Genomic DNA, 240,000 nt, shown 5'->3' on the forward strand with positions numbered 1-240,000 from the left:
CACCCCTCCTCTCACCTCCCATCTTTTCACCCCTCCTCTCTCCTCTCATCTTTTCACCCCTCCTCTCTCCTCCCATCTTTTCACCCCTCCTCTCTCCTCCCATCTTTTCACCCCTCCTCTCTCCTCCCATCTTTTCACCCCTCCTCTCCCTCTTCTCATCTTTTCACCCCTCCTCTCTCCTCCCATCTTTTCACCCCTCCTCTCTCCTCCCATCTTTTCACCCCTCCTCTCCGCCATCTTTTCACCCCTCCTCTCTCCTCCCATCTTTTCACCCCTCCTCTCTCCCTCTTCATCTTTTCACCCCTCCTCTCTCCTCTCATCTTTTCACCCCTCTCTCTCCTCTCATCTTTTCACCCCTCCTCTCTCCTCTCATCTTTTCACCCCTCCTCTCTCCTCTCATCTTTTCACCCCTCCTCTCTCCTCCCATCTTTTCACCCCTCCTCTCTCCTCCCATCTTTTCACCCCTCCTCTCTCCTCCCATCTTTTCACCCCTCCTCTCTCCTCCCATCTTTTCACCCCTCCCTCTTTTCACCCCTCCTCTCTCCTCCCATCTTTTCACCCCTCCTCTCCTCTCATCTTTTCACCCCTCCCTCTCCTCCCATCTTTTCACCCCTCCCTCTCCCTCTCATCTTTTCACCCCTCCTCTCTCCTCTCATCTTTTCACCCCCTCCTCTCTCCTCCCATCTTTTCACCCCTCCTCTCTCCTCTTTTCACCCCCCTCCTCTCTCCTCCCATCTTTTCACCCCTCCCCTCCTTTTCACCCTCTCTCTCCTCCCATCTTTTCACCCCTCTCTCTCCCTCTCATCTTTTCACCCCTCCTCTCTCCTCCCATCTTTTCACCCCTCCTCTCTCCTCTCATCTTTTCACCCCTCCTCTCTCCTCCCATCTTTTCACCCCTCCTCTCTCCTCTCATCTTTTCACCCCTCCTCTCCTCTCATCTTTTCACCCCCCTCCTCTCTCCCCATCTTTTCACCCCTCCTCTCTCCTCCCATCTTTTCACCCCTCCCTCTCCTCTCATCTTTTCACCCCCTCCTCTCTTTTCACCCTCCCTCCTCTCTCCCCATCTTTTCACCCCTCCTCTCTCTCATCTTTTCACCCCTCCTCTCTCCTCCCATCTTTTCACCCCTCCTCTTTTCACCCCTCCTCCTCCTCCCATCTTTTCACCCCTCCTCTCTCCTCTCATCTTTTCACCCCTCCTCCTCTCCTCTCATCTTTTCACCCCTCCTCTCTCCTCCCATCTTTTCACCCCTCCTCTCTCCTCCCATCTTTTCACCCCTCCTCTCTCCTCTCATCTTTTCACCCCTCCTCTCTCCTCCCATCTTTTCACCCCTCCTCTCTCCTCTCATCTTTTCACCCCTCCTCTCTCCTCCCATCTTTTCACACACCTCCTCTCTCCTCCCATCTTTTCACCCCTCCTCTCTCCTCTCATCTTTTCACCCCTCCTCTCCTCCCATCTTTTCACCCCTCCCTCTCTCCTCCCATCTTTTCACCCAACCCTTTCTCTCCTCCCATCCCATTCATAACCTATACTTCTCCCTCTAGCTTCCACCCAGGGCGACATGATAACAAACTTTGGAAGGCAGCTCTTGCCCCGGAGCATCCCAAGCAGAGAGCATATTGTCTCCATCACTAACAGCACTGTAGCAAAACTGCTGTCACGGTGCGTTTGCCATGCTAATATGGCTCTGGGCGCTCTGCCCTGCCTTTACACTGCTGTGTGTGTGTGTGTGTGTGTGTGTGTGTGTGTGTGTGTGTGTGTGTGTGTGTGTGTGTGTGTGTGTGTGTGTGTGTGTGTGTGTGTGTGTGTGTGTGTGTGTGTGTGTGTGTGTGTGTGTGTGTGTGTGTGTGTGTGTGTGTGTGTGTGTGTGTGTGTGTGTGTGTGTGTGTGTGTGTGTGTGAGAGAGAGAGAGAGAGACAGCATACATCAAGGCAGCCATCTCTCATGGCTAAAAGCAGCGCAATTTAAAGACCGCTCTTGATGCATGGCAGCATGTTAAAACACTGACTCCCTTGTGCCTCCTCTCCACCTCCTCCTCTCCACCTCCTCCTCCTCCTCTCCACCTCCTCCTCCTCTGAGAGTCTGAAGGGTGAAGAGAAGAAACTTCAAAGGTCTGCCTGACTGACTGACTGACTGCCTGACTGACTGGCTGGCTGACTGATACCTGGCAGGGCTTTGAATGATGTCCTTGAGCTGGGCCTGGAAGTGTCACACAAAGAGACAGCAAACAGACAATCTCACATATGAACGCACGCACACACTCACGCATGCACGCACTCACGCATGCACGCACACACACACACAAACACACACACACACAAAGATAAACTTGTGCAAACACACACATGGTACTTTAAACATGCAGAGCAAACACACACTTTCACTCTCTCTCTATCTGAAACTTTCCTTTGACTTCTCTCATATCACCACGGCATGATCACAGCACTGATGGGGTTAAAGTGGGCTTCACCTCACCAGATGAGTAGTAGTTTTCATTATGTACAGTTGAAGTCGGAAGTTTACATAAACCTAGGTTGGAGTCATTAAAACTCATTTTTCAACCACTCCACAAAAGTCTTGTTAACAAACTATAGTTTGTCAAGTGGGTTCGGACATGTACTTGGTGCATAACACAAGTCATTCTCCCAACAATTGTTTACAGACAGATTATTTCACTTAGAATTAATTGTATCACAATTACAGTGGGTCAGAAGTTTACATACACTAAGTTGACTGTGCCTTTAAATAGCTTGGAAAATTCCAGAAAATGATGTCATGACACATTCTGTCTACTAGAGATAAATGCACTTTGGTGCGAAAAGTGCAAATCAATCCCAGAACAATAGCAAATTACCTTGTGAAGATGCTGGAGTAAACAGGTACAAAAGTATCTATATCCACAGTAAAACGAGTCCTATATTGACATAACCTGAAAGACCGCTCAGCAAGGAAGAAGCCACTGCTTCAAAACCGCCATAAAAAGGCAGACTACAATTTGCAACTGCACATGGGGACAAAGATTGTACTTTTTGGAGAAATGTCCTCTGGTCTGATGAAACAAAAATCGTTATGTTTGGAGAATAATGGGGAGGCTTGCAAGCCGAAGAACACCATCCCAACTATGAAGCACGGGGTGGCAGTATCATGTTGTGGGGTGGTTTGCTGCAGGAGGGACTGGTGCACTTCACAAAATAGATGGCAGCATAAGGCAGGAAAATTATGTGGATTTATTGAAGCAACATCTCAAAACATCAGTTAGGAAGTTGAAGCTTGGTCGCAAATGGGTCTTCCAAATGGACAATGACCCCAAGCATACTTCCAAAGTTGTGGCAAAATGGCTTAAGGACATCAAAGTCAAGGTATTGAGTGGCCATCACAAAGCTCTGACCTCAATCCCATAGAAAATTTGGGGGCAGAACTGAAAAACATGTGCGAGCGAGGAGGCCTAGAATCCCCCTCACTGGCTTACTGGTGCTCTTCCATGACGTCCCTAGGAGGGGTGCGTCACTTGAGTGGGTTGAGTCGCTGAAGTGGTCTTCCTGTCTTGGGTTGTGCCGTGGCGGAGATCTTTGTGGGCTATACTCGGCCTTGACTCAGGATGGTAAGTTGGTGGTTGAAGATGTCCCTCTAGTAGTGGTGTGGGGGCTGTGCTTTGGCAAAGTGGGTAGGGTTATGTCCTGCCTGTTTGGCCCTGTCCGGGGGTATAATCGGATGGGGCCACAGTGTCTCCCTGACCCTCCTGTCTCAGCCTCCAGTATTTATGCTGCAGTAGTTTATGTGTCGGGGGCTAGGGTCAGTCTGTTATATCTGGAGTATTTATCCTGTCTTATCCGGTGTCCTGTGTGATTTTAAGTATGCTCTCTCTAATTCTGTCTTTCTCTCTTTCTTTCTTTCTTTATTTCTTTTCTCTCTCGAGGACCTGAGCCCTAGGACCATGCCTCAGGACTACCTGGCATGATGACTCCATGCTGTTCCCAGTCCACCTGGCCGTGCTGCTGCTCCAGTTTCAACGGTTCTGCCTGCGGCTATGGAATCCTGACCTGTTCACCGGACGTGCTACCTGTCCCAGACCTGCTGTTTTCAACTCTCTAGAGGCAGCAGGAGCGGTAGAGATACACTCAATGATCAGCTATGAAAAGCCAACTGACATTTACTCCTGAGGTGCTGACTTGTTGCATCCTCAACAACTACTAAGATTATTATTATTTGACCATGCTGGTCATTTATGAACATTTGAACATCTTGACCATGTTCTGTTATAATCTCCACCCGGCACAGCCAGAAGAGGACTGGCCACCCCTCATAGCCTGGTTACTCTCTAGGTTTCCTCCTAGGTTTTGGCCTTTCTAGGGAGTTTTTCCTAGTCACCGTGCTTCTACACTAGAGAAAGGCTTTTGGGTATGGCCAATTTTTGGCCTCACGAATTGAAGTTAGAATTGAAGTTTTTTCATTATATTTCATTATATCACAACGGTTTGATTTGTCTTATCTTAGCAATTTCTTCTCAGCTAGCTACATAGCCGTCTTTGTATCAAAGATAATTGCGTAATTATCGTATTTCGCCGTCCTAACGTAGTCTTCACTAGCCAGCTAGCTAACGTCCACTGATTAGCTGCACTGGAGAAACTGTTACACTCAACTGAACGACTTGATTAGTTTAGTGTTAGCTAGCTACATAGCTGTCTTTGCTGTCATCGTATCATCGTATCCAAGATAATTGTGTTGTTTAGGTTTAGAGTGTGTAGTCTTAGAGTGATTATCTTAATTTACCGAGGTTAGCTAGCCAGCTATTTGTCGTCCTTAACGTAGGTGACTCTGCTAGCTAGCCAACAGCTAGCCAACGCTAGCCAACGTCTTCTGTATAGAACTCAACTACCCGGTTGCATTCACAGGTTGTATCACATTTTCACTTCATTTTCATTACAGTACAACGGTTTGATTTGTTTGATCGTAGCTAGCTACTTAGCTAGCTACATAGCCGTCTTTGTATCAAAGATAATTGTGTAGTCTAGAGCGATTTTCTAGGTTCGCTAGCCATCTATTGTCGTTCTTTTAACGCAACGTAACGTAAACAACACTGCTAGCTAGCCTGCTAGCCCCCGAATAGCAACACTGCAGAAACTATTACACTCAACGGAACGACTTGATTAGTGTAGTGTCAACAACGCACCCACTGCCAGCTGGCCTACTTCAGCAGTACTGTATCATTTTAATCATTTTAGTCAATAAGATTCTTGCTACGTAGCTTAACTTTCTGAACATTCGAGACGTGTAGTCCACTTGTCATTCCAATCTCCTTTGCATTAGCGTAGCCTCTTCTGTAGCCTGTCAACTATGTGTCGGTTTATCCCTGTTTCTCCTCTCTGCACAGACCATACAAACGCTCCTCACCGCGTGGCCGCGGCCACCCTACTCTGGTGGTCCCAGCGCGCACGACTCCACGTGGAGTTCCAGGTCTCCGGTAGCCTCTGGAACTGCCAATCTGCGGTCAACAAGGCAGAGTTCATCTCAGCCCATGCCTCCCTCCAGTCCTCGACTTCTTGGCCCTGACGGAAACATGGATCACCACAGACAACACTGCTACTCCTACTGCTCTCTCTTCGTCCGCCCACGTGTTCTCGCACACCCCGAGAGCGTCTGGTCAGCGGGGTGGTGGCACCGGGATCCTCATCTCTCCCAAGTGGTCATTCTCTCTTTCTCCCTTACCCATCTGTCTATCGCCTCCTTTGAATTCCATGCTGTCACAGTTACTAGCCCTTTCAAGCTTAACATCCTTATCATTTATCGCCCTCCAGGTTCCCTCGGAGAGTTCATCAATGAGCTTGATGCCTTGATAAGCTCCTTTCCTGAGGACGGCTCACCTCTCACAGTTCTGGGCGACTTTAACCTCCCCACGTCTACCTTTGACTCTTTCCTCTCTGCCTCCTTCTTTCCACTCCTCTCCTCTTTTGACCTCACCCTCTCACCTTCCCCCTACTCACAAGGCAGGCAATACGCTCGACCTCATCTTTACTAGATGCTGTTCTTCCACTAACCTCATTGCAACTCCCTCCAAGTCTCCGACCACTGCCTTGTATCCTTTTCCCTCTCGCTCTCATCCAACACCTCCCACACTGCCCCTACTCGGATGGTATCGCGCCGTCCCAACCTTCGCTCTCTCTCCCCCGCTACTCTCTCCTCTTCCATCCTATCATCTCTTCCCTCCGCTCAAACCTTCTCCCACCTATCTCCTGATTCTGCCTCCTCAACCCTCCTCTCCTCCCTCTCTGCATCCCTTGACTCTCTATGTCCCCTATCCTCCAGGCCGGCTCGGTCCTCCCTCCCGCTCCGTGGCTCGATGACTCATTGCGAGCTCACAGAACAGGGCTCCGGGCAGCCGAGCGGAAATGGAGGAAAACTCGCCTCCCTGCGGACCTGGCATCCTTTCACTCCCTCCTCTCTACATTTTCCTCCTCTGTCTCTGCTGCTAAAGCCACTTTCTACCACGCTAAATTCCAAGCTTCTGCCTCTAACCCTAGGAAGCTCTTTGCCACCTTCTCCTCCCTCCTGAATCCTCCGCCCCTCCCCCCTCCTCCTCTCTGCAGATGACTTCGTCAACCACTTTGAAAAGAAGGTCGACGACATCCGATCCTCGTTTGCTAAGTCAAACGACACCGCTGGTTCTGCTCACACTGCCCTACCCTGTGCTCTGACCTCTTTCTCCCCTCTCTCTCCAGATGAAATCTCGCGTCTTGTGACGGCCGGCCGCCCAACAACCTGCCCGCTTGACCCTATCCCCTCCTCTCTTCTCCAGACCATTTCCGGAGACCTTCTCCCTTACCTCACCTCGCTCATCAACTCATCCCTGACCGTTGGCTACGTCCCTTCCGTCTTCAAGAGAGCGAGAGTTGCACCCTTCTGAAAAAACCTACACTCGATCCCTCCGATGTCAACAATTACAGACCAGTATCCCTTCTTTCTTTTCTCTCCAAAACTCTTGAACGTGCCGTCCTTGGCCAGCTCTCCCGCTATCTCTCTCTGAATGACCTTCTTGATCCTAATCAGTCAGGTTTCAAGACTAGTCATTCAACTGAGACTGCTCTCCTCTGTATCACGGAGGCGCTCCGCACTGCTAAAGCTAACTCTCTCTCCTCTGCTCTCATCCTTCTAGATCTATCGGCTGCCTTCGATACTGTGAACCATCAGATCCTCCTCTCCACCCTCTCCGAGTTGGGCATCTCCGGCGCGGCCCACGCTTGGATTGCGTCCTACCTGACAGGTCGCTCCTACCAGGTGGCGTGGCGAGAATCTGTCTCCTCACCACGCGCTCTCACCACTGGTGTCCCCCAGGGCTCTGTTCTTGGCCCTCTCCTATTCTCGCTATACACCAAGTCACTTGGCTCTGTCATAACCTCACATGGTCTCTCTTATCATTGCTATGCAGACGACACACAATTAATCTTCTCCTTTCCCCCTTCTGATGACCAGGTGGCGATCGCATCTCTGCATGTCTGGCAGACATATCAGTGTGGATGACGGATCACCACCTCAAGCTGAACCTCGGCAAGACGGAGCTGCTCTTCCTCCCGGGGAAGGACTGCCCGTTCCATGATCTCGCCATCACGGTTGACAACTCCATTGTGTCCTCCTCCCAGAGCGCCAAGAACCTTGGCGTGATCCTGGACAACACCCTGTCGTTCTCAACTAACATCAAGGCGGTGGCCCGTTCCTGTAGGTTCATGCTCTACAACATCCGCAGAGTACGACCCTGCCTCACACAGGAAGCGGCGCAGGTCCTAATCCAGGCACTTGTCATCTCCCGTCTGGATTACTGCAACTCGCTGTTGGCTGGGCTCCCTGCCTGTGCCATTAAACCCTTCAACTCATCCAGAACGCCGCAGCCCGTCTGGTGTTCAACCTTCCCAAGTTCTCTCACGTCACCCCGCTCCTCCGTTCTCTCCACTGGCTTCCAGTTGAAGCTCGCATCCGCTACAAGACCATGGTGCTTGCCTACGGAGCTGTGAGGGGAACGGCACCTCAGTACCTCCAGGCTCTGATCAGGCCCTACACCCAAACAAGGGCACTGCGTTCATCCACCTCTGGCCTGCTCGCCTCCCTACCACTGAGGAAGTACAGCTCCCGCTCAGCCCAGTCAAAACTGTTCGCTGCCCTGGCCCCCCAATGGTGGAACAAACTCCCTCACGACGCCAGGACAGCGGAGTCAATCACCACCTTCCGGAGACACCTGAAACCCCACCTCTTTAAGGAATACCTAGGATAGGTTAAGTAATCCCTCTCACCCCACCCCCCCTAAGTTTTAGATGCACTATTGTTAAGTGACTGTCCCACTGGATGTCATAAGGTGAATGCACCAATTTGTAAGTCGCTCTGGATAAGAGCGTCTGCTAAATGACTTAAATGTAATGTAAATGGGTTTTTAGGCTGGGTTTCTGTACAGCACTTGATATGTCAGCTGATGTAAGAAGGGTTATATAAATAAACTTGATTTGATTTAGAAACCTGACTCAGTGACACCAGCTCTGCCAGAAATGGTCCAAAATTCACCCAACTTATTGTGGGAAGCTTGTGGAAGGCTACCCAAAGTGTTTGACCCAAGTTAAAGAATTTAAAGGGAATGCTACCAAATACTAATTGAGGCTATGTAATCTTCTGACCCACTGGGAATGTGATGAAAGAAATAAAAGCTTAAATAAATCATTCTCTCAACTAGTATTCTGACATTTCACGTTCTTAAAAAAGTGGTGATCCTAACTGACATTGATGATCCTAACTGGTATTTTTACTTGGATTAAATGTCAGGAATTGTGAAAACTGAGTTTAAATGTATTTGGCTAAGGTGTATGTAAACTTCTGACTTCAACTGTAGGTAAACCTGTGGGCATTGTCAGACAACGTCTGCTGCCAGGAGATTCCACAGGTTTTTGTAGGATACTTTGTTGGTCATTGTAAGAGATACTTTATCAGTGTTACCATGCAATATTACAGCATCATTTATTCCAATAGGTTATCAGAAGTGGTTGTCAGGTGCTTCCAGAAGAACCATGTCATTGCATGGCAGATCACCTGGTCTTGTGACAGTCTGTGTCAGTGGGTATGCATATCAACATGCCATAAACATACAGGGCAGATGATTGAGAACTGCATCTGGGAGGACTGAATACATACGTATAATGAATGTATTGAATGGAATAAAAGATTGATATGGTAAAAGTTATGTTTTTGTGTTTATGTTGCATCCATGATCTTTGATGTAACTAAATGAACAGATTGTTCACATAACTGAATCTTAGAGGACAGAGTAATGCAAGAATAGTCAATGTAATACATCTAGAATAAAAGATTGATCTTATGGTGAAATCATTTGTTGTTTGCAGTGGTGTAAAGTACTTAAGTAAAAATACTTTAAAGTACAACTTAAGTAGTTTTTCGGGGTCTCTGTACTTTACCATATATACTGTTGACAACTTGTAATTTTACTTCACTACATTTGTCCATATATTTTCCCTGACACCCAAAAGCTTAGCAGGACATGAAAATGGTCCAATTCACTCACTTATCAACAGAACATCTCTGGTCATCCTACTGCCTCTGATCTGGCGGACTCACTAAACACACATGCTTCGTTTGGAAATGATGTCTGAGTGTTGGAATGTGCCACTGCCTATCCGTAAATCAAAATAACAAGAACATTGTGCTGTCTGGTTTGTTTAATATAAGGAACTTGAAATTATTTATACTTTTACTTTTGATACTTAATTTTATTTTAGAAATTACATTTACTTTTGATACTTAAGTATATTTTAAACCAAATACTTTTAGACTTTTACTCAAATTGAATTTTACTGGGTGACTTTCACTTCTACTTGAGTCATTTTCTATTAAGGTATCTTTACTTTTACTCAACTATGACAATTGAGTACTTTTTCCAGCACTTGTTGTTTGTCTATTTTATACTCATGTAACCAAACAGTAATGAGTGAAAACAAGGTACAATGAGTCTTTATTTTTCACAAGTTGGCATGTTGTACTATATGGACAGATGTTGGAGGATCAGGTTTTAGCAGATGGTAATGCACGGACAGATATTGGGGATCAGGTTTTAGCAGATGGTAATGTATGGACAGATGTTGGGGGATCAGGTTTTAGCAGATGGTAATGTATGGACAGATGTTGGGGGATCAGGTTTTAGCAGGTGGTAATGCATGGACAGATATTGGGGATCAGGTTTTAGCAGGTGGTAATGTATGGACAGATGTTGGGGGATCAGGTTTTAGCAGATGGTAATGCACGGACAGATATTGGGGGATCAGGTTTTAGCAGGTGGTAATGCACGGACAGATGTTGGGGGATCAGGTTTTAGCAGGTGGTAATGTATGGACAGATGTTGGGGGATCAGGTTTTAGCAGGTGGTAATGTATGGACAGATGTTGGGGAATCAGGTTTTAGCAGGTGGTAATGCACGGACAGATGTTGGGGGATCAGGTTTTAGCAGGTGGTAATGCACGGACAGATGTTGGGGGATCAGGTTTTAGCAGGTGGTAATGCACGGACAGATGTTGGGGGATCAGGTTTTAGCAGGTGGTAATGCACGGACAGATGTTGGGGGATCAGGTTTTAGCAGGTGGTAATGCATGGACAGATATTGGGGATCAGGTTTTAGCAGGTGGTAATGTATGGACAGATGTTGGGGGATCAGGTTTTAGCAGATGGTAATGCACGGACAGATATTGGGGGATCAGGTTTTAGCAGGTGGTAATGCACGGACAGATGTTGGGGGATCAGGTTTTAGCAGGTGGTAATGCACGGACAGATGTTGGGGGATCAGGTTTTAGCAGGTGGTAATGTATGGACAGATGTTGGGGGATCAGGTTTTAGCAGGTGGTAATGTATGGACAGATGTTGGGGAATCAGGTTTTAGCAGGTGGTAATGCACGGACAGATGTTGGGGGATCAGGTTTTAGCAGGTGGTAATGCACAGACAGATGTTGGGGGATCAGGTTTTAGCAGGTGGTAATGCACGGACAGATGTTGGGGGATCAGGTTTTAGCAGGTGGTAATGCACGGACAGATGTTGGGGGATCAGGTTTTAGCAGGTGGTAATGTATGGACAGATGTTGGGGATCAGGTTTTAGCAGGTGGTAATGTATGAACAGACTGTCCAAGTTGACCATGGATGCTGCTGCAGGGTACAGGATATCCTTTGGAGTCTGACCAGTATGAGTGCTGGGAGAGAGATAGGCACTCATTCCTGTGTGTTGGAGAAGAGCTCAACTCTTCCGCTGAGGGCAGGACAGGAATTGACTGGAAACACAAAAAACAAGTTCACAACACAGTTAGACCAAGAGCTATGCATGAATGACTTAGACCAAGAGCTATGCATGAATGACTTAGACCAAGAGCTATGCATTAATTACTTAGACCAAGAGCTATGCATGAATGACTTAGACCAAGAGCAATGCATGAATGACTTAGACCAAGAGCTATGCATGAATGACTTAGACCAAGAGCTATGCACGAATGACTTAGACCAAGAGCTATGCACGAATGACTTAGACCAAGAGCTATGCATGATAGACTTAGACCAAGAGCTATGCACGAATGACTTAGACCAAGAGCTATGCACGAATGACTTAGACCAAGAGCTATGCATGATAGACTTAGACCAAGAGCTATGCACGAATGACTTAGACCAAGAGCTATGCATGATAGACTTAGACCAAGAGCAATGCATGAATGACTTAGACCAAGAGCAATGCATGAATGACTTAGACCAAGAGCTATGCATGAATGACTTAGACCAAGAGCTAATGCATGAATGACTTAGACCAAGAGCTATGCATGAATGACTTAGACCAAGAGCATGCATGAATGACTTAGACCAAGAGCTATGCATGAATGACTTAGACCAAGAGCTATGCATGAATGACTTAGACCAAGAGCAATGCATGAATGACTTAGACCAAGAGCTATGCATGAATGACTTAGACCAAGAGCTATGCATGAATGACTTAGACCAAGAGCTATGCACAAATGACTTAGACCAAGAGCTATGCATGAATGACTTAGACCAAGAGCTATGCATGAATGACTTAGACCAAGAGCTATGCACGAATGACTTAGACCAAGAGCTATGCATGAATGACTTAGACCAAGAGCTATGCATGAATGACTTAGACCAAGAGCTATGAATGACTTAGACCAAGAGCTATGCATGAATGACTTAGACCAAGAGCTATGCATGAATGACCAAGAGCTATGCATGAATGACTTAGACCAAGAGCAATGCATGAATGACTTAGACCAAGAGCTATGCATGAATGACTTAGACCAAGAGCTATGCATGAATGACTTAGACCAAGAGCTATGCATGAATGACTTAGACCAAGAGCTATGCATGAATGACTTAGACCAAGAGCTGCATTAATTACTTAGAAGACTTGCATGAATGACTTAGACCAAGAGCTATGCACGAATGACTTAGACCAAGAGCTATGCATGAATGACTTAGACCAAGAGCTATGCATGAATGACTTAGACCAAGAGCTATGCACGAATGACTTAGACCAAGAGCTATGCATGAATGACTTAGACCAAGAGCTATGCATGAATGACTTAGACCAAGAGCTATGCATGAATGACTTAGGCCAAGAGCTATGCATGAATGACTTAGACCAAGAGCTATGCATGAATGACTTAGACCAAGAGCTATGCATGAATGACTTAGACCAAGCAGAGAGTGAAATAGATGTATATGACATTCATTTAGTTGCTGGTTTACTATGGTATTTATCCAAACATCAGTGTTTGGTACACAACAGGACAGGGGTTGATGTCTTCAGAGGCTTGACTTCAGGACACAACAGGACAGGGGTTGATGTCTTCAGAGGCTTGACTTCAGGACACGACAGGACAGGGGTTGATGTCTTTAGAGGCTTGACTTCAGGACATGACAGAACATGAGTTGATGTCTTCAGAGGCTTGACTTCAGGACATGACAGGACAGGGGTTGATGTCTTCAGAGGCTTGACTTCAGGACATGACAGGGGTTGATGTCTTCAGAGGCTTGACTTCAGGACATGACAGGACAGGGGTTGATGTCTTCAGAGGCTTGACTTCAGGACATGAAAAGGGTTGATGTCTTAAGAGGCTTGACTTCAGGACACAGGCTCATCATGAATGGAGGGTGTTGGAGGGTCCTGTCTGCTGAGGGCAAGACAGGATTTGACTGGGAACACAAAACAACTATGAATTAATGACCTAGTCTAAGCAAGGAGTAAAATCATTGATGTGTGATAATGTGATTGTGTTAGTGAATTTCATTTAATGTTCATATATATATGTTTTATCTTTCAACAGTCAAATACTTTAATATCCTACATCACTACTGTTACCTTCATATCCTGTATCACTACTGATACCTTCATATCCTGTATCACTACTGATACCTTCATATCCTGTATCACTACTGATTGGGGAAGTAGACAAGAAGAGGATGGCACTTTAGACTGTTGAACCAGAGAACTGAGCATACTGTTGTCAAAACATGGCTTTGGTGATAACATTAGGCAGGTGGCGTACAGGTGGTAGGCAGGTGGCGTACAGGTGGTAGGCAGGTGGCATACTGGTGGTAGGCAGGTGGTGTGCTGGTGGTAGGCAGGTGGCGTACTGGTGGTAGGCAGGTGGCGTACTGGTGGTAGGCAGGTGGCGTACTGGTGGTAGGCAGGTGGCGTACTGACGGTGCTGATGGGGTACTGGCAGTGCTAATGGCGATTTGGTTGGTAGGCAGGTGGCGTACTGGCAGTGCTGATGGCGTACTGGCAGTGCTGATGGCGTACTGGTGGTTCTGGTGGCAGCTGAGAACATTTAGATGAAACATCAAATTACTATCACTACCTCATCTTACGTGTTATTTTCAGAACAGTATTACATATCACATATGACATTGACAACTACATTTATTACCCAATATCTAGCTTTGATGACGGATAATAAAAATATATTTTTCAATCGAGTCAGGTAAATGGCCTATCGGAGCTTTGTGTGCTAGTGCTGGAGGTGGCTGTGCAGGAGGAACAGGGTGGTGATACCTACATGTGTCATCCTCCGGATCCACCAGCAGCTACCTGACGCTGAAGGAGTCTACACAGGATTCAGACTCCCCCCTTGATTGAATCTGGATTTTCTCTCAACCGCTTCAGCTTTTGGTGACGTTTCAAACCGTGCATTCAGGTTCTCAGGGATGGACATCTGCTAAAGCTTAAAAAGTATTTTTGAGGCAGATATTGTCCTTCTTCTCTCTGTACTTTCTGTTTTCTATTTCCTGTTCCTGACTCCTCCTGGCAGCATGACTTTTTCTCAATTGCATAATCCTCACGTCCTCTCTCCTTGCCTCTTTGTCAAAACCCATTGGAGGAGAATGTCAGAGGGGCGGGACATCTAGCTTACTCACCCAATGGGTTTTGAGAAGAAGACGGGGAGAGAGGGCGTGAGGATTTAACCTGGTCTCAGAGCATTCCGTATTATTCTGTACTCCATTTAGTATGATATGTATGATGTTACGTTTCATACGTTTCGTATAGTTTGGGGTCACTTAGAAATGTCCATGTTTTCCATGAAAACATACATGAAATGAGTTGCAAAATGAATAGGAAATATAGTCAAGACGTTGACAAGGTTATAAATAATGATTTTTAACTTAAATAATAATTGTGTCCTTCAAACTTTGCTTTCTTCAAAGAATCCTCCATTTGCAGCAATTACAGCCTTGCAGACCTAGTTGTCAATTTTTTTAAGTAATCTGAAGAGATTTCACCCCATGCTTCCTGAAGCACCTCCCACAAGCTGAATTGGCTTGATAGGCACTTCTTACGTACCATACGGTCAAGCTACTCCCACAACATCTCAATTGGGTTGAGATCCAGTGACTGTGCTGGTCACTCCATTATAGACAGAATACCAGCGGACTGCTTCTTCCCTAAATAGTTCTTGCATAGTTTGGAGCAGTGCTTTGGGTCATTGTCCTGTTGTAGGAGGAAATTGGCTCCAATTAAGCGCAGTCCACAGGGTATGGCATGGTGTTGCCAAATGGAGTGATAGCTTTCCTTCTTCAAGATCCCTTTTACCCTGTACAAATCTCCCACTTTTACCACCACCAAAGCACCCTCAGACCATCACATTGCCTCCACCATGCTTGACAGATGGCGTCAAGCACTCCTCCAGCATCTTTTAATTTTACCTGCGTCTCACGAATGTTCTTCTTCGTGATCCGAACACCTCAAACTTAGATTTGTCTGTCCATAACACTTTTTTCCGATCTACCTCTGTCTAGTGTCTATTATTTTGCCCATCTTAATCTTTTCTTTTTATTGGCCAGTCTGAGACATGGCTTTTTCTTCGCAACACTGCCTAGAAGGCCAGCATCACGCAGTCGCCTCTTCACTGTTGACGTTGAGACTGGTGTTTTACGGGGACAATTAAATGAGGTTTCCAGTTAAGGACTTTTGAGGCTTCTGTTTCTCAATCTCGACACTCTAATGTACTTGTCCTCTTGCTCAGTTGTGCATCGGGGCCTCCAACTCCTCTTTCTGTTCTGGTTAGAGCCCGTGTGCGCTGTTCTGTGAAGCTGTGAATGGAGTAGTACACAGCGTTGTACCAGATCTTCAGTTCCTTGGCAATTTCTCGCATGGAATAGCCTTCATTTCTCAGAACAAGAATAGACTGACGAGTTTCGGAAGAAAGTTCTTTGTTTCTGGCCATTTTGAGCCTGCAATCGAACCCACATATGCTGATGCTCCAGATACTCAACTAGTCTGAAGAAGGCCAGTTTTATTGCTTCTTTAATCAGGACAACAGTTTTCAGCTGTGCTAACATCATTTCAAAAGGGTTTTCTAATGGTCAATTAGCCTTCTAAAAATGATACACTTGGATTAGCTAACACAATGTGCCATTGGAACACAGGAGTGATGGTTGCTGATAATGGGCCTTTGCACAGCTATGTAGATATTCCATAAAAAATCTGCCATTTCCAGCTACAATAGCCATTTACAACATTAACCCTTCTAACGCAGGCATTCCCCTAGCGGAACCCCTCGACAACATTCCGCTGAGAAGGAAGTGCGCGAAATTAAAAAATATTCTTTACAAATATGTAACTTTCACACATTAACAAGTCCAATACAGCACATGAAAGATAAAGTTCTTGTTAATCTACCCATCGTGTCCGATTTAAAAAATGCTTCACAGCGAAAGCACAACATATTAGATGTTAGATAATCGCCAAGTCAAAAGAACAGCCATTTTTCCAGCCAAAGATAGGAGTCACAAAAAGCTGAAATATAGATCAAATGAATCACTAACCTTTGATGATCTTCATCAGATGACACTCATAGGACATCATGTTACACAAAACAATTGATGTTTTGTTCGATAATGTGCATATTTATATCCCAAAATCTCAATTTACATTGGCACGTTACGTGCAGTAATGTTTTGATTCCAAAACATCCGGTGATTTTGCAGAAAAACTCATAATAAACATTGATAAAAGATACAAATGTTATTCACAGAATTAAAGATAGACTTCTCCTTAATGCAACCGCTGTGTCAGATTTCAAAAAAACTTTACGGAAAAAGCATAATCTGAGAACGGAGCTCAGAGCCCAATCCAGCCAGAGAAATATCCGCCATTTTGGAGTCAACAGAAGTTAGAAATAACACCATAATATATTCACTTACCTTTGATGATCTTCGTCAGAAGGCACTCCCAGGAATCCCAGTTCGACAATAAATGACTGATTTGTTCCATGAAGTTCCATAAAGTCCATAATTTATGTCCACATAGCCACTTGTTGTTAGCGTGTTCAGCCAAGTAATCCATTTTCATGAACACTTTGTCCAGACAAAAACTCGAAAAGTTCCATTACAGGTCGTAGAAACAAGTCAAACGATGTATGGAATCAATCTTTAGGATATTTTTAACATAAAACATCAATAATGTTCCAACCCGGAGAATTCCTATGTCTGAAGAAAAGCACTGGAACGAGAGCGAACTCTCTCGGGAGCGGGCGTCACAAGCCTGAGACACTCTGCCAGACCACTGACTCAAACAGGTCTCATTAGCCCCTCCTTTATAGTAGAATCCTCAAACCAGTTTCTAAAGACGGTTGACATCAAGTGGAAGCCGTAGGAAGTGCAACTTGGCTCCATAGACACTGTGTATTCAGTAGGCCAAGCTTTGAAAAACTACAAACCTCAGATTTCCCACTTCCTGGTTGGATTTTTCTCTGGTTTACGCCTGCCATATGAGTTCTGTTATACTCACAGTGTTTTCTATCCAATACTAATAATAATATGCATATATTAGCAACTGGGACAGAGTAGGAGGCAGTTCACTCTGGGCCTGCTATTCATCCAAAAGTGAAAAAGGTGCCCTCTATCCCAAAAATGTTAACAATGTCTACAATGTATTTCTGATCAATTTTATGTTTTCATAATAGACAAAAAAAGGCTTTTCTTTCAAAAATAAGGACATTTCAAAGTGACCCCAACCTTTTGAACGGTAGTGTATTCATTTGTGATGTCATCACCCATTTTGTATGATATGTTATGCATTACAATTCGTATTATATGTTACAAATTTGCAAAACGTAGTATATGTTAAGACTTTGCTAAACATATGATATGTTACGAGTTCTAGCTAGGTAGTTAGAGCAAGGCAGTTAACCCACTGTTCCCCAAGCGCCGAAGATGTCGATGTCGATTCTCCGATTTAGAGGGGTTGGGTTATATGCGGTAGACACATTTCAGTTGAATGCATTCAGTTGTACAACTGACTATGTATACATCCCCCTTTCCCTTTCCCTAATGTTAGCTAGGATAGGGGTTAAGGGTTAACTTTAGGAGTTAGGTTATTAAAGGTTAGGGGAAGGGATAGCTAAAAGTGTTAAGGTTAGGGGAAGGATTAGCTAATATGCAAAGTTGCTAAAAAGAAGTATGTGGTTGAAAAGTTGCCTGTTACCTAAAATATTCCTTATTGGGATTGAACTCGCAACCTTTGGGTTGTAAGACGTTTGCATTGTACGTTGACCCATCCACCCCAACCAAGCACCCTACTTGAATTTTTGCCATAAGTAACTATCTGTCTTATCCAACCATACTAAACATAACATATCATACTAATTTGAGTGTCCCAGATTATCATTTACTATGTTACGTCTAGTCTGTGAGACCAGGCTGGAGGAAGTTATCTACTGACATGGTGGTGCCCAATGTCACATTTTTTAGTGGACTTGGATGCCTGGGAAGTTGCACAGGGGAGATTCTTTGACATATTTATACTACTTTCACAGGGTGATATTTTTTTTAGCAGGTACCCAACACAAATCCTTGTCTTCAGCTGTAGAGTTAGCATGGAAAGCCAAGAGCCAACTGTTCTCCTTCCTCTCTGGGTCTTGGGGTCGACCCTTTGGTCTGGTTGTCCATTAACATTACATTTTACATTTAAGTCATTTAGCAGACGCTCTTATCCAGAGCGACTTACAAATTGGTGCATTCACCTTATGACATCCAGTGGAACAGTCACTTTACAATAGTGCATCTAAATCTTAAAGGGGGGGGGTGAGAGGGAATACTTATCCTATCCTAGGTATTAACAAGGTCGTCACGAGTTACCACATCCACAAAGTCAGAGGGCCTGCCTACTCGACCAATCAGATGAGGGGGTGTGATGATGACACGTATGCCGACAGGCTTGCAGGGGCAGATGAAACGCGCATGTCTTTTATCTAGTGATCCATCACTGGTTTGGTTATTTATTAGATATAGTAAAACCAACTGTTATAAATGTTAATCGGATGTCTCATTCAAGCTTATCATGATGTTTGCCCTTACTCATAGTTACTATCATGATGTTTGCCCTTACTCATAGTTACTATCATGATGTTTGCCCTTACTCATAGTTACTATCATGATGTTTGCCCTTACTCATAGTTACTATCATGATGTTTGCCCTTACTCATAGTTACTATCATGATGTTTGCCCTTACTCATAGTTACTATCATGATGTTTGCCCTTACTCATAGTTACTATCATGATGTTTGCCCTTACTCATAGTTACTATCATGATGTTTGCCCTTACTCATAGTTACTATCATGATGTTTGCCCTTACTCATAGTTACTATCATGATGTTTGCCCTTACTCATAGTTACTATCATGATGTTTGCCCTTACTCATAGTTACTATCATGATGTTTGCCCTTACACATAGTTACTATCATGATGTTTGCCCTTACTCATAGTTACTATCATGATGTTTGCCCTTACTCATAGTTACTATCATGTTGTTTGCCATTACTCATAGTTACTATCATGATGTTTGCCCTTACTCATAGTTACTATCATGATGTTTGCCCTTACTCATAGTTACTATCATGATGTTTGCCTTTACTCATAGTTACTATCATGATGTTTGCCCTTACTCATAGTTACTATCATGATGTTTGCCCTTACTCATAGTTACTATCATGATGTTTGCCCTTACTCATAGTTACTATCATGATGTTTGCCCTTACTCATAGTTACTATCATGATGTTTGCCCTTACTCATAGTTACTATCATGATGTTTGCCCTTACTCATAGTTACTTGTCTTAACCCCAAATTGGTTTACTCCAATAGCTGCATTGTTTTTAAAATGGCATGTAGACAAACACATTGACTTAGCTTGAGTTTGCATTTTTATTTTCAAAATCTACAAGTCAAACTTAGAAATGTAAACTTTTTAAATTGGCTGATTTTGGGGGGGCTGATTTTAGACGGACACTTCAACCCTGTTACTTTATTTGGCACTATTAGGTTCTACTCAAGGTACAGTCCCAGTCGGACAAACTCAAATGAGATTTATTCACCCAGCTGGATGCTTCAGCTCAATAACATAGTGATACAGACTCACACAGTCTTTTATCTACAGTACATGGGGTAAAAGTCTCAGCAGAGGATGGCTGTGCCAGATGGCTGTCTAGCTCTGATCTCCCTTGTTGAAATACGATTCCGCTATCTGCATCCTGTTATTCTCATTCCACTCCCAAACTCTGACGTTCAAAGCCATCTCCACAGAAACTAGGACAGTAACTCAACCTCAACCTTATCATAACCCAGACAGGTGGTTACTATTCATTTCTGCAAAACATGTTCTAACCCCAGACAGATGGCTCCTACCCAACCCTTATGGAATCATTTTTGAACTCAGAGACAGGGCACTACTATACTTTCCCTATGCCTAAATACAATGCACATAGATACAGCCTAACCCATAACATACACATACTATAGATCTACCTATATACCAGGCGGTGTCAGAGGAAGCCCCTAAAAATGTTCAAAGACTCAAGCTATCCAAGTTCTCTCTGCTATCGTGTGGCAAGCGGTACCAGAACAGCTGGTGTTCTCGTGAATGCTTCAGTGTTGCTTGCCTCGGAGCGAGCATAAAATGCATTTTGGTCGTCTGGTAGGCTCGCGTCACTGGCAGCTCCCGTCTTGGTTTCCCTTTGTAGTCCGTAATAGTTTTCAAGCCCTGCCACATCCTACGAGTGTCAGAGCCATTGTAGTAGGATTCAATATTAATCCTGTCAATACAAGCTTTGCTTGTTTGATGGTTCGATCTGAGGGCATAGCGGGATTTCTTATAGGTGTCCAAAATCGTGTCCCGCTCCTTGAAAGCAGCTACTCTAGCCTTTAGCTCGATGCGGATGTTGCCTGTAATCCATGGCTTCTTGTTGGGGTATGTACACGTACAGTCACTGTGGGGAAGATGTCGTTATTGTACTTATTACAGGGAAACTCACCACCCTAACCACACTCAATACAGGGAAACTCACTACCCTTACCCCACTCTATACAGAGGAACTCACTACCCTACCACACTCTATACAGGGGAACTCACCACCTTTACCCCACTCTATACAAGGGAAACTCACCACCTTTACCTCACTCTATACAGGGGAAACTCACCACCTTTACCCCACTCTATACAGAGGAACTCACTACCCTTATCCCACTCTACACAGGGGAAACTCACCACCTTTACCTCACTCTATACAGGGGAAACTCACCACCTTTACCCCACTCTATACAGAGGAACTCACTACCCTTATCCCACTCTACACAGGGGAAACTCACCATGTTTACCCCATTCTATACAGGGGTAACTCACCATGTTTACCCCACTCTATAATGGGGTAACTCACCACCCTACCCCACTCTATACAGGGAAAACTCACAACCTTTACCTCACTCTATACAGGGAAAACTCACCACCCTACCCCACTCTATACAGGGAAAACTCACCACCTTTACCCCACTCTATACAGGGGAAACTCACCACCTTTACCCCACAGGGAAACTTACCATCCTACCCCACTCTATACAGGGAAAACTCACTACCTTTACCTCACTCTATACAGGGGAAACTCACCACCTTTACCCAACAGGGAAAACTCACCATCCTACCGCACTCTATACAGGGAAAATTCACCACCTTTACCCCACTCTATACAGGGGAAACTCACCACCTTTACCCCACTCTATACAGGGGTAACTCACCACCATTACCCCACTCTATACAGTGGAAACTCACCACCTTTACCCCACTATATACAGGGGAAACTCACCACCTTTACCCCACTCTATACAGGGGAAACTCACCACCTTTACCCCACTCTATACAGGGGAAACTCACCACCTTTACCCCACTCTATACAGGGGAAACTCACCACCTTTACCCCACTCTATACAGGGGAAACTCACCACCTTTACCCCACTCTATACAGGGAAACTCACCACCTTTACCCCACTCTATACAGGGGAAACTCACCACCTTTACCCCACTCTATACAGGGGAAACTCACCACCTTTACCCCACTCTATACAGGGGAAACTCACCACCTTAACCCCACTCTATACAGAGGAACTCACTACCCTTTTCCCACTCTACACAGGGGAAACTCACCACGTTTACCCCATTCTATACAGGGGTAACTCACCATGTTTACCCCACTCTATAATGGGGTAACTCACCACCCTACCCCACTCTATACAGGGAAAACTCACAACCTTTACCTCACTCTATACAGGGAAAACTCACCACCCTACCCCACTCTATACAGGGAAAACTCACCACCTTTACCCCACTCTATACAGGGGAAACTCACCACCTTTACCCCACAGGGAAACTTACCATCCTACCCCACTCTATACAGGGAAAACTCACTACCTTTACCTCACTCTATACAGGGGAAACTCACCACCTTTACCCCACAGGGAAAACTCACCATCCTACCGCACTCTATACAGGGAAAATTCACCACCTTTACCCCACTCTATACAGGGGAAACTCACCACCTTTACCCCACTCTATACAGGGGTAACTCACCACCATTACCCCACTCTATACAGTGGAAACTCACCACCTTTACCCCACTATATACAGGGGAAACTCACCACCTTTACCACACTCTATACAGGGGAAACTCACCACCTTTACCCCACTCTATACAGGGGAAACTCACCACCTTTACCCCACTCTATACAGGGGAAACTCACCACCTTTACCCCACTCTATACAGGGGAAACTCACCACCTTTACCCCACTCTATACAGGGGAAACTCACCACCTTTACCCCACTCTATACAAGGGAAACTCACCACCATTACCCCACTCTATACAGTGGAAACTCACCACCTTTACCCCACTCTATACAGGGGAAACTCACCACCTATACCCCACTCTATACAGGGGAAACTCACCACCTTTACCCCACAGGGAAAACTCACCATCCTACCGCACTCTATACAGGGAAAATTCACCACCTTTACCCCACTCTATACAGGGGAAACTCACCACCATTACCCCACTCTATACAGTGGAAACTCACCACCTTTACCCCACTATATACAGGGGAAACTCACCACCTTTACCACACTCTATACAGGGGAAACTCACCACCTTTACCACACTCTATACAGGGGATACTCACCACCTTTACCCCACTCTATACAGGGGTAACTCACCACCATTACCACACTCTATACAGGGGAAACTCACCACCATTACCCCACTCTATACAGGGGTAACTCACCACCATTACCCCACTCTATACAGGGGAAACTCACCACCTTTACCCCACTCTATACAGGGGTAACTCACCACCATTACCACACTCTATACAGGGGAAACTCACCACCTTTACCCCACTCTATACAGGGGTAACTCACCACCATTACCCCACTCTATACAGGGGAAACTCACCACCATTACCCCACTCTATACAGGGGTAACTCACCACCATTACCCCACTCTATACAGGGGAAACTCACCACCATTACCCCACTCTATACAGGGGTAACTCACCACCATTACCCCACTCTATACAGGGGTAACTCACCACCATTACCACACTCTATACAGGGGAAACTCACCACCTTTACCCCACTCTATACAGGGGTAACTCACCACCATTACCCCACTCTATACAGGGGAAACTCACCACCATTACCCCACTCTATACAGGGGTAACTCACCACCATTACCCCACTCTATACAGGGGTAACTCACCACCATTACCACACTCTATACAGGGAAAACTCACCACCTTTACCCCACTCTATACAGGGGAAACTCACCACCTTTACCCCACTCTATACAGGGGTAACTCACCACCATTACCCCACTCTATACAGGGGTAACTCACCACCATTACCCCACTCTATACAAGGGAAACTCACCACCTTTACCCCACTCTATACAGGGGTAACTCACCACCATTACCACACTCTATACAGGGGAAACTCACCACCTTTACCCCACTCTATACAGGGGTAACTCACCACCATTACCCCACTCTATACAAGGGAAACTCACCACCATTACCCCACTCTATACAGGGGTAACTCACCACCATTACCCCACTCTATACAGGGGAAACTCACCACCATTACCCCACTCTATACAGTGGAAACTCACCACCTTTACCCCACTATATACAGGGGTAACTCACCACCATTACCCCACTCTATACAGGGGAAACTCACCACCATTACCCCACTCTATACAGGGGTAACTCACCACCTTTACCCCACTCTATACAGGGGATACTCACCACCTTTACCCCACTCTATACAGGGGTAACTCACCACCATTACCCCACTCTATACAGGGGTAACTCACCACCATTACCCCACTCTATACAGGGGAAACTCACCACCTTTACCCCACTCTATACAGGGGATACTCACCACCTTTACCCCACTCTATACAGGGGATACTCATCACCTTTACCCCACTCTATACAGGGGTAACTCACCACCATTACCCCACTCTATACAGGGGTAACTCACCACCATTACCCCACTCTATACAGGGGAAACTCACCACCTTTACCCCACTCTATACAGGGGAAACTCACCACCTTTACCCCACTCTATACAAGGGAAACTCACCACCATTACCCCACTCTATACAGTGGAAACTCACCACCTTTACCCCACTCTATACAGGGGAAACTCACCACCTATACCCCACTCTATACAGGGGAAACTCACCACCTTTACCCCACAGGGAAAACTCACCATCCTACCGCACTCTATACAGGGAAAATTCACCACCTTTACCCCACTCTATACAGGGGAAACTCACCACCATTACCCCACTCTATACAGTGGAAACTCACCACCTTTACCCCACTATATACAGGGGAAACTCACCACCTTTACCACACTCTATACAGGGGAAACTCACCACCTTTACCACACTCTATACAGGGGATACTCACCACCTTTACCCCACTCTATACAGGGGTAACTCACCACCATTACCACACTCTATACAGGGGAAACTCACCACCATTACCCCACTCTATACAGGGGTAACTCACCACCATTACCCCACTCTATACAGGGGAAACTCACCACCTTTACCCCACTCTATACAGGGGTAACTCACCACCATTACCACACTCTATACAGGGGAAACTCACCACCTTTACCCCACTCTATACAGGGGTAACTCACCACCATTACCCCACTCTATACAGGGAAACTCACCACCATTACCCCACTCTATACAGGGGTAACTCACCACCATTACCCCACTCTATACAGGGAAACTCACCACCATTACCCCACTCTATACAGGGGTAACTCACCACCATTACCCCACTCTATACAGGGGTAACTCACCACCATTACCACACTCTATACAGGGGAAACTCACCACCTTTACCCCACTCTATACAGGGGTAACTCACCACCATTACCCCACTCTATACAGGGGAAACTCACCACCATTACCCCACTCTATACAGGGTAACTCACCACCATTACCCCACTCTATACAGGGGTAACTCACCACCATTACCACACTCTATACAGGGAAAACTCACCACCTTTACCCCACTCTATACAGGGGAAACTCACCACCTTTACCCCACTCTATACAGGGGTAACTCACCACCATTACCCCACTCTATACAGGGGTAACTCACCACCATTACCCCACTCTATACAAGGGAAACTCACCACCTTTACCCCACTCTATACAGGGGTAACTCACCACCATTACCACACTCTATACAGGGGAAACTCACCACCTTTACCCCACTCTATACAGGGGTAACTCACCACCATTACCCCACTCTATACAAGGGAAACTCACCACCATTACCCCACTCTATACAGGGGTAACTCACCACCATTACCCCCACTATACAGGGGAAACTCACCACCATTACCCCACTCTATACAGTGGAAACTCACCACCTTTACCCCACTATATACAGGGGTAACTCACCACCATTACCCCACTCTATACAGGGGAAACTCACCACCATTACCCCACTCTATACAGGGGTAACTCACCACCTTTACCCCACTCTATACAGGGGATACTCACCACCTTTACCCCACTCTATACAGGGGTAACTCACCACCATTACCCCACTCTATACAGGGGTAACTCACCACCATTACCCCACTCTATACAGGGGAAACTCACCACCTTTACCCCACTCTATACAGGGGATACTCACCACCTTTACCCCACTCTATACAGGGGATACTCATCACCTTTACCCCACTCTATACAGGGGTAACTCACCACCATTACCCCACTCTATACAGGGGTAACTCACCACCATTACCCCACTCTATACAGGGGAAACTCACCACCTTTACCCCACTCTATACAGGGGATACTCACCACCTTTACCCCACTCTATACAGGGGTAACTCACCACCATTACCCCACTCTATACAGGGGTAACTCACCACCATTACCCCACCTACATACCATTTATTTGTATTTATTTTATTGGGCATTCAACCCCCTCTTCAGGGACAAAAGTACATTTCCATTTTTGTTTTTTCTACAGATATTTTACTACATATTCATTATTAAACAGTTTACATACACTTAGGTTGGAGTCATTAAAACTAGTTTTTCAACCACTCCACAGGTCGGTTAGGACATCTACTTCGTGCATGACACAAGTAATATTTCCAATAATTGTTTACAGACAGATTATTTCACTTATCACTTTCACTGTATCACTATTCCAGTGGGTCAGAATCTTACATACACTAAGTTGACTGTGCCTTTCAACAGCTTGGAAAATTCCAGAAAATGATGTCATGGCTTTAGAAGCTTCTGATAGGCCAACTGACTTCCTTTGATTCAATTGGAGGTGTACCTGTGGATGTATTTCAAGGCCTACCTTCAAACTCACTGCCTCTTTGCTTGACGTCATGGGAAAATTAAAAGAAATCAACCAAGACCTCAGGGGAAAAAAATTGTAGACCTCCACAAGTCTGATTCATCCTTGGGAGCAATTTCTAAATGCCTGAAGGTACCATGTTCATCTGTACAAACAATAGTACGTAAGTATAAATGCCATGGGACCACGCAGCCTTCATACCGCTCAGGAAGGAGACGCGTTCTGTCTCCAAGAGATGAATGTACTTTGGTGCGAAAAGTGTGAATCAATTCCAGAACAACAGCAAAGGACCTTGTGAAGATGCTGGAGGAAACAGGTACAAAAGTATCTCTATCCACAGTAAAATGAGTCCTATATCGACATAAGCTGAAAGGCCGCTCAACAAGAAAGAAGCCACTGCTCAAAAACCGCCATTAAAAAAAGCCAGACTACGGTTTGTAATTGCACACGGGGACAAAGATTGTACTTTTTGGAGAAATATCCTCTGATCTGATGAAACAAAAATAGAACTGTTTGGCCATAATAACCTTGCAAGCTGAAGAGCATCATCCCAACCGTGAAGAACGGGGATCATGTTGTGGGGGTGCTTTGCTGCAGGAGGGACTGGTGCACTTCACAAAATAGATGGCATCATGAGAGAGGAAAATTATGTGGATATATTGAAGCAACATCTCAAGACATTAGTCAGGAAGTGAAAGCTTGTTCACAAATGGGTCTTCCAAATGGACAATGACCCCAAGCATACTTCCAAAGTTGTGGCAAAAGGGCTTAAGAACAACAAGTTTCACATTCTTAAAATAAAGTGGTGATCCTAACTGACCTAAGACAGGGCATTTTTACAAGGATTAAATGTTAGGAATTGTGAAAAACTGAGTTTAAATTTATTTGGTTAAATTGTATGTAATCTTCCGACTTCAACTGTACATGGTGCTTTTGTAAACAGTATTATTAGCAATACAGTTTGATATACATATGCAGAGAAAATCAAATCAAATCAAATCAAATTTATTTATATAGCCCTTCGTACATCAGCTGATATCTCAAAGTGCTGTACAGAAACCCAGCCTAAAACCCCAAACAGCAAACAATGCAGGTGTAAAAGCACGGTGGCTAGGAAAAACTCCCTAGAAAGGCCAAAACCTAGGAAGAAACCTAGAGAGGAACCGGGCTATGTGGGGTGGCCAGTCCTCTTCTGGCTGTGCCGGGTAGAGATTATAACAGAACATGACCAAGATGTTCAAATGTTCATAAATGACCAGCATGGTCAAATAATAATAAGGCAGAACAGTTGAAACTGGAGCAGCAGCACAGTCAGATGGACTGGGGACAGCAAGGAGCCATCATGTCAGGTAGTCCTGGGGCACGGTCCTAGGGCTCAGGTCCTCCGAGAGAGAGAAAGAAAGAGAGAATTAGAGAGAGCATATGTGGGGTGGCCAGTCCTCTTCTGGCTGTGCCAGGTGGAGATTATAACAGAACGTGGCCAAGATGTTCAAATGTTCATAAATGACCAGCATGGTTGAATAATAGTAAGGCAGAACAGTTGAAACTGGAGCAGGAGCATGGCCAGGTGGACTGGGGACAGCAAGGAGTCCTCATGTCAGGTAGTCCTGGGACATGGTCCTAGGGCCCAGGCCAGTTGAAACTGGAGCAGCAGCATGGCCAGGTGGACTGGGGACAGCAAGGAGTCATCATGTCAGGTAGTCCTGGGGCATGGTTCTAGGGCTCAGGTCCTCCGAGAGAGAGAAAGAAAGAGAGAAGGAGAGAATTAGAGAACGCACACTTAGATTTACACAGGACACCGAATAGGACAGGAGAAGTACTCCAGATAAACAAACTGACCCTAGCCCCCCGACACATAAACTACTGCAGCATAAATACTGGAGGCTGAGACAGGAGGGGTCAGGAGACACTGTGGCCCCATCCGAGGACACCCCGGACAGGGCCAAACAGGAAGGATATAACCCCACCCACTTTGCCAAAGCACAGCCCCCACACCACTAGAGGGAAATCTTCAACCACCAACTTACCATCCTGAGACAAGGCCGAGTATAGCCCACAAAGATCTCCGACACGGTACAACCCAAGGGGTGGGGGGGGGAACCCAGACAGGCCGACCACAACAGTGAATCAACCCACCCAGGTGACGCATCCCCCCCCAGGGACGGCACGAGAGAGCCCCAGCAAGCCAGTGACTCAGCCCCCGTAACAGGGTTAGAGGCAGAGAATCCCAGTGGAAAACGGGGAACCGGCCAGGCAGAGACAGCAAGAAAACAGGACAAATATAAACACTCCCCCCTCATGGGATCTTTGGGATTCCTGTTTAAAGTCCTGTCTTCTTCAATTTTATTAAGGAACATTTTATTGTTGGTACTTCAACCTATAGAAAAGTTGTAAAAGTGTATTTTATAAATGATTGTGATCTGTCTTTGAACTTATTGCCTTCTTGTTCATTTCAGCAGCATATTTCTCTTTGGCTTTTGTTTGTTTGTCATTCCCCTGGTGGACTTCATACATATTTGTGCCCACAACTTGAAACTGAACACCATTGACTGGGAGCCTTTTACTCTCCCAACTGAGTTGTTTTCCTGCCAAAGGCTGCGCATCTGTTGAAGGTCAACAATATGATATATTACTATTAAAGTGAAAGGCTTGTAGGGAAATTAACAATGTTGCTCTGTCAAATAGAATAACGCCCCTGTGCTTTGGGAATGGAATACCTTATGCTAGCTAGCTAACTCATTTTAGATGAGAGAAGCACAAGTTAGCTACTAGTTATCTAAAAAAGAAAAGACAATTTAACCTTTTGCACAACATTTTTGTCCTTTCTCAATGTTAGGAACTTTAGTGACATTAACAATTCTTGTTCCTAAATGTATTTAGTTATTTTGTCCTCAAACTTTAGATATGCCATTTCGAAAATGAGGGGTATCTCACGAACCGGAATAGGCGGGTTGGGCGGGCCTTCCAAGCCGGCTTATGCATCATCACATTCCCTCATCTGATTAGTCGAGCAGGTGGGCCTTCTGATTTTGTGACTGTGGTAATCAGAATGACCCCTTGATAACCCATATCTCTTGTAGTGGGCAGAGCGGCAGACTTTGGTGTAACCTTACATTTTTTATTAATACATTTGTATAATGTATTCATCACAGGCTAAATGCTGGATTAATAGGCCTAATCTCTGAAAGATAGCCAATTCAACGTTTTACTGTTTCCCTCCAAAATTATATATGTCAGTTTCCTTTTCCCTAATTTATTCCTCCAACGTTATAATGTTACCTGTTTCCCTCCAATATGTTTCCTTCCAAAACATGTCTTATTGTAATCTATTTTGGCTAGATATAATCTTATCCATGACTCTGATCTCTTACCTAATCAACCTGTATAAACTAGAACAATTTTCACCTAAAATTACATACCCAAATCTAACTGCCTGCAGCTCAGGCCCTGAAGCAAGGATATGCATATTCTTGGTACATTTTGAAAGGAAACACTTTGAAGTTTGTGGAAATGTGAATTGAATGTAGGATAATATATACAAAATATATCTGGTAAAAGGTAATACAAAGAAAAAAACACGTTCCTTTGTATTCTGTTTGCACCATCATCTTTGAAATGCAAGAGAAACACCATAATGTATTATTCCAGCCCAGCTGCAATTTAGAGTTTGGTCACTAGATGGCAGCAGAGTATGTGCAAAGTTTTAGACTGATCCAATGAACCATTGTATTTCTGTTAAAAATGCTGTATCAAGACTGCCCAAATGTGCCTATTTTTCTTTTTTAAATAACTTTTCAAGTTCAAAATTGTGCACTCTCCTCAAACAATAGCATGGTATTATTCACTCTAATAGCTATTGTAAATTGGACAGTGCAGTTAGATTAACAAGAATTTAAGTTTTCTGCCAATATCAGATATGTCTATGTCCTGGGAAATGTTATTGTTACTTACAACCTCATGCTAATCGCATTAGCTCAACCGTCCAGTGGAAGGGACACTGATCCCGAAGAGGTTTTAACAATAAGCTACACCATGCAGCATCCGCCATACTTACAGTGCATTCAGAAAGTATATAGACACCTTCACTTCCACATTTTGTTACGTTACAGCCTTTTTCTAAAATGGTATTGGCCAGGTGATAATCAATGCCTGGTTTTCTCCAGACGTGACGCTTGGCATTCAGTCCAAAGAGTTTCATCAGACCAGAGAATCCATGTTTTGTGCTGCTACCATGTTGTGTTGCTACCATGTTGTTTTTATGTTGTGTTGCTACCATGCTGTGTTGTCACATGTTGCTGCCATGCTATGTTGTTGTCTTAGGTCTCTCTATGTGTAGTGTTGTGTTGTCTCTCTTGTTGTGAAGTGTATTTTGTCCAATATTTATATTGTATTTATTTATTTTAATCCCAGGCCCTCGTCCCCGCAGGAGGCCCTTTGCCTTTTGATAGGCCGTCATTGTAAATAAGAATTTGTTCTTAACTGACTTTCCCAGTTAAATAAAGGTTAAATAAAAAATAAATCTTGTTTCTCATGGTCTGAGAGCCGTTAAGGTACCTTTTGGCAAAATCCAAGCGGGCTGTCATGTGCCTTTTCCTGAGGACTGACTTCCGTCTAGCCACTCTACCATAAAGGCCTGATTGGTGGAGTGCTGCAGAGATGGTTGTCTTTCTGGAACTTTCTCCCATCTCCACAGAGGAACTCTGGAGCTTTGCCAGTATGACCTTCGGGTTCTTGGTCACCTCCCTGTCCAAGTCCCTTCTCCCCCGATTGCTCAGTTTGGCTGGGCAGCCAGCTCCAGGAAGAGTGAGTCTTGGTAGTTCCAAACTTTTTCCATTTAAGAATGATGGAGGTCTCTGTGTTTTTGGTTTACCTTCAATGCTGCAGAAATGTTTTGGTACCGTTCGCCAGATCTGCGCCTCGACACAATCCTGTCTTGGAGGTCTAAAATAAAAAATAAAAATTGTTATTTTTCACAAGCGCCGAATACAACAGCTGTAGACCTTACAGTGAAATGCTTACTTACAAGCCCTTAACCAACAATGCAGTTTTAAGAAAAAAAGTGTTAAGAAATGATTTACTAAAATAAACTGAATAAAAGGAAAGAAAGAAAATAAAAGGAAAACAAGAAAAATAACATAATCAAAGAGCAACAATAAAATAACAGTAGCGAGTCTATATACATGGCGTACCGGTACAGAGTCAAAGTGCGGGGGCACCAGTTAGTCGAGGTATTTGAGGTCATATGTACATGTAGGTAGAGGTAAAGTGACTATGCATGGATAATAAACAGTAGCAGCAGCGTAAAAATTGGGGGTGGGAACAATGCAAATAGGGTAGCCATTTGATTTGCTGTTCAGGAGTCTTATGGCTTGGGGGTAGAAGCTGTTAAGAAGCCTTATGGACCTAGACTTGGTGCTTCAGTACCGTTTGCCATGTGGTAGCAGAGAGAACAGTCTATGACTAGGGTGGCTGGAGTTTTTGGCAATTTTGGGGGCCTTACCACTCTTCTGGATTGCAGGAGGCTTGGCCCAAGTGATGTACTGGGCCGTATGCACTACCCTCTGTAGTGCCTTGCGGTCAGAAGCCGAGCAATTGCCATACCAGGCGGTGGTGCAGCTGTAAAACTTTTTGAGGAACTGAGGACCAATGCCAAATCTTTTCAGTCTGCTGAGGGGGAATATGCATTGCCGTGCCCTCTTCACGACTGTCTTGGTGTTTGGACCATGGAAGTTCCTTGGTGATATGGACACCAAGGAACTTGAAGCTCTCAACCTGCTCCACTACAGCCCCGTCGATGAGAATGAGGGCATGTTCGGTCCTCTTTTTCTGTAGTCCACAATCATCTCCTTTGTCTTGATCACGTTGTGGGAGAGGTTGTAATCCTGGCACCACAAAGCCAGGTCTCTGACCTCCTCCCTATAGGCTATCTTATCGTTGTCACTGTTGTGGCAAACTTAAGGATGGTGTTGGCATCGTGCTTGGCCATGCAGTCATGGGTGAACAGGAAGTACATAAGGGTACTGAGCACGCACCCCTGAGGGGCCCTATTGTTGAGGATTGTGTGGCAGATGTGTTGTGACCTACCCTTACCACCTGGGGCTGCCTATCAGGAAGTCCAGGATCCAGTTGCAGATGGAGGTGTGTAGTCCCAGGGTCCTTAGCATAGTGATGAGTTTTGGGGGCACCATGGTGTTGAACAACGAGCTGTAGTCAATGAATAGCATTCTCACATAGGTGTTCCTTTTGTCCAGGTGTGAAAGGGCAGTGTGGAGTGCAATCGAGATCACATAATTTGTGGATCTGTTGGGACGGTATGCAAATTAAAATTGGTCTAGGGTTTTTTGAATAATGGTGTTGATGTGAGCTCTATGGACAATTCCTTTGACCTCAAGGCTTGGTTTTCGCTCTGACATGCACTTTAAACTGTGGGACCTTATATAGACAGGTGTGTGCCTTTCCAAATCATGTCCAATCAATTGAACTAACCACAGGTGGACTCCAATCAAGTTATAGAAACATCTCAAGGATGATCAATGGAAACACGATGCACCTGAGCACCTGAACTTAGAGTCTGAAAGAAAACGGTTTGAATACTTATGTAAATAAGGTGTTTCTGTTTATATTTTGTATACATTTGCAAACATTTCTAAAAACCTGTTTTCGCTTTGTCATTATGGGGTACTGTGTGTAGATTTATGAGGGAAAATAATCATTTCAATAATTTCAGAATGAGGCTGTAACGCAATGTGGATAAATTGAAGGGGTCTGAATACTTTCTGAATGCACTATATAGCCTCACATTTACACACTATTTCACTTCCAAATCATACAAATAACACATATATGTCTATCTGTCACGTTCTGACCTTTATTTCCTTTGTTTTGTATTTATTTAGTATGGTCAGGGCGTGAGTTGGGTGGGCAGTCTATGTTTGTTTTTCTATGTTTTGGGGTATTTCTATGTTTCGGCAGGTGTCATTAGTTGTCTGGGTTTCACTGTGTGTTGGTGGGTGATTTGTTCCTGTCTTTGTGTTTGCACCAGATGGGTCTGTTTTAGGTTTTCTCACGTTTGTTGTTTTTGTTAGTTATCCCATGTGTAGTTTCTTTATAAATTAAAGAACATGAATAACCACCACGCTGCATTTTGGTGCGCCTCTACTTCACCCCAAGAGAACCGTTACACTATCATCATACAGCTAATGGCCTTAGCTAGCCCTATAATTCAAAGAGAAAATGCTTTACAATCCGACCTCAATCTGTTAAGCAGCAAAACAGATGTGCAAAAATATGATTGTAAAACATTCTCTTTAGTCAGATATTTGGCTAACAGCTAGCTAGCTAACATTGACAAATAAATGAGTTGACAGATAAATGAATTAAAGTTAGCTACCTAGATCATCTCTACTATTCTATGTTAGCTAGTTGCTTAACGGTTCGTGGTGATCCACGCCTGCTGCTGGGACTGTCAGTGGAACTGCATTGTGCTTCAGTATAAGAAACTTGGCATAGCCCATTTTTTTGTGCAGCAGATTCCCGACGCGCTCAAAATGTGCCCTGCAAGTGGCACTCTTGTGATCAACTTTGGGTACCTCCTGAGCTTGGGAACACGAGACTCATGCCACGTGATTGGATTTTCAGATACAGCTCAACAAACAGAGCAATAATAGAGATTTTTCAGACGTCGGTGATAGTAATGAGATCTGCTTTAGTTCAAATGTAAATTCAATTCAATATAAATGTAGTTTTCACTGTCCATTCCCTTTAAAGCAGGGCCCAGATTCACCTCTGAAAGGTTAGTGGCTCTGGCAGCCGCTTGGATCTGATGCCTGGAGTTCAGCGATGTTCGTATAAGCCCATCGTCAGCCTCTAGTATCTTGTCTTAGTGGCAGTGTGTTTGTGTGATGTAACCGGGCTCATCTAGGCAGAAGCAGTTCAGAACTAAGATTAGATTAGACGTCAGATTGTTGGTGGAATGGAAAATGAACTATTGTTAATTCATGTTGCTGTTGAATAAGTGATTGGCTGCAGAGTTAGGGGGCCTGGCTCAGAGGCACAGGGCATATGGTGTGGGGGGGCAGATGCTCCTCAGGGCCAGAGGGATCATGGGTATGGCGATGCTGACAGAGGGTAGGGTGAGAGAGGTAGAGACAGCAGGGGAGAGAGAGGGGTTGAATGACAGAGAAAGAGAGCAAAAGAGAGTTTTAGAATGAGACAGAGTTAAATGCAGAGGATTTTTTATTTTGTATTTAACCTTTATTAAACTAGGATGAGCAGAGAGAGAGAAGCAGGGAACTGTTCAACCTTTCATCCTAAAACCAGTCTCCCCAACAGAGAAGAGGGTAGCTCCAAGTCCTCCTCTGAAGTGCTGGCTCACCACAGGCACTTGAGAGCAGCTCTCTCTTAAAGCCAGTCTCCGTGCAGTGCTCCTCCTCTGACCTCCAACACTGGAAACAGCTCTGCCTATCTCACATCGCAAGAGGAAAACTTCAAAATGTGCCCTCAAAGAGTTGAATGGCAAACACACACACAACCACACAGATATGAGTGAGCAAATGCATGAATCCTCACACACCAACACTTTAGAGACAGTATATCTGCAGACAGTGGACAGCACCATCTACTGGTGGTTGTGTAACCTGCTGAATTTAAGGCACGGACTAATCAAATCAAAATCTAATCTAATGTTATTTGTCACAAGCGCGGTATACAACAGTAGACCTTACAGTGAAATGCTTACTTACAAGCCCTTAACCAACAATGCAGTTAAGAAAAATATTTGTTAAAGTATTTACTAAAATAAATTGAGGTAAAAAAAAAAGTTTTTAATTATAAAGATGAGTAGGGCTCAGCCTCCTCCTTCTGTCCATCCTTCCTTTAATCCAGTTCTATAATTATTCCATTCCATCTTTTGATTGAACAATCCCAAAATGGTCAGCTAGGTCACCCGTGATACAAGTCAGTGTTAGACATCCATGTCTGAGGACGTTGAGAGGTGATGTGGAAACGGGCTACTTGGAACAACAGTGAGCGCTGTTATCTTCGAATAAGTTTTGGTTTTGCCATGGCATTGTGGACCAGGATGGCAGATGGGGGTAAGCATCTGCCTCAAGTGGCAAAGATTGCATGTCAGAATCCAGAGATAGAAAGTTGTTTTAAGATTTTTGTTTTAAGCCTATCCCAAACCTTAACCCTTACCCTAACCATTCAGAGTTAATACCTAACCTTAACCCAACCATTCACAGTTAATACCTAACCTTAACCCTTACCCTAACCATTCAGAGTTAATACCTAACCTTAACCCTTACCCTAACCATTCAGAGTTAATACCTAACCTTAACCCAACCATTCACAGTTAATACCTAACCTTAACCCTTACCCTAACCATTCAGAGTTAATACCTAACCTTAACCCTTACCCTAACCATTCAGAGTTAATACCTAACCTTAACCCTTACCCTAACCATTCAGAGTTAATACCTAACCTTAACCCAACCATTCACAGTTAATACCTAACCTTAACCCTTACCCTAACCATTCAGAGTTAATACCTAACCTTAACCCTTACCCTAACCATTCAGAGTTAATACCTAACCTTAACCCTTACCCTAACCATTCAGAGTTAATACCTAACCTTAACCCTTACCCTAACCATTCAGAGTTAATACCTAACCTTAACCCTTACCCTAACCATTCACAGTTAATACCTAACCTTAACCCTTACCCTAACCATTCAGAGTTAATACCTAACCTTAACCCTTACCCTAACCATTCAGAGTTAATACCTAACCTTAACCCTTACCCTAACCATTCAGAGTTAATACCTAACCTTAACCCTTACCCTAACCATTCAGAGTTAATACCTAACCTTAACCCTTACCCTAACCATTCAGAGTTAATACCTAACCTTAACCCTTACCCTAACCATTCAGAGTTAATACCTAACCTAACCCTAACCCTAACCTAAGTTAATACCTAACCTAACCCTAACCCTAACCATTCAGAGTTAATACCTAACCTTAACCCAACCATTCACAGTTAATACCTAACCTTAACCCTTACCCTAACCATTCAGAGTTAATACCTAACCTTAACCCAACCATTCACAGTTAATACCTAACCTTAACCCTTACCCTAACCATTCAGAGTTAATACCTAACCTTAACCCAACCATTCACAGTTAATACCTAACCTTAACCCTTACCCTAACCATTCAGAGTTAATACCTAACCCTAACCCTAACCCTAACCCTAACCCTAACCCTAACCCTAACCCTAACCCTAACCTTAACCCTTACCCTAACCATTCAGAGTTAATACCTAACCTTAACCCAACCATTCACAGTTAATACCTAACCCTAACCCTAACCCTAACCTTAACCCTTACCCTAACCATTCAGAGTTAATACCTAACCTTAACCCAACCATTCACAGTTAATACCTAACCTTAACCCTTACCCTAACCATTCAGAGTTAATACCTAACCCTAACCCTAACCCTAACCCTAACCCTAACCCTAACCCTAACCCTAACCATTCAGAGTTAATACCTAACCTTAACCCAACCATTCAGAGTTAATACCTAACCTTAACCCTTACCCTAACCATTCAGAGTTAATACCTAACCCTAACCCTAACCCTAACCCTAACCGTAACCCTAACCCTAACCCTAACCCTAACCATTCAGAGTTAATACCTAACCTTAACCCTTACCCTAACCATTCAGAGTTAATACCTAACCCTAACCCTAACCATTCAGAGTTAATACCTAACCCTAACCCTAACCATTCAGAGTTAATACCTAACCTTAACCCAACCATTCAGAGTTAATACCTAACCTTAACCCTTACCCTAACCATTCAGAGTTAATACCTAACCTTAACCCTTACCCTAACCATTCAGAGTTAATACCTAACCTTAACCCAACCATTCACAGTTAATACCTAACCTTAACCCTTACCCTAACCATTCAGAGTTAATACCTAACCCTAACCCTAACCCTAACCATTCAGAGTTAATACCTAACCTTAACCCTTACCCTAACCATTCAGAGTTAATACCTAACCTTAACCCTTACCCTAACCCTAACCCTAACCCTAACCCTAACCCTAACCCTAACCCTAACCATTCAGAGTTAATACCTAACCTTAACCCAACCATTCACAGTTAATACCTAACCTTAACCCTTACCCTAACCATTCAGAGTTAATACCTAACCTTAACCCAACCATTCAGAGTTAATACCTAACCTTAACCCTTACCCTAACCATTCAGAGTTAATACCTAACCTTAACCCTTACCCTAACCATTCAGAGTTAATACCTAACCTTAACCCTTACCCTAACCATTCAGAGTTAATACCTAACCTTAACCCTTACCCTAACCATTCAGAGTTAATACCTAACCTTAACCCTTACCCTAACCATTCAGAGTTAATACCTAACCTTAACCCTTACCCTAACCATTCAGAGTTAATACCTAACCTTAACCCAACCATTCAGAGTTAATACCTAACCTTAACCCAACCATTCACAGTTAATACCTAACCTTAACCCTTACCCTAACCATTCAGAGTTAATACCTAACCTTAACCCAACCATTCACAGTTAATACCTAACCTTAACCCTTACCCTAACCATTCAGAGTTAATACCTAACCTTAACCCAACCATTCACAGTTAATACCTAACCTTAACCCTTACCCTAACCATTCAGAGTTAATACCTAACCTTAACCCTTACCCTAACCATTCAGAGTTAATACCTAACCTTAACCCTTACCCTAACCATTCAGAGTTAATACCTAACCTTAACCCTTACCCTTACCCTAACCCTAACCCTAACCCTAACCCTAACCCTAATACCCTAACCATTCAGAGTTAATACCTAACCTTAACCCAACCATTCACAGTTAATACCTAACCTTAACCCTTACCCTAACCATTCAGAGTTAATACCTAACCTTAACCCAACCATTCAGAGTTAATACCTAACCTTAACCCTTACCCTAACCATTCAGAGTTAATACCTAACCCTAACCCTAACCCTAACCATTCAGAGTTAATACCTAACCTTAACCCTTACCCTAACCATTCAGAGTTAATACCTAACCTTAACCCTAACCCTTCTAACCCTAACCCTAACCCTAACCCTAACCCTAACCCTAACCCTAACCCTAACCCTAACCCTAACCCTAACCATTCAGAGTTAATACCTAACCTTAACCCAACCATTCACAGTTAATACCTAACCTTAACCCTTACCCTAACCATTCAGAGTTAATACCTAACCTTAACCCAACCATTCACAGTTAATACCTAACCTTAACCCTTACCCTTACCCTAACCCTAACCCTAACCCTAACCCTAACCCTAACCCTAACCCTAACCCTAACCCTAACCCTAACCCTAACCATTCAGAGTTAATACCTAACCTTAACCCAACCATTCACAGTTAATACCTAACCTTAACCCTTACCCTAACCATTCAGAGTTAATACCTAACCTTAACCCAACCATTCAGAGTTAATACCTAACCTTAACCCTTACCCTAACCATTCAGAGTTAATACCTAACCTTAACCCTTACCCTAACCATTCAGAGTTAATACCTAACCTTAACCCTTACCCTAACCATTCAGAGTTAATACCTAACCTTAACCCTTACCCTAACCATTCAGAGTTAATACCTAACCTTAACCCTTACCCTAACCATTCAGAGTTAATACCTAACCTTAACCCTTACCCTAACCATTCAGAGTTAATACCTAACCTTAACCCTTACCCTAACCATTCAGAGTTAATACCTAACCTTAACCCAACCATTCACAGTTAATACCTAACCTTAACCCTTACCCTAACCATTCAGAGTTAATACCTAACCTTAACCCTTACCCTAACCATTCAGAGTTAATACCTAACCTTAACCCTTACCCTAACCATTCAGAGTTAATACCTAACCTTAACCCTTACCCTAACCATTCAGAGTTAATACCTAACCTTAACCCTTACCCTAACCATTCAGAGTTAATACCTAACCTTAACCCTTACCCTAACCATTCAGAGTTAATACCTAACCTTAACCCTTACCCTAACCATTCAGAGTTAATACCTAACCTTAACCCTTACCCTAACCATTCAGAGTTAATACCTAACCTTAACCCAACCATTCACAGTTAATACCTAACCTTAACCCTTACCCTAACCATTCAGAGTTAATACCTAACCTTAACCCTTACCCTAACCATTCAGAGTTAATACCTAACCTTAACCCTTACCCTAACCATTCAGAGTTAATACCTAACCTTAACCCTTACCCTAACCATTCAGAGTTAATACCTAACCTTAACCCTTACCCTAACCATTCAGAGTTAATACCTAACCTTAACCCTTACCCTAACCATTCAGAGTTAATACCTAACCTTAACCCTTACCCTAACCATTCAGAGTTAATACCTAACCTTAACCCTTACCCTAACCATTCAGAGTTAATACCTAACCTTAACCCTTACCCTAACCATTCAGAGTTAATACCTAACCTTAACCCTTACCCTAACCATTCAGAGTTAATACCTAACCTTAACCCTTACCCTAACCATTCAGAGTTAATACCTAACCTTAACCCTTACCCTAACCATTCAGAGTTAATACCTAACCTTAACCCTTACCCTAACCATTCAGAGTTAATACCTAACCTTAACCCTTACCCTAACCATTCAGAGTTAATACCTAACCTTAACCCTTACCCTAACCATTCAGAGTTAATACCTAACCTTAACCCTTACCCTAACCATTCAGAGTTAATACCTAACCATTAACCCTTACCCTAACCATTCAGAGTTAATACCTAACCTTAACCCTTACCCTAACCATTCAGAGTTAATACCTAACCTTAACCCTTACCCTAACCATTCAGAGTTAATACCTAACCTTAACCCTAACCATTCACAGTTAATACCTAACCTTAACCCTTACCCTAACCATTCAGAGTTAATACCTAACCTTAACCCTTACCCTAACCATTCAGAGTTAATACCTAACCTTAACCCTTACCCTAACCATTCAGAGTTAATACCTAACCTTAACCCTTACCCTAACCATTCAGAGTTAATACCTAACCTTAACCCTAACCATTCAGAGTTAATACCTAACCTTAACCCTTACCCTAACCATTCAGAGTTAATACCTAACCTTAACCCTTACCCTAACCATTCAGAGTTAATACCTAACCTTAACCCTTACCCTAACCATTCAGAGTTAATACCTAACCTTAACCCTTACCCTAACCATTCAGAGTTAATACCTAACCTTAACCCTTACCCTAACCATTCAGAGTTAATACCTAACCTTAACCCTTACCCTAACCATTCAGAGTTAATACCTAACCTTAACCCTTACCCTAACCATTCAGAGTTAATACCTAACCTTAACCCTTACCCTAACCATTCAGAGTTAATACCTAACCTTAACCCTTACCCTAACCATTCAGAGTTAATACCTAACCTTAACCCTTACCCTAACCATTCAGAGTTAATACCTAACCTTAACCCTTACCCTAACCATTCAGAGTTAATACCTAACCTTAACCCTTACCCTAACCATTCAGAGTTAATACCTAACCTTAACCCTTACCCTAACCATTCAGAGTTAATACCTAACCTTAACCCAACCATTCACAGTTAATACCTAACCTTAACCCTTACCCTAACCATTCAGAGTTAATACCTAACCTTAACCCAACCATTCACAGTTAATACCTAACCTTAACCCTTACCCTAACCATTCAGAGTTAATACCTAACCTTAACCCTTACCCTAACCATTCAGAGTTAATACCTAACCTTAACCCTTACCCTAACCATTCAGAGTTAATACCTAACCTTAACCCTTACCCTAACCATTCAGAGTTAATACCTAACCTTAACCCTTACCCTAACCATTCAGAGTTAATACCTAACCTTAACCCTTACCCTAACCATTCAGAGTTAATACCTAACCTTAACCCTTACCCTAACCATTCAGAGTTAATACCTAACCTTAACCCTTACCCTAACCATTCAGAGTTAATACCTAACCTTAACCCTTACCCTAACCATTCAGAGTTAATACCTAACCTTAACCCTTACCCTAACCATTCAGAGTTAATACCTAACCTTAACCCTTACCCTAACCATTCAGAGTTAATACCTAACCTTAACCCTTACCCTAACCATTCAGAGTTAATACCTAACCTTAACCCTTACCCTAACCATTCAGAGTTAATACCTAACCTTAACCCTTACCCTAACCATTCAGAGTTAATACCTAACCTTAACCCTTACCCTAACCATTCAGAGTTAATACCTAACCTTAACCCTTACCCTAACCATTCAGAGTTAATACCTAACCTTAACCCTTACCCTAACCATTCAGAGTTAATACCTAACCTTAACCCTTACCCTAACCATTCAGAGTTAATACCTAACCTTAACCCTTACCCTAACCATTCAGAGTTAATACCTAACCTTAACCCTTACCCTAACCATTCAGAGTTAATACCTAACCTTAACCCTTACCCTAACCATTCAGAGTTAATACCTAACCTTAACCCTTACCCTAACCATTCAGAGTTAATACCTAACCTTAACCCTTACCCTAACCATTCAGAGTTAATACCTAACCTTAACCCTTACCCTAACCATTCAGAGTTAATACCTAACCTTAACCCTTACCCTAACCATTCAGAGTTAATACCTAACCTTAACCCTTACCCTAACCATTCAGAGTTAATACCTAACCTTAACCCTTACCCTAACCATTCAGAGTTAATACCTAACCTTAACCCAACCATTCACAGTTAATACCTAACCTTAACCCTTACCCTAACCATTCAGAGTTAATACCTAACCTTAACCCTTACCCTAACCATTCAGAGTTAATACCTAACCTTAACCCTTACCCTAACCATTCAGAGTTAATACCTAACCTTAACCCTTACCCTAACCATTCAGAGTTAATACCTAACCTTAACCCAACCATTCAGAGTTAATACCTAACCTTAACCCTTACCCTAACCATTCAGAGTTAATACCTAACCTTAACCCTTACCCTAACCATTCAGAGTTAATACCTAACCTTAACCCTTACCCTAACCATTCAGAGTTAATACCTAACCTTAACCCTTACCCTAACCATTCAGAGTTAATACCTAACCTTAACCCTTACCCTAACCATTCAGAGTTAATACCTAACCTTAACCCTTACCCTAACCATTCAGAGTTAATACCTAACCTTAACCCTTACCCTAACCATTCAGAGTTAATACCTAACCTTAACCCTTACCCTAACCATTCAGAGTTAATACCTAACCTTAACCCTTACCCTAACCATTCAGAGTTAATACCTAACCTTAACCCTTACCCTAACCATTCAGAGTTAATACCTAACCTTAACCCTTACCCTAACCATTCAGAGTTAATACCTAACCTTAACCCTTACCCTAACCATTCAGAGTTAATACCTAACCTTAACCCTTACCCTAACCATTCAGAGTTAATACCTAACCTTAACCCAACCATTCACAGTTAATACCTAACCTTAACCCTTACCCTAACCATTCAGAGTTAATACCTAACCTTAACCCAACCATTCACAGTTAATACCTAACCTTAACCCTTACCCTAACCATTCAGAGTTAATACCTAACCTTAACCCTTACCCTAACCATTCAGAGTTAATACCTAACCTTAACCCTTACCCTAACCATTCAGAGTTAATACCTAACCTTAACCCTTACCCTAACCATTCAGAGTTAATACCTAACCTTAACCCTTACCCTAACCATTCAGAGTTAATACCTAACCTTAACCCTTACCCTAACCATTCAGAGTTAATACCTAACCTTAACCCTTACCCTAACCATTCAGAGTTAATACCTAACCTTAACCCTTACCCTAACCATTCAGAGTTAATACCTAACCTTAACCCTTACCCTAACCATTCAGAGTTAATACCTAACCTTAACCCTTACCCTAACCATTCAGAGTTAATACCTAACCTTAACCCTTACCCTAACCATTCAGAGTTAATACCTAACCTTAACCCTTACCCTAACCATTCAGAGTTAATACCTAACCTTAACCCTTACCCTAACCATTCAGAGTTAATACCTAACCTTAACCCTTACCCTAACCATTCAGAGTTAATACCTAACCTTAACCCTTACCCTAACCATTCAGAGTTAATACCTAACCTTAACCCTTACCCTAACCATTCAGAGTTAATACCTAACCTTAACCCTTACCCTAACCATTCAGAGTTAATACCTAACCTTAACCCTTACCCTAACCATTCAGAGTTAATACCTAACCTTAACCCTTACCCTAACCATTCAGAGTTAATACCTAACCTTAACCCTTACCCTAACCATTCAGAGTTAATACCTAACCTTAACCCTTACCCTAACCATTCAGAGTTAATACCTAACCTTAACCCTTACCTAACCATTCAGAGTTAATACCTAACCTTAACCCTTACCCTAACCATTCAGAGTTAATACCTAACCTTAACCCTTACCCTAACCATTCAGAGTTAATACCTAACCTTAACCCTTACCCTAACCATTCAGAGTTAATACCTAACCTTAACCCTTACCCTAACCATTCAGAGTTAATACCTAACCTTAACCCTTACCTAACCATTCAGAGTTAATACCTAACCTTAACCCTTACCCTAACCATTCAGAGTTAATACCTAACCTTAACCCTTACCCTAACCATTCAGAGTTAATACCTAACCTTAACCCTTACCCTAACCATTCAGAGTTAATACCTAACCTTAACCCTTACCCTAACCATTCAGAGTTAATACCTAACCTTAACCCTTACCCTAACCATTCAGAGTTAATACCTAACCTTAACCCTTACCCTAACCATTCAGAGTTAATACCTAACCTTAACCCTTACCCTAACCATTCAGAGTTAATACCTAACCTTAACCCTTACCCTAACCATTCAGAGTTAATACCTAACCTTAACCCTTACCCTAACCATTCAGAGTTAATACCTAACCTTAACCCTTACCCTAACCATTCAGAGTTAATACCTAACCTTAACCCTTACCCTAACCATTCAGAGTTAATACCTAACCTTAACCCTTACCCTAACCATTCAGAGTTAATACCTAACCTTAACCCTTACCCTAACCATTCAGAGTTAATACCTAACCTTAACCCTTACCCTAACCATTCAGAGTTAATACCTAACCTTAACCCTTACCCTAACCATTCAGAGTTAATACCTAACCTTAACCCTTACCCTAACCATTCAGAGTTAATACCTAACCTTAACCCTTACCCTAACCATTCAGAGTTAATACCTAACCTTAACCCTTACCCTAACCATTCAGAGTTAATACCTAACCTTAACCCTTACCCTAACCATTCAGAGTTAATACCTAACCTTAACCCTTACCCTAACCATTCAGAGTTAATACCTAACCTTAACCCTTACCCTAACCATTCAGAGTTAATACCTAACCTTAACCCTTACCCTAACCATTCAGAGTTAATACCTAACCTTAACCCTTACCCTAACCATTCAGAGTTAATACCTAACCTTAACCCTTACCCTAACCATTCAGAGTTAATACCTAACCTTAACCCTTACCCTAACCATTCAGAGTTAATACCTAACCTTAACCCTTACCCTAACCATTCAGAGTTAATACCTAACCTTAACCCTTACCCTAACCATTCAGAGTTAATACCTAACCTTAACCCTTACCCTAACCATTCAGAGTTAATACCTAACCTTAACCCTTACCTTAACCATTCAGAGTTAATACCTAACCTTAACCCTTACCCTAACCATTCAGAGTTAATACCTAACCTTAACCCTTACCCTAACCATTCAGAGTTAATACCTAACCTTAACCCTTACCCTAACCATTCAGAGTTAATACCTAACCTTAACCCTTACCCTAACCATTCAGAGTTAATACCTAACCTTAACCCTTACCCTAACCATTCAGAGTTAATACCTAACCTTAACCCTTACCCTAACCATTCAGAGTTAATACCTAACCTTAACCCTTACCCTAACCATTCAGAGTTAATACCTAACCTTAACCCTTACCCTAACCATTCAGAGTTAATACCTAACCTTAACCCTTACCCTAACCATTCAGAGTTAATACCTAACCTTAACCCTTACCCTAACCATTCAGAGTTAATACCTAACCTTAACCCTTACCCTAACCATTCAGAGTTAATACCTAACCTTAACCCTTACCCTAACCATTCAGAGTTAATACCTAACCTTAACCCTTACCCTAACCATTCAGAGTTAATACCTAACCTTAACCCTTACCCTAACCATTCAGAGTTAATACCTAACCTTAACCCTTACCCTAACCATTCAGAGTTAATACCTAACCTTAACCCTTACCCTAACCATTCAGAGTTAATACCTAACCTTAACCCTTACCCTAACCATTCAGAGTTAATACCTAACCTTAACCCTTACCCTAACCATTCAGAGTTAATACCTAACCTTAACCCTTACCCTAACCATTCAGAGTTAATACCTAACCTTAACCCTTACCCTAACCATTCAGAGTTAATACCTAACCTTAACCCTTACCCTAACCATTCAGAGTTAATACCTAACCTTAACCCTTACCCTAACCATTCAGAGTTAATACCTAACCTTAACCCTTACCCTAACCATTCAGAGTTAATACCTAACCTTAACCCTTACCCTAACCATTCAGAGTTAATACCTAACCTTAACCCTTACCCTAACCATTCAGAGTTAATACCTAACCTTAACCCTTACCCTAACCATTCAGAGTTAATACCTAACCTTAACCCAACCATTCACAGTTAATACCTAACCTTAACCCTTACCCTAACCATTCAGAGTTAATACCTAACCATTCACAGTTAAACCCTTAACCCTAACCATTCAGAGTTAATACCTAACCTTAACCCTTACCCTAACCATTCAGAGTTAATACCTAACCTTAACCCTTACCCTAACCATTCAGAGTTAATACCTAACCTTAACCCTTACCCTAACCATTCAGAGTTAATACCTAACCTTAACCCTTACCCTAACCATTCAGAGTTAATACCTAACCTTAACCCTTACCCTAACCATTCAGAGTTAATACCTAACCTTAACCCTTACCCTAACCATTCAGAGTTAATACCTAACCTTAACCCTTACCCTAACCATTCAGAGTTAATACCTAACCTTAACCCTTACCCTAACCATTCAGAGTTAATACCTAACCTTAACCCTTACCCTAACCATTCAGAGTTAATACCTAACCTTAACCCTTACCCTAACCATTCAGAGTTAATACCTAACCTTAACCCTTACCCTAACCATTCAGAGTTAATACCTAACCTTAACCCTTACCCTAACCATTCAGAGTTAATACCTAACCTTAACCCTTACCCTAACCATTCAGAGTTAATACCTAACCTTAACCCTTACCCTAACCATTCAGAGTTAATACCTAACCTTAACCCTTACCCTAACCATTCAGAGTTAATACCTAACCTTAACCCTTACCCTAACCATTCAGAGTTAATACCTAACCTTAACCCTTACCCTAACCATTCAGAGTTAATACCTAACCTTAACCCTTACCCTAACCATTCAGAGTTAATACCTAACCTTAACCCTTACCCTAACCATTCAGAGTTAATACCTAACCTTAACCCTTACCTAACCATTCAGAGTTAATACCTAACCTTAACCCTTACCCTAACCATTCAGAGTTAATACCTAACCTTAACCCTTACCCTAACCATTCAGAGTTAATACCTAACCTTAACCCTTACCCTAACCATTCAGAGTTAATACCTAACCTTAACCCTTACCCTAACCATTCAGAGTTAATACCTAACCTTAACCCTTACCCTAACCATTCAGAGTTAATACCTAACCTTAACCCTTACCCTAACCATTCAGAGTTAATACCTAACCTTAACCCTTACCCTAACCATTCAGAGTTAATACCTAACCTTAACCCAGAGTTAATACCTAACCTAACCATTCAGAGTTAATACCTAACCTTAACCCTTACCCTAACCATTCAGAGTTAATACCTAACCTTAACCCTTACCCTAACCATTCAGAGTTAATACCTAACCTTAACCCTTACCCTAACCATTCAGAGTTAATACCTAACCTTAACCCTTACCCTAACCATTCAGAGTTAATACCTAACCTTAACCCTTACCCTAACCATTCAGAGTTAATACCTAACCTTAACCCTTACCCTAACCATTCAGAGTTAATACCTAACCTTAACCCTTACCTAACCATTCAGAGTTAATACCTAACCTTAACCCTTACCCTAACCATTCAGAGTTAATACCTAACCTTAACCCTTACCTAACCATTCAGAGTTAATACCTAACCTTAACCCTTACCCTAACCATTCAGAGTTAATACCTAACCTTAACCCTTACCCTAACCATTCAGAGTTAATACCTAACCTTAACCCTTACCCTAACCATTCAGAGTTAATACCTAACCTTAACCCTTACCCTAACCATTCAGAGTTAATACCTAACCTTAACCCTTACCCTAACCATTCAGAGTTAATACCTAACCTTAACCCTTACCCTAACCATTCAGAGTTAATACCTAACCTTAACCCTTACCCTAACCATTCAGAGTTAATACCTAACCTTAACCCTTACCCTAACCATTCAGAGTTAATACCTAACCTTAACCCTTACCCTAACCATTCAGAGTTAATACCTAACCTTAACCCTTACCCTAACCATTCAGAGTTAATACCTAACCTTAACCCTTACCCTAACCATTCAGAGTTAATACCTAACCTTAACCCTTACCCTAACCATTCAGAGTTAATACCTAACCTTAACCCTTACCCTAACCATTCAGAGTTAATACCTAACCTTAACCCTTACCCTAACCATTCAGAGTTAATACCTAACCTTAACCCTTACCCTAACCATTCAGAGTTAATACCTAACCTTAACCCTTACCCTAACCATTCAGAGTTAATACCTAACCTTAACCCTTACCCTAACCATTCAGAGTTAATACCTAACCTTAACCCTTACCCTAACCATTCAGAGTTAATACCTAACCTTAACCCTTACCCTAACCATTCAGAGTTAATACCTAACCTTAACCCTTACCCTAACCATTCAGAGTTAATACCTAACCTTAACCCAGAGTTAATTAACCTTAACCCTAACCATTCAGAGTTAATACCTAACCTTAACCCTTACCCTAACCATTCAGAGTTAATACCTAACCTTAACCCTTACCCTAACCATTCAGAGTTAATACCTAACCTTAACCCTTACCCTAACCATTCAGAGTTAATACCTAACCTTAACCCTTACCCTAACCATTCAGAGTTAATACCTAACCTTAACCCTTACCCTAACCATTCAGAGTTAATACCTAACCTTAACCCTTACCCTAACCATTCAGAGTTAATACCTAACCTTAACCCTTACCCTAACCATTCAGAGTTAATACCTAACCTTAACCCTTACCCTAACCATTCAGAGTTAATACCTAACCTTAACCCTTACCCTAACCATTCAGAGTTAATACCTAACCTTAACCCTTACCCTAACCATTCAGAGTTAATACCTAACCTTAACCCTTACCCTAACCATTCAGAGTTAATACCTAACCTTAACCCTTACCCTAACCATTCAGAGTTAATACCTAACCTTAACCCTTACCCTAACCATTCAGAGTTAATACCTAACCTTAACCCTTACCCTAACCATTCAGAGTTAATACCTAACCTTAACCCTTACCCTAACCATTCAGAGTTAATACCTAACCTTAACCCTTACCCTAACCATTCAGAGTTAATACCTAACCTTAACCCTTACCCTAACCATTCAGAGTTAATACCTAACCTTAACCCTTACCCTAACCATTCAGAGTTAATACCTAACCTTAACCCTTACCCTAACCATTCAGAGTTAATACCTAACCTTAAGATTTCAGAGATCATTCCTGAACTTAACCCTAACCTAAAAAATACAGAGTTAATGCCTAAACCTAAACTTAAAAGCTTCATATTTGATTTTTGGAACAACTTCGAAATTTGACGTTTGCAAAACATGGATGAATTTCTAATTCTGACGTGAGACTGTGAGCTAGTTGAAATAGTACCTAAAATACAACCACCGGACCAGAACGCCAATGTATGTTCAATCTGAGTGTTCTACTGCAGTGATTCCCAACCGGTGGTACTAGGACCGCTGTTCTACTGTGCAACCATCTGGAAGTATCATATGGTGGGCTATTGTACTGTACCATTTTCCAGAACTTTATGGCTTATCGCTGCTGAAGACATGGGTATTAGATCAAATATTGTGTTGCTAATCTAACTGCACATTCAACCACAGTGTGCTATCTATTGTTCAGTTTGAAAACACACAATACATCAGCTAGAAGGAATACATACAGTATATAGAAATACATATTTGTCCACACAGTCAGGTGGGTGTTTTAGATGACATTGACTGAATGGAGTTCTCACAGCATTATACTGATAAGGGATGGAACCTTCTCTCAGCAGACTGGCATTCAAAGCGCTCTCTCTCTCTCTCTCTCTCTCTCTCTCTCTCTCTCTCTCTCTCTCTCTCTCTCTCTCTCTCTCTCTCTCTCTCTCTCTCTCTCTCTCTCTCTCTCTCTCTCTCTCTCTCTCTCTCTCTCTCTCTCTCTCTCTCTCTCTCTCTCTCTCTCTCTCTCTCTCTCTCTCTCTCTCTCTCTCCTTTATAGGCATGGGAAATATATGTTTACATTGCCAAAGCAAGTGAAGTAGATAATAAACAAAAGTGAAATAAACAAATATTAACAGTAAACATTACACTCACAAAAGTTCCAAAAGAATAAAAACATTTCAAATGTCACATTATGTGCAAATAGTTAAAGTACAATGGTGTTTGTTCTTCACTGGTTGCACAAATATTGCTGCTGTGATGGCACACTGTGGTATTTCACCCAGTAGATATGGGAGTTAATCAACATTTGGTTTGTTTTCAAAATCTTTGTGGATCTGTGTAATCTGAGGGAAATATGTGTCTCTAATATGGTCATACATTTGGCAGGAGGTTAGGAAGTGATGCTCAGTTTCCACCTCATTCTGTGGGCAGTAAGCACATAGCCTGTCTTCTCTTAAGAGCCAGGTCTGCCAACAGCAGCCTTTCTCGATAGCAAAGCTATGCTCACTGAGTCTGTACATAGTCAAAGCTTTCCTTAAGTTTGGGTCAGCCACTGTTTTTGTTAATTCTTTCCAATGTGTCAAGTAATTATCTTTTTGTTTTCTCATCATTTGGTTGGGACTAATTGTGCTGCTGTCCTGGGGCTCTGTGGGGTCTGTTTGTGTTTGTGAACAGGACCCCAGGACCAGCTTGCTTAGGGGATTCTTCTCTAGGTTCATCTCTCTGTAGGTGATGGCTTTGTTATGGAAGGTTTGCGAATCACTTCCTTTTAGGTGGTTGTAGAATTTAACGGCTCTTTTCTGGATTTGAATCATTAGCGGGTATCGGCCTGATTCTGCTCTGCATGCATTATTTGGGGTTTTACGTTGTACACAGAGGATATTTTCCAGAATTTTGCATGCAGTCTCAATTTGTTGTTTGTCCCATTTTGTGATTTCTTGGAGGGTGAGATGGACCCAAGACCTCACAACCATAAAGGGCAATGGGTTCTATAACTGATTCAAATATTTTTTGCCAGATACTAATTGGTATGTCAAATGTTATGTTCCTTTGATGGCATAGAAAGCACTTCTTGCCTTGTCTCTCAGCTCGTTCACGGAATTGTGGAATTTACCTGTGGTTCTGCTGTTTAGGCCGAGGTATGTATAGTTTTTTGTGTGCACTAGGGCAACGGTGTCAAGATGGAATTTGTATTTGTGGTCCTGGCAACTGGACCTTTTTTGGAAGAACATTATTTCAGTATTACTGAGATTTACTGACAGGGCCCAGGTCTGACAGAATCTGTGCAGATGATCTAGGTGCTGCTGTAGGCCCTCCTTAGTTGGTAACGGAAGCACAAGTTCATCAGCAGACAAACATTTGACTTCAGATTCCAGTAGGGTGAGGCCAGGTGCTGCAGACTGTTCTAGTGCCCGAGCCAAATTGTTTATATGTTGAAGAGGGTGAGGCTTAAGCTGCATCATTGTCTCACCACACGGCCCTGTGGAAAGAAATGTGTGTGTTTATTGCCAATTTTAACCGCACTCTTGTTGTTTGTGTACATGGATTTTATAATGTTGTATGTTTTTCCCCCAACACCACCTTCCATCAATTTGCATGGCAGAACCTTATGCCAAATTGAGACAAAAGCTTTTTTTTAAATCAACAAAGCATGAGGATCAATGAAATGTATTTATATAGCCCTATTTACATCAGCCAATGTCACAAAGTGCTATACAGAAACCCAGCTTAAAACCCCAAACAGCAAGCAATACAAAAGCACGGTGGTTAGGAAAAACTCCCTAGAAACGCAGGAACTTAGGAGGAAACCTATAGAGGAACCGGGCTCTAAGGGGTGGCCAGTCCTCTTCTGGCTGTGCCGGGTGGAGATTATAACAGTACATGAACAAGATGTTCAAACGTTCATAGATGACCAGCAGGGTCAAATAATAATCACAGTGGTTGTAGAGGGTGCAAAAGGTCAGCACCTCAGGAGTAAATGTCAGTTGGCTTTTCATAGCCGAGACAGCAGGTGCACCTATCCAACCACAGAGAAGGTTGAAAAACAACAGGTCCGGGACAAGGTAGCACGTACGGTGAACAGGTCAGGGTTCCATAGCCACAGGCAGAACAGTTGAAACTGGAGCAGCAGCACAACCACGTGGACTGGGTACAGCAAGAAGTCATCAGGCCAGGTAGTCCTGAGGCATGGTCCTAGGGCTCAGGTCCTCCGTATAAGAGAAAGAAAGAAAGAAAGAAAGAAAGAAAGAAAGAAAGAAAGAAAGAAAGAAAGAAAGAAAGAAAGAAAGAAAGAAAGAAAGAAAGAAAGAAAGAAAGAAAGAAAGAAAGAGAGAGAGAGAGAGAGAGAGAGAGAGAGAGAGAGAGAGAGAGAGAGAGAGAGAGAGAGAGAGAGAGAGAAAATTAGAGAGAGCATACTTAAATTCACACAGGACACCAGATAAGATAGGAGAAATACTCCAGATATAACAGACTGACCCTAGCCCCCCGAAAAAAAAACTATTGTAGCATAAATACGAGGCTGAGACAGGAGTGGTCATGAGACACTGTGGCCCCTGAACAGGGCCACCAGGCAGGAAATAACCCCACCCACTTTACCAAAGCACAGAGCAATACAGAACAATACAGAAGACATTGCCTTTGTTTTGGTTTGTTTGTTTGTCAATTAGTGTGTGCAGGGTGAATATGTGGTCTGTCATATGGTAATTTGGAAAAAAGCCAATTTTACATTTTCTCAGCTAATTGTTTTCACTGAGGAAAGACATGTTCCGGTTGGAGCGAGTGGTCGCATCTGCACGTCGCTCCAACGGGTAGTATAACTTTTTCATTATATTTCATTATATCACAACGGTTTGATTTGTCTTATCTTAGCAATTTCTTCTCAGCTAGCTACATAGCCGTCTTTGTATCAAAGATAATTGCGTAATTATCGTATTTCGCCGTCCTAACGTAGTCTTCACTAGCCAGCTAGCTAACGTCCACTGATTAGCTGCACTGAGAAACTATTACACTCAACTGAACGACTTGATTAGTTTAGTGTTAGCTACCTACATAGCTGTCTTTGCTGTCTTCGTATCATCGTATCATCGTATCCAAGATAATTGTGTTGTTTAGGTTTAGAGTGTGTAGTCTTAGAGTGATTATCTTAATTTACCGAGGTTAGCTAGCCAGCTATTTGTCGTCCTTAACGTAGGTGACTCTGCTAGCTAGCCAACAGCTAGCCAACGCTAGCCAACGTCTTCTGTATAGAACTCAACTACCCGGTCGCATTCACAGGTTGTATCACATTTTCACTTCATTTCATTACAGTACAACGGTTTGATTTGTTTGATCGTAGCTAGCTACTTAGCTAGCTACATAGCCATCTTTGTATCAAAGATAATTGTGTAGTCTAGAGCGATTTTCTAGGTTCGCTAGCCATCTATTGTCGTTCTTTAACGCAACGTAACGTAAACAACACTGCTAGCTAGCCTGCTAGCCCCGAATAGCAACACTGCAGAAACTATTACACTCAACGGAACGACTTGATTAGTGTAGTGTCAACAACGCACCCACTGCCAGCTGGCCTACTTCAGCAGTACTGTATCATTTTAATCATTTTAGTCAATAAGATTCTTGCTACGTAGCTTAACTTTCTGAACATTCGAGACGTGTAGTCCACTTGTCATTCCAATCTCCTTTGCATTAGCGTAGCCTCTTCTGTAGCCTGTCAACTATGTGTCTGTTTATCCCTGTTCTCTCCTCTCTGCACAGACCATACAAACGCTCCTCACCGCGTGGCCGCGGCCACCCTACTCTGGTGGTCCCAGCGCGCACGACCCACGTGGAGTTCCAGGTCTCCGGTAGCCTCTGAACTGCCAATCTGCGGTCAACAAGGCAGAGTTCATCTCAGCCTATGCCTCCCTCCAGTCCCTCGACTTCTTGGCACTGACGGAAACATGGATCACCACAGACAACACTGCTACTCCTACTGCTCTCTCTTCGTCCGCCCACGTGTTCTCGCACACCCCGAGAGCGTCTGGTCAGCGGGGTGGTGGCACCGGGATCCTCATCTCTCCCAAGTGGTCATTCTCTCTTTCTCCCCTTACCCATCTGTCTATCGCCTCCTTTGAATTCCATGCTGTCACAGTTACTAGCCCTTTCAAGCTTAACATCCTTATCATTTATCGCCCTCCAGGTTCCTCGGAGAGTTCATCAATGAGCTTGATGCCTTGATAAGCTCCTTTCCTGAGGACGGCTCACCTCTCACAGTTCTGGGCGACTTTAACCTCCCCACGTCTACCTTTGACTCTTTCCTCTCTGCCTCCTTCTTTCCACTCCTCTCCTCTTTTGACCTCACCCTCTCACCTTCCCCCTACTCACAAGGCAGGCAATACGCTCGACCTCATCTTTACTAGATGCTGTTCTTCCACTAACCTCACTGCAACTCCCCTCCAAGTCTCCGACCACTGCCTTGTATCCTTTTCCCTCTCGCTCTCATCCAACACCTCCCACACTGCCCCTACTCGGATGGTATCGCGCCGTCCCAACCTTCGCTCTCTCTCCCCCGCTACTCTCTCCTCTTCCATCCTATCATCTCTTCCCTCCGCTCAAACCTTCTCCCACCTATCTCCTGATTCTGCCTCCTCAACCCTCCTCTCCTCCCTCTCTGCATCCCTTGACTCTACATTTACATTACATTTAAGTCATTTAGCAGACGCTCTTATCCAGAGCGACTTACAAACTCTCTATGTCCCCTATCCTCCAGGCCGGCTCGGTCCTCCCCTCCCGCTCCGTGGCTCGATGACTCATTGCGAGCTCACAGAACAGGGCTCCGGGCAGCCGAGCGGAAATGGAGGAAAACTCGCCTCCCTGCGGACCTGGCATCCTTTCACTCCCTCCTCTCTACATTTTCCTCCTCTGTCTCTGCTGCTAAAGCCACTTTCTACCACGCTAAATTCCAAGCATCTGCCTCTAACCCTAGGAAGCTCTTTGCCACCTCTCCTCCTCCCTCCTGAATCCTCCGCCCCTCCCCCCTCCTCCCTCTCTGCAGATGACTTCGTCAACCATTTTGAAAAGAAGGTCGACGACATCCGATCCTCGTTTGCTAAGTCAAACGACACCGCTGGTTCTGCTCACACTGCCCTACCCTGTGCTCTGACCTCTTTCTCCCTCTCTCTCCAGATGAAATCTCGCGTCTTGTGACGGCCGGCCGCCCAACAACCTGCCCGCTTGACCCTATCCCCTCCTCTCTTCTCCAGACCATTTCCGGAGACCTTCTCCCTTACCTCACCTCGCTCATCAACTCATCCCTGACCGTTGGCTACGTCCCTTCCGTCTTCAAGAGAGCGAGAGTTGCACCCTTCTGAAAAAACCTACACTCGATCCCTCCGATGTCAACAATTACAGACCAGTATCCCTTCTTTCTTTTCTCTCCAAAACTCTTGAACGTGCCGTCCTTGGCCAGCTCTCCCGCTATCTCTCTCTGAATGACCTTCTTGATCCAAATCAGTCAGGTTTCAAGACTAGTCATTCAACTGAGACTGCTCTCCTCTGTATCACGGAGGCGCTCCGCACTGCTAAAGCTAACTCTCTCTCCTCTGCTCTCATCCTTCTAGATCTATCGGCTGCCTTCGATACTGTGAACCATCAGATCCTCCTCTCCACCCTCTCCGAGTTGGGCATCTCCGGCGCGGCCCACGCTTGGATTGCGTCCTACCTGACAGGTCGCTCTACCAGGTGGCGTGGCGAGAATCTGTCTCCTCACCACGCGCTCTCACCACTGGTGTCCCCCAGGGCTCTGTTCTTGGCCCTCTCCTATTCTCGCTATACACCAAGTCACTTGGCTCTGTCATAACCTCACATGGTCTCTCTTATCATTGCTATGCAGACGACACACAATTAATCTTCTCCTTTCCCCTTCTGATGACCAGGTGGCGAATCGCATCTCTGCATGTCTGGCAGACATATCAGTGTGGATGACGGATCACCACCTCAAGCTGAACCTCGGCAAGACGGAGCTGCTCTTCCTCCCGGGAAGGACTGCCCGTTCCATGATCTCGCCATCACGGTCGACAACTCCATTGTGTCCTCCTCCCAGAGCGCCAAGAACCTTGGCGTGATCCTGGACAACACCCTGTCGTTCTCAACTAACATCAAGGCGGTGGCCCGTTCCTGTAGGTTCATGCTCTACAACATCCGCAGAGTACGACCCTGCCTCACACAGGAAGCGGAGCAGGTCCTAATCCAGGCACTTGTCATCTCCCGTCTGGATTACTGCAACTCGCTGTTGGCTGAGCTCCCTGCCTGTGCCATTAAACCCTTCAACTCATCCAGAACGCCGCAGCCCGTCTGGTGTTCAACCTTCCCAAGTTCTCTCACGTCACCCCGCTCCTCCGTTCTCTCCACTGGCTTCCAGTTGAAGCTCGCATCCGCTACAAGACCATGGTGCTTGCCTACGGAGCTGTGAGGGGAACGGCACCTCAGTACCTCCAGGCTCTGATCAGGCCCTACACCCAAACAAGGGCACTGCGTTCATCCACCTCTGGCCTGCTCGCCTCCCTACCACTGAGGAAGTACAGCTCCCGCTCAGCCCAGTCAAAACTGTTCGCTGCCCTGGCCCCCCAATGGTGGAACAAACTCCCTCACGACGCCAGGACAGCGGAGTCAATCACCACCTTCCGGAGACACCTGAAACCCCACCTCTTTAAGGAATACCTAGGATAGGTTAAGTAATCCCTCTCACCCCACCCCCCCTAAGTTTTAGATGCACTATTGTTAAGTGACTGTCCCACTGGATGTCATAAGGTGAATGCACCAATTTGTAAGTCGCTCTGGATAAGAGCGTCTGCTAAATGACTTAAATGTAAATGTAAATGTAAATGTACAAGTCTGCTGTTAATGACAATGCAGGATTTTCCAAAGGTTGCTGTTGATGCATATCCCATGGTAGATATTGGGGTCAAATGTCTCCACTTTTGTGGATTAGGGTGATCAGTCCTTGGTTCCAAATATTGGGGAAGATGCCAGAGTTAAGGATGATGTTAAAGAGTTTAAGTATAGCCAATTGGAATTTGTGGTCTGTATATTTTATCATTTCATTGAGGATACCATCAACATCACATGCCTTTTTGGGTTGGAGGGTTTGTATTTAGTCTTGTAGTTCATTCAAGGTAATTGGAGAATCCAGTGGGTTCTGGGTCTTTAATAGTTGATTCTAAGATATGTATTTGATCCTGTATATGTTTGTGCTGTTTGTTCCTTATTATAGAACCAAAAAGATTGGAGAAGTGGTTTACCCATACATCTCCGTTTTGGATAGATAACTCTTCCTGTTGTTGTTTGTTTAGTGTGTTCCACATTTCCAGGAAGTGGTAAGAGTCTATGGATTCTTCAATTACATAGAGATTTTTTGACGTGCTGTTCCTTCTTTTTCTGTAGTGTATTTCTTCATTGGTTTAGTGATTCTGTTATGCAGGTGAATGAGGACCCAAAAGCGACTTGGCGAAAACAGAGTTTTTAATCCAGTAAGATACTTAACAAAACAAAAGGCATAATACTACTCGTAAAGACGAGAACAGACTGGAGACTTGATCAAGAACTGCAGGTTGCCTCGGGAAGGCACTTGAACCTAGCAGACTCAGACACCTGCTCACCACGCAGCATCTGAGGGAAACACGACACGACAGGGCAAAACATAGACACAGCACGGTGAATATAGACAAGGATCCGACAGGGCAGGTACGGAAAACAAGGAGAGAAATAGGGACTCTAATCAGGGAAAAGGATCGGGAACAGGTGTGGGAAGACTAAATGATTGATTAGGGGAATAGGAACAGCTGGGAGCAGGAACGGAACGATAGAGAGAAGAGAGAGCGAGAGAGTGAGAGAGGGAGGGGGAGAGAGAGGGATAGAAAGAGGGAAAGAACCTAATAAGACCAGCAGAGGGAAACGAATAGAAGGGGAAGCACAGGGACAAGACATGATAATTAATGACAAAACATGACAGATTCACTATAGTGAAGGCGTAGACTCAGGTTTTCCGGGTCTCTGTTTTTGGTTGGATAGGTTTCTCAATTCCATTCTTAGGTTTATACCTTCTTCATCAAACCATTTGTCAATGTTGGTTATTTTCTTTGGTTTTCTGTTAGAATTTTTTAGATTTGATAGGGAAGCTGAGAGGTCAAATATACTGTTTAGGTTATCTACTGCCAAGTTTACACCTTAACTATTTCAGTAGAACGTTTTGTCCAAGAAGCTATCTAAGGGGGATTTAATTTGTTGTTGCCTCATTGTTTCTTGGTAGGTTTCCACACTACTCTCTTTCCATCAATAGCATTTCTTCTTGCGACTCTCAAACCCGGATCCGGGAGCGTAATCATCGCCTCAAACTAATTAGCATAACGCAGCGGACATAAAAATGCCTAGAAGATCTTCCTATTCATGAAAATCACAAATTAAATATATTGAGACACAGCTTAGCCTTTTGTTAATTACACTGTCATCTCAGATTTTCTAAATATGCTTTACAGCCAACGCTAGACAAGCATTTGTGTAAGTTTATCATAGCCAAGCATAGCATTATGCCCTGCTAGCAGCAGGCAACATTTTCACGAAAATAAGAAAAGCAATCAAATTAAATAATTTACCTTTGAAGAACATTGGATGTTTTCACTCAGGAGACTCCCAGTTAGATAGCAAATGTTCCTTTTTGCCAAAAATATTATTTTTGTAGGCGAAATAGCTCCGTTTGTTCTTCACATTTGGCTGAGAAATCGACCGGAAAATGCAGTCACTACAACACCAAACTTTTTTCCAAATTAACTCCATAATATCTACAGAAACATGGCAAACGTTGTTTAGAATCAATCCTCAAGGTGTTTTTCACATATCTATTCGATAATATATCTACCGGGGCAATTGGTTTCTCATTAGAAGCGATTGGAATAATGGCTACAAGATTTTCTGCGGGATCCATCATGTGACCATTTGCCCAATGTGGTCCCTTACGGCTATTCTTCAACATAAATATGTAAAAAGACACCACAATGCTGAATACACCTTGGGGAATACGTAGAAAACGTAAGCTCATTCGTAGCTCATTCACAGCCATATAAGGAGTCCTTGGCATGCAGCGCTTTCTAAATATGGGGCACTTCCTGATTTGATTTTTATCTGGGTTTCGCCTGTAACATCAGTTCTGATGCACTCACAGACAATATATTTGCAGTTTTGGAAACGTCAGAGTGTTTTCTATCCAAAGCTGTCAATTATATGCATAGTCGAGCATCTTGTCGTGACAAAATATCCTGTTTAAAACGGGAACGTTTTTTATCCAAAAATGAAATACCGCCCCCAGAGTTCCAAGAGGTTTAATATTATTCAGTTCCTTTGGCTTTGATGCCTCATGATTGAGTATTGCTCACAGTAGACTGATTTTGCTGTGGTCTGACAGGGGTGTCAGTGGGCTGGCGGTGAACGCTCTGAGAGACTCTGGGTTGAGGTCAGTGATAAAGTAGTCTACTGCCAAAGATGAGCTATAAGTGTACCTACCATAGGAGTCCCCTCGAAGCATACCATTGAATTTGTACATACCCAGCATGCGACAGAGCTGCAGGAGTTGTGACCTGTTTTTGTTGGATATTTTATTATAGTTGTGTCTAGGGGGCATATGGGGGATGGGATACTGTCACCTCCAGGCAGGTGTTTGTCCCCCTGTGTGCTGAGGGTGTCAGGTTCTTGTCCAGTTCTGGCATTTAGGTCGCCACAGTCTAGGACATGTCCGTGGGCCTGGAAATGATTGATTTCCCCCTCCAGGATGGAGAAGCTGTCTTCTTTAAAGTATGGGGATTCTAGTGGGGAGATATACCTGTAGGTAGCACACATGAGGACATTTTTCTCTGTTGAGATAATTTCCTTTTGAATTTCTAGCCAGATATAAAATGTTCCTGTTTTGACTGATTTTATAGAGTGGGTTAAGTCCGCTCAATACCAAATTAGCATACCCCCACTAGTTTCCTGTATCACACCTGGTAGTTTGGTGGATGGGACTATCAGCTCTCTGGAACCTAGAGGGAAACCAGTTGGTCCGTCTCCTTTATACCATGTTTCTTGTAGGATGACAATGTCTGTATTTTCAAATTATTTGATGAAGTCTGGGTTCCTGCGCTTTAGGCCAAAGGCAGATGAACTCAAACCTTGTATAATCTAGGATGAGATAGAAAAAACTTTGTGTTCCATAGTGTCTAGTGTTGTTTTTGTGTGGTTTAGGCCCGGACCATCACAGTAGGTGTGAGAAGAGCATGATTACATACCTCTTAGGTCTCAGGATGGGGCTTGTGTGGGTGTAACAGTGGGGTTGGGCCTGTTGCTCTGCTCACGGCCTGGGCATATGTCCTTGCTGTCATGTTGAGGTCCTTGCCACAGGGGCATTGGTTGGGCAAAAGGGGCATAGTTCTGATATGGGGGGGCCTATATAGGATGTGGCCAGGGTTTGCTTGGGGTGGTCTTAGCAGGTTGTGGTGTGGCTGGTGATGCTGTGGTCTGGGTGTAGGTCCTCTTGGCATGTGTTATCTCGGTGCAGGTCTTTCAGGAGGGGGTCTTACAGGTCTGGGAGGGCTTCTCGCTGGTCTGGTGCTCGTTGCTCTGTTGCTCCTGTGTGAGGTGCTGGGGCTACGGTTGAGGGTGATGTCCTTCAGGGTCCTGGCAAAAATTGGGATTGCTGCCGTCCTTCTGTAGCTCAGTTGGTAGAGCATGGCGCTTGTAACGCCAGGGTAGTGGGTTCGATTCCCGGGACCACCCATACATAGAATGTATGCACACATGACTGTAAGTCGCTTTGGATAAAAGCGTCTGCTAAATGGCATATTTTTTTTTTTTTTTTTTTAGAGTTGGACCTGGTCTCTCTCTCAGATTATCTGTAGAGGACATAAAGGCAGCAGGCTGTGTGTGTTTGCATGTGTCACTGTGTGTGAGGCCTTCTATCTTTAGACACACAATACCAGAGGGGCATCAGAAAAATACTTCCCACTGCCACGTATAGGCAGTATTTTTACTGTTCACTATCAATACACACAGCTGTTGGGAAGTGGCATTGGTTCAAACAATAACAAGCAGTGCAACTGGTGAAGCAGCACAGCAAGATGAACAAAGAGAACCACTAGACTGGCTCGCCTCTCACAGCCTTTTCTTATAATACAGACCAGAATGGGATCCCTTACTTTAACTGAGGATTTGCTTTCCCCACCTCCTCAACTTAAAACTACAAACTACCCACTGTTCATGGACGTCAAATCAACATCTAGTTTTCATTTATATTTGGTTGGGTTGTCAACTAACCTGAATTCATCGTGAAAACGACAAAAAATATCACCATGTCATTGGATTTAGGTTAAAAAATGTTTTATTTAACTAGGCAAGTCAGTTAAGAACAACCTCTCTGGGATAGGCGGGACAGTCGCGGCCCACGTGGCCAATAGCCAGGCAAAGTGCATCCAGCATCCAATTTGCGCAACGTCACTACAAAATATCTCAAAAGTTACCTGTAAACTTTGCCAAAACATTTCAAACTACTTTTGTAATACAACGTTAGGTATTTTTAAACGTTAATAATCTGTGTTCAATAAAGGAAGACAACAAGCTGACGCTACTTTTCAAGTCATGCGCCTCTCTCAAAAAGTACACTTCAAATGACACTCATTCAAGATGGCCGTACTTCTTCATTACACAAAGGAATAACCTCAACCAATTTCTAAAGACTGGTGACATCCAGTGGAAGCGGTAGGAACAGCAAACAAGTCCCTTGGAAATCTAGTTTCCCAATGAAAAGTAATTGAATAAACATATATATCTCTGATATTTATAAGAATACAAGCGGCAGGCAATAGGCAGGTTGAGGACAGGCAGACGTTCATTAACCAGGACAGAGTCTGAAAGGTACAGGGGGGTAGGTAGGCTCGAAGTCAGGGCAGGCTGAATGGTCAGGCAGGCGGGCTCAGTGTCAGAGCTGGCAGCCTACCGGGGAACAGTGGGTTAACTGCCTTGTACACTGGCAGAACAGGTCAGAGCCGGGAGGGCTAAGGGGATAAAGAATATGTACAGCCTGACAGGATGCTCTCAATTGTGCATCTGTAAAAGTTTGAGGGTTTTAGTTGACAGTTGCCGCCTGGTACGGCAACTGCTCCGCCCGCAACCGTAAGGCTCTCCAGAGGGTAGTGAGGTCAGCACAACGCATCACCGGGGGCAAACTACCTACCCTCCAGGACACCTACACCACCCAATGTTACAGGAAGGCCATAAAGATCATCAAGGACAACAACCACCCGAGCCACTGCCTGTTCACCCCACTATCATCCAGAAGGTCAGTACAGGTGCATCAAAGCAGGGACCATCAGACTGTTAAACAGCCACCACTAACATTGAGTGGCTGCTGGCAACAAACTGACTCAACTCCAGCCACTTTAATAATGGGAATTTATGGGAATTGATGTAAAATATATCACTAGCCACTTTAAACAATGCTACTTAATATAATGTTTACATGCCCTACATTATTTATCTCATATGTATACGTATATACTGTACTCTATATAATCTACTGCATCTTTATGTAATACATGTATCACTAGCCACTTTAAACTATGCCACTTTGTTTACATACTCATCTCATATGTATATACTGTACTCGATACCATCTACTGCATCTTGCCTATGCCGCTCTGTACCATCACTCATTCATATATCTTTATGTACATATTATTTAACCCTTTACACTTGTGCGTATAAGGTAGTAGTTTTGGAATTGTTAGCTAGATTACTCGTTGGTTATTACTGTCGGAACTAGAAGCACAAGCATTAACATCTGCTAACCATGTGTATGTCACAAATAAAATTTGATTTGATTTGATTTAGAAAAACACGCTGGTTGGCTTGACAAGACAAGACAAACTGGCAACAGACTAACAGAGAACACAGGTATAAATACACTGGGGACAATGAGGAAGATGGGCGACACTTTAGAAGGGGTGGGGACAAGAACAAAGACAGGTGAAACAGATCAGGGTGTGACAGGAAACTACTTTGATTCAACCAGTGTTTTCCCAGTGGGTACTGTTCTTACTGTAACTACTAGTTACAGTAATTTTTACATATTGAGAAATAGGTGAAAAATATTTACTTGGTGTTCCTAGAATGAGAACATGATATACAGGCATAGAACAAAGTAGACAGATAGAGAGCGAGAGGAGATTCCTCTGTCACACACACACACACACACACACACACACACACACACACACACACACACACACACACACACACACACACACACACACACACACACACACACACACACACACACACACACACACACACACACACACACACACACACCGGCCCTGTGGTGGGGGAAGGGGCTTAGAGCTTCTTTAAAGATGAAATCCAACATAATTTACACCGTGCTGCTCCCCCTTGTGCTCCAGCTATAGAGCTGTGAGCCAGCCATGACGAGGAACCCATACTAATGACAGATAAGCTGGGTTTTCTACTGCTAAACATGTAAATAGTGTATTACATTTATGCTAAAATGTTTATTATATTATACTAAGACATTTACTTAATTTTTATACTTTATTATTTCTAATTTCATTTCGAGAAGGAACCTTCAAGTTAGCATTTTCGTTGGACGGTGTATACCATGTGTATCCCGTACATACAGTACAAGTAGTAAAACCTGAAACACACAAGAGAGAGAGAGAACACAAACTCCTCTCTGTAGTAAAGGAGACAATGTGAGTGTGGTGAGTTGAAATGGCTTTTTCTCTCTCTCTCTCTCTCTCTCTCAGAAAAGTACAAACATTTCCTTTTATGAACTCTGACTCAGTAAAATATTTGAAATGTTTGCATGTTGCATTGGTATCTTTGTTCAGTATAATAAAAGGGGGAATGTTTCTGTTATTTTGACAGGTAGCTACTGTAGGTCTTTGGGGATTCATTCATGCTTAGAAATGTTCTCTTTCTCTGGTAGGTGGTGAAAGGTGTGGGGAGTGTGTTTCTCTGGTAGGTGGTGAAAGGTGTGGGGAGTGTGTTTCTCTGGTAGGTGGTGAAAGGTGTGGGGAGTGTGTTTCTCTGGTAGGTGGTGAAAGGTGTGGGGAGTGTGTTTCTCTGGTAGGTGGTGAAAGGTGTGGGGAGTGTGTTTCTCTGGTAGGTGGTGAAAGGTGTGGGAGTGTGTTTCTCTGGTAGGTGGTGAAAGGGGGAGTGTGTTTCTCTGGTAGGTGGTGAAAGGTGGGGAGTGTGTTTCTCTGGTAGGTGGTGAAAGGTGTGGGGAGTGTGTTTCTCTGGTAGGTGGTGAAAGGTGTGGGGAGTGTGTTTCTCTGGTAGGTGGTGAAAGGTGTGGGGAGTGTGTTTCTCTGGTAGGTGGTGAAAGGTGTGGAGAGTGTGTTTCTCTGGTAGGTGGTGAAAGGTGTGGGGAGTGTGTTTCTCTGGTAGGTGGTGAAAGGTGTGGGGAGGTGTGGGGAGTGTGTTTCTCTGGTAGGTGGTGAAAGGTGTGGGAGTGTGTTTCTCTGGTAGGTGGTGAAAGGTGTGGGGAGTGTGTTTCTCTGGTAGGTGGTGAAAGGTGTGGGGAGTGTGTTTCTCTGGTAGGTGGTGAAAGGTGTGGGGAGTGTGTTTCTCTGGTAGGTGGTGAAAGGTGTGGGGAGTGTGTTTCTCTGGTAGGTGGTGAAAGGTGTGGGGAGTGTGTTTCTCTGGTAGGTGGTGAAAGGTGTGGGGAGTGTGTTTCTCTGGTAGGTGGTGAAAGGTGTGGGGAGTGTGTTTCTCTGGTAGGTGGTGAAAGGTGTGTTTCTCTGGTAGGTGGTGAAAGGTGTGGGGAGTGTGTTTCTCTGGTAGGTGGTGAAGGTGTGGGGAGTGTGTTTCTCTGGTAGGTGGTGAAAGGTGTGGGGAGTGTGTTTCTCTGGTAGGTGGTGAAAGGTGTGGGGAGTGTGTTTCTCTGGTAGGTGGTGAAAGGTGTGGGGAGTGTGTTTCAGGTTTTACTACTTGTACTGTATGTACGGGATACACATGGTATACACCGTCCAACGAAAATGCTAACTTGAAGGTTCCTTCTCGAAATGAAATTAGAAATAATAAAGTATAAAAATTAAGTAAATGTCTTAGTATAATATAATAAACATTTTAGCATAAATGTAATACACTATTTACATGTTAAATTTTTTTTTTTTTTACCTTTACTTAACTAGGCAAGTCAGTTAAGAACAAATTCCTATTTACAATGACGGCCTAGGAACAGTGGGTTAACTGCCTGTTCAGGGGCAGAACGACAGATTTGTACCTTGTCAGCTCGGGGATTTGAACTTGAAACCTTCCGGTTACTAGTCCAACACTCTAACCACTAGGCTACCCTGCCACCCCACATGTGCTTTGGGGAACGGGGGATTGGGGCCAAGTAATATAATAATATATGCCATTTAGCAGACGCTTTTATCCAAAGTTTGAATTGTGCATTATTTTTGCAATCATTATACGAGTATGGTAGCAGCAGTTGGGGTGTGTATGTAGTGTGTGTGTGGTGTGTGTTTGAAGGGGCAGAGAAGAGCAGGTGGTCAGACCAGTTCAAGTGTTCAGTCATCTGATGGCTTGTTGACAGAAATTGTCTCTGAGCCTGAGAACAGCTCATGGCTGGGGTGTGTGGTGTTCTTGATGATGCTTTGGGCCTTCCTGAGACAACCTTTCAAGTATATGTTCTGGATGGGTGGGAGGTGCAATTCCTGTACCAAGCCGTGATGCAACCGGTCAGGACTCTCTCTATGGTGCAGCGGTAGTATTTGGAGAGGACCTGGGGTGGCATGCCACATTTCTTCAGATGCCATAGGAAGTAGAGACGCTGTTGCGCCCTCTTGACAAGAGTGGTGTTGTTGTTGGTCCATGTCAAGTCCTTATGATGTAGATGCCCAGGAACTTAAAACTGCTGACTCTCCCTATCGCAGTCCAGTTGATGTGTTTTGGGTCATGTTCCCTCCTTGGCTTCCTGAAGTAAACAATCAACTCTTTTCTTTTGCTGACATTGAGGGAGAGGTTGTTGTCCTGGCATGAAAATGTCAGTTCACTTATCTCTTTCCCTATTGGCTGACTCGTTGTTGTTGTTGGTTTTACAGGCCTACAACTCCTGTGTCATCAGCAAACTTAATGATGGCGTTGGTGTTGTGCAAAGCCACACAGTCGTAGGTGAACAGGGAGTACAGCAGAGGGCTGAGGACACACTCCTGGGGGGCCCCTTTGTTAAGAGTCAGTGTGAAGGAGACGTTGTTGCCAATCATCAAAGCCTGTGGTCTGCCATCAGGAAGTCCAGGATCCAGTTGTAGAGGGTGGTGTCCAGACCCAGGGCTCTGAGCTTGGTGTCGAGCTTGGAGGGAACAATAGTGTTGAATGCTGAACTGTAGTCAATGAACAGCATTCTCACATTCAGTTGAAGTCAGAAGTTTACATACACGTTAGCCAAATATATTTAAAAACTCAGTTTTTCACAACCCCTGACATTTAATCCATGTAAAAATCCCCAGTCTTAGGTCAGTTAGGATCACCACTTTATTTTAAGAATGTGAAATGACAGAATAATAGTTGAGAGAATGATTCATTTCAGCTTTAATTTCTTTCATCACATTTTCAGTTCTGCACAAAGATTTTTCTATAGGATTGAGGTCGGGGCTTTGTGATGGCCTCTCCAATATATTGACTTTGTTGTCCTGAAGCCATTTTGCCACAACTTTGGAAGTATGCTTGGGGTCATTGTCCATTTGAAAGACCCATTTACGACCAACTTTTAATTTCCTGACTTATGTCTTAACATAAATTTCCTCACTCATGATGCCATCTATTTTGTGAAGTGCACCAGTCTGTCCTTCACAGTTGGGATGGTGTTCTTCGGCTTGCAAGCCTCCCCCTTTTTCCTCCAAACATAACGATGGTCATTATGGCAAAACAGTTCTATTTTTGTTTCATCAGACCAGAGAACATTTCTCCAAAAAGTACAATTTTCTCCCCATATGCAGTTGCAAACTCTAGTCTGGCTTTCTGATGGCGGTTTTGGAGCAGTGGCTTCTTCCTTGTTGAGCGGCCTTTCAGGTTATGTTGAAATAGGACTAACTTTACTGTGGGTATAGATACTTTCATACCTGTTTCCTCCAGCATCTTCACAAGGTAATTTGCTGTTGTTCTGGGATTCATTTGCACTTTTCGCACCAAAGTCTGTTAATATTTAGGAGACAGAACGCGTCTCCTTCCTGAGCGGTATGACGGCTGCGTGGTCCAATGGTGTTTATACTTGCATACTATTGTTTGCACAGACAAACGTGGTACCTTCAGGTGTTTGGAAATTGCTCCCAAGGATGAACCAGACTTGTGGAGGTCTACAATTTTTTTTCCTGAGGTCTTGGCTGATTTCTTTTGATTTTCCCATGATGTCAAGCAACGAGGAACTGAGTTTGAAAGAAGGCCTTGAAATACATCCACAGGTACACCTCCAATTGACTCAAAGGATGTCAATTAGCCTATCAGAAGCTTCTGAAGCCATAACATAATTTTCTGGAATATTCCAAGCTGTTTAAAAGCACAGTCAACTTAGTGTATGTACAATTCTGACCCACTGGAATTGTGATACAGTGAATTGTAAGTGAAATAATCTGTCTGTAAAAAATTGTTGGAAAAATGACTTGTCATGCACAAAGTAGATGTCCTAATCGACATGCCAAACTATAGTTTGTTAACAAGAAATGTGTGGAGTGGTTGAAAAACGAGTTTTACTGACTCCAACCTAGGTGTATGTAAACTTCCGACTTCAACTGTAGGTGTTCCTCTTGTCCAGGTGTTTTGCTGCTCTGTGAATAGTGATGGAAATTGTATCTTCCGTAGTGGTTGGCAAATTGGAGTGGATCCAGTGTGCCTGGCATGCTGGCCTTGATGTGGGCCTTGATGTGGGCCATGAGCACTTCATGATGACTGGAGTGAATGAGGCAGAGCGATAGTAGGGGCCTATAAAATCTGTTGTATTTTTGACCTGATTCTGTTTAGTTTTATCCCAAATTCCTATTTCTCCATTTAGTTTTTCCTGCTTTTGGTTTCCCCCTGTTTATATATGCTTTGGCAAAAAAAATCTGTTAAAAAAAATAGAAAAGGAGACCACTTTTGAGGTCTGGGAAAAATTGGAAAAATGTCCATTTTTGGGTGTAGTTACCCTTTAATTCCAGTGTGCACCTAGCAAGAAGCTGTTGTTTAGCGTGTTTTTGTAGCTCACGTGATAGTAGACATTTCAAAAGAAATACCCACTGGATTGATGCAAATAAGATCCTTCTGCCAGGTAGGCATAGGCTACTTTGTATTTAACATTTAATTGAGAAGGTTTTTGGAAAAGCCTTTCCATCTACCAGAAGACTTTTTATTAGCATTATCGCCAATAGCCACACAAAGTGGTAGACGTGCGTACCGCACGTACAGAGACAGGTAGAATTCTCATTGCCTCTTTAGAAAGTTTTAGGAAATAAGAATCACTGATGCATTCTATTCTTGTCTTTTGATAAACTTTGGAAAATTAATACATTTTCAATTCATTTAGTTGATTCCCTACTAAGTTCAATAAATTTTTTTATATTGTTGAATTCTGTTTTAATGTCTGGATTCTGTGATTCCATCCATGTTCTCCGCATTGTGGATGTTATAGGGCCTTTTGTTAGTCATTTGGGCATGTCACCTTGTTTTTCTTGGGCACTGGGACAATGGTGGTCTACTTGAAGCAGGTGGAGACTACAACTTGGGACAGGTTGAAGGTCCGAGAATACGCCCGCCAGCTGGTCAGCACAGATTCTGTGGACACGGCCAGAGTGCCATTTAGGCCTGCAACTTTGTGATTATTCACTCTTTTAAGAGTTTCTCACATCAGTCTCGGAGAGCAACAACAGCTGGTTGTCCGGAGCAGTGAGAGGCTTCCAGTATTGTGTGCCTCAAAGTGCTCGACTGGCAGGGAGGCTTCGGTGGGCACCACACAGCTGGATTTGCCTTTGTAGTCCCACGATAGTCTGTCTGTCATGTTTTGTCATTGATTATCATGCCTTGTCCCTGTTCTTCTCCTTCTATTCGTTTCCCTCTGCTGGTCTTATTAGGTTCTTTCCCTCTTTCTATCCCTCTCTCTCCCCCTCCCTCTCTCACTCTCCCGCTCTCTCTTCTCTCTATCGTTCCGTTCCTGCTCCCAGCTGTTCCTATTCCCCTAATCAATCATTTAGTCTTCCCACACCTGTTCCCGATCCTTTTCCCTGATTAGAGTCCCTATTTCTCTCCTTGTTATTCGTTTCTGCCCTATCGGTTCCTTGTCTAGAATTCACCGTGCTGTGTTTGTGTATCGCCCTGTCGTGTCGTGTTTTCCTCAGATGCTGCGTGGTGAGCAGGTGTCTGAGTCTGTTTGGTTCAAGTGCCTTCCCGAGGCAACCTGCTGTTCACCTGCTGTTCAAGATCGAGTCTCCAGTTTGTCCTCGTCATTTCGAGTGAAAGTTGTGTTTTTTGATTGTATTTACTTTACTGGATTAAAGACTCTGTTTTCGCCAAGTCGCTTTTGGGTCCTCTTTCACCTGCATGACAGAAGGAACCGACCAAGGAATGGACCCAGCGACTTCAGACGCTCGTTACACTGCCGTCGAGATCCAAGGAGCCATGCTCGGCAGACACGAGCAGGAATTGTCTGCTGCTCGCCATGCCGTGGAGAACCTGGCCGCTCAGGTTTCCGACCTCTCTGGACAGTTCCAGAGTCTTCGTCTCGTGCCACCTGTTACTTCCTGGCCTGCCGAGCCTCCAGAACCTAGGGTTAATAACCCACCTTGCTACTCCGGGCAGCCCACTGAGTGCCGCTCCTTTCTCACGCAGTGTGAGATTGTGTTCTCTCTCCAACCCAACACATACTCTAGAGAGAGAGCTCGGGTTGCTTACGTCATTTCACTCCTTACTGGCCGGGCTCGAGAATGGGGCACAGCTATCTGGGAGGCAAGGGCTGATTGCTCTAACAAGTACCAGAACTTTAAAGAGGAGATGATTCGGGTTTTTGACCGTTCAGTTTTTGGTAGGAGGCTTCTAGGGCCCTGGCTTCCCTATGCCAAGATGAACGGTCCATAACGGATTATTCTATTGAGTTTCGCACTCTTGCTGCCTCTAGTGAGTGGAACGAGCCGGCGCTGCTCGCTCGTTTTCTGGAGGGACTCCACGCAGTGGTTAAGGATGAGATTCTCTCCCGGGAGGTTCCTTCAGATGTGGACTCTTTGATTGCTCTCGCCATCCGCATAGAACGACGGGTAGATCTTCGTCACCGGGCTCGTGGAAGAGAGCTCGCATCAACGGTGTTTCCCTGCTCCGCATCGCAACCATCTCCCTCCTCTGGCTCAGAGACTGAGCCCATGCAGCTGGGAGGGATTCGCATCTCGACTAAGGAGAGGGAACGGAGGATCACCAACCGCCTGTGCCTCTATTGCGGAGTTGCTGGACATTTTGTTAATTCATGTCCAGTAAAAGCCAGAGCTCATCTGTAAGCGGAGGGCTACAGGTGAGCGCAACTACTCAAGTCTCTCCATCAAAATCCTGTACTACTTTGTCGGTCCATCTACGCTGGACCGGTTCGGTGCTACATGTAGTGCCTTGATAGACTCTGGGGCTGAGGGTTGTTTCATGGACGAAGCATGGGTTCGGAAACATGACATTCCTTTCAGAGAGTTAGAGAAGCCTACGCCCATGTTCGCCTTAGATGGTAGTCATCTTCCCAGTATCAGATTTGAGACACTACCTTTAACCCTCACAGTATCTGGTAACCACAGTGAGACTATTTCTTTTTTGATTTTTCGTTCACCGTTTACACCTGTTGTTTTGGGTCATCCCTGGCTAGTATGTCATAATCCTTCTATTAATTGGTCTAGTAATTCTATCCTATCCTGGAACGTTTCTTGTCATGTGAAGTGTTTAATGTCTGCCATCCCTCCCGTTTCTTCTGTCCCTACTTCTCAGGAGGAACCTGGCGATTTGACAGGAGTGCCGGAGGAATATCATGATCTGCGCACGGTCTTCAGTCGGTCCTGAGCCAACTCCCTTCCTCCTCACCGGTCGTATGATTGTAGTATTGATCTCCTTCCGGGGACCACTCCTCCTCGGGGTAGACTATACTCTCTGTCGGCTCCCGAACGTAAGGCTCTCGAGGATTATTTGTCTGTGTCTCTTGACGCCGGTACCATAGTGCCTTCTTCCTCTCCGGCCGGGGCGGGGTTCTTTTTGTTAAGAAGAAGGACGGTACTCTGCGCCCCTGCGTGGATTATCGAGGCTGAATGACATAACGGTTAAGAATCGTTATCCGCTTCCCCTTATGTCATCAGCCTTCGAGATTCTGCAGGGAGCCAGGTGCTTTACTAAGTTGGATCTTCGTAACGCTTACCATCTCGTGCGCATCAGAGAGGGGGACGAGTGGAAAACGGCGTTTAACACTCCGTTAGGGCATTTTGAGTACCGGGTTCTGCCGTTTGGTCTCGCCAATGCGCCAGCTGTTTTTCAGGCATTAGTTAATGATGTTCTGAGAGACATGCTGAACATCTTTGTTTTTGTCTATCTTGACGATATCCTGATTTTTTCTCCGTCACTCGAGATTCATGTTCAGCACGTTCGACGTGTTCTACAGCGCCTTTTAGAGAATTGTCTCTACGTAAAGGCTGAGAAGTGCTCTTTTCATGTCTCCTCCGTTACTTTTCTCGGTTCCGTTATTTCCGCTGAAGGCATTCAGATGGATTCCGCTAAGGTCCAAGCTGTCAGTGATTGGCCCGTTCCAAGGTCACGTTTCGAGTTGCAGCGCTTTTTAGGTTTCGCTAATTTCTATCGGCGTTTCATTCGTAATTTCGGTCAAGTTGCTGCCCCTCTCACAGCTCTTACTTCTGTCAAGACGTGTTTTAAGTGGTCCGGTTCCGCCCAGGAGCTTTTGATCTTCTAAAAGAACGTTTTACGTCCGCTCCTATCCTCGTTACTCCTGACGTCACTAGACAATTCATTGTCGAGGTTGACGCTTCAGAGGTAGGCGTGGGAGCCATTCTATCCCAGCGCTTCCAGTCTGACGATAAGGTTCATCCTTGCGCTTATTTTTCTCATCGCCTGTCGCCATCTGAGCGCAACTATGATGTGGGTAACCGTGAACTGCTCGCCATCCGCTTAGCCCTAGGCGAATGGCGACAGTGGTTGGAGGGGGCGACCGTTCCTTTTGTCGTTTGGACAGACCATAAGAACCTTGAGTACATCCGTTCTGCCAAACGACTTAATGCCCGTCAAGCTCGTTGGGCGTTGTTTTTCGCTCGTTTCGAGTTTGTGATTTCTTACCGTCCGGGTAGCAAGAACACCAAGCCTGATGCCTTATCCCGTCTGTTTAGTTCTTCTGTGGCTTCTACTGATCCCGAGGGGATTCTTCCTTATGGGCGTGTTGTCGGGTTAACAGTCTGGGGAATTGAAAGACAGGTTAAGCAAGCACTCACGCACACTGCGTCGCCGCGCGCTTGTCCTAGTAACCTCCTTTTCGTTCCTGTTTCCACTCGTCTGGCTGTTCTTCAGTGGGCTCACTCTGCCAAGTTAGCTGGTCATCCCGGTGTTCGAGGCACTCTTGCGTCTATTCGCCAGCGCTTTTGGTGGCCGACTCAGGAGCGTGACACGCGCCGTTTCGTGGCTGCTTGTTCGGACTGCGCGCAGACTAAGTCGGGTAACTCTCCTCCTGCCGGTCGTCTCAGACCGCTCCCATTCCTTCTCGACCATGGTCTCACATCGCCCTAGACTTCATTACCGGTCTGCCTTTGTCTGCGGGGAAGACTGTGATTCTTACGGTTGTCGATAGGTTCTCTAAGGCGGCACATTTCATTCCCTCGCTAAACTTCCTTCCGCTAAGGAGACGGCACAAATCATTATCGAGAATGTATTCAGAATTCATGGCCTCCCGTTAGACGCCGTTTCAGACAGAGGCCCGCAATTCACGTCACAGTTTTGGAGGGAGTTCTGTCGTTTGATTGGTGCGTCCGTCAGTCTCTCTTCCGGGTTTCATCCCCAGTCTAACGGTCAAGCAGAGAGGGCCAATCAGACGATTGGTCGCATACTACGCAGCCTTTCTTTCAGAAACCCTGCGTCTTGGGCAGAACAGCTCCCCTGGGCAGAATACGCTCACAATTCGCTTCCTTCGTCTGCTACCGGGTTATCTCCGTTTCAGAGTAGTCTGGGTTACCAGCCTCCTCTGTTCTCATCCCAGCTTGCCGAGTCCAGCGTTCCCTCCGCTCAAGCGTTTGTCCAACGTTGTGAGCGCACCTGGAGGAGGGTGAGGTCTGCACTTTGCCGTTACAGGGCACAGACTGTGAGAGCCGCCAATAAACGCAGGATTAAGAGTCCAAGGTATTGTTGCGGCCAGAGAGTGTGGCTTTCCACTCGCAACCTTCCTCTTACGACAGCTTCTCGTAAGTTGACTCCGCGGTTCATTGGTCCGTTCCGTGTCTCCCAGGTCGTCAATCCTGTCGCTGTGCGACTGCTTCTTCCGCGACATCTTCGTCGCGTCCATCCTGTCTTCCATGTCTCCTGTGTCAAGCCCTTTCTTCGCACTCCCGTTCGTCTTCCCTCCCCCCTCCCGTCCTTGTCGAGAGCGCACCTATTTACAAGGTACATAAGATCATGGACATGCGTTCTCGGGGACGGGGTCACCAATACTTAGTGGATTGGGAGGGTTACGGTCCTGAGGAGAGGAGTTGGGTTCCGTCTCGGGACGTGCTGGACCGTTCACTCATTGATGATTTCCTCCGTTGCCGCCAGGATTCCTCCTCGAGTGCGCCAGGAGGCGCTCGGTGAGTGGGGGGTACTGTCATGTTTTGTCATTGATTATCATGCCTTGTCCCTGTTCTTCTCCTTCTATTCGTTTCCCTCTGCTGGTCTTATTAGGTTCTTTCCCTCTTTCTATCCCTCTCTCTCCCCCTCCCTCTCTCACTCTCCCGCTCTCTCTTCTCTCTATCGTTCCGTTCCTGCTCCCAGCTGTTCCTATTCCCCTAATCAATCATTTAGTCTTCCCACACCTGTTCCCGATCCTTTTCCCTGATTAGAGTCCCTATTTCTCTCCTTGTTATTCGTTTCTGCCCTGTCGGTTCCTTGTCTAGAATTCACCGTGCTGTGTTTGTGTATCGCCCTGTCGTGTCGTGTTTTCCTCAGATGCTGCGTGGTGAGCAGGTGTCTGAGTCTGTTTGGTTCAAGTGCCTTCCCGAGGCAACCTGCTGTTCACCTGCTGTTCAAGATCGAGTCTCCAGTTTGTCCTCGTCATTTCGAGTGAAAGTTGTGTTTTTTGATTGTATTTACTTTACTGGATTAAAGACTCTGTTTTCGCCAAGTCGCTTCTGGGTCCTCTTTCACCTGCATGACACTGTCCTTGCCACATGCATCACGAGTCTGAGTTTCCAAACATCAATTCAAGTTTGAGTCTTTAAGGTCTTTTTTCATCCCTAATGAATTTGCAGAGCTCATACTTGCTAGCCTTGTACGCATCACGCATCACCAAGCCATCGGGTATCGTTCTGCTGACATTGAATGCTGCACTACAGGCTCTGAGCAAGGTACGGATATCTCTGTTCATCCAGGGTTTTTGGTTAGGGTATGTCCGGTTTGATATTGTGGGTACAACATCATCAACACATTTCCTAATAAAGCATATGACTGACGATGTTTATTCCTCAATGTTGATGAATGAGTCCTGGGTGGATGAATCTTTGAACATATTCCAATCAGTATTCTCAAAACAGTCATGCAGCATTGAGTGTGCGTTCTCTGTCCAGCGCCTCACTATTCTCTGTGTTGATGGCTCCCTCTTAAGTTGTTGCTTGTAGGCGGGGAGTAGGAACAGAGAGACATGATCTGATTGGCCGAAGTTGGGGCGGGGGATGTATCATGAATGTTTGTATATACATGGACTAGCACATTGCTTCCTCTTGTGGGGCAGGATACATGTTGGTGAAATTTTGAAAAAATTGTGTTTTAAACGTGATTGGTTGAAATCACCCACGACAATAGAGATCGCTATTGGGTTCGCAAATTCATGCTGGCTAATGATCTTGAACATTTCGCTCAGTGCCGACCTGGTGTTTGCTTGTGGTGGTATGTACACAGTTGTGATAATAACACATGAATTCCCTCGGCATATAGTGGGGTCGGATTTTAGCATCAGATACTCCAGTTCGGTTTACAGGGGCTCGAAATGTTTTCAACTTCGGTACACTGAGAATTGTTGATGAGGAAACATGTGCCTCCATCACCAAAAAGTTTGGATGTCAAATATTTACATGGAAAGAGAAGCCAACCACACAGCGCGGCTGAAACTTGTAATAATAACACAATTAACTTGAAACTTTATTGACCTCCGTCAAGCAAACACCCACAGTGCCAATCCCAATAACCTAGAGTCTGAATAGATGCCAGGGGATTGTTTTCCAAATGATATTTGATGGATTGCTGCAGAAATGTAGATTAATAAGGAAGATCATGAAGCTATTCTCTGTCTTGGTGTTGTACTGGGGGCAGGGGGTCCTGTGTTGCCATGGTATTATCATCCTCATTTGCATATGTCACTAAGGATGTTATTGCACGAGCTGTGAGAAGATGAAATGCCAATAGCACGGCTATTGTGTGTTCTTTCATATTTGAAGGTTTGGTAAGAAATAGAAACACCATGCTTTGAGGATATGGCAATATTGGATATAGAGAGGATAAGGAAAATAATGCATTAAAAGTTGAGAAACCTTTACGGACACTTATGGAAAATAGTTTGGAAACAGTAGCCAGTTGGTACACCAGTCCCATTAATTTCAACACCATCAGCAATTATTTACTTCCTGTTTATTTCCTGACCTGTGGGTGTTGTGTCATTAAATGCCAGCTGAGATGAAGGCTCTCTGAGATGAAGGCTCACTTCCTCATTTAATGATGGCCAGCGCTGTATTCTAATCAGGAAAGGGAACAAAATATCACTGGCACTCTGATCAGGTTTTTGAAAGGTCTTTGCTCACCTCTCTAAATTGCATTGTCAACAAGAAACCCTAGATACACCTGAACACTCACACACAAACATACTAGAGGTCGACCGATTAATCGGAATGTAACAATCGGTAATTGGCAATTTTGGCTCACCAATTATGGGTGATTACATTGCACTCCGTGGACTGCGTGGCAGGCTGACTACCTGTTATGCGAGTGCAGCAAGGAGTCAAGGTAAGTTGCTAGCTATCATTAAACTTATCTTATAAAAACAATCAATCTTAACATAATCACTAGTTAACTACACATGGTTGATGATATTACTAGTTTATCTAGCTTGTCCTGTGTTGCATATAATCGATGCGGTGCCTGTTAATTTATCATTGAATCACAGCCTACATCGCCAAATGGGTAATGTGTCGTTGCACCAATGTGTACCTAACCATAAACATCAATGCCTTTCTTAAAATCAATACACAAGTATATATTTTTAAACCTGCATATTTAGTTAATATTGCCTGCTGACATGAATTTCTTTTAACTAGGGAAATTGTGTCACTTCTCTTGCGTTCTGTGCAAGCAGAGTCAGGGTACAGGCAGCAGTTTGGGCTGCCTGGCTCGTTGCGAACTGTGTGAAGACCATTTCTGGGTGTAGTTACCCTTTAATTCCAGTGTGCACCTAGCAAGAAGCTGTTGTTTAGCGTGTTTAGCATTTCTTCCTAACGAAGACCGTAATTAACTTGCCAGAATTGTACATAATTATGACATAACTTTGAAGGTTGTGCAATGTAACAGCAATATTTATTCTTAGGGATGCCACCTGTTAGATAAAATATGAAACAGTTCCATATTTGAAAGAATGAAAGAAATAATAAACATTTTGTTTTCGAAATGATAGTTTCCGGAGTTGACCATATTAATGACCTAAGGCTTGTATTTCTGTGTGTTATTATATTATAATTAAGGCTATGGTTTGATATTTGATAAAGCAGTCTGACTGAGTGGTGGTAGGCAGCAGCAGGCTTGTAAGCATTCATTCAGACAGCACTTTCCTGCATTTGCCAGCAGCTCTTCACTGTGCTTCGAGCACTGCGTGTCATGCAGGTGAAAGAGGACCCAAAAGCGACTTAACAGAAACAGAGTTTATTCAAGTCCAAACAGGGAATAACAGAAATCCTCTAGTCTGTAGAGGGGAATAACAGGAGAAGCGGCCACAGACTGCAGGTCGCTTCGGGTAGGCGCAGGCCGTAGTTGACAGAGACACCTGCTCACACGCAGCATCTGATGAAGGCAAAAAACACGACAGGACAGGGCGATACACAATCACAGCAAAAACACGACAGGACAGGGCGATACACAATCACAGCACGGTGAATTCTAAACAAGGAACCGACAGGACAGGAACGGAACACAAAGGAATAAATAGGGACTCCAATCAGGGGAAAGGATCGGGAACAGGTGTGGGAAGACTAAATGATGATTAGGGGAATAGGAACAGCTGGGAGCAGGAACGGAACGATAGAGAGAAGAGAGAGCGAGAGAGTGAGAGAGGGAGGGGGAGAGAGAGGGATAGAAAGAGGGAAAGAACCTAATAAGACCAGCAGAGGGAAACGAATAGAATGGGGAGCACAGGGACAAGACATGATAATAAATGACAAACATGACACTGCGCTGTTTATGACTTCAAGCCCATCAACTCCTGAGATTAGGCTGGCAATACTATAGTGCCTATAAGAACATCCAATAGTCAAAGGTATATGGAATACAAATGGTATAGAGAGAAATAGTCCTATAATTCCTATAATAACTACAACCTAAAACTTCTTACCTGAGAATATTGAAGACTCATGTTAAAAGGAACCACCAGCTTTCATATGTTCTCATGTTCTGAGCAAGGAACTTAAACGTTAGCTGTTTTACATGGCAAATATTGCACTTTTACTTTCTTCTCCAAAACTTTGTTTTTGCAATATTTAAAACAAATTGTTTCCATTATTTATTTGAGACTAAGTATATTTTATTGATGTATTATATCAAGTTAAAATAAAAGTGTTCATTCAGTATTGTTGTAATTGTCATTATTACAAATATATATATAAAAATCGGACGATTAATCAGTATCTTCTTTTTTTGGGCCTCCAATAATCGGCATCGGTATCGGCGTTGAAAAATCATAATCGGTCTCTAAAACATACACACACGCACACTCACGCAGACACACACACACACGCACACTCACGCAAACACACACGCACACGCACACTCACGCAAACACACACACACACAGTATGATAATGTGAATGGCTGGAATACCCATGGAAGATGGAACCTTTATTATAATACATTTATTCTACTCATTTTCTTTTATCTAATACCTTATCACATAGTGAATGTAGCCTCAAAGTAAATCAACCCAGTTTGCAGTGAACATATTGCAGTCAAAAAGCTGTAAGACCTGAAGTATTGACCAATGAGTTCCAGCCCTGATTGCTGCCTGATCTGAACCATGTGCTTAAACATTTGATGTGGCATACAGGCAAAATGCACATGCACACATGTAAGCATGCAAATACACACACACAGGTCAGGTACTGCAAACCATTGGAATAGCAGAATGATCGAACAGCAGAGTGCCACCGAGTCCCCCAAGACAAAAGAACATAAACTACAACACACGATGAATGAAACAACAATAAAGATTCCTGCCAAGTCTTTAAAATGCAGCCCGGCTCCTTGTGGGTTAAGCCCAACCAGATGCTCATGACTGCAGCCCGGCTACTTGTGGGTTAAGCCCAACCAGATGCTCATGACTGCAGCCCGGCTACTTGCGGGTTAAGCCCAACCAGATGCTCATGACTGCAGCCCGGCTCCTTGCGGATTAAGCCCAACCAGATGCTCATGACTGCAGCCCGGCTACTTGCGGGTTAAGCCCAACCAGATGCTCATGACTGCAGCTCGGCTACTTGCGGGTTAAGCCCAACCAGATGCTCATGACTGCAGCTCGGCTACTTGCGGGTTAAGCCCAACCAGATGCTCATGACTGCAGCTCGGCTCCTTGCAGATTAAGCCCAACCAGATGCTCATGACTGCAGCCCGGCTCCTTGCGGATTAAGCCCAACCAGATGCTCATGAATGCAGAGGGAAATTGGAGACACAGGAAGTTGTTTGTGGCAAAGTTTAGTGGAGCTCAAGGTCACTTCCAGTTTGTTTGTTCTTCCTCAGACACAGCTGTCCAATCAGAGATGTCACTGCTGACCCCTGACCTCTCCACAGCTAGTAGGCCCGAAATGATCAGGGCGTAATGTGGTAAGCTAGAGTAATAGCCTGACCACATAACAGTGAACAGTTTTGAACTGTGGAATTTAAAATTAGCATTCTTATGGAACTATTTCATATAAAATCAAATCAAATTTATTTATATAGCCCTTTGTACATCAGCAGATATCTCAAAGTGCAGTACAGAAACCCAGCCTAAAACCCCAAACAGCAAGCAATGCAGGTGTAGAAGCACGGTGGATAGGAAAAACTCCTTAGGAAGGCCAAAACATAGGAAGAAACCTAGAGAGGAATCAGGCTATGTGGGGTGGCCAGTCCTCTTCTGGCTGTGCCGGGTGGAGATTATAACAGAACATGGCCAAGATGTTCAAATGTTCATAAATGACCAGCATGGTCGAATAATAATAAGGCAGAACAGTTGAAACTGGAGCAGCAGCACGGTCAGGTGGACTGGGGACAGCAAGGAGTCATCATGTCAGGTAGTCCTGGGGCATGGTCCTAGGGCTCAGGTCCTCCGAGAGAGAGAAAGAAAGAGAGAAGGAGAGAATTAGAGAACACACACTTAGATTCACACAGGACACCAAATAGGACAGGAGAAGTACTCCAGATATAACAAACTAACCCTAGCCCCCCCCGACACATAAACTACTGCAGCATAAATACTGGAGACTGAGACAGGAGGGGTCAGGAGACACTTTGGCCCCATCCGAGGACACCCCCCGGACAGGGCCAAACAGGAAGGATATAACCCCACCCACTTTGCCAAAGCACAGCCCCCACACCACTAGAGGGATATCTTCAACCACCAACTTACCATCCTGAGACAAGGCTGAGTATAGCCCACAAAGATCTCCGCCATGGCACAACCCAAGGAGGGGCGCCAACCCAGACAGGATGACCACATCAGTGAATCAACCCACTCAGGTGACGCACCCCTTCCAGGGACGGCATGAGAGAGCCCCAGCAAGCCAGTGACTCAGCCCCTGTAATAGGGTTAGAGGCAGAGAATCCCAGTGGAAAGAGGGGAACCGGCCAGGCAGAGACAGCAAGGGCGGTTTGTTGCTCCAGAGCCTTTCTGTTCACCTTCCCACTCCTGGGCCAGACTACACTCAATCATATGACCCACTGAAGAGATGAGTCTTCTGTAAAGACTTAAAGGTTGAGACCGAGTTTGCGTCTCTGACATGGGTAGGCAGACCGTTCCATAAAAATGGAGCTCTATAGGAGAAAGCCCTGCCTCCAGCTGTTTGCTTAGAAATTCTAGGGACAATTAAGAGGCCTGCGTCTTGTGACCGTAGCATACGTGTAGGTATGTACGGCAGGACCAAATCAGAGAGATAGGTAGGAGCAAGCCCATGTAATGCTTTGTAGGTTAGCAGTAAAACTTTGAAATCAGCCCTTGCTTTGACAGGAAGCCAGTGTAGAGAGGCTAGTTCTAGTCAGGATTCTTGCAGCCGTATTTATCACTAACTGAAGTGCTATAAATATCAAACGAGAGAGCTAAGTGGTATGTATCAGATGCTCAACATGCTTTGCTCACACCTCCTGTAATGGTCCGGCCCTAAACCACACAGTAACAACACTAGACACTATGAAACAAAAAGCTTTTACTATCTCATCCTGGAATATATAAGGTCTGAGATCATCTACTTTTGGCCTAAAGAGAAGGAACCCAGACTTCAAAGACATTGAAAACACAGACATTGTCATCTTACAAGAAACATGGTATGAAGGAGACCGACCTTTTTGGGGTCCGTCTAGGTTAGAGAGCTGGTAAGCCCATCCACCAAACTACCACGTGTGAAACAGGGTAGAGACTCAGGGCGTATGCTAATTTGGTATAGAGCAGACCTAACCCACTCTATTAAATTAGTCAAAACAAGAACAATTTACATCTGGCTAGAAATTAATAAAGGAATTATCTCAACAGAGAAAAATGTCCTCATGTGTGCTACCTACACACCCCCAATAGAATCCCCATACTTTAACGATGACAGCTTCTCCATCCTGGAGGGGGAGATCAACCATTTACAGGCCCAGGGACATGTACTAGTCTGTGGCGACCTAAATGCCAGAACTGGACAAGAACCTGACACCCTCAGCAAACAGGTGGACAAGCACATACCTGGAAGTGATAGCATTCCCTCCCCCATATGCCCCCCGAGACACAACTACGACAACATAAACGGGTCACAACTCATGCAGCTCTGTCGGACGCTGGGTATGTACATAGTCAATGGTAGGCTTTGAGGGACCCTCTATGGTAGGTACACCTATAGCTCATCTCTTGGCAGAAGTACTGTAGACTACCTTATCACTGACCTCAACCCAGATTATTTTAGAGTGTTCACAGTCAGTCCACCGACACCCCTATCAGCTCACAGCAAAATCACACTCAACTTGAACAGAGCTATGCCCAATCATGAGGCATCAAATACAAAGGAGCTGAACAACAAGAAATGCTATAGTGTGAAAATAGTGTGGAAATCTACCAAAATTGACCTCTCAATTTCCTACCAAATCTAAACAATTCAAACAGAAAATTTAGAACAATGACAAATGGTTCGATGAAGAATGCAAAAACCTATGAAAGAAATTGAGAAACCTGTCCAACCAAAAACATAGACCCAGAAAACCTGATCCTGATTCACTATGGTGAATCACTAAAACAATACAGAAATACACTACGGAAAAAGAAGGAACAGCCTGCCCGAAATCAGCTCAATGTAATTCAAGAATCCATAGAATCTAACCACTTCTGGGAAAATTGGAACACACTTGTCATGACTTCCGCCGAAGTTGGTCCCTCTCCTTGTTCGGGCGCCGTTTGGTGGTCGAAGTCACCGACCTTCTAGCCATCGCCGATCCACTTTTCATTTTCCATTGGTTTTGTCTTGTCTTCCATCACACCCGGTTCCAGTTCCATCAATTACATGTTGTGTATTTAACCCTCTGTTCCCTCTCATGTCCTTGTCTGTAATTGTTTGTTGTAGTGCTTGTATGTGCTGGGTTTTGTTTGGCCTGTTTATTGTATTTATTCTGTTTACAGTGGTTTATGGTTATTAAACACAACTGGTGTAAATCAGTTTCCGCCCTCCTGCACCTGACTTCTCTGCCGCCAGTAGCATCACATTACAGAATTACAGACCCACTACTATGGAGTCAGCAGGAGCAGGTACCCCGGGGTGGAGGAGCACGTCCGGGAGCACGCAACAATGCTCCAACATCTTGACACGGCCATGGACCATGTTGTCCAGACAATGGACCGCTGGGAGAGACAGGGAGTTCTTGCAGGACCTCCACCAGCACAACCGGAGTCTCCATTGAGTGCCCCTCTTCATCCTGGTCCCAGTGGGATACGTCTCTCCCTGCCGCAGGAATACGATAGGAAGGCTCCGAACTGCCAGGGGTTCCTTCTCCAACTGGACATATACCTGGCCACCGTCCACCCGGCTCCGTCGGGCCGTGAGAGAGTGTCCGCTCTCGTCTCGTGCCTCAGCGGGAAAGCCCTGGAGTGGGCCAACGCCGTATGGAGACAGGGAGATGAGGCGTTGGACCAGTTTGAAGAGTTCACCCGCCCGAGGGTCGAGCGGCGGTTGAGCGCCTCTTCCTTCTGAGGCAGGAGACAAGGAGCGCCCAGGAGTTCGCCCTGGAGTTTAGGACCCTGTATGCCGGTGCAGGATGGAACGACAGGGCCCTGATCGACCATTACCACTGCAGTCTGCGCGATGACGTTCAGATCGAGGGTCTGGTGGTCTCACCCAGAGTTCTCTGTTGTTTCCCACATTCCCAGCATATGTTGCTCGTCGAATCAGGCGAGGCTGGGAATTTTATAGACCGATTGTTCGCCCATAGTTTAGGGATCCCCATTGTTCCCGTGGCTGTGCCCTTCCCCGTTCACGCCTTAGATAGTCGACCGTTAGGGTCAGGTTTGATCAGTGAGGCCACCTCTCATCTGGGCATGGTGACACAGGGGGGGCACAAGGAGATAATTAGTCTCTTCCTTATTGACTCTCCTGCGTTTCCTGGGGATGCTAGGCCTACCCTGGTTAGTTTGTAATGAACCCACTATTTCTTGGCCACAGTGGGCTCTCAAGGGGTGGTTGCGGGAGTACTTGGGGAGGTGTTTAGGGGTTTCCGTTGGTGCTACTACGGTGGAAAGTCCAGACCAGGTCTCTAAAAAGAAGGCGACTCAATTACCACCCCATCGATGGGGTGTTTGTGCGATAAATCTCCTGGTAGACACTGCACTTCCCAGGAGTCACGTGTATCCCCTCTCACAGGCGGAGACGGAGGCTATGGAAACTTACTTGTCACAGAACAAACTAGAATGCCATTTGGCACTAAACATACAGTACACAGTGGCAGAATACATGACCACTGTGACTGAACCAAAATTAAGTAAATCTTTGACTATGTACAGACTCAGTGAGCACAGTCATGCTATTGAGAAAGGCCGCCGAAGGCAGACATGGCTCTCAAGAGAAGACAGGCTGTGCTCACTGCCCACAAAATGAGGTGGAAACTGAGCTGCACTTCCTAGCCTCCTGCCAAATGTATGACCATATTAGACACATATTTCTCTCAGATTACACAGACCCGCAAAGAATTTGAAAACAAATCCAATTTTGATCAACTCCCATATCTACTGGGTGAAATTCCACAGTGTGCCATCACATCAGCAATATTTGTGACCTGTTACCACAAGAAAAGGACAACCAGTGAAGAACAAACACCATTGTAAATACAACCTATATTTCTGTTTATTTATTTTCACTTTTGTACTTTAACTATTTGCACATCATTACAACACTGTATATATATATATATATATATATATATATATATATATATATATATATATAAACACACATAATATGACATTTGGAACTTTTGTAAGTGTAATGTTTACTGTAAAATTTGTATTGTTTATTTCACAAAGTGTTTATTATCAATTTCCCTTGCTTTGGCAATGTAAACAAATATTTCCCATGCCAATAAAGCCCTTCAAATTGAGTGAGAGAAAGAGTGTCACTTGACTGAGTACGAGTGTCTCAATGCTACAGTCAGGAGAAACAAATAAACAAGAGACAACAGTAAACACTAATCTACCTCATTAAAAACTTAGTGTGTGGTGCTACATACATGGAGATGGAACTGACATAGATTTAGTTGTGATTCTCATTCCATTTGTGAGGAGGGGATTAGAACTGTGTGTGTAGAGGCTCAGTGAAAGGAAGAAAATACTAAGGGAGGGAGGGTGAGGGACAGAAATGGAGTTGGAAGGTCAGAGAGGAAATCAGAATAGGGAGTTTTATAAGTTCTGGGAGAGGAAAACGAGAGAGAGAGACATTTGTGGGCACACAGTAATTAGCACTGAACGATTTCAGTGCTAATTAGACTTCTCTCTCTCGCTCCTTCTCCTCTGTTGTTCTCTCTTAGTGCTCAGTGAAGAAATGGCCACCATCAGAGAGGATAATATTCCAAAAATAACACTTTTCCTTGTGATCATTAAAAAGGGAAAGTGATGAACAGCTGCATCCAACAAAATCAACACAGATGCACCGCAGTCTGTAATCACCCACAGGTCCACAGACACAGCTGCTAAAGCACCTAGTCTCGAAGACTTTCATCCTTTATCTCTCCCTCACAAAACAAGCTTTCAGGAGAAAGTCTGGTGATCTTTTTGATTCCCACAGTTTCTTATTGATTTTCTCTGTATCAGGAGAGTCATCTGCTCATGTTTTGGTAAGAATCTGTTTCTCTCTCTTCTCATATGAGTTAACAGATGTTTTCTTCAAAACTAATCATATTAGCTGTTGTGCCAAACAATAGGAATGGCTGATGAACTTTGAAAGAAAAGTAGATTTCCCTATTGTTCCCAGTGGCAGAGAGCCGGATTGTTCCTTTTCACACACACACAGTAACGAGAAGCTGTCGATTCATTGTACCTCACTAATTCACAGCCAACACTCCCAGAGAGGAGGAGAGCTGAGACAGACGTTTGTCTCTTTCTAGGGATGATAGACCAGTTAATTACATGTGGAGCTGCCATTTACGGCCCATTGTCTCATCTGAATGTTGGCTGCACTCAGCGCAATGTGTTCACTTTGTCCTTCCTTTCTTTCTTACCTATTTTCTTTATCTCTGCTTTCTGGGGGTACCACAGCACAGCCATCCTGACTCTGTATAATTTCCTCAGTAATCAGCCTGTTCTCTCTACTTGGTGGCGAAGCTTTAATCAAATGTCTCGCAGCCTCTCCCAGCCAGAAAATGTGTTATTCTGACAGAAACACACAATTACTCCCGGAAGACTTGTCCCTCCCTCCACACCTCTCTTCCACAGCTGCAGAAAGGAGGGCACCATTCCAATCACATCCTCCTTTTTATTCTTGTCTTTCCCCCCCTTTCTTTCTTTCTTTCTCTCTGTGTGTAAAACTAATGAGAAGGCCCATCTCTGTGATGATGACAGAACAGAGTGTGTAATGTAAACTGCAGAGAAAGACACCCCAGGGAACAGGCCGCTGCAGCCCAACGCCCTGAGGAGGCATTACCTCTGATGATGATGACTAATGCATGTGTAGTGGTATTGTACTCTTCTGTAATTGCCTCTGTCATCTCCCAAAGGTCAGAAAGTGGAGCTGTATTATGCAAAGCCTCCCCTTTGCCTCTTGACGCATAATTAAATTGGAGTTTGAGATATAGTTCCACTGCATGTGAAACAAAAGCCACTATCTCTACTCAGTTTATGAAGTAAGCCTATAGGAGGCCACCCTGGGACAATGTGTTCTGATTAGGACAACCACCTTTTCAACTGGGCATTTTGCTCAAAACCTCCACTTAGAAAGTAAAAAATTCAACCAGACATAGATTATACATTGATAGTACAAAACATTCTGGATTAAATACAGAATAGAATAGGTTTAGCAATATGGCCTATTTTAGAATCAGAGAGTGAAATAGTTATACACTTGTCTCCAACATGTAGGCTCAGCTTTGCCAAATAGTCCCATTACAAGTCAGAATGATGAACAAACTTAAATTCAATTTACTTTACCTGTTGTCCATCGATTTTGTCCCTGTCGGAGGTAATCTGGTACAGACTATACACAGGGAAGTGTTATCAACCTGACCTTCAGTATGCTGGCCTGTATATCAGTTTGTATTTGTGTTTATTTTGTCAATATCGATACAATTCACATGTGACAAACACTTGCAAGATATGGCCGAGCCTAACCGAATCACAAACCAAATGACAAACACTTTCAGGTGATTGCAAGGAAATGCGTTACGGTCGACTTAGTTCGGTTTACATTAGGTTATTATTTACATATTGTGCATCGCATAACAGTGCAGCAAAAAAATGGTGTAAACAGCCCTTCTCCACTTCCTACCGCCAAAAGGACCAATAGCATGTAGCCAACAACCAGTAAAGTATGTGTAAATATCATGTTATTCTAATTCTGGCTTGTAGAGACTATTGCATCTTTTTAGGTCAACTTTGGTTAGACTGAAAAACGTAACAGTCTGATGTTTAGGCAAGCCTAGATAGAGTGATGTTTAGGCAAGCCCTCAAATTAAGTGGACACTTCTGATAACGTATCATGACGTCTGATGAGTATACACTTACAGGGCAAGGGGTGAGGGAGGAAGGAATGATTTTTGAAATGTTTTATTAGCGACAAATCAATACAGAGAGTACATGAGGGAACACAAGTATATAGATGATATACAATGGACAATCGAGCTAGAGGGTACAATAACACATTACAATTACACAAGGACCTTAAGGGACATACATACACTTACAATTCTAACAGCTTTTTTGTTAGTAGAGTATTTAACTGTCTTAAAATACAGTTCAATTTCTTTTGTAGGGTAACTAAAATGTGATTTTTGTTTGTAAATTTACATTTGTGTATATGATATTTGGCCAAAAGAATAATGAAATGAATTACATAAAGATGTTTCAGCTTATTTCTATCGTATGTAAAGAATCCAAGCAGTACATCTTTCCACAATAGTGTAAAAACGTCATAAATGTGTTCAAGTATAAATCTACTGATGTCTTGCCACAGTTTTCTTACACAAATACAACGCCAAAAAATAGGCTACACTGTTTCTGGGTGATCATTACAAAAGGAGCAATTTGAGTTGATGTTTTCCTTAAACTTTTTCATATAGTGGTTGACAGGACAATATTTCTGAATCATTTTAAAGGAAACTTCCTTCATTTGGTTAACAAGTAGGTATGTGTGTGGCAACATCCAAACTTTTTCCCAACAGATATTATCAATAAATCCATTCCAATAAGGCATGACATAAGGTAGAGAACATCCTGCTGAAACAAGGGTCATATCACTCTGTTGTTGAATGGACCAAAAGAGAAACACATCTTTCCTACTGATGAGTCAACAGGGTCAATAGAAGGTAGGCTCTGAGGGTCAGGTCTTGACACGTTCCTGAATACCTGAGGGAATTGCATCTAAAACAATTGCAAAATCTTTAGGTGTTACAGGAACCTTGTAAAGTGCTAAGAATTCGGAAGGAATTATTTTTAAATGGACCGCCCTTGCCAGGAAATTCGTCCCTCGTTCATCCCGCGATGATTGTGTTTTCAGCCACCGGTAGCTTGTGGGTGCTTTATATGAGCTACAGTCAATTGTGATTGCATGTCTACTTATATTAGCTATATAATTATTAATATACCCCTACTCTATGATAGCTATCAAATTAATTAGCTAACTAACATTAGCCTGCCTAGCTACTTCTGAAGGAGGAATTTTTTTATTCTACAATTTCCAAAAACATTACTTTTATGAGACGTGTTTGTGCATTAGTTGCACTATTTAACTTATTTACATTCGTCTTTACTTACACTTGTATGTTGACTTCATATTGACAGTTGAGGTTTTTAGGTTCATTGCGAATTGGGGCGTTTCAGGCCCGAGCGAACAAAATTGTAAACTCGCAAACTCCATTAAAGGCGAAGGCGGAGGGGTTTACGTTGTAAACTTCCCTTACTTGGCTAATCGTTTGGACCGACGACAAATATGGCAGCGGGGATTTTCCGAACGGCATAGGGCCAAGGGCTGTTTTCTTCGAATTTGAAACGCTGCCAATAAAGTCTGAATAAAATAGGACTCAAATTGCAGATTCCCCATAAAAGACATCAATCAGAAATACATTCTCGCTCAATAACATAGCTTACGTTACATTTGAAAACATTTTAATTTATACATAAACTTGTCATGATATTCCCTGCGTTAATTATGCACATTTATCTTGAATCTGTAGATGTTAATGTTAAAATACAAATATTTGAGTTACGTTATATACCGCAATGTCACATATCGTTTCTCAGCGGTTTAGCAATTATTTATTGTAGCCATTCTTGAAACATTTACAACATAACAGATGCCACCTTCGTGACTGTTTCTTTTGCAGGGGCTTTGTCAGTGTAGACTCAACCTAATGTAGTAAGTGTAGAGTTGATGGCTTGTCCATAATGTCCCGGTAACACTTCCGTTTAAACTGTTCACAAATGTCATGCGATTGTGAACAACCCAGAAGCCACAGCGCAGCGGTAGTTTTGGATTTGAAGATGGGGGACGATTTAGGTGATGACTGGTGGGAACAAAAGGGCAATTCGGGTAAGTTATAATATTTCTAACAGCTGGAAGTATGTGTGCCTTTGGCTGAGCAAGATACCGTCTCATATCTGTCATTGCACTGGGTGTTTTTAAAAATATCTGTAGGACAGCTAACATAGATAGCTAGTAGCTAGCTAACGAGACTCCCATGCTTGGCTATTCTGTCCATGTTTAGCTGAAGGCCTTCAAAGCAATTGCTCAACTGTCCTCTTCCGAGCACGTTTCGTGTATTTTAATATTATGCCTGCGCTGTGTTCGTCCAGAAAGTTGAGCTAGTTAGCCATAGCAACATGCGTGTATGTTCAGTTTTACACGTGTGTCTAGCTGATGGAGCTCACACCGAGGTGTATTGTGGTAGTTGATGTTCGACGCGTTTTTAGACCTGTACCACAGACCTCGATAGTTTAATATTTCCAAAATTTAAATCTGTTACGAACAGAGTGGACTAAGTTTTGTAGACTCTACCCTTTGCAAAAGTAAAAAATAAATGCGTTTATGAGTACAAGGGCGAATTATTATTACACACGCGCAGTTCAAAGAAGGCGTTCCCTAACAGAAAAATGCAAATAATGGTAGGACTTGCCAATATCAAAGATTTTTATAACTAAACCAAGGTAGACCACAGCCTGTCGTTTCCAATGGGAACAAATGAGCCATAGTGGGCAGAGCCAAGCACGCAAGGAGGGAAGCAGAGTCAAGAGATCCTATTGGTGCGTTCTAGCGTCATCTGCATATCTTATTTATGGAACAACTACTCTTTGATGTGTGTGTGTAACTCAATTCGCTTTTGCACTCCTTCTAAACAATGCAATAGTGGGGGGGTTATTGCCAAGGTTAAAGTTTACAAACCTTAGTACACTGCTCATAACATATTCTAGTTCTGGAAACAGAACTGTATTGGGATCAAATGTTTCATCGATGAGAACATTTACGGAATGTCGGCCAAAATCCATCTAGTTCAATCTTTTCCCACTGCCCGCCATTGGGTTTGTGGAAACACCAAGCGGATGCTTCACATTTAAATATCCAGTGAAATATCTGTTTCATTGTTCCACAGTTCATATCTGTGCCAATGTCATGCTTGGCTCTGCCCACCTCCTTGCTTGCATTGCGGACTATGATTAATTTGCTCCCATCGGAAACGACAGGCTGTGTTCTATCTTGGGTTAGTTATAAAAATCTTTGCCTGAACCAGAGAGAACTCTAATCCACTCTCTGTACAGGATATAATGTGCCGAAGAGAGCGGCCTTTCTGCCATCTTTAAATATGAATATTCTATCATGAATGTTAATGCGCTTGAAGAGAACAGAGGATTTGCTCCTGATTATATCACCCTCACAGCTGTACTCCAATCACAATAATTATTCAAATATTTGAATTTTTTTCTCCACAGAACATGTTGGTATCCGGTTGCTAAGCAACCATATTGTTTGTCCAGATGAAACCAGTATGTCAAAAGTTTCTAGCTCACATCTACATTCTCAAACTAAATTCACACTGCAGTTCCAACCACAAAACGTCAAAATACAACAGCTTGTCTAACTAACAGCAACATTATTGTTTTTGACTTTGTTATAAATTATAATTCTACTTGAGGCTCCACATGTTGTCATGGAAAATATGAACGTTATTTCCAAAACCAATGAGCATCCAGCACATATTGAATGTTGAAATTGACGAAAGGCCAGTCTTTTTGGCAATGACAGAGCGGTAAAGAATGGAATTTTAGCTAAAGAGACTGGTACTCGGACTATAGTCATTAGTTGGTAGTAATAAGGAATTCCTCTCGACTACGCCTACAAATTGGGGAAAACCAACATTCTTTCCCGTTGACCTCCTGTTGTAAAAGAGGCAACTTTTTTGTAGATTTTTTTGTTATACAGAAATAACTAAACATCCCGAAAAGCTGCTGTGGTGTTCAATGTACATGTAGCCAGGTCAATTCCCAACCCATGATTGCAGTTCCTAGGGCTTCCACTAGTTGTCAACAGTCTTTAGAAAGTGTAAGGCTGGTTTTTGAAAAAATGAGACCAAAATTGTAGGTTTTTCTAGGTGGCTGTAGTGACTATAGTGTTTCCAAGCGTGTGGAAGAGAGCACGTTCTTTGGTATTTTTCACCGGTAAAGACAATAACTATTCTGTCTCAAATTGTATCGTTTATTTGCGTATTAGGGTACCTAAGGTTTGATTATAAATGTTGTTTGGAGAAGTTTATTAGTTTTGTATGAATTTTGATTGAGGGAAACTGGGTTACATTGTTGACTGAAGTGCCAGCTAAACTGAGTTTTTATGGATATAAAGAAGGACATTATCGGACAAAAGGACCATTTGTGATGTAACTGGGACCTTTTGTAGTGCCAACAGAAGAAGATCATCAAAGGTAAGGCATTTTTTACATTGCTATTTCTGACTTTCGTGTCGCCGCTTCCTGGTTGAAATGTTTTTCATGTGTTTGTATGTGGGACGCTGTCCTCAGATAATCACATGGTTTGCTTTCGCCGTAAAGCCTTTTTGAAATCTGACACAGCGGCTGGATTAACAAGAAGTTAAGCTTTATTTTGATGTATTACACTTGTGATTTTATGAAAGTTAAATATTTATAATACTCTAGACGATACCGTCCCACCTGCCCACAAGAAGTGAATTGTAGCTGTATAGTCTTTGTTTGTGTTGTTGTTCTTGGCTAGCTTAACCTTTTCACATGTGGGTTCCAAATATCTCTAACGATCGCCCCAGAGTGAGTTGTTTAATGCGCAGGATGTCAGAATGGACTCGATGTTCCAAAATGTGATTGTTGCCTTATTTTCTGTATGTCGTGGTGATCCTACTGTAGCATACAGTATGTATGGATGGACCATATTGTATTTACAGTTTTAGCCACATGTTTTCAAGCACTGGTGAAAACAATATTGCATAGATTGTAATGTACACCTATGATGTGTGAAAAAGGTTGTACTGATTTATATTGAGATAATGCTATTTGCCATGTGTGGCTAAATGTTTGTTGACATTATACAATTAATTCTGGGTGTCATTTGAACGTCTGTCAGAACAAAGATGTTATAATGAGGTGAAGGGTAAACCTCCGGAAGGGAAGTGAATGATCATAGACGACACAACCCCTTCAACATGCATACTACAAACAGACCAAACTCATCTTGTCTCCTCTTATTATCTTTGGTTGACGGGAGAAAAATAAAAAATAAAACATGGCGGAGCGCACAAACTAACCATCAGATTACTTTCCATTTCTAGAAAGTGTTTTACTAAATTATTTTTTATCAATTGTGAGCTCACCCATGATTAATTCTAAATAGTAATGGCTATTTGCTAATTCATATTGTGTTTTCTGACAGCCAGTTATCCAAATATGACTGCTTGTGTTACGTCATTCTTTCTTCAGTTAGAGCTAGGACTAATGTAGCCTGCGTTTTTGGGTTTGGATGATTGTGTATGCTATCTCTACTTCTGTGAATGTCTGAACATCACATCCCAAAATAAACTGGTCACATTCAGGACCTAACTTCGTAAGGACTGTGTTTGTGCAAAATATTTCTATGAAAAAATAGTGTGGCAAGCTTAAATGCTGACTGTTGTGTCAATATAAACTGGATATTCTAAATAAGTGTTCTAATCACACCGGTTTGAGCGTACACTGCCACGACTTACCGTTCTTTGTGCAGCTTCAATTGTCAAACAAAATTGGAAATTGTTGCTCCTTCGTTGGTAATTTTCTTCCCGCATGTTTTGCAAGTTGAAATGCATTTTTTGTTGATACAGTGTCATCTTTATATCCGAAAATAATAATTTGGAGTATCATCTTTCCAGGGGCTCCATCTGAATTCACCTGCCGACTTTCCTCTGCACTGCCACACACTTTTTCTCAGCTGGCACAATTTGATTGGTTGCTGTCCGATTCAAACTGTAATCCATGAAATTAAGAGTTGATGCACTGCACACGTTTTTTTTAATAGCATCATTTTTAATATTTGGACTTGAGGAGGGTGTCTGGTCGAGTCATAAGGTCCAAGTCAAGTCATGAGTCATTGGGGTCAAAGTCTAGTTGCAAGTCATCATATTTGTGACTCGAGCCCACACCTCCTGGTTATAAGTGAAATAATCTGTCTGTAAACAATTGTTGGAAAAATTACTTGTGTCATGCACAAAGTAGATGTCCTAACCAACTTGCCAAAACTATAGTTTGTTAACAAGAAATTTGTGTAGTGGTTGAAAAACGAGTTTTAATGACTCCAACTGAAGTGTGCAAACTTCCTACTTTCAACTGTACTTGTCGAGTATGAACATGCTCCTGCTTAGACAACTTTAAAGGTGCTAAATATTTAGGGTTTTGTCGATATACAGTATGATTACATTTAATATAGTGATATTTGACATTGACAATATATTGTGATGTGCAAGAATATACTCTATTTGAGCTTTACCAATCAATCTTGCAGTTGTATCAGTTGCGCTGTTTCAATATGTTGTACATTAATTAAATAAGCTTTATTTCTTCTTCCATACAAATATTATTTGAATGGGAATGCAACTATAATATTGTAAATAAGCACAAAAATGGCCCAGTCTGGAATGACTGTCATTAACGGTGCAAAACTATTATATCGGATATGGTGGTATTTGGAGTAACATATCATAGAAGAGGTCTCCCCAAATATCTCCCAACCCTACTACACATAGGAGTTTTTTTTTAGCATTGTATTTTTTTGCATAGTGTAGGGAATCATTGTACCATCAAATCACTGGGACATATCTTTTTACAGATGTTTGAAGCTGGTAGCCCAAAACTAAAGTTACTTTTGGTTCAACAACTTGAAACAGCTGTAAAAAAATATATTTTTTGTTATTGAAAATATGTCACAGTGATTTAGATGGTACAATGATTCTGTACACTATTCAGTGCTTGTTTTCACATATAAACTGAAATTGAGCAAACAGTGTAGAATTTTATTTACCAGAGCAGTTTCCACTAGATAGCACAGCCACAACGTTTGATAACAGATGTTGCTCTGGCTGGAGAAATCAATAGGCGAATATCACAGCCAATCACAACACTGGCAGGTAAGTAAACAGTGTGAAACACTATTAGCACCAGATATATTATGGACGTTTTCTGAAAATACAAAGTAGCACCTATAAAATAGATTTTTACATTTTAAATAGACCATCAGGAAATTGATAGATTGCGCCAATGGCATAATACATTCTTTATTGATTTACACAGCACTAGTGCAAGCATTTGGTTTCAAATATTATATCACCTGCAATGTGTTATTTCCCTAGTTAGTAAAATAGGGAATTGTCTCAGATGTAGTTATATCTTTTCCATCTGCAATGTTCTGAACATTTCCCCTGAATTCACCCCAGCCGTGTCTATTGTGTTGCTCAGGATGTGGTGGGTTAGTTTCTCAGTGTTTTCCCAGATTGCATGGCTGCGGCATGCGGCTGTCCTTTGCTCTGTCCAGTGTTAGTAGTGCTGTTTGTCCCTCTCGACATACTGTAGCCTTGGGTTTGGGGATCCTGGTGGGGCCGGGCTTTAGAATTGCAGGAACCTGGCGAGTGGAAATAGAAACGTGTCAACAGGAGTCTTTCCTGATCAGGTACTCACACACAACAGGGTTTCTGTTAGGACCGGCAATATTTTTCATTTACTGGACCCATGTGCATTGGGTGCGTAGCCTGGTTAGGGTGTCCACCCACGGTGCTCAGAGTGACAGAAATCACATTTTATAATATGGTAATTGATATGAACAGAACATGCAAGTCAAGGATGCAACGATGTGTGGTCCTTCTTACCGAATTCTGATGTGCTCTTTAAACATATAACTGTCCACATTTACGTTTCCTCAGCGAACAAGAGGAATAACAAACAGCAAGATTACTATGTCAATCTACTGTAGTAGAAAATATTAGGCTACATATTCTATTGGTCAGCTTGTTTGGTGAGTGCGAGCCTTTTCCAAACAGACTCTGACAGTTGTGGGATGATAGATACCAAATTCATAGGCTATTTTGAAGCAAGGCAAGACATGCATCATAACATATATTAAAATGTCCAGGCTTCTAACAATTGTTTTCAAAATGCATACTTCCTCCAGCTCATTGCAAAGTGGTGTGTGACGCGCTGATGAAGCCTGCCTTCCGTTGGTGTTTGATGCTGCGTTCAAAACAACTCAAATCTGAAATCTCCGACTTCTAACTTCAGTTCGTTCAAGGCAACTGGGAGAGAAACAAATTGCTACTGGGGAGGGGGGAAACTGAGGGAAAAATAGTTTTGAACGGTCATCCCACTCGGGAACTCAGGCCTCTTTCTAGAGCTCTGACTTTCCGACCTGAAGATCACTGAGGTCATGATTTGACCTCGTATTTTTCAGAGATCCCAGTTGTCTTGAAAGCACCACAAGATGCTGCAGCATCAGCTCTTGCCCTGTCTGACAGATTTTCCACTAAGACACTATGCTGTATGTGTGTGATACATAACGGATATACTGTACAGGTGTCAATTTTATTTTACTAAATTATGCAAAATAACCTGTAGACCGATAAGCATGACCAGTCAAATTTATTTTCAACTGCTATTTTCATCCACCAATAGGCTAAAAAGCATTATTTTGCAATGGGATGTTTTCTTGGCCAGAGTCTATTTTATTTATCTGCTTTATTTGTGCACCAAAACCTGACACGCATACACACAGTCATGATGGTTTTTGCACTGATTGAAAATAGAAAAAACCCAGTGTCTCTCATTTTTTCCATTGCTTGACTTTGACAGTCTGTCAGTAGGGGTGCAGCTGAACCATTCTGGCTGCCATAGCTCTGACATCACCCACTAGCGCTGCCATTGTAGGGCTTTGCATCATCTCACACTGCCAAAGCAGAGTTCAATCAGTATTTGATCTGATGCTTCAAAGACACCCAATAACTGTCACATCAAAATGACTGAGTACCTGAGGAAGGTGCTCTTAAATTAGCTTCTTTGTCGAAATCCACCTCCCTGTGTCTATATCCCATCTCCCTGTGTCTATATCCATCTCCTCTTCCTCCCCATCTCCCTGTGTCTATATCCATCTCCTTTACCTCCCCCCTCCATCTCCCTGTGTCTATATCCATCTCCTTTACCTCCTTCTTCCGTCTCCCCGTGTCTCTCCATTTCCCTGTGTCAATTTCAATTCAATTTAAGGGCTTTATTGGCATTGGGAACATATGTTAACATTGCCAAAGCAAGTGAAGTTGATAACAAACAATAATATTAACATTAAACATTTCACTCACAGAAGTTTCAAAAGAATAAAGACATTTCAAATGTCATTATGTCTATATACAGTGTTGTAATGATGTGCAAATAAAGTACAAAAGGGAAAATAAATAAACATAAATATAGGTTGTATTTGGAGTTTGTTCTTCACTGGTTGCCCTTTTCTTGTGGAAACAGGTCACAAATATTGCTGTTGTGATGGCACACCCAGTAGATATGAGAGTTATTAAAATTTGGTTGGTTTTCAAATTCTATGTGGATCTGTGTAATCTGATCATACATTTGACAGGAGGTTAGGGAGTGCAGCTCAGTTTACATCTCATTTTATGGGCAATGTGCACATAGCCTGTCTTCTCTTGAGAGCCAGGTCTGCCTACAGCATCATTTCTAAATAGCAAGGCTATGTTCACTGAGTTTGTACATAGTCAAAGATTGTGATGCACCGATATGACATTTTTAGTCGATACCGATATCCAATATTTTCCTTGCCATTAAAAAACAACAATACCGATAACCAATATTTAAAATTTTAGCAGCCTTTTTAAGCATTCTAGTACAGTTAAATAGTTAACACACACACATGGACGCAGCAGTCTAAGGCACTGCATCTCAGTGCAAGAGGTGTCACTACAGTCCCTGGTTCGAATCCAGGCTGTATCACATCCGGCCATGATTGGAAGTCCCATAGGGCGGCACACAATTGGCCCAGCTTCATCCGGGGTAGGCCGTCATTGTAACTAAGATATTGTTTTTAACTGACTTGCCTGGTTAAATAAAAGTTACACCATACCACACTGACCAAAAAGTTATTTTGTTGATGTTTACGTATGTCTTCATTACCAGTAAAACATAATCAAAACCTATTTCTTTCACTTACTTGCTGTGCTGTTTCGTTGTTAATTTGTTCAGTCGTTTCATTCTCAACCAGGATTTCATCATACATGTCAAGCAGTGAAGTTTCAGCTCTGTCTGTCCGTGGCCTCGGTGCGCACTATGTCCATTTTGTCTATGTAACATTTCACGTATAACCCTGTTTCTTGTCTGCATCGAAGTAGCGGTCCTTGTACCTAGCATCGAGCATGGTGGCGACACAGTAAAGAGGCTCAGAGAGAATGCCACCAAAAAACTTGTTCACAGCCTCGAGTACTTTTGTAAGTTTTAACCCCACGGTTTGTTAGCAGTTTTGTTGAGCAGGTGTTTCAGTGCCATGACAGAGGGTGTCACGTCTGCTGCAGACGCAGTTGATGAGCTTATTTCTCCAGTCAGTTGTTCGAATGGCACTAGGATTGTGTTCATGTTTCAAACATGTTCTCAAATGCCATTGAAATTGCAGCAGTGGTATGAGAACTAGCACATTCTTGAGCATGCAATACGGCTTTCTTCTGTATGAAATCCTGGTCGACCCACTGTGCTGCCAGACTCAGCATGCTCATGGGGCTGACATTGCTGGTCCAAGTATCAGTCGTGACGCCCATAGCAAGTAGCATAATGAATTCTATTATTTTGGCGCTAATGGATTTCACCTTTGAGTTGTCTCGCGGATCATTTCTTACTCTTTCAAATGACTGCTCAACTTGTTTAGTTGTTGGAAGTGTGCGCTTAGTATTTTTCTGCTTTTGTTCTGTGTATTGATGTATTTTCCGTGGGGTCGTTACGTTATATATGCACATCAGCTTTGTCATTGGTTTTGCACATCGGCGTTAAACTAGACATCGGGCCGAGGTTGGCATTTTTTGTGAATTTCGTCCGATACCGATATATTGTGCATCCCTAGTCAAAGATTTCTTTCTGCCACTGTGTACACTCTGTTTATGGCCAAATAGCATTCTAGTTTCCTATTTTTTTTTTTTTTTTTTTTTCCTTCCAATGTGTCAAGTAATTATTTTTTTTTTATCGTGATTTTTGTTGGGTCTAATTGTGTTGCTGTCCTGGGGCTCTGTGGGTTCTGTTTGTGAACAGAGCCCCAGGACCAGCTTGCTTAGGAGACTCTTCTCCGGGTTCATCTCTCTGTAGGTGATGGCTTTGTTATGGAATGTTTTGGAATCGTTACATTTTAGGTGGTTGTAGAATTTTTTTTTCTCTTTTCTGAATTTTGATAATTGACGGGCATCGGTCTAATTCTGCACTGCATGCATCATTTAGTGTTTTACGTTAAGCGGAGGATATGTTTGGTGAATGCTTTGTCCCATTTTGTGAATTTTGGGTTGGTGAGCAGACTCCAGACCTCACAACAATAAAGGGCAATGTGTTCTATAACTGATTTGAAGTATTTTTAGCTTGACTTCAGATTCAGATGTTTTTTCCCCAACACCACTTTCCATCAATTTGTATAGCAGACCCTCATTCCAAATTGATTCAAATGCTTTTTTGAATTCATCAAAGCATGAGAATACTTTGCGTTTGTTTGTCAATTAGGATATGCACGGTGAATACGTGGTCTTGTTTGATAAAAAGCCAATTTGACATTTGCTCAGTACATTGTTTTCGCTGAGGAAATGTATGAGTCTGCTATTAATGATAATGCAGAGGATTTTTCGAAGGTTGCCGTTGATGCATATCCCACTGTTATTGGGGTGATCAGTGTGGTTCCAAATATTGGGGAAGATGCCAGAGCTAAGGATGATGTTAGAGTTTTAGTATAGCCAATTGGAATTTATGGTCTGTGTATTTGATCAATTCATTGAGTATACATACCATCAACATCACAGGCCTTTTTGGGTTGGAAGGTTTGAATTTAGTCCTGTAGTTCATTCAATATAAAGAGAATCCAGTGGGTTCTGGTTAGAAGTCGACCGACTATAATTTTCCACCGCCGATACGATTATTGGAAGACCAAAAACAGCCGATACCGATTTAAAATAAATATATATTTAACAATTTTTTTTTGTAATAATGACAATTACAACAATACTGAATGAACACTTATTTTAACGCAATATAATTCATCAATAAAATCAATTTAGCCTCAAATATATATATTTTTTATAATGGATAAAAAATAACGGATAAAATAACCGATAAATAAAAAATAATGAAACCTGTTCAATTTGGTTTAAACAATGCAAAAACACAGTGTTGGAGAAGAAAGTAAAAGTGCAATATGTGCCATGTATAAAAGTTAACGTTCCTTGCTCAGAACATGAGAACATATGAAAGCTGGTGGTTCCTTTTAACATGAGTCCTTAACATTCTGACTGACTGAGTTTGTGGCTGTAAGGCCTCTGATGTATGGCCTGAGTTGAGCTATAATCGTTCCAAAATGTCATCAGGCCTGGTCACTGCCTCGCCAAGTGATATCATAGGCACTGGAAACGCTCCATCTATGTCAGGTTCTGTCTGTCTGCTCCTGATGGCTCCCAGCTAGTCTTCTCTCCTCTGGTGTTGTAATGGTAGGATTCAGCTTGTCACCATAGATACAGGATTCTGCATTAGTCTGTTTCTCTGTTCTTCAGCTGAGTCTTTTTTTTCTTTTAGATTTTTTTCCCTTTTATTTAACTAGGCAAGTCAGTTAAGAACAAATAGAGTAGAGTACGTATGCTCTGTGTCTGTCTCCGTCACAACTTTGTGTGTGTGCTTCTTATCCTTGACTATCTCTGCTTAGGCGATATGTTTGTTTGTGGTTGAATTGCTTGCCCAAATAAGGCTACAGATTCAGTTAATTTATTTTCACATAGGAACACTGATCCTCGAAATAGATCACGTTTGGGAAAAAATGTTACCATATAAAGTAGGCCTAACCTCCCCAGGTGTGGCCCCCCTTCCCTTTGCTCTAGTCTACTTCACAGTGCTGTTCCCCTTTGCTCTAGTCTACTTCACAGTGCTGTTCCCCTTTGCTCTAGTCTACTTCACAGTGCTGTTCCCCTTTGCTCTAGTCTACTTCACAGTGCTGTTCCCCTTTGCTCTAGTCTACTTCACAGTGCTGTTCCCCTATGCTCTAGTCTACTACACAGTGTTGCCCTTTGCTCTAGTCTACTTCACAGTGCTGTTCCCCTTTGCTCTAGTCTACTTCACAGTGCTGTTCCCCTTTGCTCTAGGGAAATGATGTAAATATATCACTAGCCACTTTAAACAATGCTACCTTATATAATGTTACTTACCCTACATTATTCATCTCATATGCATACATATATACTGTACTCTATCATCGACTGAATCATTTTGTAATACATGTATCACTAGCCACTTTAACTATGCCACTTTGTTTACATACTCATCTCATATGTATATACTGTACTCGATACCATCTACTGTATCTTGCCTATGCTGCTCTGTACCATCACTCATTCATATATCCTTATGTACATATTCTTTATCCCCTTACACTGTGTATAAGACAGTAGTTTTGGAATTGTTAGTTAGATTACTTGTTGGTTATCACTGCATTGTCGGAACTAGAAGCACAAGTATTTTGCTACACTCGCATTAACATCTGCTAACCATGTGTATGTGACAAATAAAATTTGATTTTAGTCTACTACACAGTGCTGTCCCCTTTGCTCTAGTCTACTGCACAGTGCTGTCCCCCTTTGCTCTAGTCTCCTACACAGTGTTGCCCTTTGCTCTAGTCTACTACAGTGTTGCCCTTTGCTCTAGTCTACTACACAGTGTTGCCCTTTGCTCTAGTCTACTTCAGTGTTCCCCTTTGCTCTAGTCTACTACACAGTGCTGTTGCCCCTTGCTCTAGTCTACTTCACAGTGCTGTTCCCCTTTGCTCTAGTCTACTACACAGTGCTGTTGCCCCTTGCTCTAGTCTACTACAGTGTTGCCCTTTGCTCTAGTCTACTACAGCGTTGCCCTTTGCTCTAGTCTACTTCACAGTGCTGTTCCCATTTGCTCTAGTCTACTACACAGTGTTGCCCTTTGCATTACATTACATTTACATTTAAGTCATTTAGCAGACGCTCTTATCCAGAGCGACTTACAAATTGGTGCAATCACCTTATGACATCCAGTGGGACAGTCACTTAACAATAGTGCATCTAAAACTTAGGGGGGGTGGGGTGAGAGGGATTACTTAACCTATCCTAGGTATTCCTTAAAGAGGTGGGGTTTCAGGTGTCTCCGGAAGGTGGTGATTGACTCCGCTGTCCTGGCGTCGTGAGGGAGTTTGTTCCACCATTGGGGGGCCAGGGCAGCGAACAGTTTTGACTGGGCTGAGCGGGAGCTGTACTTCCTCAGTGGTAGGGAGGCGAGCAGGCCAGAGGTGGATGAACGCAGTGCCCTTGTTTGGGTGTAGGGCCTGATCAGAGCCTGGAGGTACTGAGGTGCCGTTCCCCTCACAGCTCCGTAGGCAAGCACCATGGTCTTGTAGCGGATGCGAGCTTCAACTGGAAGCCAGTGGAGAGAACGGAGGAGCGGGGTGACGTGAGAGAACTTGGGAAGGTTGAACACCAGACGGGCTGCGGCGTTCTGGATGAGTTGAAGGGGTTTAATGGCACAGGCAGGGAGCCCAGCCAACAGCGAGTTGCAGTAATCCAGACGGGAGATGACAAGTGCCTGGATTAGGACCTGCGCCGCTTCCTGTGTGAGGCAGGGTCGTACTCTGCGGATGTTGTAGAGCATGAACCTACAGGAACGGGCCACCGCCTTGATGTTAGTTGAGAACGACAGGGTGTTGTCCAGGATCACGCCAAGGTTCTTGGCGCTCTGGGAGGAGGACACAATGGAGTTGTCAACCGTGATGGCGAGATCATGGAACGGGCAGTCCTTCCCCGGGAGGAAGAGCAGCTCCGTCTTGCCGAGGTTCAGCTTGAGGTGGTGATCCGTCATCCACACTGATATGTCTGCCAGACATGCAGAGATGCGATTCGCCACCTGGTCATCAGAAGGGGGAAAGGAGAAGATTAATTGTGTGTCGTCTGCATAGCAATGATAAGAGAGACCATGTGAGGTTATGACAGAGCCAAGTGACTTGGTGTATAGCGAGAATAGGAGAGGGCCAAGAACAGAGCCCTGGGGGACACCAGTGGTGAGAGCGCGTGGTGAGGAGACAGATTCTCGCCACGCCACCTGGTAGGAGCGACCTGTCAGGTAGGACGCAATCCAAGCGTGGGCCGCGCCGGAGATGCCCAACTCGGAGAGGGTGGAGAGGAGGATCTGATGGTTCACAGTATCGAAGGCAGCCGATAGATCTAGAAGGATGAGAGCAGAGGAGAGAGAGTTAGCTTTAGCAGTGCGGAGCGCCTCCGTGATACAGAGGAGAGCAGTCTCAGTTGAATGACTAGTCTTGAAACCTGACTGATTTGGATCAAGAAGGTCATTCAGAGAGAGATAGCGGGAGAGCTGGCCAAGGACGGCACGTTCAAGAGTTTTGGAGAGAAAAGAAAGAAGGGATACTGGTCTGTAATTGTTGACATCGGAGGGATCGAGTGTAGGTTTTTTCAGAAGGGGTGCAACTCTCGCTCTCTTGAAGACGGAAGGGACGTAGCCAACGGTCAGGGATGAGTTGATGAGCGAGGTGAGGTAAGGGAGAAGGTCTCCGGAAATGGTCTGGAGAAGAGAGGAGGGGATAGGGTCAAGCGGGCAGGTTGTTGGGCGGCCGGCCGTCACAAGACGCGAGATTTCATCTGGAGAGAGAGGGGAGAAAGAGGTCAGAGCACAGGGTAGGGCAGTGTGAGCAGAACCAGCGGTGTCGTTTGACTTAGCAAACGAGGATCGGATGTCGTCGACCTTCTTTTCAAAATGGTTGCTCTAGTCTACTACAGTGTTGCCCTTTGCTCTAGTCTACTTCACAGTGTTGCCCTTTGCTCTAGTCTACTTCACAGTGCTGTTCCCCTTTGCTCTAGTCTACTTCACAGTGCTGTTCCCCTTTGCTCTAGTCTACTTCACAGTGCTGTTCCCCTTTGCTCTAGTCTACTTCACAGTGCTGTTCCCCTTTGCTCTAGTCTACTTCACAGTGCTGTCCCCTTTGCTCTAGTCTACTACAGTGTTGCCCTTTGCTCTAGTCTACTTCACAGTGCTGTTCCCCTTTGCTCTAGTCTACTTCACAGTGCTGTTCCCCTTTGCTCTAGTCTACTTCACAGTGCTGTTCCCCTTTGCTCTCGTCTACTACACAGTGTTGCCCTTTGCTCTAGTCTACTACAGTGTTCCCCTTTGCTCTAGTCTACTACACAGTGCTGTTGCCCCTTGCTCTAGTCTACTACAGTGTTGCCCTTTGCTCTAGTCTACTACAGTGTTGCCCTTTGCTCTAGTCTACTTCACAGTGCTGTTCCCCTTTGCTCTCGTCGACTTCACAGTGTTGCCCTTTGCTCTAGTCTACTTCACAGTGCTGTTCCCCTTTGCTCTAGTCTACTTCACAGTGCTGTTCCCCTTTGCTCTCGTCGACTTCACAGTGTTGCCCTTTGCTCTAGTCTACTTCACAGTGCTGTTCCCCTTTGCTCTAGTCTACTTCACAGTGCTGTTCCCCTTTGCTCTAGTCTACTACACAGTGTTGCCTTTTGCTCTAGTCTACTTCACAGTGCTGTTGCCCTTTGCTCTAGTCTACTTCACAGTGCTGTTGCCCTTCGCTCTCGTCTACTTCACAGTGCTGTTCCCCTTTGCTATAGTCTACTTCACAGTGCTGTCCCCTTTGCTCTAGTCTACTACAGTGTTGCCCTTTGCTCTAGTCTACTACACAGTGCTGTCCCCCTTTGCTCTAGTCTACTACACAGTGTTGCCCTTTGCTCTAGTCTACTACACAGTGCTGTCCCCCTTTGCTCTAGTCTACTACACAGTGTTGCCCTTTGCTCTAGTCTACTACACAGTGTTGCCCTTTGCTCTAGTCTACTTCACAGTGCTGTTGCCCTTTGCTCTAGTCTACTACACAGTGTTGCCTTTTGCTCTAGTCTACTACAGTGTTGCCTTTTGCTCTAGTCTACTACACAGTGTTGCCCTTTGCTCTAGTCTACTACACAGTGTTGCCCTTTGCTCTAGTCTACTACACAGTGTTGCCCTTTGCTCTAGTCTACTACACAGTGTTGCCCTTTGCTCTAGTCTACTACACAGTGTTGCCCTTTGCTCTAGTCTACTACACAGTGTTGCCCTTTGCTCTAGTCTACTACACAGTGTTGCCCTTTGCTCTAGTCTACTACACAGTGTTGCCCTTTGCTCTAGTCTACTACACAGTGTTGCCCTTTGCTCTAGTCTACTACACAGTGCTGTCCCCCTTTGTTCTAGTCTACTTCACAGTGCTGTCCCCCTTTGCTCTAGTCTACTTCACAGTGCTGTTGCCCTTCGCTCTCGTCTACTTCACAGTGCTGTTCCCCTTTGCTCTAGTCTACTTCACAGTGCTGTTCCCCTTTGCTCTAGTCTACTTCACAGTGCTGTCCCCCTTTGTTCTAGTCTACTTCACAGTGCTGTCCCCCTTTGCTCTAGTCTACTTCACAGTGCTGTTCCCCTTTGCTCTAGTCTACTTCACAGTGCTGTCCCCCTTTGCTCTAGTCTACTACACAGTGCTTTTTATCTGAGCTGAGATTTCCTGTGTGTCATTGGACATGACTGCAACCACCACACTTGCAAACAGGCCTACAGAAAATACACGCATATGCTCATGCTGGGGTTGTGGTGTGGAAGCAATGAATTGGCGATGACATCAGCCTGTGAATCTCACTGATCCAAGTGCACACATGTTGGAATTTACTGCAGTTTTTTTCTGTCCCATTAATCCCTATTGGTTTGTGAGCCTCTTAACACAGAGGATGGTGAAATCCTCTGTGTTAAAAATCAATTCTGACACTTTTCAACCTCATTCATTATCTCTAGCACCAAACCATAGTCTACGTATGTGAAAGCAGCACATTTATATTCTCTGTGGTTAAAAAGATAAGAAAGTCCTAAAAAAAATGCATCTGTGTCGTCACAGGGTAGGATTAAAGGTAAAAGACGGTGATTTTCAAAACCTGGCAGTTGTTTCTAGCCCAAGGGAGGGGATTTTCTTGCTCCCTACGCCATCTCTAATGTCAGTGTTTGAAAATAACAGTATAAAAAATGTCATCGGGTAGAACTTTTTAGTGAATTTTTTTCCTACAAAATGTACTGTTATCACATTTATTGACACCGGAATTGTGCTGTAGATAATGCAAAAATTAGGTTGAAAAGTTGTGGAGTTGATCTTTTAGGTCTCAGTGAGTATTAAAATTGAGAGCATTAAAAACAATATCCAACTTCCAACTGCTATTTTCAACCATTTCGGAGTTATCAGGACCACGTTTACATGCGCTCAGTATTCTTATTAGTAACTCATATCACTCTTCAGGTCTTATTCAGGATAAGCTGTTTACATGCACCTTTTGATATCCCACCCGCAAGTATCCCTGTAGCCATGAATAAACAGAATATTCCTCATTTAAGTTCATATGAGTTAAATGGAATAGTAACTGAAATATGGAGGCCTATAACCTCTCACATGAAGCATAATATAATATGAACTCCTGCAGAATATTGCATTTCCCATCAGTAACATTATAGAATAAATGTTCATTTTGTCTTGGGAACAGGAGTGGAGAAATTATTTCTTTCAGCGTCTCTTGAGAAAATGTCAATGTGTCTAATGTGTTGTCTTTGACAGTAATGCAAGTAGACAGTATTTCAACAGCACAAACAACCTGGTCTCAGCATTTTGTACTATTCTGTAAGTAAATCGGGGACATTTCATATGACATGTTACAAATTACAATTCATTAGGGGTTAGGGTTAAGTTTAGGAGTTGAAGGGGAAGGGTTTCCTAAAAGGGTTAGCTAACATGCTATAAAGTAGGTAAAATTGCTAATGAACTAAAATGCTAAAGCTGTCCGTGATGAGATTCAAAACAGAACTTTACCTGGTGTTAACTACATTACTAATGCATTCATTCTATCAATTAAGACGTTCTGGTGAGCACCACTTTATTTAGTCTCAAAGAGCCACCGGTTGTGACAGAAGAGAAGCTGCATGTATCTAACTATAGTTGACAAATAATAGTCTACCAAATATCCAAAATGGTTAGCAGAACGTTGTCTAAATTATGGGTGAAAGTAGCCAGTAGTCTATACGGTCCAGTATGGAGGATCAGCAAAATACATGATTATGGAATTATGCAGGTAGCCTAGTTTTGAAGTGATTTGTTTGTCATCCATGATATGCAAAACTGAGCCTGCGTAGACCGCAGTAAATGGGATAAGATGTTTACATGCCACAGTATCCCGTCTAAGAGCCGCATATCCCAGGCATCTTATCCGTGTTTAATAACTAATCAAAAGGGAACCATTGTCCTCTCCCAGAAGCTTAGCTGGTGCGTGAAACCCGCAAATTTATCCCGCGGGTTTCTCATAACCCGTTTTCTCCCCAATTTCAATCTTGTCTCATCGTTGCAACTCCCCAAAGGGCTTGGGAGGTGAACCCTATGGGACTCCCGATCACGGCTGGTTGTGATACAGCCTGGGATTGAATCCGGGTCTGTAGTGACGCCTCCAGCACTTCAATGCAGTGTTTTAACTGCGCCACTCGGGATAGCCCCAGGATATGATGATTTTTTTATATGCGTCAACTCAAAAACGGGATACTTAAGTATCCCGATTAATAGTGGGATATTGGTGCACATGTAAACATTGTCATTGTTTAAGTATTTCACAGCGAATGAGACTCATCAGAAAAATATATAGGCTAACCACGTTTGTTAATTAGGCTAAGTAATATAAATATATCCTAGACTTATAGTCACATATTAATTAGGAAATGGCCTTTAGTAAATGGACAACAGGGGAAACAACAAAATAAACCAAACTGTTTTTAATGGTTAAATGTAACAAGGTATAGGGAATTATTAAATGCACATATCAGAAATGTGGGAGGATATATTTGTAAGTAGTAGTCTTGAATAGATTTAGGTGACCATTTCACATTCAGTGCAGGTGTGAGTCCAGACAGGATTAGGTAAGTGCTTTCTCATGCACACAGTTATGTAACAATACACTTATTATGATGATGATGATGTGGCTGTTCAGACAGGCTGGTTAGGGCTGATGCTCTGTTGCTTTTCTGGTGAAAGGGACTCAGGGTTGGGTAAGGGAAGCTAGGTCACTAGAGGCTGGATGGAGGTGGGCGTTTCAATCATAAGGGCAACTTACTGTAATGTATGAGGGTCGTGCAACAGGGGTGTTGGCAGGGGTTATGGTGACGCTACTGGTGATCTTGCTGCCGCCTTTGATGTGGCAGCCATTGGTCAGTACTGGCGTCCTTGGTTCCTGTCCGGGGGTGTGGTACGGTCCCCCAGACTGGCTCTGAGTTATACCGTTAATCGACTGGATATAGGGGCTCCCAAGATGGATGTGGATCTTGTTGTCCTCTGTGGTGATGACGCTGGGACCAGTGCTGTTAGACCTCTGGAGCTGCCAACCGTTCCGCCTCTCCGGGCTCACACGAAACATGGCTTGACCTATGACCTCACTGGATTCAAGCGATCCAGTACTGACTGTTACCATCTGGATGGGAGAGCCGGTGTAGTCAGGTGACGCTGACCTGGAGGTGTCTGGGGAGTTTACAGTGATGGGGGTCATGGTGAGAGGGGAGAGGGCTCTTTCAGGGCTGCCAAATCCCTCTGGGGGCAGGGAGCTCTTTGTTCTGGCCACTGGGGAGATGGTAGCGTTTGGAATGATGGTGAATCTCTGTTTTGGTGGGGCTCCGCTGGTGGGGATAACTGCGGTGCTGGTATAGGATGTGGTATTGTCGGCGGTGGGGCTGCTGATCTCCAGTGTGGCCATGTTATGCCCATGGTCCGGCGTTACCTTGATGTGTAAGGACTGCCCCGGGGTGTGTGCAAGCGTCACATCTCCTTTCTGGACAAAGTTACCCTGTAACAATTTGCCGTTAATGGTATGGGGGTTGTCCTTGTCGTTAGGTGAAAGTTTGCTGAATGGCCTCACATTACTGTTTTGGTGGTTCAAGCTTTCAATGCTTGTTAGCGGAGGCGAGTTGCACTTAAGGTCAAGATCCTCGTTTTGATTTGGGTCCTCTCCATCATTCTCCTCATACAGTTTACAGCTGAGCGCCAGCGGAGTCAGGCTCTTGTAGTCAGGTGGCAGGGTGTCTGCGGGCTCCGTCTGCACCTCCTTGGTGGACAGGTGGAGGTCTAAGAAGCGTCGACCAGTCATGCCGGGCCGGAGGCTCTTGCTGACTCGCCGGTACCTGTCCAGCTCATGGGTCAGTCCTTCCATCTCTCTGGCCAGCTCCCTGTTCCTGACCTCCTGCTGGGTCAGCCTCTTCTGCAGGGTAGAGCTGTCCATCTGCACTCGACAGATGGAATCCTCTGTCCCCATCAGCCACTGGACCTTCTCCTTGAGAGCCTCCACCTCCCTTTTGAGGAGGACAGACCTGACCTGCTCCTCTTGAAGTCGACTGAGGAGGAGGTGCTCCTGGTTTTTCTCCTTCTTCTCTGCCAACTGGTACTTGGAGACCTCCTTCCTGGACTCCTCCAGCTCCACTGCCAGGGCCCTGGCTCTCTCCTGCTCCTTGAACCACCTCATCTCCAGGGAATCAAAGTCCTCCTCGGCCTTCATCAGCTCACCCTCCACCACTCCCTTCTGCATGAGTCTCCTGCTCAGGCTGTCTACCTCCTGGGTGAGTTCTTTGACTTTATTCTCTTCTTGTTGGTAGCAGTGGTTAGTGTTGTCCAGCAGGGGGATCTTGACTTCTCTACAGAACTCCCCCCCTTTGACCTCCAGGACCTGAATTATCTTTTTCATGGTGCTAACTTTGCTCTGCAGACCCCCGCTCCTGTCCTCCTCTGCCCTCAGCCTCAACCGCAGCTCGTCCCGGTCTTTTGCCACTCTCTGAATCCTCTCCTCTAGCTCTGCTTTAGACCTCAGTGCCTTGCGGCTCTCCTCAATTAGTTTCTCTGTGGCTGTCGACACGCTGTCACGCTCAGCCTGCAGTTTCCCATCCTTCTTCTCCTGGAGTTTATCTTCTGTTTGCTTGGCTCTCTCGGCCATGTTCTTCCTCTCTTCAACCAACACCACTGTGAGTGTTCTCAACTTGGCAAAGTCCAGTCTCAACGCCCCCTCTGATCTTTCCAGCTGGCCCTCGATGATTTCCAGTTCCCTCACCCGCATCTTGAGGGTATTCAGTTCTCCAGACAGCTGCTTGGTGCTGGCCCTCTCCTTCTCCAGGCTTCCCTTCAGTGCACTGCACTCCTGCCTGCTTTTTCCCAGAGCCTCCTCCAGTCTGTCCAGGTCACTGATCCGATCATTCAGCTTGTCCACTTCGGCCTTCAGGCTTCGGCTCTGACTGGACTCCCTCCCCAGTTTGCGGTCTAGGTCCCGGCATTGGTCTCCCATGCGGATCAGCTCCTCGTCGTTTCCTTCCATCTCCACCACTCTCTTCCTCAGCTGTTCCACTTCTGAGAGCAAGCCAGAGGTTGTTGTGCACCCTTCTCCCCTATGGCTTAGCCTATCCCTCAGCTCCTGCAGCTCCTCCTCTGCCCTCTTGAGGGCGCTCCTTGTCCCCTCCAGCTCATCCAGCTGTCGGCTGAGGGCGGCCAAACGCTGACGCAGCTGTCGGTTCTGGGCATCCTCATTGGCCAGTTTGGCCATCATGGCTTCCTGGTTGAGGTGGAAGTGGGAAGCTTGTTCGCGTAACTCTGCTTCCAAGCGAATTACTTTAAGCTCCTGCTCTTTTGCCCTGGAATGGATGGAGTTTAGCTCCTGTTGGGCGTGGCCGTCAATGTCCGTCAGTTCCTGGACACGTTTGCTCTGCTGTGAAAGCTGATCTGTAAGGTGTTGCTGCTCATCAATGACCAACAATGCAAAAGACTTGAGTTTAGTCAGCTCTTCCTTTAAAGCAGAGACCTCTTTCTCGCTCTTTTCCTCCTTTCTTTCCCTATAGGCTTTCTCCTGGATGAGCAGCAGCTTCAGCCTGTAGAAGAGGGAGACAAACAAAATGTAGTTTATATTGAAATGTGTGGTTTAACTTAGTGATGTAGGCTAACATATATTTAAACGTCTACAACTAGACTTCTGTTCAAGGTTTACAAGCCTTTACATTCAATTAAGAAAATGGCTGCCTGCATTTGTCTCTGAATGCAATGTTTTCCAATGTGGATGTTCTCCCACACTATTTTCCCTCTGTCTACTACAGTACACTACTGAGCTGGTGAGCTAACGTTCAGACAGGAAATATACCATGTCCTTGACGGAGACATAATTTCCTCCCTGTTCCCTGGCCCTCCGTGCTCTCTCTAGGATCAAACTCTGTTCCTAGATGGACAACTGCGTGTTATCCATCTAATTTGCCTCCGGCCTCCACGGCCCTGTGTTTACAAGGATGTTTTGACTGGTGTCACAGATGGTGCTTGGTCAGGGAGCTGTTGGTTAATTAAGGGGTTCCTCTACCCCTTAGTACCCTCTCTACTGCATCTTGTCCTGCCCGTGTGTGTACCTACTCTGATAGGAATTCTCCCTTGTCCCACAGGCAATTACAGACTGGTTACATTTACAAAGTCCTCCAGGTTTCACCATACACATCGGCATAAACATGTTAGACATATACACGCACTTTACACATGCATGCACAGACACACACACTGACATTAGCACGCACAAAGCTGATGCAAGTTGACATTTTTTTAAACATTAATTTCATATTCATTTTTTGTCTTGTGCTTATGGATGCCTATAGTGTTTCTATAGGACTAGCGTGCGGAGTTACATCATTGTCTTGTGGTTCCGGATGCCTATAGTGTTTCTATAGGGCTAGCGTGCGGAGTTACATCATTGTCTTGTGGTTACGGATGCCTATAGTGTTTCTATAGGGCTAGCGTGCAGAGTTACATCATTGTCTTGTGGTTACGGATGCCTATAGTGTTTCTATAGGGCTAGCGTGCAGAGTTACATCATTGTCTTGTGGTTACGGATGCCTATAGTGTTTCTATAGGGCTAGCGTGCGGAGTTACATCATTGTCTTGTGGTTACGGATGCCTATAGTGTTTCTATAGGACTAGCGTGCAGAGTTACATCATTGTCTTGTGGTTACGGATGCCTATAGTGTTTCTATAGGACTAGCGTGCGGAGTTACATCATTGTCTTGTGGTTACGGATGCCTATAGTGTTTCTATAGGACTAGCGTGCGGAGTTACATCATTGTCTTGTGGTTACGGATGCCTATAGTGTTTCTATAGGACTAGCGTGCGGAGTTACATCATTGAGGAGTTCTGACGTTTTCTGTGAGGTCTTGCATTGATGTATTATGTTTGATTCATTTGCAATGCAATTTAGTGGTTTATTTTCTCTAAATATTTGGGGTTGTTTTTATGAGCATTTTCTTGGCATGTCATAAGTTTTACGACAGTACAGAAATGCTAATGAGCTTGATAACTGTCAGTACTCAATGGGGATTTTCTTACACACACACAGGCCCAAAACACAGCCTAATTCTACAGTAGCTAGACAAACTGGTCACAAAGTTTACCCTTCATTTTGAACATCTACAGGATTCCTTCATGGAAAAACTGAATGCTGTTCTCTATTAGTGCTATTTAACTTAATACGTTTCAACTTGGCACATCTTCTCACTGAACATTCCCAAATGATTTATCCCCAACATGGTTCGGAATGCTGTAAAATCCATGCCGGGAGCGTTGTGGGATATGTGAACTGAGTTTGGGATTAGCTCATCGCTCTACCGGTAAATGTGATTAGTGATAGTAACCATACTCAACATTTTGTGTGTCTGTGTGTGAATATGTAGGCTAATGTAGCCTATCATTTCTAGTAATATCAATGAAGAGGAATATTTGATCATGATTTAGCAGCTGTATTACTGTTATAGGCTACCTTTTCTCTAGACTGGTTGTCTTTTTTCCTAGACTTGTCTGATAAGTCAAATGTATGGGTGCAATTTAATTTGTGTGTTTGACAAATACTTTAAGCCTAATTTAGCATGTTACCATTATTTTGTGTCATAAATCTAGGCTATGTGTAGGCTAATAAGAGCAGAACTAAATCCATCACTGGATAGCTAAATAATTACTTGTAATTTTAGGAGGAATTTGCGGAACCTAAAAGTAGGCTAAACAATTTCACACTCATACACACTAAAGGGACTATTCTGTAGCACTTTCCTTAGTTCATCTGGGTTTCTTCCTACCTTATCTGTAACGTCTCGGATCAATTCCTATTCCCTCAGCTCACCCACCTCTCCTTCCCGGCGTTACTCGCAATGTGGGCATTCCAGGCAGAAAACTAACATTATGAGATGTGTTCTCAACTCACTCCCAGCCAGACAGCACAGCCCTACAGCACATTACATCATCAACAAGACCTTATAAGGGGCTCTGACAGCCTGTGTGTGTCTGAATGCATTTTGAAAGATGTGTGTTTGTCATGTTTGTTACTTTTTTATCTCTGTATTCAAACATATATATTTGTGTGTTGGATATCAGCCCATTCCAGATGAGGTCATGTTGCAGCCATGCCAGAGGCTGAAGGGAAGGACCGAGGAAGAGAGTGTACTCTGAGAGAGAATGAATGATAGAAGAGGGACCTCACACTCCATCTCAATTCTAACAAGTTCTTACTTGGCAATGCTCACATTAGTGTAGAGTACAGTAAGGACAGTGCTGTGTGTGTGGAGCTACACATTTGTGCTAGCCGCTGAGCCTGATAATCTGAGGAATGACATCATCATAGGTCTGCAATCACGTGTGTGTGTGTGTGTGTGTGTGTGTGTGTGTGTGTGTGTGTGTGTGTGTGTGTGTGTGTGTGTGTGTGTGTGTGTGTGTGTGTGTGTGTGTGTGTGTGTGTGTGTGTGTGTGTGTGTGTGTGTGTGTGTGTGTGTGTGTGTGTGTATGGTCTCTTTCTCTCCATCACCCTCTCTTTATAATATATGGGACAGATGCATTGTGAGGCCTATGGCAGCTCTAATCCAAAAAAGGTGTTCAATAGGTGTACAGAAATGCTTTCTCCTCAGGAACCCTGGCCGAGGAACAACACGCATGTGTACAAAAAATACACTGTGCACCACACACGGTACCAGTCAAAAGTTTGGACACCTACTCATTCAAGGGTTTTTATTTTTAGCATTTTTGACATTGTAGAATAATAGCGAAGACATTAAAACAAAGAAATAACACACATGGAAATATGTAGTAACCAAAGAAGTGTTAACCAAATCAAAATATATTTGAGATTCTTCAAGTAGCCACCCTTTGCCTTGATGACAGCTTTGCACACTTGGAATTCTCTCAACCAGCTTCACCTGGAATGCTTTTCCAACAGTCTTGAAGAAGTTCCCACATATGCTGAGCACTTGTTGGCTGCTTTTCCTTCACTCTAGGAGCGCTCTCTGTTCCTCATGGGAACTGTTGCTCTAGAGGAATACAGCTTTGTGGCTAAACACTCAATCTACTCTGAAGAGGAAATGGATGTTTCTCCCTTCTGTTTTTACATGGGGGGGTGAAATATGTCCCCTGTGACATGCCGTCATCACACAAGCATTTCCAAAACCGCCTGAAGGCCCCCAGTTCCCTGGAGATGTCACTATTTATAGAAGGGACTGTTGGTGAGTGTGTATGTTTGCGAATTAGTCAACATAGGACTAAAACTCTGGCCATTGACCACACACACACACACACACACACACACACACACACACACACACACACACACACACACACACACACACACACACACACACACACACACACACACACACACACACACACACACACACACACACACACACACACACACACACACACACACACACGAGGAAGTCGCTCATGTGACATCCATTAAACGTGGACCAATCTGATTAGCAGCATGTGGCTCCAATTCCAGTATGCTACAACGCTGTAATAGCCATGGTTCTTTCAGGTTGTAGTTTAGTCTGACGGTAGGAACTACTGGATGTTGTGTTACTACTGTTGCTTCCTAAGTGTGTTCGCTAGAGACAGAGCTTTTTACATTTGATTTCTATAACCCGTTGCTGTAAAACTTTGCCTGGACCATTAGCCCTGGTGTTTTACCTGTTCAGGCCCCATGGTCAGGGAAACACTCCTGTTCCTACCTAAAGAGTACTGCATAAGCAATTATTTGGAAACGGAAGGAATTAGGTGCGGTTCAGACAGTGCTCCTCATTCAATCCACAGCCCTGTAAATATTCCAGGAAGACTTTGTTCCTTCCTTGAAGTAGCCTATACGCCCTGACATCACTGGACAGGAGAAAGCTAATTGAAGCATTGCCGATCGAGACACATATAAATCCTAGGAAGGGAGGAAGAGGGAAGGGAGGAAGTATTTTTGAAAGTATTCAGAGGACCACTAACTCTAAGCACAGGGTTTAATGGGGTCCTGTTTCCCTTCAAGGAGGGTCTGGCTGCGTCATTGCCTGTCCACAATTACACGGATGATTGGAGCCCTCAAAGGCATTTCCAGGAAAGCCCTCAAACATGGCTTCCTCGTAATAGGCCTGTTATGAGAAGAGCTCTCGCTCTCAATTCAATTTACTTTATTGGCATAACGTAGCAATGAACATATTGCCAAAGCTTACTTTGGATATTTACAATATGAAAATAATAAGAATCAAAGTTGTCAACGGGACAACAGTAACAATAACCAAGGGCCAAAATAACCATACATTTAACAATAAGCATACAGTAGAGGACATGTGCAGGTTGATTGGTCTGTCAGACACTGTCCCTCAACTTATGGCAGGCAGCAATGTAGTGTGCTGCCAACCCACAACCTGTCCTCCCCCAACAGGACGGGTAGCCTACTCTCATCAGAGAGGTCTTTGAAACCTTGAATAAGGGTTTCAAATTTGGATAAATGACACTCATTGTTTTTATATTTTTTACATTTTGTCATGTTGTTTCTCTCTTTCTGTCTCTCTCTCTCTTCTTTCTCTTGGTCTCTCTTTCTGTCTTTCTCTCTCTCCCTCTGTCTCTTGCCTTCTCTCTCAATTCAAGTGCTTTATTGGCATGGGAAACAGATGTTAAAGTTAGTGAAGTAAATAATAAACACAAGTGAAATAAACAATACAATTGAACAGTAAACATTACACTCAGAAGTTCCAAAAGAATAAAGACATTTCAAATGTCATTATGTCTATACACAGTGTTGTAACGATGTGCAAATAGTTAAAGTACAAAATGGAAAATAAGTAAACGTGTATTTACAATGGTGCTTGTTCTTCACTGGTTGCCCTTTTCTTGTGGCAACAGGTCACAAATATTCATGCTGTGATGGCACACTATGGTATTTCACCCAGTAGATATGGGAGTTTATCAAAATTTGATTTGTTTTTGAATACTTTGTAGATCTCTCCCCTTCTTTCCACTGTTTGAGAGGTAGAATTTCTAGACATTTAGAGAATTGTTTTGAACCACGGTTGATGAGTTCACCAGTTGGCCAGCACTTGATCCCTTTCCAGGGTCATTTAAAGGCTGAACAGATATGCACAGTGAACTGCTGTTCACTAGTTATCATACACTGCCGTAGCTGCGTGTTTTCCACTCTACTTAACATAATACTAGAACTCAGGCGATTGGACAGAATGGTTTTTAAACAACACTTGTGACTTTAATGAAACTGATAGATGTTTGTACAATGCAGTATCTGTTTGTAATTATCTATATGTACGTGTCTTTTGTCCCTGCCAGTGTTAGTAGTCCTTAGTCAGCAGTGGGTGTGTATCTGGGCTTTTACTGCATCAGTGTTGCGCCTGTCAAGGGCTCCCTGTAGTCCTAAATGCCTCTAATCTGCTCTCTTCCTAATTAGATCCAACTCTCCATCGAGTCATTTCATGCCAAACTTCTCCACAGGTTGTTCACTTGTGATTTAGAACTGCTCTGTGTTTGTGACTAAAATATTGCGTGGTTTGGGACTGTGTATTTTGAGCTTGGTACAGTCCAGAGCCTGTCCTCAGAGTCCTCTACGCAAGGCAACTGAATGAGCCCAGCAGTTCAGACTATGGATGCACATGTTTTTGCCTGTATCAAGTCATTAACCAATATCTTAGACCATACTAGTAGTAATCTGAATGAACCAAGCAGTTTAGACCGACAGAGTGAGTTTGCAGTGAGAGATCCCCACATCCCGTACACATTACATCCCGTACACATTACTGGGCGGGGCTGATGGATGCATAAGAATGTTGGACGGACAGAACAGCTGGCTGTTTCCATGACGACTCTGCCAAGTTTACAGTGTCCAGTCTCTCGGGACGAGCAAGCAAAACATTTTGTTTGGTGTCTAACCCAGCACGGATTTAACCTCTTGATTCTAGCCATCCGGAATCGTGAATACAGCCTCAAGCTCATTACCATAACGCAACGTTAACTATTCATGAAAATTGCAAATGAAATAAATATGCTAGCTGTCAAGCTTAGCCTTCTGTTAACAACACTATCATCTCAGATTTTCAAAATATGCTTTTCAACCATAGCAAAACAAGCATTTGTGTAAGATTATTGATAGCTAGCGTAGCATTTAGCATAGCATTCAGCATGCAATATTTTCACAAAAACAAGAAAAGCATTCAAATAAAATCATTTACCTTTCGAAGAACTTCAGATGTTTTCAATGAGGAGACTCTCAGTTAGATAGCAAATGTTCAGTTTTTCCAAAAAGATTATTTGTTTAGGACAAATCGCTCCGTTTTGTACATCACGTTTAGCTACCAAAAAAACCTGAAAATTCAGTCATCAAAATGCCAAACTTTTTTTCCAAATTAACTCCATAATATCGACTGAAACATGGTAAACAACGTTTACCAGGATACCCCAGTATGGTACAGAAACTACCGGTGGGGGGGCCTCAGGATACCCCGGTATGGTACAGAAACTACCGGTGGGGGGGCCTCAGGATACCCCGGTATGGTACAGAAACTACCGGTGGGGGGGGCCCCCGTATGGTACAAACGGTATGAACATCTGGATCCCGCCCAACACTAGATCATGCTATAACACGCTGAGATTACATCATCCTTCATCTCTTTCATTTTCCAGAGGATGGGGAAAGAGGGGGAGGGAAGGGGGGACCGATATTAAGTGGATGTCTTTGAACCCCCGAGTGGATGAATTGAGAGACTGAGGAAGAGAGATTTAAGAGGAGATGAGTGGGAGACATTCCTCACTGAGGCACTGAATATTATGAGGGGGAGAGAGACTTAAGATCAGTGTGTTAATTACGCAGAAGATGGGATTGAGTGATGATTAAAGAGAGCAAGAGAGATGAAGGGCAGATTAAATTTGAGATGAGTTCCCTGCTCAGTGTCATCTCCTACTTCCAGTATTTACTTTTCCACCTCCAGCACTAACAACCATGTGTAGTCTCTTGTCAAGGTGTAGACATTTGTCTCTTGCTGTAATGTTTGAGAGTGCCACAGACCCGATGTCCAACCTTCTCTCTGTCAAGCTCCAGGGAGTAGCCTGTTTATTTTTAGAAAGGGAGAGAAGCCGAGAGGATAAGTAATGCAGTAAAGATGGTCTGATTGAAGGAGTGTCTAATATCAAAGATAAACATGACAGATTGCATTTAAGCATTGTGAGGCTTAGAAGTGCCTGTGTGGGGCCTCCCGCGTGGCGCAGTGGTCTAGGGCACCGCATCGCAGTGCTAGCTGTTCCACGAGAGACTCTGGGTTCGAACCCAGGCTCTGTCGCAGCCGGCCGCGACCGGGGGGGTCCATTTGGCCTAGCGTCGTCCGGGTTAGGGAGGGATATCCTTGTTTCATCGCGCACTAGCTTCTCCTGTGGTGGTCCGGGCGCAGTGCATGCTAACCAGGTTGCCAGTTGCACGGTGTTTCCTCCGACACATTGGTGCAACTGGCTTCTGGGTTGGATGCGCGCTGTGTTAAGAAGCAGCGCGGCTTGGTTGGGTTGTGTATCGGAGGATGCATGGCTTTCGACCTTTTTCTCTCCCGAGCCCGTACGGGAGTTGTAGCGATGAGACAAGATACTACTAAAAACTATTGGGTACCACGAAATTGGGGAGAAAAGGGGGTAAAATGTAAAAATAAATAAAGAAGAGTGTGTGATCTCACACTTTTAGAATGTTCTCAGTACACCTGCATATGAGGGAGAGCGAGATAAGCCCTTTATACCTCAGGGGTCAAGTTATAGTTCAGAAATCTGCATTTTCAAAGCGCAAATCTGCATTTAGACAGTTTCACCTATATTTATATTGAATGTTTTTTTATTCAATAGAGTGATCAGGGGCAACTAGTTTTCATTCACAGAAAATACATTAGTGCAACACATCAGGAAGACAAAGCTTAATTTTCATCAGATGATCATAGAAGTGCAACACTATTTGGCTAGCAGCCACAAGCTGAACGAAAAAACAACTTATTTTTTCCGAAAACTATGCATGGTCATCATATTTATAGTGTTTATCATAGGAAATGTAGCAGGTTACATTCTTCCTAATGTTTAGTTTGAAGTTAATCTTGCATTTTAGCAGAGAAAAGTGTACAGCTCAGTCAGAGCGCTGTCTGCTGGTAGAATAACCATTCATTAAGTTATGTGAGCAGAGAAGTGCGACAAGCACAAAATTAGTTAGATGCCGAGCAGAAATTACAATAAGAAGCATTTTAGAGCTGTGTTTACAAAACGCAGCAAGATATTTTTTTATGTGAAAAAGGCATAATTCTGCATTAACACAACTCCTGTCCACTTGTCTGTCCTATGCCTAGAATGAGCTCTTGGAAGAGATCAAGTAGAGAAATGATAGACTGGTTAGCTGACGACAACGTCAGGAAAACGGTGGTCCTTCTGTAGCTCAGTTGGTAGAGCATGGCGCTTGTAACGCCAGGGTAGTGGGTTCGATTCCCGGGACCACCCATACGTAGAATGTATGCACACATGACTAAGTCGCTTTGGATAAAAGCGTCTGCTAAATGGCATTTATATATGCACTTCAAAGGGTCAGAAGGCTGTGTGTAGTGACTCTGTGTGTAGTGACTCTGTGTGTAGTGACTCTGTGTGTAGTGACTCTGTGTGTAGTGACTCTGTGTGTAGTGACTCTGTGTGTAGTGACTCTGTGTGTAGTGACTCTGTGTGTAGTGACTCTGTGTGTAGTGACTCTGGATGGCCAGATAGCTAGCAACAAATGACAAGATGCCATGTGGGGGAATCCTAAGTGGCTTGTTTGAACTTGCTCTTGATACCATGTCTTGTTTTTGAGGTGTTTTGACTTAATATTACTAAAATGTGCTAGTTAGCAAGGGGTTGGTCAGTGTCTCTGACCTCTCACGGTCCTGCTCCAGTAGGCAGGTGAGGTCGTCGCTGCGCTGCATGAAGGCGTGATGCTGCTGGTCCTGCTCCTCCAGCCTGCAGAGGGCGCCACCATGGGAACGCTCCACCTGCAGCAGCTGCTCCAGCATCCGCCTGTAGCTCTGGTTCCCCGTCTCCACCAACCGGTCCAGCTAACTCAGAGCGAGAGACGGACATGAAGACTAGGCTAAACTTAAAACACTGTGGTTCTCATTGTGTCGTTTGAAACTGTCAATGGGTTAAATATGTTGGTTGGTTTATCATTCGCTATCTCTACTGCAAACCCATGGCTCAAAGCATACTCACTCCTAAGTTTGACTGATGGCTTTAATAGAAATAGGGTTTATAGCCTGTTACCTCAGCCATGGGTTTCTCATAGACATCCTGTTGTTGGGCCTCAGAAGCCTGGTCCTGGAGTGAGTCTCTCTGCAGGGCTCGAAGCACCTCTCCTGTGGTGACAAAGCCATACTGGGCCTCCAGCAGAGCCAGATCCATTTTCTCTGCTTTCAGGACCGTGATCACCTCATCTCTTGCCTGGTGAGATGGATATATATAATAAAAATGGAGGGATGAAGAATGAAAGAGATGAAGAGATTGGACTCCCAACAGAAGGAGAAAATCTGTCCTATACAGCTGTGGTGTAGGCTGTTTGTCATGCTCTGTGAGGCATGTCTCAGAGTGTTTTACCCATGGTTTTAGACAGTCACAATAGGCTCCTCTGTTAGTCTGAATCATTCTGTCTCTACAGCTCACATACAGCTGGGCTCAAAGTTTAGAACAAATGTCCCAGTGATGACGTCAATGCGTGATGTATGACGGTTACCACAGCCACAAAATCATAAACCTTGCCTATTTCTACATTTTCTCTTATTAAAATGGGATTTGAAACCTAACCTTAACCACACTGCTAACCTTATTCCTAACCCTAACCTTAAATTAAGACCAAAAAGCTAATTTGTACGCCATAGCCAATTTTGACTTTGCGGCTGTTGTATCTAGTGGAAACAATGTACGACTCGCATTTTTACTTATACGGATTTGACCAAATTGTGGTTTTGTCTGAGTTATAGCCTCGTACGACCATCCTGATCTGGTGAGCTTACAGAGCGCAGCGGTCATGACTGGATCAGGCTAATAGGTTAACTCCACTTCTATAAACCTAGGTCCAGATACACTAGGACTGGTCTGTCCTCACCTGCAGCTCTCCCTCCATTATACCGAGGAGGAACACAAGGTCATCCCTGGACAGGTCTTTCCCCCTCTCTCCTCCCATGCTGTCCCTCAGGACAGTGCCCTTGAGAGGGTCTATGTGGGCCACGGAGTTCTGTGAACCATAGCCGTTCCGGGCAGCCATGTTAGAGCTGTTGCTATGGAGACGCACCTGGGAGGGAGAGAGGGGTAGTGAGAGATTTAGGGACATGGAGTGGAAGTGTGAGAGGGAGAGAGTGTAAAGGGAGGTTATTGCAGTGACGGAGACAGAGGTTTCATTTGAAGCTGTGCACTCAAGTAGGCCTTGTTTGAATGAACTGGTGCCTGTGTGTATCAGTTACAGCTTTAATGACTTTTTATTACAGCTGATGTAAACAGTGAGGTACGTAGTCATAACCAGCCGCCCAGGGCTTAAAAGATAGGCAAGCATGCTTGCTTATGTTTCTCAGGCCATCTATAGTTTCTCTGTTAGCACATAATTGACTGGGGGGGCTGGCTGTCTGCTTGACCAAGGGCTTAATTACAGACCATATGAACTGCCGGTCTGTCTCTCTGTGTGTGGATGTGTGTTCTCAACAGGTTACAGCAACGGCAAACAATGCTGGTCCAACCGCAGAATATCCTTTTAATCAAGTAGGCCCAACAGTATGTCTGTACATACTCATTTAGAAGGAGTAACATTAAAGCATCTGAGAGAATCATCCTAATACCCAGCCAAAGCATTCTATGTTTAGAATTTAAGGGTCACGCACATTACGAGCCAGTAGGTGAGCTCATACACAGAACACACACGCATGCACACAGTTAGGCCTGGTAACACACGCTAACGCACGTACACAAATACACTATAAACAGGACAAGAGTTTCCAGAGTTACACAGCAGTGAAAGATTAGTCTGATGTCCTAACAACACAAGAATGGGGGAGTAGGAATGTAGGCTACGGCTGCTGTCATCAAAACAGTCCAATAAGGTCGTTTGAAAGAGGAAGCCAAAGTAGACAGATTATTAAAGGGGGTTTTCTGTGTGTGTGTGTGTGTGACTGTGTGCGCGCGTCTGTGTGTGATTTGTCAAATCAAAGTTTATTGGTGCATACACAGTTTAGCAGATGTTCTAGCAGGTGCAGCATAATGCCAATGTTACTAGCTCATAACAATGTAGTAAAATGTCAAACAAGTACACAAATAATTACAATGTAAAAAGGTATAACAAAAACGAGTCGTGACAAATCCAATTTTGTGTGTGTGTCAGAGCTGTCTGTCTAAGTTGTTATCCTCTCCTTATCGACTACTAAGACAGATGGAGATATCTGGCCTTCATTTCCTCTGGCCTCCCTCGCTCCACTCGTTTACTGGGATGGAAGGAATGATAAAGTAATCCTTTAATGAGGTCCCATTCTAACAGCAAGTACTTCCAACCTAGGACTCACAGCCGCAAATGCCAGTACACAGCACACACAGCGCACACACACACACACACACACACACACACACGCACACGCACACGCACACGCACACGCACACGCACACACACGCGCACACGCACACACACACACACACACACACACACACACACACACACACACACACACACACACACACACACACAGCGCGCACACGCGCGCACACGCGCGCACACGCGCGCACACGCACACAGCGCGCACACGCGCGCACACACACAGCGCGCACACACACACAGCGCGCACACACACACAGCGCGCGCACACGCACACACGCGCGCACACACGCGCACACACGCGCGCACGCACGCGCGCACGCACACGCGCGCACACGCACACAGCGCGCACACGCACACAGCGCACACACACACACAGCGCGCACACACAGCGCACACAGCGCGCACACGCACACAGCGCGCACACACACACACGCACAGCACACACACGCGCACACACACACACACACACACACACACACACACACACACACACACACACACACACACACAGCGCGCACACACACACAGCGCGCACACACACACAGCGCGCACACACAGCGCGCACACGCCGCACACACACACACAGCGCACACACACGCACACACACACACACACACACACACACACACACACACACACACACACACACACACACACACACACACACACACACACACACACACACACACACACACACACACACACACACACAGCGCACACACACAGCGCGCACACGCACACACACAGCGCACACACACAGCGCACACAGCGCACACACACAGCGCACACACAGCGCACACACACAGCGCACACACACAGCGCACACAGCGCACAGCGCACACACACAGCGCACACACACGCACACACACAGCGCGCACACACACAGCGCACACACACAGCGCACACACACACAGCGCACACACACACAGCGTTGTCGGTTTTGGATTGAGACCCCAGCATGAGAATTAAAAAAATACATGTAATACAACGTTTTATCAATGTTATTTTTTTGTGGGTATACTTAACCCTCCCGCTATGGGTAAACTATTGATTATATGGTATTGTTTTTCTAACTTAGTCTGCCTATTAAACTGTATACATCTTTTGATCAGCAAATCCGCTGAAAAAAAAATGTGAAGGTCAATTCAGTCCATTGGGGGGGGGGGGTGAAACATGGGGCCCTGGGGGTAACTATAGCACCTATTAGAGAACTACCCATAGGGATTTTGGTCAAGGATGCCAATGGCCAATGTTGATGACATTTCCCGGAGACAGCCATATATGTATTAATGCATCAAATTTCAAATCAAACAATACATTTTACTTTGATTTTACCAATGGTAATCGTTTTATTTAAATGGGAAATCTCTTGATAAACTGGGTCAATCAAGATGGCATAGGCATACTCACAATACAGGTGAATGCATATTCAATAGAACTGTGTGCATGCATGACTTTATTAACCTGTTACTCCTTCCCCCTACTTTTTCGAACATTCTGTTAAAAATTGCGCAACATTTCAGCACCCTGCTGCTCATGCCAGGAATATAGTATGTGTGGATAGAAAACACTCAGACGTTTATAAAACTGGTTAAATCACGGCTGTGCCTATAACAGAACGTGCGTTTCGTCGAAAAGTGCAGAAAAATCTGATCACTGAAAATTGAAAAATATATCCATGCACGACTTGAACCATTGATAAAGGTGAACCACATTTAATGGGGCTGAGGTTGCAAGACCTACAGCTTCCACACGTTTTCTAGAGTCTTGTCATTTGCCTACTATTTGTTTCTTGGTCAAACAGACGCAAGGCAGCGCAGTTCTTCCGGTCTCCGACCGGATATTTTGGTTGAGATTTACCCGGACATTATTTCCAGACGGACAGCTAAAGAATATACTTCGCCTCGTGATCAATTTGATCGCTTATTAACGTTTACTAATACCTAAAGTTGCATTACAAAAGTATTTCGAAGTGTTTTGTGAAAGTTTATCGTCGACTTTTTTAATTTAAAAAATGACGTTACGTTATAAGACGCTATTTTTTTTCGTTTATCACACAATCTTCATAGATCGATATCTAGGCTATATATGGACCGATTGTAATCGAAAAAAATGACCCAATAGAGATTATGGGACATCTAGGAGTGCCAACAAAGAAGATGGTCAAAGGTAATGAATGTTTTATATTTTATTTGTGCGGTTTGTGTAGCGACGACTATGCTAATTGTTTTGTTTACGTCCCCTGCGGGTCTTTTGGGGTGTTACATGCTATCAGATAATAGCTTCTCATGCTTTCGCCGAAAAGCATTTAAAAATCTGACTTGTTGCCTGGATTCACAACGAGTGTAGCTTTAATTCAATACCCTGCATGTGTATTTTAATGAACGTTTGAGTTTTAACTAGTACTATTAGCATTTAGCGTAGAGCATTTGCATTTCCAGATGTCTAGATGGGACGCCTGCGTGTCAGGTAGGAGCAAGAGGTTAAGCTTGTTTTAGCTGATCAGTGGAGACTATGGTGCTACAGATGACAGTCTGTTTGCTTTCCATTTGGGGCATTAGCCTACCGATAAACAACATTTGAATAGAAGCGTCACTCCAGCATGTCAAGCCTGTATGGAAGGACATCATCTGGTTAGGGCCAGTTTGCGCTGTTCTGTGAAGGGAGTAGTACACAGCGTTGTACGAGATACGCCAAACACCGACACCTGAAATTCCATGACAGTGTCAGCTCTACACACACACTCATCTCTGTTACCAAGGGAATGGACTGTGTGAACAGGTACCATCTAGGAGGATACACAAACCAGGCGGAGGCCTGCACAAGCAACCATCACATACACAGGCCTACATTGTCAGTAGTTGTGTGTGGGGGTTTTTGAGCTGAATATTTTAACAGGGTATGTTAATAGAAATGATGTTCTATCTGCTGGCCTGGTCTGTGTTTCACGTGGACTAGTTCATGTTCTCTTGTCCATCCTGCTTTCCATTACACGCGCACTTCTGTGTTACCTGTGCCCAATGATGAGAGACACAGCTGAGTTCTGCACGCACGCACACACACACACAGGACACACACTCACAGATATGCACTCCGGCTTATAGCCTAGCCTATACGCTTAATCTCTAGACAAATGCAGACTCATTTGCTCATACACAACAAACGCCTAAGTATAAGTTCAGCCCAATACATGTCCAGTGTCTGTGTTCGTCACGGACCTAGTTGAGGGCTTTCCCCTGGCAGACAGAACGGCAACGCCACATGCCCATTGGCTCCTTGGTTTATTTTCTTAACCACGGAGAGCTGCCCGCGTCAACCCGGTCTTCCCCTTCTACAGGCTGCCCCGGGATCCAAAATCATTAAAACATGGTCACGTGTACACACCCTTTCAGCACCCAACCCTTAAATAACACACACACTTTCACCACTCGCCTGCCATCTTAAATACCATCTTAAAGCTTGATTAATATAAACATGACTTCAGTCTGAATGCACATTTATTCACTGACGTTCTGAACCCTGTTATGTAACCATTTAAACTAATTAACCAAGGAAAGGTCTAGTACATGTTTAATAAACCATTAATAAAAGGCTGAGAGAAGGTCTGGCTTGTCCAGCCTGTCGCTACCAATTCTCTCCCAATACCCCGATTTAATACCCACCTGTTATGGGAGGCTTGGGTTCAGGTTTAGGTTCTGTCCCGCTCCTCTCGTGCCAGTGTTAAGATGGCACAGATCAACTTTCCTTAAATCAGTGTTTTATAAAAGCTGATGTGTAGGTGACGGCGTGCCCGGTTGTAAGACTTATCACAATAAGTTATACCTCTGCTTCCTCAGTCCTACCAAGCTGGTGCATGAGTTAAAAAACAAACTGAATGTGCAAACATTCAGACAACCTTAGAGTTAGATGGAAGAGTGTTATCGATCCTCGAGTAGATACTGGTAGATGGTCAGGATTATGCCCTGGCGTACACGTTGGGGGATAGGAGTTTTGGGGTATAGGTGGCTACTTGTAGCTGTCATGGTCAAGATTATGCCCTACTGTGGTCACTGTCGAGGGAGGATGGACGAGTTGGTTCCCTCTGTCAGTTTTCTGCTCAGCTCCTCTAAAAATGGAACACTGCTGTCATCACCTTCCCCTAACCTCTCATCTGTTAGAAAATGTCTCAGTTACCTATTTCTCAGCAGGAGAGTCCTTCACTTCTCTCTTTTTATTTCTCTCTTGGTGTCTCAGTTATCTGCTTTTATAGAGAGCTAGTAAACGTGTCAGACATATTGGAACAGTGTGCAGTAGATCACCTGTTTGGAGCAGAAGTTCTAGAACCCAACAACACATTTGATTTCTGGAAGCCAACAACTCCTTTGGTTCCAGGAGCAGGAGTTCTAAAACCCAACAGTCTTGGTTCCAGCAGCAGTTGTAGAACCCAACAACATTATTGGTTCCAGGAGCAGGTTTTCTAGAACCCAACAGGCTTTGTTCCAGGAGCAGGAGTTCTAGAACCCAACAACATTATTGGTTCCAGGAGCAGGATTTCTAGAACCCAACAGTCTTTGTTCCAGGAGCAGGATTTCTAGAACCCAACAGTCTTTGTTCCAGGAGCAGGAGTTATAGAACCCAACAGTCTTTGTTCCAGGAGCAGGAGTTATAGAACCCAACAGGCTTTGTTCCAGGAGCAGGAGTTCTAGAACCCAACAACATTATTGGTTCCAGGAGCAGGATTTCTAGAACCCAACAGTCTTTGTTGCAGGAGTTCTAGAACCCAACAGTCTTTGTTCCAGGAGCAGGAGTTCTAGAACCCAACAGTCTTTGTTCCAGGAGCTCGCTTACCCACAACCAACACAACAAAGGCAAATAATGGCTCTCCCAACAATTCCATCATTCTTGCTTGTTTAGTAAACATTTGCTGCAGTCATGCAGATTAGGAAACTTTCATCCTGCATGACTTGTTTACATGACATTGTTTGAATCAACTTCAAATAAGTTGGGTGAACAATTATTTAGGCAATGTTTCTGTGCCATAGACCTAGCACAGTATAGATTACATCACAACTTATCTTAAGGTTTTCTACTGATCGTAAAACACTTATATTAGTGACATAAGTCCGAGTTACGTTTCAGACAGCCAACCATTACCACTGAGATCAAAGCCGTAAAGCTCAGCTCTGATGGAAAAACACAGCACATGAATTAGCTGAACCCTGTTGACCTTTTATGAAGTCATGTGTTGAAGAGCTGTTAATGCCTATTAATGTGGTTAATCAATAGGATACAGGGGATTCTCGGATTGTGTCTTTGCCTGGACTTCAATGCATGACTTACTGAAGCTATGTTCACTCATGTTAGCTGACAAGTTCGTATTCAGCGGCCCCCAGAGAAGTAAGGTTTTATGGAATCTCGGGGGTGAGGCAGTTTTCAAAGATATGAAGTTTTACAATGTCCTCTTCATGGAATTGGACCAGAGGAACAAGTCATGAGCAATACAGTTTTTCCAAATATTTAACATTAAACAGTGGGTTTGCACCAGTGATAGCTGTTTGCATCTAATGACACGCCCACCAGAGAATCCTTTTTTAAACATCCTCTTCCTCTCCGTCTTCTGAGGCGTTTGTTTTTGAACTGCTGTCAGAAAGTTCCATATTTCGCTTGGCCATCCTCGTCCCCCTCCCTTCATGGCCACTGATAGGTCAACTCCACCATATCCCCCGCAGCTTTCCAATTCTTTCAGATCAGCGTGCATGAAGGAAAAGTGAGGAGGAAATGGATCTATTGGGTACAGTCCAGGAATTGTCTATGGTGAATGTTGTGAACCTTTTAGAAACAGTATGAGAGAACAATCACAATTCATGGGAATGAACTAAATTGCTGCCATTGCGATGAGTCGCCTTGCACAACAGATTTGCTGTGTAGGTTTTACTAGTCTCATACTGCTAGAATGGTTAGACATTCTATAGGCTTTACCGTTTATGAAACAGTTCTTTCTTTGTGGGGTTTGTCTCCCTGTTTCTTGTCTTGGAGCATTCTAACTACTGGCCTCTGTTTCACACATGCATGGCTAGTGCTACACTCACATACTCTCATGACTGATGCATACCAAACTTCCCATCATCTTAATGTGCGTTATTTATTGTTCTTATTTTGGCAGAACTGTGGGTAATATATTTGTACAATTTGAGTGGTTATTTTCTTGGCTGGGTGTAGTCTCTTGGCTTTTAACAGACCTAAAACCACTCATTCAGACTGTAGAAATACAGGATATAGGCCTGTCAACCACAACACTGTAACATGGAAAAGCAGAGTCCATTTGAAGGTCATAGTGATGTAATGACATGTCGTTTACATTCTGGACTGAGGATATAAAATGGGGTGTGTCCTCTACTGCAAAATAAAGACTGACTTTCTGTCAAGAGAGCTTAGTACAATCTCTGGATAGGGGAGCTGTGTGTGTGTGTGTGTGTGTGTGTGTGTGTGTGTGTGTGTGTGTGTGTGTGTGTGTGTGTGTGTGTGTGTGTGTGTGTGTGTGTGTGTGTGTGTGTGTGTGTGTGTGTGTGTGTGTGTGTGTGTGTGTGTGTGTGTGTGTGCTTGCAAGGTAGTCAGGTTTGCACATTCACACACACTTGCCGTCCACCCATAGCCATCAGATTGTAGATTCTTCTGGCATTGCATCAGAGTGCTACAGAGATGATTGATAGAGACAGGCTGGAGTGATATTAAACATCACACACTATCTGTCAGGGGGAAAGAGAGCGCTCAGAGATGTGCTTTGGCCCTCATAGACACATGGATATCGCATGCATCCGCTCTGACATCACAGGTCAATGATTACATGATTCTGTACCCCTGTGTTGTGAATAACCCCAAGGCTAACTATCCTGGATGTTACATCACGAGAGGGGGCAAGAGAACCAAATGACGCTACACACACACACTTAAGTATGTATTGTATAACTGCCTTACTGTCTTACTAAGAAAATATAAGTAAATCAAATCAAATGTTTGTCAAATGATTTGTAACCAACAGGTGTAGTAGACGGACAGTAAAATGCTGACTGACGGGCCCTTCCCAACAATGCAGAGAGACAAAAATGAGAAACGATAGAAAAATAATAACGTTAGGAATAAATCAAATCACATTTGGTTAGCAGATGTTAATGCGAGTGTAGCAAAATGCTTGTGCTTCTAGTTCCGACAATGCAGTAACATCTAACAAGTAATCTAACAATTTCACAACTACCTAATACACACAAATCTAAGTAAAGGAATGGAATAAGAATATATACATATAAATATATGGATGAGCAATAACAGAGCAGCATAGGCAAGATGCAATAGATGGTATAAAATACAGTAAATACATATGAGATGAGTAATGCAAGATATGTAAACATTATTCAAGTGTCATTATTAAAGTGACTAGTGATCCATTTATTAAAGTGGCAAGTGATTTCAAGCCTGTATGTAGGCAGCAGCCTCTGAGTAACAATAACTATATACACTAAGTACCATCAGTCGATATGCAGTACTGGTACCCCGTGTATATTTCTTATTCATTTTAAATCATTGGGATGTTTTGACACTTGCCTGAATTAAAAGGCTTGCTCCAGTTCATTACCATCTGTCTCATGTGAGAGCTAATGTGTTGGTCAATCCAATAGGGGGCAGCATTTGGCCTGTTCTGCTGGGATGACACTCGTGATGAGGGCACTCTTATCATCCATTGTACTAAATAGACTGTAGGCTAGTGGTTGATCCATGTCACAGTCTACAACCTGTGCGTATCCCCTTTCCTAAACTTGTCACTTCCTAACATTCCATTTAACATTTAGATTTATACCCTTAAACTACATAAAAATAGTCTCTTTTTTTTCAAATGGGGAGGAAAATGTCTCTTGACCTTATGAGCAGAGAATCTCTCCAAACCAGTTTCCTCAATCTCGGACATCTCTCACTGACACTTAAAAGGGTTGTTTACATTGCCTGTAGGGCACTAAATTCACTATTGATTTAACAATAACGGATGTTCAATAGTGTCTAAAGGAGGAAGAAAGAACAGGCCTCAACGTCATCAATATATTCTCTGGACTGCATTTCTACTTGACCTGGGATGACGTATAGATTTTTAACCACTTCAAATGGATTTTAAAAAGTAATCTAGAATTTCTGAAACATGGAAACGTGATTTTGCTGACCTGAAAGGTCAAAGTGAACATGATGAGAAATGGGCCTGGTATATCATAGTGCTCAGTGGTCCTGTAGCATTAGGAAACAAACCCAGTTTACCTGGCTGCTGTGTACTTGTAGTCTAGCCAGGAGAGTGGAAGACTGAAAGATGCTTTAAAAGGAATTGTGTTGATGAGTTAGGCTTTATACACCTCTTTTGCAGGTGCTTAGGGTGATTTATATTGTATTAGGAGGTTACTCACCTCGTCCACTACTAATGGATGTTAAAGTTAAGCATATACCATCTCAAGTGAGATTAATCGTGTTGAAATTGCACACGCACAAGCACACAGCGGTTGATATCCTGCAGGCCTGAGTGGTATCTTTAATCAGACTAATAGTTAGCCCTGTTAGGCCTAAGTGCCCTGAGTAAAGCTCTTAATCACCATCTGCCCCGCAGGGATAATCACGCTGTGTGTGCATGTTTTTTTTGGTGTGTGTGCATGTTTTTTTTGGTGTGTGTGCATGTTTTTTTTGGTGTGTGCATGTTTTTTTTGGTGTGTGCATGTTTTTTTTGGTGTGTGTGCATGTTTTTTTTGGTGTGTGTGCATGTTTTTTTTGGTGTGTGTGCATGTTTTTTTGGTGTGTGTGCATGTTTTTTTTGGTGTGTGTGCATGTTTTTTTGGTGTGTGTGCATGTTTTTTTGGTGTGTGTGCATGTTTTTTTTGGTGTGTGTGCATGTTTTTTTGGTGTGTGTATTTTCAAGAGCCCACCTGGTTTTTATACAGTACTCAAAACCAGCCCGTGATTTGACCATGACTTTACAAACAGTGCCCAGTGAACAACATGGTGCCTGTCTGGTTTCAGCTGATTTCTGCCTCAATCTATTGATCATCTCAAAAACCAATTAACATGATTGATTCCCATTTAAACCAGGCATCTCCATTGATCCCTGTCTCTCCCTCCTGTGAACTCATTTACCTGTTAGCCTTATCTGTGACCAGAACAGCTTATAACCATCTGGTCTGACCAGAGAGGATCGGGGGGTTAGGAAATGAGGGAATTAATATGGTCCCGTGTGGCTGCATGGCTCTTGCAACGCCAGGGCTCCCACTGGATACCAGGATGAAAAAAGTAAGAAAATGGATGCACTCACTACTGTACGTCTCTGGATGAGTGTCTGCTAAATGACTCAAATGCTGTGGGTCATTTTCCCTGCCCCTCAACTCTGTAGGATATTGTCTGGGCAGTGTGTCTCATTTTTCCCTGTCCACCAACTCTCTGCTCTCCATTCTCTTTCACATACCACCTCCCTCCCCCTCTCTCCTCTATTCACCTCTCTCTGTCTCGGTCGATCTGTGTCTCTGTCTCTGGTGTTGTTGGGGTCAGAATGTGGTCCTAGGTGTAAAATAGGCTCTCTAACTCTGTCTCTAATGAGGGTGTTTAGGGCACTAAGCCCGTGTCATTTTGGGATGTCCCAATAAGCAACATGACATGGTAGAGAAGGATGCCAATTATCACCCCCCTCTGACCTTTCACCTTTCCAGCCTGGACGACCTGTGTGTGTTTGGTAGGACTGGCCTAGAAGTGTGTGTGTGTGTGTGTGTGTGTGTGTGTGTGTGTGTGTGTGTGTGTGTGTGTGTGTGTGTGTGTGTGTGTGTGTGTGTGTGTGTGTGTGTGTGTGTGTGTGTGTGTGTGTGTGTGTGTGTGTGTGTGTGTGTGTGTGTGTGTGTGTGTGTAGAGGGATGGGCCCAGGTTGGTCCCAAAATGGCAGTGACTTTTAGGAGCGACCTCTGTGTGATGCATCATTGGGGGTATTTTTACTGTTCACACGTCACTCTGTGTAAATGAGGGATTTAATGTGCCCAATGCCCGTCGGTACTTTTTGACAAGAACAGAACACAGACAGGCATACATACACACAGCCTAGCAGTGTTTCCCCTAGCTTGTTTCTCCCTTGGCGGGGCTTAAAGGGCCTCTGAAGCAATCTGAAGAAACATGTTTGCTTTTTATGGAAATGTTGGTCTTTCTGTGAGCTGTTATGCATTTTTATTAGCATATTTACATACTAGGCTACAGTAGTTGTGTAGCTATAGTATGTACTGCATGTATTTGATCATTGATAGCATCCTCGCTAGTGGCTTTAAATCAGTCCAGTTGCTCGAAGGGGTTTTTGTGCTAGCATTAGCATAGTGTGCTCTAGCGTTAGAATGTTGTATTAATAGAGCTCTTTTCCTAGAGTCACCTCCAGGTATTCTGGAGGGAAATTTGATCTCTGCAGTTCCATGGGGGAGAAATGTATCCCTTGTACCGAGGCCCTCAGTTTCCCTACTGTCCTGTCCATACTACACCCAAACATTCACACAGGTACACATTTAAAACATGCACACACACAGACACACCCACCTAGAGATTAGAGGTTGACCGATTAATCGGAATGGCCGATTTAATTAGGGCCAATTTCAAGTTTTCAGAACAATCAGAAATGGTTATTTTTGGGCGCCAATATGCCAATTTTTTTAAATATTTTTTTTATACCTTTTTATTTAACTTCTTACCTGGAAATATTTAAGACTCATGTTAAAAGGAACCACCAGCTTTCATATGTTCTCATGTTCTAAGCAAGGAACTGAAACGTTAGCTTTCTTAAATAGCACATATTGCACTTTTACTTTCTTCTCAAACACTTTGTTTTTGCATTATTTAAACTAAATTGAACATGTTTCATTATTTACCTTGAGGCTAAATAGATTTTATTGATGTATTATATTAAGTTAAAGTAAGTGTTCATTCAGTATTGTTGTAATTGTCATTTTTACAAATAAATAAATTAAAATCGTCCGATTTGAATCGGTATCAGCTTTTTTGGTTCTCCAATAATCGGTATCGGCGTTGAAAAATCATACTCTGTCGACCTCTACTAGAGATGGTCACAGTTATTCAAAGTCGAAATATTTGAACAGACATTAGTATTCAAATACTTGCAAGAGTATTCATTAAAAATATATATATATTCATAGGCCTATTTTAACAATGAAAAAGCATTGTCTAAATAAATTAAATCTATGCGACATTGGTACACACATTTGGAAATTCAATAAAACAACATTTTTGAATGTAGTTTTGACATGCGCTGTCTATAGTCAGTGGCACCATGTGTAGCCAGCAACACGGGAGATCTTTAATCAATGCAAGATGGAATTAAAATGACAGAATGAAGTTACATGAGGAGCTACAATGAGAACCCACCAGGTAGGCTGTTTCATCTAAATGGACTTGTTGTAGACTAGGATGGGAAGTGCATTGAACAATCAGTAACCATTTTTGCGTAGATGGCAAACTAGCTAGCTGGCTATCTTAACTAGCTTTTTTAACATTGATTTGACACTGTCAATGCAGGCACTACCAGCTGGAATGATAGATAAGTTATGGCATCTACAGGTTTGTCTAACTAACGTGAGTCTGTATGGCTACTCTCTCCCTCCCGTGTCAAACTCGACTATCCATTTATCTGAAAAATTGACATGTTATTTGAATAATGAAATGATTTCAAATGCCCATCACACACACACACATATGCCTTTCCTGTTTTTAGACCCCCGCCATTATAGTGTTTGGTTTGTCAAGGTAAACCTGACCTCCAGCATAATCCTAAAATCAGTCAGACACTCGCTGAATTGGCTCAGCACACACACACACACACACACACACGCACACATGCACTGATACTGCTTGACCGGTTGTCAGGGGGGTCTTTGTGGCTTAGAGTTTGGGTTTGTCTCTCTGCACTCATTAGACATACAGTTCTTGGTTCATTGTTTATTCTACATTCCCTTGGCACACACAGTCTGGGTTATTCAAAGTCAACCAGGGACTGGTGTTTGAGTGTTTCCCAGCACCAGACAGAAGAAAGGGCATAACTTCAGTTTCACACACTCAGTCACACACTCGGATCCTCATACATCGACTGTGTTAAGAGTATGAAGGCAGTATGAAGGCAGTCAAACTTAAGAAGCAGACGATCACAATTTTTAGAACTGAGAATAAAACAGCAGCTAAAATGAGCTCTATCCAGACCGGCCCAGGGCAACCGCAGACCGGCCCAGGGCAACCGCAGACCGGCCCAGGGCAACCGCAGACCGGCCCTGGGCAACCGCAGACCGGCCCTACCCAACCGCAGACCGGCCCAGGGCAACCGCAGACCAGCCCAGAGGAGGTTCTATTTCTATGAGAGCAACTCTGTCTACAAAGCCAGTGTTCAGACAGACCAGTTAACTGGTCTAACTTTGTCTGTCATCCTGGGTTAACACCAGACCAGTTAATAGACAGGCCGACGTACCTGCAGGACTGATGGACCAGACAGGTGAGGCCTTGGCTGTGCTACTCCGTCTGGTACTCCTTCTCCTTCACTGTCATCCAATGAAGTGATCCCCCTCCTTTCCCCCCTTCTTATGCTCTCTTCTGGTCCGCGTTTTGTCTTCTCCTTTATTCTCTTTTCTCTCTCTTTTGTGTCCTCACATTTCCTCAAAGATGTCCAGATAGAAGGAAAGAGAGGGGGATGTGTGTGTCTGTGTGAGACGGAGAGTGTGTAGTTTGGTCCTTAAAGACGGGATGGGGAGGGTGCACGGATGGAGAGAGGGAGCAATTGCCCTGACAGATGACTGTAAAGAAGGATAGAGTGAAGGGGTGGGGCCAGGGAGGAGTAGATAGGATCAGACCTACCATGCAGAAATTAGTTGGCCCCGCACACGCGCACACACACCCCTCTTTCCTGCTATGACTAGTGCTGTGGCAGTCATGAAATTTAGTCAGCATGTGATTGTCAAGCAAATAACTGTCGGTCTCACGGTAATTGGTCGTTAATTAACATAAACACGTTTAGCATCTCCTGGCTCCCACACACTGATGCAGACTGTTGAAACATCTACATTTTAAAAAGTCTAATAAATCCATGTAATATAACTTACACCTCCATAATAAGTCCATGATTTATTTTAGACGGGTCTAAAGAAGCACACTATGAAGAAAATGTAGTCTATTTCAGAAGAACAGAATAGCATACTCTGAGTTGTCTTTATGTTAGGTCCTGATCTGGCTATGCCAAATGGCTGTGGGCTACTCTAGTTCATTTAGCAGACAAGATTCGCTTAGAATTCTGTTGCATTATTTTATGGTAAGAAGAATACAATTGAACAAAGCTGAATAAAATATAAAGGATATTTTCTCCAAACGATTTCAGGGAGTGCGCACATGTGGCTATTCTTTGTTGAGCAGTTAACAAAGATAGCTATTCCTATATGCTTAATTTAGAGTTATTAATGTAACTTCTGTTGTTCTACAAACGTTGGGCTATATGTTTTGATATTTAGTACATTGTAAGGCGACTGATTTTGAATAAAGTTGCTTGAAAGTCATGATCTCTGCTTTGTTTTTTTAGCATGCTGTACACACTCCAATAGTCTCTCATTCACAATTTGACAAGCACTTGATAATGTCTAGAGTTTCACAGAGTGTGGCCGTAATGCACCCTAATAATCAATGCCTTTTGCGGCCAGTGGGCGTTGTCTTTCTCCCTGAGTGCTCTGTGCTCCATCACGTGATCGGTCTTTCTCACAGGCTACAAGTGAAGACCGACACATTGTGGATGCAACTGTGCGCATCCTTATCCAATTCCGAGGTGCATATTGAAGGTATTGGAAGAACTCTCCACATTTACTTTTCGTCAGCCAACAAGATGAGTAGGCCTAACAAACAGCAAAACCACTAGCCTATGTCAATCTACTATCTCCATAGTACAAAGGTCGACCTATTCTGTGCGAGAAATAAATATTCCAAACATAGTCTGGGACAGTTGTGAGATGCGATAGGTGCCAAATTAATACAACTACTAGCATAAAAAAAACTGACAGATCAGAACATTTAGCTTAAAATGTTGTCTGTTGTCTGTTTTTGCACATTATAAGCACAGTGCTCATTACTTTTAGACATGAAGGTCGGTTAATCCGGAAAATTTCAAGTACTTTCAAAGTTTCTTCAAGTGCAGTCGCAAAAACCATCAAGCGCTATGATGAAACTGGCTCTCATGAGGACTGCCACAGGAATGGAAGACCCAAACTTATCTCTGCTGCAGAAGATTAGTTCATTAGAGTTAACTGCACCTTAGATTGCAGCCCAAATAAATGCTTCACAGACTTCAAGTAACATACACATCTCAACATAAACTGTTCAGAGGCGACTACGTGAATCAGGCCTTCATGGTCGCAAAGAAACCACTACTAAAGGACACCAATAAGAAGACGACTTGCTTGGGCCAAGAAACACAAGCAATTGACATTAGAGAGGTGGAAATCTGTCTTTTGGTCTGACGAGTCCAAATGTAAGATTTTTGGTTCCAAACACTGTGTTTTTGTGAGGCTCAGAGTAGGTGAATGGATGATTTCCTCATGTGTGGTTCCCACCGTGAAGCATGGAGGAGGAGGTGTGATGGTGTGGGGGTGCTTTGCTGGTGACACTGTCTGTAATTTTGTTAAGAATCCAAGGCACATTTAACCAGCATGGCTACCACAGCATTCTGCAGCGATACACCATCTCACCTGGTTTGCGCTTAGTCCCGCCATCATTTGTTTTTCAACAGGATAATGACCCAAACCACCTCCAGGCTGTGTAAGGGCTATTTGACCCATAAGGAGAGTGATGGAGTGCTGCATCAGATGATCTGGCCTCCACAATCACCTGACCTCAACCCAATTGAGATGGTTTGGGATGAGCTGGACTGCAGAATGAAGGAAAAGCAGCCAACAAGCGCTCAGCATATGTCTAACTCCTTCAAGACTGTTGGTAAAACATTCCTCATGAAGCTGGTTGAGAGAATGCCAAGAATGTGCAAAGCTGTCAAGGCAATGGGTGGCTACTTTGAAGAATCTTGATATGATATATTTTTATTTATTTAACACTCTTTTGGTTACTATGTGATTCCATATGTGTTATTTCATAGTTTTGATGTCTTCACTATTATTCTACAATGTAGAAAATCGCTTTAAAAAATTAAGAAAAACCCTTGAATGAGTAGGTTTGACAACTTTTGACTGGTACTGTTTACTAAATAATATATGTGTGAAAGTTTTGATTTAGAATGGACAGTTATCATGCACCTGTATCAACCGGGGCCGCTGGAAAAAATGTAATCTATGAATTTAAAGAGGATGCTTTTCCTCGTGGTTTATTTTCATGCCAGCCAGGTAGACTCTATTCCTGTTGTACATATAATTAATGTGCTTAGTATTAGGAAAGTTGAGAAATAAATATAGTAGGCCCAGCCTATAGAAAGCTGATCTTCTTTTTAGTGGAGGTCATGACTCTTCTCGCGCAATTGCATAGTCTATAGAAATATTGTGCAACATGAGCTCATGGGCTCTCATGAAGTGTTTGATTAGATTTTTGATTATATTTGCATTAATGTCAGAGTGATTAGAGGGACAATAGAGTGCTGAGAAGAAGCAGTTAACATGTTTGGTAGACTACTAATGGATATCAGCAGCATCAGAGCTTACTGTGACTAAACGGTCATGTGGAATTTGACTACTTTCGTGACTCTTGACCGGTGTGGCGGTAATACGGTCTCCGCAACAGCCCTAACTCCGACCCCCCCCCCCCTACCCTCTCTCCCCTGGACAGATGGACTGACTGAAAAGTGATGGATGTAGAAAGAGGGACCGATCAAGATGGGGACAGAGAGGAAAAAACAGGGTGACCAATATGGAGAAAGTGGTTAACCTTCACTCACACTCTCTCCAGTCGGTCCGCAGTTGGTCGACGGTGTGTTGAGTGCAGTTTGTCATTGTAGTATTTTGAGCTGCATGTCTGACTAATGCACGTCACTGTCAGCTATGCTGGACACTCAGAGCATGAACCAACCATCCTGCAAAGTGTCCTGTGAGTGTACTAAAAAGATCAGTGGACACACATGTGTTACTCCAAATATATACTACTGCATTACTCTAAATCAGAAGTCTTCAACAGGTCGCTGGTGAGCTACCATAGTTCACCAATGAGGAGCTCGCCAAATAATTCTGAAAACACATGCAATTTTGCAGGATGGTTGGTTCATGCTCTTGAGTGTTCCATCACACAGTGTCAGTGTCAACAAATCTCACAAGTATCAGACACCGCAAGCTCCCAGCTACTATGTAATCAATGCAACGTTTACATTAACCTACCCCTGGTTGACCACTATTGGCTTAAAAAGCCAATCCTAACACAATGTCTGCTAATACGTTTCCAGCAATTTTAAACCTGCCTGTCACTACGTGTGTAGCCAGTTGATGTGATAATTGTCTTGTGGGTTGAAATATTTTTTCTCAATTAAATGTTAACTGCAAAGTAGGCTTACCTGGCAGAAGTATATAATTCGTATCTATTATTTGCCATGAGCAGCAGCAGTACAGAACCATCACTAGATGCACCATTAAAGTTATAAACATTATAATGTTCAGCAGCCTGATTGGGGGAGCAGGTAGCTGACTAGTGGATGTTCAGCAGCCTGATTGGGGGAGCAGGTAGCTGACTAGTGGATGTTCAGCAGCCTGATGGGGGAGCAGGTAGCTGACTAGTGGATGTTCAGCAGCCTGATGGGGGAGCAGGTAGCTGACTAGTGGATGTTCAGCAGCCTGATGGGGGAGCAGGTAGCTGACTAGTGGATGTTCAGCAGCCTGATGGGGGAGCAGGTAGCTGACTAGTGGATGTTCAGCAGCCTGATGGGGGAGCAGGTAGCTGACTAGTGGATGTTCAGCAGCCTGATGGGGGAGCAGGTAGCTGACTAGTGGATGTTCAGCAGCCTAGTGGATGTTCAGAGCCTGGGGGAGCAGGTAGCTGACTAGTGGATGTTCAGCAGCCTGATTGGGGGAGCAGGTAGCTGACTAGTGGATGTTCAGCAGCCTGATGGGGGGGGAGCTGCAGTGGATGTCAGCAGCCTGCTGACTGACTAGTGGATGTTCAGAAGTCTGATGGGGAGCAGGTAGCTGACTAGTGGATGTTCAGCAGCCTGATGGGGGAGCAGGTAGCTGACTAGTGGATGTTCAGCAGCCTGATTGGGGGAGCAGGTAGCTGACTAGTGGATGTTCAGCAGCCTGATTGGGGGAGCAGGTAGCTGACTAGTGGATGTTCAGCAGCCTGATGGGGGAGCAGGTAGCTGACTAGTGGATGTTCAGCAGCCTGATTGGGGAGCAGGTAGCTGACTAGTGGATGTTCAGCAGCCTGATTGGGGGAGCAGGTAGCTGACTAGTGGATGTTCAGCAGCCTGATTGGGGGAGCAGGTAGCTGACTAGTGGATGTTCAGCAGCCTGATTGGGGGAGCAGGTAGATGACTAGTGGATGTTCAGCAGCCTGATTGGGGGAGCAGGTAGCTGACTAGTGGATGTTCAGCAGCCTGATTGGGGGAGCAGGTAGCTGACTAGTGGATGTTCAGCAGCCTGATTGGGGGAGCAGGTAGCTGACTAGTGGATGTTCAGCAGCCTGATTGGGGGAGCAGGTAGCTGACTAGTGGATGTTCAGCAGCCTGATTGGGGGAGCAGGTAGCTGACTAGTGGATGTTCAGCAGCCTGATGTTCTGGGGTTAGAAGCTCTTGGCCAGTCTTCCAGTTTTTGTCATGGTGCTCTTGTACTGCCCGTTTCTTAGTGATGGAAGCGTGTCGCCTTCCTGCGACACCTGGTGTTGTCGGTGTTCTGGGGGGCAGGCAGTGTGCACCCAATGATTGGTTCGGCTAAGCATACCACTCTCTGTAGTGCCTTGCGGTCCACGGTGGTGGAGTACGTGTACCAGGCTGTGATGTAGCCAGACAATATGTTCTCAATGGGGCTCCTGTAGAACACTGTGAGGGACCTTTGGGACAGGCCACATCCTGAGGTTGAAGAGTTCGCCACGGTGGGCGAAAATAGAATGTTTAATATTAATAGTATGCGACATTTTGAGAATCGATTATGGTTTAAAAGCCAGGATGTTATTTAGCTCTTCATTTGGTAGATTTCGATGCACACTTTTCCACAATCCATTCAAGTCGCCAAACAAAACAATCTGTCTTCTTAATTGGGAAGGTACCCAAAGCTTCTGCAGTGCTGTTCAAATGTAGGCAAAGTAGATTGTGTCCTCCTTAAAATGATAACAAATATTGCATCGTCTTTAAAAACAAACGTCTTTCAACAAAATGTTTACCCGAAGCGTGTGTCTGTTTTCTCACTGTAAAGGGTTTATTGTTCTCTTGGCCTTCATCAGAGCTTTTCAACTAAATACTAAACCATCCTTTGATTTCAGAATGTGTCGTCACCGGGGTCTCAGGATGTGGCTGTGTTGTTGATGTCATGTTAATCAGGCCGTTTGATTGGAACATATGGATTGTTTTAGTTTTGTAGGCGTGGCTACCTATTTAATGAATGGATTAAGCCTTAGCAGTCATGCTGATCTCGTTCCCAATGATCAGTGCTTTGGTTTACTATGTTGCTGTCCAGCAGTTCTGAATGTGTGATGTCCACGTTCTTCTGTACAATAGTGTTTTGATTTGAACATCTGAAGTTACAGCACTTTGGTTTCACTATTAAATATGTTGAAATGGAACCAAATTCTGTTTCTGTCTTCAGTCCTTTTTAAATAGGACTGAGGGGCGATATGGGCTACTAAGGTATATGTCTGTGATAGTCTGTCTATAACCAGCCTGAGTAGGCCTATAACTCCATTAGGTTGAATGTGATAGTCTGCCTATAACCAGCCTGAGTAGGCCTGTAACTCCATTAGGTTGAATGTGATAGTCTGCCTATAACCAGCCTGAGTAGGCCTATAACTCCATTAGGTTGAATGTGATAGTCTGCCTATAACCAGCCTGAGTAGGCCTATAATTCCATTAGGTTGAATGTGATAGTCTGCCTATCACCAGCCTGAGTAGGCCTATAACTCATTTACATTACATTTAAGTCATTTAGCAGACGCTCTTATCCATTCCTATTCTATTCAGGGTTTAGAAAAATGAATCTAATGGGAAATGAGCTATTATTAATGCCATGCATGTCTGTTGAATTTGGAAGAAATCAACCCTCACTCGGCCCCACCCCACCTACTGAGCCGATCAGGAGCCCCTATTGTGTTGATGCCGTGGTGTACTGCATACTTTTTACTAAACGCTAAATGGTATGCGACAATGAGTAAATAGTATGCAGTTTAAGTATGTATAGTATGGATATTCGGACATGGCCTCTGTCTATAAGGGCCCAGATACAGACACACAGTCAACCTGTATTGTAGAGGGCCCAGATACAGACACACAGTCACCTGTATTGTAGAGGGCCCAGATACAGACACACAGTCACCTGTATTGTAGAGGGCCCAGATGCAGACACACAGTCACCTGTATTGTCACCTGTATTGTAGAGGGCCCAGATGCAGACACACAGTCACCTGATACAGACACACAGTCAGTTGTAGAGGGCCCAGATACAGACACACAGTCACCTGTATTGTAGAGGGCCCAGATGCAGACACACAGTCAGTCACCTGTATTGTAGAGGGCCCATATGCAGACACACAGTCACCTGTATTGTAGAGGGCCCATATGCAGACACACAGTCACCTGTATTGTATATGCAGACACACAGTCAGAGGGCCCATATGCAGACACACAGTCACCTGTATTGTAGAGGGCCCATATGCAGACACACAGTCACCTGTATTGTAGAGGGCCCATATGCAGACACACAGTCACCTGTATTGTAGAGGGCCCATATGCAGACACACAGTCACCTGTATTGTAGAGGGCCCATATGCAGACACACAGTCACCTGTATTGTAGAGGGCCCATATGCAGACACACAGTCACCTGTATTGTAGAGGGCCCATATGCAGACACACAGTCACCTGTATTGTAGAGGGCCCATATGCAGACACACAGTCACCTGTATTGTAGAGGGCCCATATGCAGTATGCAGACACACAGTCTGTATTGTAGAGGGCCCATATGCAGACACAGTCACCTGTTGTAGAGGGCCCAGATGCAGACACACAGTCACCTGTGTTGTAGAGGGCCCAGATGCAGACACACAGTCACCTGTGTTGTAGAGGGCCCAAATGCAGACACACAGTCACCTGTATTGTAGTGGGAGGACCTTATAGGCTTATGAATCCATGGGAATTAGAATGAACTATTGGTGATATACACATGAAGAGGGAATCAGGTGTTGGAGTCTTATAAACATATCAACTGATAAACTATTCCGCCTACACATTGTCTAGAAAACACCTCTACTCGTGTTGATCAATACCTTATAATGACAAAGCAAAAACAGGTTTTTAAAATGTTTACAAATTTATAAAAACTGAAATATCACATTTACATAAGTATTCAGATTCTTTACTCAGTACTTTGTTGAAGCACCTTTGGCAGTGATTACAGCCTTGAGTCTTCTTGGGTATGATGCTACAAGCTTGGCACACCTGTATTTGGGGAGTTTCTCCCATTCCTCTCCTCAGATCCTCTGAATCACTGTCAGGTTGGATGGGGAGCGTTGCTGCAGCTATTTTCAGGTCGCTCCAGAGAGGTTCGATCGGGTTCAAGTCCGGCCTCTGGCTGGGCCACTCAAGGACATTCAGAGACTTGTCCCGAAGCCACTCCTGTTGTCTTGACTGTGTGCTTAGGGTCGTTGTCCTGTTGGAAGGTGAACCTTCACCTCCGTCTCGGTTCCTGAGCGCTCTGGAGAAGGTTTTCACTAAGAATCTCTCTCTGTACTTTGGTCCGTTCATCTTTCACTCGACCCTGACTAGTCTCCCAGTCCCTGCTGCTGAAAAACATCCCCACAGCATGATGCTGCCACCACCGTGCTTCACTGTAGGGATGGTGCAGGTTTCCTCCACACATGACGCTTGGCATTCAGGCCAAAGAGTTTAATCTTGGTTTTATCAGACCAGAGCATCTTGTTTCTCATAGTCCATTAGGTGCTTTTTGGCAAATTCCAAGTTGACTCTCATGTGCCTTTTACTGAGGAAAGTCTTCCGTCTGGCCACTCATTTACATTTAAGTCATTTAGCAGACGCTCTTATCCAGAGCGACTTACAAATTGGTGCATTCACCTTATGACATCCAGTGGAACAGTCACTTTACAATAGTGCATCTAAATCTTAAAGGGGGGTGAGAGGGATTACTTATCCTATCCTAGGTATTCCTAGGATAAAGGCCTGATTGGTTGTCCTTCTGGAAGGTTCTCTACAGAGTAACTCTGGAGCTCTGTCAGAGTGAACATCGGGTTCTTGGTCACCTCCCTGACCAAAGCCCTTTGCAAAAATTTCAACAACAAAACAACTCTTCGCTTTGTCATTGTGTGTAGGGAGGGGGTCTGTATACTGAATATGGTGGGGCCAGTCAGTGTTGTGAAATGTCCAGATTTAGAGATGGGATCGTGGCGTTTGCCTGTTTAAATTTAACCAGAGGTATTTACGAGCAGGCATTCTCTTCTGTCCCCCTTTCCCATGGGGCCTAGGCATGACTTCACAGCATTGGGGTAAGAGGCGAGGATGAGAGCTAGCCAGGCATTTGGTGTGGCTATATGTTACAACATTGTTTTCCAAGGTGACAAAGTATACTCCTCTTGGTGACAATGCTCCTTGTAACTATGCCTGTCCGGTGAGGTTGATTGAAGTTGCACTTTGTGCTCTTTCAGATTCCCCCGTGGGAGAGGAGAGTGAAGAACCGGAGAAACAGCCCACAGAGCAAGCATCCCCACGGGAGAAGAAAGGAAAGAAGAGGAAGAGTGTAATAGAAACCCCAGTCCCGGTCAAGAAGAAGACTGCACTGGTATGTAATAGTTTGTTGTAAACTTCACCCTTCTGACTTCAATGTGTTTTGTTTGGATTATGTACTGCTTCTCTCAATTCTATTTGTCTACACAGAAATCACAGACTGAGTGTTTTATGGCTCAGGAGAAGAAAGAGGATGACGGAGAAAAAAAGCCCAAGAAAAAGAGAAAGGTAAGATTGAGGATGGAGGGCATTGAAGAGACACCTGCTGTACCAAAGTGGAACTGCAGTTAAAATGTGCCTACATTCAATTGCATTGGAGTTAGAAGTGGGAATTTTGGCTTTGTGTGTATTCAGAAGAAGAAGAAGACTATCACAGACGTCCTCGCCACCTCGGACCCCAAACCGGGCTCTCCAGTTGACCTTCAGAGCCTGGTTCTAGAACACTTCAAAGACAAACGCTCCGTCATCGAGCTGGAGGAGCTCAAACTACAGGGTGAGTCACCTTTGACCTTCCAACTGTCACACCTGACCTCTGTCTGCTGTTAGGTCTAAAGCATGAAACACACTGGTACACACTGCCAATAGGTACTTATCACAGTGGGAGGCCATTCCTTCTCTTGCTAGAACAAAAGTGGTACCTGCTCTGTCCTGACCCGGTAGTGACGGACCTGCCAATTCTACTTGTAGAAATGTTCGCCAGTAGCCAACAACTTTACTGTAAGTCGCTCTGGATAAGAGCGTCTGCTAAATGACTTAAATGTAAATGTAAATGTTTAAGCCAATCAGAGAGCACAAACTCTCACGTGGGGGAGCCACCAACAACAAAAAAGGAAAAAAGGTCATTTTCTCTGTACATCCACAGCTGAGCCAGTCACACTTATAATATAGTATAATAATATATTCAATGTACCGTAGGCTAGACGCAATGCACACAACACTAAATACTTCCTCCAAGCTAGCTAACCACTGTAGTAAGCAAATATTGACATCATTAAATCACAATAGTTTCCATGAAACAGCTGCCTGTGTTAGCTGCTGAGTTTGTGCAGTGTTCTTAGCTAACATTAGCTAGCTAGCTAAACATTTGGCTATGAGCTGGCAATGGCAGTATGGGATTATGGAGAGTGAATTAAATTGTTTCTTTGTCATCTTGCTAGGTAGTTATCAAGCTGTGGTCATCTGGCTAGTATCAACAATGGCTTTCTACAAAATGGCAACATTAGCACAGATAGCTTGGAATCTAGACCATAATCAATGCACATGGATATGCATTGTCAAACTAGTGGTTAAGATCGTTGGGCCAGTAACCGAAAGGTCGTTGGTTCAAATCCCTGAGCCAAAAAATCTGTCTGCACTTGAACGGGACACACAACCATAATTTCTCCTGTTAGTCGCTCTGGAAAAGAAAATCTGCTAAATGACTAAAATGTTTTTTAAAAACAGTACTTCCACCTTCTGGTTTGGAGTATTTGAATAAGACTGAGTGGCTGACGAATTCAAAGTACTTTGCTGTGTGAACACAAAAGAGATTGACTGCCGACACCTGAGGTGCTAAGTACGGTAGGCAGCAAACATTGGACAATCCTACTGGCGTGTCTGAGCTTTAAGGACCATCAGTATGTCTGTCTAAAGGCGTCCGCATGCTTCCCAGCTGAAACATTTCAGAAGAGGTCTTTCATACAGTATATTATAATGACATTTTGTGATGTTTTGGACTTTTTTAGTTTTGAACTTATTGTTTTTTTTTTCGTCTGTTTGGTCACACAAAATGTTTTCTCAGGCAATCCGAAGTCGGTAGCCGAAGTCTATGCCCTTTCATCGGTGATTGGTCAACAGTAGAGATTTGTTGTGATTCACTGAGAGACGACTCATTTTCATGCACATTTTTTCCTTAACCTGGATCGGACCCTTTTCTTTTCAATTTTCACCTAAAATGACACCCAAATCTAACTGCTTGAAGCTCAGGACCTGAAGCAAGGATATGAATATTCTTGATCCCATTTGAAAGGAAACACTTTGAAGTTTGTGGAAATGTGAAATTAATGTAGGAGAATATTACACATTAGATCTGGTAAAAGATAATACAAAGAAAAACACATTTTTTTTTTTCATCTTTGAAATGTAAGAGAAAGGCCGTTATGTAATCTTAGGGGTCTAGGCACAATTTAGATTTTGATCACTAGATGGCAGTAGTGTATGTACAACGTTTTAGACTGATCCAATGAACCATTGCGCTACTGTTCAAAATGTTGTATCAAGTCTGCCCAAATGTGCCGAATTGGTCAATTGATTCATTTAAGTACATAACCATAGAGAACATATAACAATCATATGGTAATAAAAATGGAAGTTTACACACTCCCAGGAATGTCAGAGACAATAGATAATTAGCTTCCCTGTAGAAAAGAGCACTCTTGCATTCCTTCACACATCTAGATGGGGGGTGGCACAGCAGGGGTTCAAACTGTAGAACCCAGTAAAATGGATTTTATAATTTAAAAAACTAGCTACATTTTATCTCGTACACCTGGGATGACAAATCAGAGCAAGATTACTGAATGTAAGTACATTATTGTAAATGTAATGTATCAAACCAGTTGCCGTGCACTCTCCTCAAACAATAGCATGGTCCTTTTTTACTGTAAAATCTACTGTAAATTGGACAGTGCAGTTAGATTAACAAGAATTTAAGCCCATATAAGACATCTCTATCTCCTGGGAAATGCTCTTGTTACTGGCAACGTCATGCTAATCACATTTGCCTACGTTAGCTCAACCGTCCTGCGGGGGGGCGGAGATCTTGTAGAGGTTTTAAGAAATATTGCACTTAACAGCTTAGTTCAATGTAAAATTGTGTGATTAAGATATCCTCTGCAAAACATCAAAATGAGTGACAGATTTCTTGACTTATCGTAGATTCATTCTGACTATTGAGGAAGTGTATACTGGCTGCGGTGTCTCGAAATGGACAAGCAGTTCTCTTGATGGTTTTTTTTCTTGTTTTTGAAGCTGTCCTTTTATGGGAGTATGCGAGCACACTCGTTCGGTTTGCCTAGCTGTGTTCGGATAGGTGCCAGCCGAACTGAAGCATGCTGACGCCTTTAGTCTCTCTCTCTCTTGCATTCTTTCTCTCTCACTCTTACTCACTTTCTCTGAATTTCCTAATGTGACTTTCTTCTCTGATTGGTTACTCCCAGAGTCCTGCTTCGTGAGGAGTAATGACCTCACACACAGCCTCTCCTCCTACCTGAAAGAAAGTGAGTTCAAATCAAACCATCACACCGTACATACCTAAATACATAACATTTTACATGTACATTACATACCTCACCAATACATGACTCCTTTTTAAACTCCATGTTACACTAATAGGACTGCTGACCCATATGTGCTCTACGTCTTCTGTCATGTTCCTAGATGTGTCCTTGGGTATTAACTCAGTAGTCTGACGTTGGCTTCCCCTCCTAATTGTCTCTCCTTCATCTGCACTGCTGTAGTAGAGAAAATGAGGAGAGGAAGCCACTTTAGACTATTGACATCCGTCCCTTGTACCACAATATGTTTTTCCCTTTCTCTTTTCGCTCAGTTTGTCCCAAATGGGCTAAGGTCCAGAAGCAGCACACAGAGAAGAGTTCTGTGGTTCTGCTCATCGTCTGTAGCGCCGCGCTAAGAGTCATCGAGCTCATCAAGTGAGTGACAACGCACATCTCCCTCTTACCATTTATCATATTTTATTGTATATTCTTTATGGCACTTCTCAGCTTAATATAATGCTCCCTTGTTTTTACATCTTCACCAGACAGTTAACCACCTTCAAGGGAGAGGCCAAAGTGCTGAAGCTGTTTGCAAAGCACATCAAGGTAACAGACCTTACTGTACAATAGTTTCCTATAAATATGAATGTGTACAGATGAGCCATTCTGTGAGTGAGTAAAGCCAAGCGTGACCGTACTCTGTCTTTCTGTCCCCAGGTAGAGGAGCAGGTGAAGCTCCTACAGACGGGGGTGACACACATTGGGGTGGGGACGCCAGGGAGACTGAGCGCCCTCATTGAGAAAGGTACAGCTTGTACTTAGTGTGGCATAATTTACAGTGACTTTATTCTGATCTTCGAACCTTCAATCGGAGGTGTGCACTAATTCACTCCACTTCAGGGATTAAACCCCTATTTGACCCCTATCTGACCTCTGACCTTTTCCAGAGGGTCTGACCCTGCCTCCCCTGCGTTTCCTGGTTCTGGACTGGAACTGGAGAGACCAGAAGCTTCGCAGGATGGTGGATGTTCCTGAGGTGAGACTACAACGCCCCCTGCTGGACCAGTAACACTTTACACAGCATTGAAAATATACTCTAGTAGTACATGGGCTTTCTGCCAGACAGACTATATGGAGTTTCTTAATAACACAGCCCTCTTTTTCACTTCCAGGTCAAAGGTGACTTGTTGAAGCTGCTGGATATGGGAATCTTGAAAGGATGTAGGGAAGGAAAAGTGAAAGTGGGACTGTTCTGATACAACCACACACCTAGTGCCATAATCTGCCATTTTATTTGATCTCATTTACAACTGGCCAAGATAAAGCAAAGCAAAAACTTCACATGGACACAAGTTACACATGGAATAAAATAAAGTATAGTCAATAACAATAGAAAAGTCTATATACAGTGTGTGCAAATGGAGTAAGGAGGTAAGGCAATAAATAGGCCATAGTAGCAAAGTAATTCAAATTTAGCAAATGAACACTGGAGTGAGAGATGTGCAGATGATGATGTGCAAGTAGAAATACTGGTGTGCAAAAGAGCAAATAAAAACAATATGGGGATGAGGTAGGTAGATTGGATAGGCTATTTACAGATGGGCTGTGTACAGCTGCAGCAATTGGTGAGCTGCTCAGATTGCTGATGCCATATACTGAGATAGAAACACACACCTAGTGCCATACACTGCTATATACTGACATACAAACACACACACAACCAAGTCAGACTGGACCTCTTCTCATCATGCTCTTGTTCACACGCGTGCACAAACACTCACACGCAACAAAGTTTATTAGGGCCCCTCAAACCAATCCTGTCTCCATAACAGACCGACTGCTGGACATTTCAACCATCTACCCGATCCTGTTTTTACCCTCTCCCTCTGTGACACTGTGTTCTTGTTCTATTTTAAGTGACATGTAAAATATCTGATATGGTTTATACAGTGTTGTAGTTCAACAATAACACAGCCCTCTGTGTGACACAGCCAAACTGTGTGATGGTTTGAATAAAGACATTTGAATGGAACCAGACTCTCTTGTTTGTTCACACCAGCGGGAAGCCCCTCCCACTGAGTCTATGATGTAATGAGTTGTTTCACCCAGTAGGTAGTCTGGTTTGTCATAACATCCTGTGTGTAAGTGTGTTCTGGAACAGACAAAGGCAACTAGTTCCGTGGGGGAGAAATAACGGATCGTAAGGTACTGTCAGAAAATAAATCTGAGATATTTTAGTACTTGGATAATAGGCTGTAATACATCCGTGTGTATGTATGACTGAATCGCTCGGGAAGGAGTGAGCGAAGAACAGAAAAATAACAAAAGAGGAAGTAGAACAGAGGATTCTGGTTAATGAGTAACTGCCAGCAGCCTGTCTCAAAGGTCTTCCCCACCCTAGCCCTAAGCCTGCTGGGAAAAGGCTCTTGGCAGGCAGGGGAGCGAGGTAGAGAAATGCTGATAAGACTGTTAAAGAAGACCGGAAGAGAAGGGGAGACTCCTGTTCCTTGCTTGTTTTCTTGTCTGACGTTCGTGGTCTCATCACCCTTCCCCAGCCGGAGCTCTCTGTCATGGGCAAGGCGAAGGCCAACGCTGGGCCCCTGGCCCGGAGGCCTGATAACTCTGCTTTCAAACAGCAGAGACTGCCTGCCTGGTCCCCTATGCTCACAGCTCAAACCGTCCTGCCTTTCTTCTACGGTATGGCCATTGTGTGTGTGCTGCTGGGAGTGTGGCTACTTGTCACCGTGCAGAATACACATGAACTGAAGGTGAGTAAGCGATCCTTTCAGATAAAATATATTTTTATTCTACCGATACACACAATCACTTGAAATGGAGTAGGTAACACCCTCCAGAGCATATAGCTTATCTAACCATGAACACAAGATAAGAGGTAGAAAGTTTCAGGGTATTCTGATAAAGGAGAGGTAGAAAGTTTCAGGGTATTCTGATAGAAGGAGAGGTAGAAAGTTTCAGGGTATTCTGATAGAAGGAGAGGTAGAAAGAGACTATAAGAGAGAGGACTTCCTGGGTATTCTGATAGAAGGAGAGGTAGAAAGAGACTAAGAGAGAGGACTTCCTGGGTATTCTGATAGAAGGAGAGGTAGAAAGAGACTAAGAGAGAGGACTTCCTGGGTATTCTGATAGAAGGAGAGGTAGAAAGAGACTATAAGAGAGAGGACTTCCTGGGTATTCTGATAGAAGGAGAGGTAGAAAGAGACTATAAGAGAGAGGACTTCCTGGGTATTCTGATAGGAGAGGTAGAAAGAGACTATAAGAGAGAGGACTTCCTGGGTATTCTGTGAAGTGAAGCTACAGTATAATAAATGGCTGTGGGAAACAAACATTCTAAGATTCATATAGATTTTAATGTGTTGGCTATACAGTGCATTCAGAAAGTATTCCGACCACTTGACTGTTTACACATTTTGTTATGTTACAGCCTTATTTGAAAATAGGATTAAATAGTGTTTTCTCTCTAAATCTACAATCTACAATCTACCCCATTTAAAAAAAAATAAAAAACAGAAATATCACAAGTATTCAGACCCTTTTTTGAAGACCTTTGGCAGCGATTACAGCCTAGTGTCTTTTTGGTATGACGCTTGGCACACCTCTATTTGCACAGTTTCTTCCATTCTTCTCTGCAGATCGTCTCAAAATCTGTCAGGTGGGATGGGGAGCATCGCTGCACAGCTATGTTCAGGTCTCTTCAGGGACGTTAGATCGTGTTCAAGCCATGTCTCTGGCTAGACCATTCAAGGACATTCAGAGACCCGAAGCCACTCCTGCGTTGTCTTTGCTGTATGCTTAGGGTCATTGTCCTGTTGGAAGGTGAACCTTCGCCCCAGTCTGAGAACCTGCTCCAGAGCGCTCAGGACTTCATCAGGATCTCTCTGTGCTCTGCTCCGTTAAACTTTCCCCCGATCCAAACTACTTTTCCTGTCCCTTCCGCTGAATAAAATCCTCACAGCATGATGCTGCCACCACCATGCTTCACCGTAGGGATGGTGTCTTGTTTCTTCCCGGTGTGACACGTAGAGTTAAATTTTGGTTTCATCAGACCAGAGAATATTGTTTCTCATGGTCTTAGAGTCGTTTTATGTGCCATTTGGCAAACTTTTACTGAGGAGTGGCTTCCGTCTGGCCACTCTACCATAAAGGCCTGATTGGTAGAGTGCTGCAGAGATGGTTGTCCTTCTGGAAAGTTCTCCCATCTCCATAGAGGAACTCTGGAGCTCGGTCAGAGTGACAATCAGGTTCTTGGTCACCTTCCTGACCAAGGCCCTTCTGCCCCAATTGCTCAGTTTAGTTGGGCGGACAGCTCTAGGAAGAGTCTTGGTGGTTCCAAACCTCATGGCTTGGTTTTTGCTCTAACATGCACTGTCAACTGTGGGACCTTTTATATAGACAGGTATGTGCCTTTCCAAGTCATGTCCAATCAATTGAATTGAACACAGGTGAGCTCCAATCAAGTTGTAGAAACATCTCAAGGATGATAAATGGAAACAGGATGCACCTGAGCTCAATTTTGAGTCTCATAGCAAAAGGTCTGAATACTTATGTAAAAAAAAAAAGTATTTGTTTTTTATTTGGAAGAAATTTGCTAAATAATCGCTTTGTCATTATGGGGTGTTATGTGTAGATTTGATGAGGAAAATATTTTATTTAATTCATTTTAGAATAAGGCTGTAACGTAACAAAATGTGGAAAAAGTGAAGGGGTCTGAATACTTTCCGAATGCACTGTATATATTTACCTCCCTCCTGCTATATCTCCTTTCCCCCCTCTACAGGTAGACTACACACACACAGGGCCATGTGATAAGTGTTTTGAGATGCGTAAAGACCGTGCCAATGCGAACCAGAGCTGCAACTGCACTGTGGTGTTTAACATTGAGAACACGTTCAAGGTGTGTGAGTATGTGTGTTTTGTCTTGGTCTGTACACTTCGACAAGACCACAAGCTAATGTACTGTATGTGTCAGTGTTAAAAATGTTGGAAACCAAATCCAAGTAAGACTGACTGTGATGATGTGTTTCCTGTCCCAGGGAGATGTGTTCTTCTATTACGGCCTGATCAACTTCCACCAGAACCTCCGGCAATACATGGACTCCAGGGATGATGGACAGATGATTGGGAGAAATAAAAACCTCAAGGTAGCTACTGTTAATCTATCAATCTATTCTTCTCTCTCTTCATCCTCTTAATTTCCTGGTTCATTCTGAACTTTTACAACATCAAATCCTTCTTGTCTGTCTCTACAGAACCCGAGCTCCTATTGCGAGCCCTTCATAAAGGATAAGAACGGACTCCCTATTGCCCCTTGTGGGGCTGTGGCCAACAGCATGTTCAACGGTATCACACCATTACTCAGCAACATCAGTTTATGTCATCAGTCTCTGCTAATCATGTCACTGCATTAATATCCAGTGATATGATCAAATATTTCCCTGACATGAAACACCTGGTTTTGATTAATTGACTGATTTGATTTCTTGATGAGTTTTGTTTGTGTTTTTCCCAGACTCCTTCACTCTGATGTACCACTCAGCAGCGGGCAGTCGGGTGGTTCCTCTATTCAGGAAGGGCATCACCTGGTACACCGACAAGAACGTCAAGTTCCGCAACCCACAGGTGGAGAACAAAACCCTAACGTTAGCACAGGTGTTTGAAGGTGTGTCTCACAACACACACACAGTGTGTTCACAGCATGTTCAGTATCACAACACACCCACACAGTGTGTTCACAGCATGTTCAGTATCACAACACACCCACACAGTGTGTTCACAGCATGTTCAGTATCACAACACACCCACACAGTGTGTTCACAGCATGTTCAGTATCACAACACACCCACACAGTGTGTTTACAGCATGTTCAGCGTCACAACACACCCACACAGTGTGTTCACAACATGTTCAGTATCACAACACACCCACACAGTGTGTTCACAGCATGTTCAGTATCACAACACACCCACACAGTGTGTTCACAGCATGTTCAGTATCACAACACACCCACACAGTGTGTTCACAGCATGTTCAGTATCACAACACACCCACACAGTGTGTTCACAGCATGTTCAGTATCACAACACACCCACACAGTGTGTTTACAGCATGTTCAGCGTCACAACACACCCACACAGTGTGTTCACAACATGTTCAGCGTCACAACACACCCACACAGTGTGTTCACAACATGTTCAGCGTCACAACACACCCACAGTGTGTTCACAACATGTTCAGCGTCACAACACACCCACAGTGTGTTCACGGTCATCATTATTAATACCACATTTTAATTTAATTGACATATCGCTGCTCTCTTGCCTTTCCAAATGTTGTATGACTGTTGTCAAAACCTTTTCCAAATCATGTCTCAATGTCGTATAACTGTTGTATTGCTGTTGTTAAAACATTGTCTGGACTCTAGATGTAACCGTTGTCTGTGTGTTGTCAGGCACGGGCCAGCCTCTGTACTGGCAGAAGCCCGTATATGACCTGGACCCCTGGGACCGCAACAACAACGGCTTCATCAACGAGGACCTCATCGTGTGGATGAGGGAGGCTGCCTTCCCCAACTTCAAGAAGCTCTACGGGGTCCTGAACCGAGCCACAGAACCCTTCACCGATGGGCTGCCGGCTGGAAACTACAGCGTCCTTATCTCCTACAGTATCCTTTGTTATGCATATTACTGTTACCAGGGAGACATTGAGATTTGAGTCAATTGAATCAAAACTCTTTTTAAAAAGTATTCCAAAAGCATGTTCCTATTTCCAACCCTTAGGTAGATTGGGGTTAATGTAGCTAGTTTCTCTTTGGATGGTAGTGAAACCATAGGTTGTGGCTTGGAATATTGGATGTTTATTTGCTCAGTTACAAGAACAATGGAAAGTCACAGCACATTAAGCACAAAAACAACAGCTATTTCATTTACCTGTGTGGAAAACATTACGGTAGCACATTATAGTACGTCTACTATTTAAATCCTCTGTTTAGATGAAAGGTTTGTGTTCACCTTATGTGGCTATGTTTATCCTTGACCTCTGGCCCCCTCTCCAGACTTCCCAGTGGAGTACTTCCAGGGCAGAAAGGAAGTGGTCCTGTCCACAGTCAGCTGGTTTGGGGGTCAGAACAACTTCCTGCCCATAGCCTACCTGGTCACAGGCTGTCTCATCCTGCTCCTCGCTGTCATCCTCACCGCCGTCTGGTGGAAGTTTGGTAAGAACGGACGGAATATGGAGGAGTGATGGAAAAGAAGAGACATATGAATTCATAATACTGTAGATACAGTGAATGTGATTATTAAAATGGTCTAAATGTATGTAGTTCTGGATTAGAGATGGGGTTTGTGTTTTCAGCATCATGAATGCTTGTACTTGGTTTAATTTCCCTACATGACCATGTGGTGGCAGTAGTGCAGTTAGAATTAAACAAGGTGGGAAACCATAGGAAATTGTTTTCAGTGATAATTTATGTCAGTGCTTGAATATGCATTAAAGACATGCTCTGGAACTTTGGTGACTAGTAAGTATTTTTTAAGCCTCCCACTGGGTAGTTCATAAACTGATAATCTATGAGCACCTGTTTTTCTAGAAACGGTGCTGTGCCATTTCCCCTACGTGTTCCAGCCCTCTAGCAATTTGAGTTCAACCAATGAGCTTTAGTCTCGCGCTCGATGTGTGACAGCAGATATCTGCACGTGACGTAGTATGCAATTTTTCGGGACCACCTTTGGCTTGTAAGTACTATCAGAACTTCTGGCTAAAAAGTACCAGAGAATCCCTTTAAGATGTGAAATATGAATAATTCATTTATGTTTTATTTTATTCACTGTAGAAATGTGTAAAAGTTTTTTAAAAGCTTTTAAAAAAAAGTTACTTTTTTAAAAAGGCTTTATTTCTCCTTGTACAATCTGTGAAGACAGAAACACACAGTGACCAGGGAACACACTGACCTACGGCCAGCCTTACATACTGAAGCCCTAACCTTTAACCTAAAGTTCAACTGGTCCAGGTTCAGATTTGGTGTTCAGGACAGGGATTGACCGGACTAAATGTGCTCCTCTGACTACAAACATGACTAATCAAACATAGATGCAGTACACTCGTAGGGACAGTCATACAGATATAGCTAGCCACACACAGATACTCTCTTTAGGACAGCCATACAAAGACACATATGAAAGCCATTACATACATTGATGAGATAGTCGTACAGTAGAGACAGCAATTCAGACACATACTAGAATGAGGCGTTTCTGTAAATATTAACTTCTGCATGCTGATTGGTCACTAGTGATAATGTTCTCTCGCCGTACCGTCTTGGTCAGGATCCGTACCATACACACCCCTGATGCGGTAACCTAGACTACTCCAGTGTGAGTTTGGCTGGAGTAGATCATCTTCCTCTAGCACACAGAAGTCCTACAACCTCTGGTTTCTCTGGGAATTTACAGACGGTGGCCATGATAAATGATGCATAATAACAAAACATAAGGCAATGTTTAGTCTCACTGACATATTTTCGAGACAGTCCTTCTGTTGGACAGCTCCTCTCTAGGATCATCATGAGGGCAGATTCTTCCTCTTCAAGTAACTGGTCCTAGTCAGGCAGTGTCTGAACCCAATGGCACCTAAACATTATGCAGAGGTCCTTTTTGACTGTCACGTGAGGCAAGGTGTCCATGACAACAGTGTAACCATCATTATTTGAAGCTGATTCGTCACCGCTTTCCATAGTGTTTTTTTTCAGTAGGAATTATAAAAGAAAAATAAATAATTTTTCAGAAACTTCAACAGGTTTTTGGTGTGGGTTTCACTCTAGCTTTTTGTATAAGGTGATTGGTTAAACTCAAACATTTTGACAGGTCTGATTGTGTGAACTGAAAGCTCAAATAGTTCAAGCCTCCAATCAAAGCGTACCGTAGTAAACTGAGGAAGCTCCTCTTTAGACAGGTGACCTTTGGCCTTTATGCAGAGAACACTTCAGTGGTAGAAACATTGACTTTCTATAGAAGGCAACCACTTCAGACAACCTATTGTTTGGAGAATTGTTTCACTTTTCGATTGACACGAAAGGAAGTAATATATACTCAGTTTGACAAAACATCAAATTAAGAGACACACAGAGGGGACTTAGCCTGGCTGAAACAGTAGTGAGCTCTCCACCTCTCCTTGTTTCTTCTCTCTTTCTGTTCTCTCGCTCTCATGTAGATATTCATCTTTGTGGTTTCAGTGATAGGACTGGTATGGTACTATGCTAGCACTCTCCGGCCATGCACGTACAGGTAGACACATATAGACTCCTCTGCAGACACACTCACATACAGACATCTAACTTGAAGCTAATGTTCTTTACAGTTTAATTCACCCTCCCTCTCTCCATCATCCCCCTCTGTCAATGGGAGGGGTGTGGTTTATGGTTATGGCCTTGTCAATCAAAGTACTCACTCCACCTCTTCAGCTCTACTCCACTGGCTTCTGAGAGCTGCTCTGAGGCACCTGATAGGCTAAGTCCTTAGTGGGTGTGGCCTGTCCTGTACTCTTGGGCGTGTCATACATTGACCTCCCCGATTGCCCGCTGTCTGTTCTCGTGAGAAGGGAGGCGGGGCCATGGCCCATGAAGCTGGAGACTGTGATTGGCTGGTTCAGTGTGGAGCTCCCTGATAGGTGGCTTGCAATGTCAATCATAATGGGCGTGGAATACTCTGCACCGGAGGCGGGCAGGGGTTGAGCGTAGGCATGGTAGATGTCTGTTGCCATGGGAGCGTCGTAGAGGTTAGGGTCCGTGTAGCCGGGGTCAGAACCTTCCTCTGGCTTGAAAGTTGACCTCTGACCTAGTGATGTCATGACACCGCTGACCAGGGGCTGGGCATACTCTAATGGAAGAGAGGGTGTGTTCAACATACAAACAACTGTGTGGCCGTGTCTGAATAACCATACCTGCGAACTAAATAGTTGGCATTTTAATTATTCAAAAATATAAATAAATAAATATAAATTTCAAGGATGCTTTAAATGCCAGGATGTTATACTAATTTTCAATTTTCTTCTAGGAGAATTCAGTGTGGACTTTTGAGGAAGAGAATAGTCTTTCCAGACTCATGTGTCTGACAACAGCTGATAAGAAGATAAGGGGACGTTCTGTACCCAAATCAACACGATTATGCATTAGATTACACATTTTCAGGAGCCTAGTATGTTGTTTACTGCGTTCGTTTGTAATTTAATAAACGGAACGTTCTAAATAGTATATAGTACAATTATTACACAGTATAGCGGTGTTTGAATACCCATACTAACATACTGTCTACCACATATTTAATGAGTATATACTACATACCATTAGTTAATTTTAGTATACTGTAAACGAACGGTATCATTTCAGTTGAGCATACTAGAGGTACGCTTGTCTAGCGGAAGTTGAAGCAATTGCTAGCTTGTTAGCATAACAAATTACTATCTCAACATTTTATGACTTCAGGTGTGTTTGTAAATTCAATCTGGAGTCCCAGAGTGCGCTCTGAGCGTTTGTAAATTCACAACGTTGTCAGTTTGTAAATTCAAAGTTTCTCTCTTGGGAGTGTTCAGAGAGTACAGTGGACGCTCTGGCCGAGGAACACTGTTGATCCGAGCGTTCTGACCATCATCACAATGGCAGTCAAGCACCCAAGCTAGCTACTTCCAGACACAAATGAGAGAACACCTCACTCTAACCATTTTATCTGCCCTGGCAGAGCTGGTTAGGCTGTTTTCATGTTATTCAGCGCGTTGGTGACTGTAACTGTGCTGCTGGCAACAATTTTAATTATGTGATTTTGCCAACGTTTACCGACACCGGTCATATTCAACTGGTGTTGAGCGTTTACTGACACCGGTCATATTCAACTGGTGTTGAGCGTTTACCGACACCGGTCATATTCAACTGGTGTTGAGCGTTTACCGACACCGGTCATATTCAACTGGTGTTGAGCGTTTACCGACACCGGTCATATTCAACTGGTGTTGAGCGTTTACCGACACCGGTCATATTCAACTGGTGTTGAGCGTTTACTGACACCGGTCATATTCAACTGGTGTTGAGCGTTTACCGACACGGTCATATTCAACTGGTGTTGAGCGTTTACCGACACCGGTCATATTCAACTGGTGTTGAGCGTTTACTGACACCGGTCATATTCAACTGGTGTTGAGTTTACCGACACCGGTCATATTCAACTGGTGTTGGAGTTTACCGACACCGGTCATATTCAACTGGTGTTGAGCGTTTACCGACACCGGTCATATTCAACTGGTGTTGAGCGTTTACTGACACCGGTCATATTCAACTGGTGTTGAGCGTTTACCGACACCGGTCATATTCAACTGGTGTTGAGCGTTTACCGACACCGGTCATATTCAACTGGTGTTGAGCGTTTACCGACACCGGTCATATTCAACTGGTGTTGAGCGTTTACTGACACCGGTCATATTCAACTGGTGTTGAGCGTTTACCGACACCGGTCATATTCAACTGGTGTTGAGCGTTTACTGACACCGGTCATATTCAACTGGTGTTGAGCGTTTACTGACACCGGTCATATTCAACTGGTGTTGAGCGTTTACTGACACCGGTCATATTCAACTGGTGTTGAGCGTTTACTGACACCGGTCATATTCAACTGGTGTTGAGCGTTTACTGACACCGGTCATATTCAACTGGTGTTGAGCGTTTACCGACACCGGTCATATTCAACTGGTGTTGAGCGTTTACTGACACCGGTCATATTCAACTGGTGTTGAGCGTTTACCGACACCGGTCATATTCAACTGGTGTTGAGCGTTTACCGACACCGGTCATATTCAACTGGTGTTGAGCGTTTACCGACACGGTCATATTCAACTGGTGTTGAGCGTTTACCGACACCGGTCATATTCAACTGGTGTTGAGCGTTTACCGACACCGGTCATATTCAACTGGTGTTGAGCGTTTACCGACACCGGTCATATTCAACTGGTGTTGAGCGTTTACCGACACCGGTCATATTCAACTGGTGTTGAGCGTTTACCGACACCGGTCATATTCAACTGGTGTTGAGCGTTTACCGACACCGGTCATATTCAACTGGTGTTGAGCGTTTACCGACACCGGTCATATTCAACTGGTGTTGAGCGTTTACTGACACCGGTCATATTCAACTGGTGTTGAGCGTTTACCGACACCGGTCATATTCAACTGGTGTTGAGCGTTTACCGACACCGGTCATATTCAACTGGTGTTGAGCGTTTACCGACACCGGTCATATTCAACTGGTGTTGAGCGTTTACCGACACCGGTCATATTCAACTGGTGTTGAGCGTTTACCGACACCGGTCATATTCAACTGGTGTTGAGCGTTTACCGACACCGGTCATATTCAACAGGTGTTGAGCGTTTACTGACACCGGTCATATTCAACAGGTGTTGAGCGTTTACTGACACCGGTCATATTCAACAGGTGTTGAGCGTTTACTGACACCGGTCATATTCAACAGGTGTTGAGCGTTTACTGACACCGGTCATATTCAACTGGTGTTGAGCGTTTACCGACACCGGTCATATTCAACTGGTGTTGAGCGTTTGTAAATTCATCAGTTATTCTACGCTCAGACGAGTCTGAAATCGGAGTAGATAGCCAGAGCGAATTTATGTCCATTGAGAACGCACAATGACTATACCACTTTGATAAGAATGACGTGAATAATAAAGTCAATAAACAGTAGTTAGTTGGATAGCATATAGTTAATAAACTTGCAAGTTTGATGTATTAGTACCCAACTAACATTAGGTACCTAGCTAACATGGGTATCTACTACTGTCGTGATATGCGGTTCATAAGGATAGCATAGCCAACAAATTGTCAGCCAACTTATTTGAAAAGTCCATTTTATTGACATTGCTCAACATTGTCATAATTAGTTAAAGCAATGAATTGGTATCCGCTCGTCGGACTTCGGCTGAATATTTTCTTAAAATCTGGAAACGTTGTGAAGCCAGGGCCATTTTCTGAAGAATTGCATTATGGGCCCTAAAAGCATGGCAATAGTGTCCATTGCTTGTATATCTTGAAGGGTAGTATGACATCTGGGAACTTTTGGCATACTAACTATATCCATACTATGACTAATAGGCATACTATATACTCGATTTACATCACAAATAGTATGGTTAGTGCGGTTACTATGAGTATTCGAACACAGCTTAAGTCTTTTTAGTAAGTAGTAGGCAAGACAGATTTGGGACACGGCCTGTGTGTGTACCTGCGGGTTCGGTCCGTAGTCTGGGGGTGTTCCCTCTCACTCTGAGCTGGCCCACCTCACTGCTGCTGTAGCGGACTGACTCCTCCCCCTCCGTGATCTTGGATGGCAGGAACTGCTTCATACTCTTCCACCAGTCTGGACAGAGACACACGCAATAAACATCTAAACACACACACACACATACTGAGAGTGTTGTGTTTACCTGCACGGTCCCAGTGAGACAGGTCATAAGCTCCCTCTGAACTATTCTTCCTAAGGAGAAAGACGAAACAGAAAGAAATGTAACATGCTGACCACACCGCAAGCATTGCAAAATAAATGTACACTTAATGCTCTGCAAGTCTCGCCTCTCCCATCTCATTGGTTTTAGGAGCATATACCCACGTGGGTGATTGAAAGAAACTGAGGTCCACACCTTAAACACACCTTAAAGTTGGTTGCCAACAACCATATAAAGTCCACAGAAGAAGAAGACTGAAGGAGGGATTACTAGAAACTAACTAGGCTTCCCCTTTTATCTGTGGATTAATTGTTAAGAGTAGAGAACACACAATTGTGTGAATCTTTATGGGTCAAAATTCTACAAAGATCTAGAAAAAAAAGACTGCATTTCAGGAAAAATAACAACCCAAATGTTTATATCACAAGACAAATTAGCTAGCAACAGTATGTGTTTTGACCTGACCTCAAATTAATATAGTTGGTTCAAAGTGTGTTTTCACACATCAACCTGCGTGTCCTGATCGTGTCTAGTGCGGATGGATAAAATCAGCATGCGGGCAATGGCGCGTGCCCGGCCTAGTCAGCATGTAGCACGCGCGTGCCCGGCCTAGTCAGCATGTAGCACGCGCGTGCCCGGCCTAGTCAGCATGTAGCACGCGCGTGCCCGGCCTAGTCAGCATGCCGGCCTAGTCACGCGCGTGCCCGGCCTAGTCAGCATGTAGCACGCGCGTGCCCGGCCTAGTCAGCATGTAGCACGCGCGTGCCCGGCCTAGTCAGCATGTAGCACGCGCGTGCCCGGCCTAGTCAGCATGTAGCACGCGCGTGCCCGGCCTAGTCAGCATGTAGCACGCGCGTGCCCGGCCTAGTGCCCGGCAGTGTAGCGCGTGCCCGCGCGTGCCCGGCCTAGTCAGCATGTAGCACGCGCGTGCCCGGCCTAGTCAGCATGTAGCACGCGCGTGCCCGGCCTAGTCAGCATGCAGCACGCGCGTGCCCGGCCTAGTCAGCATGTAGCACGCGCGTGCCCGGCCTAGTCAGCATGTAGCACGCGCGTGCCCGGCCTAGTCAGCATGTGCCCGGCACGTCGCGTGCCCGGCCTAGTCAGCATGTAGCACGCGCGTGCCCGGCCTAGTCAGCATGTAGCACGCGCGTGCCCGGCCTAGTCAGCATGTAGCACGCGCGTGCCCGGCCTAGTCAGCATGTAGCACGCGCGTGCCCGGCCTAGTCAGCATGTAGCACGCGCGTGCCCGGCCTAGTCAGCATGTAGCACGCGCGTGCCCGGCCTAGTCAGCATGTAGCACGCGCGTGCCCGGCCTAGTCAGCATGTAGCACGCGCGTGCCCGGCCTAGTCAGCATGTAGCACGCGCGTGCCCGGCCTAGTCAGCATAGTCAGCATGTGCACGCGCGCGTGCCCGGCCTAGTCAGCATGTAGCACGCGCGTGCCCGGCCTAGTCAGCATGTAGCACGCGCGTGCCCGGCCTAGTCAGCATGTAGCACGCGCGTGCCCGGCCTAGTCAGCATGTAGCACGCGCGTGCCCGGCCTAGTCAGCATGCCCGGCCTAGTCAGCATGCGCGCGTGCCCGGCCTAGTCAGCATGTAGCACGCGCGTGCCCGGCCTAGTCAGCATGTAGCACGCGCGTGCCCGGCCTAGTCAGCATGTAGCACGCGCGTGCCCGGCCTAGTCAGCATGTAGCACGCGCGTGCCCGGCCTAGTCAGCATGTAGCACGCGCGTGCCCGGCCTAGTCAGCATGTAGCACGCGCGTGCCCGGCCTAGTCAGCATCTGTTTAGTTGTTACTAGTTATAGTTCATCCTCACCTGTTCTTCCAGTGCCAGGCACAGACCGTGGTCAAGATGAGGGTGGTCAGAATCATGACCAACACCGGCACCAACACCGTTGCAAACGCCATGTCTACGACCACAACACAACCAGTGTGAACCAACCACAATCAACAACACAACTAGACATGGACTCTTTTTCCTTTCTCCTCTCGCTCACCATTGATGGTGCATGGAGGCATGGTGGTGTTTCTGATGTCAGGGGTGTGGGTGGTCCGGCCGTACATTGGGGGGGTGTCTGTGGCCACTGAGGGAGGGGGAGGCCGAGCGGGGTGGTATATCCGGGGCCTCGCTGTCCAATGGAAGAAGAGACAGAATGGTTAGGATCACCTGACTCCAATAGAGTAGACTAATCTTTGTTATTCATTTTGCAGCACTTATAAAACACAATGAACACATGACAAATATAAGTTCCTACCAATGATCCTACCAAGTTCCTACCAATTACCCAGCCTGTGCTTACGCTTGAAGTTTATATTGCCAAAACAGATCATATTGAATGTTCAAATGTATTATATATATTATCTGTAAAAGATGGTCATCAGCGTCCTATCTACCCTGAAACAGTTTCCTCGGGAAGAACAGGCTCTTATTTCCCTTTGTTCAGATAGCATCCACATTGGCCTCAATAGGATCCCTCAACTCCAATAGTTAGGTTGCCATCCAATGAACAAGGTGCATAAAGATGTCGTCATATGACGTCATTGTTTTAGCACTATCCACAGAGTTCTGCGATATGGTTCAATGCACTGTTAATCAGCACAATCAAATGTTGGGTTTCTTCAAATTGCTGGCTTCTTAGAGCTAAAATTGAGATCATGTATACTGTGCTAACGAAGAGCAATGTAAAATAAGGCGAACTTAGCAAACAAGGTATTTGTACGTACATGGTATTTGTGGTACGTACATGGTATTTGTGGTACGTACATGGTATTTGTGGTACGTACATGGTATTTGTGGTACGTACATGGTATTTGTGGTACGAACATGGTATTTGTGGTACGTACATGGTATTTGTGGTACGTACATGGTATTTGTGGTACGTACATGGTATTTGTGGTACGTACATGGGGCTGCCATCTTTATGCACCTCTCCACTATCGGTGACAGATTTATATGTGAATATTCAAAAATAAAATATGTAAACTTTCCCACCAAACTGGCTTGTTGCAGATAGAAATCGGTGAGTGATGATGTAGTGCACACACTTGAGTTTACATGTACTGATTAAACATGTAAAGTTCAATGTGTTTCCATCGCATTTTCAACTCTACCGAGAGTTAGACTGTTGTGTTAAATAACAAAATGTACCTACTCTGGACAAGGCACATGTGCTCTAGCCAACAGCTGGCAGATTGTGAGGGTAGTCTGTGAGGGTAGGCTAGTCTACATGATGACTTTATTATGGATAAGAGCCAGAATATTCTTATTTGTCAAACGGCAGTCGAGCGTCGATCATCATGTCACCAGAATCAGACCCTCAATAGTTATTGGAAAGGAGCATCAAGATCACCACCCTGTGAAGTTCATCATGAGTTATATCATCTGTAGCCTAGTAACCTGCATGGATTCCCGAGTCGTAGTGGGAGGACCACACACCGTGTCATCAAGTTTACTTCAATATGATTATGGTTATTATATCAATATTAGCACATAAAGACATTTCTGTAATGAATACTCAGGGAGAAAAGGTGTAGATTCACACGCAGATTGCAGCAGGTGTTTATTGCACCTTCGCAGAAGGCAGGCAATGGTCATAAACAGGCAGGTGAATCAACTAGGACTGAAGGCTATATGGGTCTCACAAACGGGCTTTCGGGAAAGGCTGAGTAGAGTCAAAACTAACAATACCTCACAAAGGCACAAACAGAATGAACGGAAGTAAATAAGGAGCTGATGAGACCAGGTGAGTAACTAACACAGGTGAAATCAATGAACAAGAATGAGACAGGGCTACATTCAAGAACACAAAGAAACAGGGCTACGTTCAAGAACACAAAGAAACAGGGCTACATTCAAGAACACAAAGAAACAGGGCTACATTCAAGAACACAAAGAAACAGGGCTACATTCAAGAACACAAAGAAACAGGGCTATGTTCAAGAACACAAAGAAACAGGGCTACGTTCAAGAACACAAAGAAACAGAACACAAGGTTGACTAAGAAAATAAATACAGAACCTTACAATTTCTCACATAATTAATTTTACCAACACAAAAAGATCCTGCCATGTCGAATGAACAAATTAACTGTTGACACTTGTAAAATTGTACGGAAACTTCCTGCTCCTATCACAGCTCCCATGAATTTCTTCATAATTTATGACCTTACTCGCATAAAAACTGGATGGAAATGTGGTTAGTGACACAATGGTAAAATAACTGAAATTCACTGATTGGCTACAAAGTCAAAACATCTGCATGTGATTGGCTGGTTTGGTTACCTTGATGGAACTGGCATCCGAGCAGCTCAAACTTGAGGGCAATTCGCTGGTGCCACTGGGTGGGGCTTATCCTCACATACCGCGCCTCGATTGGTGGGATGAAGTTATTGCGCACCTCCTGGAGGTAATTGGTGTTCCCTTTAAAAATCTATCAGGAAACAGAAACAGACTTCTGTAGCAATAGCTAATAGGGTTCCTAATAATATACTACACTGAAGCCATGTTTCCAAATGATATCTCATGTTATCTTGCCTGTGCCTACTGCCAACAGGTCTACTGTATTGTACATTTTATGTATGGTGTATAACAAACGTTTGATTGCTGCCTTCTTGGGACAAGTCTCTTGTAAAATAGATTTTCACTAGTATAAGTAAGGATAAAAAAAACCTGATTACAGAGCCTGACCAGCACAAGCACTCAATCAATCTCCATCAATCTTTAATGAGCTGCTGTCCTGACTGACCACAGCACTTAACAACCACAGTCAGCTCTCATGTTTCCTGCCATAAACAACCACAATCAATTACTGATGCCATAGAAACAAATGACTCCATCTTGCACTCCCGTATTTTGTCTAAAGAGGCTTTCTCTCTCCTTAAAGGTCATGAACAGTCAAAATCATGTTTTCCATGAAATTTGATATTTGAAGGAAACGGGATCAAAGTATGACGACCAAAGTATGAAAAATGACTTGCTTCTACAATGATAAAGTTTATCACAAAGTTACTGGTCCTCTCCTCCATGTCAAATACTTGGATTAATGATTAAGGGGACACCTTAAACTCTCATTTTAATACACCAAAGGTAACATGATATTCTCAAACCTCTAACCTTAAATAAGTACTGCCCTGTAACAAACATCGGAGAAGGCGTTTCCAGACGGGCGTGGTTTATATAGCTAGATAGCTACTCTACTGGTGATAAAATACTTAAATGTTTCCCCTTTCATCTGTGCCTGGTGCTAGCTAGTTACTGGCTAGCTAGGTCTTAATCTGTGCCTGGTGCTAGCTAGTTACTGGCTAGCAAGGTCTTAATCTGTGCCTGGTGCTAGCTAGTTACTGGCTAGCTAGGTCTTAATCTGTGCCTGGTGCTAGCTAGTTACTGGCTAGCTAGGTCTTAATTTGTGCCTGGTGCTAGCTAGTTACTGGCTAGCTAGGTCTTAATCTGAGCCTGGTCCTAGCTAGTTAATGGCTAGCTAGGTCTTAATCTGTGCATGGTGCTAGCTAGTTACTGGCTAGCTTGGTCTTAATCTGTGCCTGATGCTAGCTAGTTACTGGCTAGCTAGATCTTAATCTGTGCCTGGTGCTAGCTAGTTACTGGCTAGCTAGGTCTTAATCTGTGCCTGGTGCTAGCTAGTTACTGGCTAGCCTGGTGCTAGCTAGTCAGCATGGAACAAAAGGGGGGGCAGGGTCCTTCAATACTCCCACCCAGTTGTCAACACATCCGTCAGTGCTAAACCGCATTACAAGAGAATAAAAACTACATCATTGATGCAATTTCAATGTTGTTTGAGTTGCTTCGTGTATCACTAAACTAGCTTGAGATAATTTTTCTGCAACACTGCATCCAAGTTGCTTGACATAGGCGTTGCAAAGAGCTGTCAGTCAAGGCCAGCTCATGAATATAAACACCCCGCCCACTTAGCCTGTCTTTTCAAACATCCTAGTAGTTAGCCATGGGGGAAAAAGTAATTTTCAAAATGACTATTCAGGACCTTTTAAGGTTATTGATGAGAGGGATATTTTCATCACCTTGTCCTGGGTAGCATCTGCCTCCCGATAGATGTTCCAGTGCTGTCCGTCATTGCTGTAGAGGACCCGATAGGCTGACACGTAGAACTGGTACTCCAGGAGGGAGGAGCCTGTAGTGGTGATGCCTGTGATCCTCTTCTCCTTCTTCAGATCCACCTGTAGCCACTGCTGCTGGTTGCTGTGAGCCGACACCCAGGGAAGCCCGGCCCCATTAAGGCGGGCCCCGGTTGGGCCCCACTCACTGGGTTTGCCAATCACGTCACTCCATTCCCACACCGAGGAAGCAAAGAGCTGGGAGTCCCTAACAACGCCCGATTCTAGACCTAGTGTCCCATAGCAACCTGAGAGAGAGAAACTGTGAGTCTGTATTAAAGTGGGAGGACACATGGCTTTATTGGATATTGTAGAAGTGATTGTGGTGGCAGGTGTAGTTGAAAAGGATACAGAAGCATGTGTGGCTATGGTGGTTGTGTTATTATGGTCTGTTTTTGTATATTGTAGCTGATTGAACTCACCACTGGTCTTGAAAGTGAAGAGGCTGTTGGACAAGGGACCACTGGAGAGAGATCGACATAATGATGGAGAGAGATGGAAAGGGAAGAGAATGCAGATGTATTCTCCCAGACAGACAGGAGTACTTACACAGTGGAGGAGACGTTGTTAGCCAACGAGCCATCGTAGTGAGGGATGCCCTTACTGTTGACCACACTGATCTGACCGCCCACAGAGTTAGACACCACACCTGCATGGATGGCTGCTAGACACACTGGAGACGACTGAGGGAGGGGAAGGAGATATTGATTATGATCCATTCATGACTGTTTGGAAGATGTACATTTAGATGTATGACCATCTTCATAAAATGACTGCTATGTCAATTGAATCCCTGCTGTTGGGTTAGAACAGGAAGAGAGAGAGAAGATCGCGAGAGAGGTAGATACGAGAGTGAAAGAGGTAGAGAGAAAGGACAGAGAAGGGTGGACAGAGAGGAAGGGAGCAGTGTGTCGGTGGTTGTGATTATTCCACTGTCAGCTAAGAGGCCATATATCTCAGTGAGGGACAGCAATGGGTTGGATGAAGTTTCAGTGAGATAGATCAGAGGACAGCTCTCAGCCCACAGCCCCACAGATAACAGGAGATAAGTCAGCATGACGACATCACTTCCTGGCAGGGGGAACACTGAGTGGCATGAAGAAAAGAACGCTGATCCAAGGTCTGTTTCAACTCTTTAGAAATGCTTCCTTCCCTCCTTCCGTCAATTAATCTTATATTAAAATCACTGAAAAAAGTTGGATTGTTGAAACTCTTTCCTTATTTCTCTTGAGTAAACCCTTAGCATTCCAGTAACTGACTCACTAATTTACTGACATCATAAAATGGATCCATTCATGCATATATTAGCAAAACACACACACATGCACGCACACACACTAGTGAATACACACTTAGTGAGACCAGTTCCCAGCAGTGGGCAGCTAGCTGGGTGAGTGAAGCGGGAAGTGGGATGGTTTTATACACACACTGTCAGATGATAAAGACACATACACACACACACACAAACTGACTTTAACCACATAGTTGAGGCACCCACAACATTTGCCCTCTCAGCTCTAAAACATCCCAGTAACATACACCACATCCGAAGCAGCACCCCACCAAACTAAACCACCCCACCCAGCCACTCTGAGCACAGACCACTTACACACAGACACACAATGCACACACACACACACACACACACACACACACACACACACACACACACACACACACACACACACACACACACACACACACACACACACACACACACACACACACACACACACACACACACACACACACACACACACACACACACACAACACATCATAAACCAACCCAAAGGGGTAGAACTAGAGAGGGACAAATTCCGACTGACAAAGTTGACAGAGAGTGTGACCAAGTAAAGGAGAGGTGCAAAGATAGAGGGACTGGGTGAGGTGCACTGATCCCCCCCTGTGACCTGAGGTGTGATCTAGAGGTCCCCATGGGTCCAAAAAGTTGGACTCGTTCTAAAATGAATCCGTGGCTTTCCCACCCTGCCCGATATTACAGACTACAAAGGGAAGCACAGCCGAGAGCTGCCCAGTGACACAAGCCTACCAGAATAGCTAAATAACTTCTATGCTCGCTTCGAGGCAAGTAACACTGATGCTCTTGTGCATGTTTCAGCTGTTCCGGACGACTGTGTGATCACTCTATCCGCAGCCGATGGGAGTAAGACCTTTAAACAGGTCAACATTCAGACGGTTTGACAGGATGTGTACTCCAAGCAAACAAACTGGCAAGTGTCTTCACTGACATTTTCAAACTCTCCCTGTCCGAGTCTGTAAAATCAACATGTTTCAAGAAGACCACCATAGTCCCTGTGCCCAAGAACACCAAGGTAACCTGCCTAAATGTCTACTGACTGTAGCAATCACATCTGTAGCCATGAAGCGCTTTGAAAGGCTGGTCATGGCTCACATCAACATCATTATCCCAGAAACCCTAGACCTACTCCGATTTGCATACCGCACTCCACACTGCCCTTTCACACCTGGATAAAAGGAACACCTATGTGAGAATACTATTCATTGACTACAGCTCAGCATTCAACACCATAGTGCCCTCAAAGCTCATCACTAAGCTAAGGACCCTGGGACTAAACACTTCCCTCGGCAACTGGATCCTGGACTTCCTGACGGGTCACCCCCAGGTGGTGAGGGTAGGTAACAACACATCTGCCACGCTGATCCTCAACACGGGGGCCCCCTCGGGTGTGTGTGCTCAGTCCCCTCCTGTACTCCCTGTTTACTCATGATTGCACAGCCAGGCACGAATCCAACACCATCATTAAGTTTGCCGATGACAACAGTGGTAGGCCTGATCACCGACAACGATGAGACCTGACCGTGTGGTGCAAGGACAACAATCTCTCTCTAAACGTGACCAAGAAAAGGAGATGATTGCGGGTTACAGGAAAAGGAGGACCGAGCATGCCCCCATTGCCCCATTGACGGGGCTGTAGTGGAGTAGGTTGAGAGCTTCAAGTTCCTTGGCGTCCAAGCACACCAAGACAGTCGTGAAGAGGGCACGACAAAGCCTATTCCCCCTCAGGAGACTAAGAAGATTTGGTATGGGTCCTCAGATCCTCAAAAGGTTCTACAGCTGCACCATCGAGAGCATCCTGACGGGTTGCATCACTGCCTGGAATGGCAACTGCTCAGCCTCTGACCGCAAGGTACTACAGAGGGTAGTTTGTATGGCCCAGTACATCACCGGGCCAAGCTTCCTGCCATCCAGGTCCTCTATACCAGGTGGTGTCAGAGGAAGGCCCTAAAAATTGTCAAAGGCTCCAGCCACCCTGGACTTTGTTCCCAACAGGCTTCTAAACAGCTTCTACCCCCAAGCCATAAGACTCCTGAACATTTAATCAAATGGCTACCCGGACTATTTGCATTGCCTCACCTCCCACCTTTTATGCTGCTGTTACTGCTCTCTGTTATTATCTATGCATATTCACTTTAAAAACTCTACCTACATGTAGATATAACCTCAATTACCTCGACTAACCGGTGTCCCCGCACATTGACTCTATACCGGTACCCCCTGTATATAGCCTCGCTATTGTTATTTTACTGATGCTCTTTAATTATTTGTGACTTTTATTTCTTACATTTTTTTAGGCATTTTCTTAAAACTGCATTGTTGGTTAAGGGCTTGTAAATAAGCATTTCACTGTAAGGTCTACACCTGTTGTAATAGGCGCATGTGACAAATACAATTTGGTTTGATATGGATTAGAGGTCAACCGATTAATCGGAATGGCCGATTAATTCGGGCCGATTTGACGTTTTCATAACAATCGGAAATCTGTATATTTGGACACCGTTTGGGCCCATTCTTTTTTTACACCTTTATTTAACTAGGCAAGTCATTTAAGAACACATTCTTATTTTTACCTTGTCAGCTCGGGTGATTCAATCTTGCAACCTTACAGTTAACTAGTCCAAAGCTCTAACCACCTGCCTCTCATTGCACTCCACGAGGAGCCTGCCTGTTACGCGAATGCAGTAAGAAGCCAAGGTAAGTTGCTAGCTAGCATTAAACTTATCTTATAAAAAACAATCAACCAATCAATCATAACCACTAGTTAACTACACATGGTTGATGATATTACTAGTTTATCTAGCGTGTCCTGCGTTGCATATAATCGATGCGGTGCGCTTTCACGAAAAAGGACTGTCGTTGCTCCAACGTGTACCTAACCATAAACATCAATGCCTTTCTTAAAATCAATACACAAGTATATATTTTTAAACCTGATATTTAGTTAATATTGCCTGCTAACATGAATGTCTTTTAACTAGGTAAATTGTGTCACTTCTCTTGCGTTATGTGCAAGAGAGTCAGGGTATATGCAGCAGTTTGGTCCGCCTGGCTCGTTGCGAACTGTGTGAAGACTATTTCTACCTAACAAAAACAGCCAACTTTGCCAAACGGGGGATGATTTAACAAAAGCGCATTTGCGAAAAAAGCACAATCGTTGCACGACTGTAACTAACCATAAACACCAATGCCTTTCTTAAAATCAATACACAGAAGTATATCTTTTTTAAACCTGCATATTTAGCTAAAGGAAATCCAGGTTAGCAGGCAATATTAAATAGGTGAAATTGTGTCACTTCTCTTGCGTTCATTGCACGCAGTCAGGCTATATGAAACAGTTTGGGCCGCCCTGGCTCAGTGCGAACTAATATGCCAGAATTTTACTTAATTATGACATAACATTGAAGGTTGTACAATGTAACAGCAATATTTAGACTTAGGGATGTCACCCGTTAGATAAAATAAGGAACGGTTACGTATTTCACTGAAAAAATAAAAGTTTTGTTTTCGAAATGATACTTTCCGGATTCTACCATATTAATGACCAAAGGCTCGTATTTCTGCGTGTTATTATGTTATAATTAAGTCTATGATTTGATACTTGATAGAGCAGTCTGACTGAGCGGTGGTAGGCAGCAGCAGGCTCGTAAGTATTCATTCAAACAGCACTTTCGTGCGTTTTGCCAACAGCTCTTCGCTGTGCTTCAAGCATTGGGCTGTTTATGACTTAAAGCCTATCAACTCCCAAGATTAGGCTGGTGTAACCGATGTGAAATGGCTAGGTAGTTAGCAGGGGGCGCGCTAATAGCGTTTCAAACGTCACTCACTCTGAGACTTGGAGTAGTTGTTCCCCTTGCTCTGCAAGGGCCATGGATTTTGTGGAGCAATGGGTAACGATGCTTTGAGGGTGGCTGTTGTCGATGTGTTCCTGGTTCGAGCCCAGGTAGGGGCGAGGAGAGGGACAGAAACTATACTGTTACACTGGCAATACTAAAGTGCCTATAAGAACATCCAATAGTCAAAGGTATATGAAATACAAATGGTATAGAGACATAGTCCAATAAATACTATATTAACTACAACCTAAAACCTCTTACCTTGGAATATTGAAGTCTCATGTTAAAAGGAACTACCTGCTTTCATATGTTCTCATGTTCTGAGCAAGGAATTTAAACATTAGCTTTTTACATGGCACATATTGCACTTTTACTTTCTTCTCCAACACTTTGTTTTTGCATTATTTAAACCAAATTGATCATGTTTCATTATTTATTTGAAGCTAAATTGACGTTTATTGATGTATTATACTACCGTAATTTCCGGACGAAAAGCCGCTACTTTATTCCCACACTTTGAACCTCGCGGTTTATACAATGACACGGCTAATTTATGGATTTTTCCCGCTTTCGCAAGATCCATGCCGCCGCCAAAAAACTGAGCACTGTCACATAATGTGACGTAAATCGAGCGCGCTCAAACTTCCCATCATTGTGATTACGGTAGTAATTTTGTCACCCTCATCATGGCAAAGACACGGAGAAATGCATATGATGCAGCTTTCAAGTTGAAGGCGATCGATCTGGCTGTTGGAAAAGGAAATAGAGCTGTTGCATGGGAGCTTGGCCTTAATGAGTCGATTATAAGACTTTGTAAACAGCAGCATGAGGAACAGTGCAAAAAGACAACAAACCTTTCAGAGGGAAGAAAAGCAGATGGCCCAAAGTATTTGCAGCCACTCGACATCAGTGTAAATCGTGCATTTAAGGTGGCGCTCCTTGTTCAGTGGGAGGCTTGGATGACAAGTGGGGAGAAATCCTTCACTAAAACGGGCCGCATGCGAAGAGCAACTTATGGTCAAGTCTGCCAGTGGGTCCTGACAGCGTGGAGCATTGTCAAAAAATCCACTATCATCAACAGGTTTCGAAAGGCTGGACTGCTGCGTGTTGAAGGGGCAGCGTGAGCTCACCGGGGTATTTGCCTCCGGATGAAAGTGACGAGAGCGACAATGAAAACGATCCAACATCGGATGAAGCAATTCTGAGGCTATTCAACTCCGACACCGAAGGAGATGACTTCAGTGGTTTCAGTGCACAGGAGGAGGCTTGGTAGGCTACTGTTTTAATTTTTGTTACAAGCCGTGTTTCGTTTAAAGGCTGTGTAAAGTTCATTTGTTTCAATGTACCGGTAGGCACCTGCGGCTTATAGACATGTGCGTACAAAATACATATTTTTTTATAATTCAGTGGGTGCGGTTTATATTCAGGTGCGCTTAATAGTCCAGCAATTACGGTAAGTTAAAATAAGTGTTCATTCAGTATTGTTGTAATTGTCATTATTACAAATACATTTTTAAAAATTAAAAGAAATCGACCGATTAATCTGTATCGGCTCCTTTTTTTTTTTAGGTCCTCCAGTAATTGGTATCGGCGTTGAAAAATCATAATCGGTTGACCTCTAATATGGATAAATACATATTCTAAAAAAACAGAGAACCGTTCCGAATGGACCAGAGGACAGTCAGACCCGTTCCGAAAAAGACAGTGGAAAAGAGACCCAAACAGTCTGTTTATAGTCAGTCTGTCTATTGTTTAATTCGTTTTTCTTTACTTTCCTAAAACCGTAATTGTCTACCTCAAGGTTCAGCTGTCAGAGATGTGAGGGCTAAATGCACGCATATAGGCACAGGCCTAGGTGTCCACTGTATAATATTCATATAAAAATATATATATTAAAGGAGACAAGCTTAGGCCTAGTCCTAGAGAGACCGAGAGAAAGACAGAGATATGCCGGCGCCAGGTTCCCGACATCGACATGGATTTCTGTCATCTCTGCCAAAGGTGCTTCAACAAAGTACTGAGTAAAGGGTCTGAATGATTATGTAAATGTAATATTTACGTTATTTTTTTTTTGGAACATTTGCTAAAATGTCTAAATAACTGTTTTTGCTTTGTCATTATGGGGTATTGTGTGTAGATTGATGAGGAATAAAACAACATTTTAGAATAAGGCTGTAACATAACAAAAAGTCAAGAGGTCTGAATACTTTCCAAATGCACTGTATATCAGACCTGACCAAGATCTGAGAGAAAAGGACCCGGACCCGCTCTGGTCCCAGGTTGGATCTCATGGTTTTGTGCCGGTTGGACCTGTAAAGAGCTCTAGTCTGGTCCAATGAGCAACACTCCATGGCAACTAATGTCAGACTGACTCTAGGTGTAATGGTTGTAACCCCTTACATCTCTGTTTGGCTGAACATGGAAAACCAGGGATCCTTTTCTGCCATGTAATCTACAACACCGCCTACATAAGCTCACAAACACCACCAGTCAAAACAGACACACACACATACACACACCACAAGCTCACAAACACCACCAGTCAAAACAGACACACACACATACACACACCACAAGCTCACAAACACCACCAGTCAAAACAGACACACACACACACATACACACACCACAAGCTCACAAACACCACCAGTCAAAACAGACACACACACACACATACACACACCACAAGCTCACAAACACCACCAGTCAAAACAGACACACACATATACACACACCACAAGCTCACAAACACCACCAGTCAAAACAGACACACACACATACACACACCACAAGCTCACAAACACCACCAGTCAAAACAGACACACACACATACACACACCACAAGCTCAAACACCACCAGTCAAAACAGACACACACACACACACCACAAGCTCACAAACACCACCAGTCAAAACAGACACACACACATACACACACATACACACACCACAAGCTCACAAACACCACCAGTCAAAACAGACACACACACACACATACACACACCACAAGCTCACAAACACCACCAGTCAAAACAGACGCACACACATACACACACCACAAGCTCACAAACACCACCAGTCAAAACAGACACACACACATACACACACCACAAGCTCACAAACACCACCAGTCAAAACAGACACACACACACACATACACACACCACAAGCTCACAAACACCACCAGTCAAAACAGACACACACACTTACACACACCACAAGCTCACAAACACCACCAGTCAAAACAGACACACACACACACCACAAGCTCACAAACACCACCAGTCACAACACACACACCACCATTCACAAACAAACACACACACAAGTCCGCTCAGCACCCTTCTCCAGCTGGGCTGAATTAGCAGACCGTTCCTTCGGCCAAACAATTAGCTCACCTCCCTACAACCCCTTTCCCTCCCCTGTGCTTTGGACACACACACACACACACACACACACACACACACACACACACACACACACACACACACACACACACACACACACACACACACACACACACACACACACACACACACACACACACACACACACACACACACACCCTTCCGCTCTACCGTGCCTCTGAGCCACCCCTGGGCCTCCCCTCATCAATAACACCCTCAATCTAGCCCTCCCTCCCTTCCTTCCCAACCCCATGGGCCCTCTGACCCACCCAGGTATGAGGTCATCAGCCAGAGACTACCTTGGCCCCAATGACCTCAGACACAGTCGGGGCATTGTGAGGTCATCAGCCTGGGACGTGCCTACATACCGCTGAGAGAGAGGCCCTGTTTACATAGTCCTTAGAGAGAGAGGAGACAAGAGATAGAGAGAGAAAAAAGAGACAGGATGAAAGTTGGGAAGAGAGAGTAAACCGATAGAAAGAGAGAGTAAAAGAGATATAGTACAAGAAAGAGAAGGGAACATGACCATGAAGTGAGTCATGGCTCTGTGGCCAGTTAGTTCCTGTGGGGTAGAGGTGCTGGTGGGTACAGAGGGATCAGCAGGATAGACAGACTTGGTGTGTGTGTGGGGGGTGGAAGGGTGTGCACACCACAATGACTGGGACACGCAGACTGCCACACACACACAGACAATACACTGGCGCCTGTACACACATGCAGGCCCACAGACACACACTCACACAGGCACCTAGATGCACACACACACACACACACACACACACACACACACACACACACACACACACACACACACACACACACACACACACACACACACACACACACACACACACACACACACACACACACACACACACACACACACACACACACACACACTTATCTGTGTAATGTGCATATACTCACATCTCTGTAGCCGTGGGGTATGGTCCCAGAGATCTCCCCAACAGACGTCAGGCATCCTGCTGGACAGTATCTAGTGAACTCTGCCTCAGTGAAGTGGATTCCTTTGTCTAGACAGGTGATCAGATCTACAAAGACATACACACAGATCACATTAACTCAGCTCTCACTCTGTACTACACCCTGTCTAGGTAAACATACACACACAAGTGCAACAGATACACACGGACAGACACATATGGACACACAAGTACGCACGGACACACACACACTAAGGGGATAACATTCTAGACAAACACTGAGGGGATGACCACAAGGTTAGAAAAACCATCCATTCACTGAGGGTGACAAATGGAAAACTCCCCCGCCTGACCATGCTACGGTATGGTTTGACCACCCTGGACTGTGGGGGATATTGGTCATGTCTGGTCAGGTCATGACCACATGATCAAGTAGTGATTCAACCTGATGTGTAAGCAAAGAAACAACCAGTCACCAAAGACAGCATTGGTTCTGACGATCATCGGATGTGGCAGGGATTGCAAACTATCACGGATTCAAAGGGAAACCCAGCCGCGAGTTGCCCAGTGATGTGAGCCTACCAGACAAGCTAAATACATTCTATGCCCAATGCCTTCTACGCTCGCTTTGAGGCAGGCAACACTGAACCATGCATGAGAGCACCAGCTGTTCTGGACGACTGTGTGAACTTGCTCTCCGTAGCCAATGTGTGTAGGACCTTTAAACAGGTTAACATTCGCAAGGCCAGACGGCCAGACGGATTACGAGGACAGGTACTCCGAGCATACGCTGACCAGGTGGAAATTGTTTTCAATTACATTTTTCAACCTCTCCCTGACCCAGTCTGTAATATCTACATGTTTCAAGCAGTGCACGAGAAGGCAACCTGTCTAAATGACTATTGCCTCGTAGAACTCACATCTGCAGCCATGAAATGATTTTAAAAGGCTGGTCATGGCACACATCACCACCATCATCCCAGACACACTGGACACACTCCAATTCGTTTACCGCCCCAACAGATCCACAGATGACGCAATCTCTATTACACTCCACACTGCCCTATCCCACCTGGACAAGAGGAACACCTATGTGACAATGCTGTTCATTGACTACAGCTCAGTGTTCAACAGCATAGTGCCCTCAAATGTCATGACTAAGCTCAGGACCCTGGGACTGAACACATCCCTTTGCAACTGGATCCTGACTTCCTGACGGTCCGTCCCCAGGGGGTGAGGGTAGGCAACAGCACATTCACCAGCCTGACCCTCAACATGGGGTCCCTTCCTGTACTCCCTTCTCACCCACGACTGCGTGGCCATGCACTCCTTCAACACCATCATAAGTTTGCTGACGACACAAAAGTGGTAGGCCTGGTCACCAACCACAATGAGACAGCCTATAAGGAGGAGGTCAGTGACCTGGCAGTGTGGTTCCAGGACCCAACCTCTCCCTCAACGTCAGCAAGACAAAGGAGCTGATCGTGGATTACAGGAAACGGCGGGCCGTGCACACCCTCATCCACATCGACAGGGCTGTAGTGGAGCGGGTCGAGATGTTCAAGTTCCTCAGTGTCCACATCACTAAGGAACTAACATAGAAGGCACGACAATGCCTCTTCCGCCTCAGTTGGCTGAAAATTATTTTTAATCCTGAAAAAGCTATACAGCTGCACCATTGAGAGCATCTTGACTGGCTGCATCACCGCTTGGTATGGAAACTGCTTGGCATCCGACCGCAAGTTGCTACAGAGGGTATTGCATACGGCCCAGTAGATCACTGGGGCCGAGCTCCCTGTCATTCAGGACCTTTATAGATGTTCTCTCTGCTACTGCACTGCAGGCTGTACCGAAGTCTGGAACCAATAGGATCCCGAACAGCTGCTACCACCAAGCCATAAGACTGCTAAATAGTTAGTCTGGGTATCTATTTGGTTAACTATTTAACTATCTGCAATGACCCCCCCTTTTGCACTAACTCTTTTAACTCATCACATACACTGCTGCTTATTATCTATCCTGTTGCCTCGTCACTTTACCCCTTCCTATATGTAAATATCTACAGTGCCTTGCAAAATTATTCATCCCCCTTGGCATTTTTCCTATTTTGTTGCAATACAACCTGTAATTTAAAATAATTTTATTTGTATTTCATGTAATGGACATACACAAAATAGTCCAAATTGGTGAAGTGAAAAAAAATAACTTAAAATTAAAACAGAAGTGGTTTGTGCATATGTATTCACCCCCTTTGCTATGAAGCCCCTAAATAAGATCTGGTGCAACCAATTACATTCAGAAGTAACATATTTAGTTTTTAAAAAGTCCACCTGTGTGCAATCTAAGTGTCACATGATCTCGGTATATATACACCTGTTCTGAAAGGCCCCCGAGTCTGCAACACCACAAAGCAAGGGGCACCACCAAGCAAGGGGCACCACCAAGCAAGGGGCACCACCAAGCAAGGGGCACCACCAAGCAAGGGGCACCACCAAGCAAGGGGCACCACCAAGCAAGGGGCACCACCAAGCAAGCGGCACCATAAAGACCAAAGAGCTCTCAGGTCAGGGACAAAGTTGTGGAGATGTACAGATCAGGGTTGGGTTATAAAAAAATTCAGAAACACAGAGCACCATTGAATCCATATTTTAAAAATGTAAGAATATGGCACCACAACAAACCTGCAAAGAGAGGGCCGCCCACAGACCAGGCAAGGAGGGCATTAATCAGAGAGGCAACAAAGTGACCAAAGATAACCCTGCAGGAGCTACAAAGCTCCACAGCGGAGATTGGAGTATCTGCCATAGGTGTAACGCTAGTCGTCGGTGGAAGGAAGAGTGGACCAAAGCGCAGTGGGAAAGTGTTCATGATATTTATTTTCAAGAAACACTCAACCAAAAATAACAAATCCAAAAACAAAAGCGAACAGTTCCGTCATGCACAGACACTAAACAGAAAATAACACCCCACAAAACCCAAACGGAAAATCACAACTTATATATGATCCCCAATCAGAGACAACGATAGACAGCTGCCTCTGATTGGGAACCACACTCAAAAAAATAAAATAAAAAATAAATAGAAAACATAGATTGTCCCACCCGAGTCACACCCTGACCTAGCCAAACATAGAGAATAAATAAGGATCTCTAAGGTCAGGACGTGACAATAGGACCACTTTAAGCCATACACTCCACAGAGCTGGGCTTTACGGAAGAGTGGCCAGAAAAAAAGACATTGCTTAAAGAAAAAAATAAGCAAACATCTTTGGTGTTTGCCAAAAAGAATGTGGGAGACTCCCCAAACATATGGAAGAAGGTACTCTGGTCAGATGAGACTAAAATGGAGCATTTTGACCATCAAGGAAAACGCTATGTCCGGCGCAAACCCAGCATCTCCCATCCCCCCGAGAATACCATCCCCACAGTGAAGCACGGTGGTGGCAGCATCATGCTTTGGGGATGTTTTTCCATCGGCAGGGACTGAGAAACTGGTCAGAATTGAAGGAATGATGGATGGCGCTAAATACAGGGAAATTCTTGAGGGAAACCTGTTTCAGTCTTCCAGAGATTTGAGACTGGGACAGAGGTTCACTTTCCATCAGGACAATGCATACTGCATACTGCTAAAGCAACACTTGAGAGGTTTAAGGGGAAACATTTAAATGTCTTGGAATGGCCTAGTCAAAGCCCAGACCTCAATCCAATTGAGAATCTGTGGTATGAATTAAAGATTGCTGTACACCAGCGGGACCCATCCAACTAAACAATATCATAACCGCCATCGATAAAAGACAGTACTGTGCAGCCGTCTTCATCGACCTGGCCAAGGCTTTCGACTCTGTCAATCACCATATTCTTATCGGCAGACTCAGTAGCCTCAGTTTTTCTAATGACTGCCTTGCCTGGTTCACCAACTACTTTGCAGACAGAGTTCAGTGTGTCAAATCGGAGGGCATATTGTCTGGTCCTCTGGCAGTCTCTATGGGGGTACCACAGGGTTCAATTCTCGGGCCGACTCTTTTCTCTGTATATATTAATGATGTTGCTCTTGCAGCGGGCGATTTCCTGATCCACCTCTACGCAGACGACACCATTCTGTATACTTCTGGCCCTTCCTTGGACACTGTGCTATCTAACCTCCAAACGAGATTCAATGCCATACAACACTCCTTCCGTGGCCTCCAACTGCTCTTAAACGCTAGTAAAACCAAATGCATGCTTTTCAACCGTTCGCTACCTGCACCCGCACGCCCAACTAGCATCACTACCCTGGATGGTTCCGACCTAGAATATGTGGACAACTATAAGTAGCTAGGTGTCTGGCTAGACTGTAAACTCTCCTTCCAGACTCATATCAAACATCTCCAATCTAAAATAAAATCTAGAGTCAGCTTTCTATTCCGCAACAAAGCCTCCTTCACTCACGCCGCCAAACTTATCCTCGTAAAACTGACTATCCTACCGATCCTCGACTTCGGTAATGTCACCTACAAAATTGCTTCCAACACTCTACTCAGCAAACTGGATGCAGTTTATCACAGTGCCATCCGTTTTGTTACTAAAACACCTTATACCACCCACCACTGCGACCTGTATGCTCTAGTCAGCTGGCCCTCGCTACAAATTCGTCGCCAGACCCACTGGCTCCAGGTCATCTACAAGTCCATGCTAGGTAAAGCTCCGCCTTATCTCAGTTCACTGGTCACGATGGCAACACCCATCCGTAGCACGCGCTCCAGCAGGTGTATCTCACTGATCATCCCTAAAGCCAACACATCATTTGGCCGCCTTTCCTTCCAGTTCTCTGCTGCCTGTGACTGGAATGAATTGCAAAAATCGCTGAAGTTGGAGACTTTTATCTCCCTCACCAACTTCAAACATATGCTATCTGAGCAGCTAACCGATCGCTGCAGCTGTACATAGTCCATCGATAAATAGCCCACCCAATATACCTGCCTCATCCCCATACTGTTTATATTTATTTACTTTTCTGCTCTTTTGCACACCAGTATCTCTACCTGCGCATGATCATCTGATCATTTATCACTCCAGTGTTAATCTGCAAAATTGTAATTATCCGCCTACCTCCTCATGCCTTTTGCACACAATGTATATAGACTCTTTTTTTCCTATTGTGTTATTGACTTGTTTATTGTTTACTCCATGTGTAACTCTGTGTTGTCTGTTCACACTGCTATGCTTTATCCTGGCCAGGTCGCAGTTGTAAATGAGAACTTGTTCTCAACTAGCCTACCTGGTTAAATAAAGGTGAAATAAATTGTAAAAAATTTAAAAACTTGAAGAAGCTGGAGCAATTTTGCCTTGAAGAATGGGCAAAAATCCCAGTGGCGAGATGTGCCAAGCTTATAGAGACATACCCCAAGAGACTCGCAGCTGTAATTGCTGCAAGGTGGCTCTACAAAGTATTGACTTTGGGGGGTGAATAGTTATGCACGTTCAAGTTCTGTTTTTTTTCTTATATCTTGTTTGTTTCACAAGAACAAATACTTAGCATCTTCAAAGTGGTAGGCATGTTGTATAAATCAAATGATCCAAAACTCCCCAAAAACTATTTTCATTCTAGGTTGTAAGGCAACCAAATAGGAACAATTCCAGGGGGGTAAATACTTTGGCAAGCCACTGTATCTCCATTGCCTCGTACCCCTGCACATCAACTCAGTACTGCTACCCTGTGTATATACTGTAGCCATGTTATCATTACTCTTTGTGTATTTATTCCTTGTGTTATTCTTTTTCTATTCTTTTTCTAATTTTCTCTCTGCATTGTTGGGAAGGACCCTTCAGTAAGCATTTCACTGTTACAAGGCATTTGACAAATTCATTTTGATTTAGATCAGAGTGGCTGTTCAAACTGCTAACCACCATCCCATCACACACACACACACCCCTCCCCGTCTAAAAACAGATGAGTCCCTTTCTTGATTCAAATCAAATGTTATTTGTCACATGTGTCGAATACAACACTTACAGTGAAATGCTTATTTACAAGCCCTTAACCTACAATGAAGTTTTAAGAAAATACATTAAAAAGTAAGAGATAAACATAACAAATAATTAAAGAGCAGCAGTAAAATATCTATAGCGGGGCTATATACAGGGGGTACCGGTACAGAGGGGGCTATATACAGGGGTACCGGTACAGAGGGGGCTATATACAGGGGGTACCGGTACAGAGGGGGCTATATACAGGGGGTACCGGTACAGAGGGGGCTATATACAGGGGGTACCGGTACAGAGGGGGCTATATACAGGGGGTACCGGTACAGAGGGGGCTATATACAGGGGGTACCGGTACAGAGGGGGCTATATACAGGGGGTACCGGTACAGAGGGGGCTATATACAGGGGGTACCGGTACAGAGTCAAATGATATAAATATGTTTTGCTTTGCTTGCCTTTCCTATACTAGTGATCCAGCATGCAGGCCCAGGAATGGTGAAGGCAGGGACAGACCGGTAGGTTTGTCAAGCATCTGCCGGACTAAAATGTAGATGGACGGGTGTTACACCGGAACTAGTACACTACAACTGGGGAGTATGGGGACATCATTAAGTGTGACACAAGATGTACCATGTATGAAATGATAATGGCGAAGTAAACATTGGACATTTACACCGGCAGTAACGTTGTCAGACTCCCTTATTTCGCCCACGCACCTCTGATCAAAGTGCCACTCGTAATTTGCAAACCGAGTGAAAACTGCAAACAGATTCAACATGTAAAAGCGGTCGAAAATGACTTCCAACAGTCGGTTGGTCGCTTAGATGGCTATTCTAGGTAGATAGGCTTGGCCTGCCCTGCTAGGTGGCTCTGCTAAACCAAGAGGATGATGAGTAGGCCAGGTCTACATTAGCTCAGTACTGCCTGTATACTGGAGCTCACAGTGATGTTGTCTCAATATAACTCTCTGACGTGCGAATGAGCAATAACAAATGAATCTGTCTTTCACCCTATCTCTTTCCGTCTCTTCAGTAATTTGATATCCTTCTTTCAGAATATAGGAATAAAAAATACAAACTTGGGCAGGATCAATCTCCAACCCCCCTCCCCCTCTCTCTCTTTCTCCCTCTTCTTTGTCTCTTCAATTCAAATGGACTCCTCCCTTCTCCCACCTTTCTCTCTCTCTCCCTTATCTCCATCACCCTGCTTCCCCCTTTAGTCTCCTCCATCTTCCTTTCCTGTCAATCCCCTCTATCACTCCTTCTCATCTGTCTCTTCCCTCCCCACAGTACTCCAGGGAGACTGGTGATGTAGACAGACTCCTGACGCAACAGAAGTGTGATCACACACGCTGTATCTGCACTGCCCTAATGGCTCTCAGTACACACACACACACACACACACTGTATCTGCACTGCCCTAATGGCTCTCAGTACACACACACACACACACACTGTATCTGCACTGCCCTAATGGCTCTCAGTACACACACACTGTATCTGCACTGCCCTAATGGCTCTCAGTACACACACACACACACACACACACACACACACACACACACACACACACACACACACACACACACACACACACACACACACACACACACACTGTATCTGCACTGCCCTAATGGCTCTCAGTACACACACACACACACACACACTGTATCTGCACTGCCCTAATGGCTCTCAGTACACACACACACACACACACACACACACACACACACACACACACACACACACACACACACACACACACACACACACACACACTGGCTCTTCTAGTCTGCAGAGATGGACAGCTCTTTGGAGTGATGTATGACAAAGCCCAGACACACAGAGATAAAGTAGGATTAATCTAAGGGTTCTGGATCAAATCAAAATCAAATGTTTGTCACATGCGCTGAATACAACAGGTGAAATGCTTACTAAAGAGCCCTTTAAACTCTATTTTCTTTCAACTGCATTGTTGGTTAAGAAAATATTTACTAAATAAACTAAAGTTTGCAAAAAAAAGAAAAAAAATAAACAAAATAAAATAATAATGAGCCTATACACAGGGGATACCGGTAACGAGTCAATATGCTGGGATCCAGGTTAGTTGAGGTGGTTAATGCAAATAGTCCATGTGATTAATTGTTCAGTAGTCTTGGTGGTATAAGCTGTTAAGGAGCCGTTTGGACCTAGACTTGGTGCTTCGGTACCACTTGCTGTGCGGTAGCAGAGAAAACAGGAGTCTATGCCAATTTTGTGGGCCTTCCTCTCACACCGTCTAGTATATAGGTCCCAGTATGTAGGTCTAGCGCACTACCCTCTGTAGCGCCTTACAGTCCGATGCCGAGCAGTTGCCATACCAGGCGGTAATGCAACCGGTCAGGACGCTCTCGATGGTGCAGCTGTATAACTTTTTGAGGATCTGGGGACCAATGAAAAATCTTTTCAGTCTCCTAAAGGTGAAAAGGCGTTGTCGTGCCCTCTTCATGACTTTGTTGGTGAGTTTGGACCATGATAGTTTGTTGGTGATGTGGACACACACACTGTTCCTGGCACTCTCACTGTAATGCACACACACTGTTCCTGGCACTTTCACTGTAATGCACACACACTGTTGGAACTGTGCAACACAAACAGAGAGATAAGAAAGTGCTCTGCACAAAATGGTACAAAGTGCTAGAACTACAACAGCAGTGCACAAGTTATGTCTAGTGTGTATATGTGCATGTCTGTTCAGAGGTGAGTTAACAGCACAACCCATCATTAAGTCTGTGATACCATCCGATTGAACTTGTAGATATGGCAACTTTTAAAGGCAATGTTACCGCGTTCGCAGGAGATTGCATTCAAGGTAACAATGCCAATGTCGGCTCAATTGGAAATTCCCTTTAAATGTCAAGCGTACAGTGCATTCGGAAAGTATTCAGACCACTTGACTTTTTCCACAGTTTGTTACAGTACAGCCGTATTCTAAAACTGATTAAATTGTTTTTTTTCTTCTCATCAATCTACACACAATACACAATAAGGACAAAGCAGATTAATAATAAAAATAAAATAAAAAAACACATTTACAGAATTCAGACCCTTTACTCAGTACTTTGTTGAAGCACCTTTGACAGCAATTACAGTCTTGAATCTTCTTGGGTATGATGCTACAAGATTGGTAAACCTGTATTTGGGGAGTTTCTCCCATTCCTCTCCTCAGATACTCTCAAACTCTGTCAGGTTGCTGCACAGCTATTTTCAGGTCTCTCCAGAGATGTTCAATCAAGGACATTCAGAGACTTGTCCCGAAGCCACTCCTGCATTGTGTTGGCTGTGTGCTGTTGTCCTGTTGGAAGGTAACCCTTCACCCCCAGTCTGAGGTCCTGGGTGGTCTGGAGCAGGTTTTCATCAATGATTTCTCTCTGTACTTTGCTCCGTTCATCTTTGCCTCAATTCTGACTAGTCTCCCAGTCCCTGACACTGAAAAACATCCCCATGATGCTGCATTCTTCACCATAGGGATGGTGCCAGTTTTCCTCCAGACGTGACGCTTGGCATTCAACCAAAGAGTTCCATATTGGTTTCATCAGACCAGAGAATCTTGCTTCTCATGGTCTGAGAGTCTTTAGGTGCCTTTTGGCAAACTCCAAGCAGGCTGTCATGTGCCTTTTACTGAGGAGTGGCTTCCGTTTGGCCACTCTACCATAAAGGCCCAATTTGTGGAGTGCTGCAGAGATGGTTGTCCTTCTGGAAGGTTATCCAATCTCCACAGAGGAACTCTAGAGCTCTGTCAGTGACAATCAGGTTCTTGGTCATCTCCAAGACCAAGGCCCTTCTGCCCTGATTGCTCAGTTTGGCTGGGCGGTCAGCTCTAGGAAGAGTCTTGGGGGTTCCAAACTTCTTCCATTCAAGAATGATAGAGGCCACTGGTACCCTTCCCCAGATCTGTGCCTCAACACAATCCTGTCTGAGCTCTACAGACAATTCCTTCGACCTCACGGCTTGGTTTTTGCTCTGACATGCACTGTCAACAGTGGGACCTTATGTAGACAGGTGTGCCTTTCCAAATGATGTCCAATCAATTAAATTGACCACAGGTGTACTCCAATCAAGTTGTAGAATCACCTCAAGGATAACCAATGGAAACAGGATGCATCTGAGCTCAATTTTGAGTCTCATAGCAAAGGGGCTGAATACTTATGTAAATAAGGTATGTGATTGAAAATGTTGGTGCTTTTTCATTCATAGATTTCTGTGTTCTCCGTTTGTGCTTTTCTATAAACCAATGTGTGTTCATGCAAATTACTGATTGAACGAATCCTCACTCCCAGTGTCTGCAATTTGGCAGTACACCCAGAACCTTGTTTAGGGAAAGGGATATCTCAGTTTCAAGGTCTTAGCTTAGAGAGAAGCCCTATGAGATATTGGTCTGTCACATGCATGACCCAGTATTGGTCGGTCACTTGAATGAAGCAAACGTTAATGATTAATTAATTATGAATAAGCTAAATCATGCAAATATGACTTGTCTGCAGTATATAGAAGAACTAAACAGGACTGTCTCGTTAGAGCTCCTGACAGACAGACGTTCACTAAGTTTGTTTGATCCTCTCCAGTGCGCTGACAATAAACAATGATTAATTTAAGATTGACTTTGAGTGTCATGCTGTAAGAATTTCCACAACAGGTATTTCTGTTTTTGATTTTGTATAAATTTGGCAACATTTCTAACAACCTATTTTCACTTTGTGATTACGGGGTAGTGTGTGTAGATTGTTGAGGGCATTGTTTTTATTTAATCAATTTTCGAGCGAGGCTGTAACGTAACAAAATGTGGAAAAGGTCAAAGGGCTCTGAACACTGTAGCAGGGTTTGTATTGAACCCCGGCCTAAGCCTCCCTGTCCTCCCATCTGCCCTCTCCTGAAAAGATCCAGTAACTTCCTTCTCTATTCACCTCCTCATCTCTCACTACGCCACATCTTTACCTTCTCTCTGTTAGTCACACACTCACATAAAGACACACACACACACACACACACACACACACACACACACACACACACACACACACACACACACACACACACACACACACACACACACACACACACACACACACACACACACACACACACACACACACACACACACACACACACACACACACACACACACACACACACGATGCTCACACAGAGCTGAACTTCAGAATTAAAAACACACATTTTGATGTATTATCCTTGTGAGGACCCAACTATTGATTCCCATTCAAAATCCTATTTTCCATAAACCTAACACCTTAACCTAAGCTTAACTCCTAACCCTTAACCTAACCCTAAACCTAACCCTAAACCTAACCCTAAACCTAACCCTAACCCTAAACCTAACCCTAAACCTAACCCTAAACCTAACCCTAAACCTAACCCTAAACCTAACCCTAAACCTAAGCTTAACTCCTAACCCTAATTGTAACCCTAACTCCTATGCATAAAATAGCCCTGTACCTTGTAGAGACTGGCGAAATGTCACCACGTGTCTGAATGTTCCTTATTTTACTATCCTTATAAGGACTTCTGGTCCTCACAAGGATAGTAAAACCAAAAATGCAGTAACAAAAGCACAGCTATATGTAGAGATAAATGCCAGCCAGCTGTGTAACACTCCATGTTATAGCAGATCACTTTCGTCATGTTTCCCTGCAACTGAATTCACTCCATATATCTCCCACTCACTGACAGAAGGAGAGCAGCAGGAGACACCACTTACAGATGCCAGTCACTGTAATAGAAAATAGTTATTTCTCCATTAAGGAAGAGGTGGAAGGATGAAAAGGAAGAGAGAGTAGAGGAGTCAAGGGAAAAGAGACAGAGAAGAGAAGCATCTTTAATATGACTCAAAAGAGACTCCTAATCATGCAAACACATACACACACACTGTTACCTTGGCAACTCTCTTAGTCATGGGGGCACAACGATACTGTTAAACAATATTTTGTGATCTCAACTAAGAGTCAACACAGCCTATGATTGGGCCCTTAGTGACATTGTTATATCTGAAAGTTTGGACACCAGCAGCAGCTCAGACCCTGCCCCCTAACTTTTAACCCCTGGTACCTGGGTGTTCTGTGGTGGAGTAGGCCAGGGAGAAGCCCCGCCCACTTTGGTGGGTCCCACTCATGAACTGGACGGTAACCTGGTTCCCACTGGACAGGATGAGATCAGGAACATTCAGGCCCAGACCACAGAACTTCACTAGAGGAGGAGAGGGTCAGTTCAATAGCATAGAACTCACTAGAGGAGGAGAGGGTCAGTTCAATAGCATAGAACTCACTAGAGGAGGAGAGGGTCAGTTCAATAGCATAGAACTTCACTAGAGGAGGAGAGGGTCAGTTCAATAGCATAGAACTTCACTAGAGGAGGAGAGGGTCAGTTCAATAGCATAGAACTCACTAGTTCCATTATCCTACCTCGGCAGTACAACTTCATCTTGTACTCTGAACTAGAGGTTATTATCTACATTCATACAGTGGTACAGACAGTGTTGTAAGTCGCTTTGGATAAAAGCGTCTGCTAAATGGCATATATTATTATTATTATTATTGTATTGATATGTCTGTCATATACTGTGCATAATCAATGGCAATCACTATATGACAGTGTCAGTATATTTCATACCCCCCCCCTCTTCCTGATGATCTCCCTCCCTCCCCCTTCCCCATTTCCCTCTCTCACCTATCTGGGTCCTATGAGGTCCTATACCATCGTAGATCCTGAGGTAGTTGACCTGACAGTTGTTTTCCTCTATGTCCAGGTCAGCGAAGCGGAAGTGGAGCCTCCGGCCCTGTGGCACGCTGATCTCCCACTCACACACCGTGTGGTTAGGGTACGTACCAGGGTAACCCAGAGACGACAGGCTCCCACTGCAAGGGCCCAAAACACTCAGGCCACAGCCATCGCCTGCAGGGACACACATACACACAATGAGTGATGGCTGGACACATATACATACATCACAGGAGGCTGGTGAGGGGAAGAGAGCTCATAACAATGGCTAAAATGGAATGAATGGAACAGTATCAAGCAACTAAGTGTTGTATGTGTTTGATTCCATTCCATTAACTCTGTTCCAGGCATTAGTATGAGCCATCCTCCCAAATTACAGTTCTACCAGCCGCCTGTGACATATAATTGAAGTCAGACGTTTACATACACTTAGGTTGGAGTCATTAAAACTTGTTTTTCAACCAATCCACACATTTCTTGTTAACTGACTATAGTTTTGGCAAGTCGGTTAGGAAATCTACTTTGTGCATGACACAAGTAATTCTTCGAACAATTGTTTACAGACAGATTACTTCACTTATAATTCACTGTATCACAATTCCAGTGGGTCAGAACTTTACATACACTAAGTTGACTGTGCCTTTAAACAGCTTTGAAAATTCCAGAAAATGATGTCATGGCTTTAGAAACTTCTGATAGGCTAATTGACATCATTTGTGTCAATTGGAGTGGTACCTGTGGATGTATTTTAAGGCCTACCTTCAAACTCAGAGCCTCTTTGCTTGACATCATGTGAAAATCAAAATAAATCAGCCAAGACCTCAAAAAAACAATTGTAGACCTCCACAAGTCTGGTTCATCCTTGGTAGCAATTTCCAAATGCCCGAAGGTACCACGTTCATCTGTAGTACGCAAGTATAAACACCATGGACCACGCAGCCGTAATACCACTCAGGAAGGAAACGCGTTCTGTCTCCTAGAGATTAGAGGTCGACCGATTATGATTTTCAACGTCGATACCGATACCGATTATTGGAGGACCAAAAAAAAGATGTTGGGAGCTATAGGGGAACAGGCTAGGTTTTAGGAGCTATAGGGGAACAGGCTAGGGTTAATGAGCTATAGGGGAACAGGCTAGGGTTAATGAGCTATAGGGGAACAGGCTAGGTGTTAGGAGCTATAGGGGAACAGGCTAGGGTTAATGAGCTATAGGGGAACAGGCTAGGTGTTAGGAGCTATAGGGGAACAGGCTAGGGTTAATGAGCTATAGGGGAACAGGCTAGGTGTTAGGAGCTATAGGGGAACAGGCTAGGTGTTAGGAGCTATAGGGGAACAGGCTAGGGTTAATGAGCTATAGGGGAACAGGCTGGGGTTAATGAGCTATAGGGGAACAGGCTAGGGTTAATGAGCTATAGGGGAACAGGCTAGGTGTTAGGAGCTATAGGGGAGACTAGGGTTAATGAGCTATAGGGGAACAGTATAGGGTTAATGAGCTATAGGGGAACAGACTAGGGTTAATGAGCTATAGGGGAACAGTTTAGGGTTAATGAGCTATAGGGGAACAGACTAGGGTTAATGAGCTATAGGGGAACAGGCTAGGGTTAATGAGCTATAGGGGAACAGGCTAGGGTTAATGAGCTATAGGGGAACAGGTTATGGTTAATGAGCTCTAGGGGAACAGGCTGGGGTTAATGAGCTATAGAGGCACAGGCTGGGGTTAATGAGCTAGAGAGGAACAGGCTGGGGTTAATGAGCTATAGAGGCACAGGCTGGGGTTAATGAGCTATAGAGGAACAGGCGGGGATTAATGAGCTAGAGAGGAACAGGCTGGGGTTAATGAGCTATAGAGGCACAGGCTGGGGTTAATGAGCTATAGAGGAACATGCTGGGGTTAATGAGCTATAGAGGAACAGGCTGGGGTTAATGAGCTATAGAGGACAGGCTGGGGTTAATGAGCTATAGAGGAACAGGCTGGGGTTAATGAGCTATAGGGGAACAGAATAGGGTTAATGAGCTATAGAGGAACAGGCTGGGGTTAATGAGCTATAGGGGAACAGAATAGGGTTAATGAGCTATAGAGGAACAGGCGGGGGTTAATGAGCTATAGAGGAACAGGCTGGGGTTAATGAGCTATAGAGGAACAGGCTGTGGTTAATGAGCTATAGGGGAACAGGCTAGGTGTTAGGAGCTATAGGGGAACAGGCTAGGGTTAATGAGCTATAGGGGAACAGGCTGGGGTTAATGAGCTATAGGGGAACAGGCTAGGGTTAATGAGCTATAGGGGAACAGGCTAGGTGTTAGGAGCTATAGGGGAGACTAGGGTTAATGAGCTATAGGGGAACAGTATAGGGTTAATGAGCAGGAACAGACTAGGGTTAATGAGCTATAGGGGAACAGTTTAGGGTTAATGAGCTATAGGGGAACAGACTAGGGTTAATGAGCTATAGGGGAACAGGCTAGGGTTAATGAGCTATAGGGGAACAGGCTAGGGTTAATGAGCTATAGGGGAACAGGTTATGGTTAATGAGCTCTAGGGGAACAGGCTGGGGTTAATGAGCTATAGAGGCACAGGCTGGGGTTAATGAGCTAGAGAGGAACAGGCTGGGGTTAATGAGCTATAGAGGCACAGGCTGGGGTTAATGAGCTATAGAGGAACAGGCGGGGATTAATGAGCTAGAGAGGAACAGGCTGGGGTTAATGAGCTATAGAGGCACAGGCTGGGGTTAATGAGCTATAGAGGAACATGCTGGGGTTAATGAGCTATAGAGGAACAGGCTGGGGTTAATGAGCTATAGAGGACAGGCTGGGGTTAATGAGCTATAGAGGAACAGGCTGGGGTTAATGAGCTATAGGGGAACAGAATAGGGTTAATGAGCTATAGAGGAACAGGCTGGGGTTAATGAGCTATAGGGGAACAGAATAGGGTTAATGAGCTATAGAGGAACAGGCGGGGGTTAATGAGCTATAGAGGAACAGGCTGGGGTTAATGAGCTATAGAGGAACAGGCTGTGGTTAATGAGCTATAGGGGAACAGGCTAGGGTTAATGAGCTATAGGGGAACAGGCTAGGGTTAATGAGCTATAGGGGAACAGGCTAGGGTTAATGAGCTATAGGGGAACAGGCTGGGGTTAATGAGCTATAGGGAAACAGGCTGGGGTTAATGAGCTATAGAGGAACAGGTTAGGGTTAATGAGCTATAGGGGAACAGGCTAGGTGTTAGGAGCTATAGGGGAACAGGCTAGGTGTTAGGAGCTATAGGGGAACAGGCTAGGGTTAATGAGCTATAGAGGAACAGGCTGGTGGTTGGGAGCTATAGGGGAACAGGCTAGGGGTTAGGAGCTACAGGGGAACAGGCTAGGGGTTAGGGGCTATAGGGGAACAGGTTAGGGTTAATGAGCTATAGGGGAACAGGCTAGGTGTTAGGAGCTATAGGGGAACAGGCTACGGTTAATGAGATATAGAGGAACAGGCTGGTGGTTGGGAGCTATAGGCGAACAGGTTAGGGTTAATGAGCTATAGGGGAACAGGCTAGGGATTAGGAGCTACAGGGGAACAGGTTAGGTGTTAGGAGCTACAGGGGAACAGGCTAGGGGTTAGGAGCTATAGGGGAACAAGCTAGGTGTTAGGAGCTATAGGGGAACAGGTTAGGGTTAATGAGCTATAGGGGAACAGGCTAGGTGTTAGGAGCTATAGGGGAACAGGCTAGGTGTTAGGAGCTATAGGGGAACAGGCTAGGTGTTAGGAGCTATAGGGGAACAGGCTAGGTGTTAGGAGCTATAGGGGAACAGGCTAGGTGTTAGGAGCTATAGGGGAACAGGCTAGGTGTTATGAGCTATAGGGGAACAGGCTAGGGTTATTGAGCTATAGGGGAACAGGCTAGGGGTTAGGAGCTATAGGGGAACAGTTTATGGTTAATGAACTCTAGGGGAACAGGCTAGGGGTTAGGAGCTATAGGGGAACAGTTTATGGTTAATGAACTCTAGGGGAACAGGCTAGGGGTTAGGAGCTATAGGGGTACAGGGTTAATGAGCTGTAGGGGATAGAGGTCGACCGATTAATCGTAAGTGCCGAATAATTAGGGCATTTTTGGACACCTTTATTTTTTTACACCTTTATTTAACTAGGCAAGTCAGTTAAGAACACATTCTTATTTTCAATGACGGCCTTGGAACAGTGGGTTAACTGCCTCGTTCAGGGACAGATCAACTCGGGGGATTCAATCTTGCAACCTTACAGTTAACTAGTCCAACGCTCTAACCACCTGCCTTACATTGCACTCCACGAGGAGCCTGCCTGTTACGCGAATGCAGTAAGCCAAGGTATGTTGCTAGCTAGCATTAAACTTATCTTACAAAAAACAATCAATCAAACATAATCACTAGTTAACTGCACATGGTTGATGATATTACTAGTTTATCTAGCGTGTCCTGCGTTGCATATAATCGATGCGGTGCCTATCGTTGCTCCAATGTGTATCTAACCATAAACATCAATGCCTTTCTTAAAATCAATACACAGAGGTATATATTTTAAAACCTGCATATTTAACTAAAAGAAATCCAGGTTAGCAGGCAATATTAACCAGGTGAAATTGTGTCACTTCTCTTGCGTTTATTGCATGCAGAGTCAGTGTATATGCAAACAGTTTGGGATGCCTAATTTGCCCGAATTTTACGTAATTATGACATAACATTGAAGGTTATGCAATGTAACAAGAATATTGAGACTTATGGATGCCACCTCTTAGATAAAATACGGAACCGCTCCATATTTCACTGAAAGAATAAACGTCTTGTTTTCGAGATGATAGTTTCTAGATTCTACCATATTAATGACCTAAGGCTCATATTTCTGTGTGTTATTATGTTATAACTAAGTCTATGATTTGATAGAACAGTCTGACTGAGCGATGGTAGGCGATGATAGGCAGCAGGCTCGTAAGCATTCATTCAAACAGCACTTTCGTGCATTTTGTCAGCAGCTCTGCTGTTTATGACTTCAAGCCTATCAATTCCCGAGATTAGACTGGTGTAACCGATATGAAATGGCTAGCTAGTTAGCAGGGTTGCACACTAATAGCGATTCAAACATCACTCGCTCTGAGACTTAGAGTGGTTGTTCCCCCTTGCACTGCATGGGTAACGCTGCTTTGAGGGTGGCTGTTGTCGTTGTGTTCCTGGTTCGAGCCCAGGTAGGAGCGAGGAGAGGGACGGAAGCTATACTGTTACACTGGCAATACTAAAGTGCCTATAAGAACATCCAATAGTCAAAGGTTAATGAAATACAAATGGTATAGAGAGAAATAGTCATATAATTCCTATAATAACTACAACCAAAAACTTCTTACCTGGGAATATTGAAGACTCGTGTTAAAAGGAACCACCATCTTTCATATGTTCTCATGTTCTGAGCAAGGAACTTAAACGTTAGCTTTCTTACATGGCACATATTGCACTTTTACTTTCTTCCCCAACACTTTGTTTTTGCATTATTTAAAACAAATTGAACATGTTTCATTTTTTTATTTGAGGCTAAATTGATTTTATAGATGTATTATATTAAGTTAAGTGTTTTATAGATGTATTATATTAAGTTAAGTGTTAAGTTAAGTGTTAAGTTAAGTGTTCATTCAGTATTGTTGTAATTGTTATTATTACAAATACATTTTAAAAATCGTCCGACTAATCGGTATCGGCTATTTTGGTCCTCCAATAATCGGTATCAGCGTTGAAAAAAATCATAATCGGTCGACATCTAATAGGGGAACAGTCTAGGGCTAATGAGCTATAGGGGAACAGGCTAGGGTTAATGAGCTATAGAGAAACAGGTTAGGGGTTAATGAGCTATAGAGAAACAGGTTAGGGGTTAATGAGCTTTTGGGGAACAGGCAAGGTTTAATAAGCTATAGGGGAACAGGCTAGGGTTAATGAGCTATAGGGGAACAGGCTAGGGGTTAATGAGCTATAGGGGAACAGGCGGGGGTTAATGAGCTATAGGGGAACAGGCTGGGGGTTAATGAGCAACAGGGGAACAGGCTGGGGGTTAATGAGCTACAGGGGAACAGGCTGGGGGTTAATGAGCTACAGGGGAACAGGTTAGGGGTTAGGAGCTACAGGGGAACAGGCTAGGGGATAGGCTATAGGGTTACAGGTTAGGGTTAATGAGCTATAGGGGAACAGGCTAGGGGTTAGGAGCTACAGGGGAACAGGCTAGGGGATAAGCTATAGGGGAACGCCTGATAGGGCTAGGAGAAATAGGGGAACAGGCTAGGGGTTAGGAGCTAGCGGGGAACAGGCTAAAAGCTATAGGGGAACAGGCTAGGGGTTGGGAGCTATAGGGGAACAGGCTAGAAGCTACAGGGGAAGAGGCTACGGGTTAGGAGCTATAGGGGAAGAGGCTACAGGTTTGGAGCTATAGGGGAACAGGCTACGGGTTAGGAGATGTATGGGAACAGGCTACGGGTTAGGAGCTATAGGGGAACAGACTACGGGTTAGGAGATGTATGGGAACAGGCTACGGGTTAGGAGCTATAGGGGAACAGGCTACGGGTTAGGAGATGTATGGGAACAGGCTACGGGTTAGGAGATGTATGGGAACAGGCTACGGGTTAGGAGCTATAGGGGAACAGGCTACGGGTTAGGAGCTATAGGGGAAGAGGATAGGGGTTAGGAGCTATAGGGGAAGAGGCTAGGGGTTAGGAGCTATAGGGGAACAGGCTAGGGGTTAGGAGCTATAGGGGAACAGGCTAGGGGTTAGGAGCTATAGGGGAACAGGATAGGGGTTAGGAGCTATAGGGGAACAGGCTACGGGTTAGGAGCTATAGGGGAACAGGCTACGGGTTAGGAGCTATAGGGGAACAGGCTACGGGTTAGGAGCTATAGGGGAACAGGCTAGGTGTTGGGAGCTATAGGGGAACAGGATAGGGGTTAGGAGCTATAGGGGAACATGCTAGGGGTTAGGAGATGTATGGGAACAGGCTAGGGGTTAGGAGATGTATGGGAACAGGCTAGGAGCTATAGGGGAATGGGCTATGTCTTTTTTGGGGACCAGCGATAACAGCGATATGGCGGCCTGGCTGGTGTTATGTAATATCACGGACACTGGCTGGACATTAGCCAGATGAACTGGACAAAAACACAGTGACCTCCCCATCCCGCTGGACTTCGAGAGAAGCAGCTTTCGGGTCAGTTTACACTATCACTAACCAAACACTGTACTCAACCACCAACGTTTCCAAACGTGCAAGTGTCAGTTGGAGAAGTGTAATACATTTGTAAACCACGTGAACATTAACCTAGTTCGCGGGATTAAGAAGAGTTGTTAACTAGTTACTACCTGTAATACCACGATAAATTGATATGAGGTTGTTTACCCCTCTCTACCACTTCAACCCCTTGGCAAAATTCTACCAAATTGTGATATCGCTGTCCCTTTCATTACCTGAAATCCTGCCCACAAATGACTAGTGTTACTTTGCACTGTCTACCCCTTATATATAGGCTGTGGGCTACACTTCAATAACCCATTTCAATGACTAACAAACTACTTGGAGAAAAGAGGAACTTTTCCAGTCTGATTCTGGCTACATATTTGGGATAGGGGAGAGAACGAGCCATGTAAGGTAGGCCATCTGGCGATATAGTCTCTGTTTGCTCCCTTGCTGAGGACAACAAAATCATCTCTGCCGCTTGACTGTCGAGTGCAACCGAGTAGCCAAACGTCATTTGACCACTGCGTCATAACGACGTATAGCTAGTAACAGACTATATGTATCGAGTTTGTAACACTTTTATTACACTTGGTTACATTGAGTGGCACCGACAGACACCAACCTTGCTGCGCTCGACTGCTTCTGGCGGTGAGGATGATGACAGTCGACAAGAAGAAAAGCCTGGTCCCTGTCGGTCCCCTGCCCACCATTACCGCTCTGCCCATAGCAGCCTGCAGTCTGAATGCATAATGCACGCTTTCACACCGGTGAACTCCAAGTTTAGTCCATACAAGCAGTTTAAAACGCCGCTTCCCAAAACCTCAGTCTTCCGTCAAATTAACCCTTGCTTCCTTCCGCGCTCTGAAACCTCCGACACTCTCCACTCTTTCTGAAATCACTGCGCGGTCGCGTTCAGCTTCGTTTCCACAACTGAATCTGAAGAAACATTATCCAATCGGCTGTGGAACCACTTCCTCCACTTCCGCCCCTCCTCCCACATTGCAATAGGATTCAGTAGGAATCCCCTAGTCCACCAAGTGGTGTGATGGAATAAAAAATATTAAACCGTGACTTTCCCCTGCACTCCTACGTGAGCAGCCTGTAACGAGTTTTCCCCGTTGGACATGATAGGCAGGGCCGGGTCTAGCATTTTGGGGGCCCTAAGCGAGATTTGTTTTCCCTCCACCTCGAGGAAAATAAGATTGTGGCCCCCCTCTTGAGAGTTGAGATGACATTTTAAGTTAATTTCCTGTAATTCTACACATTTGTCCATGTATGTACACAGCAAAATGGCCAGTGTTAATAAAAACGTGTAAGGAAGAGTCCATGCACAATAGAATACCCATTTTCCAAAAGCTTTATTTCCAAATACAGAAAATGTACAGGTTACTCAGCATCAGCATCAGTGTTCTCGTCATCTCGTCTCAGGTCTGGGTCAGACCATAATATCTCATCACAGTCACACATTACGTTTGCTCTTGCCAGACAGCGTGGGCAAAATGCCTTAGAAAACCCTGGGTAGACTCCACAGACACATCACCACAGGCGTCCACCATTGCCTCCAGGAGGTTTTGCTGTGTGTAAGGGTTGCTGTCATATACTCTCCACCGCCATGCTGAGAAAAATTAAGCAATCGGATTGGGGAATATGCTGGCCAAAAAATAGTGAACCTGGGGTGGTCATTGAACCAGGTGCGAACCAGAGGAGACGATGGGAACTCACGTTATCCTAAATGACAACATATTAGGCTTGCTCTGGTTGCCCTGGCTCCCCATCCTGTTGAAGAATGTTATTGTGTAATGAAAGATAGTGTACTGCAGTTACTGTAACACATTACTATAAAGTTCTGTATTGATATGCTGGAGAGATGGGTCATACTCTACATATTGTAAAAATTCTGTACAGTATAACAATTACCTGCACATACTGGAATCGTTGCTCCTTAACTCTGTTTGAATTCCTTTCAAAAGGCACACAGTACAGCTGCTTTGTCCTTATGTGGTTCTTCTGAACGATCCGGTCAATGGTGGAAATGTTGACACTGTCAATTCCTTGGAAGACTACCAGGTCTTCAACTATTTGGGTTTGAATTTCCCTCAAACAGATGGCATTATTGGCAATCACCATATTCTCCAGGGCAGTCTCCTACTCAGCTGTGAGAAGTCTCCGCCTACCTCCAATACCTCTCAGTCCTGTAAAAATGAAATCTGACCATTACTGACCGATGATCACCCATTACTGTGGTTAAAAACTACACTGAGAACAAAGTGGAGATTCAGTTTATATGAACAATGACATTACATGTATCACAGTAGCAAAAAGACAAATTACCCATTTTCCCATCTGAAAGTACGGACAGTGGATGCAACCGTGTAACGGCTTAGGTTGGGTTGCACTAGCTGTCCAGGTTCTCTCATAGTCCTCCCATGTATGAGCACATGATAAACTAGGGTGGCACGGATTTCATCTGAGATTACTTGTTGTTGTTGTTGTTGTTGTTGTTGTTGTCGTCGTCGCCCTCTTCCTCTCTGTTGTCTTGCAACGTCGGCATTGTTAGGGTCCATTGTTCCAACGCACATGGAGATGCCTCTAGGCCCCATTTATTAATCCTGCAATTCTGATTGGTGTGTTAACAATTTTGAGGCTTAGTGTTTGCACCTGGAGAAAGGTGTGGTCTTTGATTTTAGATTGTAATGACTTGAGTTAATTATACTGAGAGCATGTGTTTGGTGAATGAATGTAATTAATGATTTATTTGGCCACTTTTGTGTAAGGTTTTGCAGAAAGAGTTTTGAATATTGAAACGTGTGGACAGTTATGGGAATGTGTGTGTGTTCTTGGTAATGACGTAAGGGTATGGGTTTTTGTGCTAAAGGAACCCGTTTTCGTGTTTAAGCAATCGAGAAAAACTGTTGGGACAAATTCTTATATACAATGACTGCCTACCCCGGCCAAACCCTAACCCGGGGGACGCTGGGCCAATTGTGCGCTGACCTATGGGATTCCCAATCACGGCCGGTTGTGATACAGCCTGGAATCGAACCAGGGTCTTTAGTGATGCCTCTATCACTGCGATGCAGACTGCTGCGACACTATAGAGCTCATGCTATGCAGGTAGTTTTTTAGTATTGTTTTTCGTACAGTTGAAGTCAGAAGTTTACATAAACTTAGGTTGGAGTGATTAAAACTCATTTTTCAACCACTCTACACATTTCTTGTTAACTAACTATAGTTTTGGCAAAAGCCTGAAGGTACCACGTTCATCTGTACAAACAATAGTACGCAACTATAAACACCATGGGACCACGCAGCCGTCATACCGCTCAGGAAGGAGATGTGTTCTGTCTCCTAGAGATGAACGTATTTTGGTGCGAAAAGTTAAAATCAATCCCAGAACAGCAGCAAAAGACCTTGTGAAGATGCTGGAGGAAACAGGTACAAAAGTATCTATATCCACAGTAAAACGGGTCCTATATCGACATAACCTGAAATGCCGCTCAGCAAGGAAAAATCCACTGCTCCAAAACCACCATAAAAAACCCAGACTACCGTTTGCAACTGCACATGGGGACAAAGATCATACTTTTTGGAGAAAAGTCCTCTGGTCTGATGAAACAAAAATAGAACTGTTTGGGCATAATGACCATCGTTGTGTTTGGAGGAAAAAGGGGGAGGCTTACAAGCTGAAGAACCCTATCCCAACCAAGAAGAATGGGGGTGGCAGCATCATGTTGTGGAGGTGCTTTGATGCAGGAGGGACTGGTGCACTTCAAAATAGATGGCATCATTTGTGGATATATTGAAGCAACATCTCAAGACATCAGTCAGGAAGTTAAAGCTTGGTTGCAAATGGGTCTTCCAAATGGACAATGACCCCAAGCATACTTCCAAAGTTGTGGTAAAATGGCTTAAAGACAACAGTCAAGGTATTGGAGTGGCCATCACAAAGCCCTGACCTCAATCCCATAGAAAATGTGTGGGCAGAACTGAAAAAGCATTTGCGAGCAAGGAGGCCTACAAACCTGACACCAGCTCTGTCAGGAGGAATGGGCCAAAATACACCCAACTTATTGTGGGAAGCGTGTGGAAGGCTACCCAATACTTTTGACCCAAGTTAAACAATTGAAAGGCAATGCTACCAAATACTAATTGAGTGCATGTAAACTTCTCATCCACTACTAATATTCTGACATTTCACATTCTTAAAATAAAGTGGTGATCCTAACTGACCTAAAACAGGGATTTTTTACTTGGTTTGAATGTCAGAAATTGTGAAAATCCTAGTTTAAATGTATTTGGATAAGGTGTATATAAACTTCTGACTTCAACTGTATCTGTGTTTTTGCATATGAATTGATTGATTAATATTAAGCTACACAAAGATAAATATCATAAATGTCTCTAAACTTATCCAATCAGCTAGTTAGATTTATTGCACCCATCGCAGAAATGGTTGTTCCGGTTTAAATGGTTTAGGTAGTCTCCTTTTCCAGATTTCATTCCAAATGCAGGTTGCAGATGATCACAAATTCCAACTGTTGGATATCCCAACTCTGGCTGAAAAGGAATTACACATCAACTTTGCCAGCTAGCATAATGTGACTTGCAGGCCTGATCTGGCCTGTCATTTGTAAACCAGGATTTTCCTAACACCACTCTGGTAGGGTAAAAACTAGGCCATGAAAGTAAGGTCTTATGATATATGTAATATATTGTCATAAAATAAAAAATGTAATGATAACATTCACCTAGGTACTCATTTGGTGAAATCCACGGGTCTTTAAAAGGAAAGCATTGAACAACCATGTCTCTGTCATTAACAAATACAGTCATGGGTGGTAACTCTACAATTCACTCGAAAAGAAAAGGTACCATGTGAAATAAGCAAATGAGGCTTTACACCATATAATGTTAAAACGTCACCCAAAATCACTTACTGTAACCGTTTTGCATAACATTAATAGGAGTTAACTCTAGATTAACATTAGTTTTGAATTTAAATAACGCTGTGAGTTTAAATAACGCCACAGTTTTAAATTTGATGTCTAATGCAGCTTTTTACACTGTGAAGTGTTACATTAACACTCTAAATGTATAACACTAAAATCAGAGTGCTTTATACACTGTATAGTGGGACCATATTGTGACGGCCCTGAATTTTTCTGAACCGTCTCAGTGCAGCTCCTTCCAATAGGGCGCTTTCCCTTTAATTCCCAATTAAATAGCCAGCATCAGCTGCACGAAAGGGGGGTTGTGATGGAGACGTGCATGAGGATGTGTTCAACCCTCAGTTCCGGAGCTTCTCTATTCCGTTTGTTTTGTTGCCGTTAAACGTGTGTTTTGTAGCCTAAGAGAGTTTACCCAGGATCGGATCCACTCTTTGCGTCCCTGGACTACACCTCTCCGTTCTTCGTGGCCTTTCTCCGCTGGAGATCTATTGGCGGATTGGATTGTCTGACTGACCGACTGACTACCACCTTTTTGTATACGGTATTTCATTTGTTTGGATGTGATGTATACTGTGAATTGTGTAGTTAGTGGTAGTTGAGGACTTAATTAAGAGTTGATCCGCTTTAAGGTTCTGTGGTAAAGTAATTGTTATATTGATTGTATGTTTAATACGGGGTTTACGCTACACGGAACGAACCGACAAACATCGCGTGACAAAAGTCACTTGAGTTCACTGAACTCCTTTACCGGGCAGGACTCTTTTTAGGCCCGAGGTACAGGACATTTCTGGAGGAGCCAGAACTCATTGTGATATTATTATATATGTGTGTAATCATTGTTGTTGCTAATACAACCCACGCAACAGAATATAATTGTTTTTGAAGTTCTTTTCAATGTTTTAAGGGTTTATGAAAAGTTTATTTCCATCCTGACTTTTACATACGTCCTTTGTATTGGTGTAGACTTGACGGACCAGATGGGACTCATTCCCACCCAAACTAAAAGGAGAAACTAATGTTTTCTCTGGTAGGCACAACCTACCTGGCACCCCTATAAATAATAACCTCAAGTCAAAACCGTTACAATATGTTATCTAAGGTAGTGGTGAAACACTGTCAAATTTACTGTGCAGAGAAAATATTGCAGTTTTAAAGCATGTTTTCTGCAGTTCTACACATTTTGCCATGGGGCGGAGAGAAAATGTTGCAGTTTTAAAGCATGTTTTCTGCAGTTCTACACATTTTGCCATGGGGCGGAGAGAAAATGTTGCAGTTTTAAAGCATGTTTTCTGCAGTTCTACACATTTTGCCATGGGGCGGAGAGAAAATGTTGCAGTTTTAATGCATGTTTTCTGCAGTTCTACACATTTTGCCATGGGGCGGAGAGAAAAATGTATCCAGTTTTACAGCACATTTTGTTCAACTCTACCCCTTTTGCCATGTTGTGGAGATAATTGTTTTCAGTTTTAAAGTACATTTCCTGCAATTCTATAAATTTTGCCATTACTTATGCAATGTTAATGATATCTGAGTGAGAGTGACTAACACAATCAATGGGACTCCATGGAGGTCAGGGCCCCTGGGCACCCTGGCCCCTGCGTACCCTGTCGGTAGTATGCCTAGATTACTACTAAGTCTAGATAGATTGGTAAATTAGTCTAGCAAGCTTAAAATTGTTAGCTGACATGGCTAATTGAGTGACTGCCAGTGATGACATAAGAGAGAAATTGCTGATAAAGAACCAAAAATCGAACTTGCACCTTCAGTATTCTACTATTCTAACTCTCAATAGTAAGTTGAGACCCCAACTTATGTTGCTTATGCCTGGAGCTGGCCCTGGTGATAGGTATGAACCAGGTAATCAACATTTATTGCAGGACGAGTTGTCACAGGCCTACAACCTAAATAACCCATACTGCCATACCTACCCAATGCCCAGGCTCATGACCCAGCCACAGTCAGGCCTTAGTCAGTGCTTTTATGTAAAGATAGACAGCATACTCTTTTATTGAAGAGATATTACACAAAATGGCTTGGTTATTGACTGTCTGTTGTGGTTAGTAGATTGTGTGCCAGTAATAATCTATTATTAATGAACGCCTACATGTTGGTCCCTGTCCAGTGTCCAGACGTTCCTGAGTCCCAGTGGTGCATTAGTTTAATATAGTAAACTTAAACTGAAACTAAAATGAGAACTAATCATGAAAAAACGAATTAGTAAACTGAAATAAAATGATTAACAAATAAATCCATTTGAAAAATAAACTATTGTAGAATTATTATTTGACTCCAAAACGAAGCTTTTGGGACGTTTTCAAGCAAATGAATTGTGGGAATAAATGTGACCAGTAAATGTCTGTTTCAAATAGGCCTAGCTTGTGCATCACTAACACTAGCTATCCCTAGCTAACATGCAAACAATTGTCTAGGTAGCTAACTTGGTTCTTCTTACATACACTACTAAAGTTACAGTTTTTCTCAATTGCTTAATCACAAAACATGTTCCTATCGCACAAAAACACAAGTCATTCCCAAAAACACACACGTTTCCCTTTCACCGTAAACACTATTCACCTGTTTCCACACGTTTCAATATTCAAAACTCTTTCTGCAAAACCTTACACAAAAGTGGCCAAATAAATAATTAATTCCACGATATATTCCTTCACCAAACACATGCTCTCAGTATAATTAACTCAAGTCATTACAACCTAAATTCAAAGAGCACACCTTTCTCCAGGTGCAAACACTAAGCCTATAAATTGTTAACACACCCATCAGAATGACAGGATCAATAAATGGGGCCTAGAGGCATCTCCATGTGCTTTGGAACAATGGATCCTAACAATGCCCAAGTTGCAAGACAACAAAGAGGAAGGCGACGACGACGACAACAACAAGTAATCTCAGATGAAATCCGTGCCACCCTAGTTTATAATGTGCTCATACATGGGATGACTATGAGAGAACCTGGACACCTAGTGCAACCCAACCTAAGCCGTTACACATTTGCATCCATTGTCTGTACTTTCAGAAGGGAAAACGTGTCATTTGACTTTTTGCTACTGTGATACATGTAATGTTGTAGTGCATACAGACTGAATCTCGGTGTAGTTTTTAACCACAGTAATGGGTGATCATAGGTCAGTAATGGTCAGATTTCATTTTTACAGGACTGAGAGGTATTGGAGGTAGGCGGAGACTTCTCACAGCTGAGTAGGAGACTGCCCTGGAGAATATGGTGATTGCCAATAATGCCATCTGTTTGAGGGAAATTCAAACCCAAATAGTTGAAGACCTGGTAGTCTTCCAAGGAATTGACAGTGTCAACATTTCCACCATTGACCGGATCGTTCAGAAGAACCACATAAGGACAAAGCAGCTGTACTGTGTGCCTTTTGAAAGGAATTCAGAGTTAAGGAGCAACGATTCCAGTATGTGCAGGTAATTGCTATATGGTACAGAATTTTTACAATATGTAGAGTATGACCCATCTCTCCAACATATCAATACAGAATTGTATAGTAATATGTTACAGTAACTGCAGTACACAATCTTTCATTCCAGTACAGTAGTACACTACAGTACTGTATTTGTAGTACAGTAAAATGTTTTTTTTTTTTTACTTGTGTAGAGAATCTTTAAACTGGATGCCATGGCTGACCCACAGGAGTACATCTTCATCGACAAGGCAGGGTTCAACCTAACAAAAGGGGGCACAACATTATTGATCACCTGTACAATAACATTCTTCAACAGGATGGGGTGCCAGGGCAACCAGAGCAAGCCTAATATGTTGTCATTTAGGATAATGTGAGTTTCCATAGGGCTGCTCTGGTTCGCTCCTGGTTCAATGACCACCCCAGGTTCCCTATTCTTTTTTTGCCAGCATATTCCCCATTTCTGAATCAGATTGCTTAATTTTTCTCAGCATGGCGGTGGAGAGTATATGACAGCAACCCTTACACACAGCAAAACCTCCTGGAGGCAATGGTGGACGCCTGTGGTGATGTGTCTGTGGAGTCTATCCAGGGTTTTCTAAGGCATTTTGCCTGTAGTCTGTGTTTTTTACAGCTTGTGTGTGTTGTCTGAGGGCAAAGTTTGAATTGGGATCCAGAAGTTACATTTCTGTACCGTTGGGGTGAGTTTTTAAAATTGTGTGTGAAGATTTTAGAAAATGGTGAGTTGTTCCAGGAATTGTCCAAACAATTGAGAAAAGTTGCAAAAAGCCTTGAATTAATGTGAACATGGACAATGGAGCGTTTCCTTCCACCATATTGTTTTGCACAAGTCTCTGCACTATTCCTTTTAAATCCAAGTCACATTGAGATTGACTTAATCATTTAAACTAATGAGCAGACCCATCATCTTATGAATGACTGCCCCCAAGTTGCAAGAAGTTTCATCCCCAAAAACACACAAAAATCTATAGAATACAAATGGCTTATAGCCTTCCACTCATGCTTTCTGTCCCGAACCAGTTTTCCTTATAACCATTACCTGACTCATTAAAATGACTCACGACAGGCCTGATGGAAACAGCACATAGTTGGTCAAATATCCCATATATATAAATATAAGATATTTATTTAATATCTTCTTAACTTACAGTATCTTGCTCTTATCCATGTCTCATCATGTAACCTACCCAATTTTTTATGTGGATTTTATTACATTTGCATAAAAATCTGTCACCAATAGGATGGAAACCTAGCCACTAACACTCAAATTGAAATTAAATCATATAAAAACAACAGAAATATCTTTACACAACTTAAAGTAAATAAAAACTAGCAAATCAGCTCTGAAAACGAATTTATACTAAACTGAAAAATCTTTAAACTAATAGAAATAAAAACGAATATAAAAATACACAACTATAATAACCTTGACAAACACACACAGACACATCATGTGTTTATAATGGCTCAGACACACACACACACAGACTTGGCAAAGAGGTAAGAATTTGACTTGCTTTGACGTGTGATGCAACTGAGTTCGTAACTCGTAGTAACAAACAGTGTTTTCACCAGTGATTAATGTGCTCACTGATTCAGAACTGTGTGGATGCACGGAGTGTGTGTCTTTGTGTGTGCATCTAGGCCTACAGTTGAGGAATCTGAATGCATTCAGATGTTTTCTACGGGGACAAACATTTTTGCTGTATAGAGGAGCAGTCTGAAATTGTCTCGTTATTCAATATTATGTCATCTCTCTATCTCCTAAGTGCATACATTTGTGGAATTCCAGTAACTTGTGTTGTTAGTGTTGTTATCAGTAGAAGCCCTCCTGTGCAGGCCTTTCTAGGTTTTGTTTTTAGCTGATATCCCCCTCTCCAACCAGCTAACTTCTCACATTGACCAAACGATTTGTCTAAAAGTAATACATGTTTCAATGATTTAAATAGCAGAAATATTGTTTCTGATGAACAGTCTGGCCTCAGTTCATCTGGAGTAAGTAGCCTTTAAACACTAATACAGAGTCATATAGTATTCCAACACCTAAAGGTAAAATTAGGATTACAGTAATCTGATCCTAGATCTGTGGCTAAGGCGTAAGGGCAGCTTCTACTAGCAGCATGTGCTCTGTGCCTTGAAACTGATGCTCTCTGGTGGACAACCTGGGTATTGTTGTGATCAGCTGTTTCTCTCCAACAACTTTCCAGATAGTTACTGTTGCTATGATTAACAAGGGCGTGTGAGCAGACCCGGGAAAAGTGGAGACGGATCAGGCAAGCAAGGTGCTGAAACGAAAGCTAGCAATATGATAATATGAAGCTAGCTAGATGAACTGTGTGGATGCACGGAGTGTGTGTCTTTGTGTGTACATCTTAGATAGCTGGCTATGGTGAGAGGCAAACCATTTTACTGTCTAAATTAGTTTGATTAGGTTCTATTTATTTTACTTTTCCATTTAGAACAAAGACTTAGTGGCTTCTGGGTTGCCACTATCTGAAAAGCCTGTCCATGTAATTAGCTACAACATTTTCATTTGATTCTGTTTCCAAGTCTGCCAGTGTGTCTTTCTGTCTGCCTGTCCACCTAGGATTTCCAGTACCAGGCTGGAGAGTGGTGGTGGCCACTGGAGGGCAAGCAACGTTACTGAGCACACCTAGAAGCTCATCAGCATGAAGTTCATCTATACCAGCTAATACAAGTAGCCTAGCTAGCACAGAATGTTCCTGTAACGTTCCTTAAAGGTTCTTAGAAAATAACTTTCAGCAGTGGAAATGGTTATGTTATGGTTATGTTACGTTAAAGCCTTATTCTAAAATGTATTGAACCTCCCCCCATGAATCTACCCACAATACCCCATAATGACAAAGCAAAAACAGTTTTGTTGAATTTTGTTAAATGTTTTTTTTTAAATGGTTACAAATATTATTTTATGTGGGAAGGGCACGACGTCTCATGATGATGGTTACTGGGGAAAAAGGCCATGTGAGGATCCATGTCTGATTCAGCACACAGAGTCAATACCACACAAGCACTCGTGATCTTAATAGTATTCACCTGCCCACTAGCCTGCCAGGCATTCACTCTCTGACACCACTGTAGGAACAGAAAATGACATTAGTATTCAGTAGGAGCACTGAGACCAGCAACCTGCTGACTGGAGGGAATTGGAGTCCACCGAGTTCCATCGGCTTGTCTGGCCAGGAACCAGTCTGCTAACATTGCTAGCTAGTAGCTACCCCCTTTCCTTCCCTAAGCACATTGAAAGGGAACACTAGACCTTGTAGGGAAACATTCTCCCCAACCCATTTTGAACTCTGTTTCAACAATCATCAGCTGATTCAGAAAATAATTTCCCCTTTGACAGTAAAGTGAACAGCTGATAGCACGTGAGTTGAAGAGTTTATTTATTTATTTATTTATTTATGTGTCATACGTTGTCACGGCTCCTCCTCTGTATTGCAGGGGCATTTCCTCCTGCAGGCAGAGGAGGGTCGTTAGTGATTGGAGTCACCTGGGATCAGAGTATTTAACTGTCACTAATCACCTCTCTCTCTCTCTCAGCCCCATTTACTGCCTTTTAAAAACACATAGCTAATATGGCTGTGTTGCTTCAGCAAATGTGGTTTCTTCTGAGATGAGATGCACAAACTATGGCATAAGAGGCCACCTGAGTTCCCAGTGGCACCTTAACACTCATTGTTTCATTTACGATTTCCAACTTGTTGTGTAATGTTTACGGCCGATGAGCACCGATACGTTTTATCTATCATTTCTCAAGGATTGAAAAATATTTGCCAGTAGGTTGCTGACTTGATGCATGATGATGACTGCTTGTCTAACTTGCTAGCTAATATTTTGAAAGTATGATGCTCCATGATCAGTCCAATCAAAGCTACGGTAGATATAACGTGATTTAAAGTCATTTTTATCTATGGCCAATGATCTTGAGCCTTCTTGGATGGGCACTTCCAATGTAAGTCTATAGCAGCCTCAAGGGGCTTGAATGTTCGAGCTCTATCCATAGATTTTGCGGTGACTTAGTGTATCCATGAGTGACAGAATACTGAAACAATCACGGTGCAACTAGAGAACATTACCAACCCCTACGCTCTGTATTTTCCACTGGCTGCCCCACCACCACAGAAAACATTGAGCTAGGCTGAAACACCTGCATTTTGAAGCTGCCTTACAAAAGAAAGCAAAAAAGAGACCATGTTTGTTTTGTCTTTATTAACTCTATTATTATTATTATTTACAGGGGTGTCTCTGCCCTGAATGATGCGTTGTCACTGAGTATAATAGCCTATACAGTCAACTCAAAATATGCTATTCTGTTCTTTTGAAATAGCCTAAATTTTCTGTATCATAATGAGATTAAATAAAATGACATAGAGATAAAAAAAACGACCAAATATATTTTTTGACGTTGTCCTATATTAAGTTTACTCATTAGACTGTTAAAATGTAGCGGAAAAGGCAGTAATCTTATATAAACATTGGATTTCTTTTGTTCCTGAAATTTCCTGAAAACATCTGAATGTCGTTTTCCGTTGAGAGGAATACCCATGTGACTCTTCTCTTCGGAAAGCCGGCTCACTCATGTGAATAACAAAGCTGATTAATTATGACTTGATTGAATTGGAACGATGTGAATCATGATGAATATGATGGTGAGAGCTCAGAATATAGCCTAACCCTTTAATCATAGGCTATTGTTACTTTGTGTCTCTAAAATCACAATGTTTCCATTTCTATAGTGATGTGACAAGGAGTCTGTGTTAACTGAAATGTCATTTTCACCAGATCCATTAGGTCATATAAAGAACACCTACAGTATGTATGATTTAATGAAAGCAGAAAACAGACACATTATTTCACATTCTTTAATAAAAGACTCCTCAACACAAACAGGCAATAGGTTATACAGCTGGCTTCACATTTTCCCCTCCAAATAGGCCTACAAGGAAACTCAATGTATCTCAACGAAGTTGATTGCACGAGGGTGTCTGTGCTGCGTAGTACCTTCCACAAAAGGGTTAGCTCGCCAAAAAGACACGTAAGCTTGTGTGTGCGTGCGTGTATACATTCGTGTGTGTGTGTGTGCATACATTCATCTGTGTGTCACGTCCTGACCTTAATTCCTTTTTATGTCTCTATTTTAGTTTGGTCAGGGCGTGAGTTGGGGTGGGCATTCTATGTGTTCTATATTTTTGTATTTCTGTGTTTGGCCTGATATGGTTCCCAATCAGAGGCAGCTGTTTATTGTTGTCTCTGATTGAGAACCATACTTAGGCAGCCTATTTTCCCACTATGATTGGTGGGTAGGTGTTTTCTGTCTGTGTTTTACCATACAGAACTGTTTTGGTTTTCATTTTATTTTGTATTCAGTGTTCGGTTATATTTCATTAAAATATGGACACTTACTACGCTGCGCATTGGTCCGATCTTTCCTACTCCTCCTCAGAAGAGGAAAACCGTTACACTGTGTGTGTAGTTTTGGTGAGATGTGTGATGTTGTTATTGTATGTGGTCCATTTGTCTTGCTTCTGCTTACCCTGGTCACACCTCACCACTGGCATACGAACCTCCATGGCAGCATACTCATCTTGGTTACCAAAGCATGTAAGTCACTTGTGATCGATACAGCCGGCAGGTTGAGTGTGGCTCTGCGGTTACAGGGATCTGAGAGTTTGTCTGATGTTGACAGACATCAGTGTGTGTTACTATGCTCCTCAGATGAGTAAACTGGAATCTGGGAGAGCCATGTGTGCAAACAAATACTTGAGTCATTCATTCTCTCTCTCTCTCTCTGTCTGTCTAGACAGGAACAAACAGGGAAATCACTGAACCGTCCCTCTGCCTCACACTTCAAAAGACAACCATAAAAATACCAGAGTTTACACCTCAGTCCGCTACTCCCCCTTGGTCACGATTCTAAGGGTAAGGAATGAGATGGAATCGAATCTGATCTGTCAGCACATGCTTTGAGCTTTTGGTTTTGTTAAGAGCTTCAGTGTCAGGCTTGATTGGCAGTGTCCCCGTTTGATGACATCACTGTGAAGATGGATGAGTGTTTGGCCGTGGTCCACAGCTAAGGCGAGGCAGACGCAACAACCACAGTTGTTAGCCACGTCATCCACTGTGTCGCCGACTGAAAAATGTCTATAACATATGATGTGGTTAGCTAATACAATAAATAACTATCCAACTGCACACATACATTAGACACATGACATGGGAGTGTGTGTAGAGCAGGGTTGCACTGGTCAATTTGTTTTGAGCCACATCAATGATATTTAGTTAATCAGTGTCAGAGAGAGAGGAAACCCAGCAAGACTCTGGCCTTCAAGGACTGTAGACTAGCAGATGAGTGCAAGAATAAATACAAGTATTAGAGCTCCTATTGTAGGCCATGGGCTACTTTCATAAATGGAATCATTTCATTAAACCACACTATTCAATCCTATAGTGCATTAGGACAGATATGGTAAGGAAGCAGGTATGAGAATCAGGGAATAAAGTACCTAAACATCTCTGACCAATCAGACAAATGCCTCAAACTTTAGTATTCTCTGACATTAGAATGTTCTGAGCAGAATGTTCCACAATCGTCAGTAGGCTAGACATGGTGGAATGCTGGTGTCTTCCACATACATTCTTCCACATTGACCTGTATGAGAGAGTGTTGACATTTTTTTCTGGTCCTGGCACTGACCAGGTCAAGGGTCAGAGAGTTGGAGGGTCACAGCTACTGAGCTACAGGATCTGACGACCTGGAAAATTCAACTGCAATCCACCATTTCTGCTCAAAAGACCCAAGGCATCGTCTATGTTACATTTAGTATGGTTACAAATCAAATCAAATTTACATAAGGCAGAAGGATACTTAGGACAACAACGAAAGTAGGGTGGTTGGTCAGGGTGGACGGGTGGGTGTGTAACGCTTACATCTAGCAACCCAAAGGCTGTGCATTTGAATTTCATCAAGGACAACTTTAGCTTTTAGCTAATTAGCAACTTTGTAACTACTTCCTACTTTTTTAGCAACTTTGCATGTTAGCTAACCCTTCCTCTAACCTTTTAACCTAACTCCTAGCCTTAACCCTAACCTTAACCCCTAGCCTAGCTAACGTTAGCCACCTAGCTAACATTAGCCACAACAAATTAGAATTTGCAACATATGTTTTTCATTGGTAAGATATTGTACGAATTACAATTCGTAACATATTGGACGATTTGCAATTTGTAACATATACCAATTGTCATTCGTAACATATCATACAAAATGATTGATGGACATCCACAAAGTAATACATACCATACGAAACGTAACATATCATACTAATTTCAGTTGAAGACATACAGCTGTAAACTGACTAGATATCCCCCTTTTCCTTTCCTTTCCTAATTGGAGTGTCCCGGATTTACATTTAGTATGTTATGTCTACCCCTGAGTCTATGCTGGGAATTCAAGGGAGTTCAGCATATTGTACTGGATACACCCACCTGGTGTCAGTATTGAGCTCTTTACAGGGTCAATCACTACATCAGTGTAGAGAGAGAAAAAGAGAGAAAGACAAGGCGAGAGACCAGAGGGACATATATATTGGCCAGCAGCATACCACCCTGCATCCCACTGCTGGCTTGCTTCTGATGCTAAGCAGGGTTGGTCCTGGTCATTTCCTGGATGGGAGACCAGATGCTGCTGGAAGTGGTGTTAGAGTTCCAGTAGGAGGCACTCTTTCTTCTGGTCTAAAAAAATATCCCAATGCCCCAGGGCAGTGGGACACCTCCCTGTGTAGGGTGCCGTCTTTCGGATGGGACGTTTTACGGGTGTCCTGACTCTCTGAGGTCATTAAAGATCCCATGGCACTTATCATAGGGGTGTTAACCCTGGTGTCCTGGCTAAATTCCCAATCTGGCCCTCAAACCATCACGGTCACCTAATAATCCACAGTTTACAATTGGCTCATTCATCCCCTCCTCTCCCCTGTAACTATTTCCCAGGTCGTTGCTGCAAATGAGAACGTGTTCTCAGTCAATTTACCTGGTAAAATAAAAAATGCTGCTATTTAAAGTAACTGCCGGGTGAAAACCTCACTTTTAAAAGTTAATATTCTGTTAACTCATATCCAGAAAATGTTGTTGACTGATCCTATACTCGTATTTGTGGCTAAAGCATAAATTAGAGAAAAAAAGACTTCAAAAACCCCACCTTAAACTTGTATCTCAAACAGATCATTTAAAAAATGATTGCTTTTTACTCATAGAAGATGATGTCATAGGTAGGGGTTGAGGAAGGGCATGGGGCACGGTTATGAGACTGCATAGGAAATTGTGCCTGACGCCTGCTTGGGCTGGAGATGTAGCTAGGAAATGGAGAGAGGGTTGGGAAGACACAGGTGATTTTAAAGAGAGAACAAGAGGGTAAGAAACCCTCTAACATGTAAAATGATGACAAAAAAGCTGGAATAGCCAATAGGTCCATATGTTCTCAAATTAAATAATCGAAGCTTCTTTTGTGTGTGTGTGTGTTGTCATGGCCGGCAGACTCAGGTAGCAGCACAGTGCAGATGGACATATGGTACATACTGTTAGGGAAGATTTATAGAGCTACATATGTCTGGTCCAGAAGATTGACTATTGAATAACAAACTTTTTTACCTCTACACATTCAGCAATTCCTCTAACCTTTTTTTTTCTCTCTCTCTCTCGCTTGCTCGGGCTGAGCCATGAGCTTCAGCACGTAGGTCTCTGGCCTGACATTAGTACTGTATGTATCACTACACACCATTAGGATAGAGGTGCAACTAACCTCCAGGTGAGGTAAGTCTAATGATCCAAGTCTAAAAGGTTTTTGGTGGAAGAAAAAAATAGTGCTTAAGAATTCCTTGAAAGAAAAGCACAGTGACAGAAGGAACAAGAGGGGCTTTGGTAGGTTTACAAGTGAATGGTGTCGCATTTATCATACAGTAGGTGCATAGAAGTCTATGTGTGTGTGTAATAGGGTGAAAAAATGACAGGTTCTTTAGAGTGAAGTAGAGGCAGACAACAAACTGTTTTCAAACATTTAATAAATTGATGAATGGTTTCACAAGTTAACCTTTTCAGCGTGGCCTAACTCTCTGGCCTGGGAACACCATTCACAAACCATGCAACCACCATACCTCTGGACTGCATCACCACCCTTGGGCAGCTGCCTAGAACAGGGTTTAAGGTGTTCTATTCATTTGTACATTTTCCAATGACAATGCTCGATGAATTAACAGGAGCAATGAGTCACACCTTTGAAGCTGTGACGTATGTGTGTAAAGGTGTGTGTGTGTGTGTGCATACATGTGTGTGGTTGTAAGCTATCCAGACCACCGTCACAATGAATCATTATGGAGTTAGAGGTGTGCTTTTAGGGTGGTGAGGGTTTTAGGGTGGTGGTCTAGCTGGAGAAACATGTATGTTCCATTTTTGTTCCATAAATAAACATCTGCTCCATGCTGAACCTGACTCAGTGAAGCCATACACCTTCTCATGGTTTGCCATGGCCGGTGGTCTGACGCTCTCCGTCCATTAACCACCTCTTCCGCTCATCCGCTGGAAAGATTGGAGCTCGCAGACCCTCAAACATATATGCATATGAAAGACAGACAAAACAGACAAGAAACGCTGCACATGGAGGGCAGACACTCACACACACTGCACAGATGTTTGTCTGTTTCCTTGGAGCCTCAATGTGGCCCGGAACCTCCGTGTGGCCCGGAACCAGCCTGAATAACAAGCAGAAGATCCTCAAAATCAGAGGTGATTATGTCTCCGCTGGCCTCCCATCTGCACAGGGGAACACACACAGCTAAACAGGACAAAGGGCCCATTCACACACACACACACACACACACACACACACACACACACACACACACACACACACACACACACACACACACACACACACACACACACACACACACACACACACACACACACACACACACACACACACACACACACCTTCACATCTATACATACAGTCGCACAAACACAAGCGCAAAACACACCGTGCGGGAAAGACTGCACAAAACACACCAGTGCATAGACAGACACAAGTCATACATTCACACATTGTGGAGATGTACTGTACATTTTGAGACAGAAGTACTAACATTAGGCAGACGTGGTTATTCATCACAGTATGTTCATGGTCGTGGAAGGAACTGGATGAATACTTGTTTCATCTGTGTGAGAACCATATTCAGACCTGCGGGACCCATGTCCTGCGGTCTACAGTACCGTCTGTCCGCTTGACATTTCAAGCTGGTCTTTGCTGGTCAGTGCTGGTCTAATCACACAGATGCATAACAGAACAGACACGCAGGCTTTTTGATAGTGCAGCCTTAAGTAACAGCACAGATGAAGATGAAAAATGATCAGGCCTACTGTCCATCTTACTGTAGAAATGACTGGCAAAAGAAAGTCTAGGTTGGAGCTGTTGCTGTTATTAAAATATAAGTTATACATTTTTATTCTGAACTGGAATTAAGTGATTGATCCAGACAGGATCACATCCGGCCGTGATTGGGAGTCCCATTATCAATTATCAAACAATGTTTTGCCGGGATAGGGAGTCATTGTAAATAATGATTTGTCCTTAACTGACTTGCCTAAAATGTTAATAAAAACAAATATTTTAAAAAAACAATCACACAGATGTAGACCAGAAAATACACACACGGTTCCAACCTAGACTAGTTTTCAACAATAATATCTACAGTAAGATGTACAGTAGGCCTGATCATTTTTCATCTTCCTCTTCAGTGTTACTTAAGATAGCACTATCAGTAGCTAGCTAACTTGCTTTGGCTAACAGTAGCTATTAGATGTGTACAAGGCCAGGGGATTGTTTGAAAGAGAAACTCACATATGCTACTATGAGATAGTACTCCCTTATTTCTGCTCATCATCATCTTTTATAAAATGACAACAACGTCTTGCTAGCTGACTTACTTTCCCACTGTGAAAGCATTCTGTCCTGTTCTGAAAGAATTCCCTGGGTATATCGTCATGCTGTGGATGTTTGGTCAGGACGTGTCATTATATCAATTTGTTCATTTTGATTGACTCATTACTAAGCACTTCCCCGCACAAAACACATTGAGGGAGCTCCTCGTTCATTCTCAAAGTTTATATGAAAGAGAGAAACTCATTGATGTATTGGCTTTTCATGACGATTGAGCTCAGAACTTGTTGCCAACTCCTCAGTAAGGAAAGTAGCTATTGGCTGTCCTAAAAGTCGCTAAATAACGCCATCACCTCATTTGCATAATTGGCCATGTTCATGTAATTGAGATGGACGCTGTAGGACAGAGGAATAACATCGTGGGAGAGACAAAAAGTGAGTAAAAAACACCCTAAATATGTTTAGAACTACAAATGAGCAAGCTGCAGAAAGTGGCACACACAGCAAATAAGAGCCATGAGGTTGCCATGAGGTTGCCCTTTCAGGCCATACTCCTCCTTCAGCACTTTATGGACCCCATTGTTAATCCCCGTCATAACAGAGGCATTGTCTATCCCCAGGAGTTTCTCTTTTTTAAGACAACACTTCTCGAGGAAAGCTATAGATTTGGCATCTCCTCCCCCCAATTCAACAACCCCCAGAAATGTTGATACAATTGTCTGCTTGGTGTCACTAAAGTACCTTATCACAACCCCCAGGTACTTAGAAACACTTACATCCGTGGACTCAATGAGGAGGAGGCTGAGACGCTGCTCACCCACATCCGTGGACTCATCGAGGAGGAGGCTGAAACACTGCTCACCCACATAATATAATAATAATAATATATGCCATTTAGCAGACGCTTTTATCCAAAGCGACTTACAGTCATGTGTGCATACATTCTACGGATGGGTGGTCCCAGGGATCGAACCCACTACCTTGGCGTTACAAGCGCCATGCTCTACCAACTGAGCTACAGAAGGACCACCTGTGGACTCATTGAGGAGGAGGCTGAAACGCTGCTCACCCACATCTGTGGACTCATTGAGGAGGAGGCTGAAACGCTGGTCACCCACATCCGTGGACTCATCAAGGAGGAGGCTGAAACGCTGCTCACCCACATCTGTGGACTCATTGAGGAGGAGGCTGAAACGCTGCTCACCCACATCTGTGGACTCATCGAGGAGGAGGCTGAAATGCTGCTCACCCACATCTGTGGACTCATCAAGGAGGAGGCTGAAATGCTGGTCACCCACATCCGTGGACTCAAGGAGGAGGCTGAAACGCTGCTCACCCACATCTGTGGACTCATTGAGGAGGAGGCTGAAACGCTGGTCACCCACATCTGTGGACTCATCGAGGAGGAGGCTGAAACGCTGCTCACCCACATCTGTGGACTCATCGAGGAGGAGGCTGAAATGCTGGTCACCCACATCCGTGGACTCATCGAGGAGGAGGCTGAAACGCTGGTCACCCACATCCGTGGACTCATTGAGGAGGAGGCTGAAACGCTGCTCACCCACATCTGTGGACTCATCGAGGAGGAGGCTGAAACGCTGGTCACCCACATCTGTGGACTCATCGAGGAGGAGGCTGAAACGCTGGTCACCCACATCTGTGGACTCATCGAGGAGGAGGCTGAAACGCTGGTCACCCACATCTGCGACAAACTTTTTCAAAAGTATGGTGCTAGAACACCATTAATCATGTCTGTGCACTTTGTCCTGTGCATTTTGAAGTGGGTAGCAGCAGTGGAGTCCGAGAAAGCAGCTCTACATGCTTCTCCAATGTGATCACATGCCAGCATGGAACATTGTTCAGTGATAGCTAATGCCATGGTAGCCTCAGCCTTTTTTCCAGAGTCAATTTTTTTAAGCCATAAATGGCAGCTTGTTTTGGGTGGAACTGTTATAAGGCTTTGCCTTTTGAGTACGTATTTGAGTTGTCGTGTTTGTTTACATCACGCAGACGACACCATTGTATACACTTTCGGCCCGTCATTGGACACTGTGCTATCTAACCTCCAATCGAGCTTCAATGCCATACAACACTCCTTCCGCGGCCTCCAACTGCTCTTAAACGCTAGTAAAACCAAATGCATGCTTTTCAACCGATCGCTGCCTGCACCCGCATGCCCGACTAGCATCACCACACTGGATGGTTCCGACCTTGAATATGTGGACACCTATAAGTACCTAGGTGTCTGGCTAGACTGCAAACTCTCCTTCCAGACCCATATCAAACATCTCCAATCGAAAATCAAATCAAGAGTCGGCTTTCTATTCCGCAACAAAGCCTCCTTCACTCACGCTGCCAAGCTTACCCTAGTAAAACTGACTATCCTACCGATCCTCGACTTCATCTACAAAATTGCTTCCAACACTCTACTCAGCAAACTGGATGCAGTTTATCACAGTGCCATCCGTTTTGTCACTAAAGCACCTTATACTACCCACCACTGCGACTTGTATGCTCTAGTCGGCTGGCCCTCGCTACATATTCGTCGCCAGACCCACTGGCTTCAGGTCATCTACAAGGCCATGCTAGCCAAAGCTCCGCCTTATCTCAGCTCACTGGTCACGATGGCAACACCCATCCGTAGCACGCGCTCCAGCAGGTGTATCTCATTGATCATCCCTAAAGCCAACACCTCATTCGGCCGCCTTTCGTTCCAGTACTCTGCTGCCTGTGACTGGAACGAATTGCAAAAATCGCTGAAGTTGGAGACTTTTATCTCCCTCACCAACTTCAAACATCAGCTAGCTGAGCAGCTAACCGATCGCTGCAGCTGTACATAATCTATTGGTAAATAGCACACCCATTTTCACCTACCTCATCCCCACAGTTTTTATTTATTTACTTTTCTGCTCTTTTGCACACCAATATCTCTACCTGTACATGATCATCTGATCATTTATCACTCCAGTGTTAATCTGCAATATTGTAATTATTCGCCTACCTCCTCATGCCTTTTGCACACATTGTATATAGACTCCCCTTTTTTCTCTGTGTTATTGACTTGTTAATTGTTTACTCAATGTGTAACTGTTATGCAGGTGAATGAGGACCCAAAAGCGACTTAACGAAAACAGAGTCTTTATTCCAGTCTTAGACAAAAGCGATAATCCTGGATATTATCTAGGTGAAAGCAAAAACAGGAAAACTGAAATCCACTCGTCAGTAGAGAGGAATGACTGGAGACGCGACCACAGACTGCAGGTCGCTTCGGGAAGGCACCGGCCGTAGCTGACATTGACACCTGCTCACACGCAGCAACTGAAGAAGGCAAAAACTCGACGGAACAAGAACACAGCACAGCACACATCAAACAATGATCCGACAAGGACAGAAGCGGAAAACAGAGGGAGAAATAGGGACTCTAATCAGAGGGCAAAATAGGGGACAGGTGTGAAAGAGTAAATGAGGTAGTTAGGAGAATGAGGAACAGCTGGGAGCAGGAACAGAACGATAGAGAGAGAGAGAGAGAGAACAAGACATGACAATATATGACAAAATATAAATAAAAAAAATATATGACAAAACATGACAGTAACTCTATGTTGTCTGTTCACACTGCTATGCTTTATCTTGGCCAGGTCGCAGTTGCAAATGAGAACCTGTTCTCAATTAGCCTACCTGGTTAAATAAAGGTGAAATAAAATAAATAATAATATATAAAAAAGTTTGGCGTAGAAATCAGCCTTTACAATACAGGCAGTATGGATCATCTCCAATAAACAGCTTCAACCAGCCTTTACAATACAGGGAGTATGGATCATCTCCAATTAACAGCTTCAACCAGCCTTTACAATACAGGCAGTATGGATCATCTCCAATAAACAGCTTCAACCAGCCTTTACAATACAGGGAGTATGGATCATCTCCAATAAACAGCTTCAACCAGCCTTTACAATACAGGCAGTATGGATCATCTCCAATAAACAGCTTCAACCAGCCTTTACAATACAGGCAGTATGGATCATCTCCAATAAACAGCTTCAACCAGCCTTTACAATACAGGCAGTATGGATCATCTCCAATAAACAGCTTCAACCAGCCTTTACAATACAGGCAGTATTGATCATCTCCAATAAACAGCTTCAACTAGCCTTTACAATACAGGCAGTATGGATCATCTCCAATAAACAGCTTCAACCAGCCTTTACAATACAGGCAGTATGGATCATCTCCAATAAACAGCTTCAATCAGCCTTTGAATTCAGGGTTTTGATTACCACTCCTTTCTGTACTTTTGAGTTCTGTACTTCCCTCATGCGCGGTTCATTTGCAGTCTGGAAGCGGAGGGGTGAACATCTCCTGCTCTGACTGCAGCTGGGAGGGACTGCTGTGCGAGAACTGGGCCGCCTGTGAGTGCTTTGGGATGAGGGTGGGGCCCACGGCAGCACCCGCTGCTCCTTGAGAAGAGTAAGAGCGATAGGTGCTTCCAGGTCAGAGTCTCCAGAAGTTTCCAATACCACCAGAAGAAGTCGCTAGATTTGTCGTTAGTCTATTTTTTGAAAATGTCGCTAGAGGGGTCTGAATGCTCGCTAAATATAGCAACAAAGTCGCTAAGTTGGCAACACTGAGTCCATTTGGCGAGTGGGAATGACAAGTCAGTGGCAGACAGCGCATCATCTGCTGTTGAATGACAGCGCTGCAGCATGTATCGCGGAGTGATCTTCAATAAAACTCCAGAAAAAAAGATTTGGTAAACCGCAAAGCACACGGGCATCTCCCTCTCCCATCTGCGCAGCTGTCAAACTGAGCAGAGACCGCTGCTAAGCAGAGACCGCACTGAACAGAGAGCGCAGTTGCACGCAACCCACCATTAAAACCTCTCTGGGATATGTGGGACGGTAACGGCCCACTTGGCCAAAAGCCAGAGAAAATGCAGAGCGCCAAATTCAAATAAATTCCCATAAAAATCCAACTTTCATGAAATCACACATGTAAAGACATCAAATTAAAGCTACATATGTTGTGAATCCAGCCAACATGTCAGATTTCAAAAAGGCTTTTCGGCAAAAGCAAACAATGTTATTATCTGAGGATAGCACCTCCGTAAACAAGAGAGAAGACATATTTCAACCCTGCAGGCACGACACAAAACACAGACATAAAAATATAAATCTTGCCTTACCTTTGACGAGCTTCTTCTGTTGGCACTCCGATATGTCCCATAAACATCACAAATGGTTCTTTTGTTCGATCAATTTCGTCCACATATATCCAAAATGTCCATTTATTTGGCGCGTTTGATCCAGAAAAACACCGGTTCCAACTTGCGCAACATGACTACAAAATATCTCAAAACTTACCTGTAAACTTTGCCAGGATATTTCAAACTACTTTTGTAATACAACTTTAGGTATTTTTTAAAGTAAATAATCGATCAAATTGAAGACTGGATGATCTGTGTTCAAAACAGGAAGAAAACAAACTGGTGCTTTCTGGTCATGCGCCTCTATCAAACAGTACACATAAAGTGACCTTTGTTCAAGATGACTGTACTTCTTCATTACACAAAGAAATAACCTCAACCAATTTCTAAAGACTGGTGACATCCAGTGGAAGCGGTAGGAACTGCAAGCAAGTCCCTTAGAAATCTGGATTCCCAATGAAAACCCTTATGCTGACTGATTAGCTGGTCAAACTGGTGATGCTGGTGAGCAGCTCATGCGGGTATGCTGGTGATACTGGTATGCTGCTAACTAAGCTGGTCCATGCTGGTCAAGCTGGTCCATGCTGGTCTTGCTGACAAAACCACGCTCATCATTATCATATTTCCCAGCATGCTGTATTGCAGTTCGATATTTTTTTGCATGTACATTGATTGATTAATTAATCTGATGCTACACAAAGGCAGTGATTGGGGACATTGCACTGTGTAGGGTGCTGTCTTTCGGATGGGACGTTAAACGGCTGTCCTGACTCTCTGTGGTCAGTAAAAGATCCCATTGCACTTATCGTAAGAGTAGGGGTGATAACCCCGGTGTCCTGGCTGAATTCCCAATCTGGACATCATACCATCATGGTCACCTAATCTTCCTCAGCTTCCAATTGGCTCATTAATCCCTCTTCCTCTCCCCTGTAACTATTCCCCAGGTCGATGCTGTAAATGACTATTTGTTCTCACTCGATTTACCTGGTAAAATAAGGGTACATTTTTCTAAACTATTACAATCTGTTACTTGGACTTATTGCACCCATTACTGAAATGGTTGTTCCAGTTTAGATGGTTTAGGTAGTCTCATTTATTAATCTTTTTAACCAGTCATTCTGAATGCAGATTGTGTGTGAAGAAAAATTCAAATTATTGTATATCATCTCTCTGGCTGGATTAGGGATTAAACATCACTTTGCAAACCAGGATAATGTGATTTGCAGACCTAATGCGGCTACTGTATAAGGGAAAAACTAGTCACTCAAAGGCTTTATGACATACAGTGCCTTCAGTAATTATACACACACCTTGACTTTTTCCACATTTTGTTGTGTTTCAGCCTGAATATAAAATGGATTAAATTGATATATTTTGTCAATGGTCTACAAGCAATACCCCACAATGTCACGCCCTGACCTTAAAGAGCCTTTTTATTTCTCTATTTGGTTAGGTCAGGATGGGATTTGGGTGGGCATTCTAGTTTGTCTATTTCTTTGTTGGCCGGGTATGGTTCTCAATCAGAGACAGCTGTCTATCGTTGTCTCTGATTGGGGATCATACTTAGGCAGGCCTTTCCCACCTTCAGTTATGGGATCTTGTTTGTGTGTAGTTGCTTTCTGCACTGCATATAGCTTTACGTTTGTATGTTGTTGTTTTTTGGTGTCATTTAAAATGAAAGTATAATGTACGCCTTCCACGCTGCACCTTGGTCTTCATCTAACGATGGACGTAACACACAATGTCAAGCTAAAATGATGTTGTTTGAATGAATTACAAATGAAAAGCTGAAAGCTCTTGATTCAATAAAAAAGTATTCAACCCCTTTGTTATGGCAAACCTAAATAAATTCAGGAGTAAAAATTAGCTTTTTAACAAGTCACGTAATACATTGCATGGACTCACTCTGTATGTAATAATAGTGTTAATCATGATTTTTGAATGACTACCTCATCTCTGTACCCCACACATACAATTATCTGTAAAGTCCCTCAATTGAGCAGTGAATTACAAATACACATTCAACCAAAAAGATCAGGGATGTTTCCCAATGCCTCGCTAAGAAGGGCACCTATTGCTAGATTGGTAAAACATTTTAAAAGCAGACATCAAATATCTCTTTGAGCACGGTGAAGGTAATCACACTTTGGATGGAGTATCAATATATCCAGTCACTATAAAGATACAGACGTCCTTCCAAACTCAGTTGCCAGAGAGAAAGGAAACCACTCAAGGATTTCACCATGAGAACAATCAAATCAACGTTTATTAATAGGTGCCCTTCTTAGCGAGGAATTGTAGTGGTCTGGGTGTAGCTGGTGCAGAGGAGTCAGGCGCAGGACAGCAGAGATGAGTAACACAAAGAACTTTACTCAAATATTCCAATAACATGTCGTAATACCGAGCCCACAATAACGGACCGAACATACATAAAACATTCACGCACAAAAACCATGGGGAAAACAGAGGGTTACATAATGAACATGTATTTAGGGAATTGAAACCAGGTGTGTAAAACAAAGACAAAACAAATGGAAAATGAAAGTGGATCAGCGATGGCTAAAAGGCCGGTGACGTCGACTGCCGAACCGCCACCCGAACAAGGAGAGGGACTGACTTCGGCGGAAGTCGTGACAGGCATTGGAAAACCTCCCTGGTCTTTGTGGTTGAATGTGTTTGAAATTCACTGCTCAACTTAGGGACCTTACTTACAAGCCCTAACCAACAGTGCAATTTTTAAGTAAGAAATAGGTATTAGGTAAACAATAGATAACTTAAGAAATAATAAACAATTAACTAAAATGACAGTGAAAATAACAGTAGCGATGCTATATACAGGTGATACTGGTACAGGGTCAATGTGCCGGGGCAACAGTTAGTCGGGCTAATTGAGGTAACATGTAGGTATAGTTAAAGTGACTCTACATAGATGATTAACAGAGAGTAGCGTAAAAGAGGGGGGTGGGGGGTAGCAGGACACAATGCAAATAGCCTGGGTAACCAATGTGCGAGGGCACCGGTTAGTTAGGCTAATTGAGGTAATATGTAGGTATAGTTAAAGTGACTCTACATAGATGATTAACAGAGAGTAGCGTAAAAGAGGGGGGTGGGGGGTGGCAGGACACAATGCAAATAGCCTGGGTATCCAATGTGCGAGGGCACCGGTTAGTTAGGCTAATTGAGGTAATATGTACATGCATGTATAGTTAAAGTGACTATACATAGATGATAAGCAGAGTAGCAGCAGCGTAAAAGAGGGGTTGGCAGGGGGACACACAATGCAAATTGTCCGGGTATCCATTTGATCAGCTGTTCAGGAGTCTTGAGAAGCCTTGAAGATCCAGTACTGCTTGCCATGCGGTAGTAGAGAGAACAGTCTATGATTAGAGTGGCTGGGGTCTTTGACCCTTTTTAGGTTCTTCCTCTGACACCGCCTGGTGTAGAGGTCCTGGATGGCAGGCAGCTTAGCCCCAGTGATGTAATGGGTCGTACGCACTACCCTCTGCAGTGCCTTGCGGTCAGAGGCCAAGCAGTTGCCGTACCAGACAGTGATGCAACCAGTCAGGATGCTCTTGATGGTGCAGCTGTAAAACCTTTTGAGGATCTGAGTATCCATGCCAAATCTTTTCAGTCTCCTGAGGGGAATAGGTTTTGTCGTGCCCTCTTCACGACTGTCTTGGTGTGTTTGGACCATTCTAGTTTGTTGGTGATGTGGACACCAAGGAGCTTGAAGCTCTCAACCTGTTCCACTACAGCCCTGTCGATGAAAATGGGGGCTTTAAAACTGTTACAGAGTTTATTGGCTGTGATAGAAAACTGAGGATACATCAACAACGTTGTAGTTACTCCACAATGGTAACCTAAGCCTGTACAGAATACAAATATTCTAAAACATGCATCATTTGCAACAAGGCACTAAAGTAATACTGTAAAAAAATGTGGCAAAGCAATTCACTTTTTGTCCTGAATACAAACTGTTATGTTTGGGGCAAATCTAATACAACACATCACTGAGTACCACTCTACTTTCAAGCATAGTTGTGGCTGCATCATGTTTTCCGTATGCTTGTAATCGTTAAGGACTGGGGGAGTTTTTCAGGATAATAAAGAAACGGAATGAAGCCCTGCACAGGCAAAATCCTAGAGGAAAACCTGGTTCAATCTGCTTTCCACCAGACAATGGGAGATTAATTCACCGTTCAGCAGGACAATAACCTAAAACACAGGGCCAAATCTACACTTGCGTTGCTTTGAAAGAAGACAGTGAATGTTCCTTGAGTGGCCAAATTAAAGTTTTGACTTAAATCCACTTGAAAAACTATGGCAAGACCTGAAAATGGCAAATAAAATAGCAATGATCAGCAACCAATTTGAAAGAGCTTGAAGAACTTTGAAAACAATAATGAGAAAATGTTGTACAATCCAGGTGTGGAAATCTCTTTAAGACTTACTGTCACACCCTGACCATAGTTTGCTTTGTATGTTCTATGTTTTGTTTGGTCAGGGTGTGATCTGAGTGGGCATTCTATGTTGGATGTCTTGTTTGTCTGTTTCTGTGTTTGGGCCTGATATGGTTCTCAATCAAAGGCAGGTGTTAGTCATTGACTCTGATTGGGAACCATATTTAGGTAGCCTATTTGGTGTTGGGTTTTGTGGGTGATTGTTCCTGTCTTTGTGTTTGTTACACCAGATAGGGCTGTTTTCGGTTTTTCACATTTCTTGTTTTTGTATATTGTTCTATTTTCATCTTTATTAAAGGTGTATCTAAATAACCACGCTGCGTTTTGGTCCGCCTCTCCTTCCCAGGAACAATTCCGTGACACTTTCCCAGAAAGAATCACAGCTGTTTTTGCTGACAAAGGTGATTCTAACATGTCTTGACTCAGGTGGTTGAGTACATTTTTCACAAATGTTAGAATTTTCCTGAACATAGGGCCCTGACCAGAAAAAGTTTGAACTAATAGTCACGTTCTTTCCTAGTTGTAACTAATAGTCACGTTCTTTCCTAGTTGTAACTAATAGTCACGTTCTTTCCTAGTTGTAACTAATAGTCACGTTCTTTCCTAGTTGTAACTAATAGTCACGTTCTTTCCTAGTTGTAACTAATAGTCATGTTCTTTCCTAGTTGTAACTAATAGTCACGTTCTTTCCTAGTTGTAACTAATAGTCACGTTCTTTCCTAGTTGTAACTAATAGTCACGTTCTTTCCTAGTTATACCTCATAGTCACGTTCTGTCCTAGTTATAACTACAGACCTTCTCAGGCTGAAGCTTTATTTTCTCACCAGTTCTGTATAAACACAGACCCTGAGCTCCATGTGTACTCATATAGCACACTGTAACATTTGCACCTTATGAAATGCACACACACACACGTACACACACGTATGGGTGCGAACACATATACGCAAACAGGCATGTATAAGAAATCTATATGTTTGTGTAAGTTATCTAATAGTTAGCTAATAGTTAGTGTGTATCCTTGTTACCTAGCAGACAGGTTTATTTTGGAGAGAAGAGTGTTCTTGTTATCTACAAGGTTTTCTAAATAGCTAAGTGAGACATAGAGGAGAGATGGGGAGAGGTGGCATAGAGGAGAGGTGGCATAGAGGAGAGGTGGCATAGAGAGGTGGCATAGAGAGGTGGCATAGAGGAGAGGTGGCATAGAGGAGAGGTGGCATAGAGGAGAGGTGGCATAGAGGAGAGGTGGCATAGAGGAGAGGTGGCATAGAGGAGAGGTGGCATAGAGGAGAGGTGGCATAGAGGAGAGGTGGCATAGAGGAGAAGGTGACATAGAGAAGTGACAGAGGAGAGGTGACATAGAGGAGAGGTGGCATAGAGGAGAAGTGGCATAGAGGAGAGGTGGCATAGAGGAGAAGTGACAGAGGAGAGGTGGCATAGAGGAGAGGTGGCATAGAGGAGAGGTGGCATAGAGGAGAAGTGGCATAGAGGAGAAGTGACAGAGGAGAAGTGGCATAGAGGAGAGGTGGCATAGAGGAGAGGTGGCATAGAGGAGAGGTGACAAAAGATTGGACCATGGTCCCAAACGTTTCCAGGCCACACAGGCACGTGCCCACACACACACACACACATACATACACACACACACACACACACACGTGTCATTGTTTCGTTCCTTTGGTATCATGCACGTTCTTTATTTGATAGAAGCTCCTATTATGGTGAAGTTTGTTTTTGATAACTTGTACAATATCAGACAGAATTGCATCATAGTGACAGTATGGATGGACAGATGCTACTGCCTGAAGTTAGTGTTTTCTGACTCTCTCTCTCATCTTTGGTTATATTTATTCTCTAGTGTGTAGATGGTGTTTTCTGTTTCTCCAGACAGTGTGTTTGATCACACAGGTTTTTACACACACATTGTGACTTATACACACACACATTGGTCCCTGTCAGTAATGGTGAGCTCTAGACATTGTGTGTTTGTGATTTAACAGTGGAGATACAACATAACCCAGACATTTTGTCTGTGATCTAAAAGGTTGTGTGTGTGTACTCCAGACATGCTATGTGAAGTAAAGCAGTAGTCGGTGTGTAGTAAATACTGAGCCCACTGACTGAGTCTCTCTCTCTCTCTCTCTCTCTCTCTCTCTCTCTCTCTCTCTCTCTCTCTCTCTCTCTCTCTCTCTCTCTCTCTCTCTCTCTCTCTCTCTCTCTCTCTCTCTCTCTCTCTCTCTCTCTCTCTCTCTCTCTCTCTCTCTCTCTCTCTCTCTCTCTCTTTACAGTATGAAGCGTTTGTCTAAGAAATGTCAGTCGACCGGGGGGCTCTGGTCCGGTATACTTCCTGTGTGACCTCTGACCCCTCCCCTGGGTGGCATATTTGCTCTGGGCCAGCTGGGGGAGGAATGTTACTCTGTTCTGTTTGCTTAGTGTCAGCGCTGCCACATGTCCCTTTCACATATCCACTGTATGTGTGCCCTCCTGACATTTTTTTGTTGTCATATATGTCAATCTGTCAGTCACCTTGTGAAGTGTTTATGTGCCAGCTGGTCAGTCATGTGTACAGTGGTTCCTCCTTTAAAAGTTGCGAGCTTGCGCCGCAGGACGTTGTGCTTTAGTACGGTACCCTACGTCACTACTTCATTGCTCCAGACCAGCACAAGGGAGAGTTAGAGCACTGATTATGCTTTTGGGTCCTACTGTGTCTCTAACTGTCAATGAATGGGTGACATAAACCTAAATACAAGCTGAAGCAGAGAACTGGAAGGCGGCCAAACGAGGAATTGGCATTGGGGATGACCAGTGAAATATACCTGCTGGATCGCGTGCTATGGGTGGGTGCTGCTATGGTGACCAGTGAGCTGAGATAAGGTGGGGCTTTACCTAGCAAAGACTAGATGACCTGGAGCTACTGGGTTTACATTTACATTTTACATTACATTTAAGACATTTAGCAGACGCTCTTATCCAGAGTGACTTACAAATTGGTGCATTCACCTTATGACATCCAGTAGAACAGTCACTTTACAATAGTGCATCTAAATCTTAAAGGGGGGGTGAGAAGGATTACTTATCCTATCCTAGGTATTCCTTAAAGAGGTGGGGTTTCAGGTGTCTCCGGAAGGTGGTGATTGACTCCGCTGTCCTGGCGTCGTGAGGGAGTTTGTTCCACCATTGGGGGGCCAGAGAAGCGAACAGTTTTGACTGGGCTGAGCGGGAACTGTACTTCCTCAGTGGTAGGGAGGCGAGCAGGCCTCCCTGGCGACGAATATGAAGTGAGGGCCAGCCAACGAGAGCATACAGGTCACAGTGGTGGGTAGTACAGTGGGGCAAAAAAGTATTAGTCAGCCACCAATTGTGCAAGATTTCTGGCTCTCACAGATCTGTAACTTATTCTTTAAGAGGCTCCTCTGTCCTCCACTCGTTACCTGTATTAATGGCACCTGTTTGAACTTATCAGTATAAAAGACACCTGTCCACAACCTCAAACAGTCACACTCCAAACTCCATTATGGCCAAGACCAAAGAGCTGTCAAAGTACACCAGAAACAAAATTGTAGACCTGCACCAGGCTGGGAAGACTGAATCTGCAATAGGTAAGCAGCTTGGTTTGAAGAAATGAACTATGGGAGCAATTATTAGGAAATGAAAGACATACAAGACCACTGATAATCTCCCTCGATCTGGGACTCCACGCAAGATCTCACCCTGTGGGGTCAAAATGATCACAAGAATGGTGAGCAAAAAAAAACAGAACCACACGGGCCGACCTAGTGAATGACCTGCAGAGAGCTGGGACCAAAGTGACAAAGCCTACCATCAATAACACACTATGCCACCAGGGACTCAAATCCTGCAGTGCCAGACGTGTCCCCCTGCTTAAGCCAGTACATGTCCAGGCCCGTCTGAAGTTTGCTAGAGAGCATTTGGATGATCCAGAAGAAGATTGGGAGAATGTCATATGGTCAGATGAAACCAAAATATAACTTTTTGGTAAAAACTCATCTCGTCATGTTTGGACGACAAAGAATGCTGAGTTGCATCCCAAAGAACACTATACCTACTGTGAAGCATGGGGGTGGAAACATCATGCTTTGAGGCTGTTTTTCTGCAAAGGGACCAGGACGACTGATCCGTGTAAAGGAAAGAATGAACGGGGCCATGTATCGAGAGATTTTGAGTGAAAACCTCCTTCCATCAGCAAGGGCATTGAAGATGAAACGTGGCTGGGTCTTTCAGCATGAAAATGATCCCCAAAACACCACCCGGGAAACGAAGGAGTGGCTTCGCAAGAAGCATTTCAAGGTCCTGGAGTGGCCTAGCCAGTCTCCAGATCTCAACCCCATAGAAAATATTTGGAGGGAGTTGAAAGTCTGTGTTGCCCAGCAACAGCCCCAAAACATCACTGCTCTAGAGGAGATCTGCATGGAGGAATGGGCCAAAATACCAGCAACAGTGTGTGAAAACCTTGCGAAGACTTACAGAAAACATTTGACCTCTGTCATTGCCAACAAAGGGTATATAACAAAGTATTGAGATAAACTTTTGTTATTGACCAAATACTTATTTTCCACCATATTTTGCAAATAAATTCATAAAAAATCCTACAATGTGATTGTTTTTTTTTCCTAATTTTGTCTGTCATAGTTGAAGTGTACCTATGATGAAAATTACTGGCCTCTCTCATCTTTTTAAGTGGGAGAACTTGCACAATTGGTGGCTGACTAAATACTTTTTTGCCCCACTGTATAGTTTTGGAAAGTCAGTTAGGACATCTACTTTGTGCATGACCCAAGTAATTTTTCCAACAATTGTTTACAGACACTTATAATTCACTGTATCACAATTCCAGTGGGTCAGAAGTTTCCATACACTAAGTTTACTATGCCTTTAATTAACTTCTTATGGCTGGGGGCAGTATTGAGTAGGGGGCAGTATTGAGTAGCTTGGATGAATAAGGTGCCCAGAGGTGCCCAGAATAAACTGCCCGCTACTCAGTCCCAGTATATTTGGATAGAAAACACACTGCAGTTTCTAAAATTGTTTGAATGATGTCTGTGAGTATAACAGAACTCATATGGCAGGCAGAAACCTGATAAAAAATCCAACCAGGAAGTGAGAAATCTGAGGTTGGTCATTTGTCAACTCATTCCCTATTGAAGATAGTGGGGCATTGGTCATGTTGCACTTCCTAAGGCTTCCACTAGATGTCAACGGTCTTTGGGACCTTGTCTGATGCTTCTACTGGGAAGTGGGGGCGAATGAGAGGGGTATGAGTCAGAGGTCTGCCAGAATGCCTTGAGCTCGTGACGCTCGTTCACGTGGGAGCGAGCTCTGTTCCATCGCAATTCTATAGACAACGGAATTCTCCAGTTGGAACATTATTGAAGATTTATGTTAAAAACATCCTAAAGATGGATTCTGTACATCGTTTGACATGTTCCTACGGACTGTAATGGAACTTTTGGCATTTTGTCTGCTCCTGGTGAATGCGCTTCGTGAGTTTGGATTTGTTTACAAAATGCACTAACAAAAGTAGCTATTTGGACATAAATGATGGACATTATCGAACAAATCAAACATTTATTGTGGAACTGGGATTCCTGGGAGTGCATTCGGATGAAGATCATCAAAGGTAAGTGAATATTTATCATGTTATTTCTGACTTCTGTTGACTGCACAATATGGCGGATATCTTTTTGTCCTGTTTGGTCTCTGAGCGCCGTACTCAGATTATTGCATGATTTACTTTTTCCGTAAAGCTTTTTTGAAATCTGACACAGTGGTTGTATTAAAGAGAAATGTATCTAAAGTTCCATGTACAACACTTGTATTTTCATCAACATTTATTATGAGTATTTCTGTAAATTGATGTGGCTCTCTGCAAAATTACCAGATGTTTTTGGAACTACTGAACATAATGCGTCAATGTATACTGAGATTTTTTTATATAAATATGAACTTTATCGAACAAAATATACATGTATTGTGTAATATGAAGTCCTATAAGTGTCATATGATGAAGATCATCAAAGGTTAGTAATTCATTCTATCTCTATTTCTGATTTTTGTGACTCCTCTCTTTGGCTGGAAAAATGGCTGTGTTTTTCTGTGACTTGGCTCTGACCTAACATAATCGTTTGTGGTGCTTTCACCATAAAGCCTATTTGAAATACGACATGGTGGTGGGATTAACAAGAAGTGTATCTTTAAAATGGTGTGAAATACTTCTATGTTTGAGGAATTGTAATTATGGGATTTCTGTTGTTTTGAATTTGGTGCCCTGCACTTTCACTGGCTGTTGTCATATGATCCCGTTAACGGGATATCAGCCCTAAGAAGTTTTTAAACAGCTTGGAAAATTCCAGAAAATTATGTCATGGCTTTACAAGCTTCTGATAGGCTAATTGACATAATTTGAGTCAATTGGAGATGTACCTGTGGATGTATTTCAAGGCCTACCTTCAAACTCAGTGCCTCTTTTCTTGACTTCATGGGAAACTCAAAAGAAATCAGCCAAGACCTCAGAAAAAGAACTGTAGACTTCCTCAAGTCTGGTTCATCCTTGGGAGCAATTTCCAAACATCTGAAGGTACCACGTTCATCTGTACAAACAATAGTAAGCAAGTATAAACACCATGGGACCATGCATCCGTCATATTGCTCAGGAAGGATACGCGTTCTGTCTCGTAGAGATGAACAACAGCAAAGGACCTTGTGAAGATGCTGGAGGAAACAGGTGCAAAAGTATCTATATCCACAGTAAAACGAGTCCTATATCGACATAAACTGAAAGACCGATCAGCAAGGAAGAAGCCACTGCTCCAAAAACGGCATAAAAAAGCCAGACTACGATTTACAACTGCACATGGGGACAAAGATTGTACTTTTTGGAGAAATGTCCTCTGTTTTGATGAAACAAAAATAGAACAGTTTGGCCATAATGGACATCTTTATGTTTGGAGGAAAAAAGGGGAGGCTTGCAAGCCAAAGAACACCACCATCCCAACCGTGAAGCATGGGGTTGGCAGCATCAAATCAAATCAAATTGTATTTGTCACATACACATGGTTAGCAGATGTTAATGTGAGTGTAGCAAAATGCTTGTGGGGGTGCTTTGCTGCAGGAGGGACTGGTGCACTTCACAAAATAGATGGCTTCATGAGAAAGGAAAATTATTTGTATATATTGAAGCAACATCTCAAGACATCAGTCAGAAAGTTGAAGCTTACAAACACTCAATGTTTACAAACACTCAATTAGTATTTGGTAGCATTGCCTTTAAATTGTTTAACTTGGGTCAAACGTTTTGGGTAGCCTCCCACAAGCTCCCCACAATAGGTTGGGTGAATTTTGGCTCATTCCTCCAAAGCCAAAGCTTTGGAAGTATGCTTGGGGTCAATGTCTATTTGGAAGACCCATTTGCGAAATGAAGAAAAAAAGCTGTGGCAAATGACTTAAGGACAGCAAAGTCAAGGTATTGGAGTGGCCATCACAAAGCTCTGACCTCAATCCTATAGAACATCTAAAAAAGCGTGTGTGAGCAAGGAGGCCTACAAACCTGACTCAGTTACACTAGCTCTGTCAGGAGGAATGAGCCAAAATTCACCCAACTTATTGTGGGGAGCTTGTGGGAGGCTACCCAAAATGTTTGACCCAAGTTAAACAATTTAAAGGCAATGCTACCAAATACTAATTGAGTATTTGTAATCTTCTGACCCACTGGAAATGTGATGAAAGAAATTAAAGCTGAAATAAATCATTCTCTGTCACGCCCTGACCTGATAGAGCCTTTTTATGTCTCTATTTTGGATTAGTCAGGGTGTGATTTGGGTGGGAATTCTATGTTTTATTTTCTATGTTTTTGTAGTTCTTTGTTTTGGCTGGGTATGGTTCTCAATCAGGGACAGCTGTCTATCGTTGTCACTGATTGGGAATCATACTTAGGCAGCCTTCTTTCCCTGTTGTATTTGTGGGTAGTTGACTTTTGTTAGTGGCACTATAGCCCTGCGAGCTTCACGGTTGTTTCTTAATTTGTTGTTTTGTTGGCGACATTTTAAATAAAAGGAAAATGTACGCTCACCACGCTGCACTTTGGTCCACTTCTTACGACGCCCGTGACATGCCCTCTGCCATTATTCTGACATTTCACATTCTTAAAATAAAGTGGTGATCTTATCTGACCTAAAACAGAGATTTGTTACTAGGATTAAATGTCAGGAATTGTGAAAAACTGAGTTTAAATGTATTTGGCTAAGGTCTATGTTAACTTCTGACTTCAACTGTAGATAGTGTGGTCTACAGCTTATCAAAAGGTACTCTACCTCAGGTGAGCCTCGAGACTTCTTTAATGTTAGACATCACGCATCTGTTTCTTCCCGTCCGCGGTGAGTAATCGCTGTTCTGATGTCCAGAAGTTATTTTCCATCATAAGAGACGGTATCATCAACATTTATGTGCACAATAAGTTAAAAAAAATAAGTTATGCAAAATAAACTAACAAAATAGGACAATTGGTTGGGAGAATGTAAAGCGTCAGAGATGTTCTTCGGTGTCATCTTGTATGTAGCTTTGTAGTTGTGTAACTGTGTACCCTGTGAACCTTAGTCTAGGTTTCTAACTGTGTACCCTCTGAATCTCTGGGGGTGGGTGTGTAACTATGTACCCTCTGAATCTCTGGGGGTGGGTGTGTAACTATGTACCCTCTGAACCCCTGGGGGGGGGTGTAACTATGTACCCTCTGAACCCCTGGGGGTGGGTGTGTAACTATGTACCCTCTGAAACCTGGGGGGGGTGTGTACCCTCTGAAAACGATGTACCCTCTGAACCCCTGGGGGTGGGTGTGTAACTATGTACCCTCTGAACCTGTGGTGGTGTAACTGTGTACCCTCTGAATTCTTAGGGGTGGGGGTAAATGTCTGTCCAGGATCCTCTCTGGGATCCCCTCTCACATTCCTGCTCCAGGTGCTGTGTATTTTCATTTCCACCCTGTGTGAGTCCCCATGTAAACCCCAAAGACCAAATGCATACATTACCTAAATACTTCATAAAATGTTTCATATCTACTGTATCTACCGTAAACAGCAGCATTTAAAGTGAAATGGAGATTTTGGATATTGCGCTAGAAGGCCAGGGAATAAAACATGGGAACATTTAACATATTCTGTCTTTTTTTAAATGGGTTGTTTAAAACCCTTTTTATACCTAATGCTAGCATGCAACCTGTGTCCAGATTACATCCACATTCTGATTGTTCCTACGTTATGAGACAGGTGTAGACGATTATAAACTGATTGTAAACTGACTTTGATTAGTTCTTATAAGTGTAAACGGACAAGATCATTACATTTACATTTAAGTCATTTAGCAGACGCTCTTATCCAGAGCGACTTACAAATTGGTGCAATCACCTTATGACATCCAGTGGGACAGTCACTTAACAATAGTGCATCTAAAACTTAGGGGGTGGGGTGTTAGGGATTACTTAACCTATCCTAGGTATTCCTTAAAGAGGTGGGGTTTCAGGTGTCTCCGGAAGGTGGTGATTGACTCCGCTGTCCTGGCATCGTGAGGAGTTTGTTCCACCATTGGGGGCCAGGGCAGCGAACAGTTTTGACTGGGCTGAGCGGGAGCTGTACTTCCTCAGTGGTAGGGAGGCGAGCAGGCCAGAGGTGGATGAACGCAGTGCCCTTGTTTGGGTGTAGGGCCTGATCAGAGCCTGGAACTGAGGTGCCGTTCCCCTCAAGCATCCGTAGGCAAGCACCATGGTCTTTAGCGGATGCAAGCTTCAACTGGAAGCCAGTGTGACGGGAGAGAACTTGGGAAGGTTGAACACCAGACGGGCTCGTTCTGGATGAGTTGAAGGGTTTAATGGCACAGGCAGGGAGCCCAGCCAACAGCATGCAGTAATCCAGACGGGAGATGACAAGTGCCTGGATTAGGACCTGCGCCGCTTCCTGTGTGAGGCAGGGTCGTACTCTGCGGATGTTGTAGAGCATGAACCTACAGGAACGGGCCACCGCCTTGATGTTAGTTGAGAACGACAGGGTGTTGTAGGATCACGCCAAGGTTCTTGGCGCTCTGGGAGGAGGACACAATGGAGTTGTCAACCGTGATGGCGAGATCATGGAACGGGCAGTCCTTCCCCGGGAGGAAGAGCAGCTCCGTCTTGCCGAGGTTCAGCTTGAGGTGGTGATCCGTCATCCACACTGATATGTCTGCCAGACATGCAGAGATGCGATTCGCCACCTGGTCATCAGAAGGAGGAAAGGAGAAGATTAATTGTGTGTCGTCTGCATAGCAATGATAAGAGAGACCATGTGAGGTTATGACAGAGCCAAGTGACTTGGTGTATAGCGAGAATAGGAGAGGGCCAAGAACAGAGCCCTGGGGGACACCAGTGGTGAGAGCGCGTGGTGAGGAGACAGATTCTCGCCACGCCACCTGGTAGGAGCGACCTGTCAGGTAGGACGCAATCCAAGCGTGGGCCGCGCCGGAGATGCCCAACTCGGAGAGGGTGGAGAGGAGGATCTGATGGTTCACAGTATCGAAGGCAGCCGATAGATCTAGAAGGATGAGAGCAGAGGAGAGGAGAGTTAGCTTTAGCAGTGCGGAGCGCCTCCGTGATACAGAGGAGAGCAGTCTCAGTTGAGTGACTAGTCTTGAAACCTGACTGATTTCAGGACAAAGGGTGCAGATCAGGACAAAGGGTGCATGTTAGCACTAGGTATAAACGAGGCTTAAGGTGAATGCCTACCACAGACAGAAAATGTGCGGAATTGAACAGAATTCTACTTTGTTAATCAACTGAGCTAATGTCTAGGCATCTAAAATCCAGGTTTTAAAGTTTCAGGAAACACTACTTATCGGACAAGTGACCTTTGACCTGTTTTTCCTCATCTCTGCAGCAATGCAAGCAGCTAATACACAGCAACTTTGTGATAGGAGTCACGGCACCAATGTAACTGACCAGGCATCAAACCTGGCCAACTGTACAACTCAATCAAGCATTCACTCTCTGAATAAACTGACAAACCCACAAATATGCTGTCAAACTAAGTCTCATTATAGCTATAGTGATAGACATGGATTAAACCCATAGAGAGACATTAGATATTTTAAATCGTGCTAAATTAATGCAATGTCAGGATTTTCCACTCAGAAGCACAGTATTGCAATAATTCATTGAAACTGAGCTGCTCAGGCAGGTTATGGGGTCGTTGAGACGTCAATGTTTTTTTTAAATATCAGTAGTATTTAACGGTATAAATTGAAATAATAACTGTACTGGGGTCAGAGTTCAACTTCTAGTGGGTTGTTACAGGCAGAAGATGTCTTCATGGGGGCCCAGGGAATGTGCGTGCGTGCGTGCGTGCGTGCGTGTGTGCTGTGTGGTTTTATTACTAGGTCTCCCACGAAGTACAAGAAGGGTGTAAAACTGTCTCACGCATGCTGTGTGCTCACATACACATTAGACACATACTGTAAAGCACACACCGTACACCTGCACACAAAGTGTTCTCACACTGTTAAGAGATGTAAGCAGTGAACATTGGAGGAATTTCACCTTTCTGTATCACCAAGACTATATTTAGCACTGTCAGTTAGCCAGGGCTAAACACACACACACACACACACACACACACACACACACACACACACACACACACACACACACACACACACACACACACACACACACACACACACACACACACACACACACACACACACACACACACACACACACACACACACACACACACACACACACACACACACACACACACACACACACACACACACACACACATTCCCTGGGCCCCAACACACTTGTGTCACTGGTCAGCTTGTGTCAAGAAGCTACAGGATGTCACATTCTCCAAGGCAACATTAGCATTTATCTTCAAAATTGTCCTTCCTGGTCCAAAGTTACAACAGTAGGAATTTACCTCAGAAAAAATATCAAACAACCCTTTCTCCCCTACTTCTGACCAATTACATTTTAAAATGCTGTAGACCAACTCATGTGGATACAGCGCTCAGGAAGTCATGCAGACAATATTTAGAGCCAGAAGTATGTGAAATAGTTGCTACAAGCAAACTCTTCCCCCCAGTCTTAACACTTATGTATTAAAGCTGCCACACCTGTTGACCAGAGGTGCCTTTCAGGGAATTCAGTGGGAGAAAATGTTTTGTTAACTTTCTAACAAAGCTACATGGAGACAGGAGTATGAAAATCTAGACGGTAAAATCAATGTCTGTGCTCAGTGCAGAATGTATATAGATGAGCGGTTTAATGTGTTTTTAGCTATCAGGATTTTTTTGGGGGAAAACAGTAGATAAGAATAGCTAATGTATCACCAATAAAAGCAGCTACCTTTTGATTAAATATTATTGAAAATCTGTTCTAACCAGAAAAAACTTCCACAATACTTATCCCTCTCATAAAGTAACAGTTTGGATTGAAGAAAGTCATTTGTCTGCCCTCAGTATAGGGAACCTACTCCTTCCGCTAGTCTGCCATGCATAGGCCTGTTCTCAAAGGTGCAGTGAACTTTCCACTTCCCCAGAGAAAACTAAGTATAACCAACTAATTCATCCAAGAACAAAAAGAAGAAACCAAACAGTTCCTTCAGCTACACCCACCCTCATACATACAAACAAGAAACCAAACAGTTCCTTCAGCTACACCCACCCTCATACATACAAACAAGAAACCAAACAGTTCCTTCAGCTACACCCACCCTCATACATACAAACAAGAAACCAAACAGTTCCTTCAGCTACCCCCACCCTCATACATACAAACAAGAAACCAAACAGTTCCTTCAGCTACCCCCACCCTCATACATACAAACAAGAAACCAAACAGTTCCTTCAGCTACCCCACCCTCATACATACAAACAAGAAACCAAACAGTTCCTTCAGCTACCCCCACCCTCATACATACAAACAAGAAACCAAACAGTTCCTTCAGCTACCCCCACCCTCATACATACAAACAAGAAACCAAACAGTTCCTTCAGCTACCCCCACCCTCATACATACAAACAAGAAACCAAACAGTTCCTTCAGCTTACATACAAACAAGAAACCAAACAGTTCCTTCAGCTACCCCCACCCTCATACATACAAACAAGAAACCAAACAGTTCCTTCAGCTACCCCCACCCTCATACATACAAACAAGAAACCAAACAGTTCCTTCAGCTACCCCCACCCTCATACATACAAACAAGAAACCAAACAGTTCCTTCAGCTACCCCCACCCTCATACATACAAACAATAAACCAAACAGTTCCTTCAGCTACCCCCACCCTCATACATACAAACAAGAAACCAAACAGTTCCTTCAGCTACCCCCACCCTCATACATACAAACAAGAAACCAAACAGTTCCTTCAGCTACCCCCACCCTCATACATACAAACAAGAAACCAAACAGTTCCTTACAAACAGCTACAGCCCCACCCTCATACATACAAACAAGAAACCAAACAGTTCCTTCAGCTACCCCCACCCTCATACATACAAACAAGAAACCAAACAGTTCCTTCAGCTACCCCCACCCTCATACATACAAACAAGAAACCAAACAGTTCCTTCAGCTACCCCCACCCTCATACATACAAACAAGAAACCAAACAGTTCCTTCAGCTACCCCCACCCTCATACATACAAACAAGAAACCAAACAGTTCCTTCAGCTACCCCCACCCTCATACATACAAACAAGAAACCAAACAGTTCCTTCAGCTACCCCCACCCTCATACATACAAACAAGAAACCAAACAGTTCCTTCAGCTACCCCCACCCTCATACATACAAACAAGAAACCAAACAGTTCCTTCAGCTACCCCCACCCTCATACATACAAACAAGAAACCAAACAGTTCCTTCAGCTACCCCCACCCTCATACATACAAACAAGAAACCAAACAGTTCCTTCAGCTACCCCCACCCCTCATACATACAAACAAGAAACCAAACAGTTCCTTCAGCTACACCCACCCTCATACATACAAACAAGAAACCAAACAGTTCCTTCAGCTACCCCCACCCCTCATACATACAAACAAGAAACCAAACAGTTCCTTCAGCTACCCCCACCCTCATACATACAAACAAGAAACCAAACAGTTCCTT

General features: G+C 43.7%; 4 protein-coding genes across 6 annotated transcripts; 2 read left to right on the forward strand and 2 right to left on the reverse strand.

The window, feature by feature from the left end:
- Positions 1 to 89,142: 89,142 nt before the first annotated feature.
- cmss1 (cms1 ribosomal small subunit homolog) lies at positions 89,143 to 149,779 on the forward strand. Its single transcript, XM_046334685.1, has 10 exons — positions 89,143 to 89,409; positions 144,415 to 144,548; positions 144,644 to 144,721; positions 144,848 to 144,986; positions 147,691 to 147,750; positions 148,080 to 148,182; positions 148,293 to 148,353; positions 148,465 to 148,552; positions 148,695 to 148,783; positions 148,920 to 149,779. The coding sequence occupies exons 1-10, from the start codon at positions 89,301 to 89,303 to the stop codon at positions 149,001 to 149,003; spliced, it is 945 nt and encodes a 314-aa protein (XP_046190641.1). The 5' UTR covers positions 89,143 to 89,300; the 3' UTR covers positions 149,004 to 149,779.
- Positions 94,474 to 135,313, reverse strand: LOC124019363 (filamin A-interacting protein 1-like). Of its 2 annotated transcripts, XM_046334680.1 has the most exons (6): positions 135,062 to 135,313; positions 121,096 to 121,281; positions 120,258 to 120,434; positions 119,874 to 120,052; positions 107,764 to 110,545; positions 94,474 to 94,979 (listed from the first exon to the last, which is right to left on the reverse strand). In XM_046334680.1, the coding sequence occupies exons 2-6, from the start codon at positions 121,252 to 121,254 to the stop codon at positions 94,836 to 94,838; spliced, it is 3,441 nt and encodes a 1,146-aa protein (XP_046190636.1). In that variant the 5' UTR covers positions 121,255 to 121,281; positions 135,062 to 135,313; the 3' UTR covers positions 94,474 to 94,835. The 2 variants fall into 2 exon arrangements, 1 of the variants encoding a protein (XP_046190636.1); XR_006835766.1 differs by lacking the exons at positions 94,474 to 94,979; positions 119,874 to 120,052; positions 120,258 to 120,434; positions 121,096 to 121,281; positions 135,062 to 135,313 and adding an exon at positions 112,775 to 112,909 and having other exon boundaries at positions 110,409 to 110,545.
- A 94-nt stretch (positions 149,780 to 149,873) lies between the features above and the next one.
- LOC124019365 (cell cycle control protein 50A-like) lies at positions 149,874 to 155,269 on the forward strand. The gene is made up of 7 exons (XM_046334683.1): positions 149,874 to 150,515; positions 152,543 to 152,659; positions 152,799 to 152,906; positions 153,015 to 153,105; positions 153,275 to 153,424; positions 154,214 to 154,426; positions 154,817 to 155,269. Exons 1-7 carry the CDS (start codon positions 150,318 to 150,320, stop codon positions 155,002 to 155,004), a joined length of 1,065 nt encoding a protein of 354 aa, XP_046190639.1. The 5' UTR covers positions 149,874 to 150,317; the 3' UTR covers positions 155,005 to 155,269.
- LOC124019364 (discoidin, CUB and LCCL domain-containing protein 2-like) lies at positions 154,603 to 197,857 on the reverse strand. Of its 2 annotated transcripts, XM_046334681.1 has the most exons (13): positions 197,450 to 197,857; positions 189,567 to 189,791; positions 188,949 to 189,086; positions 176,869 to 176,993; positions 167,929 to 168,062; positions 167,802 to 167,842; positions 167,287 to 167,627; positions 165,536 to 165,683; positions 163,252 to 163,383; positions 163,071 to 163,164; positions 161,237 to 161,286; positions 161,035 to 161,169; positions 154,603 to 157,634 (listed from the first exon to the last, which is right to left on the reverse strand). In XM_046334681.1, the coding sequence occupies exons 1-13, from the start codon at positions 197,550 to 197,552 to the stop codon at positions 157,222 to 157,224; spliced, it is 2,079 nt and encodes a 692-aa protein (XP_046190637.1). In that variant the 5' UTR covers positions 197,553 to 197,857; the 3' UTR covers positions 154,603 to 157,221. The 2 variants fall into 2 exon arrangements, with proteins under 2 accessions (XP_046190637.1, XP_046190638.1); XM_046334682.1 differs by lacking the exon at positions 197,450 to 197,857 and having other exon boundaries at positions 188,949 to 189,037; positions 189,567 to 189,700.
- Positions 197,858 to 240,000: the final 42,143 nt, after the last annotated feature.

The sequence above is a fragment of the Oncorhynchus gorbuscha genome, unplaced genomic scaffold (assembly GCF_021184085.1).
Source record: "Oncorhynchus gorbuscha isolate QuinsamMale2020 ecotype Even-year unplaced genomic scaffold, OgorEven_v1.0 Un_scaffold_82:::fragment_2:::debris, whole genome shotgun sequence".
NCBI lineage: Eukaryota > Metazoa > Chordata > Actinopteri > Salmoniformes > Salmonidae > Oncorhynchus > Oncorhynchus gorbuscha.

What these genes read in the sequence shown, in the direction of transcription:
- cmss1 (XM_046334685.1), top strand. Translation starts at nt 89,301, where the DNA reads ATGTCATGCGATTGTGAACAACCCAGAAGCCACAGCGCAGCGGTAGTT. An exon ending in TCAAGAAGAAGACTGCACTG is followed by an intron (nt 144,549 to 144,643) that starts GTATGTAATAGT and finishes TTGTCTACACAG; the next exon opens with AAATCACAGACTGAGTGTTT. An exon ending in AGCCCAAGAAAAAGAGAAAG is followed by an intron (nt 144,722 to 144,847) that starts GTAAGATTGAGG and finishes GTGTGTATTCAG; the next exon opens with AAGAAGAAGAAGACTATCAC.
- LOC124019363 (XM_046334680.1), bottom strand. Translation starts at nt 121,254, where the DNA reads ATGGCTGCCCGGAACGGCTATGGTTCACAGAACTCCGTGGCCCACATA. An exon ending in CTGGAGCAGGACCGTGAGAG is followed by an intron (nt 110,546 to 119,873) that starts GTCAGAGACACT and finishes CCTCTTCTACAG; the next exon opens with GCTGAAGCTGCTGCTCATCC. An exon ending in CACGACCCTCATACATTACA is followed by an intron (nt 94,980 to 107,763) that starts GTAAGTTGCCCT and finishes TCCACTCGCCAG; the next exon opens with GTTCCTGCAATTCTAAAGCC.
- LOC124019365 (XM_046334683.1), top strand. Translation starts at nt 150,318, where the DNA reads ATGGGCAAGGCGAAGGCCAACGCTGGGCCCCTGGCCCGGAGGCCTGAT. An exon ending in ACATTGAGAACACGTTCAAG is followed by an intron (nt 152,660 to 152,798) that starts GTGTGTGAGTAT and finishes TTCCTGTCCCAG; the next exon opens with GGAGATGTGTTCTTCTATTA. An exon ending in GGAGAAATAAAAACCTCAAG is followed by an intron (nt 152,907 to 153,014) that starts GTAGCTACTGTT and finishes CTGTCTCTACAG; the next exon opens with AACCCGAGCTCCTATTGCGA.
- LOC124019364 (XM_046334681.1), bottom strand. Translation starts at nt 197,552, where the DNA reads ATGGGCAGAGCGGTAATGGTGGGCAGGGGACCGACAGGGACCAGGCTT. An exon ending in AAGCAGTCGAGCGCAGCAAG is followed by an intron (nt 189,792 to 197,449) that starts GTTGGTGTCTGT and finishes GTGTCCCTGCAG; the next exon opens with GCGATGGCTGTGGCCTGAGT. An exon ending in CTCCACCACAGAACACCCAG is followed by an intron (nt 176,994 to 188,948) that starts GTACCAGGGGTT and finishes ATGTCTTTGTAG; the next exon opens with ATCTGATCACCTGTCTAGAC.